The sequence below is a fragment of the Stigmatopora argus genome, chromosome 16 (assembly GCF_051989625.1).
Source record: "Stigmatopora argus isolate UIUO_Sarg chromosome 16, RoL_Sarg_1.0, whole genome shotgun sequence".
Classification (NCBI taxonomy): Eukaryota; Metazoa; Chordata; class Actinopteri; order Syngnathiformes; family Syngnathidae; genus Stigmatopora; species Stigmatopora argus.
In genome coordinates this window covers 6,950,319-7,196,296 of record NC_135402.1, presented here as the reverse complement: position 1 = coordinate 7,196,296, position 245,978 = coordinate 6,950,319, and the positions used below count along the sequence as shown (strand labels likewise).

Here is a 245,978-nt window from a genome sequence, read left to right as displayed (position 1 = left end):
GGTATGCTTCAATGGCCATTTTATACAATATTGTATTGAAGCTACTTGCACTTTCAAAAATGAGGAAGAAAAGCTTTTTGATGAATTGTGAAAAAAACACATTTCAATGACAGCATTGGATTGCCTGTACCAAGATGTAACGTTTGAATGTGACCATTTCTATTGATCGGGTAGGACGGGTATTGCCGTCAATGGCAGCAAAGGAGCAGAATAAAATGTGTGAACTCTATTAGCAAATGTGAAGTTACATCACTTTAACATCAGCACCTGGCGCAGTGGGATATCGCAACGAAGCCACGTGGAGAAATGAGGAAGACAAGCAAAGCTGATGAAAGTGTCGAAACGATCACCGTCATGACGTTTCAAACTGCTCCACTCTTAGCGTCTTCTCTTAATTATGTAAATAGCACCAGGCGGTCATTTTTAATGACTTTTGACCTGCGTGTGGTGGCCTTCTAACTCAATTTTGTGCTCCCCTGGAATTTTAAAACCAGCTTTAGTCTTATTGGAGGCCCCAACTAAAATTTATTTTTGTGTTTATTCATTTTAAATTCAACAAATCAACGGGTCCTCTGGGAAAGCCCCCCAGCCAGTAGGAAGTAACTCAAAAATGCCCCAAAATTAACAGGAAATTGCCTGATATCAATGGGAACTGACCTAGTAATATACCAAAGTTAAAAGCGAATAATTAATATAAATATTTTCTTTTAAAGTGAGCCAATATCAATAGGAAGTGACCAAGGAAAATTCCCAAATTAAAAGGAGGTCTACTAATGCCCTAAAGCAGGGGTCTCAAACTCAATATATGTCCGTGGTGTTGATGACAATTTTGAAGTAATGGAGGAGTTGCTCACAGTAATTCCAATGCATGGCCAGACCACCGCCAAGGAAATATTTCACCAGCTGTGTGATGCCATTGAGAATGCCGGTTTGCCATGGAAGAGCTTTGTTGGAATAACAACCGATGGAGCCCCATCAATGACAGGGAGGAAGAATGGACTGGTAGCACTTGTTCAAAAAAAACGGGTAGAGGAAGAGTGTGGAGGAGGCCATAGCTCTGCACTGCATTATCCATCAGCAGGCCCTTTGCAGCAGATGCCTGAAGTTTGACAATGTGATGTCTGTCGTTGTGAAATGCATCAACCAAATCAGATCCAGGGGCTTAAAGCACAGAAGGTTCTGTGCTTTTTTTAGAGGAAATGGAGTCAGAATATGGGGATGTGCTCTACTTCACTGAGGTACGTTGGCTCAGCAGGGGAAACGTGTTGAAGAGATTTTTTGAGTTGAGAGCAGAAGTAAAAGACTTCCTGGAGATAGACGGGGCTGCTGTTCCTGTGCTATGTGATCCCAAATGGCTCATGGACTTGGCTTTTCTTGTTGATATCACACATGAGCTTAATATACTGAACAAGAAGCTACAAGGCCAGGGGCAACTTGTCAGTGCTGCCTATGACAACGTGAGAGCATTCTGCACTAAAACTTGTGTTATGGAAAGCCCAGCTCTCTCAGACAAACCTTTGCCATTTCCCAGCATGCAAGGCTCTCGTGGATGCAGGCACACTATTCAGTGGTGAGAAGTATGTTGAGGCCATTTCGAAGCTACAGGAGGAATTTGATCACAGATTTGCAGACTTCAAGACACACAAAGCCACATTTCAAATGTTTGCGGACCCCTTCTCCTTTGATGTGCAAGATGCCCGTCCTGAGCTTCAAATGGAGCTCATTGACCTGCAGTGCAACTCTGCACTCAAAGCCAAGTTCAGGGAGGTGAGTGGAGAAGCAGACAAGCTTGGGCATTTTTTGAGAGAGTTGATCCCCAGCTTCCCTGAACTTTCCTGAATGTTCAAGCGGACCATGTGCCTTTTTGGGAGCACATACTTGTGTGTCTTCTCCACCTTGAACTTCAATAAGTCCAAGTACAGGTCCAGACTTACTGATGAGCATCTTCAAGCTCTACTGAGGGTCTCTACTGCTTCCCCCCTCAAGCCAAATGTGACTCAGCTATGTGAGAAGAAGCGCTGCCAGGTCTCTAGCAGCAAGAAGTAGGCAAGAGAAGCCGTGTTCAGAATATTTCATGTTCAATGTTCCATTCAAGTTCAGAAAGTTAAAGCTTAAAGAGCTGTTCATACAGACATTTGAAACGGAATAAAAATAATTCATTTTCTCTACTTAGCCAGCCAGTGTATATCTACTGTATGCTCAATATTATTATTTTATTTATGTATTACTGATTGATTTATTTTTTATTCATCTTTAAGTTAATTTATTTAATTCATTATTTTTTGTTAAAAAATAAAGATATTTGATAACGTTGGAATGTTTTATCAGCGCTTTTCTTGTGGAAATCCTGATGCGGCCCAGTCGCACCCAGACTCGGCCTCTAGCAGCCCCCAGGTAAATTGAGTTTGAGACCCCTGCCCTAAAGGAACTTAAGATGACCCAGAAATACCCCTAAATTAAATTATCCTCCTGACTACCAGGAAAAAAAATGTCCAATCACATTTTTTTTTAAATTCCCCAATTTACGTGAAGTAATTGGAATATAGTGCAAAATAATTTGGCATCATTGGAAAGCTCTGAATGTCTTCTATAGAGCACAAAATAAGTTAATGTGATTGGACGCACTGGGTGGGAGATATTTAGGTTTACAAATGTCCTCTACAGAGGACAAATTTGAAGTACTGGTAGTTAGTTAGGAGCATAACAACCTGGTGTCAAAGAATAAAAACTAGAAAGTGACCCAGAAGTGCCCTAAAATTAACAGGAAATTCCCCAAAATATTCTGGGAATTCCATAAAAGATGTAGCAAACCAAAGAAAATGTCTCCAGTATAAAAATAAAAATAATTATTTAGGAATTGAATTTTAAAGTTTACTATCTTTGTTTGCATTGCTTAAAAGAACCGCTTGAAGTCAACAGGAGGCACTGTTGCCTGCTGATGCTTTTTGTTGTCTGGGAATTGACAGGATTGTGAGCAGCTGCAGCCCGGGAGGGTTGGGCTTGGGGACCAGGGACGGTGGGTGGTGCGGGGGTCTCATTTGTGGAGCCCATGCTACCATTTTTCTTGTGTTTCTTTTCTTTGCTTGAGGGGACAATGTTCATAAATACCTTAGACCTAATAGCACTTGCATCAGTATCATGGCGACAACAATGACTGAGGATGCTGTAGTTTAGTCTTAAAAAGATTATACACAGTATCCTGTAGTTTCTCATTTTCAGGACACTTCCTCACCGTAAAAATATAAGTTCCAAAAAGTTTGGCTTTTTGAGCTGTTCATCTTTAAACATTTATTCTAAAAACATCACAACATGAACCATAAAAGATAACAAAATGACATTGTTGAATATACAACACATTGAATGCAACTAAACTTGTTTTTCCTTTTTTCCATCTCTTCTATGTTTACATTTCAGTCAAATTTTAGATTTCTTCTAACTGGTGTTTTTTTTTTAAATTTAAACATGCAAAATACTTTGACTTGAATCCTATTAGGTAACTGATGAAATTCATTCATTTTATGAATTGCTTATCCTCACAAGGCTCGCGGGGGTGCTGGAGCCTGTCCCAGGTAACCATGGGCACTAGGTATCGGTGACCAGCCAATCACAGGGCACTGTTAAAATTCGGCTTTTTACATTGAATAGCTTTGGGATCAACCAAATTCTTCAATTTTAGAGTATTATAATTGAGTTAGATTGACGGTTCATATCTTTATTTATTATTCTTTATTGCTATTTTCTGTAATTTGATTGGTGGCTTTGTATTTCTTTTGTACGGCATTGCAAAATGTGTATTTAATTGCATATGTATATGTGAATAATACTACTAATATGATGAGTTATTGCTAAAACTTGAACATAATCTAGTCATCAATTCTGTAGGGATGTCCAGTTGTTGTGAATGTCACCGTTTGTCAACTGGATGTTGACCGTCTTCATGTCTGGGTAAATATTTGGTGGCGTCCTTCATCCGAACGACAAGATCTCGCACTCTCCCTACGGTCAGTTGAGTTTTGTTTTCCCGCAACAAGTTTTGCGATTCTGACGATCAAAGCTCGCCTTAATCCAGCAATTGCTGCTGTTGTTGTTTTCTTTTTCTTTTTTCAGATGGTGTTGCTGATGCAATTGATGTCATGGTTGCACTCCAAGTTGAAGATGAAAGGTAAGACTGGGACCGCGAAGGAAAAGATCCTTACAGGCAGGAAGTAAGCGCAGAAAAAAAAGAAAGGAAAATACGATGGCCAAAAGGGATGTTTTAGAGGTATTTTAATTGAATTGGCAAGGGATCTTTAAAAACAAAGGATTGATGACTTTGAACTCAGTTTATAAGCAAAACTGCAGCATGTAGTGTTTTTAATTTTATTTAATGATCTGCATGAATTATTTCAATGTGATTTTCAGCCTTCTGCTGTGAATTTAAATGAGGTGATCACTAGCAGATGTCTGATTTGTTTCAAGTGGGAGGGATGGCAGCAAATGAATGCTTTTCATGTGCTTTAAACAAACTCTAGCCAATATCAATTTTAGCCTACACTGCCCTGTCCATAGCCTAGTCTTTCCTGTCCTCTCTCTGATAGGATGATAGGCCGTTTTGAATGCTATTGTTAACCAAAACAGCAGCACACTCTTTCACTTTCTCTCAGCTAGAGAATCATTATTAGTGAATAACCACACACATACGCAATTGGTGGAGTTTTGATGCAATCGACTAGCTAATGAACTCTAACAAATATTTGTGCAAATATGGTACACGCTGCAAAAAGTGGAGCTTCTTCAACGTTCGATACTGGAATGCCAAACAGTCAAATTACGTCACGCCCCATGACACTTTAAATGACTAAGGCTCAGTACTTTTTAGTTAATTCATGTAGTACGCTGAAGAAAATACAGCAGATCCCTATAATATTTTTAGGTAATCTCATAGATGTGTGTGTGTACTGTATGTTAGGGTTTTCAGTAGAGGCAATGTTACTTTTTGCTCATCACAAGTAAAGCATTTGCCAATGGCAGATGTAAAAATGGTCTCAAAATGAGCTTTAATATCTTACTAAAATGCTTCGTTCCAAGGGATCAATCTTATTTTAGGTGTGATGAGATTTTAACACTCTTCGTAAGATTTAGTTTTTTTTCTGTGTGTATTTCGGCTCATGTTAAAAGGTATACTTGGAGTTCTTTGTTCACAACACCGTCACCAGTGGTTGGTACATGGTGTGCTTCTCTGGCTGCCCCTCCTTTTTCTCCTCTTCTCTTTTCTTCCTCCATTGAGGAGGCAGATGGTGTTTCTGCTTCTTAAAAAGGAGCGACTAGATATTCTGAGGCAAGAGCGTCCGCATCATGAGTGAATGCAACCTTCGCGGCCAGGCATACTGGAAAGCCCCATTGTCCATTGCGCCCAGTTGTCATTCAATTCTACCACCAATCAATCTGCCAGGAAAGCCTTGAATTTCCCTGGTCCACCTCCCTGAACCCCTCTTCCCGTATGCAAAGCAGGTGTCAGCCAGGACAAGAAGGCAGCCGACTTCCCCACAAAGGAGGCAAAGGGTCTCGGGAGGTGTTGTGATAACACACACACACACACACGCACCCGTAAAAACGTGGTGAGGTAGGGAGTGCGAGGAGCTGTCCATCATTAGTATTCCAGCAGGAGGCTCCTGGCCCGGCCCAGACATCTGAGAGGAGCAGCCGCCGCCGCAGATAAAGAAGAAGCCATTAATCCACGGAAGATTACCAGCACTGATACTTTATCCCACCGTAATACAGCGATGCAACCTCACTCGCCCGTTTACAATGGCGTCAGGAGGAGAAAAGGGAAGGAGAGGTGCCAGCTCACCTTGCGGATGGAGAGATGACAGCGACACACACAAAGAACATGCTCGGAATATATTCTCAGATGTTTGGGAATTGCTCTCGCCAATTTGCTCCTGACAGCTGAGGAACAGCAAAGCATTGCACACTTTATAGTCTTTATAATGAACTCGACTAGAATCCTACCATTCAAATTTCGCTATAGAGGTTTGGTAACTGCAAATTTAATGGGAGATTCAAAAAAAGTATGAATTAAAAATTATCTTTTTAATGTTGAGTATCACTATATATATATATATATATATATATATATATATATATATATATATATATATATATATATATATATATATATACACACACATGCATATATATACACATATGCATATATATACACACATATATATACATACACACACACTTATACATATATATATATACCCATACATATACACACACATATACACATATATATACATATATATATATATATGTATGTATACATACATATGTATAAAATAATAATATTAGTGCAGCACAAATGAAAAAAATTAGATACAATTATAGTAATGGGAATAAAACAAATACAAATGAATAAAAAGGAACATGTACTAGTTATGGCCTTCAATAACACTCTGAATTTATGACCATTTTAATGTCATAGTATTCAGCTTATTGCCTGCTATTGACATCAATAGGTCTTCAATTCATTTGAAAAAAGAACTGCTTATAAATGTTCATCTTTTAGTGCCTTTGACAGCGCTAGACGTCCAATCCATTCTGTCTGGGAGGGACGAATGAACATTTGAACAATTGGCTGTCGAGTGCCGTCAATGGCAGTTAACAAGATAAATAGGGGGCCTTATCTAAATTAGGGTAACCACAGCTGCCCACGCTTAACTGTAAAAATCCATTGTAAAATAGTGTTTTGACGAAGGAATAAAAACGCAGTCATCATAGGGATTCATCACCTGCTGCAATGAGGAGAAGATGCGCTTGATCCAAGTGGCAGAGGTGACAGATGAGGAGATGGAATAGAATAAATAAAGGAAAGGTTGGGCAAAAAGGCGTAATGGACGACGAGGAAAGATGGAGTACAGCTGAGCTCCCAGTCTATTGGAAGAATCCAATCCTTCAGATGTGGCAGATTGTGTTGCCATGAGAACGCCACTGGGGTCATTGTGAAGGGAGAAAGAAATGCAAGGAAGGAGTGGGGAAAGGCTACAGACCATCTGTTGGTGGACAAAATAAAGCAAGGAAACGCCACTTTTTGCGAGCCTATTGCAAAGCAATTTCTTCCCTCTACTTGAGATCAAGTATCTGAAGCGGGTTCGTAAATCAGACGGTTGCTCACAAATCGAAGCAAAACAACCGAGAAATGCACAAGAATATGAACGGCCGAGGGGGGAAAAATGCTAAAATGTTTTGCCCTCTGTAGCCACTGGATCAGTTGGAAGTGCCATCGCTTTGGAAATATGAGATGGCGACGGAGACTTGAGTCAGCGCAATTCTGGATGAATCATTCAACATGGCTGCCGGCAGGATCCAATAACGGCAAGGGAGGTGGAAGGCCTGATCAAGACCTCTGCAGATGCAGCAGGAGTCAATGAGCATGAAGGCAAGCAGCTCTCCATAATGACATTATTTGTCTTCTTTCATGGAAAACCGACGGGTTAGTTCCCCTCGAGAATGGTAGTTGCTGATCACTGCTGTACGGGATTTAAGATCCTCGTTTCAGATCAGTCCTAGTCAAGTTGTCGTGGTTTGTCCCACTTCTTGTCTTGTTCCTTGTCTTCCTTTTTGAGTTAGTTCCATATCCCGTTGTGGTTTGTGTTGCGCAAAGTAGTTTTGTTGGAAAACTTGAGATGTTTTTGTTTGGAGAGAGAAAAAAGTACAGTAATCCCTCGAATATCAAGGTTAATGTAGACCAGACATGGCCCAGGATAATCAAAAAAACCCAAATTAGGATCACCCGCATTATTACTACCACAAAGTAGTGTTGTTTGGCTCCCCTACCTTTTTGTTACCCTTATTTTGGACAATTAGTTTTCCTCATCATATTTTAATGACTAACAAGTAGCTCCCTTGTATAAAGTATAGTTGCTATTGCTTTATCTGAACAAAGTACAAATTACAGTGGAACACGTTTTCGATAGTTTTCAATTATTTGCAGATTTTTCCTATTTGTTGTCACAACTGGCCCTTAAAAAGCGACCTACCATATCTGAATGCCTGATGTACTACAAATCAGCAATGTATGACCTATTGCACTATTCTTTCAAACCTACAGCAGTAAGCATTAACTTCATACAGCTGCACTCCAAATACCTGTTTGACTGGTCTTGGGTGTAACAAGACTAGAATGCAAAGTAGAAATGTTTCGGATACGCTTCAGGGATTGAGTGTCGACCTTGCAGAGTTACTGAATTTGGGCATTTACACTTCATGCACTGTACAATTTGGTTCACTTGTTTATTCGGATGCCTCGCTTCTGTGAGGCTATGAGATTAGCATATCATAAACCGTTGTGAAATGATTTAATAATGCAATGTAAAGCATCCTCACACACATGAGATAAAGCCAGTGTATGATTGTTATTATTATCTCTGGGTAACTTCCTATGGAATATTTTTAGGTCACTTCCTGTTGATATGGGGGGATTTTCAGGTTACCTCCTGTTTATTTGTGGCAAATTCATTGGAAAGCATAATATAAAAAAAGGAAAAATCAAATAAATCTGAACAACACTAATGACTGTTGGTATAGGACACTTATTTAAGTACTATGATTAAATTCATTAATATATATATATATAATATGTATGTATATGTATGTGTATATATGTGTGTGTATATATATGTATATATACATGTATATATACATATATATATGTATATATACATATAAATATATGTATGTATATAGGTGTATATATATATATATAATTTTTATATTAATCAATTTAATCATAGTACTTAAATAAGTGTCCTATACCAACAGTCATTAGTGTTGTTCTTATTTCTTTGATTTTCTTTTTTTTATATTATGCTTTCCTATGAATCCTTAAAAGACGAAATGGAATGTTTTATAGCAGTATTCCATTTTACTGGACTGTCACAGTACTTGAGTGTTTTATGCTGTTATGCTTGGATGGGATGTGCTGCAACAGTGAGCAGCTCCATCTCACACAGTGGTGACACACTGATGATGATGACGATGATGCCGCCGCCGCCGCTGCGGGCTTGAGTCGCTCGCTCAAGGACGTTTGAGTGACAGAGTAGCAAGAGATGAATCACGGAAGGTCACCTAGATTTAAAATGAGCGTACGCCACCATTCCACCCTTTTGCCATCAAAGCCGCACTCGCTGCTACAACTCGTTGTAACCGCGACTTCCATCTAAGTTGTTTCTGAAAATCTTGTCTTTTTCGAAGACGTCTGTGAAGACGAAACTTCACGTCCCCGCCGATTTGTTTCGACGACATTAGGTGTTGGAAAGCCAAATTTATTTGGAAAGCACAATTTAGAACAAGGTAATTGAATGTTTTTTTAAAAATCAGATTAAAATCAGGAACAATTGGGACGTTGAAATGAAAACACAATTTAAAGATAAAGTAAGCGAGAAATAGGTAAAAATAATTCAAATGGGGAAACAGATAAGTCAAACGTTGCAGATTTGAACTGTTGGAACAGGCCTTTAATAAACAATGTTTTTAGCACTGATTTAAAGGAACTAAAATTTTGAAGACACCTCAAATTTTCTGATAATTTGTTCTATACTACACATGGCTAATATTTAGTCGCGGGCCACATCCTCGTTACCCGTTCATTTGGACAGCCGTTTTGTCTGTCAACTATTGTTCCAAAATTGATCATCTAAAAATTGGCTGTTTTTCTGATAGTCGCTAGAATATTTATTACATGAAGATTTGTCCAAATCTTCTATTAGATCCTTTTAATTGGAATATTCTCTTGTATTTTTAAATATATATTTAATTTTTTTTGAAAATATTTCTTTTTCTTTTAATCATTCGTATTTTAATAATAGTCTATGTTTTAGGGGTAAACAGTGAATGTAATTCTTTGCACGAAAACTGACAAGGTCCACAAAATGGCATCCCTGACTGAGTTGTGATTGTTTTTCCGAACAAAAACATCGCCCCATCCGCAGTGCCGTTCTGCCGCAACGTGCCTCGTCTCGGCACTTTTCCCGACAGTCGGAGTGATAGATACAGCGGCAGGCTGCTAGGACGACCTCACCCAGAGGGCTGAGGAGGCAGAAAGGAAGAAAATGCAGAGGAGAGAGAGCGAGTGAGAGCGAGCGAGGGCACACGAGGAGAGCTTGGATGAGGCATACAGTGACCTCCTCCCTTTCTATTGTTGTAGAGCATAAGAGAAAGGCAGGCTGGAGGCCACCAAGGGGGTAGAATACATTAGAAAGCAAGCAAGACCACAGAGAGGAGCCAGGAAATAAATGAAGAGGAGTCCAGAACATGGGCTGGAATGCCAAAGGAAGCAAGAGGAGGAGGACGAGACTGGGGAATAAAGGAGACACTTCCTTGTCAACTCATTTGCTGCCATTGACGGCGTCCAATCTATTTTGATTGGGAGGGGTCCAATGAAGCACAATGGTCAAATTGATATTTGCTAGAATTTCTTCTCAAAATAACTGAGAGGAAATCAGTTTGTTTTCATTACGTCGAGCCAAAATCATCATCTTAACACTGCCGACCTTCTCCTCGCTAATGAGCCTTGTCATCGCACATCCTGGAGGGAGCCAACATAAACATTGATGAACTCCGCAATGTCTCTTTTACCTTGGCGCCGTTATATCCATCATCATCGCTATACGACGCTCTTACCGAAGATGGATCGCACCGTGTATAAACAAAGAGAAACGCCCCAAAAATACGGTGTGTTTAAGCGACTGCAACACACCTCAGAGAACAAGAACTCCTCATCTTCTTCAGTCACTTTAATTCGCTCAGCACTTGGTTGCTGTGCAGCGTGAATATGATAATAGAGTAGAGATGTTTGTGTTCACGCCACATTGAATTGACATGCACGGATGTGCCTTTCCAAATGGATAACGAGCCCAGTCTTACCGAGCGCGTCTACAGAATGCAAAATCACATGACAGTGTGTATTTTGCATGACGGTGAGACGTCGTGGGATGAATTTTAAGTGACTTTTCGCTTTGACTTAAGGGCAAAAAATTGAGATGCGAGCACTCGTACGTGATCCTTGCCTTACAGTGTTCTAATTTGAGTGACCATATGTCCAACTTTATGCAGGACGATCCTTTATTATAAGGCGCGGCTACAATCACAACACTTATTTCTGGAAGTGAACGCAACAGGTTTGCTAAAGCTTGCTGCATAGAGAGTAACAGCAATTTCTGCGTTGGTTTTATCAATCTCTTGTGACTTCACATAGCTTAACTCTTTGGCCACTATTGACGGGATTAAACGTCCAATCCATTTTATAGGTGTTTTAGACAACCCATACTCTGACCTGGGCTGGCCGTGTGCGGTCGATTGGTCGCCGGTCTTTTGGTCACCCGGAAGGTTATTGATAATTACCAGGGCTGGCAGTGAATGAGTTAAACTAATGCTAATTTAGAATAGAGTTCACTCACCCCTCAACAGGTTAAAATCAGTTGTTGTTGTTGTTGTTGTTGTTGTTGTTTGTGTTTGCATGATAGCAGTTATTTGCTTACCACGTAAGACTCAGCAGTATTTGTTGGTTCTGGGCTTTGGCCATTGTAAATATGGTCAAACCTTTTCTGCGCATTAGAAAGAAAACAAAAATTCATCTTGTTTTCAACATTTTACCTTTTATGTGCCTGTTATGTGTTTTTTTCAACTGTCTCTCTAATAGGGACCTTGTAGTTCAAATGAATCCCCATTCATAATTCCAAACATATGCTCACATTCCTTGGTCAGTGCAGTTTTCCAGGAATCGAGGCGAGTGATGCAGACCAGTGCATGAACAATGTCAGCATCACTCACAAACCGTGACTAAGAGCCTAGTCGTTGCCAAGATTGTGAACGAACCCCTTGCAGAAACCAAATCCAGAAGTGGAACACTACCAAGTATGTCTCCTGAGTTTGGAAGACAGCTTAGCGTGTCAAAGTGGCAGCCCGGGGGCCAAATCTGGCCCCCCGCATCATTTTGTGTGGCCCGGGAAAGTAAATCATGAGTGCCGACTTTCTGTGTTAGGACCAAATCAAAATGAAGAGTATAGATGTATATTAAATTTCCTGATTTCCCCCCTTTTTTAATCAATAATAGTAATTTTTAAAGATTTTTTTTCTGTTTTTAGTTCAAAAATTATTTTGTAAAATCTAAAAATATATTTAAAAAAGCTGAAATAAACATTGTTTTAGATCTATAAAAAACTGAATATTCAGGGCTTTTAATCCAGTTCTTTTAATCCATTTATATAAAAAAATCTAAATATTATATCTAAAATGGTCCGGCCCACATGAAATCGAGCAGCCCACGAACCAACCCAAGTCTGACACCCTTGGCTTAGCCCTTTCTTTTTATCCCTAAATCACACCTATTTGGGCCAAGATGTTCTGGAAAACCTGAAAAAAACATGTGAAACACGAGGTTCCCACATTCGATCATTTGTTTTCTGGCCTTCAAGATGGTTTCCAAGTATAAATACATTTTTGGAGGTCACTGTTTCCAAGAAACAAGTGTCCAGTCAGTTTGTTTTCTATTCTGCTGCGTTCTCCGGTTTGATTGACACGCATATTAGTGCCCCGTTCCCAAGGCTCGGCGAACACATGATCTTTTCCTCATTTTTCTGCATTTCCTTTCACAGACGCGCTCGTGGTGGCATACTAATTGCACGCTAGCCACCTCTGAGGAAAGTGATTTTTTCCAGCTTGGCAGTGAGACGTGTCAGTCGAGACAGACAGCAGAATATCAAAGAGCGCGAATGCAATATGTTTGTTGTGGCATCTTGACGTCTCGAGATTGCCGAACACTTACGGACTGATTTTTGGCGCTTTTATCCTGAGTGTTTATTGCAGCACATTCTGGCGTAACTTTATTTCTGACACCAGACTAGCATGTTTTGGTTAACATCAAAGAGAGTCAAATCTTCAAGGAGATTATAGTACACATTTGAAGATTCATTGTGGGGATAGTCATTGCATATTTTTTTCTTGGCGCATTGGTTCCAAAGTGCGGAATGATCCAAAACATAAGTTAATTTATTTGAAAAAAATCCCATTCATTTTCATTGGAAAATGATTTAAAATTTCAAAACCTATATTTATCTCATTTACATATGTAAAATAAATCCCCAAAACAAGTTGCGTACAGTTTTGGCCAAAAACATAGAGTTCCATTAGAATTTGAATAAAACAAAACTCATTCATTTCCAGTGAGGTATTAAATGATCCGACAAATAATAAGATAAAGCCCTAAAACCTATACAAATTGACCCAGAAATATCCTAAAATCATCAGAAAATTATCCAAAACATGCAGGCAGTGACTCTGGAATGCCCAAAATATGCAGGAAATGACCTGGAACTGCATTTAGATCCTCAATTATATCCGAAATATACAGGAAATGCCCTAATATTTAGAGGAAGTGACCCGTATGTACCGTAAAATTCACAATTTCTCCAGAAAATGAATTTTGTAATCGAAAACAATGGAGAATCAGGGAATGATACTGGATGGACTGACACTATTTGTAATTTTTGGAGATTGATTTATTTTGAAAAGTCTTGATTGGACCCCTGCTGGCATCCTCACTTTGCCATGCTGGCGTGCATGTGTGCCCGCTGGGTCAGATAATGGAATGTGTGTGAATGAAATGGATGCAGGTTAAATCTGTCCGTCAATAAGCAGCTTGGGAAAGCACCACTCCGGTCGGCTGCGTGTCGCAGATGGAGCTTCTGCACGTTTTTTCGGGTGGGGTGGGGGGGGGATCAGCATACATCTGGATGCCAAGGAGCAAGCGTGTCAATGTGCGTGTGCGTGCACCCCCCCTCCACATGCAACTTGATGCTCCTTCCAACAGGGATTAAAGTCAGACATGGACTCATCTAATCACCCCTGGCCCAAATCTCATCACTCTCCGAACAAATTTCACACACACGCACAAACGCCTAAAAAATGTCAGTAATGCGTAGATTGGCGGTGTGCAAATTACGGCCCACGGGCTAATTGCGGCCCGTAGCCCAGTTTTGTTTGGGCTGGGTCAAATCTTGAAAATATTATTAATTATGACCTGCACAAGAAGCTTGAGTGAAGTCTCTATTCTGTTGCACTTCTCAGCTTCAACACTAGAGGGAGTTGGTCACTGAAAGAGAGCCTTTCCATTAGCTCATGGGTCAAATTGTGTAGAATTTCAGTATTATGTTTCACATGAATTTATAGAAACAAATTGAGCTTTTGTGGTTGGGATATTTTGTTGCTGTCACTGAACATTTTTTGTTTCAGTTGTGTGTGCATGTGTATAGAGTAGAACTTTATTTTTCATTGTAACTATTACAGGAAAATTGCAAAGCCCCAACATTGATGCAAAAAAAACAGGGAGGGCTAGAAGAGATATTTTAACACTGAAACACTAGTTTATTGCCCTGCACATTACTTTGCTTTTGTTTCAAAACCCACCTCTCACCCACTCACGCCCCCTTTACGCCCCTAAACCGGGCCCGCTACAGGCCAGGGCCCTGGGTGCAGCCTCACCCCCCTAAGTTCCGCCCCAGTATCTCACAAAAAAACATCTGAGCGGCTGGGTGGAATTCAGTCATGAAATGATTAAAAGTAGCCAAACATTAACAGTGCTCTTTGCATCAGTGCATTGAAGTCATGCACCTAGCTGTCTCCCCCTCGCGTTATTCTTTAATTCACTTTGCATGCGCCAAAAACATCACAGGAGACGGCCTCACGGGTCATCTGCTGGTTTTTATTGGGAAACTAATACGTGTGTAGAGATGAACAGGGGCACCCAGGTGTGTCAAATGTGCTTGAGCGAAATTCAATCACAGCAAAGTCACATCTGCTTTCCGGCTCGCTTTATTCTTTTTAATTTCCCTCCAATACTCCGAGTTTCCCCCATGAATGATGGATGACAAGCGTAGTTGCTGCATTGGACGACCAACAATTATTTTTTTTACATATATATTTATTGGCTGTCTTTATGAGGGTGAATGAACCCCCCAAAAACCCAAGTACAAGTTGGATAGTTTTCATCTCAGCTTTGCCACACATGGGCAAACACACACTGAGGCTGGGTGGGCAGAAAGCGCTGACGTGGACACTCGTCTCAGGAATTTCATGCCAACGGAGGGAATCTGCTGATGCCACGGAGAATTGTCTCTGAACAAAGAAGTCACGTTACAACGGCCAACATTCGCTTGTGCCATGCAGTCGCTTTAATATCGCATGACTATGTCAATACGTCAGATTTGTTTTGACCTGAACATTATTTTGACCCTTGACCCAAAATTTGTTGCACCAGCTTTACCATACCTTGTCAACTTATACATTTTCCTGTATTTTATATGTTTTTTCATCATTTCAAATTGTGTACGCCATATAACAACTTTTGTATGGGATTTTTTTTCAAGTACCTTTTTATGTAAAACCGATCTCGCTTTACCCATATCAGCTATAATCCGGATCGTCCGACTGCTGATATTGTCATGCTTTACGCATGATATGCGCACTCGCATTCCCCTTTCACTCGTACATCTTTTCACTATATAAATATAGCGCGTCAGCAAGCAATGTACCCAGACAGTCAAGCTTTCAGCGTCATAAAGTGACGTCTACAGAATCGTGAATTTAGTGCATACAAAAGGCGCACCGACTAATTGGGCTTTTAAGCGCGCCCTATGTACTGTGCTGCATTTGTACGTATTTTATTTTTTTTTATCGCATAATAAAGGAAATTGCAATCATTAATAAGAGGACCAATTGGCAGAGGCTGACAGGTAATTTGATGTTTTGCATTTTGGAGATTGACCATTTAGCTGGGATGCTAGTTGGCAGCTCGCTAAGTCGGTCGGGATTGTTCTAACTGAATACGTTCAGTCTTGTAGAACATCATTAAACAAGAAAAGAGTGCTTCTGGCAGATGCTGCGTTTTCTGGATGTTTCTGTGCAGACTTGACGAACCCTGATGGATGCAAAAGTAGAGAAATATATAATCCGACCTCAGAGAAGCGCTGCGTGCTTTGCATCTGGATGAACAAAGTCCTTATCTTGTGCATGTGTTGTGTTTACCTCTTGGTTGCCCCTCCATTTCACATTCCAAAATATTCCTGAGAGTTGGAAGGGATGAAACCAAGCTTGCTGATGCAATGCATTCCATTTGGAATCTGCTGGAGTTTCTGAGAGCTTACGACTTGTGCTTTCTTGCTGGCTCGGGGGCTAAAAGGGGAGGGGGGTTCTCTTGATCACCTGCTTTGTCTGGAGTGAGTCACCTTGCAAATATATGAATAGCAAATGCAGCAGGAGTAATCTGACGCCCATTTGCATAGAGCTCTGCAGCACCGGTACGCATATATTTAACATCTCCTCTTTCTCAACCACATCCACAGCCTTCCCCGTCCCGCTGTTGTCCTCAGACATCAGGCTGTATTTCCCCCTTTGGCAGGATGCATGACGGGGGGGAGGGAGAGGGAGGGCAGGTGGAAGGAAGAGCAAATGACAAATGTATCTCAAATGCAGAGCCAGTCCAGCAAGAAAAGCCACCCCCCCCCTAACCACCACATGCCCTTCCCCTTCGGCCTTCGCTCTTCTCTTCTTATCCTGTCAGACCACATTCTCATCGGGTGAAGCCACAAAGGTCTATTCACGCCAAGAACTGAGTGTGTGGGCTGGTGTCTTCCAATGTTCCTCTTAAGCGGTAGAGTTGAATAGAAACATAAACGGATGGAACGTATCCTATTTATTACACTGTCACTATGGCAGTTGAGCGTGCTGACTACTGAGCCAATAGCATAGTTTAGCTTCAAGTCCCAGTAGGTTCTTTTAAGTCAATGAAGGCTGTTGACAGCAATAGACATCCAATCCGTTTAAACTGGGGGGGCAACTTCACCAAATCTGGAAGTAGACTAGACTACACATCCCAACTATGAAACATACTATACAAACTGTATGGTTGAATTATGTGAGGCTCTTTGGAAATTGTGTGCACAGAATAATTCTCAAGAGGCAGACAAGAACAATGTACCTGCGAATAACAAGAGAAATGTGTGGAAAAAAAGATGCTTTTGCTGTTGTTTTGATAGAATCCCCTCAGATAACCTGTCACATCCTGGCCGCGACCCGTCATTATCTGTCGCCTTGGGTCTGCGTGATGAATCTGCCCCGGCGCCACACTGAGGACCCCGGCTTTACTTTAATAGGTGCTTTCTGCAGAGTGCCAAAGTATTTGAAGAAGCGTCTGCTGTATGCATTTCAAGGCTTTTTCTTTCTCTCCGCTTCTTGATGTCGCTCTAGAAGATGGCCGTCTGGGGCTTTGTCTATCTGTCAAAGGGTACCGGGAAGAGTGGATGCAGCAGTTTTTAATCCCCGGGATTGTCCCCTGTTAGCATGTTTCCCTGCTTCTCACCTGGGGGAATTTTCAGTCAGATAAGAGATTTGTTGTTCAAGATGGTAGGGGACAAAGACGAGGCACCTTGGACTGCAAACACCGTATTGCCATAGCAACTGTAAATAAGGATCAAAGATCCTGGAGGAAGCTTTAATGTGCCTGGAAGTGAAGGGTGTTTGCAGATGTGTTAGTATTTGTAAGTAGTCTTGCACCGATATCATTTTTGGGGGGTCCTAATACCAATTCCATACCTGGTTGCGTGGTAGTCGGTTGACTATAAATTAATATATTCCTCTAAAACGTGAAACCAGTGAGTTAATGTCAAAATTATATCTTTTATTTTATTTTAGATGGGATGTTTGCAACACAATCCCAAAAATTAATGGGACAGGAGCAATAAAGTGTGGGAAATGCAACAGGTTAACTGGAAATAGCTGAGTGTTTAATTTGGTGGAAAAGAAATGATATTTTAAATTTAGAAAAAACATTGCTGTCGTGTCCTCCGGGCCAAAGAAGAAATGGTGTGTTTAATTGTCATGGCAAATTTAATGAATTGTTGTATATCTTCTTTGGGTTTACTTCTCCTTTACTATCCGCTAGGATGTGATTGGATCTTTTTGCTGGTGCAACTAGTCACTAGATTCTAAATGGGATGTAAGAATAACTCTGGCAAATGAGGTGTGGAAGGTGCGAAGTTAGTTACGCTGGCTTTGGTGCGCTCAGATCATTACACTGATTGATGATTGTCCCCGTGGGCTGTCATTAGAACTGTATTTAGCGGACTTTATCATCACAGACTTTGTAAATTGCAAACAGGAATGTGACATCATATAACAGTTTCATAAAACACAGGGACACCATCGCTTTGGGTTCTTTTTTGTCCTTTTTGGTTGTTTTTACTGTGTGGTCCTTTGTCAGGCAAAGATCCACGTTGGGCACTGAGTAAATTTGTCCTTCATGCAGGTGATATATATTTACATCCAAAATTATATACTTGAAAAATAATTATTATCCTTATAGTTTCCTTAGGTGTGTGTATGAGACTGACTGTTTGTCTCATTGTGGCCTGTGATTGGCTGACAACTGATTGAGGCTGTCCGTCTTCTACTAAGGTTAGCTGGTATGGGCTCCACCACCCCCGCGACCCTTGTGAGGATAATCAGAATGGAACTATAGGCAAGACTTGGGGTCCACCCTTGACTGGTCGCCACTCCATTGTAGGCTAAATACAAATGAGATAATGAAACATGTAACAAATGTCTAATGGACTATGTGACTGCCTGTTGGTTGGTCTGTTTTTAGCCATGTTTGGCAGGTCCTGGCTTGCATAGGGGTGAGGGTGCAAGAGAGGGCTTTAACACGGACGCTTTAGTGCACTCCGGACTAAAGCCATCCTATATTAATCAGATTTGCTGCAGCAGCCATATGTCCACGCAGCACGATAACCCCCCCGGCTGCTACCTGGCACCTACAGGGCACTCTGTCAACAATAATGTGTGCTGGGTTTGCGGTTGTGGGAAATACATGGGGCTATATGCGTCACCACAACAAAAGGTATTCCATCTGTTGTGTGTGTACGTGTATGTGTGTGTGTGTTTTGTGTCCTATTTACTTGCTTAGTCATTCAGAATAGTATACTGTTACACGTTTTTTCATATTATAAAAGTCATTAAAATATAAACTATGTTATTCTTTGCTGGGGAAAGAGTCATTCTGCTCATTCAATTTTGGATTTTTTCCCCCCATGAAACTCCGTCACATGACTGGAAATGAGCAAATCCTCAAAAACAACACAAAGCCATCAATGGCAGATAAATGTCCCATTAGGCAGGATTCCCTCGGGGTGGCACCCCTTGCTGCCTCAAGTCACCAAGCCCATTGGTTACCCTGACATGCATGTGAACACCTTTTGTCTGCGGTAGTGAGAGCTGCCAGCCGGCAGCAGATGCAACGTCAACGTTTCTTCTGTGCTACTCACACTGCAACGAACTCTGTTTTTATCATCACTGGCCACATTATTTTGGCTTGGCTCTTTATTAAGCAATCGGCTGGGAAGGGGGTTGCTTTTAAAATCAACAATATGAAGTGGGCAGCTGTAGTCATTTTTTTTCATCAACAGCAGCTTCTCTGAATTTGAATTAGTTTATCACCAGTAGACCAGTCAAATAGATTCATGTCCATCGTTGGCAGTTGCAGGCAATGGGTTACATACTATGAAATAAAAACAACTTTAGAGTGTTATTGGGGCATCACCATGGTATATTTTAATTCATTGTTTTAAATTAGCTATTCATAAACCATAGAAACAATGATTATTAATAATTAGAATAACTTATATCATCTACTTTTAAGGATTTCATTTCTGGGGTCATAGAGGCCATGTTGTCTTGCAAACGTTATTATTATGGCAATGTAATAATGTGACGTGTATGCCAGCCCTTTATACATTTGTTTTTAGTAAATAGGGTTATAAAAAAATGCTTAAGTATATTTTTCCCTCCCCCATTTGTGCTGTCAGCCCCCGAACGCAAAGTAATCAATCCACAATGAAACAGACTCTCGTGAAATATTCATTCATTCATCTTCCATACCGCACATCCTCGAAAGGGTTGTTGGGGTTTCTGGAGCCTATCTCAGCTGACTTCGGTGAACGGCACCCTAGACTGGTCGCCAGTCAGCCGTAGGGCACACAGTGAGACAGATGACCATTCGCACGCACAAGCATACCGCCACCAAGCAGGAATCGATCCCGCGCATGTATTGAATAATTGGTTACATTTCCTTTTTGGCAAAAACATCAAATTAAACTGATTTATTACCCAGGCGTGATATGAAGGAAAAAATCAAGAGTATGTGTAGAGTTAATATTGAAAAGGTTGGTTAATAACATCACAAAATACAATAGCAACCTGGAGGTTGTATTCAAATATGCCCTCTAGTGGCTGCGAGTAGTTTTAGTGTGACGTGCTTCGATTGGACCCCCCATGGCTTTCTGCCAATGCTTGACTCAATTGTATAATATTAACATTATATGAGTTGTATTTATTCGAGGCTCAGGTTAACAACGATCGGCAGCAGCGTTGGAGGGTGCTGCTGGAAATTGGGTAATTGTGGAACCAAGACAAAGGAGAGGAGGATGACAGATCCATCAGCAGCGAGAGAAGAGGAAATGGAAGAGTTCAGAATTGAGAGTAGGAACTTTGATTGTTGGAACAATGGCAGGAAAACCTTAGTTGAAGAGCAGGATTCGAGTTATTTTATAATGGAGGCGATGCCAAGAAGAAATGCGTAGGTGTAGTCTTGAAGAAGTCATTTGTAAAGTATGTTCTAGAGGTGAAGATAATAAGACTGGTGAGTTTGAAGGTGGAGAATGAGGGTGTCGTGGTTGACATTGTTAGAGGGTATGTTCTGCTTGAGGAAAGGGAGTGAAGGTAAAAAGGAATACATGTGTGGAAATGAGGAGGATCCTAGAGGGAAGGAACTGTGGAGTTGTAAGGAATAGATGTAAAGAAGGTAGGGGGCTTCAATACCTAGGGTCAACACTGCAGTGTGATGGAGAATGTCAAAAGGAAGTGAAGAACCGTGTGCAGGGAGGCTGGAACAGCTGGAGGAAAGTATCGGGTGTGTTATGTGATCGGAGGGTGTCAGTGACGATCAAAGGGAAGGTCTCGCGGTCAGCCATGATGTATGGTTTAGGCCACATGTGTCAAAGTGGCGGCCCGGGGGCCAAATCTGGCCCGCTGCATCATTTTGTGTGGCCCGGGAAAGTAAATCATGAGTGCCGACTTTCTGTTTTAGGATCAAATTAAAAATGAAGAGTAAAGATGTATATTAAATTTCCTGATTTTCCCCCTTTTAAATCAATAATTGTAATTTTTTAATCTTTTTTTCTGTGTTTTCAGTTTAAAAATCATTTGGTAAATTCTAAAAATATATTTTTTAAAAAGCTAAAATAAACATTGTTTCAGATCTATAAAAACTGAATATTCAGGGCTTTTAATACAGTTCTTTTAATCAATTTATTTTAAATTTAATCTAAATATATCTAAAATGATCCGGCCCACATGAAATCGAGTTGACGTTAACACGGCCCGCGAACCAACCCGAGTCTGACACCCCTGGTTTAGACTCTAAACCGGAGCGAAAGCCCAGTAGTAGTACTAGTCAAATTCATTTTACTTGTTTTTCATCAGTATACATTTTCCTTTTTGAATGAGCACCCATTTTGATACCCCTCAAAAGCACAATATGTGTCAAAACGGACCGATGTCAATTGAATTCTTCCGTATGCCAAGTGTCACGATGTGATATCTTTAAAATCGAATTTTTCATCAATTCGGCATTAGCATGGAGTAAATAGTATGTTGGTTTTGTTCAGCACAAATCATTTGTATTCACTTTTTCAGAATCTTTATGCATTTTTTATTGAAAAAACAGTGAAAACATTTCCTCCTGTTCCCCGTAATTTGTGTTGTTCAACATTTTTTTTCTCTTGACGACCGGTAAACAGGAAAAACCTCTTGTAATTGTAATACAAATTATTACATAGTATTATAACACCTGGAAGATAATACATTTAGATTTTATATATGCACAATGATGCTATTATACAGTTATATACTTGCAGTATAGTTCCTATAATAGTATTCAATAACCGACTTGCAGTGTAATCATGATTAAGTCACTCACTGCCAATGACGTCGCTAGACGTCCAATCCATTTTAATTTGCTAGGGGCGAATGAAAAAAAGCATGGAAAGAAGAGCCATTGCCATTTATCGTTTTCCGCCAGCATAGTCTCTGCCAACGAATTGCCTGCCATTGACCACGGTGGACATCCAATCCATAAAAAGACTGCCAATCCTCCCAGTTGAAATGAATTGGACGTCTATCGCCGTCTGTGGCAGGCGTGGCGCATCTTCATCATCTGAACTGACGACCAGGAGGTGACGCGCGCATGCGCACGAGGTCAACGTTGAAGGATGATGATCTTCTCGGGCGTCCATCCCGTTGATGTTCTCTTCTCGTCTCTTGGCCAACTCTCGCGCACCCTCTGGTGCTCGCTCGCCGCCTGCCGAACTTCTTCTCCTTCTTCTCGTCCTTTGTGTGGCCCGCTCGTCACACTATCATTGTTGTTGTGGCGGCGGCGGCGTCGGTGGTGGTGCTCGTCTTCCTGCTCTTCCTCCTCCCCGCGCGTGATTGCGAGGCGCTCGGCGGAGGAGCTCAGGTCATCTGCAGCAGCTGCGGCGCCGGCGAAGAAGAAGAAGCAGAAGAAGAAGAAGGAGAAGAAGAAGACGAAGGAGGAGGAGGAGGAGAAGAAGAAGAAGAAGAAGAAGGAGAAGCAGGAGGAAAGATGGCGATCAGCCACTAGCCAGAGCGGGCGCACGCATGAGACCGACAACTTTTGGAGGAGAAGGAGAAGATCGTAGCGGTAAGTTGGAGCGTTTATCCGCCGTATTTCGCCACGCTTTGACGCCGCCGATCCGATTCCACCTTCGTGGAGCGATCGCCTTCGTCAGAGCTTTCAAGGTCTTGCGAGAACGTCGCCATTGGTAGATCATGGGATTGATTTTCCCCTCACACGCGTGACCTGGAAAGAGCTTGACCCCCTTCGAAGGCATTCGCTCCTCTCCGTGTTCTTCCTCCACGCGGCGGCTCCGTCGCTTCCTTTATTTTTTGGACGGCCACCCGCGTATGACCAAAGTCAAGTGTCTTCTTCTCCTTCTCGCTTCCCGGTTCGCTCGCACGCGTGTCCACAAGGGAATGGACGTGGTCGCTAACGTTTCAAGGTTTATTTTATGACTCTCTTCCAAATCAAAAACGATCGCTGTGGGTGGGGGGCGGATTAGTGAGTTTAGTCGGGAGGAAAAGCCATAGCAGGGATGGTTGTCCTCTCCTGTGTCCTCCATTAGGAGCTGCCATTGCAAGTGTCCAGAATGAGCAGGATATTTACTCCCTCCCTTTCCGAAATGTGGTGCCCATTTTTTAAACAAGCCCCCCCTCAACCACCTCTCACCACCAACACTTGTCTCCACTGTTAGATGGTGATGCAAATGTGCTGTTGCAGCTCCTGGCTGCCCGTCACTGGTCATGGGTCAGGTGCTTCCATTTTTTTTTTTTTTTACAGTGGAGTTCAAAGCATAAAATGGAGGCTGGCAGATGAGTCTTCCAAGGGGAATGGAAGGGGGGCGGCAAAGGTGGTGTTTGACATGGACCTGCAGGGCCAGACAGATGGATGAGGAAGTAGAAGATGAAGAAGTAGCTATACAATAAAGCGGGCGACCATTTTCAGTAGGGAATGGGTAGCATTCCTTAAATAAATGTTGTCTAAACAAATGCATAGTCAACATTCTTTGATGAATCCTATCTGGAATCGGAACATTGTGCACTATTTAGCTGTGGCCTGCAGAGGCACAGTTGTTGTTTTGTTTCCATTTTAGTACTTTGTGGCTAAGGAAGAAGTTAACGTCGCTTCTCTCGATTTTCACTGTCCTGGTGCAATGATTGTTTCATTATTGAGGATTTTATCGTCTAATGGAAATGTTTTCGATTTCTGTTGTCGCCTATCAAAGTCAACTGATTGTCTTTGTATAGTCAAAATGAGAAATTTAAGAATACTTTTTTCCTGAAAAATAATAATCTTCACTTATAACTATTTCCTGACATGTCGCTTGGCATAACAGCACCAAAATCAATATATTTGAGCAATTTCAACAGTCATTTTCAAATGATGCCTCCTTTTTATAATAAAATAATTAAAATGGATGATTTTATATAAAAAATAAATCTCATCCATCAATACTGTAAATAATCAATCATCCATCCCTGTTATGTACATGTTGTTTTAATATCCATTTGTCAATATTACTACCTCTTAATAACTCCACCAAGAGAGTGGAGTACACCAAAACTGCCGCAAATTACAAAGTCTGTGGTGATTATTGTTCACCTTTGTGTGAAGTAAGGAAGTTCTCAAGGTGTGCCTCACGTTCTAGCAGCTTCAACTTTAATTACTTTCCACGGAAAAATACCCTGAAGGTGTTCAAGCTATCAGGAGGTGTGTGTGTGCGTTAGTGTTCTGCAGAGGTGGCTGTTGTGTGCAATGTTGCTGACGAGCAGGGTGTGTGTGTGTCTGTGAGCTTGACACTCGCTGTGCTGCGACAGCGCCCGGGCAGAAGAGAGCCATCCAAATCAAAATGGTGGCGATGCTCCTTCTCTCCCCTGGCGCAGCAGGTTCCTCGAGGAGGAGCCTGGCAGGAATCTGCTGCGCTCAACACTTTTTTTTTTCTGGCAGGACGCTGGGGTGTTGGCGGACAAACCTTGTCCTCTCCCAACTCTGTCGTGGTGTGGTGGCCTCACTAGGAGATGTTTTTTTTAGATATACAGAATGTCTAAAGATTGGGATCAGTCAGCAGATACTGCAAATGTCATACTTCTTACCGCAGAAAGAAAAAAGAACCGCTGCCACTCGCATGCAGTTTGTTGATGAATGTAAAATCAATTGTTGGTGGGATACTCATTATATACTTCATTTATACTGTATCAGAAATTATATACGTAGATGCTGCCACATTCAATTGACAATTAAGCGACTATTAAATTAAACTAAATATATTTCGCTAATTGAATAATGGTTGAAAGAATATCTTTACCTGACCATATATATATATATATATATACACACAAAACCTTTTTTAACGTCAACGCGATTGGGGACATCTCAATGAAAAATATATGTTTGTCTTCCTTAAAATGAGTATTGGTTTGTAAACTACAAGAACACGCCTTAGTGTGTACATGTGAGAAGCCCATCACTGGTCGCTTTCATTGCACTCGTGCATTCTTCTTCACCTGGGGCAGTGAAGGGAGGCTCAGACAAAAGCAAATTGAAATGCTCCAGTGAGTGCTTTCTATACTTGATGCACAGCTTTTGAGTCACAGGCCAGCACTTCTGCTGCTGCTGCTGCTGCTACAACTGCTCTCATTTCACCACTCGCTTCCTTCTTCTTGTGTTTGCTCAAGAAAAGCCAACAGTCAATGGAGCAAAATCTCACTAAACGCAAGTTGCTTCTAGCACTGCACAGTCTTCTGTGTTCTTGGTTGTTGGTTTATGTACAGCTTGTGGATGTTATGGCAATATGTGATGTATTTCAGCATGCTTGGGTTCAAATTTCAGTCCTGTGTTGAACCTAAAGAGCCGTAGCGTCGTGTGAGGATTAAACTTCAACAAGGAAGTGGCGCATGTGTGTGCTTGTGCGCGTGTGTGTTATAGAAAGAGAGGTGTCTTTCCAGTTTCTGTTGTCAGTTGCCACGTTACACCACCGCCAAACTGGTTCCTCTTCTCTGCTTTCCATCAGAACATCAACAGTCCCAACGTTGTCTTCCTTCTGTGGGGTGATAAAACTAAACAAAACAGTTCAGTGTCTTTAGCAGTTGGCTTATTAACACCTTGAGCATTCCAGAATCTGATTTAGATGGAGGAAAAGGTTCGTCGCTGATCAGTGAAGCCCACGGACAGGGCTCGGGTTTCCTTCCGTAATTTTAAGATTTATGGTCCTTGTAGTAAGACATAGTGAACTCAAGCTCTCTGAATCCAAAGCCGCCTGTGGTCGGGAGGGAAAGAGAGGGGGAAAAAAACTAGAATTCTTTGGAGACGCCCGTTCCTTGGGCAGTGTGGTGCCACGAGACAAGGCCTCCATTGAGCTGGAACAGGAGCGGTCTTGTAGAAAGGATCCACTGGCTGGAAGCAACGGAGCTGTCCAAGGACGATTAAATATTTAAGAGTTTGGAAAGGAGGTCTCGGTGGTAAGTTAATATTGATGGCTCTCTCATCTTTCCTGCCCTCATCGCTTAACTTGTTGAGTTACCCCAGAGGTCCCAACCTGGGGAGGAACCGCTCCTAAACTTAGCCCTGGTTCCTTTAAAAAGCTTTCCCACCACTCTCGTAAGCATTCCTGTCCAAACCGCCTGGATTTTTAAACTCCAAATTGCATCCCAGGTTGTTCTTACTCTTTTCTGTGTTTCTGTCTGGAATAATGCATCCAGACTGGCTGCCCAATCTCTCCTAGTGACTCTGAACGGGAGGGTTTGAAGCACGGACATCCTTGTATTCCTGACGGTGGTTACTGGCACGTAAAAGAAAGCCTATTGTGTGTCTCAAGATTTTCTTCAGTACTTTTTTGTAGCATTGGAAACAGGAGGGACCATTGTGCTATTTTATTGAACAGAAACAAACTACAGTACAATATAAGGCTAGAATGCTAAATGGGTCTAAATGACATTTGCTCCTATGTTTTAAAGAAATAGCTGACAGTGTTGGATTGATTTATGTCAGGAAATAGTTTCCTAGGGGAAGATGGCTATGTGGAATGCAAGGTTTCCTGGTGTGATTGTCCTTGTGGAAAAACACTTCCTGGTTTTTCTCCACGACCCGTCCTTGGACATTCTATATGGGTCTGAGACTCAAGGGCTGTGTTGTGTGGTTGGCTGCATGTCAGTTCCTGAAGAACCACAGGGTGAATCACATTTTCGGTATCTGGTTTGTTTATTGTTGATTAAGAATTCAGAAGAACTGTTTTGTTAAAAAAAAATAGGACCAAACTACCACCAGGAAGATGATAGGTTGTTTTTAAACTTGTAAAACACTGAATGTTATTGGATGCGGCCAGTGGAAAAAAAATCAAATCCAAAAACGAGGGTAGTATTTGCTTTTGTTGTCATTGGGAATATAATCTGACTTTTTTGTTTGTTTCTCTAGAGTAGTGGCTTGTACTGTACTTATTTCAATGTGTATTATCACACTTTCACCAGCTTCAGCTGATACATTCACAAGATCTTTTGTTTTTAGGGTTTATGTGCACATTGAGGACCAATGTATCTTCACCCCTTGGCACATTCACCTTCCTTCCAAATCAGTATCTCTATAAATTTTTGTACACTAACTTTGTTTAGTGGGGCTTATTTGAATCCTTGGCTTCAGCACCTTGAAATCTTTTGACTATCCAATGATCTTCAACAAAGAAGCTCACTTCACGTGTGCCTTGAAATACATACACAGCTATTTCTGTAATTCACTCATTTGGTGCTATTGATGGAGATACACTTTACTGTCAGCCCCTCCCATTTCAAATGGGTTGGGTGTCTACAAGGTAAAATGTTGTAATTAATCCAACAAACAAAACATGTACAATAGAGGATTAAAACGTGTGGTTTCAACCGTATTGCACGTGTAAGTAAGTGCCCAGAGTATAAAACTTTGATGTTAGCTAAGTTGTCCTAACAATACAGTCTACATCTATTCTAATGCATTTTTCATATTGAACCCAACAACGCAGGATTTTGCCAAATCAGTATGCGCTTTGACAAAGTGGCACATCTTTCAACAGAGGAATAAATGTGTCCGCGGGTATTTTTCATGTGAAAAAAAATCAGACTCCATTCCAGTACAGTTTTTTTTCTCTTTCATACAGCCAAGCACTCCATTGTCACATTTGTTAGTACTGCCACAAAATCTGCCTCATTCACAGATGTAATGAGACATCACAATGCCATATCGTACACTTGACACAGAATAGTAAATACATAAAAGTTTATTCAGGGCAGCATTAAAGAAGAACTCCAGGTTCAAATGGATTGGACATCTACTAGTGAAAAACTCATTGTTGAGAGGTTGCATCTTGGCCAGAATAAAAACAAATGTTTTTTTTAACTCATTGGCTTTCATTGACATTTATCAACTGTCACCCTCCCACTTCAAATGTATTGGACTTGTATTAGTTATCTCGTTTAAAGTATTACTTAAAATAGTTCGTTCTTAAGAATATTGTCAACGGCAGTGAAGCAGTTTATTAAGATATACCGAAAGAATCATGTTTCACTGATATTCTAAATTCGCCGACACCCATATTTGATGTCGCTAGGAACTTGGACATGTGTCTTGCAGGCTTGTGTGACAGGGTGATTCAAATCTCCAAATTTAGAGCTGCTAGTTTCCAGTGTTGTCTCAGCAACCATCTTCTTCTGCCTCTGCTGACCGGCAGCGATCTGCAAAGGAACCAACAGGAGAGTTAAAATGTTTCCATCTGTGTAACAAGATAGCAAGCAGACGCAGTAGTTCTTCTCTCTCTGCTCTCAGCGGGCCAGACAAAGACTTCTAGAAGCACAAAATGGTGGACGGTTATGCCACTGATACTCCAGCGCAATTTGCTGTGTGTCCTTGGTCGCTGTGAAATAGAGCCGTTGGTCTGGAGCCTTAGCCAAGGCATAGTCTGTGATCTACAAGATAATTCTAACTGCCCCAAGAGACAGACGAGGTAGCGGCCAAGTGAAATGAATGTACACGAAAGAACGGTACAGCAGAGAGACTTCCAGGCGATTGCAGCCATGCATGTCTGCTTCCTCTTATCTCCCAGCTAAAACCCTTGTACTACTTCCTCGATGCTCATTGTGTTTGTGCATTGGCCAGAAAAGACTCATTCCAAAAAATTCCCATGCCATCTAAATCCGGTCTTCTTCTGAAATAGTTCTTTAATATGGTTAATGTTTGCCATCTATGCAATGAAATGGAAAACGCAGGAAAATGAGATTACAATTATCCGTTGTGCTTCTTTCCCACTGACAAAAAACAATATTTTTATTCTACGATAGTAATGGCTGATCACCAAAATCTATTTCAATCTATTATATTAATCTTAAAATTGCCTAGGTCTACCCTATACTTTTCATGTTTTCATTGCAGACTCTTAAAAACTACTGGTTAAAAACTACAGAAAAATCAGGTTGCCAAAAAATATATATACTATGTATTAATAGTAATCTAGATCAAGTAGCATGAAAAACTCAAACATTTGATCATCTGAGAACCAAGTATAAAAAGTGATACACATAGTGGATAGCTATTATAATAGTAATGAACAGTATACAGGGCAAGCCTCTCTTGGGGGAGTGGTACATTCTCTTGACTTTACTTGAAACTGCAAGTTCAAATCACACTCTGATTGTCTAAAGCCCAATAAAGAACATCAGAGATTATGAAAATACACAAAGAAATTAAGCTAAGCCAGGGGACCTTTAATACGCAATATCAAGAAGAAGAAAAAAAGTCTTTCATCTTCAAGGACCAAAGGATCATGTCCTGAAGGCACACACTATAACGACTCATTTTTGTTTCAATGGGCCAAACCAGTTGTTGTTGTTACAAATGGGCTAATAGGTGACTAGTATTTTGTCAGAATGGATTGATTATACTACCAATGAGGTAATGTAGATGCTGGCACCCAGCAAAGGCACTGTTGTGCGGAAAACATTTTCCAGAAGATCAAAGTCTCAGTCAATCCATCCTTAGTTATTGGGTTAGATCAAGTGGACCAACACTTTTGACGTGGATTTTAACCTGATAGTTGGTAAGTCTCTAATATGATTGATCTTCAATTTTACAGTCACAGCTGACTGCCTAATTTGTTTGACCTCAACGGAGTACTTGATAATGTATGTGATAGCTCACGCCCAGAGGAGCCCCATCTGTTTTCTTAGTCATGTACTGTGTCTTAATCACGTAACACTAAATCATAGTACAAAAGGCTTTGCTGTCCAATCAACAGACAGCGATCTCCAACAATGCTTAAAATGTATTTTCAAGTCCGCTAGTGGTTATTTATGTACATACTTTATTTTTTATTTTTTTATAGCTATCGCCCTCTTCTAAGGGTTATTGTGAAGTAGAAGTTTTATATCAAAGGAGCCTCTTTTTTTGGCTGACAAAACTACGGCTAAACAACATAGGCCCAGCATTAGAATGGACGAAAACAAAACATGGCGTATTGTGTGTTGAGAACATTTCAGTAGCTGCCTTAAAGTCATGCGAGGAGATAGTCATTAATGCTCATCCTAATCTGCTTGGTCGTTCGTTATCTTGTGCAAAATGGGCCAAATGTTGCTACTTAATGCTCTGTGTAATGCACCCCACCCCCTCCCTTCCCTGCTACTTTTTTCAGCAGGCTGAGCACTTGGCAAAACAGACGGCTACCCTTGGAGCAAGGTTACGACAACGGACGGTTCTCCGATTTTTCATGCAGCTTTGGAGAGCAAATTTGGCCTCATCAAGTCATTAATTGATAGGATTTCCAAATTAAGTTAACAAAAGGGGGGGAGTTTTTCCAAGGCTGGATGGATGGATGGATGGGTGGCTGTTGTCAGGTAGCCATCTGTCACAGATGCAGTGTGGAGGACCCAGACTTAAAAGATGGGATTAGCATTTTGGTGGTGTTTCTTTTGCTTTCTCGGTCATACATGTTTTTCATTTTGTTGCAGGTTTTATGGAATTTAAAATGCAAAGTTTTTGTGCACTAGTGCTGAAAGCTGTTGATAGAATAGGATGCCGGTGGTCGTAAATTAGACCCTTCCAGAGGAAGGTCTTTGAGGCCTACCGTGGAGCGCTGCAATGCTCCTTTTTTTATGTCCTGTGAATGTGACACCAGTGAAGGTCAGGCTGCAGACAGATCAGCAAAGCTTGCAGAGCTCTCTGGAGTGCAGCCCTAGCAGCTTTACGCCTCCATTTTCTTCCCTTTTGAGACATGTTTTTTTTTTGCTTGCTTCTGCTCAGTAAAACCTGACCCACACTGCGCTTAAACAAACATATAAGACAACTTTTGGTGGTTTCACTCAACAATAATTGACCTGCTAGCATTAGTACTCATTTTAGGTGAGCTGTTTGTCGTTGTATGGACAATATTCAAATTTTGAATTGTGGCAAAACCAGTGGCCAGTCAGAAACAGTTGCCTAACCCGACACACTGCATGAGTTAGTCTGGTTTGACAGCATTGCGCAGTGAACTGTGATGACTGATAGACGAGGAAGTGATGAGACCAGATGGTGTGGTTTACCAATTGACCCTTTATACTTTTTTTATTATATTATATGGAAAAAAATAGAATTGCCATTAGTCAAACCAAAAATTAGTTTTTTACTCTTGAGTTTGATGGTGAGTGATGGGCATGAGATAAGGAATACACAGACCGCAGTAAGGGCCCTTGCCTGTTCTTTTTCTGGTGGGTTTCCAACGTACGTTATTTGTGGACGGAGCAGAAGTTGGTAGATGTATATGCGTCAATCCTTGGAGCACCCAACAGCCATTGATAGACATCAAATCAACTGGAATGACTGGCATTGAGTGATCATGTTTCACTTCCATTTGACTGGCATGATTAGTGTCATTTCCAAATTTACTGGGAGGCAGCCTGCGAACGAGCAATTCCATTCCATTTGAACATTCATTTGGGCGCAAAGAAAATGCAAAGTTAGTAATTTAAGATTGCCCTGTAACATCATTTGAAGCTTGCCGTTGGATCTCCTTTGGTTTGGATGTAATTTTGGGTTCTTAATCAATGTTAAACTATAAATATGTTAACGGATTAAATTGGGGTGGATACATTTTGCAATGGTTATAAAATCTTTACAAACCCTAGATTTGCTTTGTCGTTAAAAAATGGATTTCTGGCATATCTGTACAAATCAATTGAAAACAAATTGATATCCTCACCCCACTCATGTTTGGGACATTTTCTTCCTGGAACATAAAGTTCCTCTTCTAGTACAAGCCACTGAAGCTAAACAGTCAGATGCCAGATATAAAACCATGGGATTTAAAAAAAAAACTGCATTTAGAGTGGGAAAACTGGATGTACCCCACCCCACTGCCCTATGTTAGCTGGCATAGGCATCAGCACCCCAGTGGCTTTTATTTGGCTTTTGTTTAGCTGCTAGAATACTGTTGCTGGACGTCTGGTCATCATCTACTCTGTCTTACTACATAAAGAAAAACGCATTCAAGTGTGGACAAATGAGGTTTTGCGTTGATTCAAGTTCAAAATTCTTCTAGTGATTAGGAAAGTACTGCTACCTCTCTGTCCCACATTCTTTTGATTGGATTCCAGAAGGTGACTATTTATGACTCTTTGCTAAGAGAAAATGCTCTCGGCTAAACATGATGGACTGGTCCCATTTCTTGTTTGAGAAGGCACAGGAGTTGATCGATCGGCCGGTGGAAATCAATGTCTCATCTCAAGTGTATTCAGACTTCCTCAATGGAGTAGCGGCATGTGATCGCATCATTTCAGGAACCTCTGTTCTCTGCTCAGACAGGGAGGACCGTAAGATAGCTCACTGATTTGTCTTATCACAAGCGCCGAAATGCCACTGATTAAAAGTGATAGGCTCATCAAAACGAGAGTAACCACATGCCTTTAGTCAGACTTTCGCTCGGTATCATTTGGGGAATTAATTCTAGATATAAGAGTCATTTACAAAGTAAATGTAGTTGTTTTTAAAATCAAATGGACAATTATTATTTAAAAAATGTATTTATAAAGTCGTTCCCTTCGTGCTCTTCACCCATATCTCAACTAGTCATTGTTCCATGAAGTATTTTGTTTAATGTCAACAATAGGGTAGAAGGGCCTCAGGGGGGAAAAAAAACTATCACCAGAGATCAGTTATGTTTTACTGTTTATTTGTACAAATGAATCCTTTGCATCAGACTAGCAAGTTAGTCAGGTATAACTTATCAGTTGACCAACAATGTATTTAAAACTTTAAAACTTACCTGCAGTTGCTAGTGATGTAATGAATTAATACTGTGATAAATAATTTAAAAAGTTGGTCTACCATTGTGACTCGAGTTTGTACAATCTAGTACAGGGTTTTCTGGAAATGGATTGAATGGCAATGACAGCATATGAGTTATAAAATAAAATTTGTTATTGCTTTGGTCAAGGTGCACCATCCTACCAATTCGTTTTTCACGAGTAGACATTCAATCCATTTGAAGGAGGGCAGCGAAGGAACAAATGTTCATTTGCTGCCAAAACTTTTACAATCCTTATCGGGCACATATTTAATGAACTGCAGTAATAGAAAAAAATAAAAGTAAATGGAGGGTCTTACATCTTCTGTCATATTTTGCGAGTACATTTTACTAAAACGACAACCAATCAACAACATTAAAGTCTTATTCAAATTTTGTTTGGACGTTAGAGAGAAAACCAGCAAGTGAACACAAGAATCGGGCTAAATGAATGTCAGGTGTTAAAACATCTTTGTCCTAACCATTGTCCCGGTTAGGTCTTGAGCATGTTTTGTGCACGTTCACCTTCTGTGGTGGGCTCTTCAGAGGCCTTTAAAATCACTGGCTAAGCAGTAGCCATCTTTAGCTTGTACGGTCTGTCTTCCTCCTGGTAGTGATGTAATATTCCCTGATGTTCATGAAATCTCTCTTGACTGAGCTCACTTAGTCAAAAAAAAGGATGGATGCCTCCTTTGTGTGATGTCACAAAGTGTTATTATATCCTTTGCAAGATTGTTGTTGTATTAATTAGTGCTGCTTTTAGTGTTGTCACATAGTTGATTCATCTCCTTAGCTTTTTTTTTCTTAGTGTGCTACTTTATGCAAGAGATTGGGACTAACCAACGACATCTTGATGTGTTTTTCACGATACAGGCAAGAAATGTACTGTTACTTTGTGGCATTTACTTGAGACCTCTAGTGGTGCAGTTTGTGTTTTGTTATCCTTGTTGAAACAGTGACTTTCTGCTTAGAAACCGGGATAACGATGGACTATTTCTCTTGAAAAATTGTATTAACTTCCATAGAAATTATGTAGGCACACTTATTTTGATTTTTGAGATGTTCCTACGGAGTATTCAGCGATCATGACTTTACTAAGTTCACAGTAGCCGAGTAATGGTAACAAAACTCTTTAGCCACGTGGGTACAACACAAATCCCCATGCTAGGTGGAACTTCAAAGTCCAAAGTCCAAAACTGAAAACATGATAACTGCAGGGACCATGACATAAACATCCTATTTGCTTACGAATCTACCAAGGTCCACAAACATTTAGTTGGTTCGAAGTAGCTTGCTTACTATCAAATAGATGAGCAAAAACAAATTAAGGCACTGTGTGATGTTTTTTCTTCTTTACAACTGGATAGAGTTGCAATAGGCAACAGTTGGGGACGAAACCTCAGTGCTTTTAATCAGCTTAATGCTGGCTTACTCAAAGGCCCTCTTTCAGACGATGCAGCTGCAGCACGGAGGGTGTGACTACTGGCAGAGCTCGCCGATGCAGCGAGACCGGTTGGTGATTAACAAATGTCAGTAGACTTTGGAATCTGGGAGCCAAGTCTGTTGCCTTTGTCCTGTTTTCCTCTCCACCAAACGGTCTTCAAGGTTGCTCCTTGATGCTCTCTGCTCCTCCCACCCTTTTTCTTTAGCCCTGCTATATCCCCCCCCGTTCTGCCCCTACCCTTGCTCTCCTGAGGGCCTGCAGGGCTCCCAGATAAAGAAGTTCAAACATGCCTTGCATTTTTAGACCCCCTTGTGGAATGTCTTTGGCGACTTCCACTGAACGAGTGGAAGCAGAGCAGAGGCCACACTTCTTTTTCCCACTAAAGGTTCTTGCAATTCTACACGGAGCACAGACCCTGGCATTTCTCATAATATCTCCTGATGCGAGAGATAATGTCCTGAGAAACGAGAGGCTGAGTCGCCTCGGTGAGAGGGCGAGATGATTTCTGCTGAGCCTGTGTTGTACATCTGGCAGATAGATTTCTGTCAGCACTTCCTCCGTGACAGGCTGCGCTGTTTTTTTTCTTCCCCTCTGGTTGAGGAAGAGGATCGGATCCACGGGTCCATGTTGCGGTGCTGCTTGTACACCTAAGTGCGCATAGTCAGCTCTTAAAATGGCTGCCCTTGAAGCTCAGCTCAGAGGAGGATCTTAGCAGCTCAGTCATCGCCTGTCACAGTCTCCGCTGACTAGATGAAAGCCAATGTACTATCATTGCCATTAACTTGGTACGGCACGGCTCCGTCAACTCCTGGCAGATCGTGCTGTTTTCCCCCTCTTCACACCATGTCAAGAAATCTGGCATTTGAATACCACTTGGTGGAAAACAGTGTTGAAATGCCAAGAGAGCAGGGAGCGGCTGTAACATGACTCCGTAACAATGGATCCCCTGCCTGCCCTGGGACATTGTGACTCACATGAAGCGCTTCCCTACTGGCGAATCACTTGCATGTGAAAAGCTGGTTGGATTCTGCCACATTCTCGGGATTTGTAGCTTTTCAGTACAAAGGTTAGCCAGTTGACTGCTTTAGACACTATCTACAGCATTTTACCACTTGAAATATAGCCAGAATTTTTTTCTTTTTGACCAAACAAGACATTGAAAACATTTTTAATTGATGGAAATGATTGCAATTAATAATTTACAGGTCTCAGTAAAATCTAAAGCAGTGATACCTCTACTTACGAACACCTTCATATGAAATATTCACGTTAAGAAAAACCTCTATTGGCAAAATTGTCTCTGGATAGGAAAGTTTTCAAGTGACCAAACCAATCAAAACATCCTCTTGTAGCATCTTGTTTTATCATGAAATTGTCGTGTTAAAGTTGTCTCCTAAAACTCCGCTGGCCTCCCATTGGCTAGAGTGATTTATCGTGTGCCCTTGACCCTTGCTTGTCACAGAATTCTAACATGTTGTTTCTTGAGTTTTTCTATAATGCAACTTGATTCTTGTTTTTTTATCATGTCCACCCAGAAAGTAATTCCTGGTGTGTGAGAGAAAATGCTGTGTTCCAGAGTCTTGCTATCAGCCTGCTTGACGACAGATGCCTTCGAATTTTAGGAAAATCACGAATAGGAAAATTGTTGTATCGATATTTCACCAAAATTGTCATTTGTACTTTCCTTATCTGGCTTTCCCGTTAGTCAAAGGATAGACTATAAAATCTTACTGTTGGCCTACAAGCAGTTAATGACATTGGACCAAAATAAATGCTTGATTTCTTTGAGCCCTATAATGCATTTTTAAGGCTGTCTGTGTTTCTCAAGGCCAAGAAACAAGTAGAGTGAAACGGCATTCAATTATGCTCCTCACCCCAGGAACAACATACTTGAAGATCTGAAAATCAATTGGCCTCCTGTAAATCAGTGCTAAAAAGGCTATTGTTTTCTACAGCTTACTCATAACTGCACCTTTTTGTTTAAATTGCCATTTGCGTGACTTTTCCTGGCGACCCATTACCTAGTTTTTTTTCCCAGTTGTTTCAAGTGTTACTGATTTCATGTGACTTATTTATCATTTTATTAGTTTTTAATTCTATTTTCTAATTGTGGTCTGCTGATTTTCATGTGACGTAAAGAACTTTGAATTACCCTCTGTCGAATTGTGCTCTACAAGTACATTTGCCAGCAAAGTACTGTTGAACTTGTTGAACTCGAACCATAATAGCTAACATTTTCAACCCGATGCCGATCAGTGTTTTTCTTTTGCGGGTCATCATATTAGAAACGAAAATCTCAAATTCTCCAAAATTGCCCCAAAATCAACAGGGAGCGAATTTGAAATTCTTCAAATAAACCTGAACCGACTCAAAATCAAATCATTGATGCCACTAGACGTCTAATTCATTATGACTATTAGGAGAGTTGTGTAGAGTACGATGCACATATAATTTATGATAATTTCCAATATACTGCCTCATCAACCTTTAGCGTTACTAGGTTGTAAATTGACAAACTGTAGCTGTAAAATGTGAGATTACTGTTATGTTCCAAACTACAAAGAAGGCTAAAAGAGATGTAAAAGTCCTCTCTCAATCAGACTTGAGCACACAGTTGAAGCAATTTGATGGAATATTCTGCTCTAAATACTGTTGTATGGAGCTCTTGTCCAGCTGTTGCTTATCCCAAGGTAATAAAAATGGGATAAATAAAGCCATAATCCCTCTTCGGTCGCTCCGTTGTTCCTGGAATGATCTGCCGCTCAAAAATGGAACCCTTGCTCTACTATTGCAACGGACATCAGCCGGGCGATTTGGACATTAGTGGTTTTGCAAATTGAATCCAGAGCTCTGTTCAAGTGTCTGCTGCTAGCCAGTGGACCTCCAGCCATAGCTTATTTTAATACTTATTGACATTTGTGGGATAGGGAGACTTTTTTGAGGAGCTAAACATTCTACACGTCTAATATAGCTATTATTTTGTATCGGTTGAAATGTTAATTTTGAAATTAGTTTAAGAAAATAAGATACTTGGTCAATCCAAAAATGTACCTACATTCAATGTTGTTTAGGTTTTTAATGATTAAACTTTCTAACTTTAAAACTATCATATTATTCTGCCGAATATGAAACTATATTAAAAACATGACAAAAGTCTAACATTGTTTTCAGTGTAAAAAAAATATCTTTTTCCCCATAGTCCTAGAGTACACTTGTAGTAATTGGTTACATTACCAATGTAATGAACACAAATTCTGCTTTTTAACTCATTAGCTGCCATTTTTAACGCTAGATGTCCTGGTCATTCATTTGCTCCTTATCACAACAGATGACACTGAAAGATAAGAATTGATTATCTGGAAGTTTTGATTTTTGTTGTTGTTGTCAAGAGCAACAGGTTACATCGGGTTTTGTTCTCAATACCATTTTGTCTGCTTCTCTAGGTTTCCCTGATTTTACAGGGAGTGCTCCCCCCTTTTAGTAATGGAGGTACTGCAATGCGACGGCTGTGACTTCCGTGCCGACTCGTACGACGACTTGAAGAGCCACATTCAGGAAGTGCACACTGTCTTCCTGCAGCCTGCTGACGCAGACGAGTCTAGCTCGCTGAGAGAAGAGCAGCAGGAGGAGGTGGAGGAAGAAGAAGACGACGACAAGCAGGCGGAGGAGGAAACAGGAGTGCAGGAAACTGGGAACAAGAATGACAAGAATTACACATCACCTAATGCTGGATCGAGTAAGCCTCCCAAATTAATTAGAACATTTACAATTCCAGCATCTTGACAAGCAGGACTGCAGTCTTTTTTTCCATTTCATTACAAGGTTAATGTTCAAATCAAAACACAAAATTCCAAAATAGCTTTTTTGTTTCAGGTCCCGACACTGCCGGCAACTCCAGCAAGGCATCGCCGAAGCAAAGTGCTGAAACCCATTTGCTCTTCTACCAGTGCAAGTTCTGCGTCCGTTACTTCCGATCCAAGTCGTTCTTGAAGAATCACACTAAGAAGGTGCACAATGTTGTCGAGGAAGATGTGGTGGCACAAATATCCTCGCAGACAGACAATTCCAAGATGTATTCCTGCCAGTATTGCACGTATAAGTCTCCGCGCAAAGCAAGGATGATGAAACACCATGTTACATATCATAGCAAAGTTCCCGATGGGGGTTCAGTTGTTTCCCCGGGGACTGTCAAACCTGATGAAGAGTCAGGCTCATCCACTGGCCTCACGACAGGCACATTTGCCTGTGAATGGTGTGATTATCAAACTGACCTAAAGGCCAGCTGGACCAACCATGTGGTAAGGGAACATGACGACAAGGTCAATATAGTGTCCAGCATTCCCGAGTCAAAAGGGGACATCTGTGCAACCCCACCAAAACCAGTTTCCCCGTCCCAAAGTCCTAATATATCAAAGGCCGAAGGACATGAGAATTCAATGATGAAAATGCTCGAAAACAAACCAGCGCAGACTGCTGCAGTCACACCTGCTAGCGCAGGATGCTCAGTTTCACCAAGGAGGCCAAACAATGGAAGTGAAATAGACTGCAGCCTCCTAAATGAAGAGGACTCAAGGAGCAGCTTAGAAGATGAAGACGAAGAACTTGGCGATATAGATGATCCCAACTACACTGGAACGCTCTCTGCAGACGCGAAGCAGCTTTTATCAGATGAGGACAACAAACTGCTGGAGACCAAAGGAATTCCATTCAGGAAATACCAGAACCGCTTCCAGTGCCCCTTTTGCTCCTTCCTTACCATGCACAGGCGGAGCATCTCGCGCCACATTGAAAACATTCACCTCTCTGGTAAAACCACAGTGTACAAATGTGATGAATGCCCCTTTATTTGCACCAGCCCTCTTAAATTAGGCACACACAAACAGAGCCACAGTAACTCTGACATGGAGACCATGGACCTGACGAGCGACAGCCCAGAGCCCCACAACGATGGTACCGCAGATCCCGTCAATGGGGGCAATGTAAGTATGTCCAAGATGAATGGAAAAAAGTCAACCGGCACCTCGAATGACCAGCAAAATCCACACCGCTGCACACTGTGCAACTACTCCACAACGACTCTGAAAGGACTGAGGGTTCATCAGCAGCACAAGCATTCCTACTGCGACGACATGGATCCTACTGTCTCCGAAGGTCAGTTGGCAGACCAGCTGGACGCGGATGTGGCAGCCTCACCTACCTGTCTGCAGAAAACCCAGACCTCCATTTTAGGGCTTGCCACCAAAAAACCCCTAGTCGGTGGTAAACGGGCAAGAAAGTCCATTAACGATTTGCCCTTGGATTTATCCTCAGTCAAAAAAAGAACAAGAATCGATGAAATTGCGAGTAACCTTCAAAGCAAAATAAGCCAAAGTCAGCAGGATGTTGTCATAAATCTGGATGACATGGATGACGAGGAAATGGCCGACCATCATAGCAATGAAGGAAGTAACCACGATGGCAAAAATGCCATCTTTGCGTACAACATACTGCAGCCACACACAAAGGACTCTTCTCACAAAGGAGGCAGGATTGGGAAAAGAAAAAGCAACCCTAAATCAAAATCCAGGAGTCTACCACTGTCTCAGACTCTTTCTGATGATAGTGAAATTATTTCGGGCGATTTGATTGACGGCCAAGACGCTCCCCACGATAACAGTGACTATTCAGGAGATCCCGGAATGGCGCGTTACTACTGTAAACACTGTGATTACCACAACAAATCTGCCCGTAGCGTCAGCACTCATTATCAGAGGATGCACCCGTACATCAAATTCAGCTTTAAGTACATCTTGGACCCCGATGACCAGAGTGCAGTCTTCCGTTGCTTGGAGTGCTACATTGAGTACACAAACTACAATGACCTACACCAACACTACATGGATCACCATCCGGAAGCCAGCAATGTGCTCAACTTTAACCAGCCCAATTTAGTGTACATGTGTCGCTTCTGTTCGTATACAAGCCCTAATGTGCGGAGTCTGATGCCCCACTACCAAAGAATGCACCCAACAGTGAAGATCAACAATGCCATGATCTTCTCCAGCTATGTTGTGGAACAATCTCATAAGTCTGGCGAGTCGCAAACGTTAAGGGAGATATTGAACTCTGGCCCCAAATTGTTTAATTCAGCTACGTCCACTCCAAGGTCCTCTACGAGCCCCCTGCCTAAATCGACGCCTAAGACCCCTGAATCAGCCACGGAGGTGGCTCCCCTCAAGGACGCAATGGCTGGCAGTGTGGTTGTCTACGATTGTGACATGTGCTCCTTTTCCAGCCCCAACATGCACTCTGTTTTGGTCCACTATCAAAAGAAACACCCAGAACAAAAGGCATCTTACTTTCGCATACAGAAATCTATGAAGGTAGTCTCGGTGGATCAACCTGTTTCTAATGCCTCCTTTAACATGAGCATGTTGAGTACCCCCAAAAAATCAAGCGTGGCACTTTACGGATCGGATGAGGATATGTTCTACTGTAAACACTGTGTATACAGCAACAAATCTGTTGTGGGCGTGTTGGTGCATTATCAAAAGAGACACCCAGAAGTAAAAGTGACTGCCAAATATATAAAACACGGAGCACCTACTCCAGGGTTGTTGAAACTAATTGATGAATTAAAAATACCAGCACCCAAGCAGTTTATGACACAGTTTCCAAATGATGGTCATGATGGTTCCAATAACTCAAGTCCTAAACCTGGAAGCGGAGAAAAGTGCGAGGATGAGCTGTTCTTCTGTCAACATTGCGATTATGGGAACCGGACGGTCAAAGGGGTGCTCATTCATTACCAGAAGAAGCACAAGGAAACTAAAGCTAACGCTGACCTCGTGCGTCGTCACACCGCTGTTGTCCGGAGCCAGCGTGAGCGCGCACAGTCGAGCGGGGTTTCACCCGCCACCGTTCCGGCCCTTCCAGACACGGAAAACACTGCCCCGCTGCGTTACCTGAAGTGCAGACACTGTTCCTACACGTCCCCGTATGTGTATGCCCTCAAGAAGCATCTCAAGAAGGATCACCCAACGGTTAAGGCCACGACCTTGATGATTCTACACTGGGCTTACCAAGATGGCATTTTGGAGGCTGGCTATCACTGTGAATGGTGCATTTACTCCCACGCTGAACCCCAAGGACTGCTTTTTCATTACCAAAGACGCCACCCAGAGCATAATGTGGACTACGCCTACATGGCTAGCAAGCTGTGGGCCGGACCAGAAACCACTCAACACGGGGGTAACCTCGAAGGAAACCATTACAAATGTAGGGACTGTGCCTTTGAGGCCTGCACCATATATGATATAACTAGTCACTATCAGGCAGTGCACCCTTGGGCCATCCAAGAGGACGAATCTGTGATTTTGGATATTATTAAAGGATATCCTTCAGTTGAGAAAACTCCAAAAGAAAACACTTCTTTCCAAAGCCAGTCCGTTGAGGATGATGGTGCTCTGTACATTGCCATCCCACCTCGAGAGAACAATCCCACTCACCCACGACTCTCTATTTCTAATAATCCCTATCAATGCACCGTGTGCCATTCCGAGTACAACAGTCTCCATGGCCTTCTGACGCATTATGGCAAAAAGCACCCCGGCATGAAAGTCAAAGCTGCAGATTTCGCACAGGAGGCAGACATCAATCCCAGCTCTGTGTACAAATGTCGCCACTGTCCCTATGTGAACTCCCGCATTCATGGCGTCCTCACCCACTACCAGAAAAGACACCCCCTGGTGAAAGTCACAGCAGAGGATTTTGCCAATGACATCGAGAAAATCCCAGACGCAAATGAGGCAGAGGACAAAAACAAGACTCAAAGGCAGGGCTATGGCGCATACAGATGTAAAATGTGCTCGTATACGCACGGCACATTGGAAAAACTCAAAATCCACTATGAGAAGTACCATAATCAGTCTGTGACTGAGATTTTCAGCCCTGGGTTGACAAATGTCTCAGCCATTCAAGACACTGAGCCGGTAGCAGAATGCAGTGCTGGTAATACATCAAGTGCAGGGAAAGTCCAGGAGGTCACTGATGTGGACTTCGCCCTCTCGCAAGTACCCATCAATAAGCCCGAGAAGCACGCTGTGTTCAAATGTCAGCTCTGCAAATACTTCTGCTCCACCCGGAAAGGCATTGCTCGCCACTACCGCATCAAGCACAACAATGTCCGTGCTCAACCCGAGGGTAAAAACAACGTCTTCAAATGTGCGCTCTGTTCCTACACCAATCCAATTCGCAAGGGCCTGGCAGCACACTACCAGAAGCGCCACGATATCGATGCTTATTATACCCACTGCCTTGCTGCTTCCAAGACAATGACTGAAAAGCCCAGCAAAGTCATTTTGACACCATCCTCCGAACAGGAGAATTCCGAGATGAGCGAAGAAGTGCGCTTGGCCGTAGAGAGGCGAAAGTGTTCCCTTTGTCCCTTCCAGGCCTTTAGCAGGAAGAGCATTGTGTCGCACTATATTAAACGCCACCCAGGTGTCTTCCCCAAGAAGAAGCATGCTAGCAAGCTCAGTCGCTACTTTACTGTAATTTATGCCAAAGAACCAGAAAAAAATGAGGAAAGTGAAGGGAACAAGGAACCGATGGACGACACCACCGATCCAGAGCTGGACGGGGACTGCCTCCCTTTTAAGTGTCTCAAATGTTTCCGGTTGTCCTTCAGCAACGGCCTGCTGTTGTCTATGCACTACAATGACCATCACAGGGCGGATTTCAAGAGGGACTTTGCTGTGTCTCCGGAGCCCGAGGAGGATGACGCCTCAGAGTCATTCCAGTGTTCCCATTGCGAGCTCAAGTTCCTGTCCCTACCCGACCTCGCCTCCCATCTGCTCAACCACAACGATGAGTTTCAGAAGAGGGCCACTCGGCAGGAGAGGAGGCGACAGCTTCTCAATAAACAGAAAGCAGCAGACGTACCGGAGAGCAAGTCTGAAAAGGTGAGAAAAGATTCATTTGGAAAGGAGAGCTCATTATGCGAAAATATTCTTATTGATTGTTTAAGTAAAGGACTTTCCTCGTGCCTTGCGATCATAACTTTTTTATTTCACAAGCTGTGCTCCTTACAAAAACCACCATTGCCAAATTCCACTGAAGTAAAATGACTTTGAAACATTGTGTTAAATCAATAGATTCTCCTTCATATACAATCCAAAAAGTGATGTTCCGTTTACACGCTCGCTAAACTTTCCCTTCAGGTTTGCACCTGAAAATTGATGCTTTTCTTGTAGTTATGTTAGTGCATCACAATTATACTTACTTTCTGTGACCCCATTAAATGTACTATTCTGTTTCTTTCCTGCGTGCTATACCTCTTTTGAGCATATTAAAAATGTGTTATAATTAAAAGCGCTAGTATATCAAACATACTGAAGATCACATTACCTAATCCTATCCACAAAAAGTCGGAAATGTCTTTTCATGAGTCAATTAATTGGCTCCTTTATCGTAAGTGGGAGTATAGTTTGAGTTTTGAAAAATATTCCATTAATAAGTTCATAAGAATTAGAGTGCCATTGTTCTTCCTTTATGGATATTTGACAAGTTATAAATGCCATAAAAAGGGTTATTATTTCATAAAGGCACATAAATTCTGGCTTAACAACTGTTCTTTTTGTATTCATTGACAGGAAAGCTGTACAAACCAACCTCCTATAGGCTTTAGGTGCAACTTCTGCGTGGAGGTGCATACTACCATCCGAGCTATATGCAATCACCTGAGGAAGCACGTCCAATACGGAGAGGTGAAAGAGGGACATGTCAAGGTAAATTCACATTTTTTTTATTTGTATTTCAACTAATCTTGGTCTAAATATCTACCAAAGCAATGCATTGGACGTGTATCGTTTCAAATTGTATTGTATTGAGAGGTACCCAAAGGTTTCCAGCCCTACTTTTGAATCAACATTTTGCTTGTTTAGAATTTCCCAGACCTGGTGCAACAGTCATTTTAAAGTGTAGACACGTCCTCTAACTTCCACCAACAGAGTGCCCTTGACGCATTTCTTGACACGTTCATCTTGTCCTACTCCATTCGCGTTCCCTTGCGACTGAGGACATCTGCCAGCTTCCCCTTGAGACAGCACTAAAGAAGGAACAAAGAGTGCAAGCTATTACTTTGAGGACAGTGGCTGGCTTCCGTTGAATTATTTGTATTCTGTGGAGACTGTGAAGGGGCCTGAGGGTGCAACCTTAACCGAATGGAGAACATCAACGTATTTAATAGTCAACCAACATACTGACTGCACTATAAGTAGTTTTGCTGATGCTGTTTTCAGAACCTTCTCTCTCCACCTAAGGTGATACTTTTTACAGATGCAATTTCAAAGCTAAGTGTGGAGATACCACATCTTATTTTATGGCTCCATTTAGTGCTCAGCTTTCCACAAAAGAAGAGAAAGCTGTCACTATGATTGTATGTCGACTTGTGACGGCAGCAGTAGATGATGGAAATAAAAGCAGGACGTCTCGCTGACAAGGCTCAATTAAAATCACATTCGAAACTGGCTTCAGATGGAGTAGCCAGCAGCAGCAGGAAACCTTGGGTACCCTCCGATACAATACAGTTTGTGATGCAAGGCTAACGATTGTCAAAATAATTACACCGGCCTACAAAATGTAGTAAAATATCTACTTTGGAGATAATATGGCCACTTTTGAGTGACCCAAAGTTTGCAAAGTGTCACCACTTTAATCCGGTAAGCATTTTGCTTGTACACCAATGTTATCGATATTTCCAAAATGGAAAAATAGACAGATTTGGTTTTCCGCCATTGGCAACAAGCTAAATGTTGAGTGCCATTGATGTTGCGAGGCGTCCATTGTCGACTAGCGCTGTCCATGGTGGCCAGTAGTTACATAGACACTATTCCAATAGAAAACTTTGGTGGAAAATGTTGGTAGTGATCTTTTGTTTCCTTTATTAAACAGATATATTCTTCTTGTCTTGCTCCTCACTGTTCAATTGAAAGTATTTCCAAGGGGCTTTTTTAAATACGTATCAATTCAACCGGCATGAATCTCAATTTTTCAGCAGGAAGTCAGCGAGGTGGCCCTCACCACGCCAACAGAGATACTCGTTAATGGTGACGCGGAGGAGGATGAAGCGGGAAACCATGAAGAAGGATCTGAAGAGTTCCCAAAGGGTCTCGTTTCTGCTACACCAGAGCTGGCTGCCGTCGAAGCGAGGTCACCGGCGCTCAAGCAGCGCCTGGCGACGGGAGGGCACCCGTGCGCCCAGTGCGATCGGGTCTTCATGTCCATGCAGGGCCTCCGCTCCCACGAGAGGAGCCACTCTGCCATGGCCATGCTCATCAGGGAGGACAAGTACAGCTGCCACTACTGCCAGTTTGTTTCACCCTTCAGACACAAGTGAGTGAGAAAAAAGACATTTCTAAAATTTTCTAATTCCTTGCATTTTTAGGGACACAAGTGATTAAGAGCAGCATCTGCAAAAAAAAAATCACATTTCCAAAATGTTTAATTCATTACATTTTTATTGTGTATGTGGATTAACTCATTTGAAATGCATTTAATTCAATTTTTTAGAGGTTGAACTGATTTCTTTGAAAACTCATTGGCTGCCCTTGATGACGACAAATTGAAAGTTCACACTTCACGTCACATGCTCGGTATAAACATACCGGCATTTTATTTTGCTTTCTGAAATGTAAAAAAAAAAATCAATTATGCTGTGTAAAGTTTCAAATTCAAATATTTGGATTGATTTTAAGTAGTAATTTAGTTTACTCTAATTAAACATGTAGTTTCATCATTTTGAAGGTCTACATTTTCAAAATTACATTTTTATTACCTCATTTCCAGAGTCTAATACGCTTCTGTGTATAGCCCAAAGACACTTAGGAATGAGGGTCCGCATATATTAAACATTTCCAATTTCTCTAGTAAGGGCCCTGAGAAAAAAACGCTTTTCTATGTAAAATGAAAACTATTAGGATGATATTTGCCAATATCACTATCCCTGGGCACTTCTCTACAAAATTACTGCTAGTGCCTACATATTTTATGTTTTAACTCCTTGCACATGTTTAATTCTGGCTGATTTGAAAGAAAGCCAACTAAGGATGTTTGCTCATCGCTAAAAAAAAAATGTAGACATCATCTCGCTGCTACGATTTGTTTCTTCCATGAGACATGGACCGAGCAGGACTGACAATCAGGTGTAGTCCCTCCCCTGTATATTGTGCACCCTGACCTAGAAACACACAGCACTCCCATACCACCTCGACAGGATAGCATTCAAAACACAGCCAGCTTCCCAACAGGCGCAGCCACCAGGGGATTGTGGGTAGACGAGTCGCCCTTTTCTCCTCCGCCCCAACTCCTTGATCTGTCTTCGCCAGAAAATTCACTTCAAAAACATAGTGTTTGGTTCATATCTTTTTATGGTCCATTCCATATTATTATGTGTTGTTTCTTTGTTGTTTGATCAACAGCCTGGACAGACACATGCAGTCTCACCACGGCCATCACAAACCCTTCAAGTGTAAACTCTGCCCCTTTAAGTCTGCCTATGTGAGCCGCTTGAAGAGCCACCTGCACAAGGCACACACTGGTAAATACACAATATCCACGATCAAGTCATTTTCAGTTTGAAATGGACCTTAAAAGATCAGATTCATTCATCTACAACTCATTGGGTGTCGTTGACAGCGTTCGATCACACACAACTGAAACAAACTTTGTAAAATACAGAAAAATGACAGCAAAAAGTCACAACCAAAATTGCACAATTTATCCCATTTGAATTTCTTTTCTATAAACTGAAATGCTGCAATTTTCTTCATTTATTTCGATGCTGTTTGATCCCTAAGTAAATGTAAAACTGAGAAGTACAACAGAATGCAGGCTGAATTTAAGCTTCTTGCGGCGGCTCATTTTCAGCCATTTTTTCGTAATTTAAAAACCGGGGAGAGGTTTTCAATTTCAACCCCAATTTCAACTCATTTTTCACGTCATATTTGTCGCCCAATAGGTGAGCAGCACACGTACAAGTGCTTGTCGTGCCCCTTCACCTCCATGACCATCAGCCAGCTGAAGGAGCATTCTTTGCAAGACCACGGAGAGGCCCTTACCCTTACCAAACTGCGGGCTGCCACGCAGGCTGCCCACAACGCTCTCAGGACCCCCACCCGATCGACTCCCAACGCAGAGAACAGCCCCTTGACTCCCGAGGGTATGTCTTTTCTGAAAGTCGAGGATTTGGCATTGAGTTTATGCAGATTGCGCAAATTCTGGGTGATCGGTCAGTCACACCAAATATAACTGATCTTGTCCATCCACCACGTGTAGAGCCACATTAGCACATTATTTTTTTAAATAATGAAAAAAGAGTAATTGAAATGTTACATAAATGCATTTTGTGAGAAAAAAAATCACGATGAGTTTGTCAGACTTTTGGCCAGAAATGTCCTCTTTCCACTTTTTAGGTCAATTAAAATGACCTACTATTTAAATCTCCTAAACGGCGTAATATGTAAAGAAGGGTTTTGTTTGACATTTAAAAATGTATGCAACGATTCATAATTTCAAAATTGCAATGAAAGTCTTCTCAGGAGAGTCCTTGATGAAGATGGAGATTTACATTGTACTATTAATGAGGTGTAATTTTACTAGCATAAGATTATGACTTGTGAAAATAGTAATGCTATAAAAATAGGGTTCTTTAATAAGTGAACATTCAAGAGTATAAATTTACAATTTACTACATAATAATTTTAATATTAACTTCTTTCCTCATTGTTTAAATATGACCTGCCTATTAGTATTACACATGTAAATGAAGTCTTGATACTGAGCAGGTGGTGAGGTTCTTGTATTAAAATGAATAAATAACATAACCTCATAGATCATATTGTATTTATACACCTTCTTACATGGAAGAAGCATTGTGAGTGAAAGCTGAATGGTCATATAGTTTTCCGGCACATACTTTAAAACTTTGGAGTGCTGAATGGTGCATTTTCAGGTGGATAGATATTCTATTAGTGTCACGGTAGTTTATTTATTGCTGTGTCTATGCCACAAAGTAGGGCGAGAAGATGAGCTCGCTCACTCACATTAGCTCTCTTAAAAGAACCAATGACGCGCGTGCTCGTTTTCTGTGCCACTACCGAGCTGCGATCGATTGATCACACAAGGTTGATGTATGAATGTGATTGATATGGTAAAAGAGTATAAAAGGAGTGATTACTTTATGTGACTTAACGGCTTTGGTATTATACAAAGTACTGATTGACACTTAGACTGTCTAGACTGTTCATAATATGAAAAATTAAAGTCTTAACTGTCCTTTACTTGCGATATAATCCACATTGGTTGCACATTAAAATATATATATTTTTAAAATCATCTCTTGTGAAGTAACCTTTTTGTGGCATAAATATAAAAAGGGAAATTTCACTATTCCATTTTCTGCTTGGATATTTTTTATACGGTTTAGTGTCCTTAATATTTTAGTATGTGAAGCTTTTTGGATGTTTAGGGCTATCAACATATTTAACTATTTAAAATTACTCTGGTAAATAACAAGATATGTTTTGTTCATGGGGAAAGTAAATTATTTGAACTCATTGCCTGCCGTTGACAAGGATAGACGTCTAATAGATAGATGTAAAATGGTTATCATTGTTTTATATTTTCATGAAATTGTCATCAAATTTGAAGTTCTAACCTCTTTATTACAGGAAACTTTTTGTTGCAAATTGTCGTCGTAAAATTTAGATTGTGTATCCTTTTCAGACCCGACGTACTGGGAACCTGCGGACGTCCGAGAGCAACTCAGCCATTACCAGATCGCATCTCGCAGTCACACGTCACCTAGCGACCACCGGCCCGACAGCATCCTCACCTGCGAATTCTGCGAGTTCAGTTCGGGTTACATGCAGAGCCTGCGGCGACACTACCGAGACCGCCACGGTGGCAAGAAGCTCTTTAAGTGCAAGGACTGCTCCTTCTTCACTTGCTACAAGTAAGACGGCGCAATGCTTAATTATTGAAGTCTCCAATTATGTTAACAACCAGTGATGATTTCAGGAATACATTCACCTTACATGTGGAGGCGGGCCACAGCAACAGCAATGTGTTGGAAGATGTCCAGAAAGACCTCCGCTGCCCTCTTTGTCTTTACCACACAAGATATAAAAGCAGCATGATCGACCACGTTATCCTGCATAGAGGTACACAATGGTCATTTAAAAGACAACACCTTTATTATGTGAATCTTGTAATGTCGCACCGATAGGATGCCAGATGGGTTTTTTTTAATATACAAAATATTTTTTTCCCTTTAGCACTCACTACTGACAATAAAATGGATAAACTCTTCTAAAACTTGACTTAAAATGCTTTCATGTTGTTGTTTTAGTGTTGGTTCAACTGGATATAAGTCTACAGTCAGTGCCATTATCGCACATTAATGCATTAGTGTAACTCATGTACTAATCACTTAAGCTTGTGGAGGACAAGTTTGCTAGCTTCTTTTTTTTTGTTTTCTCTCCTTTTTTATTAATATTATATGTGTGTGTAACCCACCAGAGGAGCGTGTGGGTCCGCTGGAAGTGAACCGTTCCAAGCTATCGCGTCACCTTCAGGGGATGGTCTTCCGCTGCCACAAGTGCACGTTCACATGCTCTAGCGATCACGCCCTGCAGCTGCACCTTCTCAAGCACACTGAGCTCAAGCCTTACCGTTGCCAGCTGTGCTACTACGACAGCCACCGTCGGAGCCAATTGCAGGAACACCTTCGCATTGAGCACAAGGTCAGAACCAATAGAATCTGTCCCTTTGCTTTGTTTTGGGTTTGCGCTTTTTCATATTTCCCAGGGTGTTTCACAGCTTTTTTTAAGGCAAAATTGTAGATGATTTTGATGAAAATGGATCGTGGATGTGACTTTAGAGATGAATTTTGTCAAGGCTCAAGTATACATTTTAATTATAGGCCCATACTACACATAACAAATACAAAAAACCATTTACTTCCCTTTATTGTTATTCTTTATCTGCGCCATGTGTAATCGGTGAAGATCTTGGAAAGACAATACACCCTTTAAAAGGGGCATTTATCACTAGTGGATATCATGGTTAGTTCGAAAGGCAGTTGCAAACTAAAAAAAATGCATTCAAAGACTACATGTTGCTCCCTGGTGCCTTGAATTTGACATTTTATTGCTGTATTGGTAAAACACTATTATTTTTGGTTTTGAAATTGTGAATATTTTAGCATTTAAGACTTCAATCAGACATTGTGTTTGGAATCAGGTCATCCGTAACTTCGAGCTGATGGGCCGGGTCAACTTAGACCAGCTGGAGATGTTGGACGAGCAGGAAAATAGCAGCAGCGAGGAGGAGGAGGAGGAGGAAGAGGAGGAGCTGAAGCTGCCGGAGCTGAAGCTCCCGGAGACGGAGCTGCTGCATGAGGAGGAACGGAGCAGTGTCATGGAGGTGGCAGGAGACGAACTTCAGACTGCAACGGAGGAAGAGGATCAAGTCATGGAGGTGACGGAGAACCCAAAAGAGGATGAGGGATGCATAGAGGAGGACGAGCGGGAGAGCAGCATCAAAGAGGAAGCGGAGGAAGATGAGGAATTCAAAGACGCCGAGGAAGAGAGGCCTGTCCCACAAGGTTTGTTCTCAAAGAATATTTCACAATCAATCTAAAACCAAGGCGTCCAAACAGTGTCAAAATATTGAAGTCAATGTAGGAAACCTGAGACTATGTATATTTATATATAGTTAAAGTTGGTCCTTTGGAGCCTATGATTTTTCTGTAAGCGGCCCTCGGAGAAAAACGTTTGGGCATCACTGAGCCAAAGCAATAGATGTATACTGAAAGGAAGCATCTGTTTTATGTCCCAGAAGTCCTTGCTTCTCCAACGAGGAGCAGCAGTAGCAGCAGCAGCAGCAGCAGCAGCAGTAGTAGTAGTAGCAGCAGCAGCAGCAGTAGTAGTAGCAGTGGCAGCAGCTCTGGAGAAAAGCGTCTTCGCTGCGAATTCTGTGGGCGCTGCTTCACTGACAACTCAGAGTGGGAGCGCCATGTCCTTCGCCACGGCATGTGAGTATTTTGCTTTTCCATCGTTTTCTCTCAATTGTTGGTTTTAACAAATATTCCTGATGCTTCCTCGAGTAAATGTGTCACAAACTAGCCCTCCCAATTCTAATGCATTCAACGCGGGCTAGTCACGAACCCTTGTAAATCAACAGCAGATCCTATTTTTACTCTTTGATTCTCACAAAGCGTATATAAGATGCCTGGCATGAGTCATCTTACTTGATCTCTTAGGACGGTGAACAAAAGCCAAATGGAGTCCAGCACAAATTCCAACATGGACGCCTCCGCCACATCCTCCCTCTCTTCCACTTCCGCCGACACCGGACTGGAACTATTACCCAACCAGGACGAGGATCAGAACCCTCCGGCCGTTTCACTGAGTAAGCCCACAGACGTTGTGGAGACGCTGGACGCAAAAACGGATCAACAGTCTGATTGACCGGATTAAGACTTTCGAAGGTTAGGTTCAAATAGGACGTTTAAGAAATACACATTATATACATGTAAAAATGTTTTGGGGAGTTGGCAGATCTTTAGGGTGTGTCTTATATATGTATATGTGTATATATATGTATATACATTTATATGTGTGTATATATATGTATATGTATATAATTTTATAGGTTGTGCTGCTTAAAAAAAGAAACTGGCAGTCACCTAGGACAGATTTTAATATATTGGTAACCAATAGTGAACTTTATTGCTGACATTCTGGTCAAAAAGTACAGTGAAAGATGCCACCTATCGATATCAAAAGTATTTATATAATGTGAATGTTGCCCCAAAATTATATTCCAAATTAAGCTTATTTGAAGCACCTTTGACACTCACACAAAAAAGCAAACTAAAACAACAACAACAATATAGAGATACCTTACTTACCTTGAATTATTTCTATTCTAAGCCTTGTTGAATCGTGTAGTAAGGCTCGCACCTTATCTATTTTATTACTTATCTTTGTCGGTAGAAACAATTGAGCTCCCCTCATGTTTTGTAGCAAATTGCTATCTTTAGATCCTTTATAATATAATTATTTTATTACGTATAAGCCTTCAGCTCCCTAAGTGTTTGGACTGTACTGTTTATGATGATTGTTCAGTAATTTCACCGATGTTTTCATTCAACTCCAGGTTACAAATATCTCCATGTGCTTGTGGATGTGCACAATGACAACACTTTGATGTTTCATCCGAACAGCTACATGATTAAAATTGTCGAAGATAGTAGGCGTTGTAGCTGGCCCGCAGGTTAGAATTCTAATTGAGGTGCTAAAGGTTGCACTTGTCTTTTAGGCGAAGAATTGATTGATTCCTTGAATCGTTTGAAGTTAAAATGAGCACATTTTCATTTTAATTTTCACCTTTTGGAAGTTCAGATAAATCTACGGTGAGCAAAATTATTATTTGCGTAAACCAGACATAAGAACATTCAACAGTTTGTTGTTTCGTTGATTTTTCATTTTCAGAAGCCATCAAGAAAGTAGTGTTGCACCAATACCAGTACTAGTATCGGTAACGATACAGCACTATAATTGTCATCAACATCGGGGGAGTACTAAGTTGATTCATGTCAATGACAGCTAATGAGTTAAAGCAGTGTCTAACCTGGTGGTGAGAGCAACTTCTTTGTATTCACGTGAGTTTCCAGTCCAATTGTTTGGTTTTAAAGTGTTTTTCCCCAAAACATATTGGTGCAGTATCACAAAAAGATAGTATTGGTGCAACACTACAAGTTTTTCAACAGGATTGTGAACAGAAAAGTTAAAACTGAGTTGTTCTGACATTTAGCCTGCAGTTTGAGAGTGGACCTAAAAGGCTTATTTTCATAAATACTAAAAGCATTAAAGTAAAACACTATGTCACAAAGTTTACTACACAAATACTTTATATCTTATCACACACTGCGTATACGCAGAGAAAGATACTTTGGGATTCACTTTGCCATGGCTTCTTCGTAGTTAGCGCTGTAAAAGTACAAAGTTCATCTTCTAATGAAAGAAATTGGAATACTAAATAATAGCGGGTATATTATTTTTTACTGTCAATCAACAGTTTTAGTGATTTTTTTTAAATGATCCCTTTCCAGCTACTGGTCCTCCTTTTTACAATGTGGTTGAATATTTACCAAGTATTTCACCAAGCAAACCTAATTAAGCCTAATAGTTCCAGGAAGTGTTTTAGTTATTTTATTTTCAAGGACCCATAAGCATTAAATAAAATAGAAAGCCAATCTCATTTACTATACTGTGATTTAAATCAAACACGCGTTACTTCTTCCTTCGTGACAACTTCGTTATGTGTCCGTGTGCTTCGTTTTTAGTAAGAGTTAATGAAAAAACAAAAAACTAAAAAAAGGCATAGATTGTATTTGTGTTGAAAGTTGCTGCTCGAACGCCCTGAAGCCTTATTATGAGGAAACGAAACAGAGCAATCAGAACTTCATCCAAACCCTAAATCCGTGACATTTATTGTAAAAAAAATGTTTGATGTTTTACTGCGTTTTAGCTGAATAGTTCTCAAACCTGCTGTGCTGCACTGCTGTTTGTGTCTTTCCGTTAATGGAGGGAGGTTTACGTTAACATTATCCCAGATCAAGTTAGCATCCGTGTCCAGAAAACAAAGGTACTTTCAGGAAAGCTATTCTAAGTCCTCCCTGCCTCTGTCCAGTTTTTAAAATTTTCAACTTTTTACCTACTCCAGCTAGATCATCCCATATGTTGCTATTAAAAACTCTGTTATCCTTAGGTCAAAAAGTTACGTAGTAAGATCGACATGGTTGCACTGCGTTAACTCACTAGCTGCCATTGACTGCAATAGTAGTCCAATCTATGTTCACTAGAGAGAGTGGAAGTTTGGGATTTGACTTTTTACTACCATTCTATCAGTGGGGTGTCTTTGTTCTACCTGAGTCCTTTTTGTGCTAGTTTTGTGTTAGCTACTTGATATATTCTCTCAAACCTCACGAGGAAGACGATGGACGTAGTCGACGTCGTGTCGTATTCCGGGTCAACGCCATGCATACAGAAGAGTAGAAAATAAGACGGAAAAAGAACCATATTCATTCAGTATCAGGGGCAGAGCTTGTGTTAAGACATAATGTTTGTCGCCCCAACTGAGTGATGAAATGTAATGGCATTGTGCATCGATCTGTCAGAAATATTTCCGTTAGTTCCTTTTAGTTGCCCAGTTAGACCTTTTCCTATTGTGAGAAACCAGATGTCGACAATCTGGGAATGTGCGGCCCTTGAACCTTTATTTTTATTTTTTGTCCTTCTGTGATCATTTTGAATAGTTTGACTATGAATCTCACTCACTGTGTGATCGATCACAGTGCAGTAGTGACTAAAAAAAATCCTGCTTGACCCAAAGTTGAGTCCCTGCTGAAAAAACACTGGATATATATATATACTTTGTACATACATTTTGCTTTGTTGGGTCGACACTAGAATTTGTCCTTCTATGCCTTTTTCTTCCTGTTTCAATCTAAATCCCAGGATATGGTGGGTCGTGATCGTTGCCTAGGATGATTGTTTACAATTTGTCCATGTTATTATCTCTGGATATTCTGTACATATTGTAATTCATTGTCTTTTTTAACTTGATAATAAAGTTATCAGATAACTCTCACTTGTCTTTTTGTTTGTTCTATGTGTATTTTCTTAGGACGTTAAGATGGCAGCTGGTCTTTGTTGTTTTGTTTTTGTAGACTCGCTCCCACATGTCCATTGGCAAGTCCTGGCACTATTTGCAAATAGCAAAAGATCAGATGTTTAATCTCCCGCTTTACTGCTTCAGACGGGGGCGAAAGGAGGACACGACATGCAGACGAGAGGGACGAAAGTCGGGCCAGAAGGATTGAGGCTTAGATGTGGATTTGTATATTAATTGCATTTTGGACTTGATTTCAACATTTCCCCTCTTCTATTGCTTAAGTAGGCCAATCATTCATTTTCTAACTGCTCATCCTCACAAGGGTTGCAGGGGGTGCTGGAGACTATCACAGATGACTTCGGGCAACAGGCAGAAGACACCCCAAATTGGTGGCCACCCAATTGCTGGGCATAAAACAGACAACCACTCAATCCTTGGGCTAATTTAGAGTGTTCAACCAGCCAACCATCCATGTTTTTGGGATGTGGAAGAAAACCCACACAAGCCTGGGAAGAACATGACAACTCTAAATCGAAGTTGAGATGCAGTGCCAAATCCCTTATTAACAGGTATTTCAAAGCATTTTGACTTGATTTTTTTCCCACACTTAAATCTGTTCTATGCTTATCTATACACTGCAACTACTGAATGAATTTCTGCTAAAACATTTAATATCTATAAACTAATATGTATTCATAAACTTTGCAAAAACCACAAACGCAGTAAAAAAACGGCAACTGCAAGAACATTTTTACCCTTGTTCATTAGAAGGGGTGAATGTATCTAGTCTATCAAAAAGTTAAATTTGCTAATTATGTTGAATCACATCTTGAGTTTATCTTCCAGAATGCAGCAGCCAATCATATTGCAGTGCGTGTGTCGGATAGACCCACAACTGCCTGGAACTCGCGTGTGTTGATTTGCCCCATGTCGGTTAGACCCAGAACTGCCTGGAACTCGCGTGTGTTGATTTGCCCCAGTTACCTCAAAATCGGAAATAACGCCCACGTAAATTGCGTCACACTTGAAGGAGCTTTACAAAAAAGAGCAAACGCGCACATGTCATCACGAAGTGTAAAGAATAATGCATAAAGACGCACATCATGCTGTACGCATACCGAAGCGGACAAAAATGAGCACTTAATGAGTTGTGGACGGCCCAGTGCAACAACATAGCTGTAAGAAATAACAATAAAATAAATTTAAATAAATACAGTATTGGAAATCATGCTATTCCAACGATAAGGCTTAAAAAACCGTGAGTTTTATATTTTTTTTATATTTGGCGTTTGATAGGAAAAAAAGAAGAGTGCGGTAGAAACGTAGAAGAAGAGTGGCGACGAGGCAGCATGGCGGCTGACAGTTTGTGATGAACCAGCGAAACCTCCAGAGTCCTGCAAGTTTATTATATCGCCTTTATATTCTTTTTCTGGATTTAAGGACAACGCCAAAATGCAGATCACTTTGAAAACCTTGCAACAGCAAACGTTCAAAATCGATATCGACGAGGAGGAAACGGTAAGAGCGTATAAACGGATGATATCTTAAGCAGGAGGGCGGAATTGGAGTTAAATGTGTTAAAAGCCACATACAATTTGTGGGGATGTAATAAAAAATGAAAACAATCGACAATGTAATTCCATATAAACAAACAGTGCCAGAGCTACTCTGATTAATATCGCTTAAATTTAATGTGAATACTCGAGTGTTTGGGCATAATTCGCTTTTTTTAAATTTACATACATACAATAGGACATAAAACTACTACTAAGTCTTAATGAAGTTTTTGAATAACCTTAAGATATAAAGAGTAATTTAAATGTTAACTTGCCGTTGATCAGATTAGATATAAACAGTAATTTAAATGTTAACCTGCCGTTGTAATATTTCAAACATTTTACTATAAAGAGGAAAGCTCTACCTAATGTAGTACCATTACATAAAAGTCTAAAGTGAGAACATATAATTGATTTCATGTGTCATGTTTCGCTCACAGGTGACAACGTTAAAAGAGAGAATTGAACAAGAGAAGGGCAAAGATCATTTTCCTGTTGCCGGACAGAAACTCATCTATGCTGGTACTCTACTTTGTTTTTGTTTCAAATAAATCTCATTCCTCAGTACACAATAGTTAAATAGGACTGTAATATATGGTTGTTTCACATCCCTCTGTTGTGAATTTAAACTAAACTTTCAAATGGATTGGAGGCCTAACTCCAACAATGGCGACCAGTTAGTTATTTGGGAACCGTCTCCAAAAGCTTAGAAGTCTCTCAAAGCACTCGTATAGTGAAAATGGCATTTGCAGATAACATTGCAGTGGTTTATTATAGTATGTGTACACTGAACAGTATGAACGCAATTTATGATTTTTTTTTTCATAAACTGTTGTTTTAAACTATCTGTTTACATTTTGTCCACAGGTAAAATCCTCAGTGATGAGTCCATCCTTAAAGAATACAAAATTGATGAGAAGAACTTTGTGGTTGTCATGGTGACAAAGGTACAAACATTTGTTTTTCTTTGAGATACTAGACGTTGAATCCATTTGAAGTGGGTAACATTTGTTCATTCGCTGCCACACTCCCACTTCAAGTGGATTGGACGTCCAATAGTGTTGAACAAATTGAAATTCTCAAAAGGTCGGTCCCCATTTCTTGTTTTAAATGAGCATATCTGTGAAGAAAATGGATCAACGTGCTTAGTATCTTTGTCAAATTGTTGTTTTTGTTTCCAAATCAAGCCTAAAAAGGCCACGGCTCCATCTCAGTCGTCACCAGCCGCATCCACAGCCAGCACGGCACCTCCTTCAACGCCGCCGTCCGTTTCACAAGTTCCAACGCAGCGACTTCCACCGGATGGCCAAGCAGAAGCCAAGCCATCCAGCGCCGCCGCTTCTGCTGCTGCTGCTTCCGTGGCGGCATCTGTCCCCAATGAGCCCACTCCTCCCTCTATGGGGTGACTGTTCAAAAATGCTGCTTCTATGTCGTGTATCTTGGCATCCGTGACTCACGCTAGTCCTTCTCTGGCAGAAACTGGGCGGCTTCCAACAGCTTGATGGACGAGGCAGGTTCAAATGTCGGTAAGGCTTCAGTTTCATGATCACAGTTGAATATGATCAGCTCTGGGATGCTGATGGACCATTGTTTTGTTTGGGATTTTTTTTTTAAACCAAATTCCGTCATGAGCTAGAAGTTGCTATCTTATTGCTGGTACAAAAAGTTATGATAGCATTATTTTTTGCACCTTTTTTGGTAGCCTTTTCTGTGAAACAGTACCATCAAAAGGACTAAAATCATAGAAGCACCGCATCCAAGTCATGTATCTTTTCGAATCCGTTTTGAACGTAGCCGGGAGTCATTATTCTTAGCACGACCTGTGATACTTTTTAAAGAAATATTGGCCAACCTCTGGCGCGATTTGTCTGCCTTGCAGTGACGGGGGCGTCGTACGACGCCATGGTGACGGAGATTATGCTGATGGGCTACGAGAGGGAGCAGGTGGTGGGGGCGCTAAGGGCCAGCTTCAACAACCCGGACCGAGCTGTGGAGTACTTGCTCTCGGTAAGTACCAAAAGGCGGTATTGGGGAAGTGAAATGAGTTCATCACTCGTAGGCGTCCAATCCGTTTGAACTGAGGAATGGCAGTTCAAATGGATCGGACGTGAATTGCCGTCACTGGCAGCCAATGAGTCAAGAATGTGAGGGTTCTATTAGTACAGATAAGCACTTTATTATTATGATTTATTTCCTCCGTATTTTCCGGACTATAATTCACACTTTCTTTTCATAGTTTGGCTGGGTCTGCGACTCAATGTATTTTTTTTTCTCTCTGACCACTTAGGGCCTGTTAAAAATAGGCTATGGTTATCTGAAAAAACCTATGTAAACAGATGCCTAGTTATCCTGTTGTTCTCCATTTTACTATTGTTACTTTGATAACTGTTTGTTTTGGGTTTCTGATCAATGATGATGATGCGCTTACAATCAAGTGTGTCTGGAAATTCCTATAATGATGATATTTACAGCTGCTGCATATCATGACTCATTCCCCAGGGTATGCCAGGCAGGAACCAAGTCCAGGCTAGGGGGTCGGACACGGCCTCCAGCGGAGCTCCGGCCGGACCGACGGGGGACATCAACGACCCAGACAGCATAGGCGCTTCGCAGGGTACAGGTATCAAGCTGCGGCGCCGTCGACTCCATGTTCCATCCTAGCGACGGCTTGACGACAACGCTGGTTCTGTCAGATAATCCGCTGAGTTTCTTAAGGAATCAGCCTCAGTTCCACATGATGCGCCACCTGATCCAGCAGAATGCCTCGCTGCTTCCTGCTCTGCTGCAAGAAATCGGAAGGGAGAACCCAGAATTGCTGCAGGTGAGCATAGATAACGCTTTACAGATATCCTTTCTTTAAAAGTGTATTACCATTCTAAGCGATTTCAAGTGTTGTTGACTATCTCGACCACTAACGATGAATTTCCTCCGGTGCAGGAGATAAGCAGCCACCAGGAGCACTTCATTCAGATGCTGAACGAGCCTCTCCCCGAGTCGCCCGTGCCTTTGGCCGATGACTCCGGGGGGTCCGGAGGGGCGCCGGCCGACGCGCAGAGTGGGAGCAACATGAGCTACATCCAGGTGACTCCGCAGGAGAAGGAAGCCATCGACAGGGTGAGGACCCAATCGCTTTTATTCTTATTATCGGTGTTCTGGAGATGGAATGCATTCTTCATATTTTGTAGGTGTCCCTAAAGCATAAATATTCATGTCGAAGGCTTAGTTGTGCTGAATAGATACTGTACTGTATTTTCCGCACTATAATGCGTAGCTTTAATCAATCTTAAAAGTTGTTTACTATAAGGTGCATTTATAAAATGCAGCAGTGGCTATTAGAGCAGTACTAAAGGGAATTTCATACAATGATCTGGCATCTAATTTGTGCCTATCCCTTGTGTGTTGCAGTTAAAAGCGTTAGGATTTCCTGAGGGACTGGTCATACAAGCTTACTTCGCATGTGAGAAGAATGAAAATTTGGCCGCCAACTTCCTTTTACAGCAGAATTTTGATGATGAGTGAGACATGATGTGGCTTTTTTTGGGTTGATTTTCCTTCATTCTGAATGCCGCTATTGAATATAAATAGACATACACTTGGCCTCAAAATAACTTTTGTTCACCACTGGTTGACTTATTTTGAATTTCCCCTCCACTTCTCTGATCAAAACACAATTTTGTCTGTAAAGCAAAATCAGTGTTGTTTTTAATTTTACAATTTTTGTGTGTTACCCCAAACAACCATGTTTATTAGCATGTATAGCTGTCGGAGTTATGTGCTTTACACTCATTGATCGACTTGTCATTACATCTTAAATAAATTTCACGTCTTCTACACTGTATCCACTATTTAACCTCTTTTAAATGATTCTAACTGGTTTCTCTGTATTGCGTGATGATACTTAATGCTCAGCAGTGTTGTGATTATTCCCATAAGGCCCTGCCTTTTACGAGAAGACCGACAAGGGGCGACAGAGACAACAATTGGGATCTCCAGGATGCTTTCAAATGGTTTGGGCGTTTAACCAATCGCAACTAACGAGTAAAATGCATATAAGGGTAAAAAAAGTGTTGAAAACATTAATCACGTGTTTTAGTGGTAATACTTATGTTTTCCTGACTCAGGATGTTATTGTCAGGGATAAATGTCCAATCCATTTCAACTGGGAGGGTTGACTGGGAGGGATATTTCCCTGGGAACTCTTCTACTTCTAAGGAATTGGAGTTCCACTAGTGAAAAAATTAAATTTGTAGCAAAAGGATTTTTAAAAAAGCCAACTGTCTATCAATGGCGCTGGAAAAGTTCCACTTTTAAATCGTAAAAATTTGGATTTTTATCATTGTCAACCTTTTTTGTCATGTTTTGTAATATTTTTAATTTAAAGAATTTCTTTTTATGGAAAACGTATACATTTAGTTTGGAATGTGTGCTATTCCCTTACATTTGTCAGTGTAAATGTAAAAGACACACTTATTTGAAATACATTTTATTATACAGTAATGTAAAATACAAACCATCCGGTAATAACAAAAGTACTTTTTTATATCTACAAATGTACAAAGATCGAGATTATATTACATTTATTTTGGATATACATGTAAAAAAACAAACCCTTTTTTTGTTCAGAGTCGGTTATTTAAAAAGAAAGGAAAAAATGATAGGGTTTCATATAAATTATTGCACGATGCGACTTGCAGTGCATTCTCAGATTGCCTTTACCGCTCTAAAACCTGATTATATTTTTTATTCCTGGTGTGGAAGAGAGGTCAACCACAAGATGAATGGCACTTTGTCACCGATTCTTTGGTACCTTATTTTTTATTTTATTTTTTATTTTTTGAGAACTGAGAACTAGTCGATATAAATTATTTAACATTGTACCTCTAGTGGTAGGTGCAATGAGAATATAAAACTGTATTTTCAATACAATGTTATTGATGATTTAACCCATTGATGCCTAAATTCACATAAACCCTTGGATGCATAAAAAAATAATGGGGAAATTGCGTGTCTATATTTCATCTTTTGAAAATATTTTTCATTTAGTATTTCCAATCTTGTATATTTCAACATGATTCTCTGTATTTTTGAATTATTATTGTCCCATGCTTTTCGATTCATATTTAACGACTCGACTGGCTGTCCAGGTATTTGTGACTGTGTTGTGGTAGTTAGCAGAATCACATGCAATGTCGAAATGAATTGGACGTCAATGGCAACCAATGAGCATTTCAGGCATCAATGGGTTATGAAAGGCTTCTGCAGAGTTTCCACTTGGATTCCAGTTGCTGGTCCTCTTTGAGTTTGGTCACATAAATATAGACGATTTCCAGTTTGTTTGATTTTGGTCCCGTTCCGACCCACATTGGCAGGTCTGGTCTTGATTGTCTTTTAGCCATGAATGCCACAGCATGTCACTTGAAAGTTCCCACTTTTTCCGCTTACAAGTGTCTCTTCATGTGCAGGGCCAGGTGGTCTGACCTGGAAAAGGCCCGGTCACACTTTTGACACTGGAACGGCCGGTGGCCCGTGTGCTTCCTGTAGTGACGAGTCAGCTCGTCGGAGCGTGCGAATTTCCAGCCGCAGCCCTCCCAGTCGCAGTGGTACGGCTTCTCTCCTGGGGAGGAAAGTGGAGGTTAGCGGTTACCGAGGTTAGGGCTTTTTCCAAATGATTCATTTTATCTTGCCCTTTAACATCAACCTGCGCAAGCGACTAAAGATGGAAGAGTTGGAGTTTGATTTGTTTAATAAAGGAACAGTACATGTCAGTGAACAATGTTAGATTTTTCTTAAAGTTAATTTCCATCTTTATTCCCTTGTGCAGGTTGAAGATAAATGATGTCAGACACAAGTAGCACAGTTCTAGGCAGCATCGCGATTGCAATTTTGTTTGTCTAACAGCCAGGCTTTAAGATGATTGGTGAAGAAGTTCTGAGACTGGAGTTGACGAATGGTAATTGGTTTTGAGTTCCAGGTACAGAGGAAAATTGCTTTGGATAAATGCACTATTTCTGAAGGGAACTACACAGCCAGCTCTTGTTGATCTGTTGGATTTTTTTATTTTTTATTTTTTTACCTTTTTTTTTTTTACAGATTTTTGCAAACTAATGTGGCATCAGCATATTTAACAGTACGAATTGTCCCAGTTCAGGCGTTTGTGTTTGTGTGTTCATTAATATCTTACAATGATGGTAGTGACCAGCTCATCTTAATTCACAGCAGGTTAAAAGGCATGATTTGATGTCTATTTTCTGAAAATGTTAAACCCTTTGGTGCCTGGATTTTAAACAATCATGTCACTTAATAATGTTGATTTTATTGTTTTATTTTTGAAACAAGCGAATTGTTTTTGTCCCTTCCCGGAACTCGTGGTTTGCAATCAAGACAGGTGTGAGAGATAGTGTGCTCGCCGCTCCTGTCCGCACGATCCTGTTATAATAACTTAATTAAAAGTTTTAATAGGCAAAATTGAGCACATCGAGGCAGCGCGATGTCCACTGATCCATTATTGTAATGGTTTGAGCAGTTTTTGGATGAAGAAATAATGCAAGGAGATCTGCGCAGCGACCTTGGCCGGCCGAGACGCACCGTAGACGGCCTCAAGCACATGGAAGATCGGCGTCTCAAGCAAAACGTAACTTTTGATTTTTTTTTCCGGTAAAAAGTGGCTTTCTGGAGTGGATTCTGCTATTTTGTCATTAATTGAGCTGCAATGCACAGATAATCTGAATGATCGCCTGGAATGGGGGAAACAAACATTTTGGACCACCATTATAAACTTCCAGCCTGTCTCCGGGCGGACGGCTTTTCCCCCGGCCGCCTCTAGCTCACTATTTTCGGGCTCAACCACATGAAGGAACCGGGTGATTTCCCGGGTTCAGGAACAACGAGACTTTGGCATTTTAACCCATGTGACACTCTGAAGTGGATTGACTGGTGCAACGCTTCACTGAAATGCACAGATATACTCTTGAAACAGCCTTTTTGGTGAGTTAATCTGATTTCTTATCATTTAATTTCCTGGTCATTTTATGCACTTATTTATCGCGGGGGTGCTGGAGCTTATCCCAGCCAATTGTGGGCAAGAGGGACATTTTTATTCACATTAACTATGCTAAATTTAAGAACATTTCGTTCATTCCATTTATCTGTGTATGTTTGAATACGCCTGCATTAGGTACACATTGCATTTGAGAATAATTACTAAATTAATACTGAAGTGTACTTGTACTACTCTATCAATGTCGCTAGGTGGCAGTATAGGTATCTTACAATGTTCCCTTACTAGTGTGTCAGGTGTTTTTAAAGAGTTGATGTTTAGTTTTGTCTGGTTAAGTACTATATTTGTAAGTATTAAGTATTTTTCCTTCTTAAAATACATTTTATAAAATGAATCTTTGTTGTTCCACATATTAATGAGGGATCCGGTACTACGAAAACATGATTTTTTTCTCAGTGTTTTAGTTTTTAATGTTGCCACAGGTAAGTCATTGCTACAGGTAAGTCATTGGTGATTTTTACAATGACAGACGTCCAATCCAATTTGACTGATGCATACTTTTTTGTCATTAATAACAACCAAAAACAACTATTTGCTATATTTTGTTGGCAAAAATGTCACCATTTTAAGTTGATGAATTTTGAATACTATTAGACTGACACAGTTTATTGTTCATGTGACTATACAAGGAAAAGCATTGATCCTATAAACAATAACTTTTCATACCCAATTCTGAACAAAATTTCTCCCCAAAAAGCATTTCATTGCAACCATGAAGGTGTGCTGCCCAATTTGAAAGCAGTTTTTTTACGTATATACAGGTATATGGTAATATTAAAGTACTAAACGAGATCTCTACTTTGGTTTGTTACCTGTGTGCGTGCGGTGATGCGCTTTGAGATGCGAGCTCTTGGTGTACGTCTTCCCGCAGCCGACATAGTCGCACGTGTGCGTGGCGACGCGCTTTCGGGGCCACGAACGCCGCCCGCGCTTGGGCTTGGGTTCCTCTGGCAGACAGTCACCGCCGGAAACCATGTGGGGGTCTGCGTTTAAAATAAATAAAATAAAAATGTAAAAAAACATTGGACTCTTGACGCAATGTGGTGTGAGAACGACAGAAAACAAGTCATAACCTTGAGAGGAAAAACAATGTTACTACATTTGCTTCACATCTGGTCTGGTTTCTCCAAGTCTACGATTAAGAGATGCTTTTGCGTCCAAGGACGTGGGATGTCGGTTTTAATCCCTTTCAAGCGCTTGTTTTAGGCTGTAATTACAACCCACCATGTTGTATAGACTCTATTTTAAAAAAGGATTTCTTGGACAATCTGCTCTTTGTTAGCGTCTGCGTGTCTTCTCATCCGACATGTGCACGAATCCCGCCGGACGTGGCGTGAGGCGCTTACCTTGGTACTGCTGCATGGCGGCGGCGGCGGCCTGGGGGTAGACGGTGTATCCCTGCGGCGAGCCGTGGTGGTAACTGTGGGGAGGGAGCGGAATCTGCCCGTGAGGGTGGCCTAACACCTGGTGATCGGGAGAGAGCGAGGAGGTAGAGGACAGGCGTCCTCTGCCCGGCATGGCGTTGCGACTCCTGTTCACGGGGAACCCGTGCAGTTCCAGGTGACTGGGCCGGTGCAGGTCCATGGGCTGCGAGATGGTACAGTTACTGGGGGCCTCCTGCTTTATCCGGTGGCACGTGAAGGGCGGCGAGGCCCGCGATGCGGGGCGGTCGGAAGGAACGTTCACGCAAGCCTTGGGGTTGTACTCCCCCAGGTCCACCGTGGTCTTCACCACAAACTTGCCGTGCAGGCTGGCGGGGTGGAGGTACGCCGGGTCCAGTTCGGGTCTCATGAGCTCCGCCACGAAGCCCCCGGAGGGCGAAACGTCACTGATGTCCGGGATGGTGTAGAGCAAGTCGGCCGAGCCCTGGGGGGATGGCAGCAGGGGGTAGGAGGAGGAGAAAGAATTGGGCGAGCCGGGCGGCAGGTTGGGGACTGAACTGCACGCCAGGACGTCGTCGTCTCGTAGCTGTTGCTGGAGCATGGTGTTGGATAGAATGAAGTCGTAGTCCAAGTCCAGGTCGGGCTCCACGTCTTTCTTGGACATGCTGGGAATTGTAGTGCGGTGGTCCAGGTCCGAGCTTCCACTTGGCACGCTGAGTTTCTTAAAGTGCAACAGCTCGTCCTTCCATCTCTAGGGAGAAAGTTACACGTGTATCGATGACCCAATCGTTCCCAGCAGTACATCGTCATCAATGTCACAACATGTGTTCATGTAAAGTAATTGAAACTGGGTTGTTCAATTTAAAATGAAGTAACATACACTAAAATCAATCTACAGTACAACTAAAAGTAGTTTAGTGTAAGGACCACCTGGGGACACACCATTGTACCTTCCCAAAAGTACAATAATATCCGTTTTAGTGGAAGTGTTGAGTTGAAATGATTTTTCCAGACTTGGTTTTGAGTCAATTGCTGTTTTTGAAGGTAGAAATGAGTCCATAGGGTTTAATATTGGAACTTAATCTTTAAATATTCCCCTAAGCAAAAGTCAAAGTTATAAAAGTACTTTTGGATAGAGACAAGCAGTCATCTACTTTTCTCCCTGGATGGTTTAGATGATATTTATGGCCTACCATGATTATAAGATCTTTAAAGAGATCCTTTGTAGTGAATGTTTGGCTGAATGTCACCTGTTGCTATAATAATACTTAATAAGCAGGAGAAGGACTTGTTCATTAATTGTTTTTCTTTTGCTTTGCTTTAAAGTATTGCCTCTGAAGTAATGTTTATTATCCCATAACAGCATTTATAGAGATAAATACGTACACCTCACAGTTGAGCAGGTTACATGATGCGGCAAGCTTTTTAATCCTTATTTTTCTCTTGCTGCCTCGCCAATCCAAAATTGATGTTTGTTTAAAACAGAAACATCTGATTCCAGAACTTGGGAGAGTTTGTTTTTCCTTCAAATACTTTTCTCCAAAGTTTGCATTTTCAAATGATGGATGCTACTCTAGTGTTGATACGGAGAAGTAATCACTAAAATATATTTTGCCAAAAATATGAGTTACCGCAATTTATTTTTTATTTTTTTAAGTTGTGAGACTTCACTTTAACTTTTTGGCTCCCATTGATGGTGATACACGCCCAATCCATTTGGACTGGGAGGGATGGCAGTAAATTAATGAGAATACGAATGTAAAAATCATATTTCACAGCAGGATAAAGACATCTATCATCGTCAATGGCACTTACAGAGTTAATCTTGTTTACAAGCCATAATGCATTTATTTTTTCCTGCAAATAGCTTTCGATTCATTTTTATGTAGCTTATTAGTTTAGTAGTTTGTTACATATATTGCTGAGCCCTGTAAAACATCCTGTTAAAAAGAGAGACATGAAAAGTTTTCTTATACCATTTGTGTTTCAATTTTGCTCAAATTTTCTTAAATTCCAGATGCAAAAAGGTATGAATTCAGATATTTTTTACTAGAGATAGAATAGTTTTGTCATAAGAAATAGAATGTCTTTTACAGAAATTTACTGGAGTCCTTAACTCGAGTGTATTTGTCCATAAATTACTTTCATCAATGTTGATTGGCTGCCTTTGACAGCGATAGTCGTCCGATCCATTTTGGCAGGAAAGTCTGGCAGTTCACTTGATAGTAAGATATAAGGCTATAGTTAAACTTTTGAATTTCCATTTCACTTTTTCATTGCCCTTAACAATGCAAGATGTCCAATCACCTTTTTGTTGTCAATTGAAATGAGTTTGTCACAAATAGATGTCCAAACCATTTGAAGTGGGACTGGCAGTGAATGAACGTTTGTTTATTTACTGCCACACCTTCTACTTCAGATGTGTTAGACATCTAGAGCTGTAAACGGCAGCTAACAGGTTAAAAAAAACATGTATACAAAAACTTAAAAATAATAACACAAACATCAAATATTAAATAAGAAATGTAAATAACATATTTTTCCTTTTATAATTACATATATTGAAAAAACCTCACTCGTTCTGCCACTGTTTAAAATAATTATCCAAAATTATTATTATTATTATTATTATTATTTTAAATAAATTTCTATACTTGTCTGATTATTCCTAAAAAAATATATTTTTTATTTTTATTTTTATTTTTTCATATTGCTCTTCATTCATTTCTTTTTCTCATTTTGAATTTTTAACACATTGGCTTTTGAACCCCACCCCTGTCAAAATGATTGGACATCTAGCTATCTCCGCCCATGGCAATGAAAGAGTTAATATTGGCTATGCAAGTCTGGACGGCAGGTCAATATGTGGATGTTAAGTTAATTTTTATATATATTTTTTAATGTCCCCCCCAAATAGTCACTTCAAGGCACTAGAAAAGAGCAACACCTGTCTAGTGTGTAGTAGTGGGACACTTGTACTCACTAGGTTGGCACTTGAGAACCCTTTGGTCTTGACAGCGGGGCTGGTAAAGGTGGAAATGGACGGCAGCAGGGTCCCTCCTAAAGCCATCTCCACGTCATTTGGAGGCTGCCTAAGGATAAAAAATATATATGTATATATAAAAAGAAAAAAAATAAGATGCTGGTCCTCAATTTGTAAGTCCTCGGTTGTGGTCCTCCCAAGAAAAAAGACGAAGAAAGCACCTCATTCACGAAAAGTTCTAGTTGAACTTGGGTTAAAAAGTTGCCGTTCCCAGTTGTGTCAAGACATGCTGCGGAAGAAGCCCCCCACGCGTGGGTTGGTTATTATTTTTTTGTTGCGGGAAGACACCAAGGCGCCGGCTGTGTTTGTGGGGGCTGGGGTTCGGGGTGGGGGGGGATTCCCTCGCTGGCCACGCGCAAAAGGAGCGCTGGCAGCCCGTCCGGGTGCGTGTGAAGTGGGAGTCGCGCGGCGAGAAGGGCCTCTTAAAGCGCCGGCCGAGGCTCCACCCCGTTTCCCCGGCAACGGCCAGCAAAACACGAGCACCGCGAGGCTCCACGTTGTTTGTGTTAGCAACAGTCACCCATAAGCACTCCGCTTCTGCAAAAGTGGCTGACTGAAAACCTGTAAAAAAGATTTTATTTGCCCAAAACTCCTATTGAGTGTTCATTGCTGCCATCCCTCCCCTTCAAAATCCAACGCTGCCGACCCTTCCAGTTCAAATGGATTGGACGTCTGCCGCCATCAATGGCAGCCAGTAATATATTTATATTTGACACCTGCGAATTGAGACAATCGCTAGCAAAAGGTTGTTAGCACCATTTTCATTATTTACATGTCTAAATGTTTACGATATCAGTATTGAACACGTGTATCAAGGCCGAGGCGTGCGAAATGGATATATCATGACATTATTTCACACCACAGCCAAGGTATCGCTGAAGTACCTCAGGGGAAAATCCTAGTTCCCATCACCTGAAAAACACGAGACTAACTCGAATCACGAGTTATGAAAATCCGCCCTCCGAAAAAAACTCACCTAGGGAGTTCTTGCAATGGCTGCGAGCGCTTTCCTGAGTTGTGTTTGAACTGGTTTTGAAGTGCTTGTGTTTGCTCAGAGATAGTGAGCTAACACATACCTCCTTACCCCCGCTCACCATTGGCTCGCTCTCCTTCCAAAACGCACCATTTCTCTTTGCGACGCAATTACAACCGGCCAAGTTTTGAGAGCAAACAACGGCCTCTGTCGCCTATCCTGCTTGGATCAGGATCTTGTCCGTTGGGCATGTCAACAAACACGCCGTCATTCCAACAGGACACACTGAACGTGTCTTCATATATGTGTATCTATATATATGTATATGTTATATATATGTATATATATGTATATATGTATATATATATATGTGTATATATGTATATGTATATATATGTGTATATATATATATATGTATATGTATATATATATATGTGTATATATATGTACATTTATATATATATATGTATATATGTGTGTGTATGTACACATACATACACATATGTATATATATGTATATTTATATATGTATATATGTATGTGTGTATGTACACATACATACATACACATATGTATATATATGTATATTTATATATATATGTATCTATGTATGTGTGTGTATGTACACATACATACATACACATATATATATATAGATGTATATGTTATATACATATATATATATATATATATATGTGTAATATGTATGTATATATATATATATATATATTTTTATTTTTTATTTTATTTATTTTTTTAAGATTCCCAGCGGTAAATGCGCACAAAACTGGGGTGGGAAAGAGGCAAAAATTTCGAAGTGAAATCTTAGCCACCGGGAATACACATGATCTATTAGGTAATCTATCTAAACATCCCATTAGGTCGTCTCCTGTAAACACAACGCAATGGCCCGAACGCCGACAATGCTTCCGAAGCTAGCTCCAATGTGGGTTACGGATATTGTAGCTCGCTTCTTTATGCGGCCAGATAATGCTTGTTTTGAAAATGATCCGTGCTTTGCATGGAAATAATAAGCGCAAGAGTGAGGAGGAAGACTGAAAAGACATAAAGGGTTCGAAAATGACACCACTGTCTTGCTGTTTTTTTCCCCATCTCCTTTTCACACAATGACATGGCTTAGTATGTCTCACTGAGTAAAATTACATGTGAATACAACGGAACTGTGACAAAGTGCAATTTTCCTGGGGAAAATAGGCATCTATAACCGAGAGTTCGAACCCGACGGGTTATTGTCGGAAGGCTGTCATCTTACAGAATTGTTAGTACGCTTCAAATTTAGGTTATAGATTTTGCTTGGGTAACTTTTAGATACTTCTCCGTACGATAGAAGATTACAGTGCAACAGGGGTTGCTTGGGCTCGCTCTAACTCATGGGATTGCGGCGCCCACCCAGGATGAATCATTTTAAAGCACAGTCAGTCTAATATCCACCATAAATCCAACACAATTAACGAGAATACCGCACAGCAATGCGGCGATGAGAGATTGAGCTCATTACTGTATAATTATTTATCACTTATATTTATTGTCCTTTCGGCAAATTACCAAGGATTTTTTTAAAGTAGAATGATCACTTCAAGGGAGGAAAAAAAACATTTAGCGGGGGTCTTTAATTCTTGGGAATTCCCATTCGTTTCCAATGGCAAAAATCTTTCAGATTTAAAGACCCGCCCTACATTTTTTTAAAATCGGATTCCTGTACCACATCCAAACATTCAGGAAATCAAGGCCCACAAAGTTCTATATAGTTTTTTGTTGTTGCAAAAAGTACGTACAGTTCCATCGAAATCGGCCCATTAATATCAATGGAAAAAGGCCCCAAATAAACAAAACGTGACCCTTGAATCCCCCAAAATGCCCAAGAAATTAGCCAAAATCGACACAGGTCGACCTGAACATACTCTCATATCTTCATATTTCATAACACGATGGGAACGCTCATCTTTCATTGCCATTGACAGAGGTAGATGTCCAATTCCTTCTACCTGGAAAGGGGCGAATGAAAAAATGTAGCGCTGTCAATAGCCGCCAACGACTTCATGAGCAAGTGACCCAAGAGTGGCCCAAAACTAATAGCAAGTGACTTGCGGGAGAGCAAAGCATCCCCACGCAATTTCTCCAAAAATGGCGTTTTCTCGTTATATTATTGCTATTTTAGAGGCATGAATAACAGGCCGTTCCGAAGAATAACATTTTCCATTCATTGGCTGTGATATGACACACGCGCTCACTTATCGTATGAAGTTAGCTCAGGTGTTAGTGGTTATACTAATGCTTCCCCCTAATGCTTTCGCAGGTGAACTGTAAACAGTGCGAATGGTCGCCCAGCGAATTTGAGTAGCGGCAGATTAGGACCCAAGATATTCAAGCGAGCGGCGGGCCACTGCGGTCCGGATGCCGCTCTGTAATTATTAGAAATAGTTGTCATTCTTGCACTAATTCGTGAAAGCCGAGTCACTACCTTGCACGGGCCCCTTTTGCTAGGCTATGTAGTAAATCTAACAAAAGAGAAGAAATATTTTTTGCCCTTATTGTGTACGTAACGTATGATTTTCTTTTTCTTAGATTAACAATTTGGTCATTGACGGAACAATATTTGTTTCATCACGCCATCTCTCCCAGTTCAAAAGGATTGCACGTCTGTTAGATCAACATATTATTCATTAATAGAATATTCCTAGCATTGTTTTTTGTTTTTATATTGTTATTGTCATGCTCTGAAAATATGTCAACAAAGCATCTCCTAATGCTTTCGGTAAAATGTAATTTTTACATGTATACACACTTAATATTGTGTCAATCTCACAATAATGGCCGGAATTTAAAGGTAGGGGAAAATGGAGACCGAAATACTGGGTTTTTTTGCACTTAGATATGGATTTTTATTCTGCTCAGTCATATTTTTATACTGTAAATCATGGAGAAATTTCTGATCGTTAATCCCAGCCACTATTTAGTGTTTGAGGAACATTGAAATTAGCAACAATTCAGTTGTTAACTTTGTTTGAAGGAGGGAATATAGAAAATGTAGACTATCAAACTTGTGTAATCTAGCAAAAGTGATTACCACATTAGCCAAACTAATGATGGTTTGAATGGCATTAAGTGTGCACTCAATACATTTGTTTTGTCCTTTTCCCACTCCTATTTCACAAAGATTTTTAAGCAGTGTCTCAGCAAGGTATGATAGCGATTATTGTACTTTCGAGTGAGTATGCAGTCATTTAGGATTAAAAGGGAAGACATATTGAGTAATTTTTTTTGCTACAAAAATTCCATCAATTCGGAATCATTCAATACTCATTAAAAAATGAAAACATAATATCCCTGTTAAAATTTCATTGCCCGTTGTAGAAATGCTATCTTTTGTCTGCGTGTTTGAGATGCTTTGGCCTATCTGATGGCTATAAAATGCTTTTTTTTAATCTCATCTTGGTGTGTGCAAGGGTGATTAAAACAAACATTTCAGGAAATATGCAATTACAACATGGCGTGAGTTACGTATTGTCCCCATTGTTTCTGCTGTGCCAGCCATATGTACGGGGGGCTATGGGGGACAACATTGCGGTGTCGAGAATTGACTAAGCTTCCGTTGTTAGCATGACTGTGCGGGAGCTCCCGCCAGGTCGCCGGCTGTCCGGCCTCTGTCTGTGCCGGGATTCCTCGCCCGCCTTAAATATGCCGGTTATTTTTAACCGCTGACGTCACGAGGGCCAGTGCCGCCCCCCCTTCCCCTTCGACCCGCTACAATGTTTCCTCTTTGCCAGGAGAGGAAACGAAAAGGGAGCCACACTTCCTGGTCACATGACGCAGGAGGAGAAAGTTTTTGCAGACTTGGACTCTCTCACCGGGCATGTTTTTTGATGCATCATCGGGGGAAATGAGGGTACATGAGCAGACAGCGGGGGTGTGTGGAGACGTGTCGGGTGGGAGGGGATGTGGCCAGGATTAGAAGCCTCTAAAAAGCAAAGCCCCCGCGACTCCAGCAGGGAGAACGCCGGCTCTCAGACGCGGGAGAGTCAGGGACTTCCCATGAGCTCACCTTGTTGATTCGACTTGGACGGCATCAGAATCCAATGTTATGTGACTTTCAGCCATTTTCATCCTTCGACTATGAATCTAGGGGCCACATGTGATACTTTTTGTATGTTTAGTTAAAAATGGTTTGTCAGTATTTAAAATCAAAGAGTGCAAAGGAGTAAGATTTGAAACCAGACCATGTTAGGGTTTGCTTTTCGTAAAAATTACTTGTTTTGTGACTTGTTCTTTGAATGAGTCATCTACACATTGGATCAATGAGGTGGTCCAATTCACAAAGCAGTAGATTGGCATTCAAGGCTAACGAATCATGTGATTGAGGGTTGTTTGGTTTTTGCTACTTTGTCAAATTGGGCTGTCGCTGTTTTTTCTATAGCTTCCTATATGGGTTTGTGTCGCTTAGGGTAAGAATTTGTCAGAGCTTGTGGGTTTGATTCCTCGCCCTGGTGACCTTGCCCAAGTATACTTAAGCACAATCCCGAACTCTGCGTTGCTCCAGATACTGCGCCATCAGGAGGTTATTGAGGATATGTTGTCAAAGTGCTTCGAAGTTGGAAAAGCTCTATACAAGTATAGGACCATTTGCTTTGCATCCATTACGGACGTGACCATCTCACTGCACTAACGTGACAAAGCAAATAAATCTTGCTTATTTATGGAGCATATTTTGATGGTTCCAATGCACTCTATCATACTGTTCCCGAAGTTGGAGATCTTCCTGACAGAGAGCAAGTGACCTTATCGCACCACCCCAAAGTAGCAATTTTTGATGGGTTTCATATGAAGTGGACGTCTACCAGTGATAAACTCGTTCATTTATTCGCTGCAGGAATCCAAATTTGAATGGCTTCGACGTCTATCGCTGTCTACGGCAGACCGCGAGTCACGCTTCGGGCCTTGCTGAGGACACGCGTGTCGAGGTGTGCCAGGTTTGACGACTCACATTTGGGTCTGATTAACATCTTGTTGGGGCCGTCCGTAATGATGAAACAAAGCGCAATCCGCTAGGGAAAGTTCTCCAAATCTGTAGACACTCAAGTTGAAATGTGGTGCAATAGTAATGATAACAACGATGAAAAATGTTCTTTCTCCAATCCGATCCGCTGACGCTGGCGGACATCCAAGTTGTTCTAATTGTGAAAACAATTGTTCCCGTAGAAAGTCACATCAAGGGAATTTATTCGGTCCAAGTTCAAACTGTAAAGAAAATGTTCGTCATCTTTACAGGTAATGTTTCAGGTAACCTATACGATACATCGTTGAGATAGCGCAACGGAATAATGGTTAGCATGTGTGCTCGACGGCCCAGAGGTCCCAGGTTTGATTCTTGGCACAGGGCTTGTGTCAATGTTGTTCCCACACTTGTGTGTTCTTTTTTGCGTATTCCAAGAATAACTTATCTCACTTAGTGCTAGTGCTTGGGTTACCGATATTGAACTAAAACGTCATCGGTAAGTAATAACGTCCCAGTGCTGTGCAATATGTACTTTTCAAGCTCTAGTTTCCAACCGCTGGTCGCCCAATACAAGATGGCCACCAGCTAGAAAGACTTCTGTTAAAAGAAGTACTTTCCAAGAGGGTGATGGGCGGCCAATCCGTGTGCGGTCGATTGGTCGCCGTTTTTTTTGGTCGCCGTCTTTTGGTCGTCGGTCTTTTGGGCGCCGTCTTTTGGTCGCCGTCTTTTGGTCGCCGGTCTTTTGGTCGCCGGTCTTTTGGTCGCCGGTCTTTTGGTCGCCGTCTTTTGGTCGCCGTCTTTTGGTCGCCGTCTTTTGGTCACAGTCTTTTGGTCGCCGGTCTTTTAGTCGCCCCGACCGTGACAAAAGACCAGCCAACAATGGCCATGAGCAGTTTCACTGAGCCGACGTGTGAGTGTATAAGAGTTTGTATGTACATGCGTTGTCCCTTTAAGAAGCTACGTCCGTTAGGGTCTTAAGTTCTCCAACAAAAAACAATAAAAGTCCGGGAAATTTGTAGCTTTTCTTTAGCCTAATAATTACTAGGGCATTAAGTATGACTAAGTAGTAATTTGCAGTTTGTATTTAGGGAATTTGAGCAACGATTTAAATGGTAATTATCACTTACCTTCCGGGCGACCAAAAGACCGGCGACCAATCGACCGTGTACCCGGCCAATCATGCGGTATCTGGCATCTGATGATCTTTTTGCTGTCCATGGTAGATAAACATATAGTTCTAATAATAGATTTCTGAAATGAAAATAGTTTCACAGATCAGTATCTGTTTTGACCCAAAATGATTAATTTGCAACTATTTTAGTCAATAAAACGCAGGCCGCCATCAATGGCGTTACATGTGAATTAGAAGTTCTAGGGTTCATGAGCTGCCTACTCTCCAGGTTTAACTGGATTGGACATCCATTAGTAACATCATGTTGGGCCAAGCCACAACACATTGACACGAAACAGAACAAAGTGATTAGAAATTACAAAGTGATCTGAACACAAAAAGACAAAAACAAGAACCTTCTTCTAACATATATAGCCAGCAAAGCAGTTATCGTCCTCTACATATTGCCATTATTGCGCCCTTCCTGCGTTTGGAAAAAAAATGAAATAAAATTCTTCCAGACCTGCATATGGACAATCTCATTTGAAAAAAATAAGTTATTAAAGCATGCCAGTAAAGCAAAACCGCAGCTTTACGACATTAGTGAGGTTCCTATGGAAACATACGAGGATTCAAGTTGTACTCCTTTGAGAGATGGCAAGTATTCCCAGATCCAGAAACAGGCTAATCAGGTGTCCACGTTCCCCCCGACGCCACTCGGCTGTCACGTTTTCACTTGATTAATCGGAGACTTTGGAATTCCGGATGGCTTTTCCAGCTTTGAATCATCTGCGGCCCATCTCCAAGTGGCATTATGATACGCTGACATCCGTGCGGTAATTGTTGTCAGATTGCGGCGTGCGTACGAGGCCCTACGCTTTCCACGGCAGGCTCGCTGGACTTTTGGGCTCTTTTCCCGTTGGGAGCGCTTGGGAATGTGTGACCTTTTCCATGTATCCCATTTTGTTCCAGGTTTGACAAAAAAATGGGGTTAAGGGGAACAAAAGTGGCTAGTTTATCAGTAGTCGACGTCCAAGCCATTTGAACTGGGAGGGTGGCAGCAAATGACCGTGACATTGACTATTTCTTTGTTATTAGTGTACAATCCACTTTCAACAATATTGCTGCATTGTATTTTGTGTTCTTAAAACAAGACAAAATACAGGGTTTTGGTTTACTTCCCTTTTCTTGCTATATTTTAAAATTCCATTTTAAGTGTTTATGTTATAGTATCTGATATTTTACCCACAAATTCTTTGTGTCGTCAGTTGTGATACTGGTTTTGAAAGTAGGAAAATGTAGCAAAAGGCAAAAATAAGTCCATCCGGAAAAATGGATTTTCTTTCCCGTGTTTTTTTTTTAACCTTACCTTCAGTAATCCTCCCTTTTTGGGGTAATAGGTCATGGCATTTTGCGGTAACCTTAATCAAGTTTCAAATTGTCTCAAATTTACAGTCCTCACTGGAATATCGAGCAAAAAAAAATACGATGCCTTGACAGGCCCAATTTAAGTGATCGCCTCTCCACTTTGACGTTTTATTGACATCATGCGGAGGAGTAGGAAGGGACTTTTGGGGGTGACTCAAACCAGATGGGCCACCAGCTCATGAACTCACTGGCGGTGTCGCAGCGTTTTGGCTCAAAGAAATACTTAAACATGGAATACAATGTCGTAAAGTAGACCTTTGCGGCCCGGTTGTAATCATTTGATACCTTTCCATTTGTCGTAAAAAGCATGTGAAATTGGTGAGAAAGAATGTTTAAATGTCAAGTGTACTGATTCTTATAGTATGCATCTGCTTTATTGCACACATTTTGGAAAGCTAAATGTAGTTTTCCACGGATAATGTAGACCGGGGGATTTTTTTTTTCCATTGGACGTGTTGCTATGTTAGCCCAGCACCTTTTGTTTAGTGACTATTGAAAAGGTGATGAAATGCAAGTTTTTAATAATACTTATAATAGCAGATTAACATGCATTAAGGACGAACATAATATAATTGTCATGGGTTGTATTTGACGATGATAAATGTCCAATTCATTTGTTGATGAACCTCGTTGTAGCTTTGTGGCACTTGAAAATTAAATGTTCATTCCTGCCAACAGTCCCAGTTCAAATGGATTGGGCATCTATTGGCGTCAATGACAGCCAATAATTGAAATGTTCAAAAACAAACACCTCACGTTCCCGTTTAACAAAGACGCATATTGACTTTCTGTAGGAATCGAGTTGACATCACATGTTTTTCACATATTTTACAGTTTTTAAACATGTCATATTTGATGAGGGGGTGTTGGCAGCAAGCTGTCACTCAATGTATAGCCCTGCCCAAAGTATACTCCGTATCGTCGTCCAATTTCCATGGCGTTTGCGCTGGAATGTATCCCAGCTGATTTAAGGCCAGAGGGCTGGTCCTCAGCCAAAAACATTTGAATCCCTTGATGACTGAAATCATAGTTAATAAATGTACACCAAAAAACATTTGGGGAGTGAATAAGTACGCAAATGAAAATAATAATCATGAAAACAATTATTGAAAAATAGTACTACAACTTGGAAAATCCTAAGTTAAAGAGGAAAAATATAGTTTTGCAAAATAAAAAATAAAAAAATGGGGGAATTTACTAACAAAGTTCCCTTTTTATTTTTGAGAACTGTTATGACTTAAAAAAAATCTGTAAATGATTTTACTTTGATTCAATTTTCTACTCTGCCCGTACCGGTCAAGCGAGTGAAGCACTACACTATCAGGTGGCATTTTTTTTTTTTTTTCAAATTTTTGCTATAGTTTTCTCTTTTATATTTAGTATCTATATATTTTTAAACAGTTTTTTATGTATTCCGTCAATACTCATATAATATTCAATATTTGTTTAACATAAATTCAGGCAATCTGGGGTTACATTTTTTTAAAATGAAGATTAAATGTAATGTATGAGGTTCTGAATTTTGTATTCAAGCTACATTATGCAGATTAAAAAAAATATCAGTTTCACACAAATGAAGTACTATTGGCAAGTCCTATAAACACCATGTAAATATTAAATATTCACCAGGAAATGACTGGGTTTGCTTAAGAGAAAAAATCTGACTGATTTTGGAAACTTGATCAACACTGTTTGCAGACATTTTAGTGTAAATCATGCATGTCAGGTAGTAAGAAGTTTTTTTTTTAAAAGAAGAGTAGCTTTTAGCAGTGACGCAAGGACCCTGATTGTAAGTTAAAGAGTGGGTTGCAGCATTGATTCTGATTCACTGCCATGTGGACGGTTACTAGCGGCTTCGGGAAATATGACATGACATCTCTACTATGTTTGCATATTGGATCTCCAAAGCTAGCCAGCAACACACTTGCAAACAGCTTCGGATGCAGTGCTGTGGCTTCAGACCACAAATTAAGTGCCCGGAGAACTCGCCAGCGTTGTCATAGCTTATTTGGAAAATTGCAGTCAAAGAGCTTTTTAACTTTTGCTATCACTGCCATGTTTTGCATTGTTGGTGCTTTGCTAAACTAAAAACAAATCATCCATCTTTCTATTTCAAACTCACTCACTCATGCCAAAAAATATTTGACTCGTGCTACTGACTATTGAATATATAGATATAAATTAAGGTTCACATGGGAATCATTATCACTAAGCCCGCCATGACATTAATCGTCAAAGAATTGAAAACATCCAAGCTCTAATCGATAGGAATGTAATGCAGCAGTACATTACTATAAAAATGTCTTTACTCATAAATGTCCATTTAACAAAACAGATAGATGACAACCGCTACCAAAGTTCTCTACTGAAAAAAATAAAAAATAAATTTAAAAAATGAAGAATATATATATATATATATATATATATATATATATATATATATATATATATATATATATATATATATATATATATATATATATATATATATATATGTATATATATATATATAAAATTTATTATTTTTATTTATTTTTTGCGGGTAGGTCATGACAACCCTTGGAAGATGTAAAATTATTTTTTTCATTATTCACACTGCAATGGGAGACGTTATTAATCGTTATTCAAACCACAGAAACTGATGCAACAAATGTGCGGCATCATTAATCAACAGGCACATAAAACATTTCACTTGTATTTTGCCTGTTTTCTTAATAAATCGGATTGATAGACAGTCATAGTGTATGTACAGTTTAATGCTCACCGCCACCCCTTTAATGTGGTTATTGCATCCTTTGTTGAATTCAAAAGTATAACAGATGTTTAATGTATAAAGAGAAAACACAGATGTGTCAACACAGTGCATCATAGCATATTTGCCTCTAAATGTGGAGGTTTTGGGTTTGAATTGGGGTTGTTCAGTTCAAAACCAAGTCCCCCAATTTAGAGAATTTGCGGATCGCTAACGGAGAAAGAAAAAGCATATCCAAATGTAAAATATTTCCATATTATAGACATCCCGTCAAATTTCGCTTTTTATCGGAGCAGTAGAAAATGTAAAGTGGTCTGACAGTAAAATGTTTTTCTGTGATTTTGAAATGAATTGGCAATCTATCCTACTTTCGCATTTTGACTGCAATGCTTTCATAGTAAGTTTTCCTCCTAAAATATTTTTTCAACTGTATTAGCATCAATTAAGGTTTCAATTCGAGTGACACATTAATGATCATAATTACAACGGAACACATCCAATGTTTTTTTGTGTGTTTCTATTAAAAAAATACATATGCACCTGACTTCCAAATGACGTACGCGGCGACGGCGTGACCTCGTTGCACTCGGCCGAATGCGAGCTCACGTCCTCGTCGGACGTCTTTGGGGGGGAAAAAATGACGACGCGGGGATATGTTCTCGTAGCGTCTTAGCTTAAAAACAATGACGCTGTGTGCCGCGAGGGGAAAAACAACTTGTTGTTTGTGTTGGACCCCACGAGTGCCGCTGTCAATGCGTTTAAGGCAAAGAAAAAAAATCCAAGGCGACTATTTAAAGCACCGGATCCGCTGTCAAAGGAGACCTTTATTCGAGGTAGCCTTTTATTTGTAGCACAATGAATGTCTTTGGGGTTGTTTGACGATGTTGGAATTGAAGAGTTTGCTGTTATGAACAAGTGCCTGCTAATTTACGGTATTGCTGTAGTATCGCATCGGCCAATACGACACCGGCAGGTGTTGAAATCGGTATTGGGAGCCAAAAAGTTCAAACAGCATCCGTGCTTCTGTGATTGGTTATTTCAATTTTAGTCGTCTGTGCTTGTTAGACCCTCGAATGGATTTTGAAATCGAGCCCAAATCACCAGAACACCGGACTGCCTTTGCCACGTATGTGGTCCATGGCCCAATTCATGCCAACTTACCATACTACTCACGCAATGACAGTTTTCTATTTCTTCGATTGGGAAATCCCACGACTAAACCAGTATTGCAATCTCCGATGATCTGCTGCGTTGCTAAATACACTTAGAGTGTCTTTGGCCCGTTTCATTTTAATGCGTCACCCGCAGAGACGCAGAAGGGCAGGAGGGTGTGTGCCCGTGGCTGTGGATGTGTGTTAGTAAAGGGGGTGCACTTTCCCCTCCTTGTATGAGTCATTGTGATGTGTGCGTAAGCAAGCCCGAGTAGTATTCCATTGCCCGTGCAGCCCGTGTTTATTGTCATCCCGCCGCCAGGCAGCTCTAAACTACGCCTCGCTCTGACTTTTGGATTGCGTTTACTTTTGAGCAAGATTGGCACTTTGGCCCAACGAGAAGCACGCCTTGGAAAGGGAATGAGGAATATTGTGGCATTCGGTCATTGGATAGAAAGTAGATGGGCTTGAAGTGTTCAAATGTTTGCGTTCAAGATCATTCAAGAATGAATACAGGGACGATTAACAACCTTGCAGGATGTTTGTAATGCGAAACAGAGAAACCTAAAACATTTTGGGTGATTATGTCAAAGGTCACAGAGATCAAAAACGAAATTTCACTGACATGATAAGGGATTAGTTTATTTTACTCCAATTTACAGGGTCGACAATATTAGTGAAAAGTAATAGTGTCAAATGCCATAAAGGTCAGAAGCATTTTGAATTTGACTACTTAGGCACATGTCTAGTTTATGAGGAATGAGGTGTTTCCTGGCTGGAAAAATACCCCCAGAAATGTCAGAGAAATAAATATAGTTAAAGTGTTAACCGCTGAGTCCACACATTTGCTAACCAAAACAGCAGCACGCAAGCAATCTCTCAGTTCTGTTCAAAGGTAGGGTCATACTATACAATAAGACATTTCTCCATAGTACTTTTTTTTCCAGCAGTTATTTTTTAATCTGCACTTTCACTTGACGATTATACTACTGAATTCATAAACTACGATTGGCTGGACAAGTGTTTTATTATTATTTTCATTCCCAGCTTTGGATGCAAACACAAAAAGTTACTTGAACTTCAAATGCTGTGTTCGCTAGAGTTTTTTTTTTTCAATGTTTGGAAAAGAAAACAAATCTTTGTCACCTTCCATAGACCACTTAGATCTCTATCACTGTTTTCTTGCGACACTCGTTTCATGGACATTGCAAAAACACGGCCAGTCTGTCAGTCAAACCCCTTGTGACCTTAGCGCGGGTGATCAGTTAAGCTCGTGAAAGCGCCAATGACGAAAGAGAGGAAAAATACACCTGGGGTGGGCTCCTTAAAGCAAACTTTTGTGTAAAGGCCCGCTTCTAAAATACACACAGGAGCATAATCATCTTGGTTGGCGGCATCTAATTAACTCGCTACGTGGCATACCAGGGCCAGCGTGCTCATTATACAACCATTTCCTGTTGTGGGTTCACTGATGAGCGATAAGCACAAAGATAGTTTATGTTTTGGGTAATTGCTCACTCCCATTCCTACAGACGGAAAAGTGTCCGCGGATAGAGGTAGCCTTTGTGGATTAACGCTTTGATGCCTTAATTTACATTTAACAAATACACATATTAATACAAAACTATTCAAAATGGAAAACTGTAATTGAGAAAAAAAACATACAGCTAAAAATGTGAAAATTCTAAAACTCGAAAAAAAAATGGGGAAAAAAAGAAATATTAGATGTTGAAATGTTTTTTTTAAATGAACTCATTGCCTGCCCTTAACAACAATAGACCTCTAATTTGTATAAATGAGGAAGACTGGCTTCATTCACGGTGCTAGACGTCCAATCGAATTTTTTTTAATCTGTTAATTTTTTAAATATAATTTTATTTTTAATTAAATGTCTATATTTTTTCCCTGATTTTATTTTATTTTTTAAGATTTTTGTTAATTTAGGATCCTTCAATTTGGTGTTATATTATTTAATTTTCTGTCTATTTTAATTTACTACTCTATTGATGTACATATTAACCCGAGGCCTTTTAATGTATGAATAAATAATTTAAATTCAGACATCTAGGGGTTAAGACTGTAAATTGTATTTCTAACCTAGGCCTGCCAAGATCAGACTTCCCCCCCCCCCTAAACCTGGACAAAAAGAAAACCGATTTACATGAACTAGTTTTTGTTCAGGCGCTGGATACTCTGAATTGGAGTCTGGGATCAAATCGTTAACCTACTTTCACACTGTATCACAGGATGCAGTCAGGAAGGGAGGAGCTGGCTGAAGATTGAGCCCACAGCCCGCTCACGTCTCTTACTGGGGCGGCCGACCTTTGGGGGAGGGGGGTGACTTGTCCCTTCGACATGATGTTATGTAAGCTGGTTGGTGAGGAAGCACCAAGGACAGATGTATGGACCTGTCTCCGTCTCGTGGGGGACGGCGGCTGTTTAGACAGGCCCTATTTCGGATCAGAATTTGCAGGAAGGAAATCAGAAGGGAAGAGAGCAACAAGAATGCTGGCATCTAGAGGACCTTCCAATTCGTTTTAACAGGAGGGCTGGCGGCCGAATACCATTTGATTGAGTTTACCACTAGTAGACATTAATTCGCTGCCATCACTCACACTTCAAATGGATCAGATCTCTAGCGCCGTCAATGACAAACAATGAGTTATGTATATGGTATTTTTTTCCAAAGACATCTAGTATAGTTGTTTGATCGATCACTCCAAATTGTCCACAGACATGAATGTGTGAATTGTTGTTTGTTGCATCATGACCTGGAATTGGCTGCCAACCGATTCAAGGTGTAGTAAATGGATTGAATGTCGGGAAATGTCAATGGCTTTGAAACATGAGCATTCAGTCCTTCTGGTTTATATGAATTGGATTTATTTCGTTGTTAATGGCAGGCGGTGAGTTAATCTTAACTCTTAGAGGGAGTATTTGTCTTGAAGAAACAGAAATTCCTCAAGCATACAATGTTTACCATAGCCAAGGTTTCTTGGCTTCTCTTTAAGAAACCACAAAGTGCTCTGCTCTATCTATTGTATCTCCGCCATCTAGCAGGTGAAGTTATGCTAGCAACTCTTGTTTGTCTGCCCGAGGCCAAAGGGCAGCTCACTCTGGCCGTAAAGAAACAATTACTGCAACAGGAAACTGGCCCGGGAGAGCGTGCCTTCGTGCTTATACAAACACACGCAGGGACATATGAATATCCGAATACTCCCTTCCCTTCCCCCCATTCATACTTCAACATCTTCCGCAAGTACTGTACATGTGCCCTTGGTAAATTCCGTGACTCTTCAAGGTACTCGACTGCCAGACGGCACACCATCTATCCATCCACAGCAGGATGTGGTGGGGATTGCCAAAAGATTTGACGTGCTGGCAAGAGATGTGAATTCATTAGCGTCTGGCGCTGGATCAACACTGCCAGCTTGCCTAAAAGTCTGTCATTGTCAGTATAAGGTGGGCAGAGGCCAGAATCCTGCCCCCCTTTTAGTCTCAAATTTGTGTTTTGGTTGTCGCTAATTTCTGTTAATGCTTGACTTTCAAAGTGCATAGTTCTGTCTTCACAGACATTTCTCTGAGCTCCCCTTGCAGTTGCTCCATTAACAGTGTACTTTACACTCTGAAAACCTGAATCTGCTGTTTGGTGGAATCTTGAGAAACAGCTCATAACAAAGGATGACTTGGTCTAAATGTGGAAGTTACTGGGCAGCAGTTGATCTCATAGTATCCTTGCTCATTGTGTTCATTCCCTGGGGGAGTGCCTGAGGTACGACGGAGTATTAGGGCCTCACAAAAATATAAAAACTTATCGTCCTATGAGAATTATGTCGTGTTAAGATGACTTAAATCTCGTAATATTATGAGAGTAATGTCATATGACGTATGTAACAAGATTAAAGTTGTAACAATAACAGAAAATGTCGTTTACAAAAAACTATGTTTTAGCTTTAAATCGATAACAGTTTCATTCTACTACTATTCATAATTCAGCATATATGAATACTTGAAATGTACGTACAACTTCTGGAACATCCTGTAATTTACAACCCGAGCAACAGCGGTTCATAGACCATGTTCAACATTCACACAGTCTTCATTTCAGGTGATGGAGAGCCTTCCAAACAATGGGAATAACCATCACCATGCAAATACACAATCAGCATTGTAACAGCAAACAAGTCTGTTTAGTCTTTACATATCGCTTTCTTTCATTTTTGATGGCGTAAACGAAGTTCCAGGAAAACACACAAGCAATTTCTAATCTGCACAGACACACTCTCGCTCTCGTATGAGCTCTTTACCCTGGTGCCGCCCAACGTTGTTCTAGCCATACGCGCCAATACTGGCAGTTATTTTTCTTTCTTTGACGCTGGGACTCCAAGGCGAGGGCTTATAAAAGTCAATTACACGTCTATAAAGCTAACCTCTGAGGTTTGCGGGGCTATGTTTGTGATTGCGTCATCGTGGCAGGGAAGAGAAAACCCAAGTTATGTAACGAAAGTCAGTCGAGAATTGGCTAGCTGTTCTACTATAGCAAGTCCGTTCCTTTGTTTCAATGCTCAAATTTGAAGGGTTGGATTTCCACTACTGGTTCACGTGCATAGTTCTGATGTATTGCTAAATCAAATATTTGGACTGTTAATATTTGTGTTGATACTGACAGAACACAGACTGCTTTGTTTTTGAATTTTCCAGTATGACAGGTAGACTTTTTGATGTAGTGGGAACTTTGCTAAAAAAAATGTTGATCCCTTTTGAAGTTTGAATGGTTTGACTTTGTTGGAAATGCAGTAGTACCTCTACTTACGAATGCTTCTACATATGAAATATGAAAAGCTTCATTGGGAAACTTCTTGTTTCAAGAGATTTCATGGTAGGGTTGCTTACCCATTTGCCTATCCTCTTACCTCCTCTATTCCTATATTCATGCACAAACATATAGATATGTATTTGAACTTGACCTGAAATGCGACATACATTGTCACTCTTTGACATGTCTGATGGTGCAAATGATGACCTATTTTGTGCTTTCACCTACTTGTGACTCATCACAAAACAGGTTCATACATTTCCGATTCACCACAAAATGCCCTTTTCCCTACACTCCAGTCTTCTTCGTCACAAGTCCAGTTGATCACCTTATGGTGTAATTCTGTTATGACAACAACACACATAGTTACAACTGCGAATATTCTTTTTTCTTTGTTCTTATCACCAATGGACTGCGTGGGAGTTTTGTGCTGCAATTTATTGCTACAAGAATGCTGAACAAAGTCTACTAGACAGAAGAAGCACCTGCTTAAGCCCTATCTACCTTTATCGGGTTGGTGGAAAAACACATTCGTGGAATCTATTGTGTTTCGTCATTATGTTGCCAAATTTTACACCATTGACCTACATTGTTTGGAATAAAACTGCTTCATGTACACAACCAATTTGGAATATTCTGAGACGATCATACCCTGTCCGATCAAGATTTGAACTTTTAACTCGATTCAAATTGGTTCTGCGCACATGAAAACATTCAAAAAAAATTGCACCAACTGTCTTTGTCTGTGACGTCATTAACAGATACAAGTTTGTTATTCCTGGAAGGTAGTAGAAGGAGAGCGAGCGGAAGACTCAACTTGTCAATAACAAAGACGAACATGTTGAAAAGCTTAAAATTGTTCAAAGACTTAACGATAGAAAAATGGGGAAAACTGTGAAAGAACGAAAATGTGAAATACAAATGGACGCAGTAATGTTTTGTTGACGTGGGAGTCGCAATAGTTTCTTCTACTGTTATTTCAGGTGTATTTGGTCAATCTGATCATGTAACAATAATGTGTTCCATCGAAAGGTATCATTTATTTATTATTAGTGTCCATGAAAACAGTGCATCTCATCATCATTTGAATCTCGCTCCAAGTTGGAAAAAAAGGCCATATAAACATAAACATTTTTTGTAATTATTAATGTTGCTCATTGGGCAAATGTAAAACCAGCTTTTTTTAGAGCAACTATTCATGTTTCGGCATTAATGACAGCCAATGAGTTCATTAAATTACACAGGGCACCGAAATTTTGATAGATTTTTATGTCCAATCCTAGTCGCTAGCTTTGTTCTTAGCAACATTTACTCTAATGTTGTCCAACTTCATGTCCAAATCCTCCCCCTCCAATTTCTCCGTCTTTTCCTCCCATGATGCAAATGTAACGGAGGGTCCGTCCAAACATCTGACTGAGTGCATAAAACCTCCGAGGACTCTCTGCATTCTTGTGCCCGGCCCTAGCATACACGCATGCACTCAAACAATGAAGCGTTCCCCTTCTCAGCTGCTTGTCAGAGCGCCACGCCCGACCCAATGACATCAGCCTGTGATGTCATTGTGGGACCAACGGCATCCAGTGCAACTTCATCATCAACACAACCGCCGTCATCATCATCGTTTGGCAGTGGCGGATGAGTTTGGATGGGAGGCAGCTGGATTTTAATGACTCAATGACTCCTTCGCGCATGCCGGTGTTTACGTACATGCGTGCAAGTGATGTGATATGTGAGTTGTGGGGACTGCTTGGTCGCGTTGATGGTGGTCGTTACAGTTGGAGTTTTTTGGGGTCCTATAGAAATGCTTTTGTGTGGGATTTCATGTCCACTACTCACAAATGTTAGAGCTAGTATTTTGCTTTCCGATAAAGTTTTAAGATGGACATCTAATGTGTTAAAGTGTCTTGTAATTTGACTTTCAACTTTAATAAACATCCAGCTGTTCAACTTCTTTTTGTCAGGGTTTACAGTGTGATAATAGACCCAATCAGGTGTTTATTTACAAAAACAGAAACACAATGTCAACCCTGACTAAAAAGACCACTGGCTTTGGAACAGAGCAGGAAAAAACAGCACCAAAACAATTTGTGAAATTTTGGATGTGGATGCAGGCACGAGTGGTTAGCGCATCAGCCTCACAGTGGGAGACCTGGGTTCGAATCCAGGTCAGTCCACCTGTGTGGACTTTGCATGTTCTCTCTGGGACTGTGTGGGTTTTCTCCGGGTACTCCGGTTTCCTCCCACATTCAAAAGAATTGCATGGTAGGCTGATTGGACACTCTAAATTGCCCCTCTCTACGAGTGTGAGCGTGAATGGTTGTTTGTCTCCTTGTGCCCTCCGATTGGCTGGCCACCAATTCAGGGTGCCCCCCTTGGGCTATGCCAGGAGTCCGGATGCAGGTTCTGAACATTTCCAGGTGCTCCCTTGTTCAAAAATGTTTTGGGAGGACTTTGGAAATTATGAGAAAGAACATAACCACCCCTTCCTACAAAAATGTACTCAGTTCAAAAGTACATATTTGGGGGATATATTTGGACTGTGCCAAAAGTCCAGATGACAGTTCTGAATGTTTCCGGGCGCTCTATGACTCCCCCCAAATTTTTCAAGAAACAGGCCAACAACAGGTGGGTATGGAATGAACAGGAAAAGGTCTTAAAATAATAAGAGGTCCCAAGTTCAAGAGAGTTAATGTAAGTTGCTGGGACAAAATCTTTTTTTTATTACATTGGTAAAAAAAAAAACATCAAGACGGTTAAAATTTGATTAAAATCAGACACAAATGACTGTTTTGGTCCACCAGGCGTCGCTTTATATTGTTTATGTTTGGGCGATTTCTCCGGAAAAAAAAGTTTCACGGCCAAAAACACACAGCTGGGGGTAGTTGCGCCAGCATTAAAAATGGGTACATCCCACACTTAACATGCTCCAAATCAGAACGCATGTACGGAGATTTCCCCGATGTTCTCCTCGCACCTGCGACCTCTAGCCCAGTTAAACAATGTCATTTTCTACTTTGCATCACAAATATGCAGAACTTTGGAGGGGGAAATCCTGTATTTTCAGCTGACTTGGACAGCAGGAATCCTCAGCGATAGATGTTTCGCATTAGGGCAATAAAGCGGCCTGGAAGAATACACATTGGATCAATAGCAGCGGGCGGCGGGCCAAAGCCTGTCGTTAGCTGCGTATTCATTTTGGCTGCGGATCGCGTGCGCGGCACTTTCCAGAGGCCTATTTACCAAAACAAAGACATCGTGTTAGCGGTTCCAGAGCTGCGTGCTGACGTCGGACGAGGCCTCCGCGGAACGCGTGCATGCGGCGCCGCGAGGTCACGTCACCGTTAGCCGCGGAAGGCTTCCCGAGAAACGGTACCAAAGCCGCCATCTGGACTCGAGATCCGATGTCGGCGATATCGCGCTCCAAACGCAAGACATGTGTCCAAATGTTTCTCGGCCATTGACCCTTAATCGCATTTACTGAACACACACATGTCGGAGGCGGGGACGGCAGTTCTGACGGACTTTTCCCTCCTGAGGGTGTCACGTTTGCATCGTGTTATCTGTTTTCTTTACAGCTCGCAAGGAGTTTATCGTTTCTCCCCGGGGCACCGTGGACTTAAAGTCGATCCTGTGGAGGGTTTTTTGTCTCTGTGTGTTTAATTTAAATGAGTTTGTTACTCGTAGATGTCCAAACGATTTGAACTGGGAGGTTTTGCAGCGAATAATTTGTTAATTCACTGCTAGCGAGAAAGTGAGAAACTCTTATGAATTACGTTGTTGGTGTCTAAGTAGTCTACTTTTTCAGTGCCACTGACGACAGTAGATGTCCAATTCATTTGAATTGGGAGGGCTGAACATTTGTTCATTCACTGCCACCCTCCCAGTTCAAATTAATTGGACCAGAAGATGGACAAGCCACATGATTGGGCATCTATCATTGTCAATGGCACTGAAAGAGTTAAGTTTGTCACATTTTTTATCATATTGTATGATGCATTGATGTTGATGAGGAACACATGTTTTGTTAGGTGTGGTATAAGTACTGTTGTATCCTGACTTTTGTGTGCGGAATCAAAAAACAATGGTGATGCTGTTTTTCTTCTTCTTGTGGACATTAACCTCACAATCCTACAGCTCCGTCAATCGTGAACCGATCATCTTGAATCTTGGTAGACAGGTAGCATCGGTCAATATCTATCAATCCTTGGAGACAGATTTTTTTAAATATCAGGGCTGATTGTTTCATTTCTGATCAATAGTTGAGAATTAGAGGGCATCCTTCTGTAGGTCACAATTTTGGCAGTAGACGGCAGTGTGGAATTAGACTGCAAAAGGTTTATTTAACACTTAGGTTTCTATGTAGGCTTTTGTATAATAAAATAACATAGTAGGTAACCAACTTGAGAACCAACCAACCACAGAGAAAAAAAATCGATCAGTTTTGGATCCTACAAACAAGCTAAACACAGCTGTCAGACCTAAAAACACTTTCCCCCCCATATTGTTACTTGGCGTTATCATGATTGTCACCACTTGGTTTAGTTAATAGGTTTTGTCCTTGTTTTTATATTTATTTTTCTAGGCTGTGATCTGTGAAGATTCATGCGTTGCATTATGAGCCACGAGCAAGGGGAGGCCTCACGTCGGGTTATCGCGAGAACATCTCTGCGCTGATGAACGTCTATCTGATGCGATCGCACAGATTCCAGCCGCCGGCCACCCGAGCCCCGAAACCTCGGACGACAAAGGTGAGAGTTCACGCTGACACTTATTATGGGCTGATTAAGACGTATGATGACCTTTGACCTTCCTCACAAATGGAAAGCACGTGTGGGCAAAAAGCAACACTTGAAAAACTGGGATGAGCGTTCAAAGTGCATTTTCATTCTGAGTTCCATGACAAGAAGTCTGTAATTTCTTTCTTTTCCCTCTTTGAATAATAAGTCTGGAATGCTTGACTTCAATGGAGTTTTTCTGAATTATAATGATCAAAGTGTCCCAAATTTGTATGGAACAAAAATGAGAGAAAATAATAAGTACTTTATTTTAATGGGTTAAAATGAATAACAAGCATGCAAACACATTTTTTATTTGAAGCTAATGTTTGCACACAAACACATCCCCATAAAAACATTTTAACAACTTCAATTTATGAATTCAAAACAACTTGGCATTTAATAGAACTCCAAATGAGTAACAGTTTCTCCATCTTGTCGCCAAGGAGTCGTCACTTTTAATGCTGCCCTCTATTTCGTCATACGCAGTTTCTGGGTATGATGACAATTAGGCTTTTGTCGAGTTAAAGATGATGACAAAGCCTATGTCCGATGATTATTATTATTATTATACTTCGGTAGTCTAGCGATGCTCGTAGGTGAATTACGGCTGGCATGTCTTGCCTTGCAATATCAATCAACCGTTCACCACTTTCTTATCGTCTGTTTTCCCTTGATGGATAACATGACCCCCTCATTCATTTCATTATTTTTAAATTTCGAATTTAGAATAAAGAACTCAGTGACAACAAATGCCGGTCAAAAAAGAGTTGATGTTGTGAGGCTCCAATTTGGGCTCAGGGGAGTGTAAAGCAGGACACAGGACAATTTCAAAATAAAATTTTGCAGAAAATGTATTTAGATTTTGGGCGATTTAGTAACTTGGAACATGTTTTTGCATATTGGAACGGTCATTTGCGTATTAGTGTTTCGCAACCTGTGCATTTCGTAAGTAGAGGCACCACGGTATCGTGAAAAAAAATACTGTAGCTGTGGTTGGCCAAATAACATCATTAAAAAAAACTGAAACATATCAAATCCACGTTTAAAAAATGGTACAATGCTTGGAATTATATTGGCCTTTTTACAAACTGAGTAATGGAAGAAAATATACATAACATGTAATAACTGTGATTCATAATTAACTGGGCTCAATGATGGGGGCGACATCGCAAAGACACCGTTTCTCATTCTCTTAACTATATATAAAATGGACTTCTACGATTGTTATTCCTATTGAAAGAAAGTCATCTTTCAGAGTTAATGTGTAAAATGAAAACAGTATTTTCTTTAGGGAAGGGAAGGGTGTAATTTCAGAGGAAGGGTCCGTAATAGTCTGCCGCCTCGCATATTCTATCTATAGTTAGCGCTGGTAAAGTTCTCCGACACATTGGAGGCACAAGGGTGTTTTAGCCAGAGGAAGGAAGCAGCCAGTGGTTTTTCATGAGGGTGTTGTGGTTTGGGGGGCTTGAAGGGGTGGCACTGAGCGCGGCCTTAAACTCTGGTGACCCTCAGGCTTCATTTAGGCTATACTCATTCCCCTTTATGAAGGGATAGACTTCATGCCACTATTCCATAGGCGTAATGAAATTAAATACCACGTACATATAATGTTCTCCATAAGCGTAATGTCCAATATTGTGTACGTATAACAAATTCAAAGAGTACGCTTGTGATGTGTGCCTCCCTCGTGCTTGCGATTCATTTTATGTAAGTCTGTAAAGTTTTTTAAAGTCTGTAAAATTTTAGCATGAATCTAACGTCTTACGTAGCAACCAATGCGAGTGAAGAAATAAAAGTAAACAAACAACTGCAAGTGAACATTTTTCTCACGGTATCACTAATGAATAGTTTCAAGTCTGTATGGAAGCAAATTATTGTCAATGGGTGTCCCCGCGGTTGCCGTGCAGCCGGTTTAACCGGGCCTATCCACATTAGTCTGAGCGTATGCTTAAGTCACGTGACCATGTTTCCACCCAGCACAAAGCTGCGATGACGAGATAAGAGCGTAGGGTTTGATGGATGTCAGTCAGACAGCGGCCGAGGCAAATGTTGACTCAAGGAGGATTGATTTGGACGGGCTTGTTGTCCAATAAGGTTGCGACGCTGATTTACGTCGGTGCTGAAATTCCTACGCTGCAATAATTTCAAGAGCAATCTGCTCCATCTAAAACGTTCCTCTGGAATATGCGGCTGTGACACATTTGACAATAATTACGTCCCCCTGGAGGCAATTTAACAAAACTATGAATCCTTATTAGCTGTGTTCTTTTGAAGCTAATGCACTGCAGCCTTGGCCAAAGTTATCGTTTTGAACTTCATTAAATTACTCTTTTCTGTTAGTTTTAAAACTATATTTTTTTAAATTATTATTATTTTGCATTAGGAACTTATAGTCAACTAGACTCATTCCCTGCCTTTTACGGCAATAGACGTTCAATCCAGTTTATATTATTGCATTTGTGTTCTGAACAATACTAGTTTTTGGCTTCTGAAACCATTTGTTGTAGTACATGTTCTCCCCAGGCTTGTTTGGGTTTTCTGTGGGTACTCCGGTTTCCTCCCACATCCCAAAAATTTGACTGATAGGCTGGTTGAACACTCTAAATACCTCCTAGGTATGAGTGTGAGCATAAATGATTGTCTCTAGCACCCCCCGGGTCCCTTGTGGATCAGCAGTACAGAAAATGAATGAATGAATGACGCAATCCCCTTGAACCCGGCTTTATTATTCATGAACTTGGTGGTTTATGATAGCAAAGTGTAGCCGAAAGGATGTTTAAACAGCGACGAGCAAACACGGCAAAGCTTTGATCTTTACCATTTGTTTGCTGTTAGCATAGTACAGCACGACAGAAAAACATTATATTGTGAACATTTTAATTGGTTGGGAAAGCCACAAAAGATAGCCCTTATCAACACCAAGCAGCCATAGATGGATGGAAATATTTATATCTGTATTTTGATGGATGCTCAGTAGCACATAACATCCGTAACTAAATCCTCATCTAAACATCAGTGGAGAAAGTTAGTTCAGTCCAACTGTGAGGATTCTGTAAAATACGTGTAAAAAAAAATGTGTTTCTCTATCTTGTAGCCCAAGCCCCACAATGCACTTTTATCCACTTGCGACCATTCCCCAAACATGCAAACGACACATAATGGCAGCCGTGTCCGTGGGCTGCCAATCCGGTGCAATTAAATGTGCGAGCGTGCGCGTGCAGCGTCATAGGGAAAAAGGATACCGCCAAATTCCCAACGAGGCGTGCTTAAAGAAAACACGTTCCAACGCAAACACACCATGGTCTTATTAAAGTGATAAAGCCTGGCAGGCTCTCGGCAGTGATGAAACGCAGGCCCGCTCAGCGGAGTGGATCCCCACCGGCCGCGCCCCGCCGCCTCACGCAACAATGCTCGTGCATGCGCGTCCCGCATTCCGAGGAAGGCCCTCCCAATTCCATCTTCCCCCCTCCCCCCCCCCCCCCCCCCCTTTGGTGCTTTATTCGTCCCGTGTGAACTCTACTTGTTTGTAAACATCCAATGATAGATTTACAATTCATTCAAACTTGGTATCGGGGGGACTTCCCGATCGCATTCTTATCTGACCTATCGTCCATCTTCTAAAGACGACTTAAATGTTACAATAGTCCAACTTTTTCTGGTAAGAATATGACTAAACTCTTAATTTTTTTTCTTCAGAATTTCGCAACTTTTGTCTCGTAATATTACCCCTTTTTTTTTTAAACTCCTAATATTATGACTTAAATCTCTTGATAAATACAGCTTTATTCTCCCAGGCCTATTTTATTTGTCTTTCTTGGCGTGTCCCTAAAATCTCAATGCGTACAATGCTTTGAGATCACTTCTCTTGGGAATTGGCTGTTTTTTTAATTTAATTTTTTTTTTAAATCCTGACTTTGACTCATAATACGGTATGAAAATAGGCTGAAGCGCAGTGAAGTGCATGCCTCCTTCCGGGTGAGCATCTGCTCCCCTCCACCCCATCTTCCACCAACAAACTTGGCTTTAGGAACACGTTTTGCGCCCAAGAACAGCGTGAAACAATTCTAAAAATACGCAAATTGAACAGTCTAACCAATGAATCATCTTTAACTCTTTCAGTGCCATTGGCGATGATAAACGTCGAATCACGTGGCTTAAATAATAAGTTAACATGCTTTAAATTAGTTTCTCACTAGTAGACGTCCAATTCAGACAAACACTCATTCGCTAACATCCCTCCCGCTTCAAACGGATTGCTTTTCTTTTGCCGTCCAGTGCAAAAATGAGTACCAGAACCGTATGCGGTCGCAAGCAGGGAGAATGTACAGCGTTGACATTCCATCGCACGCACGCATGTAAACACATAAAAGCAGTGTGCGTTACATCAACATGATTGTGCCAAATGGGGCAATGGGATGACTCTTTAGTCAGTTTTCCATACAATATGTCCGCCCCGCACCTCGAGATTTGTGAAGAAAAAAAAACATACAAAAATAAGTGCGTCATCAAGAAACAGATGTTTTTGCATTGCTTCACTCTTGTCTCCTTACACACACCAGCTTGATGTCAACGCTCATTTAGGGACATTTACAAGGTTTTCCCATGAGGATCGCACTATGTTTGCGTTTGCTTTTGTAAGAGGGGATGACATGTAAACAAAAGCCATGGAAAAGCTTACAATGGACAGTTTCATGCCCAACGTCTCATTTATCCGCGTTACCAATCTATTTTTTTCCTAGAGTAAATATCATTCGAGGTCAAACTATTGTAAAAAATGTTTTGTTACTGTAGAGGCAATGTACAGTTGACGTGAAAATAGTCTCTATTAAAAACAAAATGGAAACACTCCATTTTCCAATAATATTTATCTTACTTAACATGAGTTGAGCTGACTTGAAATTTAGAATTTTCCACAAGTTGAGTTTGCAAGTTTTCCATTGAAACACGCAAATGTAAATGAGATTTATCTACTTGAAATTTGAAAAATTAACATTATGTTAACTTTTTTACAGTGTAGGGCAGGGGTGTCCAAACTATTCCACAAAGGGCCGCAGTGGGTGCGGGTTTTCATTCCAACCCATCAAGATGACACCTTTTCACCAATCGGGTGTCCTACAAGTGCAATCAGTGGATTGCAGTCAGGTGCTTCTTGTTTTCTGCAGAAATCTCATTGGTCAAAGTGTCTGTGCTGGATCGGTTGGAACAAAAACCTGCACCCACAGCGGCCCTCGAGGACCGGTTTGGCCACCCCTGGTGTAGGGCATAGGTGTCTGGCCCGCCGCATCTTTTTGTTCGGCCCGAGAAAGTAAATCATGAGTGCCGACTTTCTGTTTTAGGATCAAATTATAATGAAAGATATAGATGTATATTAAATTTCCTGATTGTGCCCCTTTTAAATCAATAATTGTAATTTTTTAATCCATTTTTCTGTTTTTAGTTCAAAAATCATTTTGTAAAATCTAAAAATATATAGAAAAAAGCTAAAATAAACATTGTTTTAGATCTATAAAAAACGGAATATTCAGGGCTTTTAATCCAGTTCTTTTAATCCATTTATTTAAAAAAATCTAAATATTATATCTAAAATGGTCCGGCGTAGGGTTAATGCTTAGTATAACAAAGTAAACATTTTTTGTATTTCCCTGCATTAGCGACATTCCTAATTGTTTTCATTATAAAAACTTAAGTAAAACTAATTTGTCAACAAGCCTGATGGCTCCGTTGTGAAACGTCTGATTGAGCGTCAAGACAACTTCCATTCACTTCTTCCACAATAGCTGCAAGTTAGGGTTTATGTTACCATTGTGTGTGATGTTAACCTGAGTTACGCCACACAGACATAACCAGATGTGCGCCAGTGACGCACATACACAGTGAATGATGTTAGATCGCACACATACAGAGAGACGACTGGAAATCCAAGTTACCGATGGTCACCTTGGGAAATATTAGCATTTTGCTTGCGCTTCCTTCCCACACTTGTTGCTTTGTGTCACTTGATCTTGGAAAACCTGCTTGGCTGTCACCTTATACCCACATATCCAGGAAAATCGGGCACCCGAGATGAGAAAGATGCTCCAAAAATCACACTTTAGAATAAGAGAGAGATGCAAAGGACTTGTTTTATGTCAGCTTAGTGCAGTTGATGAATGTTTTGAGCTAAATTGTGATTATGCAGTTCTAAAGTTAAATCATTAATTTCTTAAAATCCACATTTTGGTGTGTTGGATTTTTTTCTGGATTTTTGGACCATAAATGTGTCTTCAAGTTTGGCCTGTTACTGAACAAAAATCTCACAAATTAATTGTATTATGTTTTTAAAGGTTCTAGTAATTACACTAGCTGTTAAACTTTTTGATTATTTAGAGACGTATATTAAATTACAGCCCCTTATTTTGGAGGGAATATGCATTCAAAATGTAGACAAACTAGAGATTTTGGTAAAATTGTGGACAGGCGCTTGCAAATTAGAAAGAAAAGTTTAAATTTTTGAATATTTTGCTGTAATCATCAGGCACCGTTCCATTCCCTTTAACACCGGGACACTTGTTGAAGTAGCTTGTACTCTCAAGACCTCATGAGCAGGTTAGAATATGAAGTTGGTCAGGGGAAACTGCACTTTGGAGACCCCCTTGTAGCATAATCACTCATAAATACCCATCCCTAATTTCATTAACCATTTAGTATTTTTCCCCCAGTCTCTCCACCAGTAACTAGAGCCACTGATAGATCCTATGTCAATGAATGTAGACCCCTCAGACGCTGTCTGCACACCAATCACGTGAAAAAGTTTCAGTTACTGTACTGTATCAGCCTCTTTTGTCTCCATGCTCGTCTCCAGAGAAAAAACCCTAACTCGAGCTGTTCCAAAGCCCAGAGGCAGGATTAGCGACATTTAAGCACCAAAGTGGCTCATTATGATGCCAAAAATCTTTTAGGAGCTAAACAGATACTCTTAAACTGAACATTTAAATCCGTTTTTCAAATTTATGGTTAAAATCAAAATGCATAGGGAAAAAAAAAAACGTCCTAGTTTAATATTAACGCATCATTATAAAGTCAGCGCACTTATAGAATGGACTGAAAAGAAGAATGTTAAAGTTAACTAACTTTAGCTCATGAAACAACTGTACTTAGACGTTATAGTAATGTGATCTTGTTAGTAACATATAATATTTGATGAGAGTAATTACAATTCTCTTCAGTGTTATGAACATTATTGCCTGTATGTGCAGGTTAAGCAAGGAAATTCGCGAGTTAGCCTCTATTGTTAGCTTTATCTTACCTGAAGAGAACACATACACCTGTTTGTATATTTCCGGTACATTTTGATAAAACGTATAAAAAACGTCACTCCTTCAGATAAAGTTTTGGTCGTTTTTGCAGAAGAGTTTGCAAATATAAATTGCCATTTTCTGTTCCTCAAAATTATTGTCCTACAAGACCAACATTGATATACTGAAATACTATTTTAGGGTAATTTTGCGTTCTCAAGTGCTTTTAATAACACAAAGAATTTGAAAATCCAATTTAATTGCATCCAGTGTTCCGTTTACCCCAAAAAATGAGGACCCATTTTTATCTATGAATAATGCCTGCAACCAAAATAATGATACAATTCTGCCTTGGGGAGGAATTTAAACATTGCTTAGAATGATCAAATAACCTACAGAAACAAATTGTAGTCCAAATGAGCCTTGGAGTAGGTCATTCCTCCATTGAGTGCCACTCAGTTATATTTGTTTTAGGCACTAAGTTGGTTCAAAGTGAATGACTCAAGCTTAGATAGGGCTACGTTACCACATGAAAAAAACTGGCAAAACAGCTGGGAATTACTGGAGAGAAAAAAAAATTCAGAAATACTTTAGTCAGTTTCCAGTCAAAATATTTTTCCAGTTGATCGTTTCCTGGGGGGTTGCAAAGACAAACGATTATCATTGGTATGATTTGCCAAGAATAAATGTCACTCAAATCATTCACAAAGAAACCATTCTTTCATTCTCCAGTTAATGGCCTTAAGAAAAAAAATGGCATATTGCCAAATCTATTTTAATAAAGTTGTCATTTTGCAAAAGATGGACAAAAATGTATATCACATTTTAGTGTAATACTAAGTTTCTCTCCCGAAACACTTGGTTATTTATTCTTTACTACTCTTTCATACTTTACTGTTATTTTTCTGTATGTACACACCTTTTTAATTTTAATATTCAACTTTTTATGCAGCATATCATCTCAATGACTTTAAACAGGGATCTACAGTAAGTACTGAATTCCCAACATTTTTTGAATAGTATTGTCATTTCTCAACAGAATATCCTGTGAAAGAGAACATAATAAGCACCACATGATATTACTTTCATCCCAATATGTGTTGATTTCAAAATACTTTTTTTCTCAAGCATATATCCTCTCCCACTGAAATATTTAATAATAATATGAAATGGATGTTATTTGACTTTTCCCTCCCTGAAGGCATATTGATACAAAAAATATTGGACACATTCTGCAGTAAAAAGGTTTCCTAACAAGTCAAGTAGACCCTTACAATCAAAATATTTTTTTATTGCCCCATAAATTCTTCAATGGTTTTCTCTTAGTCGTGTAGTGCTTCCAAAATATGAAACTGTTACTGCAGCATATCATTTTGGAGTCGGATATTAATCTGTTAGCGTCATCGATGTTATATGGGAGAGGCCAGAGGGCTCAAACTAGGATTTGGCATGGTATCAAACAATGCTATTTGTTGGGTTATCCAATCTGCCATATGTTATTTTGCTAAAGCCGCCTCAGGGCATCCCGTATACGACACCTGTTGTTTACCTCTTGGCCATTGAAAATGAGAATTGGGAGGAAAAAGTTGAACATCCCCACTTTTGGACACTAGCACCAACAGCTGTGAAGTGGAGAGCAAGCCGGGTGATGTCTCAGGGGTTTAAAAACAACCAAAACAAAGAATTAGCCAGAGGAATAGGAATATACACAGAAAAGGTGGCATGTAGTGTAACTTGATCAGGCAAGCCTGGCGCCTGCCTTTATGAGTTCCTTTTAATTTCACATTTGTTTGCTTCTTGTTTACACTTGGCATAATATTACTAGGGTGGCCAATTTTCTTTTCAACAGAACTATAAAGTTTTCCTAATGTATGTGAACCAGTGGTTTGCCTAATCTTAGACCTATTTTATTACTAAAGGTGCTTTTTTTCATTTGTAGTTTTTATCGCAATACTAAAATGTATTTTCAAATAGTCACACTGTAAATTGCAGATAGCAGAGCTGACATTTTTTTCCTGAGGGCACCATGAGTAACTAAATAATCCCTCACATCAACTCATAGCATGATTTTAATTGTTTTGTTTGAGGCTGAAAATTGCTTAAATGTGGGAATGTACCATTGGATTGGATTGGATTGGATAACTTTATTCATCCCGTATTCGGGAAATTTCATTGTCACAGTAGCAAGAGGGTGAGAATGCAGATACAGGAAAATACATTTTAGACATAAATAGATAGGTAATAAATAAGTTAATAAATACATAAATAAATTAAGAAATAAATATATACGTATAAAAATAAATTAAGAAATAAATATATAAATAAATTAAGAAATAAATACATACATATAAAAATAAATTAAGAAATAAATATATAAATAAATTAAGAAATAAATATATAAATAAATTAAGAAATAAATATATAAATAAATTAAGAAAGAAATATATAAATAAATTAAGAAAGAAATATATAAATAATTAAGAAATAAATATATAAATAAATGCCATACCATAAAACCATAAGTTAAGTTTCAGTTCATTAGAAAATAGACACGATAAAATGGTACGAACAGTTAACATTGCCACCACATCACATTTTGTTCTAAAACAAAATATTTTTCCATTTTCTCCTCTTTTTAGAAAACTAAAAATGTAGTAAAAATAAATACCAAAATTATTTAAAAATTTATGAGAAGACTCAAAAAAGATTTTGACAATTTGAGGTCAATGTCTCTAAACAATGACTTAACTATCTAATTTATTTGATGATTGAATAGTCAAATAATCGTAGTATTGCTTGTTGGCAAGTGTAACGGCCTTCTAAAGGAACTATTGCCTGTGACAAAAATGATCTTGATAAACCTGGTCTAAGGGCTTAGATTAGAATATATGTATTAAACAGGTAAATACTGTTTCAATGAATTATTCAAGACTGACATGATGCTCATACATCAGCAGTGAAACCTGCTGACTATACGTCTTGGCGACAGCCATTTATTGACGTCTGAAATTTGCTAATAGTCCTCCAGTAGACGTGATGCTCTTTGTGGGTTTTTTGCTGGCTGGCTGTGACAGCAGGAATTACTTTGGGGAAAACAAGAACATTGGCCATAAAACCTTCATTAGGCAGGGGCAATCAAGGCTAAACGTTAACAAAACGGGGATTTTTTTTTATATTACTCAAAAGTGTTGAAATCTCAAGTCATAAAACGGCTCACATCCCAAAACAACGCGTTTGATTCGCTGACTTTAATGTCGGATGATTGATGCAACGCTTAACGAAGTCTGATTGTGGTCACGCTTTGCGGTCCTCCCTCGTCATGGTGACTACTATTTCTGTTCAAAGCGAAAGAATATGAGAAACAATTAAACTTTTTCAAAGATGCAAGCGTGCCTTTCCCTGTTGGTCATAAAAAAAGATCACAGTGAGGAGTTACAGGACGTCTCAATGGACAAATGGGATCCTCCCTCCTTTTCTCGTGAGGAGTTTTCCTGACTTTTGCTCCCTCTGATCTTTTTCTGGAGTCACATGTAATGATTGTGGCTGACTTTGAAATGTGCAAACACTCGCTGGGAGCTCCTCTGCTTGACTTTTTGTCTTTGGCAATGTGGCGGTTAGTCAAAATACCGAACTGGCACAGATTTTAGGACTAGAACCTACAATAGGTTTTTATTCCAATGCCACGCTCACCCACATATTCTTTGGTCAGTCCACCAATTTTGTCCAAATTCACAACATTTCAACTTGGAAACGTTCCAAAAATGAAGATATATTGTTTACGATTGCGATAAAAATGTGGGTTTCTCAACAGAAAAATCCCATTTCTAATGGCAAATATATTCAATATTTCTACATGTATCTCAACCTATATTTTTTGTCTAATTTAGACAACTACAATTAAAGAAATGAAAGGACGTTCGTCCCAGGTGGGTTCTCACTGTGTGGAGTTTGCATGTTTTCCAAAGGCTTGCGTGGGTTTTCTCCAGGTACACCGGTTTCCTCCCACATCCTAAAAGCTGGTCAGCTGGTTGAACACTCTAAATTGCCCCTTCGTATGAGTGTGAGTGGGAATGGTTGTCTGTCTCCTCAAGCCCCCAAATTGGCTGGCCACCAATTAAGGCTCTCCGCCGCTTGATTCCTGTAGTTCGTTGGGATAGGCTCCAGCACCCCGGTTCAGAAAATGAATGAAAGTGCAGTCGTACGATTCCACCAAATTTGACCAAGAAATCCCCAATTATTTTCAACTGCACTCTGAATGTCCAGTCAAAATCAATATCACCAGAAAGTGAGCGGAAAAGACCCCAAATCAACCGTGTCGAAGACCGGCGACCAATCGACCGTGTACCAAATCAACAGGACGTGACTGTTGATTCCACAACAGCAAAAGTTCTTGCACGCTTATCGTTGGAAAGTGAAGCTGCTGTGATTGAATGCGTACGTTTGAATTCGACATCCAAAAACGCACAGCAGTGCGGGCGGGAAGAACCGCAATGTATTTCACAGGCGAGGCCCGCCGCTACGGCCCTGCTGGTGCGCGCGCTAGATGCTGTCACACACTCTGTCATTTCCTTCGACGTCACGCGAAGCGGCAAGATGGTTTGCAGCTGGCCCGCGTGCTGTCGTGCAGATACGTATCCACGCCAGCCGCACTCACGCTTGGTTTACGTCCAACGTGTAATTGTAATAATTGCCAGGGCCCGAGCGCTTACTGACTTAGATCCGTGCGGGAATAAATCTGTCATAATTGGGTGTCATGAAACTTGCATATTTTCAGTGTTAACGCCAGAGGTGTCGGGTTTCCGAACACCCACTTTGATTTGGACCCGCGTAAGGAACGTGTATTGATTTGGCGCCTTTCAAACTTTCTCACTTCATGTGATCTTTGTTTGTTTTGCCAATTGGAACAGAACACGGAAAAAAAACAAGAACAGGGATTCTCGACCTTTTTCAGGCTAGAACCACCTCGTAATTTAAATAACAATTAATGGCACTTAAATTAATTCTTTTTTTAGTTCCATTGACGAGGATAGATGTCTAATCAGCAGTAGTTTTTTCAGCTTTATGCTGTGTAAAAATCAGTTTATCACTATCGCTGTCCATGGTAGCCAATGAGTTAACAATTATTTTCATCCCGGTGCAAATTTGATCTGTTTGGACATTTGGCAATAAAAAATGTTCTTTTACTGCCAGACCTCCCACTTTAGAGGTTAAATATACATAAGTGGGTCAGAAATGGGGAAAACATCTGTTGAATCAATGGAAAATTTGTTTTTTTTTTGCATTTTCTCAGTTTTTTTTTTTTTTTAATTAAATAGTTTTCCTTACTTTTTTTTTATTTTTGGCATGGTTTTCACTTTTGTGTTTTAGAGGCTGTTTATGCTTTTCTAGTGATTCCCCCCACCTTTTTTCTTACACATTTTCTGTGGCTTGTTTTCATTTTATTGGTGTTATTTTTAGTTTGCTTAATTTCTTTGGGGTGTGTTTTTTTTCTCACTATTTTTGATTTCTTTTACGGTTGAGCCACAAAAATGTGCACAACTAAATGGTTCAGGGCCAATACAAAAAAAAAGTTTACACTTTCCAATTTATTACAGTTTAGTTAGTTTTGTGAATTTCAATACAGTTTCAGTTAGCCACTGTTTTGAATTTTAGTTTTAAAAGTTTTAGTTAAAAGTTTCTGTCTTTTCGCTCGATTAAGTCTACAATCTTGGTGTATGTGAATAATTTCTTTTTTTAATCATAATTAGTGTCCATGCATGGTCTTACGCTAAGTATAAATATATCCTTTTTAGAAATAATATCCAAGACTTGCATGCAGCTGTTATGGTGGTGACATTTGGAGAGTTAAACATGTTTTTAGGAGGTATTCAATGCAATAGACAGAGGAGCAATGCTAAATTAGTAGTTTGGGTCTTTTTGTAAATGTACTTAACGATCTGCCTGACGACAGTAAGATCTATCGAAATTTGTGTTCTACAAGATTGATGTCCTTCTCAACTGTAATATTAACTTTAAAGTGGGAAGGAAAATGTGGTGTGAATCCCACCGGTCCGCCATACGTCCCAGAAAAAGCTGATATTTGAGTTGGTTTGAACTTTCAACTTGTAAAACAACAGCAATTTGGGGGTTTTGCGGCCTGTTGTTTGGCGATGCGCGGAGTGGAAGAAGCCTCTTTGCATAACACACACGTAGCGATGTCTTTATTTGCCGGCCTGATTGACAGAGAGAGACGGCTGCTATTTGTTTTCTGTTCCGTGTATTGGCTCCAGAAAAAAAGAAAAAGTGGCCTCGCACGTTTTGGGTGAATGCAGCAAAGAGCACGTTCCCACTAGCGTCTGAAAATAGTCACTGAGGGCTTTTCAATTATCCGGCCGCGCTGTAAGAAGGGGCCCAATCATAAAACCAGACTGTTTACCTCCTCTCTAAATCTTGCGCCGCCTTGATTGAGGGGGCCGAGAAGAAGGCGGTTTGGGATACAAAGCACAAGGTCGGAACCGGTGGGAGTCGGGAGATAATGCACAGGCGGACCGTGTGTGACCCCCCGAACGCAGGAGACGCGACGTGAACGCCGGTGGGGTCAGGAAAGAGGCAAATGTTAGCTTAGCACAGATGGCTCGCCATGTTTTTCCATCGCTTCTCGTGGCATTGATGGATTTTCACTGGGTGTCAGTTCGCTTACCAGTTATGAAGGATTGGATTTATTGAATTTATTGCCATCAATTTCATATGCAATGCTACAATGTAGGAAAATGGTAATTTTGCTGAAATAATTCTTAAAATTGTCATCAATTATTCTCACAGTTATTATTATTTTCTTAAATTTGTTTATTTAAAAAATACTTTTGTGTATTTTTTGGGCTGAAGTACAAAACATTAATATTTCTTATTGTAGAAGGGATTTTCTTATAATTGGTTTATTTTCTACATTTTTTTTAATTTTTATTTTTTCAGTTATTCATGTTACATTTTTGGGGGAAATGTCATGAAATCCTAAGATATCTGCTCAAATGTGAGTCTTTATTGGACAAGTGAGTATTTTTGGTCATTCAAATTGTTTTTATTTTATTATTTATCTTCTTATGAGTGAATGGTGTTGTTGAGAAGCTCAAACTAGTTTGACTTAGGTAATTAAAATATACTTAAATAATGTGTACGCATTCACCTTGGCACTCCCTTGACAACTCATCACTTTAATGGTTTTAGCAACGTCAATATTTCAATGGCGCTACACTGCTTTTTCCACTGATTAAGTCGTTCATCTCATCCATACTATAAAAACTAAATATTCCAGAAAGGTAGTTTTTTTTAAACATAGTATTACTCCTGCATAAATTTTTAATAGTCATTTAAAGGTAAATTTAGTTGATGTTTAATTAAACAGGTCAAACCTGACGTAGGACCCCTATCTGATGCGCTTCCCCCGCCCGGAGACTGGGGGATTATGTTGATTTATTTTTTTAATCAATATTTCAGCGCTTCTATTAACATTAGCCTCCTTCAATGCTGTTCTCAAAGGGAAAGGTCATGCAATTTGTCGGGACGTCCTACAAGGGAGACAGACCTCTTCCTAAGGACGCCAATGAATGTAATGCCTTGTATTTGCGAGGGAAGAATATCCAGATAGCAAGATTTATCAGAAAGAAATTTTGCGCTGTGAGCAAATGATGCGGTTGCCACATTAAAACCAATCTACCAACAAATAATTTAGAATGTGTAAAAAAAAAAATTAAAAAAATGATGATATTGACTGTAACTTGAACATTGGCTGCAACTAAACATGAGTCATGGAATACCACCTCTGGAATTTCAATGTTTATTGATCCACATCATCGTTCATTTCATTTAAATGTGCTGCTCAGCTTCATCAAGGTTTTCAGGGAGTGCCAGGAAATGTTTGGAAGTTAAGGGCCAATATATCCTAACAATTGGACTAAACCTTAACCCCAAACTTAAGATAATCAGCATTACATGAAATTTTTGAGCAGTCTGTCAATGTAGCACATTTCACCGGTTTATCAACACCGCTCACGTCACTTTGCCGTCGGCTGTAACAAAGGTAGTGAGCTCATTAGCATTAGCGATCAAATATGATGCCTGGTGAAAATGCAACAAACATAAATTTGGCCACATTAGTATGAGGGATTTAAAAAAGCTCATTTCAAATCCCTAAAATATTTTTACAGCACCATAAGCAACAAGCGAATGTGAGGATTTGTTTTGGTACAGTATTGATGAAGTGCTGCAAAAGTATACTCATTTTCAACATTAACATCTTGAGAAAATGGGATTTATCAATTATTGGCCTACAACCTTTTTACCAGAGAGCGCCATAAACAATTCCCATTTTTAAATGCTATTCCAAGAGCAAGACTCAGAATTTTAGTAAAAAATCATGAAAATGTGTGCATTTTTTGGGTCATTCCACCACTTTTAAAGTACAAAAAGTCTCTGAATTATTTTGACAACATTGTTATTCTGTTGCTAATCAATGAGTATCAATGAGAACATGGATGCAAAAGAGTGTAATAAAATAAAACATGATTAAAGCAGCACTAGAGGTAGTATCTGCGCCCAAGTGCTGACATGATGCTGCTATTGGTGCGTTCGGGTCTCAGCTCTCTCACCAATGGTTTCCATATCCATAAGTCCACCCTTCATTATCTTCAAAGAATAGAAAATAATGGATTAAACCACAAGTTTGAGTTGTAATACTGATTTTGTTAAAGTTTTTTTGTTTTCAGCTCTTTGTGTCAAGGGGTATTCTATAATTATCTTGTAATTCTGACTCAAACCCGTCCAATTCAGTCTCGCACCTGATCCCAACCTTTTGCACCTAAGAGAAACCAGCAGAAATCCGTCTCAGCATGACTCAGAAGCTTGAAATTCAATCGTTGTTGCTGTCTCAACATTCTGATTGCTTTTTTTTTCTTTTTCTTCTTCTGCTTGGTGCATCCAATGTGTGTCCTCGGTGCACTCTGGGACTGGAACTCTTCCACTTGCTTGCAAGGATGCAAAGCAAGCACATTTCTCACATGCGTGGAGAAATCAGCCAAACGAATAACGCTTGTCAGATGGAGCACCTGCCAGTTCGATTTATTGTTTTATTTGTTGGGAAACGCCGTGTTTAACCCTTCGCTGCAGTCTTTTCTTTGACTGACAGACAGATTACATCCACCTGCGTGTTATTAAACAAACGTGTTGTGGATATCCAGTTTTCAAAAGCGCGAGCGTTCGCGGGTTACATAATACAAGCGGGCCCTTGTTTCTAATGTATTCGGAAAGCTTTTTCACACTGATGCTTATTTTCTTGTCATGTCACATCAAATGAAAAAAAAATCATCCTAATTCCAACTAAGCACATGAAACCTGTTGCAATTTGGTTTGCAAATCGTTGGAACGGTTCCAGGAACTTTCTGGAATCGCTCAATGGGAAGTTTAGAGGATGCCTTTTTGAAATATGATTTTGGATCTTTTTTTTTAAAGCTTAATTTACTACATTGACTCCCTACATATCTTTGAGAAAACATCCACACCACGATAGATGAAAACATGAGAGAGAAACTCAAAACTGTGTTTCCCCCCCATCACACTTGGGCAAGTTTTCTTATGATTCTGACATCAATAGAATTGAAAGGTTTTTTTTAAATATATATTTTTAAACTACTGAATTAAGCCATAAACTCTTGGAAAGTCCTCATTTGAAAATAACAATTAGCTAGTTGGGTAATTGGTTAACTTTTTTTTTAAATCTAAGTGTACAAAGTATGTGAACTGTCTATAATGTCCAACTATGAGTTTTGAGGTTAAACTCCTTTTTTTAACCCCTTTGATCTAATTATTCCATTTTTTTCTGGCATAGGTAAAAGAAGGGGTCAAGTACATATTAGCTAGTTTGACTTTTTTTTTTTTTTTAAATGTTGGTCACATTATTTTCATTTTTTTGTGTAAATGGTACAGTGCATGTTGTCCGAATGTATTTGTTTATTCATTTTCAAAATTATTTTTTTCTGAAATAATAAAAGATTATAGGTACATTTAAGTATGACTTGTCTTTACAGGTCTTTTCAACGCGCTCCTACTTGCCACGACCGTGATGTAAAAACCACTACAGCTTTGATTCCTCAGGTAAAATCCTTATTGAATTTAATTTTCCTATATTACAATATTCATACTCTTTCAGTGCCATTGACGATGATAGACGTCCAATCGAGGTTGTTTTCATCCTTTTGCCATGAATTTAAATGAGTTTATTTGTAACACACGTCCAATCAGACTGAACTGGGAGGACTAGGGAGCGGATAAACGTTCCAGTTCAAACGGAATGGTCGCTCAGGGCAACCAATACTCCAACAAAAATCTTCGTAGAAACATTGCTGCCAGTATTTTCATGATGATTATACTGTGTTGTAAAAGTACTGGTATGCAGTGAGTGACATGCAACTCATTGATGAACGTGCAGCACAAGCGCTGACTCAGAGCTGAAAGCGTGACGACCATTCACACCCCCTTGCAACGCTCATGCTCCTCAACCAAACACAGGTCGCCGTGGCAACGCACACACCAGATGAAGGGCAACACTTTAAGGTGTGTTCAGTGTTTTTCATTCTTGTAAAAGAGCCTTTTGAACCGTGACGCTGGTTCGACAAGATAAGGGAATCCCCCCCCTACCTCGATCCCCAGCCGCAGTCGCCACGCCAATCAGACAAAACCCGACAAGGCCTGAGGGTGAGGCGGCGTGCCAGAGGACTCCCAGGAAGTCCACGGGGCTCCCCGGCGTCTTTCTTTTAATGCTACTTGTTGTTTTTGTTGCTATAGTAGTGCAGGTGAGTGCAGGTTCGCGTTTACCACATGACAGGAATATAAATAGAACACGCACGCCTTAATGAGATTAAGGCTCATGTGACTATTTCTTTCCAAAACAAAAATCATTACAGGCTGTCATGTTTGTATCAACTCCACAGGAATGACATAGCAACGATATGCAAATTAGCACTTCGAGGGAGAAAGTAACACAAGGTTGAAGAATTTTCCTTTTCTTTGTATTTTTCCATTTGTTGTTATTGGTTATATTTTGTAAGTTTTTTTCCCCCCACAAATTTAGTAGGTACTTTACTTTTACAATGAACTCAAGCAAGAATGTTCCCAGATTTTTTTTTAATACAGGTTTGGGTTTAACATGTTAATGACAGTTTTTAACAATTAAATTTTCTGATACACCAATTTCAGTACAAATTAGCTTGTGTTATCGCTAGATAAAAAGGCAAGGCTGATTAAATTAGGACATTTTATTTTTTTTAAATGGTGAAATCTAAAAATATGTGCGTTTGTATAAATATCTGTGTGTAATGTTAGCACATTACAACAAGGTTACAAGCAATTCCTTAGCACATTACGCACATAGATATTTATACAAACCCACATATTATTAGATTTAGCTATTTATTTAAATAAAATGTCCTAATTAATCAGCCTTGCCTTTTTATCTAGCGATAACAAAAGCTAATGTGTACTGTAATTGGTGTATCAGAAAATGTGAATTTGTGCCTTTACATTATTCAACCACAAAATTATGAGCTGGCTCGTTGAAACGCTGCATTAAAATATATTCAAATGATGGGCTTTTTATACTATAATTTTCCTTTTTCATCATTTAACTGTCTTATGAAGCACATCAACGATAGATCTTAGCTTTTTCCCTGATAAAGGGGTTTCTATTGTTTTCCATGCTGTTGTGTACTGACTGCTGGTTGTTATGAAGTGAGTTGACGTGAATCCTTGCCACTAAACTAAAAATGTAGCTGAATTGGAAAACCATAAAAATTCTATGAGCTCTCATATTTCAAGGTACCAGTGTCAAAGAACTAAAAATATTATATTAGTTAGTTGGCTTGATATCTAAATAGCCAGACTTACCAATGCTATCGGGCCTAAAGCAATCATCATTATAATTATGTACGTTTTTCTTGTCACTGAGGTTCTAATCAGACTTTTGACTGACAAAAAGCAACAACAAAGAGCAAAAAAAGCAAACACAAGAAGGCTAAATGCATGAAAAACAAATGTGTGTTGACGTCATCGTGGTCACATCCACTTTTTGGATGGAATGAAGTGAATTTAAAGTCTTCTGGCAAACATGAAAGGAACGTGTGGCGCGCTGGCATCCCGCAGACATTTTTTCTGCGTCCTTTGTGACCCTTGAAGACTGCTATACCGTGTGTGCGTGGATGTGCGCGCACATGGTTTAGTCATAGCCGCCAGGGAGGCGTGAGGCGTGCAGCCACTAGTTGCAAACACAAAGCAGCGCCATCTGCATGCCTGGAGCACGTCCAATGTCAACAAAACAATAACACTCGCACCTCAGAGGTTGTATGCAGCGCCGCATCTGGTCACGTCAATGATAACATTTGACATGTTGTGTACATGCTGCACTTTTTAACGACATTGAGAAGTTAGTGCATGTACATGTCTGCACCTAATCATCTAAGGTTACAACTGTAATCAAGCAATTCCTGTATATACACAGCGAGAACAAACATACGCTTCAAATTGAGGTCTACAGCATTTTCCTTTGGAATTTTCAGTTTGATTCATTGGCTGCCAAATATTTCTAAAAATCCAATGCAATGGAAAGGATATCTACCACCGTCAATGGCATTGTAACATGAGCGTTCGCAGCCAGTTGAATGAATTGGATGTCTATGGTGGTCATTGCAGGAAATGAGTCATGCTTCCATCATTCACAGCAAGATGTCCAGGTCTTCAAGATGGAAAGCAGCCGGCTCCCAACCATAGTTTGCTGAGGGAAGGTATGATGGCTTGTTAGCTATTGTATTTTTCCACTTTATCAAAATTATATATTTTTTTGTGTTTTATCTTTAAAATATATGATAAGGCAATACATACCCATAGTTTGATCTTTAAAATATATGATAAGACAATAAATAGCCACCACAAATGAACAAGTACATTCAATGGAGGACTCTTTGGGTTCACCACATTTCAAAAGGAACATTTTCAACTATATTGTTGTGATTTTGCGCCATCAAGCGTCCATTAACAGTGTCACAATCTTTAATTTCCTTGATTTGAACAGACCTGGACATTTTTGCTGGTTAAATCTTTCTGAAAGTTTCATTTAAATGTCTAGAAGTAAAAAACTAAAACTAAAGTGCATGTCATCACAAAGTTCATAATGTGGAATGCTGTATTTTAAAGGATTAAAGCCCAACCAAAAAGTATTTACAGCTCCCCCCACTGACTAATGCACGTTATGATGAAAACAATGGATTTTTTTTAGTGTGAAAGCCCAATCAACACGTATTTAACGCCCCGCCCCCGTCCCACCCACTGACTAATGCATCTTATTATGAAAATATGTTTTAAGTATGAAAGTGCAACCAAAATGCATTTACACCCCCACCCCCACACACACGCTGACTAATGCACGTTATTATGAAAACAATTTATATTTTGTGTGTGTCTATTTTTAATAGGCGTGGCCGAGGCCAGAGTTCAAATAGCCGACGTCAAATCCCAAAATGGCTGATGAGCCAGGAGGAAGCACGGGCGTGCACTGCAGAGCAGCTCAAAAGTGACGATTTGCCGAAGAAAGCCTGACAAACTTCTCACAGGACGATGCAGCACATTCGGTACGTTGTCATTTGGGGATTTCGAAGCCCCACTTCTCGTCTTAGGAGTGATTTTTGACGGTAGCATGATTCGATGGCGTGATGTAGCCCCATGTGTGTGCAGACAGACGGCAAAATGTTTGCAAACAAATTGGCTACATTGCGTTACCGATCGCTCTTTGTCTATAATGAAATCATTCCATTGTGTTTCAGTCCCTCAACGAGCACAGACTGCTGGGAAACATCAAGAATGTGGCCAAAACGACCAGAAAGGAGCAGCTTGTCGACGCCATAACAAAGTGAGTCATTTTTAAATAGTTCCGATTTTCTCTATCCGTGTAATATTTAAACGTCAGCGTTCAGTATTCAAGGCTTTGCGCAATTGGCTCGTTTTTCATCATGATACATTCAACTTTTGAATGAAAACTAGCTTGGTGTTATTTTTAATAGCAAAACCTGTGGATAAGTCACCCACACAAATGCCATTAGTGGACGTGTAAGGAATAAACGGTAATCCTTCGTTTATCGCGGTTAATGTAGACCAGACATGGCTGCGATAAATTAAAAACTGTAAAGTAGGGTCATCCCTATTGAATTTAATTTTAAAAAAATACTATCGTGGCAAGTGTAGCAGTAGCTTCCGCTTGAGTTTCACATCTTTCTGAACTTACAAATAATAATTGAACATGGGCTTTGTCATCATCATTGACTCGACAAAAGCCTAATTGTCATCATACCCAGATAACTGCGTATGACGAAATTGGTAATTGGTACAAAAAAATCTGCCATGTAGTGGAACTGTGCACTCAAATAGATTATATACTTTTACCCCGTTAACTTTCTCAAAGACCTCAGGGCTTGGACCGTTTCATTTTTAGTTTTAAATGTGGTTTTGACAAAACCTAAGACATTTATTCAACAATAGTGCAGGTGTCATTTTTACTCAAACATTTTTTCCTCGGCACAAGAAGAGAAAAACGGAAGCTTTTTGAATATTTATTTTTTTAAGAATGGGTTTAAAATAATTGACTGAAAAACGAGGCAGAAGTAGGATTTATTTTATTTATTATTTTCATGTAATTTATACCTTGTGGGCCCCTGTCATGTGTTTTCTATATTTCCCACCATATCAAGATCCTGATTATTTGTTTGTGGAGGAAAACATGAAAAATAGACTAGATAGGGGCCTTTAAAGACTCAGATAATTTTTAGTCTCTGCAGCAGACAAAAAGAAAACCAGACCATCAGCATGTCTAATATTGCCGTTTGCAGTGTCTGAATAATGGGTACCCTTTTGATGTTTTAGAGAAAGCTAAACATGGGTGTTTTTTAGTTAAATTTGACTTAATTAGGTCCTAGGCTGTATTTCTTTTTTATGTAACTTTAATCTATTGTGCCTTGACCCCTTTTTGTTTTCCAGAGTTCCACCCTAGGGGGACAAGGTTTCCTGCCTATGTACAGAGGCTGACGCACCCCCTCATTTTTCGGTGCTGGGTGTTACGTGAGAACCTATCCAAGATTTTTCAAAATAAAAGGTAAAACCTTGCGAATGGTATTTTACTTAACTTTGGGTATTGACCCCCTTTTTTTGTTTTCCAGAATTCCACAGGGGGGACAAGGTTTCCTGCCTATGTACAGATAGGCTGACGCACCCCCCCATTTCTCGGTGCTGGGGGTTACGCCAGAACCTATCTCCAAACTTTTTCAAAATAAAAGGTAAGACCTTGCGAATGTTTTTTTACTTAACTTTGTGTATTGACCCCCTTTTTTTTGTTTTCCAGAATTCCACAGGGGGGACAAGGTTTCCTGCCTATGTACAGATAGGCTGACGCACCCCCCCATTTCTCGGTGCTGGGGGTTACGCCAGGACCTATCTCCAAACTTTTTCAAAATAAAAGGTAAGACCTTGTGAATGGTGTTTTACTTTGTATTGACCCCCTTTTTTTCCAGATTTCCACCTGGTGCCAAGGGGAGTTTCTTTGTCCATTTGAAAATCTCCAAAGCTTTTCAAAATAAAAGTTTTTAAATGTATACATGTGTTTGTCTTTATCTAACAAAAAATGCAAGTAACAATCCAAGTTAAAACATTGTATTAACAGGTAAACATGTCAACTTTAGCATACTTGGGAGTTGGCATTACATTAAAGTGTTGAATGGTGTAGCCAGTCTTTTCTCCGGTTTGTCCACCTGTAGACATAAGACATTTTAGAGGTTCACAAAACAATTTTACACTTACAATAAAAAAAGATTGGGGAATAAACACTTGGGAAAAAAAATGGGGTATATACACTTGGAAAATAAAATTTAGAAAAAAAGCTGGGGGAATAAACACTTGGAAAATAAAATTAGGAAAAAACAGGGTATATACACTTAGAAAATAAAATGTTTAAAAAAGCTGGGGGAATAAACACTTGGAAAATAAAATTTGGAAAAAACAGGGTATATACACTTAGAAAATAAAATGTTTAAAAAAGCTGGGGGAATAAACACTTGGAAAATAAAATTAGGAAAAAACAGGGTATATACACTTAGAAAATAAAATGTTTAAAAAAGCTGGGGGAATAAATACTGAAAATAAAATTAGGAAAAAACAGGGTATATACACTTAGAAAATAAAATGTTTAAAAAAGCTGGGGGAATAAACACTTGGAAAATAAAATTAGGAAAAAACAGGGTATATACACTTAGAAAATAAAATGTTTAAAAAAGCTGGGGGAATAAATACTGAAAATAAAATTAGGAAAAAACAGGGTATATACACTTAGAAAATAAAATGTTTAAAAAAGCTGGGGGAATAAACACTTGGAAAATAAAATTAGGAAAAAACAGGGTATATACACTTAGAAAATAAAATGTTTAAAAAAGCTGGGGGAATAAATACTGAAAATAAAATTAGGAAAAAACAGGGTATATACACTTAGAAAATAAAATGTTTAAAAAAGCTGGGGGAATAAATACTGAAAATAAAATTAGGAAAAAACAGGGTATATACACTTAGAAAATAAAATGTTTAAAAAAGCTGGGGGAAAAAACAGGGTATATACACTTAGAAAATAAAATGTTTAAAAAAGCTGGGGGAATAAACACTTGGAAAATAAAATTAGGAAAAAACAGGGTATATACACTTAGGAAATAAAATGTTTAAAAAAAAGCTAGGGGAATAAACACTTGGAAGATAAAATTAGAAAATAAACACTTGAAAATAAAATTTGAAAATAAAAACTGGGAGAATAAACACTTAGGAAAAAACCTGGAGGTATATGCACTTAGGAAAAAAAATGGAATAAACACTTAGAAAAAAAAATGGAATACATACTTAGAATTCCTGCTCTAACATTAACCGAGATCCTTACCTTAAAGATCTAGTCAAAGAGCTGTGGAAATGAATGGCCAGTGATACATCACCATGATGATTTAGGCTTTTATTTAGATTTTCAGAAGTAGAGAGACACCATATGATTCAAGTGGACAACTTGCGAGGAAGATCTCTCAGGCCTGTTGCATGCAAAAAATAGCACAAGTTAGAATATATAGAATGGAGATTCAACTTTTGGGGGGGTAGTTTTACCTTGATCTGGCAGTCTCCTCTTCTACTACCTCAATAGTGCTCTGGGCATGCTAGAAGAGCTGCATCTTGGTGCTAAACAGGGAAAATTTGCACACAAAAAAAAGCATTAGTTAGCATGTATAGAGCCTGGAGATTCAACAGATAGGCTTAGTTGTTTTTTTTGGAGAAGTAGTTTTATCTTGATGCTAAACAGGGAAAACTTGATTTAACCAAGGTATTTGGGGGTTGCCAAACAATTACGGGATAGAGAAATCTTAGAAGAAATTTAATAAACGATCAAGATAAAGAATGAAAATTAGTTAGCGAGTGCCAAGTGCTATTTTTCCTTTTCCAGACAAGGCGATTAAATATACAGACTGACGTTAACAGCTAGGACAAGGGTGTCTAACTCGGGTTGGTTCGCGGGTCGCAATAACGTCAGCTCGATTTCACGTGGGCTGGACCATTTCTGAAATAATATTTTTTCTTCTATTTAAATTGGATTAAAAAAACTATCAAAAGCCCTAAATATTCAGTTTTTATAGATCTAAAAAAATGTTTGTTTGAGCTTTTTTTTCTTCATAAGGGAAAATATCTTATAAGAATTTGTTTTTCCATTTCAAAAGGAAACAAAATATTTTTGGGAATATGTTCAATATTAGAGTGAAAAACAGAATTTTTAAAATATATTTATTTTTAGATTTTAATAAATGCTTTTTGAACTAAAAACACAAAAAGAAAAAAATGGATTAAAAACTACAATTATTGATTTAAAAAGGGTAAAATGAGGAAACATAATATACATGTATAATCTTCATTTGAATTTGATCCTAACAGAAAGTCGGCACTCATGATTTACTTTCTCGGGCCGCACAAAATGACGCGGCTGGCCAGATTTGGCCCCCGGGCCGCCGCTTTGACACCGGGGGGTAGGAGAACGTTGGCTTAATAGTTTTGTATACGGCGATTAAATATACAGACTGACGTTAACAGCTAGGAGAAAATTGGCTTAACAGTTTTGTATACGTTTTTTTTCTTCTAAAAACAGAACAATTACAAATCGGCAATGGGTGTTTAGCACTCGCAATGAAAACTATCATTACATAACACACTAAATCGTGCCTCGATGTCATTCTAGAGTGAGCATTTACCCAGCAAACTGTCGGTTGATGTCTCGGCGTTGTTTGATTAAATGTAAAGTCTTGCTACACGACTCAATAATGGAGAGAACAGTCAACATACTTTTTAAGTCAAAGCGTGACGCTAACGCTAATGCTAACTAGTACCATACAGCACACAGCCGGTGAGGAATAGAGGCGCAAACTTAAGTTGTCGACAGTGTGCTAAACCTGGCATTAAACTAAGATATTTGTTGGCGTTTTGGGCTCAATTGATTGCTCCCGATAGCGTGATAAAAACGCATTTAGGGCAGTGAATTGCTCCAAACCTTACCTAGTTGGCGTGCTTGCCGACCGACAGCGTGGGACAGGCATTCCAAAAGGAACGGTTACTGCGCATGCGCTTAATTAACTCAGCTACGTCGACAATAGGCGTAACCAAGGTCTTGATGCTATAAAACAGTACATATTAGTAAACCAATTTCACCAAATATTGAGCAACATTTGACTTAGTATTTTACATCAACTCACCATTATTCCAAGCCATCTGACTCCATTAAAAATTTAAAATGTGACACGCAAAGAATGCTTCATTGTATTGTATACAACACTGGTGTCAAAGTGGTGGCCCGGGGGCCAAATCTGGCCCGGCACATCATTTTGTGCGGCCTGAGAAAGTAAATCATGAGTGCCGACTTTCTGTTTTAGGATCATGAAGATTATAGATGTATATTATATTTCCTGATTTTCCACTTTTTAAAATCAATAATTGCAATTTCAATCCATTTTTCTTTCTTTTGAGTTCAAATAGCATTTTGTAAAATCAAAAAATGAATCTTAAAAATCTCTAAAATATTTTCTGTTTGCCACTTTAATATTGAACATAATTTAAAAATTATTTGGGTTCCTATTGGAATTAATTTTTTTAAAGAGTTTTCCCTTACTAGGAAAAAAAGCTCAAATAAACATTTAGATCTAATAAAACAAACTATTTAGGGCTTTTTATCAATTTCCATTCCTCTATTAATATCTACATATTATATCTAAAATGGTACGGCCCACATGATGACCATGTATAGTGAGGATTTTTTTCTTGAAAAAAAATGACCATGTATAGTAAGGCTTTTTTCTTGCAAAAATGATCATGTATAGTAAGGCTTTTTTCTTGCAAAAATGACCATGTATAGTAAGGTTTTTTTCTTGCAAAAATGACCATGTATAGTAAGGCTTTTTTTGGTAAAAAATGACCATGCATAGTAAGGCTCTTTTCTTGCAAAAATGACCATGTTTAGTAAGGCATTTTTCTTGCAAAAATGACCATGCATAGTAAGGCTTTTTTGCTAAAGTGACCTTGTATAGTAAGGCTTTTTTTCTTGTAAAAATGACCACACATGCCCAGGGAGAACATGGCGCCCAGGTGATTATTGATGTTTTTTTTTGTGTCGCACCTGTAGATGCAGTAAAGGTTTGATAGCCATAAAATAGTTATTGAAGGTTGGATTGATTCAGATGTAGCACTACTGAAGGCCTAGGTGTGAAATGCACGGCCCACCACTGGTTAAAGGTGTGTCGAGTGATTATTGGAGTGAGCGAACAGGTTTTTTTGCAGGAATTTGAAACCAGAACCTGAACTCACAACAGGTGCGTGATTTGCCTGCCGTCGAATCAAGGTGTATTCATGTTAACTCACGTTTCTATTTTATGATTGTTTGTATATCCTCGGGAGTCGGTTGGAGGAGATTGTGACCATTTACTATAGGAATATTAATTTTATCCTCATTATTCAAGGAAACCCTTACACGTCTCGTTTCAGAGCTTCCACAGGTGGCACGGATCTACATCCGCAATAAAAAGTAGGGCGTTACCGTTGCGCTTGACTACGGTTGAAATGATTTTTTTCTTTCAATTGACGCCTCAGCAGTGTCGTTTGAACATTGTTTTCTCTTTCCAGTCCGTTCGTTAGTTGTTAAAAAGGCAACTGGAACATGGATGCGCTGAAGAAAGGATTTAGCAAAGCCAAGGAAGGAGTGGTGGTGGCGGCCACAAAGACCAAGCAAGGAGTGACTGGCGCGGCGGAGATGACCAGAGATGGGGTCCTGTTCGTTGGTGAGCCCCCTCTTCTCACTTATTATCGGGAAATTGATCTAATAATCACCGTCCAATCGCAATAAATGCAAGCACACTCGAGCTAGTTTTTTTTAAGGACCCATCAAATGAGGTTTCCCCTCACTTGCCTCCATTTAACCTTGAAAAGCAGATTTCTTTTTTAACAATTATTTGCAAAGGCTACTATTAAAGTCTTTAATTGCAAAGCTATACATCTGTATTGATTTTTAAATTATTATTAAAGCATTTTTCTGCAGTCCATTTTTTTTTCAACACCTTGATTCTGTGTATTCGTGACAAGCTGAAAAAATGGAAAAATCTTGCATGCTGTTTATTATTAAAGCCAGCAGCAGCACTTGTTTAATGTACATTTAATGATTTATACTAAATCACCCCCGACCCCAATTAATTTTTCCACAATCCAAGGAGCATTGGACATATTTATTAGGAATATATTTAGTTTGTTTATTTATTGCTGTATTAGAAAAGCTAAACAATCACATACTATATAAATGTACATATTCAGTAATTTTAATGTATTTTTTTAAAGAACTTTACCATTTTGAAATGCTTCATATCTATCGCTAGTAGTCCTACTTGAATTGTAGCCTTTAGATATTGTAAGTCAAATGTATATCTTTAACATTCACCTGATTTTAAATGGTAGCTTCAAGTATGTTTCCACTGGAAGTTCCGAAATATCCAGATTGGTTGTGCTGCCACATCGTACTCCGCCATGTTGTTTCTTGGCCGTTCACCTCTTACTCCGTAACAGCTTTAACAGAAAGCCACATTTGTTTATCCCACGCTCTCACAATAAATGCATTTTTTCTCCACATTGGACTAAAAGCAGTGCATCCAGCCACCAACACGTTATTATTCAAATGTATAGCAATTGTTAAGGATGGCGGTTTCCAACCTATTGCACAAAGGCCCACCTGCAGTTGTATTCAGGATTTTATTCTGACTAAACATATTACTATCTACAATGTTCACTGGTATACATTACGATAGGTAGTTGATTGTTTTTGTAAAGAAAGAGAAAAAAATACCTGTTGTCTCTTCTACTTTCAGGTAACAAAACAGTGGATGGCGTCACGACAGGTATCTAGCCCACTATCTAACAATAAACATGATGTTAATTCACCTGACATTGAGTAGCAAGACAAAGAAACATGACACGGTGTCATCCTCACATTTAAAATGGATTGGATGTCTATTAGTGATAAACTCATCTTATTTCACAGCAGAAGGATGCTTGGCCATCACATGATTAGATGTCTATTCTCATTTTGGAAAGGGCATAGTTGGTGGCCATCTTGAGTAGGGCAACCAACATTTGGAAAATGGATCTCGATATTGCAAATAACATGTAGCATCAGAACATTCTTTCTATTTTCTGATCTTTTTCACACTGCACCAGAATGAATGAGTTTGCTGCACAAAAAAAACAATCTTTTTACCCTGTTTTTAACAGTTGCAGGTAAAACTGTGGATGGGGTGAGTCACGTGGGCGGTGCAATGGTTTCGGGGGTGACCACTGTAGCCCACAAGACGGTGGAGGGGGCAGGAAGCATTGTTGCCGCCACCGGATTGGTCAAGAAGGATCCTGCTAAACCGGTAAGTGAAAATATTTACCCATTATTATTAATCTTTCAATAAAATGTTCATATTTTGACACATCCAAATTTAGTAGTTACTTTTATATTGTCGCATTTAAAAAAAATTAACAGTACTATTGTTTGAGTTACTGGGAGAAAAAAAAAATCCCCTTGTAATTGCATTTATATTAGTTTATCACAAGTAGACGTCCATCCATTTAATGGATTGGGCTTTATTTCCATCAATGGCAGTGAATGGGTTAACAAAACATCATCTTGCGTAGTGCATTAGTAAAAATGTGTATGATAAATGTACTTTTCCCAATCCATAATTGGAATAATTTCAATTCACTTTATTGAAATGCTTCCATTTAAAGAGTTTCGATAATCTTGATGGGGAAAAAAAATATATTTTGCAATATTACCATGTAATTTTAATAAAATGGGAGTGTTTTGGAGGCAAGGCCATGTCCCAAGATTGAAAACTTAAATTATTAAAAACCAAACTTCTCCTGTTGACTCATCCTCAGCTTCCATTTTGTGCCTGTCCACTTAAAATGACCTTGAGCCAGTTATCATCTACTGCCCTCATTGTCATCTTCACTCGTTTGCTTTCCTGTTTAAAAGAGGTCACCTTCAAATTAATCAATACCATCAATGATAATGTAAATTTAATAAGCGTTTAACATGCTTAGAGATGACAGCATTTCTTGTCTGGCAAAATTGTCACCAGCAAGTGAGAAGATTTCCAGGGAATGACAAGGAACACGTTCTTTTGTCCTCGCAAATGTCCTTTAACACTGACACGCGCACAGACGTGGCTTTTAATCAGGCCATTCACCCCGAAGGATTCCCGCGTGCCACCTGCAATGTGAGCCCCTTTCTTATGATGAGCCCAACTGGCGGCAGAAGCGGAGCGACAGATGGACGGACTGACAATCGCAGTGTCATCCTTTGAAATCCGAAGCTGTTTATCAGTGCGGATCCCATTAGAAAGTGACACCTCGGTGACAGGCGACAAACAACAGGGAGGGGAAATTAGGAATCAATAAGAAAGGCTTGGCAGGGGTAATCAATCAAGTAGGATGGTCGGACTCAAAACTTTCGTTGACCGTGTATGTATGTATCCGTATGTTTTTATGTGTTGATTAGTGTACCTTTTTTCCAGAGTGACGACGAATCCGCCGGGCAAGCTGTAGCCGAGTCACCTGTTGACACCGACACCACTGATGCCACTGAGGTAAGAAGCCATTCGAATGGAAACAAACATTTCCTTTGGACGGGGGGGAAATAACATCTGATTCTATTTTGTCTCGTAGGATGACACAGACTAAACATGTTTTGGATGGACTATTGAACATTCCGCGTCTCACTGCCAAGTCCCGTGGGGCCTCGTCTCTACAATGTCTGTGTGGGTGTTTTACTGTGCCAATTTGTTGTACTCAAGGAGGTCAGAGTGTGTGAATTTGCGATGTGAGTGTGTCTTTTGCGCATAGCAAAGCGACCTCAGGTGTCTTGTTTGTAACAATAATAAACTTATCACTGCATATGTTGTGTATGGATGTCAGTAATTTACAGACGGAACTAAATAACAATTGACCACCTAAGTGTCTAAACACAAACAATGATCATGATCTCTATTTATTGCTAGAGCAGGGGTGGATCGATTCCTGCATTCTCCAAGTTCTCACTCTTCAGCTCAAACAGAAAAATAGTGAGACAGTCCATGGTACAGTAGGGAGGTGGATGTTCTCTTCGCTCAAATGATAAGAGTGCTCGCTTACCAGGCAAGAGGTAGTGGGATCGACTCACGATTCCTCCAACTTGTCAGGTCAAATAGAAATGTAGTGGGCCATTCTTTGGTATAGTAGGGAGGTGGGTGGGTTCCTTAGCTGAAAGGATAGCTATTTGGATCGAATCCCGCATCCTCCAAGTTCTCACTTGTCAGGTCAAGTAGAAAAGTAGTATAGTAGCTTATTGTAGCTTCTTTCCCACTTATGATAAAACAGTACCTAAATTATGGACAGCATTTATTTAACTGATAACATAATGGAATTTATGTAAAAATGTTACTGTACACAAGGTAAAAACACTAAACAATAATACACAGTTCCCAATCCGAAAGAATCCCCAAGAAATTTTAGCAATAGATAAATATAAATGTGCTGTTAACTAATTTGCCACCATTCACAGAGCTCAACTTGGATTGAACATCTAGCGCCATGACTAGAAGCTAAACATCACTCAAAGACAGCTGTCCCTGTTTAAATGGAATTGATGTCTACCTAAAACCGATTCAGACATTTTAACCAATCTGCCAATTAATGTTCAGCTTCACTGAAAGGTTGACAACAAAAGTGGATTAACTGGAATTTTATGAGGACATTATTGAGGGATTTTTATATTGCAACATTTCACTGTGTATTTTTGCAAGATCAAAGTATTCAGAAGTGAGTAATTGTCCAAGGAAAAAAACAATAGCACATAACTGTGTGTGAGGTAGCAGTTGGGGGGTGCTCACTTCCTTTTCATCCTCTTGAGCGCCTTCCACTCTCCCTCCTGCGTGGCCAAGCTGCCGAAGAGCTCCTTCACCTTCCTCTTCCTCTCCGTGTCCCTGTGAGTAACAATAAGCATAGTGAGGACTAGGCCGAATGGCTCACGTTCCAATGGCACGTACCTTGTCATGATGTCGTTAAGCTTCTCGGTGGCAAGGAAGCGGGTGTCCTTCCTTATCTCCCTCAGCGCTCCCTTGAACTCTTTCTTGTACTTGTGACGCATTCGATGCTCTTCCTTCTGTTCCCTGGTCACCCCGCGCTTCTTTCCATAGTCCAACCTGCAGAAAAGAATAAGTAGCGCACACATTAAAGTACAACACGTATGCCTTGTGGTGACTGAGCGCCTCCTATGATCACGTACACTTCCACAATTTTGGGCGTGAAGAGCTTGAGGGGAACAGGCTTCTTCTTGTCAAATACCAAGTGTCTGTGGGCTTGTGAAGTGCCACCCAGGACCTCCAAGATCTCCACTTGAAGTGCCTGCAACAAAAGGCATGAAGCATCTATTAACACAGAGGTACGGTTTTGACATTTAAAATCTCAGATTTTCAAAATGCTACTTGTCCTAGAATTTTTACATGATTCATATTCTTGTGCTCAAAAGGTTATCAGCCAGTTTCCCCGAAAAAAATTGTCGTGCGCCTAATAAACACATTCGACTAATGAAAACATGTCCACTCACTCTTATTGATGCCCTACTCTAACCTGCAAAAATCTGCATTGACGTGATTATTTTCGACAAAAAAATTTAGATTAAAAATGCTCCAAACGATTGACATCCAATTCTTTATAACTCATCTTTTAGTGCCATTGGCGGCACTAGGAGTTAGTTATCTATTGAAGTATACCTATAATTGAAAAAAAACGTATTGCTCAACCATTGCAGTGAAAGAACAAGAAAAAAATAAGACTTAAAGAAAACCTACCCTTAAAGACTCTGGTAATAAATTAGCAGAGATGTGTTGCGAGAGCAGCGTTTTGATTGGCTGAAAGATGTGAGTGAAGCAGGCCAGGTCCTTGTAGAGCACAGAGCAGCTTTTTAGCAGCTCCATGCACGTAGACGTGCAAGACAACCTGACAATAATAACAGAAACATTATTTAGACTTCCAGCATGATTGCAAAAAGTGGGGGGACCTCATGATAAAACAGTATGGTAACAAAAATTCAAGACATATGTACATTTGCTGTGCATGTCAAGAGGCACTACCTGTAGTGATCTGCGTCAATGTCATTCTTCCACTTCAGCGTCGCGGACAGTGGCAACCTTTCCTTACTCCAGCTTTTTAAAGATTCCGGATTTGATAGCACCAACAGATTGTTGTGTTTTCCCATCTTTTTAAAAGGCGGAACGACACTGTAACCTGCTGAACCAAGTTTAAAAATATATAAGATTATAAAAGTGATGGCTTAAAGTAGAGCTGGGCGATAAAACAATAACGATAATTATTGTGAAATAATTTTTGTCAACGATAATATTTAACACTTTCTGTAAAAATTTGATCATTTTAAACTGTAACTAGTATACATGGAGAAGAATCTAATCGGAAAAAATGTTTTAATTTATAACATAGAAGGTAAAGAACATTTAATATTCCCTTTTGTTATAAAGTAGGGTAACATAGTTACTTTCATATTTGAATAAGGAAGAAAGTAATTTACATATTCACAGAAGTTTGAAGTTTCAAATTTGAAACAAAAAAGATGTGATAGTTATTCATGATAATTATCAATAGACTGATATTTTTTTTCTTATGGTGATAACAATGTTTGTCATATTGCCCAGCTCTATCTTAAAGATGACAAGATGGCTACCTGCTGTAGTCTTGTCCTGCGCGGCCAGGTGCAGAATTCCAGACAAGAAGTTGATAAGCTCGGGCAGGAAGCGCTTGGAAAAGGAGACATATTCCACCGCCAGACAGCACAATGCTAAACCTGAAGTCACATCTTCTAATGACCTCACTGGACACTGCACACAAATCATTTGGAGTTTTGACACTTAAACATACTAGATGGACTCAAATAATGGCATGACCAATAGCACTGATTTGCTACATAAAAGGGCTATGTATGTACAGTGCTGTGATTTTGTAGTATGTGCTATATGCATGATAGCTATGTAATATTTGTAATGTATGTCAATGTATCCCCTCCAGCGAATCAAGGATGTGCTACAACCATATTTTGAATGCCATATTTTCACCCTTTTAAATTTATTGTCTGAGTATTTTGTTTGCCAAAAAAAGAATAAAATTGTTAGTACGTATCAGAAATTCAATAAATGGGTCTGTTTTTGTCATCCTAAAATGACTTGGGGGGATTATTTTAAGTGGGTGTCATTAGGCTGGAATGACAGAGATTGTGCTTCACAAAGTAGAGATAAGACAAAACAATTTCAGTACCTTGGGGTGCACATGGTCAATAATTTAAATTCAAAGCAGTAGCTTGAAAAATGCCACATGTTGAACGTCTCTAAATGTGTCAAGGGCTGTGATTTATCCAATGGGCTTTGATTTAGTGGTGTGTGTCATGTATTTATGTAGAATGACATTGGTGTGTGTGATATAAATATAATTTTATATTACAAATATGTAATATAGTAGGCAGTAAAGAATGCAATTAATTAGAAGTAGGTACAATAATTAGGTGTGATGTACCTTTGTGAGGGCTTGCCCAATATAAAGCAGTGCTGGTGTAGTGACAGGATGTCGGAAGTCAGATGTAGGAAACAGCAATGCTGCCACCTTCAGATAAATTAGCTAAAAGCACACAAAAGACAAATACATGAAGGACACAAATACTACTACAGTAATACATTGAGTTTTTGGAAGGCGCTCGTAACATAACATAAACATAAATTTAACTTAAATGAAGTTAGATTACGATACAGACACATTTAAAAATATGTTTTAATCTTACCTTATACTAAACTTAATTGTAATTTTGTTTTGATTTTTTTTTTTTACTTTTCTTCTTCAGGCATGGCTCTTTTTGCCTCGCTTCCACTTTTACTTTTAGCCCAAGTTTTTAAAAGGAACCTATCTAGGGTTGTTTGCTTTATCTCCCCTTCAAAATATTATGAAAATAACGCACCCAAATGACCTCATTAGAATAATGCACAAACTCTTGCCAACTTGTCCGGGTGCCTCTTTTCCATAAAATCAGAATGTACTCTCATGTTTTATTTATTATTTTGTGCTTAATATTTATTGTCATCATATGCCTTTTCTTCGTACTACCTTTCATTGCACCTGTGTGCTTTGGACCCGTTGTTTTTCCCTTAATTCTGCACTGACTAACGCAAAAAAAAGTAAAAATGCAACGCAGTGCTTGTAGATATCTTTACATAGAGAGCTGAAGGTACCTTGTCAAGTGTTGGGAAAGCAGAATTCCCTTTAACTTCTATCACTTCATCCATGCCGCGAGTCGCATCTCGAATAATTTTCTGCATGGATTTACAGGCTGCTTCCGGAAACATCTGACACAGGCTGTACACCTCTCTACCCAGATGATAAAACAATTAAACACTATGTATAAAATGACATATTTGAATTAGCTGGGTACTAATTGACTCACGGAATGAGCTTGTCGACAGTCGTGAGTTCAGGTGGATTCCGAGATGCCAGTTCTCCCAGGTACTCCAACAGAAAACCCATCAGTTTCTGACACATGGACATCATATTTATTCATAATTGGGCAAAAACACAGTACAATGTACCTTTTTTTACCTGCAGTTTGAGCTTATTCCCCATACCCAGACTGGGGTGGTTGCACTTCTGAGTCCGAGCCACAATGAGGCGCTGGTTGTCAGGGCTGTGACCGCGAAGTAGCTTTTCAAGGTCTTGGGAGCTTTCTGGAACTGGAAGAGCAGTAAACTGTTATAATCAGTAAACGTCAAAATATTAACAGAATATATTTGATGAAAAATTGTTCAAAGGTGAGAACAAATAGTGATTTGATACCAGTAAAGGTGTACGGAAGTTCAGCTTTGGCCGCTTCTTGCTGGGCCTTCCTCTCCTCTTTGCTCTTGCTCTCTCTAACCTCCTCATCTTCCTCGCTGTCTTGTTCTGACGCCAAATCTGAATCCCCATTCTCATCTTCCTCCTCCTCCTCATTCTCTTCCTCTTCTTCTTCAATTGCACTACCATTCTTGTCTTCCTCTTCCTCCTCCTCCTCTTCCTCGCTGGCACTACCATCCTCGTTTTCCCTCTCCTCCTCCTCCTCTTCTTCTTCTGCCTCCTCTCCTTCCTCAGATTGTTCCTCTTCAGCTTTTTCTGCATCTTCATTATTCTCAAGGTTCCATTTGCCATCCTTTACAAGAAAGCAAACACAGCATTTAGGTCAATATTTTCTTTACAATACACCCATGCATTCATTTTTAATGGTGGTGGACTTCTGGGTCTAGGTGGCCGATATTGAAAATTCATCACGGAAAATCATATTTTATATCATGATGCCTTGATTTATTACATTTCTAATCATTTAACGGAAAAAATACATTGTTGCCACGTCTATTTCAAATGGATTGAGTTGAATAGGTACCTTACAAAGGGTTAACTTTTTGATTTATTTATGCACCATATGTTGTGTTGTGTGGTGGGTTACACCGATTTTATGGTATAGGGACATCAATAGAAATGTAGAATTGAGTACAGAGTATTTTATAATACATTTATAAAATTGACAATAACAGGGATTGGGGTCTTCTATCATGTTGCCAATAAATCTCAGATTGCTCAGGGTTAGTTCTTTGTATTAGATTAGATAACTTTATTCATCCCGTATTCAGGAAATTTCACTGTCATAGTAGCAAGAGGGTGAGAGTACAGACACAGGAAAATACATTTTAGACATAAATAAATAGGTAACAGTATTACCTGATAGGCCAGAGTTTTCTTGTCAGCTTTGTCAAGAATGAATCCGTCGTTGAGGTCGTCAGCTGACATGTGACTCCGAGTCGGTACCCCTTCTGTGACTTCAACACCCATCATCCTCCTCAGTCGATCCACCTGGTAAAAAAAAAGTATGGTTAAGGAAATCCATTCCATGTGAATTATACTATGCTACTTAACATTTTCTCATTCTAAGTATAGTATTTTCTGGACACCTTCCTGAAGTTTTTTTGCAGTCTTGTTAACACTTTGGTGGGAGAAACATGTGATTGTTAAGGGTACTATGAAGGTTAAACAATAGTAGGTTTTCTTTTTTAGCTACTGTGTTTGTATTAACAAAGGTATTTGTGAACGCACCTCCAATTTTTGTAGCTTCTCCTGCGCCTCCCTGGCGAGCTCCTCAGGGGTCTTCAACTTCTCCGAAGGCTGAGCTTTCATCTCGAAGCCCAGCTCCCTCACCATCTTGTCATATTCGTCTATCTACACGAGCATTAGACATTAGCACGTTTGCAGCCATGGACGCCAATGGACATCAAATGCATTTGAACTGGGAGGCACTGCTCCTACCTTAGGTTTCTCCTCTTCTTGCTGATCTTTGGGCTTCTTGCGCACCATCAGCGCCTGAACACTTTTCCACTCCTCATCGAGCTTCTCCGTCAGCACCTGCGCCTCCTCCTTTAGTACCTGTCGCTCCCTCTGAAGGGTAAACCGAGGATTACGGTTATATATTTTTCTATTTCTTGAATTCCATGAAAGAGGAAGAGGCTGACCTTCTCCTGTTTGGACTTGTGAATGAGCTCCTCAATAAGCTCCTGTCTGGACTTGGCTTTAGGACTGCTGTCGTCGTCAGCACTCTCTCCGGGGGTCTTTTTTCTGAGAAGGCCTCCACCGCCAAAGTGTGAGTCCGTCAGCTCAGCTAAGAAAGTTCAGATCATATTTTGAATAAGGGCTGATAATGTGTGTTACAAACTAAACTCTGACTGAAATCCATGTATCCTTTCATATTAAAACCTGCAGTATCATTTTCAATGAAGCATTTATATAAGTTTACTTTCAATATCATGTAATTTTGTTTCCACATTTCTCAAATTTATATGAGACAAATTTTAACAACATTCAAAGCACTGTAGAGAATTTGTATAATCCTGTCGTTTTATAAACCCTTTTCCCCAATTACAGTGGATACTGCGTTTTGCACTTAATTACCAATAAAACAAATAATCTATTTGAATGTTGCATTTTATTTTTAAGGAATGTCTTAAAGGTGCTTAAAAAGAGAATTCGGGAGCATGTATTGTTCTCACCTGACAAAAGCCCCTTCCCATCCGATTCATCGTCGCTGTTCACCATGTCGGTAAACTTCTCCATTTCGGACAGAGATTGTCCAAAATGGGTCAGCTCGTCCTCCTCGTTCAGGTTGTACATATCCTTCTTCTCATGGGCGCGCTGAAATACAGCATTTATAGACCGGCTGAAGAGACTGACAGAATTAAATGTTTATGAAGCAGTTGCTGGCTCACCTGTCTCTCCATGGCAAACCTCTGAAGGATCTTGTCTTCTGGTGCCATCTTGACATCGTACTCCCCGATACGCCTGTCTATGAACTTGCTGTTCTTATTTTTCTGCTTGTACTCCTTCAAGAGCGTGTTCTTCCTCTATCGGACGACGGAAATAGGAATCTTATGTTAATGGTACGTGACAGATTCACTGCAGAATATATTTACAAGGTTGAAAAAGATGAAATTGTGACTGAAATCTCACCTTGTTGATGGCTTTGGAGCGAGAAACTCCAGGGAGGCCAACATCGTGTTTGCCTTTCCTTCCCAGGACATCAAACTTCTTACGGTTAATTTTCACCTCAAAAGGGTTGTTTTTGATCTCAGTAGAGGTCTTAACTTTGCGAACTTTGTCAGCCAAGTTGCGCTTTTTAGGCACCTTCATCTAAAAGAGTCATTTATCACCACGTGTTATTAGAAATCGCCGTTATTGTGTAAACACTGAAGATTAATGTTATGCTGCAGTATAAAAAAAACATGTATAGGTTGTGTTATTCTTCTGCTAAATATTCAGCTCGCTCAGAACACGGGAAATCTTACTTTTGCCATGAAGAAAAAAATGCAATAACCTTAACTAGGGTTCAAATAATAATCAATCGATATGGCGATAGTTTAGCAATACATTGCATCTAAAACATTTAATTTGAAGACAAACTCTGCAGCAATAACACGTTTTTTCTACAGAAAAAAAGGGTTTCCTATACAAACACATTAGCTCTGTTAGCATAACTATTGACAAAAACGTAAACAAACCTTCACTTGAGTTTTCAGTGAATGTGTGGTAAGGAGTGAAGAGTGAAACCTATATCGTCTACTTTGAAAAGGACATTTAGTTGCTAAAAGGTATCGATCGACACGTAATTCGATGAATAAACTCTAATAAACTTGAAATGCACTATCCACGTTTTCTTGCTTAAGGTAAACCCCAAGCGTCACGCGTCGATATTAAAGTTCACAATAAAAAGAGCTTTGATTTCGTACAGCGCCTCTTAGCGTTTAGGAGTAGTATTGTCATGATACTAAAATGTTCAACTCGAGATCGATACTCCCCGAAATAATTGCTTGAATCTCGATTCTAGTACATTAAAAAAAAATTCATGACTTTTATTTATTAACAATAAAATGCTAAATTGATACCAATAATATTGAAAAATGACCATTCATCCGATGACAGCATTGTTTACCACTGTCGTTGGAAAAAAATGAAAACAAATACCACCAATTCGAACAATATTCTGGGGTGATGCTGTTTGTAGAATAAAAAAAGATCATTGATCAACATTGATACTTTTGCAATCAAATATCGTATCCAGATACAACAATTTGATATCAATAGCATGTTGATACTTTTGACAACTGTACTGTGTAGCCAGAGTGACGTTTAGGGGGCGGGGTCAGTGACACCACCCACGGGTGAAACATTTCACGGCTGAAATACTACATGCTATATTTACTTACCTGTATATTCTTCATATATAAAAGATTACAAATGCACAAAAACATATTTCAACTTAACTTGTATTTTTGAAGTACCTTCTATTTCCCTGCAGATGTCAGTTTAACATCCCACGAAGAAGACCACACATCTGATCACGTGGGTGCGCTTGCTCTCAGTCACAACAGTTAGCTTCCGTTGGGGCTAACCCCAAATAAAAGCAATTTAATGTCAAAATGGATGCAAGTCAGGCCAAGCAGGAACATCTACTCGCATTGAAAGGTACTCTGCAACTAATCTAACACTTTAAATGTGTACTTTGTAAGGGCGATTGTTCGTTTTCTGACGGCTTCCTGCTAACCCGGCTAATGTCAACTTTTTCTTAATCACACCATTCTGACTTAAATTGATTAAATAGATGTATACAAATGGTCTGATGGACCAGTTGTTAACACGCCGGCCTCACAGATCTGGGATCGAGGGTTCGATCCCGAGTCGGTCCTCACTGTGTGGAGTTTGCATTTTCTTCCCGGGCTTGCGTGGGTTTTCACCTGGTACTCTGGTTTCCTCCCATATCCCGCAAAAATTCATGGTAAGCTAGTTGAAGACTGCCCCTGGGTATGATAGTGAGTGTAAAAGGGTGTCCGTCGCCTTGTGCCTTGCGATTGGCTGGCCATCAATTCAGAATGCCCAGCCAACAAGTGCCAGAAGTCAGCTGGGACAGGCTCCAGCACCCCTGCGACTCTTGTGACGATAAGGGGTACAGTAAAAGAATGAATAAGCATGTAATTCCATGCTTATACAATAGAATACGTTATAAATATATGCTGCAAGCCCCTATCCGTTCAAGTTGATTAGACTTTTGTCAACGTCAATTGCACCCAATGAGTAAATAATATTCAGTCATATTAGGTCATTCTGTAATAATGATCATGCTTGACATTGTATTTGTTTTGCAGTGATGCGACTGACAAAGCCAACACTATTTACCAACCTGCCAGTGACGTGTGAAGAGAGAGACCTACCAGGTCATCATTTCACGTTTGGAAGTGCACACAATTGGATAGTTTTTACAATTTAGTTTTTACAATTGACATCACCACATTTGCGTCCACAGGCGACCTGTTTGCACGACTAATGCACGATGACCCGTCCACCATCAAAGGTGCTGAGACGCTAATGCTGGGTGAGATGCTCACACTGCCACAGAACTTTGGGTGAGTGCCCTCATCTTTTTCTTTTGTTTTGATTTTAAATCTAATACAGTAAAACATAGCTTCTCAAGGAGGCAATTATGTTTGTATTTGATAATGGATAAATGTCATATTTCCCTAAATGAATGATTTAACTTTTTGGTTTAAGTTAAGTACACATTCAATCATCATTTGTTATTTTATATTTATATTATTTCTAGGTTTTATTTTTCCTTTTATTTTTTTATTTGGTTTAAATAGAATAGTTTTATCCTATCTTAGGGTTTATTAAGTCGTATTTTGTTATATTTCTGTATTTATAATAATCATGCTCTATCTTATTTAAATGTTATGAATTTTTCGGGCAATTTAATTTGTCATATCAACATTTTTTTAAATATTTGGTTACTCACGACAGGAACATCTTCTTGGGGGAGACCTTTTCCAGCTACATCAGCGTGCACAATGACAGCAATCAAGTGGTCAAAGAAATCCTTGTCAAGGTAAGCCAGCGTCATCTATAATAGAGTTTGATTTATTTAATAAAGGGACAATACATATTAACAATTCATGTTAATGACAATATATACACAGGCCGACCTTCAAACCAGCTCGCAAAGACTCAACCTGTCAGCGTCCAACTCGGCCGTGGCCGAACTCAAACCCGAGTGCTGCATCGACGACGTCATTCACCACGAAGTGAAAGAAATTGGAACTCACATGTGAGGGCCCTCGGAAGGCCGGGTCGCGTGACCCTAATTTAATAATCATCCCTTTTTTTCGATTTATATTATTCTTAAAAGCATGACAAAGTGCGGATGAAACTGTTGCATGTGTGCATGTTTGTTTGCAGCCTTGTTTGCGCCGTAAGCTACACCACACAATTCGGAGACAAGCTCTACTTCCGCAAGTTCTTCAAATTCCAGGTGAGGAAACTCATTAGCGCATCCTCGAGAGATGTCGTAAGCCCTCGCAAAAAGCGTCGATGCAGCGACGGTACAGGACGGCGACTTTGCCAGTTTGTTTTGGGTTGCGCCGGCGAACGATGGAGACGTTCAGCCTTCATTCTCTCTTTAACCAGGTCCTCAAGCCCCTGGACGTCAAGACAAAGTTTTACAATGCCGAGGTATGTCACCATCGGGGTAGCCCATTTACTTCTTAGCCTACATCACGTTTAGCATGTGTTCATTTTGTCCTTTTATGTTTATTTTCTCCATTAGAGTGACCTCAGTTCTGTGGTAAATTGCTTTCCTTTTTCTGTTCTCATCGCTTGTTTTCTTCTTGCCGCCTCCAGAGGGTAGCAAACAACAACCGTGGTGGTATTATGAGGATTGATTTGTATTAGGATTATGATTAACTGGCTGCCATTGACGGGAAAGACGTCCAATTCATTTGAATTGGATGTGCTGGTAGTCATCGTTCGATGGCAGCTAATGAGTTAATATGAAGTACAATGGCGACTTGCCGATTATAGAGACCATGTTTGGGAAACGCCCATTGTTGTTGCTTTGCACATACCTTCACATGTCATTCTGCACAGGGCGTCGACATGGTGTTTGTGGGTTTGTGTGTGCATGCGAAATTGATTTGATGAATTTAAAATCAGAATGTTATAATCCAAATGATTGTAATCCAGATCATACAAACAATAAAAAAGTGTGCGACGGTGGGGTGGGCCAACGGTGGCGTGGGCTAACGAGCTAAACTGCACTGGTCGAAGTTTTGCGCTCAAATGCTACTTTTGACCAAAAACACCCAGTGTGACACCTAATGTGAATATTAATAATGTTGGAAAAATACACTGACAACACATTTACAGCAAAAGAATATTATTTTCTATGGTATTTGTTCAGATGGTGACATTTATTCAATTTAAGTGTATTTGTCGGTCTGAGTCCAAGACCCCAACCCTGAAGTCTTTTGTCGAGACTCCGCCTCCCCATAACCACCCCACTCTCCGCCACAGACGGACGAGGTGTTCCTAGAGGCCCAGATTCAAAACATCACCACATCGCCCATGTTCATGGAGAAGGTATCGCTAGAGCCGTCAATGATGTACAACGTAACCGAACTCAACACAGTCACGCTCCAAGATCACGGGTATGTCTAAAGTTCCGACACACAGATACTCCAAAGAAAAGAAATAGTAGATGCTCCCCATTCTTAGGGTGTCTACATTTGGCAAGATGTCATATCTGCAGCCGATGGACACGCGTCAGTACCTCTATTGCCTGAAACCCAAGCCCGAGTACGCCGAGAAAGCAGGCGTCATCAAGGGCGTTACCGTCATTGGGAAGTTGGACATCGTGTGGAAGACCAACTTGGGAGAGAGAGGACGCCTTCAGACCAGCCAGCTGCAGAGGATGGTATACTACAGTCACGTTTTATGGAATTATCTATTCTTATAATTACATCTAATGGCAATACACTTAAGATTCCCATGATTTTACTTAAACAAGGTTAATCTAACATATTTACATTTCTTATGTCAGGCTCCAGGGTATGGAGACATCCGTCTCTCCATGGAGGTCATTCCTGACACGGTCAACCTGGAAGAACCTTTTAACATCAGATGTAAGATCACCAACTGCAGGTAGGGAAGTGTCTCGGCTGAATTTTAAATGTCATTAGTTAAAATCACCAAATTGTGTGCGTAGCGAAAGGACTATGGACCTTCTAGTGGAGATGATAAACACGTCATCCATCCACTGGTGCGGCGTCTCCGGCCGATCTCTTGGCAAGCTAAGTCCCGGGGCATCACTCTCACTTCCCCTTACGCTACTGGTATCCGTCCAGGGTCTCCAGGTAGGGTCCTACAAGTGTATTATTATTTAATATTCTTGATAAGGTGTCTACTGGTATGCGACACACAGCTATTTTTGTTAATAATGGAGCAGTTATTCACTGGCAAAACTGAATTAGTGTGACAATAGAGTGGTCAACATCAAGGTAATGAGATTTTTTTTTTTTTTCTAATGTTTTTTAGAGTATTTCTGGATTGAGGCTCACAGACTCGTTCCTGAAGCGTACGTACGAGTACGACGACGTGGCTCAAGTGTGCGTGGTTTGTCCTTCCTAGCGACTTTTATCTTTTGTTTTTAACCAGCTTTACAACGGACCAACGGTGCGCCTCACACTGCACACTGTGTTTTTAACGCACATTGAGATGCTTGTGAATAATGTAATTCTTTGGAAATAATGTGAATACATGTTAATAAAATTGCTAAATTGCAGAGATGTTAAAACATTGCCAACTTACAAGAAAGCTTAAGCTTTTTCAGTCAGAGACGTTTACAATAGAAGTAAAAAATATCAATGCCCTCACTTTTGGGGATTTTTTTAAATTGGCAGCCAACTGGTTTGTTATGAATGCAGGCCTTTTGTTTTTTCTAATTGAAAACAAATGATTACAAGAAATTTTAGACAATACAAAAAGCTACCATGTGACGTACTGTTTCTGTGACCTGCCTCACCATTCCATTAGAAATACTACGACCAGGTATGTAATATAAATACACTACCTGGTACTAGAAGAATTGATGAGAAATGGACACTAACTGCCTATACAGCATGCCATCATTTAAGTATTTAAAATTTAAATACATATTTATAGTCCTTTAGAACATTATTATTGAAAAATGACAAGGAGAAATTGATTACATGACATTTTATTTTTGTGGTCACTGGATGGAAGCATCTTCCTGGCCCAGCACAACGACTAATTTTAAACCAAACACACATTTTCAGATGTTAATTATTATTCAGTCTATTACAGAACTTAGTTTTTGGATAAAATGGTGAAAGTGTTTGCAGATGCAGACTACAGTACCTTCCTATTGGAATTGTAACTTCCAGCACTCAGAAATTTGCCAAAAAATTGAGTTAGCCCAGTTTGATCTTTAGAGACTCATTTGTTTACATAAAGCTTCTGATGCCAAATACCAGATTTAAAAGCATGCAGAAGAAGCAACCTTACACATGTATAACATACACCAAGTTTTGAAGTGTTCCTTAATATATCTATATTTTTTTAGTATTGAGTGGTGCTAAAGTGCAATGACAAAGTCACAATGCAGGCGTGTCAGTCACATGACTAAAAAGCAACAGTGGATGCCGTGATACTGCGGGACCTGGACTTACGAGGTGAAGCAGTTCCATGACTGACTAATGCAATTTACTCATTCCTCAAGTGGTGAGCAAGATGTGGAATACTTTGCAGCTCTTTAACTATGAGCCGCTTGTTTGTAAATCAAACAGGGTAACAGCTTCTAATGTGAAAAATTGATAAATTGGCACACTCGTAAGTCAACATACCACTGGACTCACATTGGGTCTTCCTTGGAGCTGTCAATCACCTCAGGGGGATCCAACTTTATTTGGTGAAATTCTAATTTTGGAAAGGGAACAAAAGTTGAAAAAAAAAGTGTGGGAGTCGAATGCATTCACCAACCTGAGGGGTCAAGAGTGTTCCTCCGCACTGCCGCTGAATGATCGACTCCGGATGTGATTGCGTAACTGCTCGATGAGCTCGGGGTTCTGCTGCTGGATCTGCTGGGCAAATTGCTGCCCCCTGGTATACATGACATGTAAAGCTTGCTCAATGGTAAGGGTACAATGTCTCAAACCATTGGTAGTACCAGTTAATATCTGTTTTTATATCTGCGTGGTACAAAATACCTTAGTGTACCCTATTTTTCAGACTAGAAGTCGCACCAGCCAAATAAATGCACAAGGAAAAAAAAGTATATATAAGTGGCACTGGACTATAAGTCGCATTTTAAGGGGGGCAAACCAAGAACAAACATACTTTAAAGGGAGAAGAACTGGCTAAAGAAGCACCTGTTAATAGGAAATTTACATTTTGGGGGGGGGGTAACTAGCCTAAAAAAATATTGCAATTGAGTATTAGTCACAAGCCCAACCAAACTATTAAAAAAAAGCGACTTAAAGACCGTTAAATATAGTAATTGCTTTTTTTATGATTGAATACCAATAAGATATAGTTGTAGATTATATTAAACACTTCTGATTATAGAGGGCCCAAAGCACAACTGTCCGCAATGAAGTCGTACTTACGCTTCAATCAAACTGGAAATATCGCTCAATCCTCCTACTCCTGCGGCCGGGCCTCCCACAGCGTTGGACATCATTCCTGACATTCTGATGATTAAGAGGATAAAGCCTCTAAAAGTCAAGAAAGTCTAAAAAGTAACATGAAGACTGCGTTGAAACTCACAGCTGCTGCACTTGTTGGTTCTGCATCACACTGGCTGCCTGCCGACATAGGATGTTTTTTTTCATTTGTTAACTGTCAATCCGTGAAGACCTTATAAGGGAGTGTGGTGCTTACCATGCTGATGAAAGCAGGGTTGTTAATTAAACTGGCCATGTCGAATCCCAAACCAGCGGCTATCTGCATTATGACAAAAGATACAATGTGTCATGAAACAGCAACAAGACTGTGCTTAAAAAATAATACACCCCACCTGCTAAAATGTGGACTTTTTGTTATATAAAAATCATTTCAAAACAAATACCACTATTAACATGCCCAGAAAAATATAGTGCTGATTCATGAGCTACACCTGCTGGCGTATTTTTTGTTTTGTCTAACACTCACGGGACTGCTGACTTCCTTCTGTTTCTGCTCAGCCACTTTCAAGTTGGACTTGTACGTGTCATTGTCCGGGTCCAGCACCAGGGCTTTCTTGAAGTAGGAAATGGCCTCGGGGTATTTGTTCATGGCTGTCAGTGCCAGGCTGCATACAACACAACAGATGCATTGATATACTTATATATTTTTTATTTTGAAATGTTATTAGACACTGTTACAGTGCCTCGTGAGTTTTTCCAGATTTAAGCCGTCATTGGGAGGATATTTCAACTTTATTTGAGGTTTTAGTGCTTAAGTTCACAACAAGCAGCTGAAAGTGAAGAATTCTTCAAAATGTTAACAGCCATTTGCAAGCTACTAAAATAATTTATTAACATTTGTTTTTATTTTACTTTTGGCTCTTTTATTTTTAATTTTTACTAAAATATTATGGGTATATTTTGAAACCTGGTTAATTCATTGATATTGTATTTTTTTTTAATAGATATTACTACCTGACCAACTATATTTATTATATTTTAACTATACTGGTATTTAACATTACAACTTTTATATTTGTGTGTATTTAAAAAATGATTATGTATACTTTAGGATGTTACTCTTTATTTCTACATTTTTCCATCGATTCTTTTTAACTGTATTTCTATAATGATTTAAAACAGATTTTTCATTTAGTTTCGAGCCACTGGTTCGTGGTCATCTACTCCAGGCTGCGAGCAGACAAAACCCATTTTAACGATTCACTTGTTAAAATGTAATGTTAAATATTCATACTCACCCCATCCTTCCGTACGCTTTGCTGTAGCCAGGGTCGATCCTGATTGCTCGCTCGCAGTCGCCCGTCGCCTCTGTGTAGTGGCCCAGTTTACTATGAGCCGCCGCCCTGCACAACATCAGAGTCAGCATTCTCTGGTCTTAGCATCATCTTAACTTGTAGCTAACACCTGTTACAGTAGTAGACGGCGTTCCCCAGGTCTAAATCTATGGCCTTGGTGTAGCACTCTACGGCGCTTCGGAAATTCTCCTCCTTCATGTGGTTATTCCCTAAAAACACAGCATTATGTTACATAGCACCACCCCCTCGGTCTATATATGGTCATATCCGACGTTGGGATACAAGTCTTCAGATCCAACGGTATCTTTGTCACCTTCGTTTTTCAACTGCTCGGCCCGTTCTGCATCTTCGGGCGAAGGTGATGTCACCGGCAAACTCAAGTTGTCGTTCTGAAGGACAAATGACATTGATTGGTAATCTGTGAAGCCTTTTTTCCTCTGATGGTATGAACCATTTATTTTAACCTGCAACAGGCTGGTTTTGGAGCGTGAAACAATACAGATACTCACTTTGAGAAGCGAGTTGAGGAAAATTTCCATGAGGGGCTGCGGTGCCGCCAGGTCCATGTCTCTGGAGCTGATCTTGAAGGTGGTCTCCAGACACTGGATGGCAACTGAGACAAAGTGGAAGTTCATACCATTTCAGACCACCGTTAAAATCCATCCCCATACCTTCCAAGCTCTCCTGTTCGTCAGAATTCAGCGTGCCGCCGTTTGTTTGATCCCGTAGGAACTGGACGATAGAAAACGCCAGGCGCTTCTCCACCGCCATGTTTACCTACAACCTACCCAAACAGTAGTAAGTTTTCATTCATGGACTACCGTATTGGCCCGAATATAAGACGACCCCTTCTTTTTCAAGACTCAAGTTTGAAAATAGACTTTTTGAGCACCAAATTCATTTTTATACAGAAAATAATTACAGGACATCTGAAATAAATGATTAGAATTACTAATTCTAAATATTAGCTACTACCATTGACGGGCTTATTTATAACTCCATTGGGAGTTTCGTGATGACGTCACGACGGCAGGGGCAAACGTGCACAGAAAATAGTCACGCAAACCGCCCCCCTCTTGATACGGGTTATGACGTCACTGCATTCATGTTCAATACGGTTTAGGCGCAAACCTCAACAAGAACAGGCGTTTTAGAAGTACAACCCTAAATGGACATCGCTGCCACAAATGAGCGCGAGTCTTATGGATGCAACGTTCACGTGACACACAAGGACTACATCAATGCTTTTTTAAATGTAATCATATCTGCGTCAAAGCGTTTTATAGCATGCTCTTACCTAAGACGCGGCCGCTTAGCCGTCGCCGTCACTCGCGCGACGGACAGCTCAAGCTAGGCAGATCCTGATCTGCGCATGCGCATGAGCTCGTGGTGATACCGGAAATTACAACATGCACTTTGATATACCGATGGCAGCTTCTGTTACCGTGACAACAGCCTTCAAATTATCCTGAAAAGTCATATATAATTGTTTTTCTCTCTTTATTTTTAAATATATAATTTAAAATAAAAAACGCCACACTCGGGAGGGATACATCACAACACATGCACACAATACCAAATAAACTCAAGCCACACTAATTTTAATCATTATAAAACACATGGCACAATACATATTTGGGGTAAGAACCTCTGGCTGCCTCCGGATAAGATATGAGTTATAATACAAGGCTCACAATCACGATTGGCCTGCGATTGCCTGGCCACTAATACAGAGTGCACCCCGCCTCGTGCCCGATTTTACCTGGGATAGGCTCCAGCACCCCCCGCGACCCTTGTGAGGGGATAAGCGGTTCCGAAAATAAAATGAAAATGAACAATGATTTAATCTACTATTTATTTATTATTATCAACTTGTATACAAGAGTTTTGGACGTCAAGGGGTTAACTTCCATTACGTTTCATTCATGTCAAGACCTGCATGAAATTAATTGTCCGTTAGAGGGCACCATTGTATTCCAAAGGCTTGTTAGTGTAAGATACCTAAATAAAAATGGTTCTTTGTCTACAAGCGTAGTTTAAGAATAAATGATTCATTTTCTTTACATTTCTGATTATATTTTGCGTGTGCATTTCAGAAACTAGGTCTTGTAAACATGATGATATCGTTTTTTTACATAATTACAGTACTTTCATCCTGCTATGTAATTGTCCTTTCAGATGTTTTTCATCATTATGCATGTGATTTGCATATTCGTTTTATAATTAATTTGAGTGGGGAACCAGAAGAGTTAGTACATTTAGTGGGCAGGTATTGAAAGAGACGCGGGTTGGCACTCGACTGTTTGCGGGAGGAGGAGGCGTATCCAGTCGGCGTGTGCTTCGGGGCTCAGATCCGACTGCGAGATGGAGAACGTACCGGCTAACCTTGCCTGATCTTTGCCTTTCATCGACCCACGAAGCAAGAAATCACCCCCGTGTAGAGGAGACGATGTGTGGGAACATCTGGGCGCGGCACACTTCTTCCCCGGACGAGAAGCTTTCACTCGGCCGAACCGCTTTTGTATTTCCTCGCTGAATATAGTGTGGACATTTTGGATTTTTTTTTCGTTCTCCTTCCTCCGATGTGAAAACAATCACGATTTTTTTTGTTTTCTTTTGTGTTTAGTTTTTTTAAGCCCACCTGGATTCTTTTTAAGTACACTTCGAGTGTGACTAAGAACTTTAAGACGGCATCGCTGTCGATATGTGTCCACTCGGGCAATTAAGAGTCGCTGTTTAATGTGGTGGGGGTTGCCGTTAGCTGTGTTAGCTCGAAACCGATCCAAGTGCTTCGAGCGATGTTGATTTTTATCGCCGACTGAATGCTGATCGTTCGTCGTCACGTCGGAGTTTAAAGTTTCTGGACATCGCGACTGGACGCCAGCAAGACATCAAGGTGGGTGTTTGTTTTTTCTCTTGTTGTCGAGTCTGTTTGCCGGGGGAATGGTGGCCTCCGTACGACATGCTAACGATGCTAACCGTTCTCGCTGGTTCGGTCGAGCAGTAATCGACTTGATGTTTATTTAATCGAGCGCGATGGAATTGATTTTCTTTTAAGTTTAAAGTGGTTCAGCGGTTGGCGAATTTGGGTTTAAATCGTGGGATTTTGGTGCATTGGATGGTACACATTTGTTTATTTTTTGGGGAACTATCTCTGTATTGAATGTCCAACTTGTAAGTTTGCACCGATTCGAGGAAATATGTGAGAAACACACTTGGGTTTGCGTTATATATGCGTTATAATGAATGTATTTGTGTTTCATTGCCAGTCTGGACCAACTATAAACATGCCCAGCTGTTGCTTGTTTTGTTTTGGGGCCACCTTCATCCGATTCGCCGTTTTTTTTTTTTAAATTCTAATTGTGGTTGCATTTTTTTCCTCGTCTTTTTCTTATGATCCATATTATATTTTGTTCTTCGTTTTTATTTTTATTCGTCTACTCTAATATTTCTTGTTGTTTTCTATTTCTGCTCAGTTGTTGCTCCTATATTTTTTACATCCAATTGTTCTTATCCTTGCTATTTTTTCATGCCTTCTAATTTTTCATGTTATACTTATTCTGCTTGATCGTCTAATTTTAGATAGTTTTAATTCTTTATGATGGATCAGTCGATTTTTCCATCTAAAGCTTTGTACTTTTCCAATTATTATTTTTCTCCTTTGCTCTAGTTTTCCCTCTCATTCATCTACACATTAATGGATATCTTTTCTGAATGGAACACAAATCAGATTAGCTGGTGTCATTTAATCCTTTTAAGATCAGTAGAGAATGCATAACTAATCTGCAGCGTCCGTGTTTGGGAATGTGCAGGAAAACTGATTTGGAAGACTTTCTGATTTAAGATCCACTTGATGGGTTCTGTTCTTGTTGTTGTGACAGTCTGAATTCCGCTACTTGCACATCTCTCTTCCTTCCACATTAACACAGGCTGGCATCCGAACCCGGGATCCAAAAACTTGACCCGGTCGAATTAACCCCTATCCAAAGAGAGCGGACACGTTTTGCCTTTATGCCGAAGAGAAGAAGCTCATCTTGAACAAGGCATTCGTTAAAATGATGATATTGATGTCCTAGTTCTAACCATGTGACATCACGTTTTTCAAATGTATGCCTCTGATTAACAACAAAAGCATTGTCTGACCATCACAGTGTACAAGCGGTTGGCACGTGTCTACAAAGCAAAAAGGATCCAAGTTACAAATGGCTATTTTTATTTAGCTGAAGGGATTCATTACAAATTAATTACATAAAACATTTATAACACGATACTGTGGTTATATTGAGAGGTCATTCCCAAGTGGGACTGCAAGAATCAAGTGTCTGGGACATGTGCCAACGCTGTGGTTTTTTTTTGTCATAAACCAGGCTTGGGGAAAAACAAAATACATCATAAGGGTGTCACATAATCGTGATATCCCCCCCAAAAAACAAGTAACAGTGACTGCAATCTTTGACTGTTACAGGATATATTGAAAAAGGTTATAACGTTTCCTCTTTTGTGTTTGGTTTGGTGACTTGGCTAATTAAGTGTGCGGTCTAAGACATCCAGAATTATTGGCTTGTGAAATTCTGGGGAAACCCCAGAAAACTCTGGCCCGCAGTTGCACTGAAGACAAAGGAGTAATCGAATAATTTATAGTCCCGTAATATTATCATAATCTAGTGGATAAAATATATGTAGGGTGTAGCCTGAAGTCAGCTGGGTTAGTCTCCAGCAACCCTTACGACAGGGGTAGGGAACCTATGGCTCGGGAGCCGCATGTGGCTCTTTCGATGGGTGCATCTGGCTCTTCGCTAACCTGTGAGCTAAAATATGGAACCCGCTGGTGACAGAACTGAGATACTATGTCCAGTGCTGCTTTTTGCATTAGACTGCTAGAATGCGTCTCATTGATTACCAACTGCATAAGAATGTTGCCAAAAGTATTCTTTTTTTTTTCCACTTTAAAAGTGGTGAAATTACTAAAATAAGACACCCATTTACATGTATTTTGACTTTTAAATTCGGAGTATGGCTCTCAAGGAATAACAATAGAAAATATGAATTGTTTATGGCACTCTTCGTCAAAAAGGTTCCCGACCCCTGCCTTACGAGGATGCGCGGTACGAAAGATGAATGAATGAATAATTTCCACATTATCGCAGACAGTTTTTTATAATCTTCCTCACATCTATGAGAATATTTCAATGCAACACTTCTGTAAATACATTTAACACTATTATTGCAACATTCTTGTAAACAAATGAGTCTTAAGTCATTCTTTGCCATTGACATTGAAAGACAATAACATCTAGGGCCATCAATAGAATAGATACTATTTTAGTGGAACAGTTAAATATTTCTGAAACTATATCAGTTCTTGGCAGGATCATACCGATAACCAGTTGAGCTGCAAAGTTTCACAATAAATCATTGATTCAATATATTGTCACAGCCCTAGTGAATAGCTCATGGTTAATAAACTTCATCTGCTTGTGTCAGGACACCGTGTTTTGTCCTCACATAGAGCATATCAGTAAATGCGGATATGAATGATTGTTTCACATATTGCGCGTCTGCTGTCAGTACAAACGGAATGATCAGCAGATGATCACCATTGAATAAGTCATCCATCTGTGCTCTCACTCATCCTGTGACCCAGATAGAACACCACTCTTTATTCTCCCTTAAAAAAAATCTCACCCAAGCAAGGTGAAAGTGTTACTTTGGCTGTGCGACAACTTTGTTATGACCTACAAGTGAACCCATACACACACATCTTAAAAATGTGCAAGTATTTTTGCATTTGCCATGACAGGCAGCAAAAAAGGAAGTGGAGCAGAAGATGCGGCTGTAGCTGACTAGGGTGATGTGACGGAGAATGTTTTTCGCTCGCCGGCGTCTTTTGTCTTGGCCAAAGCCTGGCACTGTGGCGCCATTGTGCTGCTAGTGGCCTCTTGTTTGCTAGATAGCTGAGACGCCACCACCATGTTTCCGCTAGACAAACAGAGATGTCATTTGGGGCTGTGTTTTCGCAACCACGCGTTCAAGAAATATGGCTATCGCATGATGAGAAAAATCACGCTTTGGCGTGTGTGATTTTAGGTCACGGTTAGGAAGAGGACAGAAAACAAGACATTTTCTTTTAAGAGTTTTAAATGGACACAAAAACTGCTGCATAGGGCATCGAGTAGTTTAGGTGTATAAAAAGGTTGGTGCTCTTTAATATTCACAGTAAACTGTCGTCTTTGTTACTAATTGGTTGGATTGATGTTAAGGGAACACATACTTTAATGTTCATCCACAACTACATATTGAGACTTCTAACATCAAAAAACGTCATGGTTTTCGCTTCATCCCATAATTCAAAAGCATCACCATTAGCTTCATCGCGCCCTCATAATGTTCTCTAATTGTGAATGTGAACATCTCGTTGCCGCCGTGCTCTAAGCAAAAATCAGATGGCATCGAGTCTCGATCACCAATGACCCAAATGAGGCGCTATTCACATTGACCTACTGCCTTAAGCACAATGCTTCCCTTCAAGTCCGATGGTATATGTATTTTTTTGTGGATCAGACATTTTCGTAGGGTATGAAATATTTTAATTACATATGATAACTTTGTTTCAAAGATTATGAAAAAAATTAAAAAATAACAAATATATCTTTGTCGTTCTTGTTTTACGTTAACCCTCATATCTGAGTTGGCAACTGTTAAAATGCTGTCAAATTGCCATTGGCAAGCGAATGCTAAAAACTTTTTAAGGTAAATATTGAGCTTTCGGTGTCATGAAGCAGTTTTGTTTTAATTCTCACGCAAATAAGTGACAGCGTCCAAGTTGATAGGAAGTGCCTCACCTTGTTGCGCCCGAAGCCACCACATATGAGTCACCTGCTTAAAGCAGCTTTCACGTTACCTGCCCTTTACTTTTGACTCATAACATTCACAGGATTCCACCTTCAATATATCCTCCAAAAAATTCAAGTTTCCAAATAATTATTTGACAAAAACTAAACAACTTTTTAACAAAAACACAATTTCCACCACTCTCCATTCATTTCCAATGGCTCGTGTAATATTTCTGCTTCAAATAGGACCCATTCCTTTTTTTGTCATTTACACGTTATTCAAACTTCTTCAACAAACCAAAGGGTCTTTTTTCCAACCTTCTAAAATGTTTATCCCTCCCTTGTTTTGTTTTTAATTTTAATAATCCGTGACAGCCGGGCTTATTGCTGTGGTTAAGCGAGCCGTCCTGTACAAATGAATCCCAGAGGCTCGTACTTAACGAGAGCTCATATTTAATTAACAACTCCTATGTATGTATATATATATATATACTATATATATATTTATATATAGTTGTGGTGTCCTTGTTTCTAAAATGACACCAATAGTGTAGAAGAGGGTTTTTTTGGAATTAATGGTCTCATCATACATAATTTTTTATTCTTAAAGAAAATATGAATAGCACAATGATTGTTTTCATGTGTTCTACCAGTGCTTTTCTGTGGCAGCAGTGTAGCAGACAGGACCTGAAATGCCTTGACATGATGCAATGGTCTAGGTAAACACACAAACCTGCTCAACCTGTCGCTGCCATTGTTTGCTCAACGCAAGCGCAAAGATGAGCAGAGGAGAGGTATTGCTAAATAGTTCATCTAAGCGTCTCTTGTTAGACTAATCTGTGTTGAGAGAAAGAAAGAAATAGTCCCATGCTGTTGTTGCTGTTGCAGTCGACGTCGGCCGTCATGTAGGGAGGAAGTGGTTTCATAATCTTTTGGGTTTGCTTACATGCATGACTTTTTTTTTTCATTTTAATATGAAGTGTTTGTAACCTTTAAATGCTCATGTACAAATACTGTCACAAGAGAGTGCAGTGGGTTCAAGCTGATCCTCATGTTTGTTGTTGCGACTTGAGCACAATGATCTAGTTGAGGTTTCGCCACAAGAAGCCACTCTAACTCACTCAGCACTTTGTTTTTGATTCCACCATTTTTTAAATTTGCAGTACCAGTACATTCCATTTTATATAAAGATACTTTAGATTGCCTTGGTAATTTCACCCTGCAACCCTGAGAAGGAATTGAAAATGGATGGGTAAAACAATGCATTCTTCTCTGTCTGTCTTGGTAAAACAGAAAAATAGTAAAAACTGAACAAAATCTCCTTTTAAAAAAGAAAAAGAAAAAAAAGGACTGTGCCTAATCTTGGAAGAAAAGCCTTTCCTCCATCCTCTGGCTGAAACGTGCCTAAACTTAATACATTAGAATTATTCATTAGTGACATTTTGATCTCCAATTCCAAGTTGAGAATAAAATAGACAATGGTAAATGGGCTTTATGATGCACGTCCTCACACGTGAAGGTTATATTTACACATGGAGGCTTCACGTGTAATTATCTGTGTGTTCAGATGCCACTTTGTCTTGTCCACAGATCAAATTACTCGCCTTCATTTCAAGCCAAACAGTGAAAAAACAATCAGGCTTTTTGTTTTGCAGCGTCATGTGGGGCTGCTGAGGGGCATAGCATGAAACTGGAACTTCAGGTTCTAGTGTATTAAACCCTTACACAGAAACTAGCAGCTTTTCACTTCCAGTTCCACTCAGCCGTGCAGTCGCTATTATGTTTGCATGTGAAGCTAAAAATAAGAAACTGAGGAGTAATTTCATTTGTTACCAGCATTACCTGGCTTGCATGGGAAAGCTATTTTCTCCCATTATAAATGATGTGCAGTAATTTGCGTGTCTTTCTTGCTAGATCTTTCTGTGAGTATCTGCTCATGGGGTCTGTTGTCGTCAATGGGACTAATAACTAATATAATTATTTAAATTTAATGAATAACTGTAGGGCACAGGTAAACTGGCTCCACATCTGGGGGGTATGATCGCTACTCTGGCATGATATGATTGACAGCAGACATCAGACGGAAGCTTCTTCGGTGTTTGTTGGCATTTCGTATTGAGCGGAGTACGTGTCATCGCCGGCCAGCAACTTGCGTTATTAATGGCGAGCAGTACTGGATGTGACAATGTGATTAGCGCGGGGTCGCCCTTGCGTCCTCAAAGCAGCTTTTCATCCAGATTGTTATGGCTTTCCCAGGATTGCCTGCTACAACTGAAACATATTTTGGCAGAGATTACAGACAGTACCAGACGGGAAATAAACGCTGACAGACGGCCTTGCCTTGGTTGCCATGATGCAACAGGAACAAAGATTGAGCAGCCCAGCTGACATTTTCAACGTCGACACGAAAGTGCCTTCAATTGTTAATTCATAAAATGGTAAAAATTGTATCAAAATGAACCAAAAATGCTTTTTGGTTGGTTAATAAGAATACAGCATGCTATTTTGTCATGTACAGGAGTCAAATACAATTTTTGATATGACAACAAATAGCAATATAAGACGAGTAGAGCAAGTTAAAGCACAAATTCACGTCTTGCCTACAAATCAAGTACTAGTTCAAAGAATTTATAGAATGTAAAAATAATGAGGCATTACACTTTGAATTTGGGTCACTGCATTTTGCTCCAACTCTGCTCTGAACACCAAACCACATTCGAGTTCACTTTTCCGGGTCTGACTTCTAACATTCCTGATTTCTTTCTGGGATGCGGCAATGGTTACCATGGGAACAGCCTTGACCCGGGAGGCACCCTGACCAGAAAAATGAAGCGGGAATGTCGTTTTCATTCAATGCCACTGAGAGGAAGCCACGAGGCTCACTGCCAGGCCTCGGGGCTCATAGCCAGGACCGCAGCGCTCACATGGCCCCCATTCACAATCTTAGCACGTGCACATATAAGTAGGCCGACGGAGCCAATTTTCTGAAATATCAAAAAACGTATTAAATGTGCCGACCAGTCTAGTCAGTCTTCCTACATATCGTACATGCAGTCATGCGCTAAGGCATAATTATTGTTTTAATTCTGAAAGCAAACTATGCACTATCACTCTTGCTCTGTCAAAAACAGACACAAAAAATAAGTGCTGATTTGGCCAGGTTTTTCTGAAAAGCAAGAAAGTGATATGGATTTTAAAATGACAATGCTGTTAAAAAAAGAATTGCTTTGGTAAATATTTCTTGATGCTTGGGTAAGCCATTTACATTTTGTTCCATCACAGATATGTAAAGAATTTTGTAAATATTCAACATGTTCAATATTTAAGCTTGTCGCCTCTGGCCCATTTCAGACCGTTTCTGGGACAAATCCACTCTCAACACACCTTAGAGCAAATAATAATCTTGGGGGATAATCATATGAAACAGTCTGTCATTGTCAACCCAATATTTTATAAATAGATGTGGGAAAAGACTTCGACACACTTGATAATGGAGGTTGATTCCTGGGTGGATGCTTTTAGAAATGACTACTTCATAGAAATGACTACTTCATTGATTGTGATTTATTTCAAACTCTTTTCAACTATTTACTATTTCCACTTGATTTCCCATGGCTTGCCGATTACTAGTTATTAATCTACCACAATTACCGGAAAATTTTCAATCACTGCTTTGGATCTCAGAATACGTGACGTTTTGTAAATCATGATTGTATTGACAAGCGTACGTTACAACATTACCACTCTATTTTTGTGGTAAGCCACATCTTTAATGAAAGTATTTTCAAGTTCACAGTAGTTCTCAGACTGTATTACATGCCTTTTTCTCACTAGCTTCATAACCTTTCAATTCCCACTCACACTTGCTGTCTAATGAGCAATGAATAACATCTCAAAATTTACTGACACGTCAACATTGTCAACATGTTTTTCGGATTCTTCTAATTGAAATTATGGAGTGTGTGCGGCAACATTCTCTACGTGCTTTAGGCAATAAAGCAACTCTTGTTGGACTACATTCTGTGTGAAACCAGGGACTTGACCCTACTGTCAAACCTGTATTATAGTCAACAGTGCGCACTGTATTAGTGTCAAAAACTGACTCGGCTTTTATACACCTTTAAGGTGACAGAAGTTCTCAAGAACCAAGATAGGCAAGTCAAGTCATGCATAAAATACAGGCCATCATTCAGGCTTTCTAGATTTCTCTTTGTTTTGGGGATCTGACCTCGAACTATCACGCGAGTGAGGTTTGCCATAGAAAAGCTGACCTCTATTATCTCTTTCTAATCTCTTGTTCCATCCCATAGTGCCTGAAGATGTCAAAGCGCAGCTTCTTCGTTCGCCTGGTGCCGTGCCGCTGCTTGCGGGGCGAGGAGGAGGCAGTGACGTCACTGGACTACTCCCACTGTAGCCTGGAGACGGTGCCCAAGGAGATCTTCAGCTTTGAGAAGACGCTGCAGGAGCTTTTTCTTGATGCCAACCAGATTGAAGAGCTGCCTAAAGTGAGCTAGGCTTACTTTTATTTTGACTTTTCCTTTAAGCTCCAGTCACTAAATTCTTATTTCTGCCACCAGCAACTATTCAACTGCCAGCTGCTCCAGCGACTGAGCATGCCCGACAATGATGTGACAGTATTGCCGCCGGGCATTGCAAACCTCATCAACCTCAGGGAGCTCGACATCAGTAAAAACAGTAAGTTCAGGATCTTCAGACATCCTCCTGTTAAATGGTTGCTACATGTATGCAACCTGGGGGTCATCCTGGACTCCAAAAATAAAAAATAAAAAAAATAAAACACAATTCAAGTTTAAAAAAAAGACCTATTGTGTTAATATATATTAAATACACCCTTTCTACACCAATATTGGAAATTATTACAAACTTAAGTCAGAAACTGTAAAAATGTAGAAGGACATTTCTCAAATTGGGAAAAAATAACAAAAATATATTTGAATATTTCTTAATCACGTTAGCTGGTTCGCATCAATAATTTTCTGTAGCCACGGTGTCGTTCTACAGTAAGTAAATTAGAGTTGTGCTGTGGCCAGAATGATGGCTAAAGGTTTTCTATGTTCTGCAAAGGTATCCAGGAGTTTCCTGAGAATATAAAAAACTGCAAAGTGCTCACTATTGTGGAGGCCAGCGTCAATCCCATCTCAAAGTATGTATGAGAAATGCTAACCACGTTCGTCGGCTCATGTGAGTAATCATCTTTATGCTTTATTATTTTCAGGCTCCCTGATGGCTTCACCCAACTTATCAGTCTAACCCAGCTCTACCTGAATGACGCCTTCCTGGAGTTCCTACCAGCCAGTTTCGGCAGGTCTGTTTGTTTGCAAAGAAAATTCAAAACCTTTATTTAATAATGGAGTAGAAGTGTATTCAAAGATTAAGCATAGACACATAAGAACCATCTTAAGCAACCAATTCTATTAATATTTAATGTAATTAAACTTCTACTGTACCTTGCCAAATTCAGCTGTGTAACATGCAAACGTGTTTTGATGACGCACGATTACTCAAAAATTCCAGTGAGTATTTGTATGATAACAATGATGACATTTGCATTGTTGTGGCTGCAGGCTGACTAAGCTACAGATTCTGGAGTTGAGAGAGAACCAGTTGAAGATGTTGCCAAAGTAAGTCAGAGAACCTCCTCCTCTTTTCTTCTCTTCCCCACACTACTCAATCCCAACACATTACATAAGCTCACCTCACTTCTCTTTCTTGCCGGCTTGCTGTGACAGGTTTTGTAATATTTTTGCTGTTACAGCACGTTGTGGGTTGTTCCTCCGTCAGAGAACATTTGAGATGGCTCCTGTTTCGCTTAGAGTACCTCAGGAGTTTGTGAAAATTCGACACTTAAAGGGTGGGAAAGTTGCAGCTTTCCCTGCCTTCCCTATTACATCCACTCTAGCTTGTTTACGTGACAAACGCCAGAGCCGTTGAAGGCCGACTGACCTTACAAAGAGAGGCAACGGCCATCATGAAGGTCGCCCCGGGCAACACGCAGGCATCTGGGAAGACGTCAACAAATGTTTCCGTGGACAAAGAAAGCTTTTTTAGGTCCTAGCTCTCACACAGCAGGATCGGCACTTTTTAGGAGTCACAGTTATAGGGAGTCATTCTAGAAAATTCTACACGGCTCATTGTACAGACAGAACAACTACATCGCTGTCCAATGCACCGCTAGGGATGTGAGGATATACCGATATAGTTACACGGAACAATACTTTGTATTACAGTGGGTTATTTAAATGCTCTCACCAAGAATCAATATATTGTTTTAAAAATATATCAATTTTATAAAGGTTTTACTCCCAACATTTTAGTTAAATCTTTGATGCTAGATGCCTAATTCTTTTTGACTGAGAGTGAGCAAATGAATGAACATTCATTCATTGAAACAGACCAGCTATTTTCTTGTCATAGAGGTTAGAGTCTGAAAATGAGCCAGCTCATGTTGTCCTTTTTTTAGTGGGAGTTAAACTCGTTTTTGCTTTCTGGATGATTACGAATTAGGGAAACACTTCTTCTGATGATCAAAATGTTACACCACAGTCAAAGACATTAAAAAGCCACCTTTACTGTACTTAATAGAATCTTCATAATATTTGTGGAGTGGACATGAACATCGGAACAAAACCGTCTTATATTTTACAGCCAGCACTCTAATTTGCCGTGAAGTGGACTTAAAAGGTTTTTAGCGACGGCAACCGGCCTCTCTTACATTGTCGTTTTATGAGGAGCCCTGAGATCTAAACAGAACTGTCTGCGGGGTTCTGCTTTTTGTCTACACCAGAGTTAGGAAAAATAACACAAACTGACATGTTTCAAGGACCTGGCCTCCATTGCTTTTAATGCCTGCTGACAGATCCATCAGACTTTATTTCTACACCCCGGCACATTTTATGACCCTAAAAAACTTGTGTGTGCGTGTGTCCACAGGAGCATGCAGAAGCTCACACAGCTGGAAAGGTTGGACCTGGGCAGCAACGAGTTCACTGAAGTGGTGAGTGTCCTTGAGGCCTCAAGAGGGCTGATACCACAGCTCCCCTTGGCACGCAAATCCTTACTCACGCTCATATTTTAACCTCCTTTCCCGCCGTGCCATCTACAGCCTGAGGTACTGGAGCAGCTGACGGGACTCAAGGAGCTCTGGATGGACGGCAACCGGATGACATTCTTGCCAGGGGTACGAAAAATTACAAGTCCTGCTTAAAAGGACAGAAAGCTTGTTATTGTTGCAGTAATTTTGAATGACAAGTATCCATAGTGGTGTCTTACTTTGCTGTGAACAAGGTCTGTGAAAAGTTTTTTTTTCTTTTTTGCATATAGTTTGTTCGTCACGTACCGTAATTCATGCTGCTTAACTTTGACATGTGCTTGATCTTTATCAATTTGTTTTTTGGCCTGGAATGCAAACAACGCACAAACATTTGTCTGGATCTGCTTGTTTAGGCTGGTTTGTCTGTACTTGTCATCAGATGCTAGGCACGCTCAAGCAGCTTCTCTACCTGGATGTATCCAAAAACAACCTGGAGATGGTGGACGAGCAGATTTGCGGCTGCGAAAATCTGCAGGACCTGCTGCTCTCCAATAACGCCCTCACACAGTTGCCCGGCTCCATTGGTAATGCGTCGCGAGCACCCTAAAACTTTTGCCTGCAAAATTATTGCTATTGATTTTAAGATTTTTTCCACTCACTTCCTTTTAAAATAGTATTTATTTCCCAATTGAAAAAGCAATGGGGATTTATTGGGGATTTATATCGCTTTTTGGTGGAACCAAACATTTTGGGCTGTCTACGTTCATGTGAATCAAATAAAAGAAAGAGGACAAGATTCATTTATATATTTGACTTTATATATATATATATATATATATATATATATATATATATATATATATATATATATATATGTATGTGTGTATATATATATATATATATATATATATATATATATATATATACGTATATATATATATACGTATATATATATATATATATATATATATATATGTGTATATATATATATATATATATATATATATACGTATATATATATATACGTATATATATATATATATATATATATATATATATACGTATATATATATATATACGTATATATATATATATATATATATATATATATACGTATATATATATATATATATGTATGTGTATATATATATATATATATATATACGTATATTATAAAATACGAGGGAAGGTTTGCATTGAAAATCATCCCCACAACAACAAGACATTTAGGAAAATGTCTGTTTAAAACAATTTGTTTGTGTATAGTTCCTCATCCTGCAGTTGAAACATTAGCACTAGTGAGGATTTATTTGCAGTAAAATGAGAGTATTGATGACAGTCTTCCGTAATTCAATACAGTGCCATGATGGAAGTTTCCCGTCGCTAAGCACCCGCAGTTGTTGTTGTGATACACTCAGGCTCTTAATTTATCTCTATTTGGTTCTCAGGCTCGCTAAAGAAACTGACGGCTCTGAAGGTGGATGAGAACCAATTGATGGAGCTTCCCGACTCCATTGGAGGGTGAGGATCATCCTCCTGCTTCCTACCTAATCCTTTACTTTCCTCCAAACAAGCAATTATCTCCTGCATTAAGAGTGCCTCTGGCACAGATTACAAACTGACCGTTGATGGTAATCCCGTGCGGGGATTGAAGTCTGCATGGAATTGTTGTTAGTGCGGACACATGCTGTTGTTGGATTTAGAATAAACCACCCCGCCCCCAGACCCCTCAGTCAGGCTTTTCAAGAGGTGTACAATGTTAGCGGTCAGATGAGTAGATTACCGACCCCAGCTACGTCGAGAACAGTCCGGTCTGAATTGGATGGTTAAACCAACACAGTTTTGCGCCTGTACCTTTCACTGGACAGAGTTGTTGTTGGTTGGAAACGGTCAAATGAAAAAGAAATGTTGATTCGTATACTCCCTTCACTCTGCAGCCCCAATTAGCAATAAGAGTTTACATTGGCATCACAGCCTCAGGTTCCACCTGCCTTTCACATGGAAGCAAACAAAGCATTATGTTACTTCTATTGCATGCACCTTTCAAACACAACATGGAATCCAACTTTCAGCTAATTGGATGACAAAAGTATCTTTCTTTTTTGGGGTCAGGAGGAGTGTGTTAAATTTCACACTACTGTTCCAAATTCCCATTTCAGGTATCTTTTTAAATGCATTAGAAAATGTGTAGGTGAATGTTTCAAATGGAAACAAACTTTTTTAGTTTAAACAATAAGACTACATTCGTAAACATGATCTTGTCCCTCCATTTTTCACATCCTGAAGTGTCTTATATTTGTCCTATACATCAGTCTGACCTCTCTGGATGAGCTCGACTGCAGCTTCAACGAGATCGAAGTCTTGCCCCCGTCCATTGGCCAGTGTGTGGCCATGCGTACCTTCGCAGCCGATCACAACTTCCTCAGCCAGCTTCCTTCTGAGGTGACCGCACATCTGCACCCCCTTTGCTCGTCTTAGCGTGTGCTCATCAAAACATCTGTGTCTTTTAAACGGCAGATGGGAAACTGGAAGAATGCCACAGTGCTGTTCCTCCATTCCAACAAGCTGGAGTTGTTGCCAGAAGAAATGGGTGACATGCACAAACTGAAGGTCATCAATTTAAGCAACAACAAGTGAGTGCAGCTCTAAACATTAGTGTGTTTGTGGGTGTGTGTTGACACACAGGTAACCAATCCCCTGTAAGTGGAGCCCCCTAATTATTGCGTTAAAGATACCTTGATTTTGCCGTAATCATCTGTAAATAGAGAGGCATTTTGTCATTACATAACCTTAAGAATTTGTGTTCGTTTGCATTTTTTCCATGTGGAAGATTAAGGACTCGTAACAAATCTTTTTAGTGCCAAATATTGGCCAATCATTAGAATTTTTTTTTTTTTAATAAATGTAAGCAATTGTTGTTATTGTTAAGAATAGGTATAGTACATGGTTTGTCTAAAAGGAACTTTTTCTCAAGTGGAAGCACTTTTTTTCCCACATTATCTAAAAGTGGAAGTTGATGAAATGAAGTGAATACCAGAAGGGGGAAGAAAAAAAGCTTTGTGTTTTTTCTTCTTCTGTTTTTCCCCTAGAAAGTTTTACACGTGACTGATAACTGATAAGTGTTTCTTTTCCTTTTACAGCTATTCAATTGTGTGATTTTTTTTTTTTAATTTTTTTTTTGTGTTTTTTTGTTCCTGTTCAGGTTGAGGAATCTCCCCTATAGTTTCACTAAGCTTAGCCAAATGACAGCTATGTGGCTGTCTGAAAATCAGGTGACGACCCCGACATCATTAAAGCATTCGTTTTTTTATGAATAAATAAATCTTTTTGCGACTTCTGTGATTAATTCTGTTTCCCGCTTACTCTCTCCCAGTCCAAACCCCTCATCCCGCTACAAAAGGAAGAAGACCCCGAGACTCAGAAAACCGTATTGACCAACTACATGTTCCCGCAGCAGACTAGAACCGAAGATTGTGAGTGTATAGCCTTTGTTTGACCCGCTTGCATGTTTAATAGGTGCTACCTGAGACATAGGTGGACTCATGTTACGCAATGTGACCTCCCCTTTGGAGTAACTCTAAGGCAGGGCCGCTCACACTTCTTTGCTCCAAGATATACTTTTCAATGAACCAACCAACGGGCTTTGTGCTGAAACTAGAAGCTCCTGATTGGAATCCACTGATTGCACTTTTAACATACCACATTTGTGGAAAGGTATCACACGTGACTTACTGCAGGGCTGTTCCATTTTTTTTGCTCCAAGATCTACTTTTCAAGGAGTTAACCTTACTATGGACATCCCAAATTTATAAGAACCTAGCTAAGGAAATTGACACAGGGGCAGGATCAAAATGTTACTGTCGTGTGAGCTACCATTAGTGCCCTACATGACTTATGATGGATTGTTAAATCAAACCAAGTAACCTGCAAGTTAATGTTGTCAGTTCAATGTATTGTATCCAATCAATTCAAATCCAAAAAGAATGATAATGTCCCTTGGTCACCACTACAATCTTTACAGTCTCTCTGAAAAGCAGTTGCTGTGCTTCAATGCATTGACAGACACTATATTTAAATGTTCTGTTCCTGCAAGCGCTAAATATTTTTTAGCACCCAGTTAGTTGATAAAAGAATGTGGTCTTTTTAAAAATGACTGATTTTCAGAGCAAACCTTGTTCATCTATCTAATTTAATGGTGGCCAGTGAGTTGATACAAGTTAAAACGTCCATTGATTTCATCAGGCAAAGTTAATTTAAGATCTCATTGATTTGAACTATGGACACTAAATGGCCAATCGATTGATCTCGTAATCTACCCCTGTATTATTACTTGAATGATGATCAGTTTTTATCCCTCACCCCCTGCCTATTTCTTCAGATGTTCCTAACTCCGACTCAGAAAGCTTCAATCCGGCTTTGTGGGAGGAACAGCGTAAACACCGAGCTCAGGTGGCCTTCGAGTGCGACGAGGACAAAGACGAGAGGGAAACACCCCCGAGGGTACGAGATATCCTTCCTCAAACACCCACCCTCATTGTCGTCCTGTCTCCTAAACATTTAGAATAACTGTCTTCTCACTTCAGGAGGGCAACCTGAAACGCTATCCCACGCCGTATCCCGACGAACTCAAGAACATGGTGAAAACAGCCCAGTCAGTAGCACACCGGCTCAAGGAAGACGAGTCAAGCGAGGCTTCGGGTAGAGGCCGCAAACCCTCCACGGAGAGGAACCAGATTGGCGTGCAGGACGTGGGAGTCAAGGTAAAAAAATCACAAAATATTTGGTTCATAACTTTGCATTCGGTGATTGGGTTCGTATTCCAGCAAATTCATGTTTCCATAAATGTCCCTCTTAACATTTTCTCTGTGTGTTCAGGTGATCGAAACCCCCCTCCCTAATGGCCTGGCGTTAGACTTGGAGGCGAACGCTTGCAACACCACCTTCACTGTCCCAAATATCCCAGAAGCAATATCAAGGGACACAGAGTCTGAGTCTTTTAGCTCCCAACAGGTACCGCTCATATCATCCGAGAACGCTACCATGAATCACGAAGACACGCTTGAGGTACGTGTAAAGTCAGAACAATGTCGAGCACACAGAATATCCAATGGTTTTCCAAAGAGGACTCCAGATGAATGAACAAATGGAAGGTCGAGGAGTGGCATTTTGTCTCGTGTTTATGAGCAGTAACAATTGTTGCAGGGGTTTTATTTTATTATTTAAATATGTGCTAGGGCCATAAAAATCGTCCAATAGGTTGTAAGTGGCACTCAAACTGGATTTTTAGAAAGCTCTATCTTCAAGTTGACAGCAATTCTTTTCGGTCCAGGACTCAGATTTGTCTGATGAAGAGGAAGAGATGAAGATTGCCGAGATGAGGCCGCCTCTCATTGAGATTTCCATCAACCAACCCAAAGTCGTGACACTGAGTAAGGACAAAAAAGGTACATTACTTGTCAACATTTAAATGCCTTCTTAAAATAACCGCGCAAGTCATTTTGTGTGATGTTGTGCGATTTCAAACTTGCAGACGACAGCAAGGATGCCGACTCGTTGCTGGATGACACAGTGGCCAACAGCAACCAGAACAACAGCAACTGCTCATCGCCATCACGAATGTCGGATTCTGTGTCGCTGACCACTGACAGCAGTCAAGAGAACTCCTTGTGCACCCCCGAAAGAGAGGCCAAGATGCCCTTCCTGCCCAAGAGCAGGTCTGTTCTCGTGAGATCCTCACAGTAGTCTGCTTTGAAATTCTGACCTTATCTTTATTCCAGGCACGAGGATGAGAATATGAATCCCTCCAAAAATGTCGCCGGGCTGCTGCACAACGGCAACGGCTCGGAATCATCCCTCCAAGCGCTGTTGAGGGCCCAGCAGGGCGCCACTGAGCCAGTGGGTGACTATGACCTGTCCGCGGAAGCCAGGTTGGCCTTTATTGAAAAGGGACTAAACAAGGGCTTGAGATATGGCTATACCAAGTGGGACACGTTCAACATGAACGTGGCGGATCTGGCAACAGACAACATGGTGGAGCCTCAGAACGGTTCTGCGGGCCGGGAAGAAGTGGACTCCAAGAGAGGTTTTGATAACCGCCATTTCCAGAACGGCAACCAGCAGGCCAGAGACGGGTCCTCGGCGGACGGCGAAATATCTCGTAGCTCAGAGGAACTATCTCCTGAGAGAAGGTGTCACCCTCCTCAGGTGAGCAAGTCTCAGAGCATCAACAACATAGAAACGGGCGGCATGAAGCTGTTCTCGTTGGATGCCGACACCATGGCAGAGAGCCGAATGGTGGGTGGCGGGGGCCAGGCTCCAGCGACCACGGCTCAGGGCCAGAGTATCGTGAGAAGCAAGTCGGCCTCCTTGCTCAACGAGCAAAACCTCCAAGTCTACTCTAGCCTGGATCCGCTGTCTTCTTCCAAACTTCCCACCAGCACCAGCAGGTACCCAGTGCCCCCTAGCGGGGCCACGGGTGCCTCACCACCTCAATATAACGTCCAGTACTCAAGCAAAGAGGGCATGTGGGCCCAGAGGACACCAATGCCTCCTGAAAACCAAGGCTACCTCCCCCCCGCCGCCCATTCGCTCGCCAACACCAACTACTCCAATCGCAACCAAGCACCTCCATACCCACTGCTGCCCCACCAAAGGGGGGTTGCCGTGGGACCTAAACCTCCAGCGGAAACGTGGGCCAAGGAGAGGCTCCACTCTACCAGCAGCCAGTGTAGTGTGGGAACTCTCCAGCGGCAAAGCAGCACCAGCTCCGCCGCTTCGGCAGGCGAGACTCGCCGCATGCAGCTGCCCGAGGGTGACTACATGACCTACCGGGACATTCACACCCTTGCCAGGGGCCCGCTTGCCATGAGCCAGGCAGCGCAGCGGCCCATTTCTAATCGCACATACAGCATCGACATCGCTGCTCCGGCCAGGGTGTCCGGCGCCCGGCCGCAACCTCACGAGCTCTCAGAGAGGACCATGTCAGTCAGCGACTTCCACTATCTGCATGGCAGCCCAAGCAAAAGGCCCAACGTCAGGGTGAAGTCTGAACACTCCCTCCTTGACGGGCCCGGCCTAGCGTTGGGGGCACCGGGAAGGGTGCCGACCGACTGGAGGGACCAGGTGATGAGGCACATCGAAGCTAAGAAGATGGAGAAGGTAAAATAATAAATTGTGTTGAAACTTTTTTAAAATCTAATTCAACTCTATGTACTCCCACTAAGAATCTCTTCCTGTTACTTTTCAAGTTATTTTTTTTAGATTATTCAGGGAATTGCATCTCTGTGAAAAAAAAACATTTCTTAAGCCATGCATCAAGACTTTGCTCATGTTGCATGTTTTTGTGCTTATGTGTCATGGGTGCGTTGCATGGCCGTCGCTGACATTATGGGCCGATGCCGTTATTCAGAACGCGCTGTCCCGCTCCTTTAATTCCCATAATGCACCTCTCGGCTGCACGCCGCACCTCTCCTGCTACTACGGCAGCTGTAGGGACGTGTTCAGGCCCTACGCCGCCTTCAGCGTGAGTACCGCCCGGAACCGCAACGCTGCCAGTCTTATCTGCATCTCCTCCCCCCCGCTTTATCCGCAAGCATCTGACACTTGTACAAGTGACAGTATGTTTGCCACCTGTGCACACTCCTGGCGCATTCCCCACAGGCCCCACACTTTACATTTTGCAGCGTGTTAGTTGTTTTCACATGACTTAACTTTAGTCAGACTTTTGAGTAGTCCCTAATTGTAGGACTTGGAGCATGCTTGGCTAAAACTTACAAAAACACTTAACTTAATTTACACTTGAATTAAATGAAATGGTAAGTCTGGCAGGTTTAAACCTGCATTTTCATTTTGATTTGATCGATATTTAAAGGTCATTGTCCTACTATTTGACGAGTCTTTGGCAAAACAGCTATATGCCCTAGGAAGCTGTCATTCATGTTCAGATCATTATATGTAGTGGCTCATGGCATCATGGTCTCATCTTCTTGTGACTTCATCATGATTGTTTTTCAACTTCCTCTGCTGCTTGCTTGGTCCTCCACTTGTCCGTTTGTGTTTTGACCTGAGAAGTGACTTTGAATGCATGTGGAAGGTAAGTGGTTTCGAGACTAGTTAGTGTATAGACATAGTATTATGTATCATGGTATTCAAATAAAATAGCATTCCCACTTGAACTTAGAATCTTTGTACCCTGGTCCTGTCCCTGGATCTTAAAGTTCTTGTCAGATAGAACCAACCTGGCAGATATCTTCCGGAATCGCAAAGATTTTTAAACCTCAAAAGTTGCTGGACCTCACAGGTCAATTGGGGTGAAATTGATGGGACCTTAGGGTTCTCAGGCCTTAAGATCCTAGACACCAAAGATTGGCAGAAGTACAAATTTAGGACAGGATACTTTAAACTGATGCTGAGGTACAGGTAAACAACAAATGTAATGTCCATATGAAATTCCTATGGTGGAAATGCACTTAGATGTAGTAAACATAATATATGCAGTGTGCTGCTCACCTTGTAGACAGAAACCCCTCGAATAAAGTAGCGTCTCACTAATCAACTTAGTATTGTTTGCAATTATTGTGTTAAATTGCTAACTGTTATATCATTTTTGTTTCTCTCAGGACGATGTGTTTGGGCCCCCGGTGCAGCCCAGTTACACCATGGACTCTCGCAGAAAAGTAGGTGAACCTTCCATGCACCTCCATTGAAGTAGATGCTATTCTAGCCCTTCCTCCATATTATGACCACAGTGTCCCACAATGACAATGTGTCTTTTGTGTGCCAGGTGCCTCTGAACGGTCAGGTGGTTTCATCACCTCGTCCTCACGTGAATCAAACGTCCATGGTCCGCCACCCCTCCAGAGAGCAGTTGATAGATTACTTGATTCTCAAAGTCTCCCATCAGGCTCAGGGGCCTCAGCGCTCACCACATGAGGTCAGTTTAGCCGTCTCAGCAGGCCGCCTGTTCAATCCAAATTAATGTTCAGGCAACGTAACAATGTATGTCACCCTTTTCAGATGCATGTTAAGGTGGAGAAAAATCCAGAACTGGGTTTCAGTATATCAGGCGGAGTTGGAGGTCGTGGGAACCCTTTCCGTCCAGATGACAATGTACGTAAAGTTTAGACATTTTTTTTCTTCAAATAGTAGAATTACCATTATTATTATGGATCTGATGCTTTCAGGGGATCTTTGTGACAAGGGTCCAGCCTGAGGGTCCAGCATCCCAAATTCTACAGCCCGGTGATAAAATTATCCAAGTATGTTCCCTAAGCAGTACACAGACACATTTTAGATAGATATGCATTAAGTGTTGAGTACAAAATAGAATGTTGACAATGTTTATGTTACTGTGTATTTGTTTGCTGTATAGTAAAATATTTATTAATAATTTTTGGGCATTGCAAAATGTGAAGTTAAGATTTTTTTTTTACTAATTTTGGTGATTGTTTGAATTGTTTTTATTAAAATGTGAAAGGACTCTAATGATAAAAAAATTGCAGGACAATAAGGTTTGGCCTTATTTAACTTTAATTAATGGAGAGTCTCCACTAATATTTAATCGTTGTATTTGTGTTGCCAGGCAAATGGCTACAGCTTTGTGAACATCGACCATGGGAATGCCGTCTCCCTTCTAAAGACCTTCCCCAGCACTGTGGATATGACAATCGTGAGAGACGTGCAAGCGTAAATGGGAGTGGCAGGGAGCGGGATAGTTATTTTTGTATAAGAGCGTGGGGGGAAATGCCACTTGAATGTAAGCATGTTGACGTGGTGGTCAAGCGGACTGTCACTGTGTTTTCTAAAAAAACATTTTTATAAAAGAGCAGCCTTCTGTCTGTGACCACTAGGGAGCAGGACAGCCCTTTATTTTTTGCTTTTTAAATTGTTTTTATTTTTTATTTTTTGGGGAGAGGATGGACGTTGCAAAGGCAATGAATGGATCAGTAAGACAGCATTGGAGAGTGGACGTGAAGGTGACACGTTCGGCCTCAAACTTATTTCCACAACGCGGCCAAATTTTCCACAATGTGACCAAAGCAAGGATGGTGGGAGGAAAAGTCTGAAAAAGAACGGGTCTACATTTAATCTTTTTCTTTTCATTCAGCTTCATTTGGGACAGCATTACTCTTTGGCCTTTTTTTACCCATTTCTGTCGATCCAACTCATGCGTGGAGGAAAGCAAGTGCCATAAAAAGACCTTGAACTGTTTCAACAAGCAATATTCACAATTTGCAGCAATAAAGCCTTTTTTTCCCCACTTTACTTTTTTTTAACATTTTAGTATCACCACCAATGATTTTATATATGGACAAGAGTTTTGTAATTAAATAGCACATGAAATCTATATATTATATGTATACAATAGTGTGAAAAGAGTGTTTTGTGTAAATGTGTCATTATGTATCAATTAGTCATTTGAGTTTGATCTAGTTGATGTGGCGGCAAATGACAAAAACGATGGGTGTATGTCGCATTTTGTGTTTGATATTGTTACGTTATTTGTGTCAAACTGTCTTTTTGTAGACAATCTTGGGAAATGTTTGGTTGTCATCAATGTGGATCTTGTCGGGATGCTCACGTCTTATTTATTTTTTAGCAGGCAAAACCTGTTTTATTTTTTAGATCTTACTAATCAAAAAGTGTAAATATACACACTTTCCAATTGTAAAACCAGCAATAACAACTTTTAATGCAGAGAGGGCACCTATGATCACATGTAGCTAGTGTATTTCTAATAATGTCTTGACCACAGACGCGCATCCACACGACATTCCAGATTTTGTAAATAATGAACCGATTCTGGTGTAAAAACCTGTGGAAAATAAACCAATGTTCTTTCACATTGCACCTTCTTTCTTTTTTATATTTATGTATAAATTTGAGGTGAATGTTTTGAGTGCTGCCAGAACCCCAGTGGAATTTGATTGGACGCCTATTGCTGTTAATGGCAGTGAAATAATCACTAAATTACTGTCCATCACTGTCAAAGGCAGTGTATTAGTTATTAATTTTTTTTTGCTTTTATTCTTTAACCTATTTTATAGCTATGCCATAAGTGGAAATCATAGGTCCTATGGTATTGGAGTTGGTTGTGCACGTTCCCGCCGAGAGGTGGTGGTAAGTCGCCTCAATGTTGCTGGGCACTCCAATTTTCAATCAGAAGAAGTCAATGATTCTTTCCTTCGCAGACGTTAAAAAAGACCAATAATTATTCAGCCTAAATAACTCTGATTGTTATTCAAGCACGTATTTTTAGCGATGAGTGGCATCCCCGGCACTGCTGTCGTCCAGGTGACCAATCTGTCATCGGTGGTGAACAGCGATCAGATGCGCACTCTCTTCGGCTTCCTGGGAGACATCGAGGAGCTGCGGCTCTACCCACCCGAGTAAGAGCTAGACGCGGCGGCTCGGCGAGGTCAGGTGACACCGCGGATGCGCGGCCTGCGCCTGGACCTTGCTCGAATTTTTACATCAGTAAATAACGACAGCCCGATGTATGCTTTGATTTTAAAATCGGCTTTTCCTCTTTTATGTGTTGTCCATCCACAGCAACACCACCCTGTCCTTCTCATCCAAAGTGTGCTATATCAAGTTTAAAGAACCTCCCAGTGTTGGTGTGGCGCAGCATCTCACCAACACTGTTTTTATTGACAGAGCTCTCATTGTGGTACCATGTGCCGAAGGTGAGTGGGAGGTGACCATTAAGGTCTTCAAAATGCCTCTCGATTTCAGTGTGCTCTTCCCTTAGGTTCATCTCTTGCCTCTATTTAGATTGTCTATTAAAGATGCATATCTACAAATAACTGTTGCAAATATAGGCATTGAATGCCATGGGGTTTGATGAAAAATATCTAATGTACATTTATGAAAAAGAAACAATAGATGAATAGTTTTAAAAGGCGTTATGATTTATTATGATGGTTACAACTGCCCACAGTTGGTTGGGATAGGCTCCAGCACCCCCGCGACCCTTGTGACAATTAGTGGTATGGAGAATGAATGAATAAATGAACCTTATTCAGTGCCAAGACTTCTCAGAAAAGCCTATCTATGCTTGCCACCATCTGCATTCTTGAGCATTTTGACTGGATTTTATTAGACCCAAAGAATATTGTTTTGTATAAATTTTATACACACTGGATTCATGAAATCTACTTTTTACTCCCTTTTTAATATATATAAAAACAGCTGTAGAGCATGCCCGGTTTAATCAAAAAATCAAATTGAGTAGCGCTCACCTCCATGATGATGCATTGCTGCCATCTTCGTTATGACGTGTACCTTGGTGCCCATTTTGGGGATGGGTGGGTTTTTGTATGGTGCCACATAAGACGAAAATTTATATTTTAATGTAATGTAATGGCCACAAGGGCAAAAACGATCTAGTTTTCATCCATCTGTGCTTATCACAAAACAAAATGTGCAATATTATAGTTTCATTCATTTACCCTTAATTCCCATGATGTTAAGTATATTCCAAATATACCTCATTTTTACTTCCCATGGAAATTTTCCACCCCTGTGTAACTCCATTTACCATTAGTTTGTATCATGGCCCTAAGGTCCAACATGATTTCTTTAAGTGGACATTATCTCCCCCTTTCTGCCACCCTGATAACGTAGAAGTTGCTGCCATAGATGGACTTGATTAATTTGGCTTTTTGTTTGTTTTCTGTGTGATTATGTGTGCATATCAGATACACGACCACACTACTAAGCCTGAGTCACTGAGGCATTGTTTGCCAGGCCGCTACCGTCCTCGATGACGGGCGGCGGGGGGCCACGGCGCATCAGTGATCATGCGACCAGGAGCCATCCAAGATGGACATCTTGTCTCTCTTGTTTCCACCCCACCCCCTTTTCAGTCTTTCCCCCTATGTTATCCACTCTCTGCTTTCATTATCTCAGAAATGGTGTTTTCTCTCTCTCTCTCTTTCTCCTCTATCGAACATTGTGAGTTTATATTTGTTTTTGGTTTTAATTACAGTGGTACCTTGACCGATGAGCTTAATTTGTTCAATTTACTCAATTATGGCAATTCCTTTGGACCATAGAAATGCTATTAATCCCATACATCCCCACAAATAACACAGAGTATGCTTTAATTCTTTTATATTAGTGATCCAATGGTACTGATTTCACTGTCCGGGTTTTTTGTATCGGCCAATGCCGATACGATGTTTTTATTAAACATACAAAACATATATTTTTGCTTCAAACAATGCTTAACAACCTTTTTGTGGGTGACAAATGCGTTTCATGAGTTCATCTGAGGATTTTGCTTTAGCATTAAGAAACCCGGCTTTCTAAAGACAGTTTTGTAGTTACTGTACTGTAAGTCGAGGTACCACTGTCTTTTCCTTATTATTATTGTCCAACCGCCCCCGTTATGGTCCCCTCTTCTCTCTCTCTCCCGCTGCAGCTTGTATGTGGTTGAGTCGGCATGATGATGATGCGACGGGATGCTAGGAGGGAGGATGACTAACACTTGCCTCTCTTGTCGTTGCCGTAGTGACAGAGAAAGCGAGAGAGAGTGAGAACATCTTCTGACCCCTTCTGAAGTCTGCCCAGATAATTGTAGCGATTTGGATGTTTTCCATATCGATTTATAATAGTCATGATGATGATGATGATGATGATGATGATGATGATGATGATATGACACAGGTCTGATTTCAATGGAACGAGTGGCGTGTGACAAACATCACAAATTCACAAATGATGAAGAAGTGAAATCTTAAGTTGTGTTTTTGACATTCTTACTACTGTAAAAAATTTTGTTTGGTCTTTGGAAAAATAGTCCTTCATACAAAATGACCAGATTTTTATCCTGACAAGGGACACCTCTGTCCTTGTTATTTTTCTTGCCATCAGCCACCGCCCCGACACACTTACCTGTCCTTTTGCTCAAAAGGCCTCACATCCACCCCAAAAACCTTTCCAGAACGTTGTGTTGGTTATGGTTTATGAGCATCATATTTCCAGTCCAGGTGACTCATTCCTAAAAATGTTGACACACAGCTAAAAATACTAGTCCTGAGTACAACAATGCTCAGATGTGTAATAAAAACAGTGTGTGAGTGAAGAAAAATAGGTGGCTGTGTCTTTGCTGTTTTTTTGAACAGCTAATGTTTGTGTTTACCCTGCAGGGAAGATTCCAGAAGAGGCCAAAGCCTTGTCACTTTTGGCACCTGCTGCCCCCGTTCACAGCCTGCTTCCTGGTGGGGGGCTACTCCCCATCCCCACACCTGTCCCACTACAGAACGTGAGTTGGATGAATGTATATTTTTCCCCATCTTCAATGTTTATTTATTCCTTGATACAAGTTTCTATGTCCTTTAAGCCAATTGATTAGCGCCACTACCTGGAACACAGTGTTGTAGAAAGACCCTCAACAAAATGAGGAAGTCAAATTGTTTTAGCGAAACATAACCCTATCGACAGTAGTGGACTCATTCTATATTGAAATCATGTTGATTTTGTCTGTATATATTCAGTGAGAAATAGTGCTCCATTTATAAACAATGTTATGTTGATTGCATTACATTTACATCAGTTCCTTTCAAATTGGCTAAAATGGTGGTTTTGTTGTTTTTATTTTTTGGCATAGGCTTCTTTGCCAAATATCAGAATTGGCATTGACTTAAAAAAATCATATTACTCAGGCACTATAGTACATGAATGGTTAATACACAGGTTTAAGGACAAGATTCACTATAGTGCAGACAATGAATTAACCAAGTGCCTTTTAAAGGTTGGAAAAAAATTATAATTTGTGCATGAAATGGTTAATTGTATCTCCCCTTGGATAACCTCTAACCTCCCTCTACACATAGTTAAACCTACCCTTGGTGGGTCAGGTGACTACAGCTGCCTTGGATCCTTCCGCATCCTCTGTCTCGCAGCCCCCCCTCATGGGTAATGTGGACCCCACCAAGGTGGATGAGATCAGAAGGACAGTTTATGTGGGCAATCTGAACTCACAGGTGAGTACTGACCAATGGATCAATGTATCAATCGAATACCTGGTAAATTCTCTTCACTTCATTGAAATGAAGACTTTTTCCAGACCGACTGTGTGAATAAAATGCTTTCGGATTGTAATTTATCATGACTGTTACCCCTACAGACCGCAACAGCAGAGCAGCTGCTGGAGTTTTTCAGGCAAGTGGGCGAGGTGAAATTTGTACGGATGGCGGGTGACGAGACACAGCCGACGCGCTTCGCCTTTGTGGAGTTTGTGGAGCAGGACGCCGTCGCCCGGGCGCTCACTTTCAATGGCGTTATGTTCGGTGATCGGCCCCTCAAGTACGTGAGAACCGGGTGCTTCCTGGTTCGATCTATGACTTCTGATGACATTACAATTAGACCATGATGCTAATCTTTATGACGATAAATAGGGTGAACCATTCCAACAACGCCATCGTGAAACCTCCCGAGATGACCCCACAACAGCTGGAAAGCGTGATGAAACGCGTGCGAGAGGCGCAGTTCACCATCGCTGCCGCCATCGAGCCAGGTATAACGCCAGCGCATGTCCAACGGTGTGGAGTTTGGTGAATGGGCCACATCTTTCCTGCTCTGTAGCGGAAAAGGAGAAAAGCTACGTGGCTCGTTCGGGAAGATCCCGCCGACAGTCGCGCTCTCGCTCCCGATCAGGCTCACGCAGGACATCGTCGCGCTCTAAACATGGGTGAGATGTCACTTCTCTAGGGTATTTAGTAGTGTTGCCCTGATACTAGTGTGTGAAGAGGCATTTGAGAACATTTTAAGTCTCAGGATTTACATGACTTTGTTGATACAAGGTAGGGATGAAGTTTGTTGAACAATGTCTGACCAAGCTTTGATAGCAAACGTTGTTTGATACGAGTGTGTATGCAGTAAATTAGTGCTAACGGGAATGAAATGAATTTGACGTCAAAGAACGTGGTCTCAGTAGGGTAAGTGGCTATTTGGCATAAAAAGTATTGGTGCAAAACTAGTATTTAGTGGTTCAATTTGAGCCGAAAGTCGTACAATTCTGTACGTTGGCTGTCATCAAATTCAACAAGCTGGCCAAACATTTTTCTTGGGTTTGCTTCAACAACCATATTTTTGCTCCCAGGCCAACAAAAAAGTGGCCGAGGACTGACGCGCATGCTTCCCGGAGGGGGCATGGGAAGCGCTCTCGCTCCAGGGAAAAACGGCAAAGCATGAGTCGCACCAGGTAAGTGCGGAAAGTCAAATGCCACACTATAGAAGAAACTCTTTATTTGATTCTATCTTGCCTCTCTCAGGGTCCATCGGCGAAGTCGGGGGCGCTCCCGGAGCCCTCCAAGGAAAGCCAGGTCGCCCTCGCCAAAAAGGTGAGCTTCACCCAGCTGAACTCAGAGAGAAACCAGCAGATTCAAACATTACCTGCCTCCCTCCATCTTGGCGGTTTTTAGAATCAAGAAACGTCGAGAACGCAGCCGGGATGTGCTGGAATCTTCTTCATTGAATTACAGGAGCCGCAAAGACGAAGAGCGACGAAGAGGAAAGATGCACAAGGTGAGTCGTTTACAAGAAAAAGGCTCACGTCACTCCATATAGTCCGGAAACTGAGATGTACAACAGAATGTAGGGTTTCCTCAAGCTCCTTGTGAGGACTATATTTTCATAATTTGCTACGGGCCAGTAAAAACCGATGGCCCTCGAGTCGTAGTATTGCTTCGCACTGATTTGGACACTGGAATGTTTCAGGCAAGACAAGATGACAGAGAGAGCTCGCCTTCCGAGGACATGAAGCACAACGGTGTCCACAAAGCGCGCAGCGACGACTCGTCCATTTGACTCTGCCATCATGTCGTCCCTGACTGACTGACTTTGAGTTTTCGCTAACCCCTGCCAGGAGGGCAAGTGACCGCCAACGATGTCCAATTTTATATGAGCATTGCAACACACGAAGAGGCGGCAAGCATACGACACATTGTTCACAAAATTGGCGTTAACAGTGGTCCTCACTTGCTCATTATGGTGGCACTAAAAGAAAGAAAACACCTGATGTTTCCTAGGGTTTGGTAGCGGTTCCCAAGCATGCGGTGGGTAACTGCACTGAAAAATAACAAACAATATAGTGCCCAAGTTTTTATTTTTTTTAATTTATTTTTTACCCAGCCTGCTTGTTCTGTCAACAACAGTTAGGTCAATAATGCTAGTAAGAACTTATAGTCATGCAAAAAAAAATAGTATATGGATTTTATTTTATATTGATTTATTTATTTATTGATGTAATGTTCACTTGTATTTTTTAAGTTAAGTTAGTGTTTCTTTGTTTTTTGTTGGGTAGCGGTTAAAGTACCATTAAGAAAGCAGAGGGCTTTTAAAATCACCATGTTGTGATCAGTATTGGATAAAACTAAAACAATACCCAAGACTGCGTAAAACTGCCTCCGTCTCTGATGCTACTTGTTTGATAGAACCGCTGAAGCCCGCGAACCAAACCGAGTCTGACACCCCTGGATTAGACGATTGTAATTTAAAATTATGAGAAAAAAATTGTTTAAAAAAAACGATACTACGCAATCTCGCCAGAATTGATATCTATGGGCTAAAAATAGAATCACTGCAACATTAGTTTTCACCACCCTACCCCACCCCACGTACCCTATCAGTCAGTACCTTTCACCCAGAAGAAACACTGAGACAACTGTTTTAGTCTTTTACTTTATTTTGGTAAGATGCTGTGAGAGAAATGGAATGTCTGCATGTGAGAACGAAAAATAGATGCGAATATAAAGTGCCTATGCTGCGATTGTACAAAATGTTGTCGTGGAAATGTATTATTACCATGGTTAAAATCTAGCGCTAGCGGCGGTTACTACAGATGAGGAAGTGCGAAGTCAAAAGTCCACAAATTAGTTAGTTTTCTTCTATTTTTGAACAGGGCACTGACGTGAGTGTAAAATGTTTTATGTACACAAGCTTCTGTTTGATGTGATGTTTTAGTAAAAGAAAAAACATTTTTAAACGTGCCGTTTTTTTCTGCTTGATTAATCGCCCCCTGCAGGACTGGAGAACGCTCGATGACAAATGCGCGGTTTCCATGTCCATCAAACATACGCAAATGTCGCAATCCACGCTAAACTGCATCGCGTAGTCGCCCGCGTGAGCGTCCTTCGTCGTTGATTGTCATCAGCTGCTGGATGACGTCCAAACTGATGTATCCGCTGCCCATGGCGGAATGGCGAGAGTTGGCAGCTCTCTGTTCATCGACGGCGGCGGAAAGGCCGCGGGCCGGCGGGATGCTCGCGGCAGGCGGCGCTCGGAGTTCCACGACGAGCAGACTGAGTGCGTCGCATTCTTCCAGGTTGAGCGTCTCAACAGGTTGCAGGAGCTGACAAATACAACAAAGAATCCACCTGGGATGAGTGAGATGGTTCAGGTATCACTTGAATATTTATTTTCTCCTTACGTTTGAAAACATATTTGTACTATGTACTCCGATTGTTAAATTCCTACAGGTTCAAGTGCAAGTACAGTTGACTGTTGAGAGTCGTAAATAAATAGAAAATATATACGCCAAATTTGTACTTTTAATTTACTTGAGTAAAAGAGTTGAAATGACCACACTAAAATAGTTGCTTTGTGATTTTTCAATCTTTTTTCTTCCCTATCTGTGGTCGCTGTCCAGTACCAGCTGGGTGTTGGAATCAGTATCAGGACCTAAGAAATAGACCCTCGAAATGTCTGCTTCAAGCCAAAATGACCTTAGAACTCGCAGTTTTTTTAGTTTGGGACAGAACATAGAGAAAATCACTTCATGCACCTAAAATGGCCAGCAAAAACAAGACACTTACCAACCGTGTGGGTGCACTGAGTTTCTGCATGGATCTGCTTTTTTCAGGGTTAGGAATTTGCGGCCAAAAGACCACTTTGGCTCTGATTGGTGAGCAAAAAAATAGAAAATTGTTTGTTTTTGTCCACTCGTGGTAATTTGGAGAGAGTTACCTTCTCAGGATGGGAACTGTCAACATGGAGGCCAACATGACAAAGGTGAAGGCAACAATAAGTGCCGTGTGGTTCAAGATAGCTGCATGCCTCGTCTCTACCAGTCTAATGCCGCTTCGGATTCCTGACCCGGCCCGCGTCAACCCAGACATCTGAATCCTGTACGCTGCCCGGCTGCGTAAGCCGTCTAATGTAGAATTGTAGAGTCGTGGCCCCACCATGACGTCTGAAATAAATTGTCTTATCAGGCGGTTAAATTGACAGAAAGTTTTATGACTTGGAGAATATAAAGACAAGGAAAGCAATGTGATGCGACACTCCCAGTGAATACTCATGGAAAGTTAACAAATTGGAGTCACTTCCCCACCTGACATGAAGGAAATTCCCTCTATTGCAAACCTAACAGCTACACACAAACCCTCGAACCTTACTTTTCTCCGGCTGCCCGTCCTCTGCATAGTAGATGATGTAACCCAGCAAGAAACCGCGCCGGTCCTCTTGCGCGATAGCCGACCAGCGTAACGTCAGGGACGATGATGTGATGGACACCACACTGACGTTGGCGGGAGGGCTGGCTGGAGCTTAAAAATTGTGATTCTGTTATCACCAGTTTTGCTTCGATACCTTTTTTTCTGGATAATATTGCCGTTTACTATATAGATTTCTAATCCGCCAATTAAAATATAGGCCCGTACATCCAAAATAGGACCATATTCGACAACATTACTTAAATCGCTTGTCAATGTAGATCTCTGGAGTCATGCGATTGATATCCAGTACTGACCTAATTGACATTGATAGAAAAAGATACTCACAGCCTTCCAGGAAGTAGAAGCGAGCTCTGGCTTTGGTGACCTCCCGACTGTTGTTGACCTGCTTCAGGTTGCATGGTGGATTTTGATCACGCGCAAACAACTGGATGGTGTAGCTGGTGTAATTTTGAAGTGGATCTGGAGGCAAAACTCAAGGTAAGTCATATTTGATCATTATCACTGTGCCATGATATGCTAGGATAAGCCCTACCTGGGATATCAACCAGCGTCCAGGAGTTGCTTGAGCCATATTCCTTTAAGAAGGACTTGTATGATGCGTACGGTGGATGTGGTCCATAGGTGGTGCCCCATTCCAGACAGAAGCATAGATCATTCCCGACCAAGTTCGTCCATGACACTGTGAAGGACGTCTGATTGTGTACCACCACTTTCAGATGACTGCCATTGTAATCAGTGGGTTCGTCATCGGCATCTTCTGTAACAATTAGAAGGATCAAAAATGTCAGTTGAATGTATTTCTGCTCTTATTCTTTTTAAATTCAACGTAAAAAAATGCTGACCGTTTGGTGGGATCAGCGTGACGTTGGCGGTTGGCGACACACTGACGTTGTTGAAGGCGCTCACGTTGGCGTGGAAGACCGAGGCAGACAGCAGCAGCGTGACCGGCGGTCGCGCCACGCTGACCTTTTCCGGTTTGCCTTCCCCTGACGCCTTGGCCACAGACACATGAAAGCCATCATGTGCCTGGGAGAACTGAAGAAAATGTGCAAATGGTTTCCATTTCGCATCACGCTGCTTTTAATATCATTTCTTCTGTTAACGTACCGTCCACATCAGCGAGACCGTCCTTTGTCCTCCCGTGTCGGCCATCTTGTCTTCCATCACTTGGAGGTTAACTGGAGGCCTCGTCAGCTCTGATGGGTGAATCTTACTCGTGTTAATATTATAATTAATCTTGTGTTTAATGTATTGTACGTAGGCTGATACCTTACCTGGCGGGAGTGTGTAAAGGTGACTCCACGGACACTGCGAGCACTTGTCGCTGACATTGCATGCCACCTGAACCTCAAGCACCGCCGAGGCCTTCACGCCTGCCAGATCACACCCGGTGGCAGCCCGGCAACACACCTGCACCAGATTGTCCAAAGTATATTCGTGTAAACCTATGCCTAAAGTAAGTTAACACTTCTTTTCTCCCAATTTTCTGTATTTACTTTACTCTGTCCCAGTTTATCCATCCTTCTCTTCACCTATTCATTCATCCTTATGTCTTCTGTTCTTTATATCTTTCGTACTGCTTATCATTTCTCTTATACAAGTTTTGTATAAGACATCCGTTGACACGCAGTGAAACACAAACATGGCATTTGATTAAATCGATAAGCTAAAGAGGAAGGATACTGCAGCAACCACAAAAGGTCAAGAAAACATTTGCGCAAAAACTGTTGACGCCTTACGCAACTCAAGCATAAATAGCGATCTCTCAAGGGTTGTATATATTGACCATGCAGTCTTAGTTCAATAAAGCAAAATAAAATACGAACAATCTAATCTTCCTATGAAAAAGCAACAGACGTTATGGTTTTAGTATCCCTGTCAACCTCGGCCAATTGCTCCCCTTATTAAGGATTGCAATTCCCCTTTAAAAGTCTCAAATTTTCTCCAAAGTGGACGGGGTGCCCAATCATTATGCACTAAATTCAAGATTCTGTAGGTGTAGCTGTATGACGCTGACAGCTTGACTGTCTGGGTACATTGCTTGCTGACACGCTATATTTATATAGTGAAAGGGCGGACGTCACTTACGCGTGTGCGCATATCACGCTTAGAGTATAACAATATTTGCAGTCACCGATGACGTTTTCGTCTGCTACCAGTGACCGAGACGATCCGGATTAGAGGCGAAATGGGTAAAAGGAGATCAGTTTTGCAAAAAAAACGTGCTTAAAAAATACCGTACAAAAGTTGTTATTCGGCGTACACAATTTGAAATGATTAAGAAAAACTTATAAATTGACAGGTATGTTTTTAGCTACCTGTCGCCAATGCCCGTGATCACGCAGCCGGTGGCCTCGGGCCTCTCTGTGTCTTACGCAAATGGCCGTGATGACATTGGCATCGCCTAAACTCCACTTGGCGCTGACGTTGACGTGATTTTCTGAATGACGCTTGAAGGTGACGCGATCCGGAGGACCGCAGCGCACTTCAACATGAAAACAAGGAATGTTACAATACGAAATGTAAAAAAAAAATGCAGATTGTCACGATGGCGGTAGGACTGACTCAGGTTGCGAGGGATCGCCGTGAGTGTATCTTTGGAGCATGCGGTTCCGACCTGTTCCAGAACCTCGACGGTCAAGTTGTCATCTTGGTACACTTGGATGCCAGTCAACATATCCTTTAAGTTCTTGTGTACTCGGCAGTACTTGTCGTTCCTGATGGATGCCGGAAAAATATTTTGCATTTTACAGGGCGACTAAGTGACTATTTTCCCTAATCTCCATCTTGCAGTGTCATAGTTTGTTGTATGGTTTGCTATTGAGGTTTATTTATAATGTGAGTTTCACTTTTTTGTGGTTTAAAAAAATATTTTGCTTACTTAGGGGTTTTTGTCTTTCATTTTAATAGGATTTAATAGGTTTTCTAATTTGCCAGGTTTTTCTTTTTATTACTTATTACTTTTCTTTTTGAAATCATCTTATATTCGTAGTTTAAAAATGATCGATATATGATACTTGTGTATAGTCTTTCTCCATTAACATTTCATTTCCAGATATATGATATTTGTGCATAGTCTTTCTCCATTAACATTTCATTTCCAGAGCGGTCACTCAACTGCAAATGGATTTTTATTATTATGATAAAAAAATGTTTCTAATAATTTGAACAATTTCCCAAGACTTGCCTCTGTCGGATGACGAGTGTGAAGTTTGCCTGCTGCTCTTCAGCTGTTCCACGCCTCCAATGACACTTGGTCCTCGGGCCTTGAGGGTAAGATTTCCCGAAACATTCCAAGCCAGCAACACCACCTGCCACCCCCCCCAAAATAAAATTAATAAGCAATCCATTTTCTGAGTCAGCAACAACCTTCCAGCGATGGCTCATGGTTACCAGGCGAGTCGAGGCGACAGTGCTTATACTTTGACGCATAATTATCTGCGCTGCAAGACACTGAAAAAAAATCCATTACTTAATTATCATAATCTTTTTACATGATGTCATTGTTTACATTGGCTGCCATTGATAATACTAAACGACCAGTTAATTTTAACTGGGACTAAGTAGTACTGTCGTATATTGTAAACAAGTGCATAGTTGATAAAAACGAAATCCCCGCACCTCCACGTTGGATCCGTCCAGGTGAGGATGCTACGTAGGGATCTAGATTCCCACCTGAGACCCCAAGAGAACAAGAAAAAAATATATACTAAAACTATAATTTATCCAAAACACAACTAGCCTACTTAAAATGACTTACTCACCAGTGAGAAGGAAGAGGAGAAGCTGGTGATGCTCCAAGAACCGACAAAAATATCCAAATATGCTCCTGGTCATGACATTAACACATTACCCACAACTTGAAAAATTATATGGACTATCATACTGCATCTACTTAAATATTAAAGCTTCAAGTGTGCAGCTTGAATGAAGAAGTTGACTCCCCGTTTGACAGGAAGTTCTTCACACATGACCACACATGACTGACTCACGCAAACGTTTAAAAAAAAGGTAACATTTCTATCATTTTTCTGACCCATCGCACATCTGTTAAAATGTTTCATCCTTGACGAAGAAAAAAAAACATGTTTTTTTGTGTTAAGAATGTGCTTTTAAAATGCCCTCTATCATGCTGGCATCTGTAAGTGTCATTCTAGGAATTTGTGGGTTTTGACATCCTGCTCAACAGCATCGCAGATAAGCCTTTTATCAAGACTATTGAAAGCATTAACACAAACGTAAAATAGACTCTTAAACATAGTTTCAAGTATTTGATCTGATTATGTCAAATAAGCAACTAAAACCATAGAAAAAAATTACCATGTGGTATTATTTGGATTTAATGACTAACATTCAATATGGGTCAACATCCCTTACGTCAAATGAGCAACTAAAACCATAGAAAAAAATTACCATGTGGTATTATTTGGATTTAATGACTAACATTCAATATGTGTCAACAACCCTCATGTCAAATAAGCAACAAAACCATAGAAAAAAATTACCATGTGGTATTATTTGGATTTAATGACTAACATTCAATATGTGTCAAGTCAACATCCCTTATGTCAAATAAGCAACTAAAACCATAGGAAAAAAATGTCATGTGGTATTATTTGGATTTAATGACTAACATTCAATATGTGTCAAGTCAACATCCCTTATGGCTTATGTCAAATAAGCAACTAAAACCATAGGAAAAAAATACCATGTGGTATTGTTTTGATGTAATGACTAACATTCAGTTGGATGTCAACATCCCTGGTGGTCTAGTGGCTAGGATTCGGCGCTCTCACCGCCGCGGCCCGGGTTCGATTCCCGGTCAGGGAACACCCTTTTCATCGCTCAAAAAAATTCAAAATTGTAACTTTAAGGACCGATAATATAGGATTGCTGATTCATTAAATTGCCTGAAATTATCGAGACATTAAACATGTTTTGTTCTTAATAGTTCGAACACATTTGTCAAAGTTGTTTATCACCCCCAAAATATTAGTTTGAATTTGTACATAACTGTATGTAGTGTCATTGCTCACATTAATGTAGTATATATGTATAATGTATAATGTATGTGTGCATATATATATATACATACATATACTGAATTCAATTTAATCATTAATAAAATTACGTCAGTCACTATTGAATGTTCTCAATCATTGCTTTCCATTATTAAGGAGTTAATATTTTAACTCTCAGTACTTTTAAAACAACTAAGTTTAATGAAAGAATGCTCCTAACTAATAAAGGAATTCCTCTTTCTGTTAATATGTGGTGGCTCTTAAAAGAGCCTTTGTGGTTGATGGGGGAACGTTTAAGCTCTCTCCCCACGGATACGACGGGCCAGCTGGATGTCTTTAGGCATGATGGTGACTCTCTTGGCGTGGATGGCGCACAAGTTGGTGTCTTCAAAGAGGCCGACGAGATAAGCTTCGCTAGCCTCCTGCAGGGCCATGACAGCCGAGCTCTGGAAGCGAAGGTCGGTCTTGAAGTCTTGGGCGATCTCCCTCACCAGACGCTGGAAGGGCAGTTTGCGGATGAGGAGCTCTGTGGACTTCTGGTAACGACGGATCTCGCGGAGAGCCACGGTGCCAGGTCGGTAGCGGTGAGGTTTCTTGACGCCGCCGGTGGCCGGGGCGCTTTTGCGGGCAGCTTTGGTGGCCAGCTGCTTCCTGGGGGCTTTGCCGCCGGTAGATTTACGGGCTGTTTGCTTGGTTCTTGCCATGGCGTCTTAACTCTTCCTTTACTTGGGAGAAGTATGAGAAAACGCGAACTCGCGACTCGCTTTTAAACGTGTGGTCGGCTTAAGCGCAGTAGCGGGAGATCTCACCAATGTGTTTTGATTGGCCGGTGATTTACCGCCACATTCCGATTGGAGGACCGGATTGACGCTTATTTTCAATTGGGGGGAAAGCATATTCGAACTGGCCGCCAAAATATGAACGACGTCGTACATACTGGCGCGTTCAGGGTTTGGTTATCACAGAATATAACACATAATACTTCGCACTAATCTGATTTTATCGCGTTTCCATCACTTAAATACATCTAAAAGGTGTTCAGTTTTAACTGTTGTTAGATCGAAAGGAAAATATAATATACTATAAAAACAATAACATAGAACCACGTATTTTTTCAAAACAGTATATTTAATTTTAATTATATTTCGTTTTATCTAGTCAATGCCTTGGTATTTTATATATTATATTTATACATACTGTATATACCTAGGGCCAAATCTCTGGTCAGAATCGATTATTTATTTTTATATTTAAGTATTAACTAATTGTTTGCTATTGACAGCGATACGCGTCCAAGAAACATGGTTACTCCATGCCAGCCTTCCTAGTTGAAATAGATTTAATGACTATGCTGTTAATCACAGTGAATAAATTAAAGGCTAGCAGAGCAACAAATAATTATGATTTTTTTGTTGGTTTGTTGAAATCTCTGCTGCACTAAATATTTTATATGGCTATAATGTTTCCTTAAAACATTGTCAAGGTATTTGTTCTACATGGAGTTGTCATGCTCATCCAAAGGGACAGAAACAAGCATGTAAAACGATGTGAAATATGTGCACATTTACAAATGTTCCTAATATGAACAGGCCTTCTTTGGTCGCTTTTAGACAATAAACAACAATATTTCAATTTGAGTTCATATAGAGAAATGTATTGTAACCGCTATGTTAAAACCATTTATAATTAGACAAACATTTCAAAACTTAAACATAATAAAACTGCATTTAAAAGGAGGGGATGAGAGTCATGAGATGGCAGCAGTAATCACCTGTGTTTGCTGCCCTCAGAAAACATTGTCTTGTTCCAAAATAATCATCGCCACACACATATTTGCAATGAAAATCAGTAGGGGAATGTGTTATTTAATCTTTAAAATACTTTACCACTAATTCTGAGTTATTTTTAATAGTTTTTTGGGGGAAACGAGCAAGGGATTTCTTCATTGAGTACTCCTTATGCCAGGGAAGAGGTAACATTTAGAAGCTTTGCAAAGAAAATTGTGACGCTGTACGAGTTTGAACCAAGTTGAAAGTGTAAATACACGAGTTTTCTATCTATTGAAGTAAATTTGAGTAATTTAAAATGCTCACATTGTCATTTTTTATCTTTTAAAGTGTGCAGAGAAAACACAAGTATGGACTCTTTGTCTTTGCTGTGCAGCAAAGGGCCTGGTTGACTCTCCACGGTTCTCATGCTGCGTTTAAGTACAGTGTTCGCTGTGGGCGAGTCAATTCTCCATTCAGAGCCTCCGAGTTTCGAGCTAGCATGGCAGAAGTAGCACCAGCTCCCGCCGCCCCGGCGAAAGCACCCAAGAAAAAGAACACCAAGACCGCAAAGAAGAAGGTCGGGCCTACCCTCAGCGAGCTCATAGTCGAAACCGTGGCCGCGTCCAAAGAGCGTAATGGCGTTTCCCTCGCGGCGCTCAAGAAGGCATTGGTTGCCTCCGGCTACGACTTGGACAAGAACAAGTCCCGCGTTAAGACCGCCGTCGTCGGCCTGGTGACCAAAGGAACACTGGTTCAGACCAAGGGAACCGGCGCTTCGGGCTCTTTCAAGATGAACAAGAAAGCCGAAGGTAAGGCGAAAGCTCCAGTGGCTAAAGTGGCTAAAGTTGCCAAAAAAGCTCCCGCTAAGGCGAAGAAGCCCGCAGCCAAGAAGGCAACTCCGACCAAGAAGCCCAAAGCGGCTTCGACCAAGAAACCGGCGGTAAAGAAGTCCACCAAGAAGCCCGCTAAGGCCACCACGCCCAAGAAAGCGGTGAAGAAGGTGGCCAAGAGCCCCAAGAAGGCGACTCCGGCCAAAAAAGCCCCCGCGACCAAGAAGGCAGCTGCCGCCAAGAAGAGTCCTGCCAAGAGGGTAGCTAAGCCCAAAACGGTGAAAAAGGCAGCACCCAAGAAGAAGTAAATTCAACCCTTCTTCCCACAAAAGGCTCTTTTAAGAGCCACCACATAATCTACAAAGAGCAAAAATACTTTACATATTCTACACATGATCTACATACATAACCGTACTAGCCAATATCAATATAAATAAGAAGTTTAATTCCTTAAAAAGGCAGCCAATAAGAGACACTATTACATGAATAACATGTATTGCACCTAAGTTAACGAAAGGTTAAACAAACTGATTTTCTTGTAGGTTTAACGAAAACATCATAGAGCATTAAAAATCACTTTCAGCGTATACCATAAAATTAGACGTCTGTCACCATTAATGGCAAAATCAACTTTTACGTGCCAGAGTTTTCCATTGAAATTAATCTGTACGTCAATTACAAACAAGTAGTGTTGTCATTAATGTTCACAAACACATTTATCATAGATAAACAATAACCAAGCGATAAAAATAGGAATAATTTAATCACTGTTGCTGTAAAATAAGCAGTACTAATAACAAGCACCACACGCTGATAAAGCCCTCATGCTGATTGGACAACTGCTTCCCTTTTTAAACTAGCCAATCAATGGCCAGCAAATGTGACTATAAGTACGCTGTTCAAGTGGAAGCCTCAGACATCTCGCAATACGCCGACAAGTCTACATACAAAAATAAATTAAAAAGAAAATGAGCGGAAGAGGCAAAACCGGAGGCAAAGCTAGGGCTAAGGCCAAGACACGATCTTCTCGTGCCGGTCTGCAGTTCCCGGTCGGCCGTGTCCACAGGCTACTGCGCAAGGGCAACTATGGTGAGCGTGTCGGTGCCGGAGCCCCGGTCTATCTTGCCGCTGTGCTTGAGTACCTGACCGCTGAGATTCTGGAGTTGGCCGGCAACGCAGCTCGCGACAACAAGAAAACCAGGATCATTCCTCGCCATTTGCAGCTCGCCGTCCGCAACGACGAGGAACTCAACAAACTCCTGGGTAGGGTGACCATCGCTCAGGGCGGTGTGCTGCCCAACATCCAGGCCGTACTTCTCCCCAAGAAGACCGAGAAAACTGCAAAGTCCAAGTAAATCTTATTCTTCAATCGCCACAACGGCTCTTTTAAGAGCCACGCACATATCTGTGAGAGCATAACCTCCTCTAAACTCAAACACGAGTAGCTAAAGAAAATCACGTGCATGACTATGCACTAATATACGTTTAAGCACATGAATTGTAATTTTGATACACGAAGTAAAATAATTTATGTCGGTGTTTCCTCTGAACAACTACCCATTTATTTCAATGTTTTCTTTTTAGTAATCTCAACCTATGCATTTCATAATTTCTATTGTATTAATATCGAAAGAGATGCGACAGTGTCCTTTGGCTTCACTCAGGTTTGAGGGAGATGGTGTTTACTTATTAATATAATTTGTTTATGCCGAGAACTTTTGACTTTACAATGTTTCTTGTAGTATTTTTTTATATTTAACATGGGGCCTAATTTATATCAATCAGCATGTAAAAGTGTACAAAATGTATGCCTGGAATTGCAAAGAAAAAAACTTATTTTGGAGAGGACAACAGCCTTCAAAATCTACTACTAAACTCTGCTATTGAATAAAATAGAATGACTACACATTGGGGATGTTTTCATTCACTTGATTTTTATAAGTGACCTGGAATCAGCTGGGATAGGCTAAAGCAGCCCTCGAGGATAAAGCGGTTCATAAAATGAGATTTCTCATTCAAATGCTGTGATGGAACTCAAAATGTCGACCAGACTTTTAATTGACGACCAGTAACTATTTTATAAACGAATTATACTCTTATGATGAAGTGAGTGGCTCTTAAAAGAGCCGTTGGGTGGTGGTACTGCCTGAGCAGTTTACTTGGAGCTGGTGTATTTAGTGACGGCCTTGGTGCCCTCAGACACGGCGTGTTTTGCCAGCTCGCCGGGGAGCAGGAGACGCACGGCGGTCTGGATCTCCCGGGAGGTGATGGTGGAGCGCTTGTTGTAATGAGCCAGACGGGAGGCCTCGGAAGCGATACGTTCGAAGATGTCGTTCACGAAAGAATTCATGATGCTCATGGCCTTGGATGAGATTCCGGTATCGGGGTGGACCTGCTTCAAAACCTTGTACACGTAGATAGCATAGCTCTCCTTCCTGGTCCTCCTCCTTTTCTTTCCCGTCTTGCTGACGCTCTTGGCGACGGCTTTCTTGGATCCCTTCTTGGGAGCTGGCTTAGATGGCTCAGGCATTTTGCTTCGAGATGATTTGGAGTTTCTTCGTGTAGGGGCCCGTGTGTTTTATAAGAAGCTCAGACAAAGGACACTGTGCCAGCGCGGCTTTCTGATTGGCTAACCACCATTCATTTGATAAACGCGCGTTCATTGATATTCATCGCACGCCTTCTGCCGACCTGAAAGAGGACAGTTGACTACATTTTGGCGGTTGGTCAGTTCACAACTCGATAGCCCTTTGTGATTAATAACAAAAGTTGAACCTTGTTCTAAATTCTAATGACATTTGTGTACTCGTTCTGTAGTTGCCAAAATATTTCCGTAACATTTGTTTGGCCAAAATATAGTTTAAATGTATCCTTTGTCCCTGCATTTGGTGATATGGATTGACAATAGTCAGTATGAATGTGCAGAATTAACCAGTAATTCAAATGAATCTTTTCATAGCAATGCGGACAATGCATTCACAGTATGGGCACAACTAAAACCAAATTTTTCAAATAAATTAAATTTAGGGTATTTGCCACACAAGTGTCCTTCAGCTCTAATAATTAACACTTTACGTAATACTTTAAAGATACTAACACAACGCTCGCCCTTTTCATGTTCAAAGCTTTATTCTGTATCTATTTCCATGCTCAAAATTAAAGTAGAAACATCATTGGGGCTAATATGAAACGTTTCCAATATAATGATTGACCTAGGACTTCTATTTGAATTGTCTGATGAATCTTACATTTAATCATAACTCCCAAACCGTGATCAGACATAGAAATGCATTGTAATGAGAATATTAGGCTCGTTTGAGATGAAGTGTGTGGCCCTTAAAAGGGCCTTTGTATTGCTTGAACGCAATGGAAATCTAACCGCCGAAGCCGTAGAGAGTGCGCCCTTGCCTCTTCAGAGCATAGACCACATCCATAGCTGTAACGGTCTTCCTCTTGGCGTGCTCGGTATACGTGACCGCGTCGCGGATCACGTTCTCAAGGAAAACCTTCAGCACACCGCGAGTCTCTTCGTAGATCAGCCCAGAGATTCGCTTGACTCCGCCACGGCGAGCCAAACGGCGGATAGCGGGCTTGGTAATGCCCTGGATGTTGTCCCGGAGAACTTTGCGATGACGCTTGGCGCCTCCTTTGCCCAATCCCTTACCGCCTTTTCCTCTACCAGACATTTCGATAGTAGTTTAGTTCAAAGCTTGATGCTTTCAAGTGAGTGGGACTGCTATTCTTATAGCAAGTAAGCGGACCTAAACGAGAGCATGTGGAAGGGGGTGGGGCTTCACGCAGCCTTCCAAACGGAAATCTACATTCTATTATTTTAAAAGCATTATCAACGTCACACAATTAGCCCAATGGAGACATTTTTTCCTCATGTTTAAAGGTAATAGAACTCGTGATAAAACATTTGTAGGTGTCACGTCAAATAGAGGGACAAAGATTCTACTTTGAAGATATGCAAGCAATACTCTTCAGGCCTGCAGGGGGCAGTCACCAGTAACAACACAACTCAACAATTCACCAAACTTCCTGTTAGAAGCAAAGCACGGCTATATCGCCGACAGGCTAGCACGAGAGTTTAATGAGCATCTATATGTATCTATTGGTACATGTGTGTTTAATAAACTTAGTTTATACTGTGATGACTTGTTTTATTTTAAGATACTGTGATTGCTAGTACCGATTAAAACAACGCAAGCTCTTCCTGTGTTTAGGTTATCAAACTACAATAAACAGTACAAAAAACGAAGATTTGAGTTGCTCTTGCATCGAAAGGCCTTTTAAAGTTGGGTCAAGGAATTGACAGGAATTTAGAACTTGACAGTAGTGTTGCAAATTTCCACCTTTAAGTGGCGGTAATATTTCTTAACCACAGTCGTAAATCCGCACACGAAGAAGACTCACTGCGCATGCGCAGCGGCATACTAGTGGCACCTAGCAATGCAGTCTGCCATTAAAAAAGGAAAGCTTCACTACATTTTTTTACATGACCGTCTTTAACATTCCGAGGCCCAGATACGGGAAAGCCAGCAATATTTTCAAGGTGAAAAAACATTTGTTCCCTTGGGTTGTTCGTTTCCACTTGTAGACGTATCGGTGAATGTATAAGCTCATGGGCCTGCTTAGCATATCTGAGTTGCCGAATATACAAAAAGGCATTTATGATCACGTTCAGGCCAAGGAGATTGTGAACAACAACAACTATCGGAATGCACGAGCAGGAACTTTGTGGTGCAGAGGAGGAGCAACAACTCGACGCTGTTTCCAAAACGCAGCCATTTATTTGCTTTCAGAGAGCAGGTTTGTCCATTCTTACCAGCCTAGGAAATATCAGAATAAATGTGAGGTGATGTGTGTCTGAGAATGTAGTCGTATCTTGCAACTTTGTTTTAAAATTGGTACTTTTCCTTTCGCAACAATTTAATAGGACAGTTATTGTAAGGATTTTTTTACACAATTGCTTCAAAAAGTTGTGACTAGCAAAAATATAGCCACGCCAGATTAGATTGATTGTTTCAAATATCCGCCAAACACGTCAATCAAATATGACGTAAACTATTAAAGCGTAAGAACCGGATGTTGCTAATAAATGAGATTTGAGCCATATGTGTTTGTCTTTTTGTGATTTGTAGGTATGAATAATCTCTGTGCTGAGCAGCGAGAGCCAGATTTCATCATTAAACAGGAAGTGGAGGATGAGAACGCCCCCCACATTAAAGAAGAGGAGGTGGAAACTTACTATATTAAGGAGGAAGATGAGCCACTGCCCCTCTACATCAAAGATGAAGAGCCAACGCTTCCATTCATCAAGGAGGAAGACATGGAGGAGATTGTCACAAAGTTGCTAGATGGAGATGGACAAAATGAGGTGAGTAGCAGCTCAAGTCAACCTGTAATACAAGAAGGTGATCAAGATCACTGTGGGGGATCACAAGAAGATGGCCTCTTAGCGCCACTATCAGACAATGACGACACAGAGCCACATTCTCCTCACACTGATGATGACGAGGAACAATCTGGAGGTGAAATGACATGTTACACTGAGAACCAAAAGAAATGGAAATGCTCTCATTGTGGGAAAAGACTGAGTTGCAAATCTAGCTTGAAAATTCACATGATCAGCCACACTGGTGAGAAATCTTTTTCTTGTTCCGTGTGCGGTCAAAGATTCGCGCATAAAGGGAACTTAAAATCCCACACAAGCGTGCACACTGGCAAGAAACCTTTTGTCTGCTCAGTTTGCAGTAAAAAATTCTCCGATAAAAGATATTTGAAATTACACTCAAAAAGACACACTGGGGAGAAAAAATTTGCCTGCCCACTTTGCGACCAAAGATTTTTCATCAATGGGAACTTAAAAGCACATCTAAGAACACACACAGGTGAGAAACCCTTTTGCTGCTCCGTTTGTGGACAAAGATTCTCCGAAAATGGAAGCTTAAAAATACACACAAGGACGCACACCGGAGAGAAACCTTTTGCCTGTTCAGATTGTGGTCAAAGATTCTCACAAAAGGGAAGCTTAAAGATACACACAAGAATGCACACTGGGGAAAAACCTTTTGCCTGCTCTTATTGTAGTCAAAGATTCTCAGTGAAGGGAAGCTTAACCGTACACACCCGGACACACACAGGGGGGAAACCTTTTCTCTGCAACGTTTGTGGTCAAAGATTCACACAAAAGGGAAGCTTAAAAATGCACACAAGAAAGCACACTGGAGAGAAACCTTTTTTGTGCTCAGAGTGTGGTCAAAAATTCTCTAAAAAGGAAAGCTTAAAAATACATACTAGAACACACACTGGGGAGAAACCTTTCGCCTGCACCATTTGTGGTCAAAGATTCTCCCAAAGTGGAACCTTAAAAAGGCACGCAATAACTCACACAGTAGAGAAACATTTTACCTGTGCAGTTTGTGGCCGAATTTTCTCTCATAAAAGAAGTTTAGAAGTACACACAAGAACACACGTTGCTGAGAAAACTTTTGCCTGATTGCAGTCAAAGAGTCCATCAAAATGGACTTAAGAACTTAAGAATGCACACCAGAGAGTAAAGTTAAAACTTAAATTTGAAGTCATGTTAAAATATTTGCAATTCTTACTTTGATTTACTTTTTGATTACATCTAGTAACCAGCATTATTTTGTTTTGTCCAATGCTATGTGCATATCAACTGAGAAAATAGTTGCTTGAATTTGACTTCTTCACATAAGGTGGAAAACTGCTTGTGATCTTGAATAAAATGAGGGAAAAAACAACTATTTATATTACTGTTTGCCTTTATTTAGCCTTTTCTATCGTATAAAACCAAAATACTGTACATTATATTCTGGGAAGTTCTAGTAATTTAAGCTTCAAAATTGATGGGAACGCATATTGCTTCAGTGTGCCCTACGGCTGACTAGTCTAGGGTGTAATTTGCCTTTCGCACGAAGTCAATTGGGTTAGGTGCCAGCAACCCACCCCCACAAGCCTTTCGAGGATGTGTGGTATAGAAGATGAATGAATGGAAATTCTGCTTCGTTATGACTATAGTTTAAAACGTATTTCTTGAGAATGAGAGTCACTTGTGACAACAGACACATGCACCACTTTTAATGAATTTAATGATCTCATATTTCCAAATAAGCAGTTTTGAGCGCCACATGCGGTATTAAAACTAGCTGTAGGGCATGGGTCCCAAACCGATTCCGCCGAGGGTCCTGGTCTTTGTTCCAACCGATTCAGTGCCGACATTTTAACCAATCAGGTGTCTTCCAAAATAAGTAACACCTGACTTTAAGTAACTGATTACACTTGCAAAAGGTATCCTCTTGTTGAGTTGGAATGAAAACCTGCACCTACTACGGCCCTTTGAGGACCGGTTTGACACCCCTGCTGTAGGGAAAATCCTTTAATGACATTGTTTTTACAGGACCTGATTTGATTGTGATTGTTTAAATATTTCTGTAGACAATGGAATTGAGTGTTGTGGTGACAGAGTTCACTCTGGGCGTTGCCAGGCATCTTTGGACAACACTGCATTCAAGACAAAGAAACGAAAGTCTATTATAAAATGTTTGGCTTGAATCAGAACTCTTTGACATGGCAACCCATGGCGGAGATAAAACAAAAACTAACATACATCTGCAGAAAACTACTTATGTCAAAATCAGTGGGCCACGGGGAACTGGTTTACTCCGCAAAATGCTTATTTCGTATACATTTGCAACTCATATAACTCATTCAGTTCCATTGATGGCGCTGGATGTCCAATTGCCCCTCCCAGTCAAAATAAATTGGACCGCCAATGGCACTGCAAAATAAACATTCACAGCCAGTCATCCCAGTTAAAATAAATTGGACTCTATCGCTGTCAATGGCATACAACGATTAAAAACTATGAAAAAAATCCACTTTAGAGTGTTGGGGCCATGATTGTTCAATTTTATTTCATTAAATTAGTTTGTATTCTAATTGTGTTAATTTATAACTATGTTAAAACAATATAAAAAATTCTATTAGTATAAGAAATAATATTAAAAGTTTTTTTTAAGCACGAAAAGACTGACATTGGTTCCAGATCTTTGGAAATTCTTGATCATGTTCTTTGGAAACTGAATTATCTCTTTGGTAACTCTCAGGGTGTGTTTAAGGGAGGGAGCAGGAAACAAAATCCACCTCGCTGCTGCGCGCCGGGTAGCATAACTCAAAGGTGTGGTCAAATAACGATCGCAATGCTGCAGACTAGTTCAATGGGCAAACATCATCTTCAGGGAGCAGTTGGCGTGGCCGGCCTGGCGCTATGTGCAACCATTCTCTTAAAGACCAAAGAACCATGGGGTCAGCTATCGGGCATAGACCTCTCTACATGGGAAGACACAGTGTCGCACGTGGCTCAAGCCCACGTTGAACTTTTCATCATCTCCTGTGTTTTCCTCATCTTTTTTACCTTTACGTACAAGTTGTTATTCAGCCCACTAGAGCTGATCAAGTTACCCGAGGATGTTGGCTACATCGCGAAGGACGGTTGCTCCAAATCGAGGACTGCAAACGAAGTGCGGCGGCGCAAGAAAATCGGAGACCTGCCCCCGATCTACCCGAACGGCTGGTTCCGAGTTCTCGATTCACACATGCTGAAGATCGGTGAAGTCAAAGATGTCACCATGGTTGGTAGGTGGCGTTGCATTGATGTTATACTTGTTCACCAAGAAAGATTCAATCAGGAAATCTGATGCTGATTCTATAGGCTACACAATGTTTTGTTAAAAAGTCATGTTTTCCAATATATTTCAACTTAAAAGGGGCATTTTAGTCATTTTGATGATTTGTTTCTATGAATACGTGAAATATATTTGTGCTGAAAACGTGCATGTAGATTGAGAATAAGTGAGTCCTGAATCTTTTGAGTTATAGCAAGAATCATGTCACCATTAATTACCATTTGCATATAGAAGGGGGAGGAGAAATGGTCCGAAGTGGGAGGGGCAACATGAAAATCCTGATTTATTTTTTAAACATTTTGCTTCAGTTTTTTTTTCATTTCAAGTCAATTGAAACCTCCAATTAAAACTCATTCACCGCTGAAGATGTAGCATTTGACTTCTATTGGAAATATGTGGAAAAGTGTTTTATTTTTTAGAAACTCTGCTTTATCTATGGCCAAATTATGATTCATCCTACAAAGTATTGCACCTGACAGTACTCATTTATTTCACCCCGTCAAATGCTCTGCCTGGGTGAACATAAAGTTGATGATTTAAATGGATACCTCCTGCAGTACACGTGAAATGACTCATTGCGTGGGTGCGATTTGCTAACAGCATGCACAGAATTGTTTTGGAAGTGGTTCCATAGAAGTACGACAGCCATAATTAGTTGACTTGTCAGTCCTGCTTTAGTCATTTGAAATCTCACCGTGTTTATTTTTGCTTGTCCAAAGTCATTGAGCTATTGCAAAGTCCATCTATTTTTCGTCTACTGATCAAATTTCAACGGTCAGGCACAATCTTTACTACTTTTAGATTTCCATCTTGAAGTTTCACCTGCTGTGTCCTTTCTGCCTCTCCTTCCCTTGTGTGACCCAGGTGTTCATTATTGTCATCAACCCCTGTCTGTGTATTTAAACTCTCGTGTTTTTTTGCCTTTTGTCGGTGTGCGTCTCCCCCGTTAAATTTGTATTTAACAAAAAATGCCCACTTTTCATTATTTGCAAGGTTATTTTGTAGTTATATTTTTCTCCTTGCCTGCTTCCTGCTTCTGGGTTCCACTCCGGTAGCAGGTGCTAGCTTGTGGCTGCCTACCAATAATTGGAATTGCATGTTCTGATCCTTCAATCTCAGCTTTTCTTGATATGTTATCCTGTTCAGAATTCAGCAATCTTGTTCGCCACGTCAATACAGGGCACTCATCAACTCATTAATTGGCATTGATGGCAATATATTTGAAACAGGAGGGTGATATATTTCATGATTGGATGGCTATCACCATCAATTCCAGCCATTGAGTGAATTGTACCCTTTTTCAATGAAATGACTGCTTTTATTTTCTTCATATTAAGTTCTTTTGTATATTTTTTTCCAGCTGCTTTGGCTTTCTCATCCATTCTAAGAAATGATATTGTTGAACTAACCGGGAGTAAATGGTTTATTGATTAAATAATTGTTCTTATTTCTTTTCCAGGAGTAAATCTGGTAGCATTTCGAGGAGAGGATGGGAAGGCACATGTGTTGGATGCCTATTGCCCACACATGGGGGCCAACCTTGCTGTTGGAGGACGTGTGGTGGGAAACTGCATTGAATGCCCATTCCATGGATGGCAGTTTCAGGGTGACAGTGGAAAATGTGCATGGATTCCCTATGCTGAAAAAGGTATAAACCATTAGTTAAAAGTAAATCATAACCCTGTAAAGCAAGGGTGTCAGACTTGGGTTGGTTCGCGGGCCGCTTTAACGTCAACTTGATTTCTCGTGGGCCGGACCATTTTAGATATAATATTTAGATTTTTTTTAGAAATGGATTAAAAGAACTGGATTAAAATCCCTGAATATTCCGTTTTTTATAGATCTAAAACAATGTTTATTTGAGCTTTTTTTAAATATATTTTTAGATTTTACAAAATTATTTTGGAACTAAAAACACAGAAAAAAATGGATTAAAAAATTACAATTGTTGATTTAAAAGGGGGAAAATCAGGAAATTTAATATACATCTATACTCTTCATTTTAATTTGATCCTAAAACAGAAAGTCGGCACTCATGATTTACTTTCCCGGGCCACACAAAATGATGCGGCGGGCCAGATTTGGCCCCCGGGCCGCCACTTTGACACGTGCTGTAAAGCAAAAGTATTAACTACTACAACTAGCATGTGAACAACTTTGCTCTCGCAATAGCTTACAATTTTTTTGGGGTGTCACGAGCTTTGCCGACTATCTGAAACACTCGTATTTGATTTGCTAAATGACTTTATAAATGGCTGCTCACTACAAAATTGGCTACTTCTCAAAAATATTAGCCTAAATTGAGAGATTTACACAAATGAAGGAAGTCTTTGTTATGCGACTTTCTGACGTTTGCTGTGTTTTTTTTTTACCTTGTAGTGCCAGATTTTGCTAAGGTGGCCGTCTGGCACAGCTGTGAAGTTAATAGCCAGATCTTGGTTTGGTTTCACTGTGATGGAGAAGACCCTCACTGGACTGTGCCAGAACAGGAGGAGATTTCCAAGGGAGAGTGGGTTTCTCGTGGAAGAACCGAACATTATGTCAACGCTCACATACAGGTACTGCAGGCACTTCCGAACAAACCCCATCAGAACATGCACAAGCACGCGTTTTACATTTAATCATACAGAGGAAAATGGGATGATGCGTGACTCAGAGGTCATGTCACTTTGCAGGAAATTCCAGAAAATGCAGCAGACCTCTTTCACCTGACTCACTTGCACACGCCAGGGCTCGTCAGCGGAGTGGATCTGCGCTACACCAAAAACCAAACCTGGCAGTTTGTGCAACATGACTGGAAAGTAGGTTTATATTTAGTTGCTGTAACTGACCTTTTGCTATCTCCCGGCCTCTGAGTAAGCCTTCCAAGCAATCTTAAATGATGAGAGTTTGATTCCAGAGAATATTGTGCCATTACATTCACATTTTGTGACTTTTTATATTTTTTATATTACCGTATTTTCACGACTATAAGGCGCACCACATTATAAGGCGCACCCTCAATGAATAACACATTTTAAAAACACACTGATTTAAAAAAAGAAGGGTCAAATGTGTACATCAATTGTTATTTCACTGTTTTGTTAATAATAATAGCTATTATCATTGCTATTATTGCTTGTGTTAGATAAGTATTAATAAATGACAGAAAGAGTTCATCCATAACACATTTGAATTTTTTTTCCAAATATAAAGTACACTGGATTATAAGGCGCCTTGTCTATTTTGGAGAAAATTTAAGACTTTTAAGTGCACCTTATAGTCGTGAAAATACGGTACTTATGTTTTTTTTTACTGGGAAAACTCACTTTGTGGAGTACACCACCAATTTCGTTATACAAAGCTGTGTATGATGAAAATAAAGGCTTTTGATTTGATTTTGATTTTGATTTTTCAGGTGTAATAAGACACCTGGGAACTCTAAAATCAGATTTTTTTTTATTGTCGCCTGATAATCTGTGTTTTGAATTATATATGTCTGTAATTCTTTGTTTTTTTTTTCATTTAAGGCTCAGTGGGAACCCGAGTCCTCCCCCAACAGTCATTGTTCTCAAATGTTGTTGAAACATTCCCTGTATGTATATGGAATCCACTGGCCTATACTTGATCTCCATGTTGTTGCTAGACAGGTAAATGGCAAATCGATAATTCATCTTCATAGACTCCTTGCTTCTAATAGCAGGGTCATTCTAAAAAGCGTGGTGACCCATATATGAGCTGTCTTGGGTAATCTATTTTAAGCATACGTACAAATGCTGCTCCACGCTAGAGTGAAAAGCTGAGAAATACCTCAAATAAGCACATAACTGCCCATTTTGATGTTTCTAAACCATTAAATGAAGACTAAATGCATATTTATTTGTTTCAGGTGGGGCCAGGACTCGTGTTTCTGCATTTCCAACATAGTTTTTTGGGCAGTGGAATCATCCTACAAACCGTGACACCCTTGGAACCTCTTATGCAGTGTGTCACTCACAGAATCTTCTATCAGTCAAATATTCCAGCATTTGTGCCCAAATTCATCTTGAAAGGAGAATCCATCCAGGTAAAACTCTATTTTTCTTTATTGTTTGACATGGAAGACAAAATAAACCACATCACCTCATTTCAGTCAAAATTTTGCTCAAAATGTTAATTTTATAAAAAACATTTTTCTTAATTTTCTTTCATTTCTTAATTAATTTCTGGATCGGACTACGATACCTTGATTAAAAAAAAGAATGAGAGTTGGGGGAACAGAAAGTATCTATTAGAATGAAGGCGCTAACTAGTTTTTTTCTGTATTTATTTGGACAAAATTGTTTGAACTTTTAACCGTTCATAGATTTCACAATGGAGACCTCAGTTTTCAGGTCACTGCATGTATTAAATTGTTTGTAATTCAACACACAGAAGATTTTGTAGGCTATTTTATACCGTGCCTGCCAGAGAGATTTAACATATTGGCTAAACTAATTCATATTTGTTCATCAGATTGCAAAATTGATAATAATAAATCTAATCTTTTTTTATGCCTTGTCATTTTGTGCCTAGTTTGAGCGAGACGTGATGGTGTGGAACAATAAAACGTACGTCCTTAAGCCTCTCCTTGTGAAGGAAGATTCAACTATCCAGAAACACAGACGCTGGTACAGTCAATTTTACAGTGAGAACAGTCCTCAGTTCCAGTTCCAGCGTGACACTTTAGAATTTTAACCTTCATTTGTTATGTTTTTAAACAATTACTATTGCAAATTTTTGCAGTATTTGTCTAATTCCCCTATATTCACTTCATTTATGTCTATATAGGACACAAATATATCCAATTATAGTGTTTTTTATTAGTTAGGAGTCCCAGTAAATCCTGTGGCATGTTGAATATTTGTAAAACTATGAAAAAGGTGCAAAGGATAAGAAAGTAGAGTTCTGAATATATTTATTCATCTCGTTTTACCTGTCCACGATGACTGCTAAATTAAGTTAGGAAAAAATTGAGAAAAAGAAAAAGACTGCTTTTTTAGCACCAAAATGAAAGTGTATGTGTGGTTTGTGTCATTTCTTTTTTATATTATGTTATACCACAGAGTGAATATCCTGATAATGGTTAGATGTCGTTAAAATGTGGTGTATTTCATGTCATGTTATGTGAAAATGGTGAGGATATGTCAATAAAATTCCTTGAATAAGTAGACGTCTATTTGAGAGAAGCTGAGAGGTTAAATTAAATCAATCGTATTCTGACGTGAGAACAGCTGTCGGGAGAAAGGCAAAGCGGGCGGCAAATGATGACAGATGTACTGACCAAAAAGACATGCAACATCTGTTGCTATATGCAAGACTTGCCAGACAGGAATTATCTTCACTGTGGCGTAGTGTCAGAAGGAACGTTAACGCACAAATTGTCACAAGAGTCCCATCTGCAGCGACCAGCCATTTGATTGGCACGGAAAAATCAGCATCATCTTCCTGGGTTCCAGCATTTCTATACTCATTCTGTCCAGACTATTTCATTCCCATAGTAGGCCTGCAGGAGGAGTCACATATTGCAGCATGCGCCTCTTTGCAATGATATCTGTCATTGGAATTGACTCATGTATCTTTTAGCTTTTACAGATATAGGCACAAACCACAAAAAATAAAACATAAATAAAAAAAACATGAGTCTGTGCAAAAAGTTAGTTCGGCAGGTTAAAAAAAGAATACATGGTATTCTGGAAGGACACCATACATCTTTAATGAATGCCTGAAAATAATTCTGGTTTGTTATTTGACCAAGAAGAACCTTTTAAAAAGGTTGTTTCAATTTGCATAGCTGTTTCTCAGGGACAAAATTAGCACAATGTCCTCCTGCCTCTGAGCTAACAGGACTGTTTAATTTGACACATCTATTGATTAGTAAAAATCGATAGGTGTCAACCGCCACTGTTTGTCCTAACAAATGTAGCTGAAACCTGACATCCACAACAATTGAGTTGAACACGTGAGAACTTAGCATGGTTCGAGAAGAGGCTCGTACGGCTGGGTTTGAAACATCTATGATTTATGTGAGCTTAACATGAGAAACACATCAGAAAGGAGGACATCAGTTTGACGTTGACTCAGAAGAATTCATTTAAAAAATGAATCAACTTCGTTCATAGCAGTGTGGGCGAATATGAAAGCCTGCTTTGCACTTTCCCTCTTGATCGGATAACATGGGCTGCATGTCGGGGCCGAGAATCCTTAATGGACGTCCCAGTGTCGCATTCATATTTAGTAATGTGAAATACACATTGTTTACAAGCAGCGCAGGCATTTTTACATGGAGCCTGGAAGCATGCAAAGAGGTTTGAAGCGTTTAAATGTCAAGCTTTATGTTTTAACTACATTAGCATGTTTTGCACATTGAGGCCTTTTCAATTTGCAGCATGTTGGATTAAATACAAGGTTAAAAGACACCTGCACAATGGAAAAATAAAACAATATAGCCACTAAAAAGAAAAATAGTATTTTTTTAATGTAATTTTATGTAAACATTGCAATTACTATGTATTATTTTTATGAATTGCAGTCTTCTTTCATGATACAAGATGATAATTGTCAAAAAAAGGAATAAACACATAAAAAAATGGAATTCCTAAACAGATTTTGTCTAATCCTGGGTCCTATTTTAGATTTTCTGTCAGTCGTTATTAATTTGGGGGCATCTTCGCATCACTCCTTGATAGCTCATTAACACTGTGAGACGTACAATTGTGTGAATTGAATTGAAAAAATCATGAGGAAAAAAAATGTGGATATGTTATGTGGTGATCTAAGTCATGAAAAAAAGTATGCCTGCATTGCCATAGCAACGGCATAGTGGCTATTTTTGTCTTTTATAACATTGATAAATGATATTAGATTTGCAGTGCTAACATGGCACTAGTTTCTTACAATTGTACTATAGTCATTTTTCAGAATTGTATCCAACCACAATATGTAGTAAATCAATAGGTTTTTGTTCCAGCCGATCCAGCACAGAGAGTTTAACTACAATTAGATTTCTGCTGAAACAAGAAGCACCTGACTGCAATCCACTGATTGCATTTCTAAGATACCAGATTGGTGGAAAGGTTTCCTCTTATTGGTTGGAACGAAAACCTGCACCCGCTGTGGCCCTTTGTGGAATTAATTGCCCAGGTCTGGCCTACGATTTAAGCAGCTGATTAAGCCAATGAGACGGAGGCGGCATCAACACACCTCAGTCTACTGCAGGTGTGTTGATACTGCCCCCCTCTCATTGGCTTAATCAGCTGCTGAAAAGACACGTCATCGTAGGCAGTAGAACATGACAGCTATCATATATTTAATTTATAATAATTTAAAAAAATGAACAGATTTATAACCTGCAGGGTTTTCAACGTGGTCATTTGGACTTTGATTCTTGAAAAGTCAAAAACTCCAGTCAGAACCAAAAGCTGTAACGTTATATCGCATTCCATCTCGTATCTTAAATATAATTCTCTCATTGTGTTTTTGTATGGTTTTGCCAGACACTTGCGAGTGTGTCACTAAAGTCCTCTGATGATATGAGTGCATTTTTGTGTACTAAAATTCAAACGCACGACTGCGGCCTGCTCAGCACTTTGTGCTTATTGACTGCCTCGGTCTAACTGAGTGGGAGAGTTTTTTTTTTTATAGGGTTTTATAACTCATAGCAAACTTATGTAATTGCCACAGAGTGGGCTGGGTCAGTATTATTGATCAGTATTTCACCCTCACTCAAAGCCTCCTGCTGTCCTGACACTTTCAAACCCTGTACCAAATTGTGCCAAACCTGACCACACTTGGTGGAAACAAAGGTAAAATGTACATCATTTGTGCTTTCACTGTTTCGTTAATAATAATAGCTACATACCTGTCAACCTCTGCCGATAACTGCCCTTATAAATGATTATGATTCCCCTTACAAACCCCCAAAAAACCTTACAAACACCGTACGACTCGTACGGTGTTTGTAAGGTTTTTTGGGGGTTTGTAAGGGGAATCATAATCATTTATAAGGGCAGTTATCGGCAGAGGTTGACAGGTATGTAGCTATTATCATTGCTATTATTGCTTGTGTTAGATAAGTATTAATAAATGACAGAAAGAGTTCATGTGCTGAAATTGTCACTAGAAACAAAATAAGACAAACGGTGATCTCCAAAGCTGCTGATGATGAAGGATGATTTGTTCATTCTCGTGGTTAATTCATCAGCTGCCTCCAACACCACAGGACAGCAGTGTGTTGACTGATTTATAATTCAGCACACTGTTTGATGATTCCTATACCGACCCGATTTTCAAACGCGTTTTGAAGTGGCAGCCGTTGGTGAAAATCCTAATATGCCCTCCGTGGCCCTAAACTCAATCCCCTTGTGGTGAAAATATTCATTTGACTGTTAATAATTAAAGTCAAAGAACGAATGTGTGTTTGACATGTTCACACAATGGTGACTGCTTGTGGGAGTTTGTTTGTGAGAGAGGGAGAGAGATGCTTGTTTCCTAGGTAACGGTGAAGTTGATTCACCTCCTGTATGTAAAAAGGAGGATGTTGCTAACATTTATTTGAACCTGAGTTTAAACACTTCCAAATCCTGCCTTCTGTCGCTCATGACATGGAACACAAGTTGCGTGGGTTAGCAAGTGTGTGAACAGATGGAGTGATGGATTGCACTGACTTACTAACTGATTAATGTCCTATCGTTTCAGGCTCCATTTTTTTTCAGAGACAGAGAAAGAACGAGAGATTCCAGTAGTTGGTGAATAACTTTTTAGTGGCTGCTGTTTGTTGTTGGAATTTTTGGCAGGAAAGACACTATGAATATTTACTGTATATACAAGCCGATGATCTTTTTGTCTTTAGTAGGGTTGTCGAAAAGTATTGATACTAAAATGAATGAACATTCAAATTCCAAACCACGCAAATTTCAACTAGGTCACATACTAATTTAGAACAATGTCATGCATAAAAAGTGGGCAAAAATTTAATTTTCTGAAAGGTCAGTTTTAATTAATTCCATGACATTTAAATTATGCCTTTTAAAAAAAGTGCAAATTTCAAATATAAAGAAGGAAAAAAATCCCCAGAGTGGGTAATGCATGGCGAGAGCGCGCAGTACCACTGAAGCGCGCGTGCACAGCTTTCAGCACCAAGGACAGCGGCCGCTTAGCCGGGTGCTGAATTCGGCGTGATCAGCCCCACCGTGCTATTATCTATCCATCTATCTATCCACAAACTGCAGATGCCGTGGACGAGGACCCTTTTTCAAGATGCAAGACGTTTCCTCACAATATTCCTTTAAGATGATCGTGCTCAGCCCTCCGCATTGCCGATAAAATTGCAGCTTCACCAGTCTACCCACTCGTTTTTTATTTTTGGGCCACCCTCCCTTCATCGCTCCCCGTTCACACCGCCCACTCACGCCGTTCCTGCAACCGACCGCCCGAGTCGCCCTGCCGTCCAGAAGTCGCTCAAGCCGAGCCGCTTGCACCGGGGGGAGAGCAGCGCGTGGGACCGGGCTGCTGGCGCAAATGATGCGGCTTTTTCTGCTGGCGGTGCTCGTCTGGTGCTCGTGCGCGCGGGCCGGCTGCGAACCGAAAATTGTCAACATCGGAGCCGTCCTGAGCCAGAAGAGGTACGAGCAGGTCTTCAAAGATGCGGTGACTCAAGCCAACCAAGTCTACGGACGGGACAAATTCAAGCTCACGGCCATCTCCGTCACGCACAAGCCCAATGCCATCCAGATGGCTTTGTCAGTTTGTGAGGACCTCATCTCCAGTCAGGTATGGAAAGCTGGGCAATTTGATTTAAATTTTCCTGAGAAGAAACTGTGAGCAGGTCTTTAAAATGAAAAGTTTTTTTCCTCCCCTGCAGTCTCTGCCAGTCTTACCCATTTTCACTCAGTTGCCATGGTTATATCACCATATTTGAACTCGGCAGATTTCATATATAAAATCTTCCATCTGTTTCGATGTCTGAAGCCTATCCCACTATGATAATGTTGAACACAGAATGGTGGCCTGCAAATTGTACGTGACATACAGCCATTCAAAAAATAAAATCATAATTCCTACACAAAAGTATTAAAAGCATAATCTCTTGTAAATAACAGCAAGATTAAATACAATCGAACCACACTGAGGCTGTATAACTTTGGCATGCAACCACCCACTGAATACATATTACGAAATGATAAGTGCTAAAAAACAACTTTAATCACAACGTTTGATCAAAATTCACTAACACCAATTAAAATTCACTAACTCTAATTAATATTATTTGGACTTTTAAACCCCTCTTTGAATAATTATTTCATTCCTGAAGGTAGACACTGCCAACCAATGGGAAGTGAAATATTCTCCTATTGCTATTCCCTTTTTACACCCCCAGTCCATATTTGTATTTTTATTCCTACACTATAAACTTTTTCATATATGTATTTGGCAGGTCTTGCTGTAATTGCAACCATGTTTCTTCCAACCAATTCAGAAACACTGACGATTTGAACTAAATTGCTTGATATATGAGAAATCATCTCACTGAATGCATGATAAAAGTAGTGCATTCTTGGCAAAATGCCATTAGCACAAAGGTAAATATAAAGCTCCTATGTGGTATGAAAGTTTAATGCAGATTGTCCATTCAGGTCACTGTGCACATCGACTGTACGCTTGCTCCTTAAACATTCCTTGGTGCACCATTAAACCACACATCCACTTGGATTTTTTCCAGCTGCACTGAAAAACTAAAAAGATTGCACTGTGGAAGAAGCGCCATTTGGCCAATTTGGCATCTATTCAAAATGTAACACAAACCAAAAATACATTTTACAGTCCAACACAACGAACTCCCCCCACAGCCAATCGGCTTTGATTCAGTGCGATATCGCGGATGACGGGGCAAATGTACATTTTAGAACACACAGCTGCAGATCTAGTGAAGTGCAATGAAATCCACTGAGGAGTGAAAATGGGAAATCTGCCTTTGACTATTACAGGCAGTCTCTGTATTCTCTGGTAAGGATAGTACTCATGACATTCATGGGTGGCTCCTTTCATCTTAATAAAATCTGTTTGATATTTAGTATTGTCACTAGTAATCTGGTTTTATAACACCAACCATGTATTTTTGAATAACTATTATCTTTAAAACGTAGTACAGATGAAAGCAACATTCCATAAGTAATGCATGGTAAGTATAATGTTCCTTGAGGACTTTTACACCTTTACCCATATGCTCTTGTAATACTCAACACGGCTTTTGAAAACCTTACATCATGGCACGTCGAGGCGTGAAATCACTCAGCCTCCTCCAACGTTAATTAGGCCTTATGTAATAATAATAATTTATAAAAATGCCACTCTTCTAAGTCCTCAGTCCCGTGCCAGTGCATTGAGTCTCATTTATAGAGGCTGGGCGAATGATACTGTCGAGTCAATTCATCTAGCATATGCCCACTCATCGCATGCGATCGAATGAAGGACAAACTGTGTGCTTTTCCAATATTTATGCAATTTCAAACGCATACGCTGGGCTTATTTCAGTCAAAGTCAATGAAAGTTTTAATCCTCCGAATTTGGCTTGCGGGCGATAACGGTCACTGAGAGGGAAAGTCTGTGACAGATGGAGGAGTAGATGCCCGCGAGCGGTCCTTGGATGGTAACTCTCATTTTTGACCCAAACATACGGGCTCTCCCATCCAATAATCCAGAGCCGCACACGCATGGCTAAATCATTGCTCTTCCTCTGCAATTACAATGAATTTTATCGAACAAAACCAGTTAGATTAGTTTTCTGGCGGTGTTGCTGGTGGTCTTTGTATGGGTATTAGTCTCAAACAATTGGATTGGATTAAGATACAGCTATTGGCCCACACAATGAAGGAATAAAGAGATATGGGATTCTTTTCCCCCAGCCGTCTTCTATTAATATCAGTGAACTGTAGGGCAATTCATAAAAAAAGAACACAAAAATAAACTTTAATGAGGTCAATCACAACAGCGACCTTATAATGTAGGGTTTTATTACAAATGTAATAATTAGTGATTGTAAAACTACTACGTCTTCATTAAACGTGTCATGACTGAAACATTTTATTGTAGTATTTTTAATGGTGTACTTGTTTATGTTTACTGTTAACTCCTGTCCATCACATTGAAGTGGATTTAACACAGGAAAAAAAACTACATTATCCCCAACCAAACCTTGACTGACATGCTTGTGCCCTCATAAGAATTAAGTAGCATAGTCATAAGAAAAAATAGCACTGCTAATTAGCAACGGTTAAGATTGGTTGTAAAATAATGCAAGAAAATATGTCATATGTGGATTTTTAACTGATGTAAGCAAGCTCAAAATGCATCTAAGGAACTGGATGCACACAACGTTTAGTCATGACAGATGAGCATACTGACATGATAAATGCTTCTCTAAATTTTCTGCAAAATCACAGTTCAGTCCCAGTTTATCATCACATTAAAATGTAATCTCGTCAGTGCACCTAGTGGTTACTGCAGTCAAGAATGTCAAGTAAAACATTATATTTTCACGCCCAATTCACAGTATTTTGGCCCCCTTGATCTCAATCATCCATTTAGTATTGAGCCTTTGACAGTGTTTGCATACGTTTATTAAACCCCCCAAAATATCCTCTGTCCCTACTTTAAAATATTGAAGACTCAGTTATGTTGTGGGGTTTTGTGTATTGAATCTGCACAGTGTAAAATCAAATCAAATGCTAAATGTATTATTAAATAAACAAAATAGAATGTAATCACACGGGATTGGATCAAAACAAGTACCATATTTTGCGGACTATAAGTTGGACCAGCTAAATAATGCACATTGTAGAGGCAAATTATAAGTAAAGTAATCGCACTGGAGTATATGTCACATTTTTGGGAGGAGAATTTTTTAAAACTAAGAATAAACATGTCAAAGTAGGTTTTTGAGTTTTTGTGCAATGTGTTGTGTCATTGAAGGTCTACGCCATTCTTGTGAGCCATCCACCTCAGTCCAATGACCACCTGACTCCAACACCGGTCTCCTACACTGCTGGCTTCTACCGTATTCCGGTGGTGGGGCTCACCACTCGCATGTCAATTTACTCAGATAAGGTATGTTTGACCTTAATAAAATGATGTCATTGACATTAGTATTGGTACCAATACGGCACTAAAACGACCTTAGCAATACATCACTTAAATTGGATTTTTATCCCATACCGATTGAAACTGGATGGCTATTTGTAGTCTGAACAGTCACTTTTTGCGATCTGCATTCAAACCATATACGGGCGGTAGTTTCACATCTGATTATAGACAAGATGCTTCTCAGTCTGAACAGCTAAAATGGGTTTGATTTTCACTCGGCGCTGGATGATGCTGTCGTTTCTATAGCGAATTTTCAAATGGGTCAACAATGTGTCCCAGTGTGAACAAGCTCAGATCCAATTTGGATTCTATTGCTAAAAAGAGTGTGAACAGTCAGCCCTAAAAACCAGATTTGAGGAGGAATCTGATATGGACCATAAGTCTGAACACAGCCTAATTGACATTCAGACTGTGAAGAAGGAAAGAGTCCGCAAGTCCCCAGGGTGGATTTCAAAAGCTTCCAAGATTAAATGGCCCATCACTGTCCATTACAGGATGGATGATTGAGTGTGTTCAAAGCTTGACATTATAAGAACTCCTTCAATAATGGCTTTGACCTGAATTATAATTTAATGAATCACACACCACTATCAATTAAATTTTAAAGAGATCCCATAAATAAAAATTCAAGTGCCATATTAAAATGATTGACTCAATGGACACAAAACCAAGATTATTATATTTTGTCCTCCGGCTGATGGATTTATCTTAGTTTATTTTCTATTTTTAGTTTATCTCTAACTGTCTCACTATTTACACTAATAAAGGAGACTGTTTAACATGTACATTTTAAAGTTTAAGCTCGTAAATTAAATATAGGACAATTAAAGTAGGCACATGGATCACTGCATTTGATTACATCCCAAGAAAAAAAGTCATCGCCTTTCATATCTGATTGCACGCAGAGTATCCATCTGTCCTTTCTGCGAACTGTCCCGCCCTACTCGCACCAAGCGCACGTGTGGTTTGACCTGATGCGCGAGTTCAACTGGAACCATATCATCCTGATTGTGAGCGATGACCACGAGGGTCGGGCGGCTCAGAAGAGGCTGGAGACGCTCCTGGAGGAAAGAGAAACCAAGGTGAGACGCTCCGTCCCCTCGGATGGTCAGCGCCCTTCTTCTCATCTCCCGCAGTTTGTATGTAGCTGTTTCGCTGTCTGTTACGTGGCCACATCTTTCTCACCATTGTGTAAGCGTTTGCTAACACTCAATAGACATCAACAGCGTCTAATGTGGTCCACTTTGACAAAAGTTTGTGCGTTTATTTGCTCATCTTCACGTTGCTTTTCACCATAGTCCGAAATTATCCCATGTCTATCAACATTGGGAGCCAAATAGAGGACTTTGATGTGGGGCTCTGCAAACCATCGTGGACGGAAGTCATGGATTGTTTTGGAGGTCTTGGTTCAAATGGTCTCGTCTTGAAATGTTTGTATTTTAGCCCACTGAATGATTTTTGATATCGTGAGACAGCAGAGCTCTAAGTGTGCCTCGGAGCTGTGGATGTGGGCCACTGAAAGGCTGATCTTAAATCAAGAAAATCTCACTTGACCTGTAATGTTGTGAAAGGGTGCTCGTGGAAGCGAAGAAAAGCATCTTCCTCGTCTATTTAAGAAGATGGAATTACCCACGGGTATCTTTTTTTTCTTCACATTTTCATTGTGCCTCTCTGGAGGATCTCTTTGCTGTAATTGTGTTTCAGAGTGAAATGAGTACCGATTCAGAGCTTTAATTAAATGAGAAGGCAAAGACATGGCCAATATGACGTCTTCACTTGAGGCAATTCGCGGGAAAGCTGTTGAAATAATTGACCTGGATCAACAGTGATTAACACAAAGGCTTTTTCAACGTTGGTGCTTTCTGCTACAGAGACTTTTTAAACGAGGCTACTGACATTTCAAATCAGCAAGCTCACATCTTGCATTCTGAGGAAGAATGTGTGCACGGCAAACATTTGCGTGACAATGCAGATTTCTGTGTAGCGTCTGGAGCTGAAAATAAGCGTGATGACAGAGATATATTGCTATAAAAAAGTTCTTGGATGACTTGAGCTTTGACTGTTTTATGTGATGTTAAATTGTACTTTATTTAGACTGTCACCCAATGTCGTTATGCTCTAATTAAAAGAGGAATATTCTGATTAATCACTGCACTGATGCAGTAAATTGGCACTATTTTTAGCAATGTAGCGGGTCATGAGCGAGGTCATTTAGTGACTGGAGGATCACCGACACCACCAGAGAGGTTTTAGTCAAGTTGGACTTAGTCGAGGAGCGCAAAAGTGACTAAAGCAACATAAAATATGAATGTCAGAATGTGGATACAAAAATAGAACAGTCAGAAAAAATACTCCTAGGGAAAAAAAAGGACAAACACCATTTTTTTCTTGTGGAATAGTGCCAAAATGTGCTAAGTGGAGAGATGCGCTTTGCGATAAATGCTTAAGCACTCAACTATGATTCAAATGTCATTTGTAAATCATTCAAGCCATTTTAATATTGCAGCATCCCCTGGGAATGAAGACACACAATTTATACATTAGCTTTAACAATCCATTTATAGTAAGTAATTGATTTTTTGTTTTTGAATTACTGTTGCCTTTTGGAAAAATTACAGCACTGACCATTTGGATTTGATTATCAATGCACTATTATGAGCAAAATTTAAAGGATGTATGAAACACTATGTATGTTTATGGTGTAAATTAGATTTAACTGTGTTGTAACCTACAGGAATAATATACAAAATACACGTTATATTTAACCTACTAACTCTAATTCAGAATATCAGTTGCAAAGCCAGTAAAGTAATGTTTTGGTAAGCGCGTAAACCTGCGTATACCTGTAGTGGAATGGAAAATACCAGTAGATTTTTTTTCTTCTTTGAGGTAAAAGTGGTTCCTTGTGGTATAGATCCCAAATAAATGTGAGCAGTAAACATTTGGAGATGTCAGAAAAATACCCAAAAGCATTTATTGTAAGCGATTTCATTGTATTATTTAAAATAATATAAAAAAAACAACAACAGACAAACAAAAACCCTTCTGTATGTGTAAATTTTGCTGTCATTTATTGTACTAATAAACAGGGACTTGCAAGGGTGAAACCCACATTTTCTATTAGGTTTGAAAAAACCCACCCTGCAGCAGGCAGGCAAGATTTTCCCACAGCCGTCACAAGGCTTAGTCCGTCCAACATTTTGTATACTGAACCTCTGCCCCATTCTTTCTTTTGTGATTACCTAAGGAATATTTAAAAGGCAGCTATATCCCTTCCAGCCTTGCTTGTTTTGTTGGCCAAGTATGATCTGCTGTGTGTGCACTTCACACTGTGGGTAAACTGCAGAGAGGCAGTAATGCAGATCAGAATGTGACACTAATTAGGCCGCTGCAGCCCGGGAAAGCAGTTTGATGGTGATGCTAGATGCGGCAAGGCAGGAAATAGAGACTTTGCCGTCTGGGTATTAAAGATTGTTTTGTTGTATTAAATTTCATGGAGATCATCTTGTCATCTCCTTGTTTGAATTTTCACGTTGGGGTTGTTGGAGGGCTATATTTTCAAGTTTGCATTTTAGTCCATTCTTGTGTCCATTAGCTGATCCAGTTTGAAGCGCATCTATTTGTGGGTTGTCTTATTTCAGAGCCATTATGGTGGCCAGCTATTTAAAAATCAAGCCCTTTAACCCTTTGTTAGAGCAGCTATTTTTGATTATTTGTATTTTTTGTAATTTATATTAACTATCCAATCCTCGCAATTTAAATACTAAACGGTAAATGGGCTACTTTTGGCCAACTTCCTGATTCATTTCAATGTACATCCCGGCAATGTGTTAAAAAATATGTTCATTTATTGGTTCCAATTGCAAATATTTTTTTAGGAAAACTTTGCATTGAATTATTTTCCCGAGTCTGTGAGGGGGACAACATTTTTGACAGATTGTCACTATGGTGGAAAAATGAAACATTTCTCCATTTATAAATATATTTTCTCTTTAATATAGTTGTATCATGGAATAATATAGATTTTTTTTTTGCCATATGTGTTGATAATGGTTCCATACTTTGAGATAATTGTTATAAGGAGTCTTGTATTGCAAATTGGTACCTAGACATTCTCTAGAATCAAACGGATTATAAGACACAGTAGTAGTAGAGATGTAGTAGTAGTAGTAATAGTAGGAGTAGTAGTTGGGGTTGTGTTATGCATCAACTAGATGGAGCTGTCCTAAATGGAATTTCATACAATGGTTAAGCAATATTGATCCATATATGTATACTGCATATCGGCTTATAAGGCGCACTACTTTTGAGAAAAGTCTTTCAGTTGCACCTTAGAGTAAGGAAAGTATGGTAATTAAGATTAGCTGAATTTTCCTTGCTGGAAGATTATTCATTGTGGATTTTTATTTCTCAGCATTCTCGATGTCTTTGCAAGCCTCACATTTAAAGATCCCAATTTGAAGCACAAGTGGAGATTTCTTGGATTGCTTTGCTGCCCTCCATTTTCAAGTGTTTATAATATTTTTCTGTGTCTGCATATTTTCTCTGTGCACATTACTCATCAGAATAAAAAAAGGAACTATGAAAACCTCGATCAACTGTCCTATGACAACAAGCGAGGACCCAAGGTATATTTGCATGGTCAATGCACGCCGCCCACCAACTTTCCAAACGTAGCAACTAGAAAACCAGCCCAAACCGGTCATCGGCCGACCCAGAAATGCCCCTCCCCTCCACCTCCTTGGTAGCACGTGTTTTCTTTAATTTTTAATTTGAGAAATTCCCATGTCGTTTACGTGCCGAATGGTTTTGCTATGAGAAATGTTTAATTTTCAGCAAGAAAAAAAAACATCAGTGATCAGCGACCTGGCTTTAATCATTTTCATTTTCAATAAAATAAAAAAAGAAACAAAGATTGCATGTCGTCTGAACTCGCACTCTCACACGAAAGAGTTTGCAAGCCTTTTTTTCTTTGTGGACAATCTGCAATGTGGGACCAACCGGTTTCACGGATGCTATTTTTTTCCTTACTTTTCAGCAGCTACTTTTTGTTGTTCTTGAGGCAAAATGACTCTCACCTCCTTCACCCGTTTTTAGTTACTGGTTGCATTGACCTTTTTTCTTACCCTACCTAACACTTGCACGACCTTTTTTGAAGCCTTGAAAATCCTCAGTTTGCATGTAAACACCAAATGCAAAACTTCTTATCCCTTCAAGGTTTTAATTATTTTTAAAAAGTCAGCCGGAACCCCATTGGATCGTTTTTCTCTCTTTATGTTTTCAACCTCTGTACCCCTTTAACAAAATATAATCAGCCAAGCTCGAAGCAAACAGGTAAAGAGGCATCATGGTGTCTAAAGGAGTGGAAAATAGCTGGCTTGACCTTTCTTATTCGATCACAGGCAGAGAAAGTTCTCCAGTTCAGCCAGGAGACTAACTTAACGGCCCTGCTGCTGGAGGCCAAAGAACTGGAGGCCCGAGTTATCATCCTTTCTGCCAGGTGAGCAATATTGCGCCCAAACAATATAGTTTTTGTCCAACTCTTGTATTCCGCAGATCAAAAAATTAGCAACACCAAGGTGGTGCACAAGAGTTCTAAAACCGTTTTTGGAAGAAATGTAAAATTTCACCGTAATTTGACAAAAAAAAACACACACATCATACATTTTCAATTGCCCCAGTGGAACACTAAACTCCCGCAAACACATTTCCATTCAATCCATTCAAAAATCTCAATTCTGGACAGAAAAATGTTCTCAAATTGCCCCAGAATTAACAGAAAGCAAGTCAAACAATCCAGGAAGGCACCCAAATCCTCTGATAGTGTCCCAAAAACAACAATAAATGACCAAAATCAATAGAAAGTGACCCAGAAAAGGCTCCAAGTCAACAATAATTGAAGTGTAAGCGAGTCAAACAATTCAGAAAGGCCCCCAAATCCTCTGATAGTGTCCCAAAAACAACAATAAATGACCAAAATCAATAGAAAGTGACCCAGAAAAGGCTCAAAACCAACAAGAATTGAAGTGTAAGCATCCTAAAAGGGAGGAAGTGACCCAGAGGTAACTGATCGCCCACCAATGTTAATGATAGACATCCCATTGATTTAAACTGGGAGGATTGGCTGTGAATGTTCATTTTGCAATGGTAGCCAATGAGTTAAGAATGGAACAACCATAGAATGCCCTCAAATGAACAAGAAGCGAGCAAAAATCTACAGGAAGTGACTCACGGGAGTGTGAGCAATGCACGCTTTTCCAACTCATTTGCATGATTGTGTCTTTTTCCTATTGTGACAGTGAGGAAGATGCCGCTGCTGTCTACAAGGCCGCCCGCTTCCTCAACATGACAGGCTCAGGCTACGTTTGGCTGGTGGGCGAGCGGGAGATGTCGGGTAAAGCGCTGAGCGAGGCGCCAGACGGTACGTTCACCACCCGGCAGAGACCTGTGGCAAATACCCACATTTTCCGCTGGCGTAACCCAATAGGCCAATCGCAATAAACGTAGGATAAGCGAGATTAACAACGAATATGTTACTGTACATGATTTCACCATGGAACCAATGTGTGTGGTGTGACGGTTAAGCGTTTAAACGTTTAAGCACTGTGTGTTTAAAGGTTTAAATGTGTTGTGTTTAGTACTCCTTGTTTTCTTCAGTTGAAATGTGTGTTTCCTGGCTATTCATTGTGCTATTCTGCCATATTAATGTCCTGGTTTCTAATGAACTATTAAGGAAGAGTTTTTCAACTGGTAGAATGGTAAGATACAAAAGCCTTTCTTGTTCTCATTTTTTTTTCAGTTCCTCTCACTACATCGTATCACTTTGTGATCACCAACTTGGTCCCGCCCAGTCACCCTTATACATTAAAACCCCTTCCCAGGAATCATTAATCCCCTTTTTTGTGCGTGCTGTCATTGTCTCCACTTCCACTACGGCTTCCTAGAGAAGTCGTTGGGACCTGGTTGCAATCAGAAAACTTAGCTGAAGTTGGATTCTTGACAATGATTTTCTTTAACACAAGGAATAGCTTGCCTGACATACATAACAGAAAATGATAAATAAAATCCAACTTCAAGGGTCTCTTTAAACATTCTCTGAAAGGTCATCAGTAGCTTAAACGCAACAAATACGTTAAGTTTATAAATGTTGCCCTGCCTGATGATTATCGCCAGGCAGGGCAAATAGAGACTGCTACTACTGATGTACTACCTTTACTCAGGATGTCTAAACTAGAGTCCCTATAAGTTTTGGCCCACGTTGAGCATTGCAAAAGGATCCTAAGAAATAGCTCTTTTCTCAGATGAGTAATTGTGCATTTTCTGTTGGATCGGTCATAGGTTTAATTGGCCTGCAGCTCATTAACGGGAAGAACGAGTCAGCTCATATCAATGATGCAGTGGCAGTGGTGGCCCAGTCTGTCCAGGAGCTCTTTGAGAAAGAAAATATCACGGAGCCGCCGAGAGGATGTGTGGGCAACACGAACATCTGGAAAACAGGGCCTCTCTTCAAAAGGTCTACTTACATTTATGCAACTGTCATGTTGTTTGTTTGTAGTTTGAAATTGTCACTATAGATTTCAAATTATTATTGACAATGTGTAAGGCTAATACAAATATCTTACTCATTAACATTCAAATTAAGTTAGAGAGAAGAATGAACAAATATATGAAATAAAACGTGGAGATGCATTCAAATTGCTGAGATTTTGTACCAAACGGATGTAAAACTGTGAAATGGGAAAAGACATGGTACCGGCCAACCTTAGAAATAAGATTCAAGCTCAATTACTGTGTTTAAAATCTTCTGCAGTCAAAGTAGGAAATACAGTTTGGAAAGACTGAGTAAGAAAGTTAAAATTAGAACTAAAACTCAACTGAATTCTTTGTTAAAAAGAAAAGACAAAATACTTTTTTGCTCATCTTTTCCACTTTTTATCAAACTCATATAGATATTTTATTTCTTGATGTATAGTTTACATAAATGTACCCATACATGCATACTTTATAATGATACATAAACCAATTTGAATTAAAATTGAAAGATTACACAAGATATTTCGTCAGAGGAAGCACAAGCTGACCTTCAGCTGGTACACAAAAAACCCCCAAAAGAACAGAAAGTACTCAGACACAGCACATAATTTTATGGTAGAACTCACACCCACTGCCTACTTAATGCAAATAGGATGTAATTATACTCATTCATCTGCCACAGGGTACTCATGTCCTCAAAGTACCCGGAGGGGCTCACTGGCCGTGTGGAGTTCAATGATGACGGCGACAGGAAGTACGCCCACTACAGCATTCTCAACTATCAGAAGAGTCGACTCATTCAAGTGGGCGTTTACAATGGGACCCAGGTAATTAGACAACCACTGCAAATATAGACAGTGTTGGTTTGAATTTCTACCACCTGTAGTTGTCATCAGTTCAAGATTCATTGCTGCGCCTTTAAAATAAATAATGGTATCCCCCCCTGAAAACTGGGGCTTCATTTTATTAAGCTGTGCTCAGCAAAAAGGAAGCAGTAGACAAGTGACACTTGTGTTCACCCTGGAGCAGTCACGACATTGGATGAAATGCTGCGTTGGCAGACTCGTGATTAGCTTAAAAATGAATAGTCATTGGCTGCCATTGCTGATGGCAAACAGATAGAGTTGCTTTAAAAATGAGCTATTTTTATTTTGACTACACCGCAACGCTGTCAGATGACCCATTACAACCCGAAAACCAAGGAAACTCATCAACAATCTTCCCAATGTACCGTATTTTATGCACTACAAGGCTCACCTTCATTGAATGGCTTATCTTGAAATTAGTTTCATATATAAGGCGCACCGGATAATAAGATGCAGTAGTAGTACGGTAGTGGTGGTAGTAGAAGGGGATTGTGTTGTACATGCAGTAGATGGACCTGTAGTAGTTGTAATAGTAGTAGTGGATAGGGGTTGTGTTATAAATAAACTAGATGGAGCTGTGCTAAAGGTAATTTCATACAATGATTAATCCATATTGATCCATATAAAGGGTGCATGGTTGGCTTTTGAGAAAATGGAAGCCTTTTAGTTACGCCTTATAGTGCGGAAAATAGGGTACTTTAACGTTATTTCATAAATTAAACATTGGCTGCCATTGACGATGCTAGACATCCAATCCATTTTGACATGGAGGGACAAAAGAAGCTCTTCCGAGTCAAACTGGATTGAACATCTAGCAACGTCAATAGCATTGAATTGATGTCAAAGTTAAATGGCCTAGCCTAAATAACAAAAGAGCAGTGATTGGATGAAAAAAGCTTCAGCTCATTACTCACTGCATCTGGGTATGCTTTTCCTTCCTGTAGGTGGTAATGAACAATCAGCGGAAGATTATCTGGCCTGGTGGGGAGACAGAAAAACCACAGGGCTTCCAGATGTCTACACGATTAAAGGTAAGGTGGTGATATTCACATCTACTCATATCAAGTATTAACCATAATCATGTCAGTCAGTGCGCAGAGAGAAAAGAGGCCGCCGTCTCCATCTGAGCCGCTGCAACATATCAAACGTGTCTTTCAAATAAGATCTTCAAACACCTTCTTTGTCTGTATGTTCTCGCATCTGCTTCCTGAGCTTCCATCTGGGCATCCGTTTTCCATTTTTCTCTGTCGGTCCCAAAGGTTGAACAAAGCTGAAACGATTTGATCCACAGATATTGTCCCATTTGTTTTAGATAGTGACAATCCACCAGGAGCCATTTGTGTACGTGAAACCCACCATGCCAGATGGGACATGCAAGGAGGAAATCACGTTAAATGGAGTCTTAATTAAAAAGGTTATCTGCACTGGGCCCAATGAGACCATCCCAGGTAACACATCAGGGACGTTTATATCAATGTGCTTTCTATGCACAAACATCTACTGGAGATGCATACATATATATGCAGTAGGTATCTATATATGTATGCATGTAGCTGAGTGTGCCATTCAGAGTGACTGTGTGTGAGCATGTGATCTGCATAAGAAGCATTTGATGCAATAGTCCAATGTACGTGCAACGTACAAGGAATTAAAATAGGAAAATAAAATGGGGTAGATTGTAATTCGCAACCTTTTCTGGTTTGGTTACAGGGCGCCCAATTGTTCCGCAGTGTTGTTATGGATTCTGCATTGATCTTCTGATCAAGCTGGCTATGACCATGAACTTTACATACGAGGTTCATCTGGTGGCTGATGGGAAATTTGGAACTCAAGAGCGGGTTGGTTTAGCTCAACTTTACTAAAGGACATGTTTGTCATTCGATATTTAATTGTAAATTACTCTCTACTGCTAATTTTTTGAGCATTTGGCGCCATTCATGAAAATTAAATCACATAACAAACCAAGCAATAGTGCGGTGATTTATCATTTATATTGTAGACTGTCTAATGCCAGATTTTTGACCTAAATGATAACATTTTGTGATGCAAGAAGGCATCTCCAATGGAGGTTGCAGGTCATTGATTTCTATGAATACGCTTCTTGACAATTATATTGTAAACCATTTACAGAATTTTCCTTGGAATACACTTTATTTACAGCATTAATTTATATTTATGACACTCCAGGTGAACAACAGCAACAAGAAGGAGTGGAATGGCATGATGGGAGAGCTCCTGGGGGGCTTGGCCGACATGATTGTTGCCCCATTGACTATTAACAACGAACGAGCCCAGTACATTGAGTTTTCAAAACCCTTCAAATATCAAGGTCTTACCATCCTTGTTAAAAAGGTAAGTTCGTCAATTTGTTAGGCTCTCAACTAAAGTAAACTCAGCAGCTTTTTTAGAATACATTTGTATAGGAAGATGGCATCTGAAGGACAGTATTTCAAGTGAAGGAAAATTCACAAAAAAAGTTCATTTACAATAAACAAAATTAGTTTCTTTCACCATTCTTTGTTTTATTAGATTGTTAAAAAGTTTCGTTTTTTTTGTGTCACCCTGTACCCTATATTTAATTGATTGTTCTTGTTATTGTTGCTTTTAATGATCTTAAATTGATAATTGACTAGCAAAAAAGAATAGGTAATTGTAGTTGTGTAGTTTCACAACGCAAAAGAAATTTGACCAATAATGGCATTGTTGACGTTGAAGTTATTATTAACATTTGTGTTTTTAGGAAATCCCTCGCAGTACACTGGACTCGTTCATGCAGCCATTTCAAAGTACTCTGTGGCTGTTGGTGGGTCTTTCGGTGCATGTGGTGGCGGTGATGCTTTACCTACTAGACCGGTTCAGGTACACGGGGAAAGTGTGTTCGGGAGTGTGGGCGCCGTGCATGAATCCTTTACTAATCCTCGCAGGTCTCCCACTCGATTTAGATAAGGAGGCAAATGGAGGCGAAGATTGACGCAAACCATTCCACTGCTACGTATCTATCTTTGTGCTGCATTCTTTGTCTGTCTTCTTTCTGGCTTGGCTTGCTCATGTTCAGTTCCTTCCCATTCCCTCAGGCTGCCAGAGTTTGCTCAAGCGCATTGTCTGCGATTGCTGACTCAGTCTCATGCAACCCTTTCCAATTTTCTCCTGCAGCCCATTTGGAAGATTTAAAGTAAATAGTGAGGAGGAAGAAGAGGATGCCCTCACCTTGTCATCTGCCATGTGGTTCTCCTGGGGAGTGTTGCTGAACTCTGGAATTGGAGAAGGTGACCAGCATGATATGAAATCTATAGTTTTTGGCACTGTGTAGTTTACATACACCTTGAAATTTCAAAGGCAAACATTATCTTTGTCTTTCAGTGAATTTTTAAAACTCTCTACTCCGATGCCATGAAGTCTTCCCAAGATTGTTGAGTTGTTTTTATAAACCTAAAATAACACCTAATGTTAAAGGTCCCACTACGGACTTGACTAGCACAAGTGAATGTGCGTTTTAGACGAGGTCATTTCATTTTATTTCATTTCATTTTGAACTGAAAACTGCTGACTGCCTTGTCCCAATAGGCTAGGCTGGCTTATTTACACTGCTTTTATCAGCTGCCGGTTTGTTAGTGCCGCTCATGGTGCATCCTCTCTTCATGATGGGAGGAAAGTTACACTTGATAATCAAAATATGCAGTCAAACAGGGTCTTGTCCTATCTTTCGTGTTCGCAAGGATACCCTTTTACTTGGTCGTTCTGGCCAAAAATACCATAGCATCAGATGGGGGCAGTCTATAAAAGTAGGGCATGTCAATGTCAAAATAAAGGCATTAAAAATATGTATTATGTCTCTTTGGTCATGGAACACTTTAACTTGCCACAGATATGGAGCCTTTCTTCAAAAACAACATTGCAATTGATGTACAAAAAGCTTTGTCTTATTATAGTTTTAATTCATGTTGTTTTTCCCAGACCTTCAGTGGATATTAGTGTATTCTATTTCTTCTCAATGTATTATACAGCTATAGTCTTTGTTCTGGTATTTGGATAATGACAATGATGGTTTTTATTTTGCTTGCAGGTGCACCTCGGAGCTTCTCAGCGAGAATCCTTGGTATGGTGTGGGCTGGTTTTGCCATGATCATTGTGGCCTCCTATACTGCCAACTTGGCTGCCTTCCTGGTGCTGGACCGGCCTGAGGAGCGCATCACCGGCATCAATGACCCAAGGGTACATGCTGATGTCTAACTGTCAAACTTCATCACACACTGCTTTGTTAACTAGAACGCATGCCTCTGCCGTGGCTTGAAACATCGTCTTCTGTGAAATCAATAATGAGGAACTTCATATTTCTTAGTAGATCTCCTGTGGACATTAACATACAAGTCTACAATCAGAATATATTTGGCCCAAAAATGTGCACTTTTGTGAAATTGCGACCAATGTTCTCTCCAGCTCAGAAACCCATCCGACAAGTTCATCTACGCCACGGTGAAGCAGAGTTCCGTGGACATCTACTTCCGGCGGCAGGTGGAGCTTAGCACCATGTACCGCCACATGGAGAAGCACAACTATGAGAGTGCCGCCGAGGCCATCCAGGCTGTTCGTGACAAGTGAGTCTCGGCCAGATCGGGTTGGCTGGCTGCTCAACCTGTCAAGCACAAAGTCAATGCTGCCCCGGTCAGGTCAGGTCAGCGGGGATACGGGGAGGAGGGATGGGACACATGGACCTGTGGATCAGATGGAAGCTGTCGGACTTACTGCAGTCATCCGTCTGATCCCGGCCCATGGCTCAGTAGTGAACAGGCCCAGGGGGGTCGGGTGTGAATGAAACAACTATACAGAGTGAGGCGGAGCTAACGTTTAGCAGAGGAGCACACTTTTTCAGGTGGTAACCAGACGAACATCCATGAGATGGGGGGGAGGTGCATTTAACCTGATTACTGATTACCGGTAAACGTTGAATGATACTGAAGATATGGCGTGCGAGAGCGAGAGGGTCGTTGACTGTGAATGTGTATGTAGTTCATTGTACTGTTGCACCGTAACCCCTCCTTCCACTCCTCCCTTCCTCCGTCCTTGCTCCCTCCTCCTCCTCCTCCTCCTGCCTCCCACTCCCCCACAGCAAGCTGCATGCTTTCATCTGGGACTCTGCGGTGCTGGAGTTTGAAGCCTCGCAGAAGTGCGACCTGGTGACCACGGGAGAGCTGTTTTTCCGTTCGGGCTTTGGCATAGGCATGCGCAAGGACAGCCCCTGGAAACAGAATGTGTCCCTGGCCATTCTCAGGTCTGTCCCAGCCGAAGGTGCATTATTCGTCAATTGTTTTTTTATTTTCTTTGTTTTCTTATCTATATGATTTCATGGTCATGTTTTGACCATTTTTAGCCATTGCCTTATGTTACATCTCGATTTACTGTAGCTCCCCTTTCCTTCCCTCACTGGCTGTCTGTCTTTCTGTCTGTCTGTCTGTCTGTCTGTCTGTCTGAGTTTCCGTCCCTGTCTGTCCCGTAAACGTTCCGACCAGGGTACAAGCGACTCTCGCATCTCAATATTAGCACCGTGCGTTAACTTTGTCACCTCTCTCCCCACCATGTCTGACCCTTTGCAGTTCTCATGAGAACGGCTTCATGGAAGATCTAGATAAAACCTGGGTGAGATACCAGGAGTGTGACTCAAGGAGCAATGCCCCAGCCACACTCACCTTTGAAAACATGGCAGGTATGGTCCTTAAGGCAGAGAAAAGTGTTAAAAGTGATTGGACAAAAACTGCAGTGGTAAGTTACTGTAGCACTTTTTTGTCCAATACCTTTACCCCAAAAGATAATACAAATAGTAGTAATTAAATGTCCAGTCCTGTCTTGTGGCTTTATAGTCGTAATGTTATGGATGAGTTGTTTGTCGGAGCTGGTTTTTAAAGACCTGCAGCAACCACTGAGCGTGACTCTGTACACAAAGTGCATGCTCAGTGGGAGAAGTGTATATGTTTAAGATCGACAGTTAGTAACTTTTTTCGCCTGTTCCCTCCGTACAGGGGTCTTCATGCTTGTGGCTGGTGGCATAGCAGCAGGGATCTTCCTCATTTTCATTGAAATAGCCTACAAGCGCCATAAAGACGCCCGCAGGAAGCAGATGCAGCTCGCCTTTGCGGCCGTTAATGTTTGGAGGAAGAACCTGCAGGTAAGAATGTTTTCCTTTACTCTAATGCAAGTGAAAAGGCCTGGCCGGAGGGACACTTACAAAACTGTGCCTATCATGTTATGTCCATGTGTTCGCATAAATATTGATGAAAAATATGAACGTCTTCAAACACAAATCATCAGTGAATCCCACACAGTGGCCATCTACAACAACTGCAAACCGACAAGATTTTGTCGAACGTGCTGACAAGCAGGAGAAAACAAAAAAAGACTGTAATGTAAGCGTATGATGTCATCAGGCAGATGTTTATCATTCAGTAGTATAAGTAATACAAGCGTGAATTAGTAATACATGTCCTGAATTAGGATTACAAACAAGGAGTTCCAAATTATTATGTATGCATTTTCTCACATATTCTACTGTAAATTGTCTTTGCCCGTCTATTTAAACCACTGAATTGCACGCAGGTTTTAATACAAGTGTGAAGTCCCACAAGAACCAGCGTTGCACCGAAACAATTTTGTGGTCTGTACTGGTAACACATTTTTGGTAAAAAAATACAAAATGTATTTATTTTTCTTTTAGTAGTAAATCACTAAATTACGCATTGAATGTAAAGTAATCCAATCATGCCTTTGTCAGACATTGCTTAAATCAGTGGCTACCACAGACAGCGCAAGAGGTCCAATCCATTTCATCCACTTCAAATTGATTGGACATCTACTAGTGATAAGCTAATTCAAATTCACAGTAGTAGCAAGATTGCATGCAATTAAGGATGTCTATTAACATCTTGGGAAGGGTGAAAAGCACTCCTTTTTTATGTCGGCATGAGTAAAAAATTATACCCGCGAGAGCACACAGCTTCGGCAAATTATTTCTTGGATGGATAGTGCTATACGGACAGCGATACTGGGGTTGTGTGCAAACACATTATAATTGTGTTTAAAAAATAATATGCAAAGAGGATTGAAGATAAACTTCTTCATTATGGTGGCTGTCTTAATACTTTAACAAGAGGAATAATTATTACTTTCATCATCACAAAATTGTATCAAGTGAAAGTGACGGCTGGTTAGTAACTCAGGCAAAACGCTAGCCATACGGTACAGTATAAAATCACAAGTGCCTGTCAGCAAACCAACGTCTTTCTGACCTTGTCGACCGTCTTGCTGACCTCTGTACAGCGCGTACGTATTTGTTGTGAGTGTCTTGACTTGGCTGTACACTCTGTGGATGTGTAAAGCAGGCGATTGCATGCTGGGTAGGGCTCGGGCAGGGATAGGGTTGCCGCATCATAGAGAGAGGAGAGGGGCACACTTAACTGTGAGTAGACCAGCATAATTTAGATCAATGTCAACGACGATCACATCGATTTTTCTGCAAGGCTAAACAAAGATGGCTCAAGCACGCTTATCTTTGCTCATTAACCATCACTTGAGCCTTAGAGCTAAAGATATACCCAATCTTCACTGTGCCATCAACCGCTATAATGAGATCTCATGCAAGGAGTGCTTTGAGACCACGGAAGTTGAGTTTAATCCAATATGTACTCTGCCAGACATTATTCATACTGTTTGGGTGCGCTGATATGATTGCTCGCAGTTATCATTTTTTGACAAATTGAAAGTGACAACTTGGTTATGTGGGACACGAAACCATTATGATGGAAAATGTACCATTGCTGTGCGTTTTCCTCAGTACAGAGCCCAGAGTCATGGAATCCTAATGCTGGTTTTGGACCGCTGATTTGTAAAATTGGATGTAAATATTTGTTTAGGATACATCATTTCGGCATCTGACACAAACTTGCATTAATACTTGGGACCTAAAAGTTGGAGCCAGGGAAAATATGCACTTCTGACTAATGAAAATTTGTTACAAGAAAGTTATTTCGAGCTTTAGCACAATATTTTTTTAAGATCTTATGATATGATTTTAATATGCACAAATGAGGCTCATGAAAAGTGTATATTTGGGATGACACTGTTGAGGTTTCAGGTATTCTGATGACAGTGTACAGTGCATATGTCTGTCCATGTACATGCTGTCAAAAATCATTATTTATCAGAATTCATCTGCAGTAAAAGCAGATGCTTTGGTGCATAAAGCTGTTGACATCACAATTCCTAGCGTCGCCCCCGATACCCTTTTTTTTGGGCAGCTGAAACCTATTTCAACACACTGCTGTGTGTCATCGGCCTTGTAGCAATGCTTTTTATCCCTGCAATACTAAATTACTCCTTTTACATTTATTTATTCACTTGACTAACTGCTACATATAAAACATGGCAAATGGTTGTTCGTTCTTAATAGAATTCAAATGGGTGTAAAAAAACATGGGCGGTCGGTCTAGTGTTAAACAAATAAAATAATGTCTTTCATGCAGTTATACCGGTAATATTTTTTTTTCATTCTTTAGTATCATCCCAACACACAGGCTTGCATGACTTAGCTACAAATTATGCCTAGAAGCGTTTCCGTTTCAAATGAATTAGTCAGAAGTGCGCTGTCTTAACAAACCTTCTTCATATAAAAATAACCAGTGCAAGCAACCTTTTAATGTAATCAGTTTTGATGTTGTGGTGATGAACACGAAAATGACGATCCTGCATTTCCCTCTATGGCCACAAAAGGAACACATGGGGTTCAAAAAGAAGAAAATATTTCTTTATAATTGATTTTATTGTATTTTTTTATTTTTTACCCCAAAGAGAGATACCGTTTGTAGCGTTTTGTGTTTTCCTGACCTTCATTACAAACTAACACGAGATGTCATCTTCCAACAGGAGAGTCATGTTATTCTTAATTAAATTCAAGTCACTCCTTCTGCCAGCTTTCATCATGCCATCCATGCCTACCGATTGATGCCTGCTCACCACCTGATCCCATGCCATCAGGGGGTTGAGAGGGACGTGTTGGATGGCACAAATTATGCCCTTTAAAAAGTGCGACACATGACCCTATGAAAAAGATTGTACTACGGGGCCAGTGATGGCGATTCTGAATTTGTTGTTTGTTTTTGTGTTTCTTTATACTATGTTTTGCCATCTTCGTAGCATATCATAAAATGTCCTAGCATGATGAAATTCACATCACACTGCCCTAACTAGCGCCCGCTTCCCCGCTCCCACTTACCATTCTCTCGACTTCCCCCTCATTTTTTTACTTTATACAAAATTAATTAAGTAGTATTTTCCTTTCACATATTAGCATTTGGACAGAGTCTGCTTTTTTTTGTTTTAATTTAAAATATGATGCATTCCCGTCCATTTCATTCCCTTATGTGTGAGGTGAATTTCCATTATACTCTCTATGGTATAATGTCTTTAAATGGGCTTCCGTTACGGTTGCTTTTGTATCCCTCTTCCTTATGCATTTGAGTGGATATCCACTAACCCTATTTGTAGCTTGACTTTTTTATATTTGCCTGGCTTTGAATGTGGATGTTTGCTTTGCTAGTAGCTTTTTTTCAAGGTATTTCCCTATTCCTGAACCCTTGGCTTATGCATAAGGATATTCTTTCACAAAAACGATCACATGGATGGACATTTATTTGATTTTTCTTTTCTTCCCCTATGCAGCCATCTCCCCCTCTAGAGACTCAGGATGTAAGAATTCCTTAATATGAGTTTTTGTATGCACGCAAACACCAAATTGTTGAGATGAGAGTAGCTCTGAGGGGCACTCAGAAGGTGATGAATCGGAATTTAAAAAACGAAGAAAAACAAATCTTTTTCTGCTTTGTATGTAGGCTGCACGTTGGCAAAATTAAGTTTCTTTTTGGCATACTGGTGACTGCTAATAATGAGTATGGGTATTGTTGATAAAAGGCAGTCAGCACTCTAAAGTATGTGTTCAGGATATAGTAGTTGGAAATATTTAGGGTAGTCTAATTAGTGAAACATGGTATCACGCTCACTGGCATCTTTACTACCCATCACTCATTCTAATGCATTTCGAGGAACCCAACGATTGGAGTACCGTACCATCTTTGTGCTACCTGTGTGACAGCTTGCATAAATTTATGAGTGCCCTCATAGGAATACAGTTAAAGCTTCCCACTTTCACCACCCAAGCCCTAGTTACCTCCCTCTTTGCTCTCATCAAATTTTACCTGAACGCGTGTAGTTTATTACTGGAGTGGCTGGGAATGGGAGAGGGAAGTGAAAGCAAGGGTATCTCCCCAGCCATAGAACATGAATAATGTTTCTACATATATTCATTTTAGGATAGAAAAAGTGGTAGAGCAGAACCCGACCCCAAACAGAAAGCCTCTTTTAGGTCCATCAGTACCAACCTGGCCTCCAGCATCAAGAGACGTAGGTCCTCCAAAGACACGGTAAGAAGATCAAGGAGAAACATCTTCCCTTACTTATTCTTCCCTCTCTATTTTCTTTTTCTCTGTCCTCTCTTCCCACGTCTTCATATTCAACCATTAGAGCGTCCCATGCTCCACTCATCCATATCCACACGGCTCAGCTGCCGCTTACCACGCGTCTGTCACTTCAACATTTAATCCACCATCAAGCATCTATTGCGCCTTGCCAGGCTGAAATGCTTCAGTGCAGGCCAGGTTAGGTCATGCTTTTGATTTAGGAAAGGCGTTACTTTACCACGGAAGGTCTTTTGAGGAGGGTGGGGGGTAATTCTTTTTTAAAAAAGCTGCCAATGGTGCAATGTCTTGGGCTGCTGGTTTGGTTGTGGAATCTGCAAAATGTTTGGTCCTTGAACATGTTGTGGTGCGTTCCCGTCAATGTGTTTTAATTGTTTGTGAGCAGTGATTTCCGCAGCTTCATATTTGATGTGTTCATATTTTCTTTGCGAAAGTCCCGCAATGCTATACCGATTTTTGTTTTTGTTTTGTTTTGTCGATTTTTTCCAACAATCTATTTTCAAGGTTGACGGACGAGCCTGCTGAGAACAGTTCTAACAAGGTTTTACCCGTCTATTCCAGGATTGCTCGTGGATTTATATTCAAATCAATTTTCTTTCTTTTTTTTTGTTCTGTCATATTTTGCTTTTATAATTATTGTTGATTTTTCAGTGTCCTTTTTTGTGAATTGCCTGTGACCTTTTCAGAGTAGTGCTGAGGACTTCTTTTTCTCGACTCTCATACACTGTGTGAGGTCAACAGGATGCTGACTTTCCTATGATGCAAACGTTAACTGATTTTATTTCATCTTCATTCCTTTTAAATCTTTGTTGACACATTTTAGTATTAATTTCCCACTGGAGTCTATTAGTGTGCGTGTTTATATAATATTGTCTCGCTCTCTTGTTGTTGTTGTCATCTTTATATATCTTTATTGAAGAAAGTTCTCTTATTCGAAAATTGAATTGAAGAGGAGTGGGATTGACAATTTAATTATGGCTGCTTTACCTTTTCGGTGCTGAAGTTTAGGAGAAAAAGCTCAAAGTAAAACAGCTTTTAGAGTAAAAACAAGATGGGACCAAAATAGTTACCATCCTCAGTCTTTGACCTTTATTTTTGATTTTATATAAATGTTCTTCTTTTTACATGAATGATATCAGTGGACTTTAGTGTCAGTGTCCGTCACCCACATGCAACACTGCTCCTTTCTCCTTCTGCAAAGCATGCAAACTGTCGTAGATGTTGTGGCATTAGAAAACAGTGATGTGTCGCGATATCATGGCTGTTTTCAGGAAATGGCTTTTAGACTAGTAGTATTAGTTTGCTTGTGACCTTGCTTATAACGGTGCTCTATTTGACCCCAGTAGAGGCCACTGTTAGGTGGCGTTTGAAGCATTCACAAGTCTTAATAAACTGAAACTTGAAGGTCAAGCTAATGAGAGGATGGGGGCATCCGTTCTGGAGGATCATGTATTTTTCTTATCAGAATGGGTTTGAAAGAAGTAGTTGACTGAACTTAACTGAAAAACAGAACACAATCTTTAAAACATGTCATCTAAGACTAGTCTATGTGCTAGAAAAAAACTGTTAAAGAAAACTTGAATGTAACTTTCACAAATAATTGACTCCACCTTAACATCAATAAGTAATAGTTTAATTTAATGTCAACTTTAATGTAAATGTAAACTCAGATTGCATTTTTTTTGTTCATTCTAAAAATTTTACCAAACAAGCTATCCATTGGTCGCAGTAAAATAAGCATTAGAAAGAGAATTAGATTTTTCAACATCCATTGTTTATTTGCATGTCAAAGGACTACAAAGAAAGACATTCCACATGACATTGCAAAGTGTCATATCAGTTTATCGCTTTAAAAAATCTCATTTTGACTCTTTCCTTTTAGTCTTTAAGAATGTGAATAAATACATGTTCTTTAGTCTTACTATCCTTATTCTATACTAAACATTAATTCCTGTTAATTGTTTAAGTTTGCGTTATTTCATAGCAGTCGGTTCAATTCCGTTAACTATTCAGAGATAGAAAAGCTATGAGGGACCCCATTCTGAAGAAAAAAATCTATCCGGCAAAATCCTTGTTACCATAGCAACTAAAAATCTGCATGTAAAGAAGCGGCTCTTCTCTATAATTGACTGCACTCTACTTTGAGTGACCCCGCGCAAGAGAAACTTGACGGCGCGACACAGCAGCACTCTGAAATCAGGCCAAAATAAAATGTCCTCCTCCTGTCTTGACAAATGAGAGAATACATAGGTACACAAGACTGGAAAAGAAGGACTCCTCCAATTCTGAGTAATTCATCTCCAGAGGAAAAATAATGAATGAATTGGGCTGCACAAAACAACCTCTCCCCACCGACCCCCATCAGGCACATTAACTCAAGAGCAAAATTAATCATCTTGAGTAGGATTAGAAAACCTTGTTACAGTGATTAACCGCGTTAAAATTGTAGGGAATATTACACCACCCCTCCACAAGAATGTTGCATCATTTTGACAGAAAATAACAGCGATACTTGTTCTCCCCATATTTTCTCTCCACCTCTGCAGCAATTCCCACCCACTGACATCACGGGGCAACTCAATTTGTCTGACCCATCTGTCAGCACTGTGGTGTAGAGAGTGTGACCCTCTGTGCCGTCCCCATCGCTCTTGCAGCCCAAGGAGAGAGGAAACAAAAAGAGGAAGGTGACATGGGAGGACCTTCATCCTTTCACCACCAACCAGTGGAGCTTGTCAAGGAGTTGAGAACGTGGCTGAGATTACTTAACTTGCACCTTTAAGGATTACCTGACTATACAAATAGACATTTGTAAAATCCTCCAGCATGCACAGTGCCATCTGAATATCCTATAGATTTTTTTCCCCCCGTTTGCATATTACTACCTACGTATTTAACCTTTTCCGTCATTTTGCCAACGTACCGTATTTACTTAGATAACCAATTTCCTAACTGCCTTTCTGGTGCCATTTAATTACAATAATGAATAAGAGAGTTTTAAAGACAGTACTGTAACATATCACTATCAAGTAGAGCTCATAAATCACTGTACTATTTAGTTTTTATCGCACAGTCCTGCAATACTATATGTCAAGAAAACCTGGTCTATGTGCATCTTTAGAAGATTTTTTTTAGATTCTTGTATCTAATTTAATACAGTTTAGATGATATTTATGACATTGTTAAGCACTGAGACTGCAAAGAAAAGAATAGGATTACTTACAAAAGCATGTGTTTGTATATGATCTATTTGTATTTGAATGTCACTGCTCATTAGTTATTTATATGTTGACAGGTTTAGTTCTGACTGTAAATTGTATCTCTTTCTCTTTAGTTTTTCACTAAAATGCCAAATGCATGTTTTTTTTACCCCCCTGAATTATGGCATGAATTCCCAAACAAAACATGAATCAATGAAGCTTTATTAGATGTTCTAGAGAAGAACGCATTTACTTTAACGTCTGAAACAGCAAACTAATGATATTTTTTAAGCTGAAAGCCATGTTACGTTTGGGGCTGCCCTCTGCCTCCCTCTCTCCTGCTGCAGTCTCTCTCTTTTCCAGTCTCTAAAGGGTTGCATCAAAAGGCCATGTTTTTCTGCCAACCAGCACTCAATCTTTGGTGAAAAACCTTCCTCGTGGCAGAGTTTGTTGCCCGGAAACTTTTTCATGAAGGATCCTGAGTGAATTTGAAGCATTGCTAAGTTCGCAAGCTTTGGTTGGATGCAAAAAACAGACCTTTTCCCAATTTCTGGAGATGAGAAACCACTGCCCACATAGCACTTTACACTGAGAGGGTACCCCCAAATTGTTGTGAATACGCTCAAAGTGTAACTCCTAGAAATCACTTGAAGTGTTTATGTATTTATTTATTTAGTCTGGTGGATTTTGCATTGTGGAAGAGAATTTCACTCAATCTGAAAAATTGATTTTGCACAATCACATGGTGCCAAACCTGACCTTTTAACAGTTTGCTCTGGCCTGCATGCTGACAAGTTATCAACAATGACAATAGTGTTACTTTTGTTTTATGTGTTTCTTACATTTATTGCCACTGTATAGATTTAAACTGAGTGAGGAACTTCAATGGAATGAAACGTTAATAGAGTCTGCTTTGGTAATGATAGGAACTGACTGACTGCAGTGTGTTTGTGTGTGTGTGTGTGTGTGTGTGTGTGTGTATGCATGTGTGCGCGCGTGTGTGTGTGTGTGTGTGTGTGTGTGTTTGTGTTTGTTACGATCGTTGCTGAGAATGTCTTTTAATAATTCAGTATATCTCTCACACACATACACGTGCATATGTACAGACACATCCATGTATACATTGAATTGAATGCTTTGATTTTCAGTACATGCAAGCCCATTTAAGGCATGCACAGATGCTTAATATATAATGAAAAGCCCTTTGATTTCTTAAATCTTTGAAAATTTTTGTTTATAGAATTGTAAATAAAATACACTTGCAAGTCAAAAATTGTGTTTTTAATGAATCGATAAATCATTTTGGTTACATTTTATTTGAATGCTGCTTTTAACAGTGTTATGACACCTGTCATAAATTGGTAACTTGATTGGTAATTTAAAAAACTGTATTGTAGTACTGCAGTTGATGAATAGATGTCTTGGTACAGTGTAGTTGTGATGTATTTTTTTTTCTTTGAACATTTCAGCTTCATGTTATACTTCAAGTAAAACATTGTTTAAAAAAAGACAAACAGCTCCAACACTATTTTAGTAGTTTGTGGAAAACTAACTCTAAGCTTTACTTTACATTCAAAAGAGTACTATGCTATTTGCAAGCCAGCTTAAGGGTAGCACCCATTTACATGCAAATACTAGACCAAAACAACAAGCAACCCTGCAGTTCCTTAGTCCAGTCACCTACAATGTGGATCCCTGCCAGCCCAAGACATTCATTGTTTTCATCTCAGGAGGGAATCACTGTGTGCTTTGTCTCTCGGACTAAGAAAACGTGGATTTCAGACTCCTTTCAAGCTACAAATGCTCATCAGGGTTCTCTCCACATCAACTGAGGCTTGAAGTAAAAACATTATTCCTTCCACAGCACAAGTAGCCTTGGAGCTCAAACGTGCGGAGGATCATAAATCCACAAATGCTTAATGTTTTTTTCCCCGCAGAGGAATGTAAACGGGTGCAGGAGGTAGACTTTCTTCTCCAACTCGAGGAGTTCACATACTAATGTATTCCGGTTATCTAGTGAGGCTCATTTTGCCTCGATCATGGCTCAGTGTGCAGCTCATCCTGCCGTCCTTATCTTGCTCCTATTGGTCGGTCTGGCTGCAGTCTTGCTCATCACTGTGCCTAGCGAAGATATTCCCAAGGCGCCCGGGTTCATGGTAAGGTCGATCCCGTAGATTATTTTTGGATGGGATAGTATGAAGTTAGTTAACATGAGGACAATGTGACAAGAAATCTCAGCAACAGTACACTACAGAGAACTATACCGTATGTATTGCACTTATTAAGGAATGCACTCTTAAAGAAAATGCCATTTAGCTTGAGAAAATTGCATTAATTTGAAAAAATAAGTTTTTGGGGGGCAGGGAAAATGTAAGAGAGATTGTATTTTTTGTTTAAATGGGATAATCGGGCATTTCTGTCTATATGCACTTTTAACGACTACCTATTTGTTTTGTAATTGTAGTACGGGATTGTTTTGGATGCTGGATCCTCACACACGTCCTTATTTGTATACAAGTGGCCTGCAGATAAACAAAATGGCACCGGCGTGGTCACGCAACACAGTGAATGTCATGCAAAGGGTAAGTTCAAATATGTTTTCTGTAGAGGTATTAAGTGTCGTGCATTTTTCCAAATGATATTTTTGACACGTATGGTATTATGCTAAGGTCGCAACATAAACCACGGCATGAAAGGCTTATTTACTGTGCCTACGTTAGGAAATGGGATATCCGGCTATGCTGGCAAAATGGGAGAAGCAGGGCAGAGTTTGGAGGAGTGTCTAGACCAGGCAGCGAATGACGTCCCCACCCACAGACACGGGGTCACACCTGTGTACCTGGGTGCCACAGCTGGCATGAGGCTTCTGCGGTGAGTTAGTGTTTGATGATCTGTGTGGTTCAGGTGGGATTTGGAATTATACATTAAACACACTTTGTTGCATGGTGATTAATACTCTGTATTAATAGTACATTTTCACTCTCGCAGTATTTCCAATCCAAAGCATTCAGCTCAAATTCTGGACGAAGTTGGCCATAAAATCCAGTCATACCCTTTCAGCTACCAGGGGGCCACCATTTTGTCTGGCCAAGAAGAGGGGGCATATGGTTGGGTCACTGTTAACTACCTCTTAGAGAATTTCATCAAGGTAAGGGCAAAAATCATTCAAATACAGTGTGGTTTGAATTGCCATTTTTTTTAAACAATGAATACTAATACTTTTCAGTACGGCTTTGTCGGGCGATGGCTTAGTTCTGGCAGGCCAACAGTTGGAGCCCTCGATTTCGGTGGTGCATCCACCCAGATAACATTTGTGACTAAGGAGCAAGTGGAGGATGAGAAGGACATGATGAAGCTACGTCTGTACGGCCAAGAATATTCTTTGTACACGCACAGCTTTCTCTGCTATGGTCAGGATCAGGTTCTTAAGAGACTACTGGCACACATTTTCAAGGTACTTCACTTACATATATAAATATGTATTCACTTCACTTATATATACCGTATTTTCCAGACTATAAGTCACACTTTTCCTAGTTTGGCCGGGCCTGTGACTAATATTCCCGTGCGACTTATATATGTATTTTTTTCTTTCTGACCACCGAAACCGTTTTTTTTTAAGGCTACAGTTATCCAAAACACCTTTAAATGTTACATTCACAGGGCCTATTTAGCCTGTTGTTGTTCATTTCACAATTTTTACTTTAAATTATGTTTCTTCTTGGTTTCTGATCAAATAAAAATTGCCTTTGCTAAAATGTGACTTACACTCCAGTGTGACTTAAATACATATATGTGCATTTTTGGCTGGAGCGACGTACAGTCCAAAAATGTGGTACATATATTCTTTATTTCCTTAATAAATGTGCTTTGTATTTGTGTCTATTGTTGTGTAACGTGTTTGGAAAAAGTACAGTGTTCTCCATCCATCTCTCTCTCTCTTTCAGTCTCAGGGATATTCCATATCAGTTACTCACCCATGCCACCCTTCTGACTCTTCAGTTAAAGTTCATCTGGAAAGTATATTCAACTCCCCATGTACAGCCAAGTACAAACCAAGTGGCTACAAAGCTCAGGACTCTTTGCTAATCCTTGGTAGTGGACATTATGAGCAATGTGTAGGCAATGTGACAGAGATGTTCTCCTTCGACATTTGTCCATTTTCTCGCTGCTCCTTTGATACAGTCTTTCAGCCTAATGTGACTGGCAGCTTCATGGTAAGAACGGCTGATATATTCCACAAATATACAAGATGTCACTGCAATAGCTTACAGTATTCAGTGTAGATGTATGACTTGTAAGATTTCTGTACTTGTCTGCTTTAAACAGGCATTTTCAGCTTTTTTCTACATTCACGCCTTCCTCCAGCGCGTTACTGGAATCTCAGTTAACACTCCCACACAATTGCAAGAATCTGCTAAAACAGTGTGCAAGATGAGTTTTTCGCAGGTAATGTGGTGTCTATTTGTGGTAAAACCTAGTTTTATATCTCGGCACTTGTACTAAATATTGTTTATTAAATGCATTTTGAAATCGAAATGGTGGAGATCTCAGGTCAAAATATTATTTTCAGTTAGGGGTTTAACATTTTTACTCAGCAGTGTAGAAGAGATTGGAAATCAGCGTGTTATTTTGCAATGCTCTCTGATAGGGATTGTGCAATTAAACCCATTGTGTTGGCATCAGCGCAACACTAATAATTGTACACTACTGCATTCTTATATTGTTTCTGTAAATTAATTTAGATGCAGGCTCTTGCTCCAGATCAAGAAGTTCGCCTGAGGGACTATTGCGCTTCTTCTGTGTTTGTCAAGGTTCTTCTTCTCAAAGGATACAGCTTTGATGAAAATTCATTCTCACGCATTTCTTTTAGGAAAAAGGTGATAGTTTTGGTTATTGTAGATGATCCAATACCAACTAATAGAAAAATTAAAATATTTTGTTCTTGATCTTGCAGGCTGGTGACACCTCAGTTGGGTGGGCTCTAGGCTACATGTTAAGCCTGAGTAATTTGCTGCCATCGGAAAAAGTTAAAACGTGGAAGGCGTTAGCGCCGGGCATATGGGAAAGCCTCACTGTTCTTTTTGTGCTGGTCTTGCTCACTTCTCTGTTCTTCATTGCACTGCGAGTGTGGGAGTGGCGAAAGAGAAGACTTAACGACAGAGCAATCTAGGCCTCCGATGTCATATGATGAAGTAAGAAAGCAATTGAAGTCCCTGGGTGAGGTGTATAAATGTTTTCAACTCAGGATTTTGAAGGATTTCAAGCTTACTTGCAAAGAAAGCTCTGTCACACAGTCCATACGTGTTACTGGGATTTTGATAATATGTACTTCTTAAATAATGTCCCTGGTGGACCAAATAAATTAGAAATGTTTTACACATGCATATGTATTATACTGTATATACATCAGAGCACTAGTGTTTTAAAATATTACCCTGGTTGAGCAACACAACCCCTATTTCAGCTGGATTCAATTGTATTTTGATTTTGTTATGAAAGGAAAAGGTGGCAATGCAACTGTAAAGTTATAATTCTAATTTTACAGATAATGTATAAGGAACTGTTTCAATAAAGAAAATCTAATTTGCTTCATTTAACCTTAAGATAATCAAGAGCTTACATAAGTCATTTTTTCATTGATTCCTTTAGAATTATAACAGTGATGTTTTTTTATGATTATTTATTCAAATAAAGTAAAGAAAGTACAATCTATGGCTGATCCGTACTCATTGGCCGTATTTGGCATATGGTTAGTTCTTAGTTCAATATTTTATAATAAATCTCAGTTCATTTGGTTAATTTATATTTTTAATTTTTGTGTTTCAAGGCCTTGTGGATAATGGCACATTTGTCTGGCAGCAAACCTCATATGCTGCAACCTAGGAAACTAGGAAAAATAAATGATTTTAAAACAACGTTGTGATTAAAACATCTAAAAAAAAACATCCACAACTGTAGCTATAGAAACCCAATCAACGTGTGAATTATTTTGAAAATCGCAAAGGGAAGTATACTTTTACACGTGCGGAAGTGAGTGGAATAGTAAGCACTGTCACTTGTCGAATTGTTTGCTTCACAACAAATGAAAGAATATATTTTGCTCGCGTCTTTCTATCTTGCATTTGTGCCTCTCAAAACTGGGGCTTGGAATCGTTTTTGGTAAGGTGCGCACATTTAGTTTGCTAGCTTTCTTGCTATCGTATATGTCGACTTGTGTCGAGATGTGCACCCAAACGAAAGCGGCTGCCCGCATGGTGAACATTCCACAGGCAGACATCGATCCCTCCGGGGTGTTTAAATACGTCCTCATCCGAGTCCACAGCAAAGAGAAAGATGACGAAACCGAAGTAGATATCGTCCGTGGATTCGCCTGGGCTGAGTACCACGGTGAGCACTGCCAGTGTGTGACCAATGGAACCATCATAATCAAAACAAATGATCAAACATTTAAATAATTGTATCTCAAGTAGACGTCCAATCCATTTGAAGTGGAAGGGTGGCAGCAAACTGGATGCACTGCCAACCTCCCACCTCCTTAATGGATGGGACGTCTATTGCCGTCAATGGTAGCCGATGGGCTAATGGCAAGTCCTGAATTTCACCAGGCGTCTTTAAAGTTTTATGATTGAAGCTATGCCTTTCGGAATATATACAATACACTGCACATGAAAATGTTGAGTACCAATAAGTAAATAATTGCACTTTGCTACCGACCATGAACAGTGGTACAGAAGAAACAAACATGACCACAAGGCGGCGCCAAAACCCACAAATGGAACAAATGATTAAACTGGGCATGCACTACAGTGAATAATCTCAATAGCATGAGTAGCAGTATTTCATAACTATAATAACCAAAACAACAAATGAGTGCACCTGCTGCATTTAAATAAAAAAAGCATGCAAATGCATAACAGAAAAAGAATACACCTCAACTTCTATCCAGGTGGCTAGTGACTTTTTTTGTGTTCCACAAGTAGCTGGCAGCAGTTTTGTTTACAACCATTTCATTACTTTTGAACATTCAGTATTGCAATCGTTATTGAATTAGAACATCACTTAGTGATGACTTTTACAATCAAAGTGTCAAAACAAACTTACTCCTTTTTGAAGGTACTTTTGTATTTGTAGGACTGCCTATTCACATCTTTGACTTTAATGACAAAAAGCAGCACTCGGTCTTGTATTTATTTCCTAATATATTGTTTTACTATACACACCATTACATAAAATGGCATTTCTTTGCAGCGGATATCTATGATAAGGTTTCTGAGGAGCTGGAAAAAGATGGACTCCTGGACTGTGAGTGTGTCGGAGGAGGAAGGATACAACATGATGCCCAAGCTAAAAAGATCCACGTTTACGGCTACTCTATGGTAGGCTTTCATTTTAACTCAAGCACATACACAAGAACAAACACAATCTCACACACACTATAGCATAGTTAGTCCCCAAGTTCCAACTACTATTTTTTAACTTTTCCTTTCAGGGGTTTGGAAGAGCCAACCATGCAATAACCACTGAAAAACTGAAGGTTCGCTACCCAGACTATGAGGTGACCTGGGATAATGAAGGATACTGAAATGAACTGCTAGCACAATAAAAAAAAAATACATTTATCAGTTACACTTAATGCCATCATAACAGGACATTTTAATTATTAGGTTTTGTAGCAAAATCGTATACCCCATGACTCCTCTACTGTATGATACCATTAATAAAAAAAGAGTCATTTCTCTTAGGTGGCACATTGGGGGTAAGTTGGTTGACTTCATAGTTCAGAAATCAGGACAAAATCCAGGTTTAACCCCGTGGGGAGTTTGCATTTTTGCGCCTGCAAAGTTTTTTTTCAGGCTAGTAAAACTACATGATGAGATATCCTTAGTTTTCACGAAAGCTGTTTAAAATATTAAAACAAGACATGTACTTAATGTGTTGGACAGTTGAGTCCATGTCGATTAAAATTGACACATTATGTAAAATATGTTTCTTAATGTTTAATTTATAGTGAGGTGCATAGATTGTATCAGTGCCGTTATAATTTTGTAAGTTTACATCTCCATGGCTTTAAAACAAGTAACTAAAGTGTCATTTCAATTTTAATTTTGTTCAAATAAAAAATAAAGACATTGGTTAACAATGGATTACAGTTCTTTTTATTAATCCCATTTATTGATGCCCTGAGAGATTGTTCACAACAGTGCAACAAAAAAAAATCCCGTCAGAAATAGCTTGTTTTTCCTCTTTAATAATTGTATGTTAGAATATCATTGACTGATTTCCTGTCCCATGTATCAATAATTGTTGTATTGCCATATTGTGAGCTCACCGTTATTGTGAACCTTATGTCATAAACTGTTTCGTATTATACAGTACAGTAACGACTTTTAATATCATTGAGTTGTCTGTCAGGAGAACTTAAAGTCCAGTCGTTATCTTTAAGTAAGTAAGAAAGATAAGTAAAAGAACATGAGCTGCAGGAGACGAAAGTGAGAACATTTGCTAGATCTTGTTCTGAGCTGCCAATGTGGTGGAAGAGGATCGAGATTCTCAAAATGAGGACACTCATCTTCATATTGGCTTTGTTTCTACATTTGGGTAAGATTTTGGTCAAATTCTTATTATTTTAGTGTGTTTTTATTTTTTTTATTTTTTTAACTTGAGTGAAAGTTGGAAAATCATTTACAGCCATTCAGCATTTTTCACTTGGAGCTAACAGTCATCTTAAAACTCATTTTTTAGCAGATATAGCACTTTTTGTTTTTTTACTGATATTTCTATAGTAATTTTGTCCTGTAAGAGCGACAATAATAATAATACACAACTTCTCTAATTGACAATCTAACATGACATTTGGACATAAGACAGTCTGTTGTGTTGAACAGACTAGAGAGTTGGCTCCAAAAGTATGTACAGTATGCCTGCATTTCCATCAGAATATATTTGTCCAATGTAATCTGCTGATGCATATCCGATTTAGAGACCTTTGGATGATACATGGCATTTTGACTGCATTAAATTGGCAACTTTGTGCCCTTTGAGCCTCTTGCAAAGAACTGTGCTATAAACTGATTGACATGAACATGATAAGAAACCAATGTCAATAAGTTGAAGATGCTCGATGCAAAAATCAATTTTGATTTAAAAATGAAATCTCTCTGAAATGATATATAAATTGCCTAGTACATTTAAAAAGCTGAACAATTCATGATTCTGTTTATTTGCTGTCCAATCAACAACGTCTAATTAATGGAGGTCTTTTTGAGTTCATGTTTTTCTCCTTTATACCATAGCTACTTCTCATCCATGTCTCAGCCCTGAGAAGAGTTGTGACTTTGTGTGTGACTGTTTGGATTGCACTGATGAACAGAACTGTGGTAAGTTCTCAAAATTACTCAGATTTTTTTTTTTTAGTACTGAGCTGGAATTGATGACTTTTGGTTTGGTGTGAGAATTGATCTCCAGTCAATATTAGGCCACAGCTAGGCACTCATTTTTTTTCTAAACCCTTTGATACACAGCACAAGTGTACCCCTTCTAATGCCAACGTTCATGTTATTTAATCCTTAGTGAGTTTATCTTCAGTTTCTCTTGAAAACAACTCCTTTTATTAGTGAATTTGCCAAATATTTTTTACATAGCTTGTTTTGTTGTATTACAGTATCCGCATAAGCCGATACCACACAGCCGAGTGTTGGAATCGATATCGGGGCTAAACATGGTTTCATTGCTTGATTGTGAAGGCTGCATCAGGCAATAGTTAAGAAGGAGTTTAAATTTGAAAATGTTTTATCAAAATTGCTGCCTACAAAAGACATTGAATACGTTTTCTTCAATCTGCAAAGAAGAATTGTATAAATTTTGCGTTTGACGGTGGACAGTAACTCTGCTTATTTCTTTCAAGGCTACAGCGGGAAGGAGTTCCAATGTGATTTTGAGGACACAGGAATGTGTGGATGGAAGGATGAGTCCTCAAATACAGGCTTCAAGTGGGAACGGCGTCAGCGAGGTGACAGGCTGCCAGACAGTGGGCCATCCTCTGACTTTACGAGTGGAACTGCCTCAGGTATCACTAAACGCCATTAGAAGTAACACTTTTATATGCAGTCATGACTTTATTACTCAATCCTTAAGTGGTTTAACTATAAGTAAAATCTAAATCTGTTCCTCCATACATTCACACAGGTTGGTTTATGGGTGTCACGGAGGTCAAGTCCGAAGAGGTCAAAACTGCTGTCCTTATGTCACCAACGATCCAAGCGTCATCACCAACATGTCGCCTTCGTCTCAGATATTTTTTGTGGGACTCGGGTAAGGAGTCGTCATTTTCTCAAAACCTTTTGATTTACAGTGCGAAGGTGATCTGATCACATCACCTCAGGTATAGTAAGTTTATGTGCTGTCTCCATAGGTTTAACTGGACTTGGCTCTTCTCCACTGTCAGCCACTGTCCTTTTAAAAGATTCTCAAAAGGCCATCGTTTGGCGTCCCGAAGCCACAAGTGTCCGAGGGTGGAGGGAGGCCACCATCTTCTTGGGCCGCATTACGTCACCCTTTCAAATCCATCTTAGCTCGGATCGCTTTAACGGGCGCAGAGGAGATGTTGCTGTGGATCACCTAGAGTTTCTGGACTGTGCTTTACCCAGTAAGCACAAACTTTTTTTGGTTATTTTTATGAATACTGCATTAAATGGCTTCATTTGGTTTCCTGTAGTTGGCTGACATTCCAGGGCACACCCCATCCCCTGCCTAAATTAATTTTCGATACATGTATGAAGAAAGGAAATAGGAAAGGCTAGTCATATGTCAAGTGCTGTTCAAAATACTCTGCACAAATTTAAGAACTCACAATTATCACCATAAAGCACCACCAAAGTGAAATGCGATATAACGAAATTGAAACTGGTTTTGTGTTTCATCTAATGTGATTTTCACTGTTTACCTTTAACCCTTGATAGGGCAAGTCACCATTTTTAGTTATTACATTTATTTGTCATTATTATTAATGATTGTTGTATTTTTTAGGCTAAATGAATGAAATCAAAATGAATAAACAACATAAAAATCCACTTTGGTTACAGCCCAAGTATAACACTATAAAGTATTTTTTTCAGTCTTGTAGTATTTAACTCAGCTCAAACGTTTATTCCTCCTTTCAAGTCAAAATTGATTTAATGTCTACTGCCGCCAATGGCTGCCAGTGAGTTAAACATGTGCCTTGTAATTGTTTAAAAAAAAATCTTGTGAAAGGGTTCATTTCCAAAAACACTGTAAAAATGTATACAAAAACAGTTTATTAAGAGTAGAACTATAAAGCTTAACTTAGTTTTTTTCCCCTCACCAATCTGCTTATTTTTACAGTGCCACTACCTGGTAAAGAATGTCCAGCTGAAATGCTGGAATGCAAACGCGGGGGCTGTGTTGACCAAGGTCAGGTATGCGATGGGACTGATGACTGTGGTGATGGGACCGATGAGGAAAACTGTGGTGAGTAATGACAAACAATGGCACACCATTGTAAAATTTCACGTGTTAGGAAATTAGGTTTAGACCATATAGTTTTTGTTCCATTGTTACGAATCTTTGGAATTCTTAATCGGCATATGCAACGATCATCAGTCAAAATCATCATGCTTCATATTTTTGTGTGTGTGCAGAGGGATATCAGCGCTGTGACTTTGAGACTGATGTTTGTGATTGGGACCTCAGGTCCATTTCCAAATTAAAATGGGTCAGGACGAATCAGAAAAACATCACCACCTCAGATCTTCTAAAAGGTCCCGGACGAGATTATTCCCACAACAGCGCATCAGGTACGACTAATTCTAATTTAAAATATGTGACCATAATTTTTGCTCCACTAGATCATGTGCTGCTTCTTAGGTAATCTATAAAAAAAATCAAAATCTTAAAATTTACTGTACTAGTTAAATACCAATTACTTTTCCAGGTCACTTCTTGTATGTCACTGTTCCTGATGGAGGCCTCCTAAAGGATTGGGCAGCTTTCCAAAGTCCTCGTTTAGAACCCACCAATAGCAGTCATCCTTGCAAGGCATGTTCTCTTTCCTAGTTTTTTTAAATTTACTTTTTATATTCATAGTGTGATTTTATTACTGTTCAAACAATACATGTAAAGAAGAACTAATGAAGTACAGTAAAAAAAAAATATATCCACTACAGAATATCATGCAAGGGCATCCCTTTTTATCAATTAATTTAATTTAAGCGACGTCTTGACTTTCTGCTGTAGATGGTTATGTACACACACCAGTTTGGACCAAGATCTGGTGGTTTGACAGTCTTGGTTGCTGATAAGAGAATCTCTCCAGTGTGGAAGCGGGGTGGAGCTCTGGGTGATGTTTGGGTAAAGGCTGAAGTGGAAATTGTCACTAACTCTACTTTTCAAGTGAGTTTGTATTCTAATCCCAGACATGCATAGCAAATATATATGCATTTTCCAATTCATTCCCATCAATTTCTCATTTTAAAGATTCTTATCATGGCAGCAATCAGAGAACTGTCATATGGAGGTATAGCTGTCGACAACATTGTGCTATCTCCTGAATGCCGCCGATCAAACGGTAATGATGAGAAATGTCATTTCTATTATTCCACACCATCAAATTCAAGTAGTCTTCATTTTCATTCTTTTCTTTTAGACACTGTTTGGATAGAAGATATCCCCAAACCTCCCAAGAACCCCTGTACAGTGCCTGAAAAAATGTGTGACTTTCACATCGATTGTAAAGGAGCAGAAGATGAAGCCGTGTGTGGTGAGTTTCTTGAACATGTTTGCTTGAATTTACTATTTGTTATACCTACTTTTCAAAACAAATGTATCACTTTCTTCCCACACCAACTGTAATTTAAATGGGAACACTGTTCCATTCTAATGCATTCATCTGGTATTTAGATTATTGAGTACACACCCTGGGTACTTTTTATTTATTCGTTTTTAGAAGCAACTTCGTTCTGTGATGACATAATCCTACTCTTGTTTGTCTGTTCTTTTTCCCTTGCCTCTATTCCAAGGAGGTACATTCAAGGCCTCTAAGGCAGGGATGGGAAAACCGGTTCTCACGTTTTTTATTTTTTTTATTCCAAACATCTCAGTGCAGAAAGTTTAACCAATGATGTCACTGACAAAACAACCAGCACCTGACTGCACTAAACATAAATACAAACAACATAAAGCTTAACAATTCAATAATATCTGTCTGGTGATTTCCAAAAAGAGATGTTTTGCAGCCTCCACTCTAATTTTTTTATAACTTAAATTATTCCCATGGTTCAAAATGCTGCCCAGGTCAAGCATGAATAATTTTTCAATATTTTCATGCATAAGATAGAAATGGGAGTGTGCTCTGGTTGTTGAATTGTGCCTTGTCTTAGTTGCGTATAACACTGGTTAGCATGACAGAAAACTTGATTAATGATTCCGTATTATGATGATCGTAATGTTATTGTTTGTTTCAAAGGGGACTTCTCATACACTAAAGGCAGCTCTGGCTGGACAGACACAAGTATTGGAGCTCAAGGTTGGGTGCTTCACCAAAATTCCACGGCAAATGGTATAGACTGACAAAGTGATCCTTGGTTTACCCACATATTTGAGTGTAGAAATAAATATATTCTTCACGTCTTTATTTTACCTCAGAAGAGTACTTTTATGTGAAGGAGGCCCGAGGTCAGCAACTGACAGAGGCACAGCTAAGGACCCCGCTCCTGGGCCCCTCTGGACCATCTTGCAGTTTACAATTTGATTTTGCACTGACAGGAAACCCAGCTCACATTGGTACTCTTCATTTATATTTTGTACTGTACCAGATCATGTATCCCTCATCATACTTTTGTACTTTAAAAAATACTATTTATCTGCAGGTGAACTATCAATCAGGGTAATAGACAGCCTATTGGGCGTGATGCCTAAACTGTGGGAGTTCAGTGGAAAGACTGGAATAGGGGAAGATGAGTGGCAACATGCAGAAGTAGCAATTGGAGTCAGGAAACATCGTTTTCAGGTGTAAATATTTGTTTTAAAGTTTAACGGTTATTAATAATCAAACTAGTCACACTATTTATAAAAGTTAAGAAATATTCCACTTTTATGTGAGATTTAATGATGAATCAGAATTGCAGTAGAACCTTTTTAAATGACCATAAAGGCAAATAGATATTTACACGCTCATGTCCAACTGTTTACGTTTTACATATCTTGCTGTTTTGTGTCTTCTTTTCTCCATCAGTTGGCATTGGAATCCCGCGCAGTGAAACTTTGTTCTTGCGTCAAAATTAAAGTAACAAATATTCACTTCAGCGGTTGCCATGCCGACTATCTTCTATCTTCTACAGGTAACTCTTTTCATTAAAATAACCAAACAGAACAAATTTACTTCATTATGTAGCTGTTTTTTTAATTTGTTTTTGTTTATTGGCCAGCACCATCATGCAACTTTGAGGATGGACTGTGTGGGTGGCATCAAGACAACAGTGACAACTTTGACTGGACCCTTCTTGATGGGATGGACCACACCATCGGGTTTGGTATGAGATACATTTGGGAGGGTCACCCTTACTAAGCAGACCTTATGTGTATTTTTAGTCTTTGTTTTAAAAATATCACCTAGACTAAGGTGGAATTAACCCAAAATACAGACTAGCAATTATCTGTATAAATAAAATGTCTGTGTACAAGGCTCAAAAGTTACACAAATGCCAATCCAGGCAAAATTTAAGAAAACAAATGTTTTTTTTTAATTCTTACTTTTTCATGATCCCTTTTGAATGTCTAGGTAAAAGTCTTGTGGTGGACATGTGGAGTTCTTCACTACGGGGTGCAGTTGGACGATTACTGTCATTGCCACTATTACCAGGTCTTACAGATCACTGCCTGACTTTCTTCTACAAAACCTATGGGCCAAACACAGGTGAGGTGCACACCACTAAAAACATCATACATAACACAAAACAACTCTTACATTCACTGTAAAAACCCTCACATTCACCCCAAAAAATCAAACAAACGAAAAAAAATCTCCTCATTTAGAGCCATTCATGTTATCTAGAGCCATGAAATGATATAATTTCCTACACTCTGCTAGGGATGCTAAATGTGAAGTTATTTGATAAACTTGGTTACGAGAAATTACTGTGGACCCGGAGTGGAGCTCATGGAAACATATGGCATGAAGCACAGTGCCCGGTTCCACACCAGCTGACAACCTATCAGGTACACCTTAATCATTTCATAATGGAATTAACAAATGACTTTGCCCTTCATCCTACTTGCTCAACTTTTTACTCCTCCCACAGCTTATGTTTGAGGCTGTACGCTCTGGTTTTGATGGCCAGATGGCCATTGATGATGTGTCACTAGTGGCTCGTCCTTGTTCGGTGCCCAGGTTGTGTTCCTTTGAAGGTCACCAGTGTGGCTATAGAAGCTCTGGTCACATTTATTGGGTCCACAGAAACAGTTACACTTCAACAGAGACGGAACCCAAAACAGATCACACCCTGGAGACAAATCAGGGTAATGAACATTAGCAACATTTGCAAAATATACTTGGATTTTATATTCGAGAAGTATTAAGCAATGTGTTTCTTATTGCAATTATACTTTGCACTGTTGTTGAATATCTCACGCGGCTGCTTTTCTCTGTGGAGGTTTCTACATGATGGTTAAAACTGGGGGAAACAGCCTTCCCGCTGGGGCTACCGCCACCCTTGCGTCCCCTGTTGAACAAGGAACGACTAAAACGAGTTGTCTGAATTTCTGGTATCAATTGAGAGGCGAGAATCCTGGTGAGTTCCTCGAACACGATAGACGTCCCCCAAAAAATTACCAACCAAATCAATGCAAATATGGATTGTTTGCAGGTGTTCTTTCAGTGTTTGTGAAGCCAATCAAGGGTGAAAAAGACAAGATCTTCACTGATAGTCAAAACCAAGGAGACACCTGGCGTCATGCTAGTGGCAATATTAATAGCAACCTTGTGGACTGGCAGGTACAATATGGTGGCATTAAATTTTTTAAAAATATTTTTAAGAAATCATATTAGAGTGAATTTGTAATTTTTTTTTACAGCATATTAAAGAATGATCAAAGTTCAATACATATATAGAACTACAATTCATTTAACGGCACTCTATTTTTCCCCCAAATATGTTTTTTCATGAGCTTTAATGCACCAGTTTTACAATATTTTATGTATTATAGTGTTGTAAAACAACATTAAAAGTAGAGGGTTTTTCTTGTGAAACACTGTAAATATCTGGCCAAAAATATACTCTACTATCTCAGAGTTTATAATATACAAACATGGCCTTTTATATTCTCCAAGTAATTTATAGGAAGCTTTTCTACTGACTTTGTTCTCCAGTTGGAGTTTGAGGTGATCGGGAGAGGTGGCAAAGACACTCATGTTGCAATTGATGATATATTTGTTTCTCCTCATCCATGTGAAAATCAAGGTTTGTGGCTTGAACAACCATCAATGTCCATGTATATTTTACCCTCTATTTGAGGTGGAGTACTTGATTGCAGATTGTTCTTACTTTTTCCCCCCAATTTGACGGTCTCCTAAATTCTTATATTGGCTTAGGTTCAAAGTGCACTCTAGAAAAAGGAAGATGCAGCTGGAGTAACACTCAAAGCATTGAGCAGGATGAACTAGATTGGGAGTTGACGAGTCACGAGACGGAAAAGCACTACCTCACCCCCTTCGAAGACCACACCCTTGGAACAGAGAGAGGTCAACGGTGGAACCAATGAAATCATTCACAATATTCTTACATAAATATCCAAAACAGTGTGTCCCTTTCTCAATGTTCCAATCTCCATCTGCCAGGTCACTTCCTGTTTATTCCAAGTAGCAACCGGACAGAAGCCAATCAAAAAGCTCACCTGCTAAGCCCTCACCTCCCTCCGACTAAAGGCACTTGCTTGAAAATTTGGGCCTACATCCAGTTTCATTGTGAGTTTTTATCAAAAATGTTGATGCCATTGGAGGACGTCTGTGTTCCCTTGACTGCTCTTTTCCTGGATGCTAATGTTTTTAGTGTAAACTTTCAGATTTAAAAGGATTTGTTTACTTACGACCCACATTTTTCTCATGTTTGCAGCAGACAGCCGGCTAAAGGTGTGGACAAGGTCCAAGAGTCTTTTAACAGAGCAGTTGGAGGTGATAGATTATGCAGCACCATGGAGACGTTTTGACATTGACATTGTCTCTACTGAAGAATACCAAGTCAGATTTTTACACGTTGTAAACATTTGAGAAGCCCCATTGCCACGCTGACTACTACTACCCATGCTGTTTTTGTTCCCAGATTGTGATTGAGGGAACAAAGGGTACCTCTGGTGTCTTGGCTCTGGATGACATTGAGTACACCATCGGAGTCAACTGTGCTAATGAAGTCACTGACAGAAGTAAGAAAAGATAGATTTACACTGAAATCTACTTAGAGTTTTAGCAAAATAGCATTTTTTTTACTATAAGTCACACCAGACAAAAAATACACAATAAAGAAGAAAAAATAATATATAAGTCACACTGATGTATAAGTCGCATTTTTGGGAGGGCATTTTTTTTTCATTTTATAAGAAAACAACAACAAACACGAGTTAAAGTAACAATAGTAAAATGGAGAACAACGGCATTTGTTAAAAACAGTTTTTCAGAAAAACAACAAGCTGTCGGTGGTCAGAGAGAAAAAAAATGCATAAGTTGGACTTGACTATAAGTTGCATGCCCACCCATACTAGGAAAAAAGTGTGACTTATAGTCCAGAAAATATTGTAATAATTGTGGTGAATTTTGTTTTTTTAAACAGTTCATCTTTGAAATATATTGTAGTAGGACTTGCATCATATGCCAGTCTTCATATGATATTACTGTAGTAAAAAAGTGGACCCAAAAAGAAACAAAACTAGATTTTTTTGTTGAAGGTGCATGTCCACTTTGTTTTTGTAAATTTTCTTTCCTAAAACTGATCCGTATACCTTTTCCTCCATAGCCTCAACCGAGCCCAGTAATGCAGCAGGGATTGCCGCGTCAGTCATTGTAGTTCTACTACTGCTTAGCACATTGATTGCTCTCTTTATTTTCTACCTGCGAACCCAAAAGATATCCAAGACACTGACCGAGGCATCATCATCACCAACCGAAGCTCAAAGTGGTTTTAGCAACCAAGTTTATGAGGGAGACGTGATGGTGAGTTTGTGTCAAAACTACTAAAAATTGCTTTAATCTAGTAGTTAAAGGACTTTCCATTTGTTTATCTTCTTTCTAGTTTATTTTTTTTAACAGATTGATAATGTTTTCTTATCAACAGGTGGACCATGTGACAATTCCACCAGCAGAAAATGACCCAACGGCAATAGGATTCAACAATGTGTCTGTGAGTGATCTTGGCAACCTATAATTAGTCGTATTTTTAAAGAACAGTACATGCAATATTCACTGTGTGCAGGTCTCTGCTGGTGTCAGAGAGAGGGAGGTGGCATGAGAGTAGAAGCAAGGCAGTCCGGCTTCCTATTAGGGGCCTCATTATATTTAGGCGATATCACAGCAGAAGAACTGCTTGTGTCGACCTTATCACACATGCATGCATGCAATTTAGCCTTGCACCGATACCATTTTGACTTCCGATACCGATTCAGACACTTGACTGAGTGGCATCGGCATCAGCCGATATCACGTTTTAAAACTAAATATATTGAATGTAAAGTAATTCCTATCATAACATGGTCAGACACTGCTTTAAAAAATGGCTGCCATTGTGATATACTGATGGGTCGGAGTTTGGATCTTGGTCAGAGGAAGAACTGATGACCATCTTGCGTAGGTCGACCTGGGGTTGGAAACTAGATCTTGAAAAGTACACAGTGCAAAGCATCGGCACTTATTTTTCCGGAACTTGACGATAGTGATTACATCCTTTTAGTGCGATATCAGTATGGGTGCAACACCAGCACTACTGAAAAACTTTGAGTGATGACAGCTTAATTTGCAAGTAGTGTTTTCAGAGCTAGTGATGGCGTCAGGCAGAGCATTTTATTGCCAGTGGACTGACAGGAATATGTGAATATGTTAGAGTGATGTTTCATGGGTAGAAATCTGTTCAGAAGAGCATGAAGTTAGAAAGCACCTGCCAAAGCACATGGTGTTATAAAAAGGCACTCAAAGTAAGTTCATGGACAAAAGGGTAGAATAACAAAAGTTCGTGAGGCAGAGAAGTGCTTTTCGGAAGTTGGATTATCAACACCAGGAAAAGAAATCTTTCTGTTCTTTGTGCGCAATTCTGAATTGCTACAAAAGCCTTATTAAGGAAGATAAAAGTTGGGTAGGGTGGGAAGTATTGACAAGTTATGAAGAGTTGATGGACATCTTACATGCTTAAATATTATCTGATGATAAAAATATTAAATTGATCAGCATTGGAAATATTCACCGTGTCGTTTTTGACATACCTAGTTTTATTTAGTATGTGAATAAAATGCATTTGATTACTTGTACTCCACCTCAGTCAGCAAAAGGTAGACCAATAATAATGAGGACAAGACGTAAACAAAAAGGATGCATGGGTGGACATGCTCAACCAGGCGTGAAACAAAACTTTGATTTGATTTGTCATGGGAGTTCATGTTCACCTCAGCTAAACCTGTGCACTGTACTGAAAGACTCGTTAATAGTAACATGCCTAATTCTGGTTTTTGAATGGAAGTACTATGTACTAAGTATGTTTTTTCAACATGGTTTCAATATACATCATGTCAGGGAATATTATCTTATTATAGTTTAATGAATGTTAGACTATATTTATGTTATATGTAAGCAAACATTTACAATTTTTTGAAATTCTAATAGAGTACCATTAAAAAAAAGTATTTGCCCCTTCTTAATTTCTTTTTGAAGGTTTCAATTCATCAAAGCAGTAAGCAGATAGATTACTTTTTTTTTGCCCATTAATAAATGAAATAATCATTTAGAAACTATTTTGCATTTCCTTGAGTTGTTTCTGTCTAATATTAAATATGCTTTGATGACTTCAAACTTTAATATGTGAGGTAAATATGCAAAAACAAAATCAAGGAGGCAAATATTTTTCCATGGCACTGCATATTTTTTCATTGCAAATTAAAAATAAAAAGTCAGAGTAGTGGGAAACTTGTATTGACGCGCGCATGCGCACATCCACGCATGCACACGCACACGCACACACAACTGTCCGTCTTTTATGTCACAATTTGTTTGACTGTCATCATTTGTATGCAGTTAAATACCACAAACAGGTTCTGCTCTGTGCTAACAAGAGGCTCATAATTCTAGTCAGCTGAAGTCAAAGCTCAAGAAGTAAGTAAATTGCATGTGTTGTATGAAATACCTTGTATATTTTAACTGAAATGTAATTAGTGCATGTTAAATAGCTATGATATTCCTGCTTGCTGTACTATTATAGGTACAACACAGTGAATACAGTAGTTATCAACATTTATAGGCTATCAATTAAAATATTACCCACTAACCCTGAATAACATCATGCAAGTAAAAAAAATGATAGATAGTAAATGATTTGGATATGGGGGATTTTGTTGTTGTTGAGTTGCTGGCTTTTCTAAATGTAATCCAGAAAATTTGGCAGAAAATAGACTCTTTGACACACAGAAAAGGCAAGTGATACTAAGAGGCATTGAAAATCCATGTATGATTAAATATGTCATTCATATTCTGTGAAAGACTTTGTTGCATTAAAAAGGGGTTTTCTTATTATAACATGCTATTGCAGGACAGAAATCATAGATGAGCATGTCGACAGTTTCGATTAGCTGCGACCTTAACAAGACTGTCCGTGAGCATTTCATGAGGTTACCCCAAGGAGGTAAATGTCTAGTGACTTACATCTGGATTGATGGAAGTGGAGAAGGACTTCGTAACAAAACCCGGACCCTGGATTCTGAACCGAAAAGCATAGATGGCAAGTAACCTGTTTTGTCCTTGGAGTATTTCACACTTTTTTCTAGATTAAGAATACGTTCAACGTGAAGGTCTTACTTTTTAAATCAATGCATTAATTTGATTGCTGAGTATAATTTGTGTGGTAACCTGATTACCCTTAGAAATTCCTGAATGGAACTTTGACGGGTCAAGCACAGACCAATCAGAAGGCTCCAACAGTGACATGTACCTCATCCCAGTGTGCATGTTCAGAGACCCATTCACTCTCGACCCCAACAAATTGGTCCTCTGTGAAGTTTTAAAATACAACCGCCTCCCTGCAGGTACCTTCACTTCTTTTCTTGACCTATGAGACTGCCCAAAATAAGACACGGTATTTGTCACCACTTAGAAACAAACCGTCGCCAAAAATGCAAGAAAGTCATGGACCAGGTTAAAGAGCACGAGATATGGTTTGGCATTGAGCAAGAATACACACTCTTTGGAAGAGATGGTCATCCATTTGGTTGGCCTCAAAATGGATATCCTGCACCACAAGGTACTAAGTATATATAGAACAAAATTATTTCAATATAATTTTTACAAAAAGAAAATTACTTGACAAACCCTTTTCCTTTTCAACATGAAACTTAGATACTAAATACTACAACTGTACTGCACCAGCATCTGGAACAACTATACTATAACTATACTAACTATAATGCAATACCAACCTAACTTCATAACATTATTAGCATTTAATTATTGCTTCCAAAAGTAAAGATTTAATTATCCTTTGCTTCCAAAACTACTTGACATCTCGGACAATCCCAAAAGTAGATAGATTTTTTTTGTTTTCTCTTAAGGTCCCTACTATTGTGGTGTGGGCGCAAACAAAACGATTGGACGGGACATTGTAGAGTGTCATTACAAAGCATGTCTCTATGCTGGGATCAAAATTTTTGGGACAAATGCTGAAGTTATGCCATCTCAGGCAAGTGGAGAAAAAAAAACATGAATTGCATTATCGGTGGAATTATTTCTTGCTATAGTTAGATGTTTTCCTTGTTTCATTATCTTTATCTTTGAACTTTAGTGGGAGTTCCAGGTCGGTCCCTGCGAAGGTATTGAAATGGGAGATCAACTATGGATTGCTCGCTTCCTGTTGCACCGTATATGTGAGGATTTTGGGGTTATTGCAACTCTGGACCCCAAGCCAGTGAAGGGAAACTGGAATGGTACAGGTGGTCACACCAATGTCAGCACCAAAAAGATGAGGGAAGAAGGAGGTTTCCAGTAAGTAAACAGTTCAATAAAAATTGATATTGTTCTTAATTAGAACATCCCCTGCAGAATGGAAATGTTCCAGGAAAAATTATTTGTATTTTTTCATACAGTATCCATTTAGCTCTAATACAGAGATGATCAAATTTACTCGTGGGAGAGAATTTATTGTAACCCCCGCCTCCTCAGCTTTCTCCTGAAATGTCATCACGTCTTTTGTACTTTTTGATGGCAGATACATTGAGGAGGCTATCGAGAAGCTGGGGAAAAGACACACGGAACACATTCAGGTGTATGACCCACGTGGCGGTCTGGACAACATGAGACGCCTCACCGGTTATCTTGAGACCTCCAGCATCACTGAATTCTCTGCGGGAATTGCCAACAGAGGTGCTAGCATCCGCATTCCTCGTCAGGTGGGTCAAGATAAAAAGGGCTACTTTGAAGATCGTCGCCCCGCATCAAACTGTGACCCCTACCTTGTGACCGAGGCTATCGCAAGAACCTGCCTCCTTGATGAGGATGAAGACAAGTCCGCTTAGATAAAAGGACTAGACAGTCTATCCTAGCTCTGCGCTGTAATGCATATATAAATGTATGTTAGTCCAATTGAAGAAGTTTATGCATGTTCACTTCAATGGGAATTTAGTTTTCAAAACTTAAATATACACTTTCATTTGATCAGGCCAACTGCGGTCTTTTTCTTTCACCTTGCTGCTGCACACTGGGATCCTTTTGATGAAAAAATGTTTCTTTGTCACTCTGGATTAAATTTATAGGTTTGTACACCATACAGACAACTCCCATTTAGGAGTTGTGTTTCTTCATTGGAGTACTGTGGATATATTGAGATCTAATGGAAGAATTTCCCTTTCATTTAGAACAGTTCAAGCATAAAATGTCCCCACCCAAATTAATTATAATTCACATCATTGGAGCAAGACATCAGTTTCTCCACGTCTCGATCGCAGGTTTACCAAAATCCACACCAGTGTTTTGCTGTTTGCTGGAAATTAGACCACTCCAAAATTGGCATAAAAAAGTGCACCGTGCAGCTTTTTTCTCCAAAATTAACACCACACGCATCTGTAAAGGCACACCCTTGGCATACTGGTGTGCCCAGTATTGCATAAAGCAGTCTACCCAATTGTACAATGCAGTTCTACTTTCTTCACAATCAGTGTCAGACTGGCATTCCAAAATAGGGCCCATTGTCTTTTCAGAAAGTGTTATGTTGCAGAACATCTAAAA

The 245,978-nt window shown here is 40.0% G+C and overlaps 21 protein-coding genes, 3 long non-coding RNA genes, 1 other non-coding gene and 1 pseudogene across 46 annotated transcripts; 18 read left to right on the top strand and 8 right to left on the bottom strand.

Moving 5' to 3' along the window:
- The first annotated feature begins 22,362 nt into the window (after nt 1-22,362).
- Nucleotides 22,363-55,140, top strand: znf462 (zinc finger protein 462). Of its 4 annotated transcripts, XM_077622254.1 has the most exons (14): nt 22,363-22,810; nt 37,887-37,932; nt 38,023-38,179; nt 38,317-43,385; nt 44,076-44,210; nt 45,479-45,816; nt 46,902-47,020; nt 47,441-47,641; nt 49,207-49,435; nt 49,501-49,643; nt 50,002-50,225; nt 50,725-51,088; nt 51,322-51,517; nt 51,746-55,140. In XM_077622254.1, exons 2-14 carry the CDS (start codon nt 37,927-37,929, stop codon nt 51,951-51,953), a joined length of 7,389 nt encoding a protein of 2,462 aa, XP_077478380.1. In that variant the 5' UTR covers nt 22,363-22,810; nt 37,887-37,926; the 3' UTR covers nt 51,954-55,140. The 4 variants fall into 4 exon arrangements, with proteins under 4 accessions (XP_077478380.1, XP_077478379.1, XP_077478377.1 ...); XM_077622253.1 differs by having other exon boundaries at nt 37,887-38,179; nt 45,482-45,816; XM_077622251.1 differs by having other exon boundaries at nt 37,887-38,179.
- A 1,045-nt stretch (nt 55,141-56,185) lies between these two features.
- Nucleotides 56,186-60,558, top strand: rad23b (RAD23 homolog B, nucleotide excision repair protein). Of its 2 annotated transcripts, XM_077622256.1 has the most exons (11): nt 56,186-56,342; nt 56,461-56,682; nt 57,161-57,242; nt 57,588-57,667; nt 57,908-58,122; nt 58,197-58,246; nt 58,600-58,727; nt 59,220-59,340; nt 59,414-59,541; nt 59,658-59,834; nt 60,126-60,558. In XM_077622256.1, the coding sequence occupies exons 2-11, from the start codon at nt 56,617-56,619 to the stop codon at nt 60,237-60,239; spliced, it is 1,161 nt and encodes a 386-aa protein (XP_077478382.1). In that variant the 5' UTR covers nt 56,186-56,342; nt 56,461-56,616; the 3' UTR covers nt 60,240-60,558. The 2 variants fall into 2 exon arrangements, with proteins under 2 accessions (XP_077478382.1, XP_077478383.1); XM_077622257.1 differs by having other exon boundaries at nt 56,296-56,682.
- A 635-nt stretch (nt 60,559-61,193) lies between these two features.
- Nucleotides 61,194-69,105, bottom strand: klf4 (Kruppel like factor 4). Of its 2 annotated transcripts, none has more exons than XM_077623607.1 (5): nt 69,087-69,105; nt 68,143-68,251; nt 65,124-65,910; nt 64,590-64,760; nt 61,194-62,334 (listed from the first exon to the last, which is right to left on the bottom strand). In XM_077623607.1, the coding sequence occupies exons 2-5, from the start codon at nt 68,227-68,229 to the stop codon at nt 62,159-62,161; spliced, it is 1,221 nt and encodes a 406-aa protein (XP_077479733.1). In that variant the 5' UTR covers nt 68,230-68,251; nt 69,087-69,105; the 3' UTR covers nt 61,194-62,158. The 2 variants fall into 2 exon arrangements, with proteins under 2 accessions (XP_077479733.1, XP_077479732.1); XM_077623606.1 differs by lacking the exon at nt 69,087-69,105 and adding an exon at nt 68,364-69,055.
- On the top strand, nt 63,116-110,305 carry LOC144091351 (uncharacterized). Its single transcript, XR_013305664.1, has 4 exons — nt 63,116-63,704; nt 90,030-90,195; nt 107,558-107,624; nt 110,214-110,305. It is a non-coding gene; the product is annotated as an uncharacterized LOC144091351 (long non-coding RNA).
- A 683-nt stretch (nt 110,306-110,988) lies between these two features.
- LOC144090882 (uncharacterized) lies at nt 110,989-113,158 on the top strand. 2 transcript variants are annotated; one of them, XR_013305535.1, is made up of 6 exons: nt 110,989-111,148; nt 111,341-111,426; nt 112,548-112,662; nt 112,727-112,843; nt 112,909-113,025; nt 113,078-113,158. It is a non-coding gene; the product is annotated as an uncharacterized LOC144090882 (long non-coding RNA). The 2 variants fall into 2 exon arrangements; XR_013305534.1 differs by having other exon boundaries at nt 112,909-113,158.
- On the bottom strand, nt 113,041-119,667 carry LOC144090883 (uncharacterized). Its single transcript, XR_013305536.1, has 5 exons — nt 118,549-119,667; nt 116,127-116,244; nt 114,696-114,767; nt 114,481-114,622; nt 113,041-113,314 (listed from the first exon to the last, which is right to left on the bottom strand). It is a non-coding gene; the product is annotated as an uncharacterized LOC144090883 (long non-coding RNA).
- Nucleotides 117,324-121,046, top strand: LOC144090881 (uncharacterized). 2 transcript variants are annotated; one of them, XM_077622786.1, is made up of 7 exons: nt 117,324-117,433; nt 117,606-117,645; nt 117,744-117,898; nt 118,973-119,002; nt 119,376-119,518; nt 120,668-120,739; nt 120,819-121,046. In XM_077622786.1, exons 3-7 carry the CDS (start codon nt 117,778-117,780, stop codon nt 120,831-120,833), a joined length of 381 nt encoding a protein of 126 aa, XP_077478912.1. In that variant the 5' UTR covers nt 117,324-117,433; nt 117,606-117,645; nt 117,744-117,777; the 3' UTR covers nt 120,834-121,046. The 2 variants fall into 2 exon arrangements, with proteins under 2 accessions (XP_077478912.1, XP_077478914.1); XM_077622788.1 differs by having other exon boundaries at nt 117,374-117,462.
- Nucleotides 121,047-121,109: 63 nt separating this feature from the next.
- Nucleotides 121,110-129,493, bottom strand: nop14 (NOP14 nucleolar protein homolog (yeast)). 2 transcript variants are annotated; one of them, XM_077622785.1, is made up of 19 exons: nt 129,254-129,493; nt 128,706-128,885; nt 128,465-128,599; nt 128,249-128,390; nt 127,715-127,860; nt 127,512-127,640; nt 127,302-127,424; nt 126,930-127,061; nt 126,015-126,363; nt 125,781-125,911; nt 125,629-125,714; nt 125,417-125,552; nt 124,710-124,811; nt 123,868-124,021; nt 123,263-123,416; nt 122,981-123,128; nt 122,416-122,534; nt 122,177-122,332; nt 121,110-122,113 (listed from the first exon to the last, which is right to left on the bottom strand). In XM_077622785.1, exons 2-19 carry the CDS (start codon nt 128,883-128,885, stop codon nt 122,017-122,019), a joined length of 2,619 nt encoding a protein of 872 aa, XP_077478911.1. In that variant the 5' UTR covers nt 129,254-129,493; the 3' UTR covers nt 121,110-122,016. The 2 variants fall into 2 exon arrangements, with proteins under 2 accessions (XP_077478911.1, XP_077478910.1); XM_077622784.1 differs by having other exon boundaries at nt 123,263-123,419; nt 129,254-129,492.
- A 420-nt stretch (nt 129,494-129,913) lies between these two features.
- On the top strand, nt 129,914-134,361 carry trappc13 (trafficking protein particle complex subunit 13). Of its 2 annotated transcripts, XM_077622983.1 has the most exons (13): nt 129,915-130,217; nt 130,895-130,963; nt 131,053-131,152; nt 131,547-131,631; nt 131,723-131,850; nt 131,982-132,054; nt 132,210-132,254; nt 132,349-132,366; nt 133,095-133,228; nt 133,296-133,494; nt 133,621-133,721; nt 133,786-133,933; nt 134,115-134,361. In XM_077622983.1, the coding sequence occupies exons 1-13, from the start codon at nt 130,172-130,174 to the stop codon at nt 134,205-134,207; spliced, it is 1,239 nt and encodes a 412-aa protein (XP_077479109.1). In that variant the 5' UTR covers nt 129,915-130,171; the 3' UTR covers nt 134,208-134,361. The 2 variants fall into 2 exon arrangements, with proteins under 2 accessions (XP_077479110.1, XP_077479109.1); XM_077622984.1 differs by lacking the exon at nt 132,349-132,366 and having other exon boundaries at nt 129,914-130,217.
- Nucleotides 133,845-139,007, bottom strand: sgtb (small glutamine rich tetratricopeptide repeat co-chaperone beta). Of its 3 annotated transcripts, XR_013305577.1 has the most exons (13): nt 138,875-139,007; nt 138,249-138,361; nt 138,087-138,190; nt 137,891-137,966; nt 137,687-137,786; nt 137,521-137,625; nt 136,749-136,887; nt 136,479-136,541; nt 136,365-136,402; nt 136,205-136,288; nt 135,579-135,698; nt 135,455-135,515; nt 133,845-133,941 (listed from the first exon to the last, which is right to left on the bottom strand). XR_013305577.1 is itself a non-coding variant. In XM_077622985.1 (12 exons), exons 2-11 carry the CDS (start codon nt 138,346-138,348, stop codon nt 135,587-135,589), a joined length of 921 nt encoding a protein of 306 aa, XP_077479111.1. In that variant the 5' UTR covers nt 138,349-138,361; nt 138,875-139,007; the 3' UTR covers nt 134,781-135,515; nt 135,579-135,586. The 3 variants fall into 3 exon arrangements, 2 of the variants coding, with proteins under 2 accessions (XP_077479111.1, XP_077479112.1); XM_077622985.1 differs by lacking the exon at nt 133,845-133,941 and having other exon boundaries at nt 134,781-135,515; XM_077622986.1 differs by lacking the exons at nt 133,845-133,941; nt 138,249-138,361 and having other exon boundaries at nt 134,781-135,515; nt 138,875-139,000.
- An 850-nt stretch (nt 139,008-139,857) lies between these two features.
- On the top strand, nt 139,858-162,307 carry erbin (erbb2 interacting protein). 2 transcript variants are annotated; one of them, XM_077622686.1, is made up of 26 exons: nt 139,858-140,473; nt 148,721-148,915; nt 148,988-149,105; nt 149,496-149,574; nt 149,647-149,736; nt 149,996-150,052; nt 151,362-151,425; nt 151,534-151,608; nt 151,901-152,045; nt 152,910-152,982; nt 153,774-153,903; nt 153,979-154,094; nt 154,664-154,733; nt 154,835-154,934; nt 155,840-155,961; nt 156,045-156,221; nt 156,337-156,525; nt 156,791-156,905; nt 156,992-157,175; nt 157,239-158,619; nt 158,870-158,983; nt 160,080-160,136; nt 160,244-160,393; nt 160,477-160,569; nt 160,644-160,718; nt 161,042-162,307. In XM_077622686.1, the coding sequence occupies exons 2-26, from the start codon at nt 148,730-148,732 to the stop codon at nt 161,147-161,149; spliced, it is 4,068 nt and encodes a 1,355-aa protein (XP_077478812.1). In that variant the 5' UTR covers nt 139,858-140,473; nt 148,721-148,729; the 3' UTR covers nt 161,150-162,307. The 2 variants fall into 2 exon arrangements, with proteins under 2 accessions (XP_077478812.1, XP_077478813.1); XM_077622687.1 differs by lacking the exon at nt 158,870-158,983.
- A 290-nt stretch (nt 162,308-162,597) lies between these two features.
- Nucleotides 162,598-169,982, top strand: srek1 (splicing regulatory glutamine/lysine-rich protein 1). 2 transcript variants are annotated; one of them, XR_013305624.1, is made up of 12 exons: nt 162,598-162,848; nt 163,012-163,145; nt 165,612-165,727; nt 166,299-166,448; nt 166,592-166,770; nt 166,863-166,981; nt 167,050-167,155; nt 167,567-167,668; nt 167,739-167,807; nt 167,889-167,991; nt 168,184-168,335; nt 169,490-169,982. XR_013305624.1 is itself a non-coding variant. In XM_077623173.1 (11 exons), the coding sequence occupies exons 1-11, from the start codon at nt 162,721-162,723 to the stop codon at nt 168,271-168,273; spliced, it is 1,296 nt and encodes a 431-aa protein (XP_077479299.1). In that variant the 5' UTR covers nt 162,599-162,720; the 3' UTR covers nt 168,274-169,450. The 2 variants fall into 2 exon arrangements, 1 of the variants encoding a protein (XP_077479299.1); XM_077623173.1 differs by lacking the exon at nt 169,490-169,982 and having other exon boundaries at nt 162,599-162,848; nt 168,184-169,450.
- Nucleotides 169,139-174,880, bottom strand: LOC144091120 (oncostatin-M-specific receptor subunit beta-like). The gene is made up of 15 exons (XM_077623174.1): nt 174,686-174,880; nt 174,543-174,596; nt 174,315-174,374; nt 174,109-174,232; nt 173,487-173,638; nt 173,240-173,406; nt 172,196-172,331; nt 172,029-172,117; nt 171,764-171,956; nt 171,454-171,678; nt 171,246-171,380; nt 170,862-171,011; nt 170,431-170,656; nt 170,280-170,361; nt 169,139-169,816 (listed from the first exon to the last, which is right to left on the bottom strand). Exons 1-15 carry the CDS (start codon nt 174,756-174,758, stop codon nt 169,562-169,564), a joined length of 2,121 nt encoding a protein of 706 aa, XP_077479300.1. The 5' UTR covers nt 174,759-174,880; the 3' UTR covers nt 169,139-169,561.
- Nucleotides 174,881-175,679: 799 nt separating this feature from the next.
- trnae-cuc (transfer RNA glutamic acid (anticodon CUC)) lies at nt 175,680-175,751 on the top strand. Its single transcript has one exon. It is a non-coding gene; the product is annotated as a tRNA-Glu (tRNA).
- Nucleotides 175,752-176,203: 452 nt separating this feature from the next.
- Nucleotides 176,204-176,657, bottom strand: LOC144091033 (histone H3). Its single transcript, XM_077623030.1, has one exon. The coding sequence runs from the start codon at nt 176,644-176,646 to the stop codon at nt 176,236-176,238; it is 411 nt and encodes a 136-aa protein (XP_077479156.1). The 5' UTR covers nt 176,647-176,657; the 3' UTR covers nt 176,204-176,235.
- Nucleotides 176,658-178,200: 1,543 nt separating this feature from the next.
- On the top strand, nt 178,201-179,191 carry LOC144091141 (histone H1 pseudogene; annotated as a pseudogene).
- A 182-nt stretch (nt 179,192-179,373) lies between these two features.
- LOC144091142 (histone H2A-like) lies at nt 179,374-180,447 on the top strand. The gene has a single exon (XM_077623216.1). It carries the CDS (start codon nt 179,510-179,512, stop codon nt 179,894-179,896), a length of 387 nt encoding a protein of 128 aa, XP_077479342.1. The 5' UTR covers nt 179,374-179,509; the 3' UTR covers nt 179,897-180,447.
- A 56-nt stretch (nt 180,448-180,503) lies between these two features.
- Nucleotides 180,504-181,076, bottom strand: LOC144090933 (histone H2B 1/2-like). The gene has a single exon (XM_077622859.1). It carries the CDS (start codon nt 181,069-181,071, stop codon nt 180,697-180,699), a length of 375 nt encoding a protein of 124 aa, XP_077478985.1. The 5' UTR covers nt 181,072-181,076; the 3' UTR covers nt 180,504-180,696.
- A 572-nt stretch (nt 181,077-181,648) lies between these two features.
- LOC144091066 (histone H4) lies at nt 181,649-182,268 on the bottom strand. Its single transcript, XM_077623097.1, has one exon. It carries the CDS (start codon nt 182,225-182,227, stop codon nt 181,916-181,918), a length of 312 nt encoding a protein of 103 aa, XP_077479223.1. The 5' UTR covers nt 182,228-182,268; the 3' UTR covers nt 181,649-181,915.
- A 676-nt stretch (nt 182,269-182,944) lies between these two features.
- Nucleotides 182,945-185,043, top strand: LOC144091179 (uncharacterized). Of its 3 annotated transcripts, XM_077623289.1 has the most exons (3): nt 182,945-183,096; nt 183,229-183,353; nt 183,686-185,043. In XM_077623289.1, the coding sequence occupies exons 2-3, from the start codon at nt 183,263-183,265 to the stop codon at nt 185,041-185,043; spliced, it is 1,449 nt and encodes a 482-aa protein (XP_077479415.1). In that variant the 5' UTR covers nt 182,945-183,096; nt 183,229-183,262. The 3 variants fall into 3 exon arrangements, with proteins under 3 accessions (XP_077479415.1, XP_077479416.1, XP_077479414.1); XM_077623290.1 differs by lacking the exon at nt 183,229-183,353; XM_077623288.1 differs by having other exon boundaries at nt 182,945-183,353.
- Nucleotides 185,044-186,749: 1,706 nt separating this feature from the next.
- Nucleotides 186,750-192,420, top strand: LOC144091180 (cholesterol 7-desaturase nvd). The gene is made up of 7 exons (XM_077623292.1): nt 186,750-187,202; nt 188,712-188,900; nt 189,632-189,810; nt 189,928-190,053; nt 190,762-190,881; nt 191,121-191,297; nt 191,786-192,420. The coding sequence occupies exons 1-7, from the start codon at nt 186,767-186,769 to the stop codon at nt 191,945-191,947; spliced, it is 1,389 nt and encodes a 462-aa protein (XP_077479418.1). The 5' UTR covers nt 186,750-186,766; the 3' UTR covers nt 191,948-192,420.
- A 3,934-nt stretch (nt 192,421-196,354) lies between these two features.
- LOC144090627 (glutamate receptor ionotropic, NMDA 1) lies at nt 196,355-223,775 on the top strand. 7 transcript variants are annotated; one of them, XM_077622289.1, is made up of 22 exons: nt 196,356-197,020; nt 200,219-200,353; nt 201,295-201,471; nt 204,955-205,017; nt 205,792-205,889; nt 206,689-206,810; nt 207,728-207,902; nt 208,605-208,749; nt 209,733-209,819; nt 210,101-210,236; nt 210,499-210,626; nt 210,976-211,140; nt 211,529-211,647; nt 211,942-212,054; nt 212,852-213,000; nt 213,226-213,383; nt 213,896-214,057; nt 214,380-214,489; nt 214,803-214,948; nt 218,494-218,520; nt 219,141-219,251; nt 221,852-223,775. In XM_077622289.1, the coding sequence occupies exons 1-22, from the start codon at nt 196,769-196,771 to the stop codon at nt 221,918-221,920; spliced, it is 2,847 nt and encodes a 948-aa protein (XP_077478415.1). In that variant the 5' UTR covers nt 196,356-196,768; the 3' UTR covers nt 221,921-223,775. The 7 variants fall into 7 exon arrangements, with proteins under 7 accessions (XP_077478416.1, XP_077478415.1, XP_077478414.1 ...); XM_077622288.1 differs by having other exon boundaries at nt 210,101-210,250; nt 210,501-210,626; XM_077622290.1 differs by lacking the exon at nt 204,955-205,017 and having other exon boundaries at nt 196,355-197,020; nt 210,101-210,250; nt 210,501-210,626.
- A 291-nt stretch (nt 223,776-224,066) lies between these two features.
- On the top strand, nt 224,067-228,087 carry LOC144090966 (ectonucleoside triphosphate diphosphohydrolase 2-like). Its single transcript, XM_077622919.1, has 9 exons — nt 224,067-224,658; nt 224,967-225,084; nt 225,223-225,373; nt 225,491-225,650; nt 225,729-225,956; nt 226,450-226,719; nt 226,832-226,951; nt 227,248-227,382; nt 227,460-228,087. The coding sequence occupies exons 1-9, from the start codon at nt 224,542-224,544 to the stop codon at nt 227,673-227,675; spliced, it is 1,515 nt and encodes a 504-aa protein (XP_077479045.1). The 5' UTR covers nt 224,067-224,541; the 3' UTR covers nt 227,676-228,087.
- A 458-nt stretch (nt 228,088-228,545) lies between these two features.
- Nucleotides 228,546-230,253, top strand: phpt1 (phosphohistidine phosphatase 1). The gene is made up of 3 exons (XM_077622547.1): nt 228,546-228,892; nt 229,754-229,881; nt 229,995-230,253. Exons 1-3 carry the CDS (start codon nt 228,709-228,711, stop codon nt 230,085-230,087), a joined length of 405 nt encoding a protein of 134 aa, XP_077478673.1. The 5' UTR covers nt 228,546-228,708; the 3' UTR covers nt 230,088-230,253.
- Nucleotides 230,254-230,734: 481 nt separating this feature from the next.
- Nucleotides 230,735-242,860, top strand: mamdc4 (MAM domain containing 4). The gene is made up of 29 exons (XM_077622545.1): nt 230,735-231,103; nt 231,799-231,882; nt 232,410-232,571; nt 232,691-232,816; nt 232,917-233,150; nt 233,867-233,992; nt 234,163-234,318; nt 234,456-234,559; nt 234,758-234,913; nt 234,998-235,088; nt 235,167-235,280; nt 235,986-236,078; nt 236,165-236,302; nt 236,389-236,528; nt 236,754-236,859; nt 236,947-237,051; nt 237,300-237,434; nt 237,609-237,736; nt 237,820-238,036; nt 238,171-238,308; nt 238,384-238,511; nt 238,887-238,977; nt 239,109-239,258; nt 239,355-239,480; nt 239,629-239,753; nt 239,836-239,935; nt 240,523-240,719; nt 240,841-240,906; nt 242,784-242,860. The coding sequence occupies exons 1-29, from the start codon at nt 231,031-231,033 to the stop codon at nt 242,829-242,831; spliced, it is 3,657 nt and encodes a 1,218-aa protein (XP_077478671.1). The 5' UTR covers nt 230,735-231,030; the 3' UTR covers nt 242,832-242,860.
- A 448-nt stretch (nt 242,861-243,308) lies between these two features.
- LOC144090767 (glutamine synthetase-like) lies at nt 243,309-245,511 on the top strand. The gene is made up of 6 exons (XM_077622548.1): nt 243,309-243,483; nt 243,626-243,787; nt 243,856-244,002; nt 244,310-244,437; nt 244,540-244,739; nt 244,963-245,511. The coding sequence occupies exons 1-6, from the start codon at nt 243,309-243,311 to the stop codon at nt 245,267-245,269; spliced, it is 1,119 nt and encodes a 372-aa protein (XP_077478674.1). The 3' UTR covers nt 245,270-245,511.
- Nucleotides 245,512-245,978: the final 467 nt, after the last annotated feature.

Excerpts from the sequence above, each read along its gene's own strand:
- LOC144091142 (XM_077623216.1), top strand. The coding sequence starts at position 179,510 with ATGAGCGGAAGAGGCAAAACCGGAGGCAAAGCTAGGGCTAAGGCCAAG.
- LOC144090966 (XM_077622919.1), top strand. The coding sequence starts at position 224,542 with ATGGCTCAGTGTGCAGCTCATCCTGCCGTCCTTATCTTGCTCCTATTG. Across the intron at positions 225,957-226,449 it reads TACTGGCACACATTTTCAAG|TCTCAGGGATATTCCATATC; the intron begins GTACTTCACTTA and ends TCTCTCTTTCAG. Across the intron at positions 226,720-226,831 it reads ATGTGACTGGCAGCTTCATG|GCATTTTCAGCTTTTTTCTA; the intron begins GTAAGAACGGCT and ends TGCTTTAAACAG.
- erbin (XM_077622686.1), top strand. The coding sequence starts at position 148,730 with ATGTCAAAGCGCAGCTTCTTCGTTCGCCTGGTGCCGTGCCGCTGCTTG. Across the intron at positions 149,106-149,495 it reads GCTCGACATCAGTAAAAACA|GTATCCAGGAGTTTCCTGAG; the intron begins GTAAGTTCAGGA and ends TGTTCTGCAAAG. Across the intron at positions 151,426-151,533 it reads GCAACGAGTTCACTGAAGTG|CCTGAGGTACTGGAGCAGCT; the intron begins GTGAGTGTCCTT and ends TGCCATCTACAG.
- LOC144090767 (XM_077622548.1), top strand. The coding sequence starts at position 243,309 with ATGAGCATGTCGACAGTTTCGATTAGCTGCGACCTTAACAAGACTGTC. Across the intron at positions 244,003-244,309 it reads TGGATATCCTGCACCACAAG|GTCCCTACTATTGTGGTGTG; the intron begins GTACTAAGTATA and ends TTTTCTCTTAAG. Across the intron at positions 244,438-244,539 it reads CTGAAGTTATGCCATCTCAG|TGGGAGTTCCAGGTCGGTCC; the intron begins GCAAGTGGAGAA and ends TTTGAACTTTAG.
- LOC144091066 (XM_077623097.1), bottom strand. The coding sequence starts at position 182,227 with ATGTCTGGTAGAGGAAAAGGCGGTAAGGGATTGGGCAAAGGAGGCGCC.
- LOC144090933 (XM_077622859.1), bottom strand. The coding sequence starts at position 181,071 with ATGCCTGAGCCATCTAAGCCAGCTCCCAAGAAGGGATCCAAGAAAGCC.
- sgtb (XM_077622985.1), bottom strand. The coding sequence starts at position 138,348 with ATGGCGGTGGAGAAGCGCCTGGCGTTTTCTATCGTCCAGTTCCTACGG. Across the intron at positions 138,191-138,248 it reads CGAACAGGAGAGCTTGGAAG|TTGCCATCCAGTGTCTGGAG; the intron begins GTATGGGGATGG and ends ACTTTGTCTCAG. Across the intron at positions 137,967-138,086 it reads TCCTCAACTCGCTTCTCAAA|AACGACAACTTGAGTTTGCC; the intron begins GTGAGTATCTGT and ends TTTGTCCTTCAG.
- klf4 (XM_077623606.1), bottom strand. Across the intron at positions 65,911-68,142 it reads GGTTCTCAAGTGCCAACCTA|AGATGGAAGGACGAGCTGTT; the intron begins GTGAGTACAAGT and ends CTTTCTCCCTAG. Across the intron at positions 64,761-65,123 it reads CGCCATGCAGCAGTACCAAG|ACCCCCACATGGTTTCCGGC; the intron begins GTAAGCGCCTCA and ends TTTTAAACGCAG.
- LOC144091033 (XM_077623030.1), bottom strand. The coding sequence starts at position 176,646 with ATGGCAAGAACCAAGCAAACAGCCCGTAAATCTACCGGCGGCAAAGCC.
- rad23b (XM_077622256.1), top strand. The coding sequence starts at position 56,617 with ATGCAGATCACTTTGAAAACCTTGCAACAGCAAACGTTCAAAATCGAT. Across the intron at positions 58,123-58,196 it reads CCCACTCCTCCCTCTATGGG|AAACTGGGCGGCTTCCAACA; the intron begins GTGACTGTTCAA and ends CTTCTCTGGCAG. Across the intron at positions 59,341-59,413 it reads AGGCGCTTCGCAGGGTACAG|ATAATCCGCTGAGTTTCTTA; the intron begins GTATCAAGCTGC and ends TGGTTCTGTCAG.
- LOC144091120 (XM_077623174.1), bottom strand. The coding sequence starts at position 174,758 with ATGACCAGGAGCATATTTGGATATTTTTGTCGGTTCTTGGAGCATCAC. Across the intron at positions 173,639-174,108 it reads ACACTCGTCATCCGACAGAG|GAACGACAAGTACTGCCGAG; the intron begins GCAAGTCTTGGG and ends GGCATCCATCAG. Across the intron at positions 171,679-171,763 it reads CACGCTGATCCCACCAAACG|AAGATGCCGATGACGAACCC; the intron begins GTCAGCATTTTT and ends TAATTGTTACAG.
- mamdc4 (XM_077622545.1), top strand. The coding sequence starts at position 231,031 with ATGTGGTGGAAGAGGATCGAGATTCTCAAAATGAGGACACTCATCTTC. Across the intron at positions 237,737-237,819 it reads ACCAGCTGACAACCTATCAG|CTTATGTTTGAGGCTGTACG; the intron begins GTACACCTTAAT and ends CTCCTCCCACAG. Across the intron at positions 239,754-239,835 it reads TCTCTACTGAAGAATACCAA|ATTGTGATTGAGGGAACAAA; the intron begins GTCAGATTTTTA and ends TTTTGTTCCCAG.
- LOC144091179 (XM_077623289.1), top strand. The coding sequence starts at position 183,263 with ATGCACGAGCAGGAACTTTGTGGTGCAGAGGAGGAGCAACAACTCGAC. Across the intron at positions 183,354-183,685 it reads TATTTGCTTTCAGAGAGCAG|GTATGAATAATCTCTGTGCT; the intron begins GTTTGTCCATTC and ends TGTGATTTGTAG.
- LOC144091180 (XM_077623292.1), top strand. The coding sequence starts at position 186,767 with ATGCTGCAGACTAGTTCAATGGGCAAACATCATCTTCAGGGAGCAGTT. Across the intron at positions 187,203-188,711 it reads CAAAGATGTCACCATGGTTG|GAGTAAATCTGGTAGCATTT; the intron begins GTAGGTGGCGTT and ends TTTCTTTTCCAG. Across the intron at positions 188,901-189,631 it reads GATTCCCTATGCTGAAAAAG|TGCCAGATTTTGCTAAGGTG; the intron begins GTATAAACCATT and ends TTTACCTTGTAG.
- znf462 (XM_077622251.1), top strand. The coding sequence starts at position 37,927 with ATGGAGGTACTGCAATGCGACGGCTGTGACTTCCGTGCCGACTCGTAC. Across the intron at positions 43,386-44,075 it reads CGGAGAGCAAGTCTGAAAAG|GAAAGCTGTACAAACCAACC; the intron begins GTGAGAAAAGAT and ends ATTCATTGACAG. Across the intron at positions 49,436-49,500 it reads TCCTTCTTCACTTGCTACAA|GAATACATTCACCTTACATG; the intron begins GTAAGACGGCGC and ends TGATGATTTCAG.
- LOC144090881 (XM_077622786.1), top strand. The coding sequence starts at position 117,778 with ATGGATGCGCTGAAGAAAGGATTTAGCAAAGCCAAGGAAGGAGTGGTG. Across the intron at positions 119,003-119,375 it reads AGTGGATGGCGTCACGACAG|TTGCAGGTAAAACTGTGGAT; the intron begins GTATCTAGCCCA and ends TGTTTTTAACAG. Across the intron at positions 119,519-120,667 it reads AGAAGGATCCTGCTAAACCG|AGTGACGACGAATCCGCCGG; the intron begins GTAAGTGAAAAT and ends CCTTTTTTCCAG.
- trappc13 (XM_077622983.1), top strand. The coding sequence starts at position 130,172 with ATGGATGCAAGTCAGGCCAAGCAGGAACATCTACTCGCATTGAAAG. Across the intron at positions 131,153-131,546 it reads ACACTGCCACAGAACTTTGG|GAACATCTTCTTGGGGGAGA; the intron begins GTGAGTGCCCTC and ends TACTCACGACAG. Across the intron at positions 131,632-131,722 it reads TCAAAGAAATCCTTGTCAAG|GCCGACCTTCAAACCAGCTC; the intron begins GTAAGCCAGCGT and ends ATATATACACAG.
- phpt1 (XM_077622547.1), top strand. The coding sequence starts at position 228,709 with ATGTCGACTTGTGTCGAGATGTGCACCCAAACGAAAGCGGCTGCCCGC. Across the intron at positions 228,893-229,753 it reads CGCCTGGGCTGAGTACCACG|CGGATATCTATGATAAGGTT; the intron begins GTGAGCACTGCC and ends ATTTCTTTGCAG. Across the intron at positions 229,882-229,994 it reads ACGTTTACGGCTACTCTATG|GGGTTTGGAAGAGCCAACCA; the intron begins GTAGGCTTTCAT and ends TTTTCCTTTCAG.
- nop14 (XM_077622784.1), bottom strand. The coding sequence starts at position 128,885 with ATGAAGGTGCCTAAAAAGCGCAACTTGGCTGACAAAGTTCGCAAAGTT. Across the intron at positions 126,364-126,929 it reads AGAAAACTCTGGCCTATCAG|GATGGCAAATGGAACCTTGA; the intron begins GTAATACTGTTA and ends TTTCTTGTAAAG. Across the intron at positions 124,022-124,709 it reads TTGGGCAAGCCCTCACAAAG|TGTCCAGTGAGGTCATTAGA; the intron begins GTACATCACACC and ends ATTTGTGTGCAG.
- LOC144090627 (XM_077622288.1), top strand. The coding sequence starts at position 196,769 with ATGATGCGGCTTTTTCTGCTGGCGGTGCTCGTCTGGTGCTCGTGCGCG. Across the intron at positions 208,750-209,732 it reads GCGTTTACAATGGGACCCAG|GTGGTAATGAACAATCAGCG; the intron begins GTAATTAGACAA and ends TCCTTCCTGTAG. Across the intron at positions 212,055-212,851 it reads GAACTCTGGAATTGGAGAAG|GTGCACCTCGGAGCTTCTCA; the intron begins GTGACCAGCATG and ends TTTTGCTTGCAG.
- srek1 (XM_077623173.1), top strand. The coding sequence starts at position 162,721 with ATGAGTGGCATCCCCGGCACTGCTGTCGTCCAGGTGACCAATCTGTCA. Across the intron at positions 162,849-163,011 it reads CTGCGGCTCTACCCACCCGA|CAACACCACCCTGTCCTTCT; the intron begins GTAAGAGCTAGA and ends GTCCATCCACAG. Across the intron at positions 167,992-168,183 it reads GAAGAGGAAAGATGCACAAG|GCAAGACAAGATGACAGAGA; the intron begins GTGAGTCGTTTA and ends GGAATGTTTCAG.